Here is a 288,358-nt window from a genome sequence, read left to right on the forward strand (position 1 = left end):
ATTCAGGACTTTTGCATCTATATTCATCAAGGATATGGGCCTGTAATTTATTTTTTAGTCGTATCTTTACCTGGTTTTGGTATCAGGATGATGTTTGCTTCATAGAATGAGTTTGAGAGATTTGCCTCTGTTTCAATCTTTTGGAATAGTTTGTAGAGAATGTTTGGTAGAATTCTGCTGTGAATCCATCTGGTCCTGGGCTTTTCTTTGTTTGGAGCCTTCTGATAACAGCTTCAATCTCCTTTATTGTTATCGGTCTATTCAGATTTTCTACATCTTCTTGTGTCAGTTTTGGTCACTTGTGTGTGTCCAGAAATTTATCCATTTCCTTCAGATTTTCAAATTTGTTGGCATATATTTGTTTATAGTAGTCTCGATTGATTCCTTGTATTTCAGATGTATTAGTTGTAATATCACCTTTTTCATTTCTAATTTTTGTTATTTGGATCTTCTCTCTTCTTTTTTTTTGTTGGCCATGCTAATGGTTTGTCAATTTTGTTTATCTTTTCAAAAAACCAACCTTTTGATTTGTTGATCTTTTGTATTGTTTTTTGGGTTTCAATTTCATTAAGTTCTGCTCTGATCTTAATGATTTCTTTCTGTCTGCTAACTTTGGGTTTGGATTCTTCTTGTTTTTCTAGTTCTTTAAGGTGAAGTGTTAGGTTGTTCACTTGCCATCTTTCCATTTTTCTGAAGTAAGCATTTAATGCGATAAATTTCCCCCTTAGTACTGCTTTTGCAGTATCCCACAGGTTTTGGTATGATGTATCATTATAAATTTTTGATTTCCTGTTTAATTTCTTCTTGGACCCATATATCATTAAGTAGAATGCTGTTTAATTTCCATGTGTTTTTATAGTTTCCAGAATTTCATTTGGTATTGATTTCTAATTTTAATTCAATGTGGTCTGAAAGAATACATGGGATAATTCCAATTTTTTTGAATTTATTGAGACTTGATTTGTGACCTAACATGTGATCTATCCTGGAGAATGATCCATGTGCTGATGAGAAGAATGAATATTCTGAGGTTGTTGGATGGAATGTTCTGTAGATATCTGCCAAGTCCAATTGGTCTAGTATGTTGTTTAGATCTTGTGTTTCTCTGCTGATTCTTTGCCTAGATGATCTGTCCAATATTGACAGTGGGGTGTTCAGGTCCCCTGCTATTATGGTATTAGTGTCTATTTCCTTCTTTAGATCTAATAGAGTTTGCTTTATAAATCTGGCTGCTCCAACATTGGGTGCATATAGGTTTATGATTGTTATGTCTTCTTGATGGATCAATACTTTTATCATTATGTAGTGGCCTTCATTATCTCTTTTGATGGTTTTGAGTTTAAAGTCTATTTTATCAGATATAAAAATAGCTATTCCAGCTCATTTTTCATTTCTGTTTGCATGGTAAATCTTTTTCCATCCTTTCACTCTTAGTCTATGTGAGTCTTTATGGGTGAGGTGGGTCTCTTGAAGGCAGCATATAATTGGGTCCTCCTTTTTAATCCAGTCAGCCAGTCTGTGTCTTTTGATTGGGGAATTGAAGCCTTTTACATTGAGTTGTTATTGAAAAGTTTTGATTTAATCCTAACATTTTAGTGATTATTGTTTGGATGTCTTAGGTGTCTTTTGTTCCTTGCTTTCTGATTTACTGTTTGTTTTCTGTATTTGTTGGTTCCTTGGTTTGTAGATAGCCTTTCTGTTTGTTTGTTTTCTCTTCATGAATGCCATTTTTATTATACTAGTGGGTTTTGATTTTTCTTGGGTTTTTATGGCAGTGGTAGTTATTTTTCAGGTACCAATCCCAGTACTCCCTTGAGAATTTCTTGTAAGGGTGGTGATGTGGTAGTGAACTCCCATTTTTTGTTTGTCTGAGAAATATACTATTTGCCCTTCATTTCGGAAGAATAGCCTTGCAGGGTAGAGCATTCTTGGCTGGCAATCTCTGTGTTTTAGTGTTTTGAATATATCACCCATTCCTTTCTGGCTTTTAGGGTTTACGATGAAAAGTCTGATGTTAGTCTGATTGGGGCTCCCTTATAGGTGATTTGACACTTCTCTCTTGCAGCTTTTAAGATTCTCTCTTTGTCTTTGAGTTTTGCCAATTTGACTATGTCTTGGAGAAGACCTTTTTGGGTTGAATACATTTGGAGAAGACCTTTTTGGGTTGAATACATTTGGGGATCTTTGAGCTTCCTAAATCTAAAGATCTGTGTCTTTTCCAATAACTGGGAAATTTTCTGCCACTATTTTGTTTAAAATGTTTTCAATGCAATCTCCTTTTTCCTCCCCTTCTGGAATACCTATGACTCGGATATTTGAGTGCTTAAGGTTGTCTTATATCTCTCTCAGATTTTCTTCAATGCCTTTAATTCTTTTTTTCTTTCTTTCCTTTTTTTTTTTGTCTGCCTGTGTTATTTCAAACAACCCATCTTCAAGGTCAGAAGTTCTGTCTTCTACTTCTGCAAGCCTACTGGTTAAACTCTCTGTTGTGTTTTTTATTTCGCTGAATAACTTCTTCAGTTTGGCAAGTTCTGCTACATTTTTTTTCAGGGCATTGATTTCCTCTTTCAAGTCCTGTATACTTTTCCTCATTTCATCATGTTGTCTAGCTGAGTTTTCTTGTATCTCATTCGGTTTCATTAGAATTATCACTAGAAATTCCTCCTCAGATATTTCAAGGGCTTCTGGTTCTATAGGATCTAGGGCTTGAGAGTTATTACCCTTTGATGGTTTATTTTCTTGATTTTTCATATTTCTGGTATTTTTCCTTTGATGTTTAGTCATTGTGGCAGGGGGTTTCACAGTCTACAGGTTTGACACTATTGTCTTGCTGGGATGTTGCTGGGGTTGCCAATTTGGTATGGCTACCTCAGTGTATGCTCAGTTGGCCACTAGTGCCTTGCATGTGTGGTTGCCTCAGGTCTTGGGCCTCTCCTGGGAGCCACCTCTTTGGTCAGCATGCACTCGGCTGGGCTGCTGGGTCACACAGCAGCACCGCAGGGCATGTGGTCTCTGCGGAGCTTTTGCCGCCCCTACTGGACATCTCCCTGCTCTGAAATACCATATGTTCTCACTCATAAGTGGGAGCGAAAATAATAAACATATAAATAAAAGAAAGAAAGATACAACATTCCCAATAATACACTGAACTTTCAAAAGGACAACCGGGGTTATTAGAACCATGAATAGCAATGATAATGTATATTATTGAATATAATAATTATTCTCATGTGAGCACCACATATTGCACTTGGGTTCTGATGTCCAACTCTGTACCCCACAGATATGTATTATCAACTTTGTTACAGTAAAAAAAAAAAGACAGTAATTAACCCATTGTTAGCCCCACTTTCCAGATGCTAAGCAACCTGCCCAAGATTATTCAGAAAGTAAGTGGTAGAAAGAAGTTGAATACTTCAAAGTCTGGAGCTTCTAGAAGGCCCATGCTTATGTACTTGGATTATAACATAGTTGTTTTTGTTGTCCAAATATGTAATTAAGTAAATATTTTTTATCTTCCTATTCTGTGTTGTGTGCTTTAGACACATTAGTACACAGTTCTTGCTTTCACATAGATGAGTTTTGTGGTGCTGCATTGCATAACTCTAGGCTGCCACTTTTTATTTTCTAACAGTGGTGCCCCTGGAGTTGGTCAGTGTGGAAGCCCTGGCTGAGATTTTGGGTGTATCATTTAGAGTTCTTAATTGCAAGCAACAGGAGTTGACACTGACCGACTGAAACCAAAAAAGGGATTTATTGAAAGAAAATGGAGTAGCCCACTAAGTCAGTGGGAAGGCTGGAAAAAGAGGAAAGACAAGGGCATCTGGGCAGCAGGAGACAAGCAAGGCCTGCTCCAGCAGCTCCACTGTGTCACCACCACCATTTCCCTCAGGCTCCGCCCTTTGCTGCCGCCGTACTGCTGCCACTGCTGCTGAACAGGCACCACAGCCACCATCTGAAAAACTTGCCAGCTTCTCCTGAGGAAGGTGATGAGATTCAGAATGCTGTGTGTGTGTGTGCGTGTGTGTGCGTGCGTGTGTGCGCATGTGCGTGTGTGTGCGCGTGTGTGTGTGTGCGTGTGTGCGTGTGTACATGTGCATGCTCCCAACAAGACTCACAGGGTGGAAAATTCATCAAAGGTAGGAAGAAAAAATTCCTCAAAAATCGAAAGTAAGGATAAAAAGCTGTTGATAACAGTCAATTACTTTCGTTGCCCAATATCCAAATATTCCCTATTTCCTGTTTGCCCTTTAACAGCAGTATTTTACATAACTTAGCCACTGTGTCCTCTATAACTAAGACCAGATGCAGTCACTTCCCCAAGGTCTTCATTAGTTCTTTAAAGTGCCAGGGGTGGGCTCCATACCTCATCTAGTTTTATCACAGTTTTGTGTGATGTCCTGAAACTTGTGGACTAATTGATGAGGATGGCCAGGACAAAGGTGTCCCATAGACAGTAGTGGGGGAGACAAGACAAAAGAGAAATTAGCTGACAGAAATACACATGGCACAGTAAAAAAAGGAAATAGCTGTTATGTTCAGAAGATGAAAGGAAGATTCAGGTAAGTTCAGAATGCAGGGGTTATTGCTGAAGACACAGTGGGAAAGGTTGGGGTAAAGGCAAGAGACTGGAGATCAGATGGGGATGTTGCGTTTCCAGGTCTACCTGAGAGGTGTGGGCCCATGGAGACTGAGGAACAGTCCGAGAAGTTCTTAGGGGAAGGGATAATCAGGTGCAGTCCCACTGTTCTTTGTGGGTCAGCTCTGATATTAAGGGTGGTGCCATGTCTGCATCTAGTGGCCCTACCCAGGAATGATGCATCTCTGTAGATCCCTGCTGTGGGGATACATGGTGGTTCCGTAAGGGAAGTCCTAATGGGAGCACAGGAAGCCCCTCTTGCTGTAGGTGTATTCTGCATCTGGCAGATGGGCTCCTATCAGGACAACGTGGTCTACTGAGGTATGGTGCCCTGGCCCCAGAAAGAAATACATGGGAAATATGCCATGCTCTCACGCTCTCCAAGTCCAAAATCTGAAGGCTGCTTTTATGGCATTCAGTGGGCACTGCTGCAACTGGGGTAATGTGAGGACCTCAGTAGGCTGGTGGAGTCCTCCAGAAGCATGCAGGTCTCTGTGGACCCTCCTCAAATCCTTCCATTAACTCAAGTCAGAAAGAAGGGGAGGGTGACAGTGATCACCACCATAATTAAGTGTTGCTCTGGTGCTAACACATGTAGGACCTTTTTTCCCCCCTTCCCTAATACAATTGAGTCCTAAAAAGATTAGAAAGGAAGAAGTATATTCACCACATTTTCTAAACAGTACTATCTCTTTTAGAAACCTAAGAAAATCATTAGAATTAGTAAGCAAAATTCAGCATGATTGGTGAATAGGTTATCTGCATATTAAAGTCAACATACCAAAAATCTGAAAAATATGAAAAATAAGTATGACAATCACAGTAACAGCAGAAATTATATCTAGGAATCGTCTTTTTAAAAAAAAATTCATGGAGGAAAGACTTCTCTAAAGGAATAAAGAGATATTCCATTAAAAGAATATTAATAAGATATTCAATGTTCGTAGGTAGAACTACTATTTTTATTAAAGAGGTCACAGATTAAAAGCAATATCATTAACATTGCTACAGTTTTTTAAAAAATGGAATGTGAATAAAAATGATTCTAAAATGTATGTGGAGTTATAAGGGTGCAAAAATAGCCAAGACTTTTGCAGAACCAAGAGGGTTAGAGGATAGAGCAACCGGCTCTGTGAGTTATAAAGATAAAAATGAACTTTAGTCATTGAAACAAGGTGGTGGTGGTCACGAGTAGACAAACAGAATAGAGGAGGAAGAAACAAAGCCACATATATCTGCAAGTTTAATGTACACCGTAGATGACATTTCACATCAGAGGAGAAAAGTAATGCTTCGTAAGTGATACTGGAAGGACTAGCTCTCCAAATGGTATAAAATCAGATTTCTTCCTTATACCATGCACAAAAATTTCTTGTGTTTTATACAGGATGTAAACAAAATTTTAAAATTATAAGAAAAAAATAATACTAGGGGAGACCTTTAAAGAAGAATTAAGTAACAAAAAAGTAAAACCCACAACAAAATAGTCTACCAAAATTTAAATCTTTGGTAGCAAAGGACACCGTAAAGTTAAAAGACATGCAGTTGACACAACCCCCCAAATGAAGTAACAGGTGAGAATGTTAGTGAAATTAGAGGGAGTCCCCTTTGCTGAATCCTCTTATCCAAACTGGTGCTTTGTGCAGTCTGGGTTGTTTGCTTGTTGGGGTAACCCAGACCTTCATCCCTAAGGTGTCAGCCCTTAGTTAGGGTTGTGTTCCTTGCTCTTTAAAAAAGTTTAAAGATACCCCAGTTACCTAGGTTCCAGACACACTCCTCCCTACTACCATTATATACTATAGCCCCAGTCCCTGATGTTTATCAGTTACAACCCCAATCATTATAGTCACTCCTTTCTTTGCCTGTTGGGCCCCTGACACACACACACACACACACACACACACACACCACCACACACACACACAACACACACACACCCACACACCACACACACACACACACACACACCACCACACACACACACACACACACACCCCAAACCAACAAACAAAAAAAACAGGTGGAAATCTCAGCTTCCAGTCAAGTAGAGCACCTGCTGTGACCCCTGAAAGAATTGTCTCTACTCCCATCTCCAGGAACTAGGACTGCTAATCACTGAGAGCCCAAGGCTGCACAAATGTAACACAGAAAATATGCAAGTGTATCACTGGGTGTAATAAAAGGGGCCACTCCTACACCTGTTGGCTCTAGACTAGTGTCTGCTGGTGACATGTAGGTTTATGAGTCATTGCTGCAGAGCACATACCACATCCTGGATTGGAGGATTGTGTCCAAATCTCAGTGTTGTCCCTCCAGCCATTTCTTTTACATGTTTTAGCAATTTTTTACTGGTTTCCCTGAGAATTACTATTAATATCTTAATAACAGTTTAGCTTGAATCAATACCAACTTAATTTTAATAGTATCCAAAAACTTGCTTCTATATAACCCCTTTCTTTGTCCCCTCCTATCTGCTGTTGTTGTACAGATAAGATCTTTTTACATTTGTGCCAACAACACAGATTTATAATTTGTGCTTTATGCTTTGTCTTTTTAATCATGTAGGTGAAAAAAAGCATTAAACAGTAAATACATTTATGCCATCTTTCATATTTACCTCTTTCAGTTATATTTACTGATGCTCTTTTTTTTTTTTTTTTTGTCTTTTTGTGACTGGTAAGGGGATTGCAACCCTTGGCTTGGTGTCGCCTGCACCACTCTCAGCCAGTGAGTGCACCGGCCATTCCTATATAGGATCCCAACCCGCGGCCGGAGCGCCTGTGCGCTCCCAAGCGCTGCACTCTCCCGAGTGCGCCACGGGGCCGGCCCCTGATGCTCTTTTTAATGTCCTTTTCATTTAGTATGAAAGATCCTCTTTATATTTCTTCAATATTTTTTAGAGATGAAATTCACATAACATGAAATTAGCCATTTTAAAGTGTGCAATTCAATTTCCTTTAGCACATTCTCAATGTTGTGTAACCACCGCCTATATCAACCCAAGAAACACCACATACCGCGTTAAGCAGTCATTCCCATTCTCTCTTTCCCCAGCTCCTGGCCACCACCTATTTGCTTTCTGTCTCTATGGATTTACCTATGCTGGATATTTCATATAATGTAACTGTATAGTATGTGATCTTTTGTGTCTGACTTCTTTTATTTAGCATAATGTTTTTAAGGCTCATATACATTGCAGCATTTATGAGTACTTCATTCCTTTGTATGGCTGAATAATATTTCATTGTGTGTATATACACCATAATTTGTTTATTCATCTGCTGATGAACATTTGTGTTGTTTCCACCTTTTGGTTATTGTAAATAATGCTGCTGTAAACATTTGTATGCAAGTTTTGGTTTAAACACCTGTCGTCAATTATGTTTAATTTTTCAAGGAACTGCCTACCTACATTTCTAGTGGCTAGACCATTTTACACTCCCAGCAGCCATGTATGAGGGCTCCAATTTCTACACATCCTTACTAATACTTGTTAGTTTCCTCTTTGTTTGTTCATTTTATTCCAGCCATCCCAGTGGTGTGAAGTGGTATCTCATTGTGGTTTTGATTCATTTTTCTAATGACTATTGATGTTGAACATCTTTTCATGTGCTTTTTGGCCATTTGTATATTATTTTGGGAGAAGTGTTTAAATCCTTTCTCAATTCTTAAATAGGATTGTCTTTTTGATGTTGAGTTGTACGAGTTATTTATATTCTGGATATCAAACATTTACCAGATATATAATTTTCAAATATTTTCTTCCATTCTGTAAGTTGTCTTTTCACTTTCTTAATAATGTCCTTTGATGCATGAAAGTTTTTAATTTTGATGAAGTCCAATACTTTTATTTTGTCTTCTGTTTCTCATGTTTTTAGTGCTGTAACTAAGAATACATTGATGAATCCAAGATTCCAAAGATTTCTTCTAAGAGTTTATAGTTTGGGCTCTTATATTCAAGTCTATGATACATTTTGAGTTAAGAGTGGAGTTGGACCTCTCTACATCACACCATATACCCGCATGATGTAGAGGTCCAACTCCACTCTTTTGTGTGCAGATATTCAGTTGTCCAGCACCATTTGTTGAAGACTGTTTTTCCTTTTTTATGGCTAGGCACACTGTCAAAAATAAATTGGCCATAGATGTTTATTTATGCAATCTCCATTCTATTCTGTTGGTCCATATGTTTATCTTTACCAGTAGCACACTTTTTAAAATCTCTGTAGCTTTGTAGTAAATTTGGAAACTGGAAAGTCTGAGTCCTCAAAATTTGTTTATTTGTTTAGGTCTTCTTGAATTTCTTTCATAAGTATTTTATAGTTTTCAGTGTAAAAGTTTTTCTCTTCCTTGGTTAAATTTATTTCTAGATATTTTATTCTTTTGAATGTTTTTGTAAATCAAAATGTTTTCTTAATTTCCCTTTTGATTGCTCATTACTAGCACTTAGAAATATGACTTATTTGTGTTGATGTTGTATCTTGCAACTTTGTTGAATTGTTTTATTAGTTCTAATAGATTTGGGGGAATTCTCTAGGATTTTATATATAGAAATTGTGTTATCTGAAAACAAGGGTTGTTTTACTTCTTACTTTCCAATTTGGAAAAAAGCCTTTATTTATTTATTTACTTTTCCTAATTCCTCTGGCTAGAAATTCCAGTACAATGTTAAAAACAATTGATAAAAGCAGGTATCCTTGTTATGTTCCATATCTTAGGGGGAAACACTTTCAGCCTCCCACCACCAAGTATGATGTTAACTGTGGGTTTTTCATAAATGCCCTTTATCAACTTTAGGTTGTCCCTGTATTCCTAGCTAGTGTGTTTTTATAGGGAAAGGTATGGGATTTTGTTTGATCCTTTTTTAAAAACATCAGTTGGGATGACCATATCTTTTATTTCCCCTTTTATTCTATTTATGCGGTATATGAGGGTACTTCCAAAAGGTCATGGGAAGATTCATATTATCTTTTAATTCTATTTTTCCATGAACGTTTTGAAGCACCCTTGTATTATACTGATTGATTTTGTGTTGCGTTCCTTAGTTAGTTTTTGTAGTTTATGTGTTTCTAGGAATTTGTACATTTCATTTGAGTTATCTAATTTGTTGCTGTACAGTTATTCATAGTGTTCTTGTATAATCCTTTCTATTTCTGTAATGTAGGATCATGACCCCACTTTCATTTCTGATTTTAATAATTTGAGTTTCTCTTTTTCTTAGTCAATCTAGCGAAAGGTTTACCAATTTTGTTCATCTGCTCAGAGAACCAACCTTTAGTTTCGTGGATTTTTTCTATTTTTCTATTCCTATTCCGTGTATCTCTACTTTAATCTCTATTCTTTCTTTCTGCTGGCTTTTGGCTTAGTATGCTCTTCTTTTTCTAGTTCTTTAAGGTATAAAATTTAATTACTCTTTTGAGATCTTCTTTTTCAATGTAGGCATTTGCAGGTTTAAATTTCCTCTGATCACTGTTTCTGCTGCATCCTATAAGTTTTAGTATGTTGTTTTTCCTTTTCATTTGCCTCAAAGTATTTTATCATTTCCTTTATGATTAGTATAGCCAGCCTAGTCCTCTTTTGGTTACTCTATAGGCTTTGAGTTACTGTCTAGTATCCTTTCATGTTAACCTAAAGGACTCCTTTTAACATTTCTTGTAGAGTATGTCTAGCAGTGACATACTCCCTCAGCTTTTATTGATCCAATAATGTCCTTGGCTGTTAGTGAATTTTTTATTCAGTAATGATACCTTTCAAATCCAGAATTTATATTTTGTTCTTTTTAATAATTTTCATCTACTGACACTCTCTATTTGTTGAGACATTATTCTCTTGGTTTCTCTTTCCATGTCATAAAAGGCATAAGTGATAAGTGACCAAACACAGACCTAATCTGCAAAGACTGGGAAAGTTTTTTTTCTTTTCTCTTTTAATCTTTTTTGTTTTCTTTTTTCTTTCTTTCTTCCTCCCTCCCTTCTTTCTTTTTCCTTTTTTTTTTCTTTTACAGACATTCAAGGAAATCCCTATCAAAACTCTAGCTGACTACAAATTAACGAAACAAAGACTACAGAAACCACATACAACAAATAACAGACACTTTCCAAATAGAGTTTTAAAAAGTCACTAAACAAACAAACTCCTACAATCCACAGGAAATAAAAACCACAAACCCTGGGGAGAGGGAAGAAGCTGTTTTCCAGCATTATCACATTATGGTATTTAAAATATTCAGTTTTCAACAAAAAGTTACAAAGCATTCAAAGAACAAGAAAGTATGACCCATTCACAGGAGAAATTAGCAGAAATTGTTCCTGAGGAAGCACAGACATTGGACTTACTAGACAAAGACTTTAAGTCAACTCTCTTAAATGTATGACATATGTGTACTCAAGAGCAAAAGGAAACCAAGAGAGAAATGTCTCAATAAATAGAGAAGATCAATAAACACAAATTATATAAAGGGATCAAAAAGAAATTCCAAAACTGTAAGGTACAAAACTGAAGTAAATTCACTAGAGGGTTCCAACAGCAGATTTAAACAGAAGAATCAGTGAACTTGAAGAGAGGACAAATGAAATGATCAAGTCCGAGGAGCCTGAAATCCTCACACTCATCACATTATATGTATATCTTATGTGCAGTCATGCACTGCATAACAACGTTTTGGCCAACAACGGACTGCATATATGACAGTGTTCCCATAAGATGGTAATACCATATTTTTACTGTTCCTTTTCTATGTTTAGCTATGTTTATACACACAAATACTTACCATTGTATTAAAATTGCCTACAGTATTCAGTACAGTAACATGCTGTGCAGGTTTGTAGCTTAGAAGCCATAGGCTGTGCCATGTAGCCTGGTAGTAGGTTGGACCATCTAGGTTTATATACGAACACTCTGCGATGTTCACACAATGACAACAGTGTCTAACAACTCATTTCTTAGAATGTGTCTCTGTTGTTAAGTGACACATGACTGTATGTGTCTATACCATCCTTCTTGCACATACGTGTTTCTGTTGCGGATGATTGGGATCTAGTGAAGCAGGATCTCATATCTGAGATGCAAAAGTAACGACTCACACTAGGAGTGTTGAGTGTCCACAAGGCCATTTATTAGCCCGGAAGCTCCAATTGTTGCCTGTTTCTGGAAATAACAACCACTACAGGAACTGTATAATGAGTGCCTATGATATGTTAGATGTTGTGCTAACAGATCTATGTGTGATATGACAGGAAGACATCACAACAGTCTTTTGAGTTAATATATTCCCATTTTATAGCTGGAAAATCTAAGCAACTTAAGGTATATAAATGTTAGGCAACTTGCCTAATATGAAACAACAGTACCTGGCAGGATTTGATTTGGAATCTAGATCTATTTGCCTGCAGAGCCTAAACAAGTCATAAAGACATGCAACTTAATTCCAAGGCCTTTCAAGAAGTGTGTTCCCTTTGCTCTGTAAGTCAGCCAGCATATCTATCATGAGAGGCTGCTAAGAATATATCATATTTGAATGTCAAGTATCTTTAAATGTGAGGGTGGGAGATAAGTCATGGCTAAGTAGGAACATACATCCAATCCCCTAAAGTCACGCTAGTATGCATGCTAATTGCTAGGTCTTTTCTCTAGGGTGCTTCAAACACATTTCAAAGTTGAAGCATGGAGTTTTAGCATTGAAGAACTTAAAGTCAGTAGGGCCATTGGAGATTATCTAGTCCAGCTCTCACATTATAGCTTTGGAAAAAACTGATGTCCATGAATGGAAATGGATTTGCCTAGAGATCGTAGGATATTCGTAGAAGAATTAGGAATACAACCTGGGCTTTATTACACAGTGGTAAAAATAGTAATGAAAACAAAAATAATTACAATAAGAGCTACTACCATTTGGGGGGTATCTGCAATATGCCCTGTATATATATTATCTTACTTAATCCTTAAAATAATTTTTTAATATAGATATTATTATCTCCATCTTGAGTAAAAGAAAAGAGTTTCTAACCCCAGGATCACACAGGTAATACATGACAAAACCTAGATTTGAATTGAGTTCTCTTATAGACTCAATATTCTATGCATTTGCCACTATTGTGTTACTTTCATCTTAAATTTAGCATCAACTTTTATTTATTCGTGCTATCAAAACTATACAAAAATAATTGAAATTTCTATTGATGAGAAAAAACAGGATTAAAGCAAGTACAATATGTATTTCATGATCAATATCAGAAATCTCTAAAATAGCTAAGCTTGTTCTTGTCTCAAGGAAAGTTTGTAAGAAAACAATGTATACACTGTATTTTACCACCTCAAGTTGTAAAGAAATGGATCATTTGGAAAAAATCAATGTCTTATTCTCTCTATTGTAGGAAATTGTTGATTCTATTGTAGACATTCCACATTCCATTTGTGTCTTCAATTGTACAGTCTTTTTTCTTTTTTGGCTTGTCCTAGAAGTTGCTTATATTGCTTTCTTGGGTCACACAGAGATAACAGAAGGAGACTTAGATATGTTCTGTAATGAAACTTTTAGATGAACTCTTCACCCACAGAGGCATCGGTCACCAGAACTGCACTCGAGGAAAACAACCCGTTGTCTTGTGAAGCTTTACCAAAAACTTCTTCAGGGCTGCTTTTTCTCTATCAATCTCCCTGAGCTGGATATTTAAAACCTTCTGGAGTTTTTGAATGTGAAGCCTGGTCCTCTTTTCCTCTCCGAGGTTATACACAAGGGCCTTCCGCAGGTACATGGGGTCTGCTCTGAAGGTGCCCTTCTTCATTACATAGCCCATTCCAGCCATGTTCAGTCTTTGGCTGAGGAGGTTCAAGACAGGACAGTGGGACTGCCTGTAAATGTCTCTAAAAATTGATTTTCCTGTGCTATGGAATATTAGAACCACAGCACCATGGGAACAGAGTCTCACAGAATCTTGGAGTTGAATGTCATCAGATATCCAATTAGCCCAAATCCTTATATTTACTGATCAGAAGAAGGTTGCAAACTTGCAGATATTTTTAGTGTAGGAATAGAGATGAGTGTATTGATAAATCAGAACGGCTGTCAGGACGTCTACTGCCATCTCGTGCTTCACCTCAGGTTGAATGGTAAGTGCTTTTGGATGCTCATAAGCAGGACCAGAATGCTTATGGAGAGAAAAAATTAGAAAGTTGATTCAATCATTTGGCTTAGTTTTAGAAGCTATTCCCCCCCCCCCAAAATTAAAGAGAGAACAGAACTGCGGTTTTTAGAGGTAAGATGGGGGAGGGGAAGAGAGAGGGGGCTGGCAGGAAGCTAGTTAAGGGTCACAATGATTGACGATGTTTTGTAAACATGAGCATACTAATTATCCTAATTTGATCACCACATAGTGTGCACATGTATTGATAGTTGATTCTGTACTCTACAAATATAAATAATAAATAAAAAATAAAATAAAAAACTATTCATCCCTTTATGTATTCACTTGAAGTTGCTAAATAATTGCAAATGTGTCATTTGTATAGGTTTAGGGTTAGACTAAAATTAGATGAGAACTTTTTCTTGAAGTATCTGGTATTCATATAAGAAAGCTCAGGAAACAGGAAAATAAACATGTATCTATTAATTTGCACAAAAATGAAACAAGAACTATAAACAAAACTGATGAGATTATGAGAGATGAAAAGAGACAAGGTGGTGGGATGGGATGCTTCTTTGAGTATACCTTTTAATTGTTCTTACATATAGAAATATGCTCATTTTCATGTGCTCAAAAATAATTAAATTCAACAAGGGTTGGGGGAAGTGGCACCTAAACTACTTTATGTGTATTCTAGAATCAAGCAAAGAAGTAAATATTGTGGATAATGAGAGCCAGGTTCTCTTTGTTGGAGAAAGAGCTACACATAAAGAAAGGAGGCTATAATGTGGTGCTGGGTTGGACTGGTAGATATCGCTCTGAATTTATGTTTCTATGACTCTATGAATCTGTGGTTCTATGAATCAGCATGAATTCTTGTGAAGAAATGGCTCACTGGAAACTCTGGCCTTCAAAGATGCCGTAGAGACTTGGGACACTGACTCTCCCCAACGTGGACTGAGTCTCGTTTATTCCCGGCTTCAAAATTCTTTCTGGAAAATGCAGGAGACAGGTTTCATGTCCTGCTCTCTGAGTTTTATCTATGATTTTCACTTAAGCCTAGATTCTACTATTTTATCTATTTTAAGCTCATTATGGGCAGACACAGGTATAATTCTTCCAGTCCTCTATAACCAGGAGCAGAAAACTTGAGCAACGTGGAATGTTCCTAATATATAGGAAGGCACATTTTTCTTCTGACAGGAGAAATTTACTGATTTTCAGCTTTGAACTTTGGCCTTTGGAAACCATCAAAAGATTTAGCAACGACTTATTCATATTGTTACTAACTACTCATGAATATAATAGCTGATGGCCCTGTCAGACCATGCTCAGGAGATGACTCTGGCCCACACACCTGGAAGTGAGGTCCAAAGGGGCCTTTACAGACAGGACACACTGGCAGAGATGATCAGGTTAGCAGGAAGTATGGAAATAAATGTTTGGGCAGAGAAGATCTGGGTAAGACAAGATAATGTCTTAAATCACTCAAGTGCTGTGCTGTGGGAAAGGGAGCCGACAGTGTATCCTGACAGCAGAGCCAGGATCAGTGAGTGGAAACTGCAGATCATAGCTCAGGGGGATGAGGGATGTTCCCAGCCTCTAGAGGTGTCCACTAATAAAATAACATCCTTGTCACTCGAGATGTCAAGCTGAAACAGAAGGGTCTTCAGAAAGTGTGTGCAAAGCAAGAAATCCATGGCATTCTGCAATATGTCATCACTAAGGTCTCTTCTAGATCAGAAATGATGATGAAGATCACTACTTCATCATTTACAACAACCCAGTGGCAGGAAAGGATTTCTTTTCACATTTTACATGTGAGGAAATTGAGGCTCAGAGAATGGGACAACTCCATCCAAAACTGAGTTAGGAAGTGTTGATATGAGGGCTGCCAAGCCCACAGCACCTTATGACTCTCTCCAAACCTCTACACTGAGAGACGACTTACAGTAGCCTGAGGCCGTGTCCTAGGATGACCCCAGCACACCCCCATCCCCATTACAATACCTGCTGAGAAAGCTCAAGGCTGCCAGGAGAATTGGCTGTTCTAGCCAAAACCTGATATAGGCCCCTGACCTCTTCCTCAGAGCATTTACTAAAAAGGCTAAAAAGTAAAGGTACATATTTACAATTGTGAACATGTATCTCCCACACCTCAGGGGTGTCTTTCTTAAGGATCTGAGAGCCATTCCTTTGAAGCGTAATCATTAGGAGTAACAAAGCCTCTGTCTCCCAGTCTCTATGGAAGGACAGGCTCCCAACTCCAATAACTGACAGCTGGCAGACACGGCTGTCCTGATGACCCTTTGTAATTTTTCACTTCTCTGACTTGACTGAGCTCCACTCACCCCCTCCTGACTCCCTCATCCTCCCTTTGAAATGCCTCATCCCTCCCTACTGACAGTGGTTACTGAATAAAATCTGTTTTCACCTCCTTGACTAATGTCCTCTGTGTTTGTCTTTGACAGGTATAATTGAAGCCTTGTTTCTCCACCATTTAACCCTACATGGCTCCTGCAGTCACTATCCTGCCTCACCTAAAAAGACAGGATTCTTTAGATCCCACATTCCATCAGTGAAGCAACTTTTGGGTGTGTAGCAGAATCCGCTTGTCCTAGAAGGGGTCTGTCCAGACCTTGGGGTTCCTCACCCTGTCCCTGCCCAAACCCAGCTCAGCTACAGGATTGCTCTATTTTGTGACACTGGGAGGGGCTGGGATCTGAGCTGAGCAGAGCCACAGCCTGGACCCGCGATCTCCTTTAGCTTCAGGCTAGTCCATGTGGTGTGGGCCCAGGCTTTGACCTGGTTAAAAACCCTCCACATGGTTACAGCTGGCTTAGTCAGACCACATTGCCAGGACCTCAGGGTTTTTTTGCCAGCTCTTTTCCAACAGAGTACAGGGAAACAGCTGGGTAGGAGAAGAAAACTCTCTTGGTCAGGGGTGTGTATGTTGTGAGATTTGGAACTGAAGGTGACCATGAGACCATTAACTTCATCAGGGCTTCACAAAAAATTTTGAGGATGTCACTGGACTTCCACAGAGCATGAACCTGGAGGTCTAACACAATCTTTTCTAGTTCTTATTGGGCAGAGATAGTCTAGCTGACATACAAGGTTACATATTGAACAATAACACCAATTTAAATAGTATTTTAAATGTTGTAACAGACAAGAAGGGTCTAAGATCATTATGGACTTATTTTAAGCCCTTTCCTCTGTCTGGAGCAAGTAGAACTGGGGTGGAGACTTTGTCAACAGAAGACAGTCACTGGGGGGACCAAAGATAGATTGAACCTTGAGGAGTATCAGTCATGGCACCTCGGGCAGTTTCACCAATACTATATTGTCCACATGCAGTGGCAGTAGAGAAACAGAAATGAGAGATCCCACAGCAGAGAAGGTGCAGAAAAGGGCGGAATGAGGTGGAGGGAGTGAGGCAAGGCAGGAGGATCAGGGCTGAGGTCAAGAATCATAGACAAGTGCCACGGAAACCCTTTCAGTTGGTCCCAGCATGTGAATCAGGGCAGACACAGCAGTTTAAGGGGACCCAACTAGCCTGGACACAATAGTCTTTTCCTCAGGTCATCATCAGTGTGGAAAACAGATGAGGTCTCCTCCTTTGGAAATATCCTCCACAGACCTAACATAGATGTGAATTATGTCCTTGGGTTGGCTCCTCCCAGACACCCTGACTGCTGCCCAGCTTTGGAGGACGTTTGGACAGTGGCCATGGCCTGGGAAGATCTGGGCTGCTCTCCCACAGGCCACAGAAATCTAACGTTAGCTGGTTTTCACCTGCATCCAGTTTTCCTGTGATCAGTGTCTCCTGACCAGGACCTGCTCTCTTCCTGTAAGCCCCCAGAAGGAACATGGGCCATGGAAAAAATGCATCTGACACTGTATCTCAGGATCTGCCCACTCACTCCCAGATTCCAGCATCAGACATTCCCTGCCTCCTCCTCTCCACTGTCTTGCCCAAACTGATCCTCCTGTCCCTCCTTTCCTGCCATCTTTAATACTGCAGTCTGGCCAAGGGACATCTCTACCCATGAGTCCCATTCCTTACCATGGCAGACAGGGCAAACTCTCTCAAACCTACTCTTTCTAGATTTACCCTCAGCCACTGCGCCCTGCCCCTTTTGGGACACATGGGGACGCTGTTCCACAGTGAGCTTCTTGCTCTTGTCTGATGCGCCATGATTTATCCCACCTCAGGCCTCTGCACACTCTCTTTATTTAGCCTTTAAATTCCTCATTATCTCTGCAAAGCTTTCTCTGGCTTCCTCAGGACTTTGGCAGCTCCCTCCCCCATGTACCTAAAGCAAATGCCCATGCCTCTATTGTAGGATTGCATTTATGCTGTGATTTGTAGCACACTACTGGATTTGTAACTCCTGGAGGTCAGAAGGGTTTTGTTTTGTTTTTACCCCTTATCCCTATGACATAGCATAGGACCTGGTACCTGTGCTCAATAAGTGTTTGATGAATGAATAAATAATGAATAAACAAGTAGGTACACATCAGGGCATGCTGCACAGCTGGGAACAAGTGTGACTATATGGACTCATAAGGGCACTCTCTGGCATACACATACACATATAGACACTGGGACATATGCAAGCAGCCACAGAGATAAAACTGGCACAAGAGGAATCATGAAAGTATTCCTGCACAAATGGAACTTACCCATGCACAGACATCCACAAACCAGGACACATACAAACATGTGGTACATAGACAGACTCTAGAGCAGGGCCATCTAGCAGGGCTTTCTGGAATGATGCAAATGTTCCATACTGTGCTGTCCAGTATAGTAGCCACTAGCCACGCATGGCTACTGAGCCCTTGAAATGTGGCTATTGTGACTGAGGAGCTGAATTTTAAATTTTGTTTAATTGTAATTAAATTTAATTTTAGGCAGCCACATGCAGCTGGTTGTCATACACCCCAGTGACTCAGAGCTACAGATTATGGAGGTAAAGTCAAGCTTATAGAGAATGGGAAAAGAAAGGCAGAGTTGATACAAAGCTTCAAGAGTCAACATGGGGTTTGGTGAGAAGGGGCATCAGAAGTTTGTGTGTGTGAGCTCAGCTCATGCTTGGGTACAGAGGGTGCTGCTATGTCAGACAGACAATGGAGCCTGAGTATAATCACTCTCTTACTTGTAGATGGCCATCTTCTCCCTGTGTCATCACATGGCCTCTCCTCTGTGTGTGCACATCCCTGGTGTCTCTTTCTTTGCATGTCCAATTTTCTTCTTCTTATAAGGACACCAGTCAGACTGGATCAGGGCCCACCCTAAGAGCCTCATTGTAACTTAAGCACCCCTTTAAATACACTGTCTCAAAATACATCACGTTCTAAAGTACTAGAGTAAGGGCTTCAACATATGAATTTTGGGAGAGACACAATTCACTGCATAACAGCTGGATATCTCACATGACAGCTGATGCATTCCAGTACCACATCCTAGTTCTGGGCTGGACAGCTAGGCTGAAAGCTTCTAAACAGCAGAGTGAACTCTCTAGTCTCTTAGTTCTTTGGAAATAAAGACTCAACAGTAACAGGGACCTACTTCAAACACAGTGTTGAGTCTCTCCCATGTGACATTTTTAACTATGTGGGGCAGGAAGCTGAAAAGCAGCCTTCACTCTCAGAAGGGCTAGATCTTCCAGTCTTTCAAAGAGATTGATGATGGGAAAGAAGGCCATGCTCTCAATCAAAGCCTAAGAGAATAATCCCCAAGAAAAGGGGATCAACTAAAGAAGGATTAGGTCTTATTTACGGCCATCCAGTTCCACTCAAAAATATATAGCAAATGAAATGAGATATCTCCCATGATAGAAGATATCATTGTGGAAGATTCCATGATGGAAGACCTCAAGAATATCTATCTGTGTCTATTTCCGTCTATATACATCTTTGATGCATGTCATCCAACTTAAAAGAAAACATTACTAGGTATACAATAAGGCAAGACAATATGCCTGACGACAAACAGAAGAATGAGTAACACAAGCAGACACACAAGCAATCAATATGCTGAATGGAGGTACAAGTAAGCGCTTTAACTATGATCTGTATGTTAAATAAAATAGAGGAAAAGGTGGACAAAATATTTGAAAGGACAGAGAATTTCAACAGTGAATTGAATTGTATTAAAATAATGAAATGGATATTCTAGTTGTAAAACTTAACAGTATACAAATTAAGAAATCAGTGGGTTAGCATAACCACACTTTGGAGACAGTAGGCCCCAGGATTAATAAATTGGAAAATAGGACAAGAGAAAATACCCACAGTGAGGTACAGCATGAGAAGGCTGGAGGAAGAACAGGACAGAGCTTCAGAGGCATGTGGGAGCATCTCAAATGGCTTTCAGAAGAAAAGCAGACAAAAACTGGGAAAGAAACAACATTCAAAAAAGTAACAGCCAAGAGTTTTTCAAAACTGATGAATGGCCTCAACCTAAAGAGTCAATAAGTATAATGAGAAGCACACAAGATTAATATGCATGTATTTATAGAACCAATAAAAATGTAATATTTAAAATATTTAAAAACTATCATTCACTTGCAGGCTGCAAAGGAAAACAAAGTAAAAACAGGTAGCTAACTGGACTTGGCTCAGAGGCTATGGTTTGTCAACACTTACACTACACTAGAGTCTGCTCTAGTTAAAAGCAAGCCTGAAAAGGATCAAACTGTTTACAAGTAACTAATCACATCCCAGAAAGAAGATAAAGAGCATTAATGTTAATACAAAAATATCCAGCATCAAACAGGCTAAAATTCAAAATGTCTGGCATCTAATAAAAGATTATCAGGCACACAGATAATCAGGAAAATAGGAACCAAAATGAAGAGAAATATAAATGAATTGAAAATAACTGAGGAATTACACATATGATAGATTTAGTAAACAAGGACATTAAAATAGTTATTACAACTATATTCCATGTGTTCAAGAAGTTAGAGAAAATGTCGAACATTTTAAGTAGAGATATCTAAAATATAAAAAATACCCAAATTGAATTTCTAGAGATAAGTTTACAAGGTCTAAAAGGATAAAATATATAGAATGGGATTAACAGCAAATTAGACACACAGAACACATGAACTTCAGGATATAACAATAGAAACCATCCAAAGTGAAACAAAAACAAGAGACTAAAATAAAGAACAGATCATAAGTGACCTGTGGGAAAACTTCAAGTGACCTAGTACAAACAATTGTAGTTCCTGAAGAGGAGGCGAGTGGGAGAGAAAAAGTATTTGAAGAAATAATGGCCAAAAGTTTTTCAAATTTGATAAAAGCCACAGATCCACGGAACTCAATGAGCCTGGAGCACAGGAAACAAGAAGAAAACTAAACCAAAGCATTTCATAATCAAATTGTTCAAAACTAGTAATAAAACAGCCAGAGGAACAAGATACATTACATATAGCGAAACAATGGTAAGAATGACAGAAGATTTCTCCTAAGAAACAAATCAAGCTACAAAACACTGGAGTACTTATAAAACTGAAATTAAGAACAAAACAAACTGTCAACCTAGAATTATATCCCCAACAAAAATAATTTTTGAAATCAAAGTCCACAATGAAGGTTTTTCAAATAAGGAAAACCTAAGCGAATTAACCACCAGCACATGCGCACCAGCACATCTGCCCTATAAGCAATGTTAAAGGAAGTCCTTCAGGCAAAGGGAAAAAGATGCCATATGAAAACCTGGATTTTCACAAAGGAATAAAGAACACTAAAAATAGTAAACATGTGAGTAAATGTAAGTGATATATTTTTTCTGACTTTAAAATTCTCTTTGGAAGACTTTCTAAGGCAAAGTAATAAGTTAGTATGGGGCTTATGACATCTGTATAAGTGACATGTGTTATAGTAATAACACAAAGGCCAGTAGGATGGAAATGGAAGCTACAAAACACATTTGATAAAAGCAGTGAATTCAGCTTCCACCTTAAAAAGCTAGAAATGGATAAAAACGGGTTAGAGACTTAAACATAAGACCTAAAACTCTAAAACTCCTAGAAGAAAACATAAAAGCTTCATGACATTAGTCTTGGCAATAATTTCACAGAAATGGCACAAAAAGTACAGGCAACAAAAGCAAAACTGGACAAGTGAGACTATATCAAACCCAGAAGTTTCTGCACAGCAAAGGAAACAAGTGAAAAGGCAACCTACAAAATGGGAGAAAACATTTGCAACAATGTATCTGATAAGGGGCTCATTCCTGAAATATATAAGGAACTTCTACAACTCAGTAACAAGAAAACAAATAACCCGACTAAAATGTGGGCAAAGGACTTGAACAGATCTTTCTCCAAAGAAGACATATAAATGGCCAATAAGTATATGAAATGGTGCTCAAACTCACTAATAGTCATCAGGAAAATGCAAATCAAAACCACAATGAGATATCATCTCACACCTGTTAGGATGGCTAATATCAAAAAACAAAAAATAACAAGTGTTGTTGAGGTTGTGGAGAAATTGGAAACCTTGTAGACTATTGAAGGGAATATAAAACGGTGCAGCTGCTATGGAAAACAGTATGGAAGTTCCACAAAAAATTAAACATAGAACTACCACGTGATCCAGCTATCCCATTTCTGTATGTATCCAACCGAATTGAAAGCAGGATCTCAGCGATATCTGCACGCGCATGTTTACTGCAGTGTATTTACATTGTGAAGTGCATCACAGGAACTAAGATTTGAAACAACCCAAATATCCACCAAGATGTGAATGGATAGAGAAAATGTGGTATATACATACCGTGCAATACTACTCAGCCTTAAAAAAGGAAATCCTACCATTTGTGACAATAGAGATGGGCCTGAAAGACATTATGCTGAGTAAAATAGTTAGTCACAGAGGGACAAGTACTGTATGGTTCCACCTATAAGTGGTTTCTAAAACAGGCAAACTTATAGAAGCAGAAGACAGAATGGTGGTTGCTAGGGATGGCAGAGGGGGAGATGGTGATGGAGTTTGGATGTGTTGTCCCCTCCAAAACTCGTGGAAATTTGATCCCCATTGTGACAGTGTTGGAAACTGATTGAGTCATGGGGGCAAATCCCTTATGAATGGATTAATGCTCTCACTGGAGGAGGGGTAGTGAGTGAGTTCTCGCTCTATTAGTTTCCACAAGAGCTCATTGTTTGAAAGACCCTGGCACCTCCTCTCTCTCTCTCTCTCTCTCTTTCTTCCTCTCGCCATGTGATCTGCTTGTTCCCACCAGCTACCTGCCACTTTCTGCCATGAGTAGAAGCAGCCTGAGGCCCATGCCAGATGCAGCTGTCCCAGAGTCATAAGCCAAATAAACCTCTGTTCTTTATACGTTACCCAGTTTCAGGTATTTCTGTTATGGCAACAAAAAATGGACTAATGCAGATGGGGAGTTGTTTAAAAGGTATAATGTTACAGTTATACAAGGTAAGTTCTAGAGATCTGCTGTACAACATAGCACCTATAGTTAACAATTATGCACTTAAAATTTTGTTAAGATCTCCTATTAAGTAGTCTTACTACACACATAAAATAGCAATAACAGCAATAAGCAAATAAAAACCAACAAAGGGACGCAAGGGAACTTTTGGAGATGATGGATGTTTATTCATGATTGTGGATGGTATCCTGAGTATATGCATGTAGAGCTAGGGCTGGGTCTGGAGTTCACAGACCCCTCAAGCCCATTGTCTAGACAGAGTCACAAACCCTTCACATGCAGGTCTATGAGATAGGTAACAGGAAAAGGGTCCTTGGAGCCATAGGTGAAGAAAAAATAGTCTTTATTCAGCACACACATGTCTAAGAGCTAGGCAGTCCAAAGAGAAACTGAGCAGCTGCCAGCAAAGTAAACACACTCTATTTTTAGACATGAGCTTTGCTGACCAGCAGTTCAGAGCGGATGCTTCACACACGGAAGAACACACAAGAATAGCAACAAGCTAAAAAGATACGTGGGCATGCATGTGCACTAACTCTACCCCCACACAACCTGTTTACAAAGAATGTGCTGCAACACCCCAAGCCAGACCTGAGGCGAGGGGGCCTGACTAAACTATCCATTTTCCCCACAATGCATATGTCCAAACTCATCAAACTGTATACATTAAATATGTGCAGTTTTTTGTATATCAATTATATCTCAGTAAAGGTGTAAAAAAAGAAAAGAAAAGAAATTGAGCTGACACAAACACACAACAACAAATTAGAAAAGGATAAGCAAATTAGACCCAAAATAAGTAGAAGAACAGGAAGGAAACAGATAGTATCAGAAGCCATGAAATAGAAAAGAGAAAAACAATAAAGAAAATTAATTAATTTAAAAGCTGGTTCTTTGACAAGATCAATAAAATCACAGATTCTACAGATATTAAAACGATAAAAAGAGAATATTAATAACAACTTTATGTTAATAAATTCAACAACTTAGACGAAATTGACAAATCCTTGAAAGGTAAACATCACTAAAGGTCATACAAGAAGAAATATGTCTATTAAAAATTAAACTTAGTTAAAAACCTACCCATAAAGAAAACCCCAAACACATATGGCTTCACTGTTAAATGGCACCATATATTTAAGAAGGAAATAATACTGATTATACACAAACTCATCTAGAAAATTGAAGAGGAGACATTTCCCAACTCATTCTATGGAGCCAGTGTCTTATTCCATTTAGGCTTCTATGATAAAATACCTTAGACTGGGTAATTTATAAACAACAGGAACTTCTTGTTCACAGTTCTAGAGGCTGGGCCCCCAAGTAGGGGTCATCACAGAAACCTGCCCAGCAGAGGCGGCTTCCCATGACCCTCGACCGCGCAGCCGAGACAACCCCGACCTGCCCAGGCCCAAGGAGCCTGCCCTCTGGCCAGATCATCAGGAGTCACGCAAGCTGAGGGCTGCCCATCTCAGCTCCCCTCCCCAGGGCCACAGACCCTCCTCGCCTGGTCTCCGGGGAGCCTGTCCTGTTATGCCTGCGCAGGGCCCGGCAGTCAGGTCCAGTGAAGTCGAGGAGGACCTCCCCAGCCTGGATTTCCTCCTGACCTTGCAGTACAGCCTGCAGCCCTGGGGGCTGTCCCTGAGCCCCGTCCCTGCTCGGCGTCTGGCTCGACCCTCATGTCCTCAAAAGGGGAGGGGCGACCCATTGGTCTCTGGGAGGAGGAAGAAGCAGCACTGCAGCCAGTAGGGGCCGTGGGCCAGCCTCTCAGGGGTGCCAGTCCCTCTGGACTGGATTTGACCCTCACTGCATCCTGTGGCCCGAGGGATCCCGAGCTCCCATCACCCAGTGCTGACCCAGCTGCTCCTCAGCTACGGGCAGGGTGGGGGAGGCAGGACAGGGGAGAGAGGGTGGGGGGGTCTGGATGGGGAATTGGGGTGGGGGAGGGGGGCCTGTTTGGGGGATGAGGGTGGGGGAGAGGCGAGGCACAGGTCCGGGAGGCAGCACGTTGGGGGCGTTGTATGTAATGGGGGTTTGTATACAAGTGTGAGTAAAAGTGGTATTGTTGGGAAATGCCCTGGGACTACTGCCTCTGTTCTCACGTCTGTGCCACTAAGTGGAGACAGGCCTGTGAGGAAGGAAGGATCTGGGAGATGCCAGGCTCCAAGGACCCACCAGTGCCCGACCATCACCTTCTTTAGATTCTGAGATCTGATTCCTCCCCCAGGGCCCATGTGGGATCCTTGACTAAAAGGGTGTCGGCCCCCACATGCAGAGCTGTGGTCATGGGGTGGGGGTGTCCCAGCAACAGTGGCAGGTGGGCAAAGCCGTCCAGCACCACGGTGGCCTGGCTGTCTGCTAGGGGGAGGAAGGGGCCATGTCTGGGCGTCTCCTGCCCATCCACCCACGGAGCTCGCTGGTTAGCCCCCAGATGCTCCTCTGCACCTTTCCTCCCCTGTCCCACGTCAGCAGCATCCATGTCCCACCCGCCCCTGTGCCTTTGTGAAGTGGGAAGGAAGTTAACTCTTGGTGGCGGGTCAGCTGGCTGCTGCCCCTCCTATTCCCAGGTGGGTCTCCACATTGGAGAAGGCCTCAGAGCTTGGCTAGATTAAGACGGTGTGGTGTGAAGCTGCACACCACGGCCCTCAAACCCAGAAGTTTCCAGAACATCATGCCATGAAGGTCCTCGTTGGTGGCATCCTCACGGGAAGCCACTATTGTCCCTGCTGTCCAGCTCAGCACGCACATCAGGCGCTGAGGGAAAACGTGGGGATCGAAGGCTGGAGCCCTGGACCCACTCCTCACTAGTTCCCTGACTCTTCCACATTCAGAGCTGTCCTCAGGAGCCCCTCTTAGGTTTCAGGAATGTGGAGCAAGTCATGTTTGGAGGGGACTTGGCCCATGCCCTAGTACGTGTGGGCACTCAGTCGAGCACGGGCATCATCTCGGTCACACCTCGGGGCTCCTGCTGCTACTCCTGTCCTCGCCACCTGACTGCTGTCTGTCCTGGGGCCCTTTTGTGGTTGAACAGTTCCCAGGAGGAGGCAGAACCTCTGCTTCCCCAGCACCATGCCCTGTCTCAACCTTACAATCTGCCCCTGACCCTGCACACTGGGGCCGGCTGGAGGGCTGTTACAGTCTCAATGTTGTGTCCGCCAAATCTGTATGTTGAAGCCCTAAGCCCCATCGTGATGGTATCTGGGGGTGGTGCCTTTGGGAGGTTGTTGGGGTAAGAGGAGATCATAGGATGGAGCCCTAATGACGGGGATTAGCACCCTTATAAGAGGAGGAGGAGACACCAGAACTTTCTCTTCCCCATGTGATGACACAGCAGGAAGGGGACCATCTGCAAGCCAAGAAGAGGGCCCTCACCAGGAACTGGCCGTGCTGGTACACTAAACCTCGTACTTCCAGCCTCCGGACTGGGAAAAAATTAATTTTTGTTGGTTAAGCCCCCTGGCTATTGTGTTTTGCTAGAGCAGCCCAATCTGACTAAGACAAGGTCCATAATCTCCGGAACTTTCTTCCTGACAGGCAGCTGGAACTGTGGCTCGCAGACCACCAGAAAAATGAAGAAAGGTTTAACATCTTACTAGTGTCAGTACATCTCCATCACAGAAAAATAAACAAGACATGAAACTCTGCAAATATGGTGTATGAGATAGGGATCGGGAAAGTGGTAAAACAAACTGACAGAGAATGATAAAAACTGGCCATGTCACTGCATCCAACCTCAAGGAAAATCATGATGCTTGTACACAGCAGGCGCTTCATGTGTGCTCAGTGCTCTCCTCTATGCTTCACCTGTTCACTCATGGAGTCTCCACAAAGCCTGTGGGGAAGTGATACTTATTGTTCTGTGAGGAAAACTGGTCTCTGGAGGTCAAGTGACACTGGGAGCCGGTCACACTCTAGGAACTAGCATGGCCAGGTGGCTCCAGAAGGTTTAGCTCCAGAGCCCTCTCCCTTCCCCGCTGGGCAAGATCCCTGGAAGAGGCAGTGACATCCGAGGGAAACTCCAACTGACAGCCTGAGCGAGACCCCCACCATTACTGAACACACTATGCTTTCTGACAGTGACAGGGGTGGACCAGCTCCATGTGGCTGCCCTCTTGTAGCCACATGTTTGTTCTAACTTCAGCGTTGCATGGTGGCCTACAGGTCCCTGTACCGGGCAGTACTGGTGAGAGTCACTTGGTTTGGGGGACCTTGGCCAGGCTGCTCCATCCTGGCCAAGCAGCTGATAAATGACTCAACCTGCCCACGTCTGCTCAGTCAGTCACTGGCCAGCCTGGGCACAGGTCTCACAGGAGGCTCATGGAAGAGGGGACACTGGGTCAGGGGCTGATGTCAAGACAGTGTGGCACGCTAATGCCCTTCCACAACCTCCCAAAGTACTTGTGTGGAGATTCTGGGCTGTAAACGAAAGAGCTTGGGAAGTCCCCACTTGGGAGCCTCCATGACCTGTCAGGACCCTCACCCTACACAGACTCTCAAGCATCCCCGTTGCCCTAGCACGTCAGCAGGTTGTCGCACTTGTACTGTGGGGAGTGAAAACCATTTTCTCTCTATGTCCCTCCATTCCTCATTGCCTCCTTGGTGCAGACACCGGCATGGGTGCTCTGGAGGATTCTAGGTGAATAGGTCTGCCCCTGTCCCTGAGGTCAAAACCCTGCAGGAGACAGAGGTTGAAAGCACTAATTTTGCAGTGAGGCAGAGATGGAGGGTGGAGTTTTAGGAGAGAGCAGGGAGCCCATGCCCCCTGGACCATCTGAAGAGTACTGCTGCCCTGAGTGCAGATGGGAGGGGCGCTGTGTTAGGGACAGGGGCAGGTGTGTGTCCCATACAGACTCATCATCAGACTAGCTAACATTTATGAAGAGAACTCACAGCACGCCAATCACTGCTCCAAGCACTTTACACAAACTCACTCTAATCTTCACAACCCTGGAGAGCTAGCCTATTACCCCCCATTCTACAGAAGAGGGAGCTGAGCCTCAGAGAGGTTAAGCTGCTTGCCCAAGGTCACAAGGTCACAGAGCCTAACTGGGGCCTCTGGGATTTGACAGTCTGGATCCACAGCCTGGACTGGTCGCCTGACCCAGCTGCCCCTGGAAGAACCTCCCAGGCCTTGGAGAGGTGCTGAGTGCAGAGAAGGCACTTCATACTGGAGCGACACCTTGGTTACCTGCTCTGGAGAGGAAGCTCCACCAACACTGTGGGGTCCCCATGGGGAGGGTCACCCCTCCAGGCACCTTCCAGTTTCCGCTTTCAGCAGGGGGAACAGTCTCCTCCCTGGGAGGACACGCCATCTCTTGCTGCTGCTTCCTGAGCTGAGCCTGGGTTTCTCCAACCCTGGGTTAGCTCCAGCCACATCTGTCCCCACGTCCAATTAGGTTTCTGGGGTATTCCTGGAGAAAAGGCCCTGGGATTTCTTAAATACCCCAATTCTAATCTCAGGACACCACCGACATATGTGTTCCTCAAAGGATGGGTGACTGAAGAATTGGCCTGCGGGAAGGACCTGGACCTCTGAGCCCCAAGCTGACATTCCCTTGGTGTTACCTGTTATTTGTAGCTTCAGGAGGTGAGTCTGGGAAAGGGGCAGAGCATGAAGGACTCGTGTTGTGGGTGGGGGATTTCATGATCCCTGACTTGCTCCCTGGACCTCTTCCTGCAGAGTCTGAGCCTGCCTCAGTCTCCATTCCTGACCCTGGCTTCCGCCTGCTCTTTTCTTAGTGTCCCACTGACCCCCATTCTGCTGTCCTGGTCTCTGCATGCTGAGCTTCCTCCCTCTGACCCTGTGACCACAACCTCTTCCCTTTGACCTCAGGCTCCTCCAGCAGACATCAGAATGGCCTCCTTTGTAGGGGCAGCTCCTCAGTGGCCACATCATCATCTCTGGGTGTCCTCAGACCCACCACTGTGTCACACGGGGCCCTGGGCCCCACACTCCAGTATGAGGTGAGTACAGATCCTTCTTCCCTTCAACCCCTGGGAAACAAAACATTCAGGGACTTCTAAGACCCTGGCCAGAGAGGCTACTTGGTACACAGCCAAGAGTTTCTTCTGTCCAAGGAGAGAAGGCAGATGCAGGGGATGTCCCATGACATACACCCCCAAAACATGTTGGCTCCAGAACACCCAGGTCAGTCCACCTCAGCCATTCCAGCAATTTCCATTCATGCAGACTGGGTGGGAGATGTTCAGTGCTGATTCAACACACCAAGATAGGCCTGTTCCTCTCCCCTAAAACCCAGGATCCACGGCCTCCCATTTCAAAACAAAGCAAAGCAAACAAAAAATCCCAAGAAGGTACATTATAGTGCATTTTTATTTAAAATATATGATGTTTTGAAAAGCACATGATTGGCACAACATGCTGACATATCAGGATAGGATGTGGAGGGGCATGAGAGACACCAGGAATTCATCTGTACGACAGGGAAGGAGTTACTGGAACATTCCAGAAGTGATGTCAGCACTTTTTATTGGCAGGAGGATTCACATAAGCAAGAAAAGGCCAGAAGGTCGACCTCAAGGGACACAGACCCAATTCCTCCTCTTAATTCCCACGTTTCCCACCCACTATAGCCAGGCTCAGCCATGCATCCCTGTACAAGTTGGCTGAGACCTCCACCTGCAGCTCGGTGTACCCCAACAGGAGCACATGAGGAGGCTTCCCCCACCTCACCTGAGGCTGTGGCGAGGCTGGCTCCCCACACTCGGTATCTAGCTTTTGTCCCAGGACCCGAGCCCATGAGAACTCAGGCTTCCTTGCACCTGCTCTCCCCAGGCCCAGGTTTTTAGGTCATAACTGCTTACTTATCACTTTGCTCCTAGAATTACAGCTGAGGTCCAGGCACAAAGCTGTGTCCAACGCCTCCTACTGCAAAGCTGATGCAGACCCTTGTCCCCAGGGCAGGAGCTACCTTGGACTACTCAGTCTGAGTGCTTATCTGCTGTACAGATTTTCAGAATAACGTGGCAGACGTTTATTTCTGGCTTCACCAGGAGAAAGAAGGGGACAGCACATGCCTTTGACTCCCTTTTTTTGACCATGGCCACTGAGACATGGCTCCTAACACAGAAACCAAAGATTACTCTCAGGACTGGGGACCTGCTGGGGCCTTGCCTGTCCCCGAAACCTCAGGTTTCCATGGAGATAGATTGTTTGAGAACTGGTGATACAGACACCCTGGAATCGATCTGCATGAGGAGGAACCAGAAACCACCAACATTTATGTAGATTCTTTGGCCTTAAAGGATGACCCAACTGGTAAGGAGCAAGGCAATGACTCAGAATGACCAGGGTCAATACACACACACACACACACACACACACACACACACACACACACACACACACACACACACACACACACACACACACACACACACACACACACCAGTGGTGTGCTGGCAAATGCTTCATAAAATGTTCTCTTGGGAGAGGTGTAAAGGCCTTGGTTTGTGGAGTTTACCTGATATACATATCCCAGCAGGACTGATTTCAAGTTACCAACCTGATGTCACTGGTCACAGAGCAGGGACAGATGTGCACCATCAGCTGCCCGAAGCTGGTACAAGCCAGCTCCAGCACACTCATGTCCACTTATAATGAATGAGTTATATGATATACAAATATGTATTATATACATTAATAAGGAGTCTTACATAAATACAGATCTAAATTATACCTAATTTAGTATTTCTATGGTTTAAGTTTATCCCATGCTGTCATTTACTGGCTCCTTTTTCTTATTTGGCTCCTTCGTATGCTTTGGTCTCTACATTTAACGTGGTTCTTATGCTCTTCACCCCCTTTGAGATCAATCTTATATTCCCTTTCACAACATGTATGAATTCTTCTTTCAGTCCTTCTAAAGAAATATATATTTTTCCCTACACTAACGTACTTTTGCTAAACCCTAGATACTGGTTTAACAATTAATTGAAATTAAGTCCTTAATAAATAAGGCTGTGTGACCTTTGGGTTCTGCTTTCATTATAACAATTATTAAACTGATATTTTAGTGTATGTTTGTTACTATTGATTATTTAGCGATATTGACTATTAAATTGATATTTTCATGTATACTGTGTGCAGTGCTATCTCCCTTATGCCTAGACTTAGTGGTGAATAAAATAATAATTTCCCCCGGTTGTCTGGAGTTTACAGTGTAGTGATGAAGACAAAGACAGAAATAAATGTAAAATGAGAGGATCTCACTTCTAATAGAAACAAATTCAGAAATTACATCATGAAATACGAGGGCACCTCAAAACGTTTGCAGAAAAATGGAATCGAAAGACAATATGAATCTTTGCATGAATTTTTGAAGTTCACTCATAGAAACGGGGAACGTGTCTTTGAAACTTAGATCCCACTCCCTTTCCACCAGTCTATGGAGAAGTCACTGATTAACAAGAGATTGGAGATCTTTATCGCTCTCATAAAATGTTTGCCATTGATTACTGAAAATGACACGTTAATGTTCATTTTCCACATAACTAGTTAGACTGAACGTTTTCCCCTGTGTATGGGTCTTTTAATTCCTTCTCCCGTGAATTACCTTTTTAACATCCTTTCCCATATTTCGTGTCATTCATGTGCAGGAGCTCTTGATTGCGTCGTGGTCGTGCCATACTCAGACCGGTCAGGGGCGGGGTCAAGGTTGGGTCTGAGGCTGGGCCGGGCAGGTGTCAAGGCTCTGAAGAGAGTCAAGGTCTGTACTGGGATGGGGTCGGGGTGAGGTCAGCCTGTCTCTGAAAGTTCAGGGCCTGTCTGGGGCTGGGGTCAGGGCGGGGTCAGGGTGTGGCCAGGGGCGGGGTCAAGGCCTGCTCCCGCTTCCCACCCTCTGGCGCGGGTGTCGAGCGATGGGTGTGGAGTCGCCAAGGACCCGAGGCCAGCCAGGCCGCCTGCTCTGGCCGCTGCTGCTGCTGCTGCTGCTGCTGCTGCTGTCCCCGAGACAGGAGGAGGCGGCCCCCAACCAGCAGCCCCGCGTCCCCAGCCCCTCGCAGGCTCCGGGGGAGGCAGGAGCGAGCCCGGGGGCTCAGAAGGGCCGGGGACCCACGGGCAGCGGGCCCCAGGGCTCTGCAGCCCCAGACCAGGGTCCCTTTGAAGCAGACCGTGTGGGGCGGAGCCGGGCCCCGGGCAGGGCTGGCACACTGGGCTGGAGTGGGGGCCCAGACTGGGGTGCTGGAGGGGGCGATCAAATGGCGGTGGGCGGGGGCCGAGGGCGGCTGGGGCTGGATGGGGCTGGATGGGGCTGGATGGGGAGGCTAGAGATGGCCAGGGAGGCCCAATGGCTGGCTGGCTGGCTGGGGGCCCAGACTTGACGGGGCGTTGGGAGGTGCTGGCCAACAAGGGGAGGAGGCGGAGAGGGCCGGCTGGAGGCCAGGTGCCCTGTGCTGGAAGTCACCTGAGGCTGTCCTCTCTGCCCTCCCCTCTCAACCAGGTGGCTCCACAGACAGCATCAGCCAAGGTGGGTTGGGGAACCTTCCTCAGGGCCTGGTGTGGGAGGCGTGGATCTGGACAGATGACAAAGGCCTGGCCGTGGGGCTGGGCGGAGGGAGAGAGCGCCAGGAGTGCTGCTGAGGGGCCCAGAGTCAGGTGGGCCCAGGGGCCTCATGCCCCCTCCCTGAGGCCGGGGGACCACAGGCCTGCACCAGGGCACTGCCTCTCAAGGCTGCAACCACAACTCCCCTCCCAGAAGTGTCTTAGAACCAAGGTTGCCTTCATTAGCCCACCCCCTTCCTTTTAGAAATGGAGGATAATGAATCAGAGAGGGGTAGTGACTTTTCCTGGGTCACACAGCACAGACTCCTGCCAGTGATTCTCTCTCCCTGGGATACTGGAGTGAGGTGGAGGGGGCATAGCCACTTAGAAGCCATGACCTTGAGCAAGCACCATTAGTAACCTCTGAGACCTTTGGTTCTTTGACCTACAAAGCAGGCATCCAGGCGTGCTGGGGGAAGGAAATAAAGGCACAGGGCCTGGGTCCCAGTCCACTGCCCTGGCAGGTCCACTTAAGGATGAGCTGCTGTGGCCACACTCAGTCACCCTTGCCCCATTCCCCCCAGGCCCCTGGGTCCTCTTTCCCCCAGAGCTTACTCAGTTGTGCTCGGCCATCTGTCCTTGGTGCTGGCCACTGAAGGCAGAAGCCGGGCAGCCCTCAGTCATTTGGCCAGGTCACTTGTCCTCTGGCCTTGGTTTTCTCATCTGTGAAGTGGAGGAGGGGTCTCTTTGGGTTGGCCTTCGGGGGCACCACCTGTGTTTCTAACAGGTGGGTGGGGGGTGTCTCCACAGTGTGCGGGAAGCCCAAGGCGATAGGGAAGATCTACGGTGGCCAGGACGCGGTGGCCGGCCAGTGGCCGTGGCAGGCCAGCCTGCTCTACAAGGGCTCGCACCTCTGCGGAGCCGTCCTCATTGACTCCCACTGGCTGGTTTCGACCTCCCACTGCTTTCTCAAGTGAGTCCTCCTTCCGTGGGGCCCCCAGCAGAGGGGCTGGCAGGGGAGGATGATGCGGGGGAGGAGGGGGAAAGAGGGCTGGGGTCCTGCGCCTTTCTCCTCAGGGCTTCCCTCTGGGGCGGGCTCCTGCCACCAAACACACGTTGTGTTTCCCTTTGACCTGCAGAACCCTACACCTGGACTGTCCCCACTCGCCACCCAGTGCTCCTTCATGTGCCCAGACCCTCCTCATCCTTCATCCTCAGCTCCAGCAGGGAGCCCTCGGCCTCCTGTGTCTGTCCCCCCAGCAGTGACATGCCCCGAGAGCACTGGCAGTGGCTGCAGGGCTTCTCCTCACTGTCCACACTCCTGAGTCACACTCTCGGCAGGGACCTGGGACTCTTCAATACCACCAGTGCCAGGCAATTCCTTTATCGTTCATGTAAAACTGCATGCCTGGGAGGAGCCATGCCGGTCACAGTCCCTGAGTGCCAGGTGGGAGGGGTGGGGTCCTTGACCTTGGAGAACAACGTGGACGGGCAGGAGTGTAACTCCTCTGACCCTCCTGGGTCTGACTCAGTTCCCAGCTTCTGAACAGATGTGGAGGGGCCCAGGAGTAGGGTCCCCACGGTCCAGTCAGGAGTCACAGATGGGAGCTTCCTGGCTTTGAGACCCCAGCTGGGTTCTGTTGGCAACTACCCTGTGCCACTCTCACCTGAGACCCTCTATGGCACAGGGGATGGCAAGACCCCACATCCAGGGGTCTCCGTCCTCTCAGGAAGGCGAGACACAAGCCCCAGTCGTGTGATGCGGCGGGAGAGAGCCCAGAGGGGGTGAGAAGTGCAGGCTCCCAGGTGGGGGGTCGAGAGCGAGGCGGCTGTCGGGGAGGCCTGGGGGCTGCAGGGGCTGCCCGAGGGAAGACGGGCACAGGGAGTGTGGGGAGGGCCTCCCCGGTGGGCGGTGGGCGCCTGTTGAACAAGCCATGAAGGCAGGGAGCGGACCCGTCGTGTTGGGGAGGCAGGAGAGCTTCAGTTTCGGGCCCATCTGTGCGCTTAGCCAGGCCCTTCTGAGCGCTTCCAGCGACGCGGACAACACCCTCAGGGAGGGGAAGGAAAGGTGGTCAGGCCAGGGGGCGGGCCGGCCTCGGAGGCCCTCAGAAGCTCGGGCTGGAGCTGGGATTGAGCCAGAGCTCCTCTTGAGTGACATAAAAGGGCTTGGTTTGGAGACCTTAGCAAGGACCCATCCAGCGGTAGGATTCTCTGCTCCTCCGATTCAGGGTGTGATGGGAAGCCACATATCCCGAGACTGTGAGTAGAATATCCTTCAGCCTCAAGGAAGAAGCGGTCCTGACTGTTAGGAAGGGGGCGACAGAGCTGCTGGGAATGATGGCGAGGTGGAGGAGCCCGGGAGGTGTGGGCAGTGAGATGAGCATTCAGGAAGAGGGTGCTGGCCCCACACCTGGGGACAACTGTGATCATCATAATGGCACTTCCTCCTCCAGCAAATCCCAGGCCCCGGAGGACTATCAGGTTCTGTTGGGAAACACCCAACTGTACCAGCACACCCAGCACAGCCAGAAGATGTCTGTGAACCGGATTATCAGCCACCCGGATTTTGAGAAGTTCTACCCCTTCGGGAGTGACACTGCCATGCTGCAGCTGCACCTGCCCGTGAACTTCACTTCCTATGTCATCCCTGCCTGCCTCCCACCCCCAGACATGCAGCTGCCCAGTAACGCATCCTGTTGGATAACTGGCTGGGGAATGCTCACCGAGGACAGTGAGAGGGTGTGGGAGAGGCAGAGGCTGAGGGAGGGGAGGACAGGGGAGGAGGAGGAAGAGGGAGGCGAGGGGAAGAAGGGAGCGGTGGCTCCACTAGGCAAGGAGGCCCAGGCTGGTTTCTGAAGCCACTGGTCCTTGGCCTGATGTGCCTCATTTCCATGACCTGAAAGATGAGGACGGGACCACCTGTGGCCATTCCCATTTTGCAAGTGTGCGATTCCATGGCTCCAGAATCCCGAGTCCCAGGCTCTGAAAGTCTGTGAATCTTTGACTTTCAGCATCAAGGGTCTGGGTTCTTTGGGTCTTCATGGTCCTTGATTTTAATGCTTTTAATCAGCCATGGGTCTGAGATGACTTGATTCAACTCAAAAGTCAAGCTTGGGGGCTGGCCCATTCCAGGTCCCCACCACACACCTCGATTTTCCCTTGCCGTAGAAGATACGTGGGGAAAAGCGAAGAGAAAACATTGTGGCTTCTGACCTCTGAGCCCGAACGATCAAGTCAGAATGGTTACAACACGGGGGTGTCGAGCCTCTCCCGACCTCACTTCACTCTTATCCTAACCTAGGCCAATGTCTACTTCATACTCTCGTTAGGTGAACTGAGTAACAGAGAAGGAAGTTTTGTTTGATTAGATTGAAAGAAGAAAAATGTAGGCAAAGACTTATGCATAAGAGTGTTTATTGAAGGAAGTGTTTATGGTTTGGGGAAATGCTTATGTTATAATGTTAAGGGGGAAAGAAAGAACATACTTGTAAATGTTTTGGGAGTCACAATTTGTTACAGAGTTTCTCAACAGAGGTGCTACAGGTATTTTGGACAGAACATGACTTCATCGAGTGGGGCTCTGCTGGCATCCCTCGCCCTTGCCTAATAAAGCCAGGAACACTTCCCAATCATACGACAACCAGCCTCCTGCATTTATATACACACATGCACACGCACGCACACGCACACACGCACATACACACACGACTGCTTACTCTCTGACTTGGTTGCACTGCAGTGCTACCATCTTCTTGCCTGTAGCCCCTGAACTGGCCTCCCAGCTTCCACCCTTGTGTGCCTCCACACAACTACCAGAATATTACTTTAAAACTTTGGTCATGTCACTTCCCTGTTCAGTACCCTCCAGTGCCTTCTCATCTGTGCTTAGAATAAAATCCAAACTCCCCACCTTGGCTATAAGGTCTTGCATGGTGCCGGCACCTGCCATCTGCCTCATCTCCTACTGCAATGCCTCACACACACACACCCCAGCCACATGGGCCTCCTTGCTGCTTCTTGAATATGCCAAGGCCATTCCCATTGCAGAGCCTTTAGCTTTGCAGTTTTTTTTCCCTGCCTAGCTCACTCCATCGTGTCATATTCGCATGACTGGTGTCTACTTTACATTTACAATTCAGCTCCTCTCCTGAGTTTTACTTAATCATTTATATTAGTCCATTTCGTGTTGCTATAGCAGAAATACCTGAGACTGGGTAATTTATAAAGAACAGAGGTTTATTTGGCTTACGATTCTGGGACAGCTGCATCTGGCACAGGCCTCAGGCTGCTTCTACTCATGGTGGAAAGAGGCAGGCAGCCGGCGGGTACAAGCAGATCACATGGCAAAAGGAAGCACGAGAGAGAGAGGAGGTGCCAGGGTCTTTTAAACAACACTGGGGATCAAATTTCCTCATGAGTTCTGGGAGGACAATACATCCAAACTCCATCATCATTTGAGCTAAAAGAGGCCTCCCCTACTATCACATCTCTGTTTTATTTCCTTCATACCACTTAATAGATCAAAAATAATTTTATTTATTTATCTACTTCACTTACTGTCTCTCCCAACTAAAAATGTATTACTATGTCATTAGTGTCTAAAAGACAACTAGCATGGGGGTAGATGAAGAGAAGAGTGATTGAGTGAGTGGACGGATGGGTGGATGGATGGATGGAAGGAAGAGTGAATGGATGGACATATGGATGCGTGGATGGATGGATGGATATATGGATGGATGGATAGAAGGACCAGTGAATAGATGAATGGATATGTGGATAGAAGGATGGGTGAGCACATGGATGGATGGATGGATGGATGGGTGGTGTTTATGCAGGTAGATGGATGTGTGGATGGAAGGATTAGGGAGTGGGTGGATAGTGGGTGATGTGTTGATAGATGGAGGGAGGATGAGTGGGTGACTAACGGAGGGATGGATGGAGAGATGGATGGAAGTGCTGATGGATGGGCAAACGGATAGAAGGATGAGTGGATGAATGGGGTGTGTGGGAAGATGGTAGATGGATGAAGGAATGGGTGAGTGAGTGAATGGATGGGCAGGCAGGTGGATGAAGATATGGGAGAAGAGTTAGTGATAGATGTGTGGAGAATGGATGGGACAGTTCATGAAAGAGTAGGTGGGTGAGAGAATGTTTGCTAAGATGCAATGAATGGGTCGTGTGTTGGCAGGTTTTGCCTCTTGTGCACTAGGAGAGGTATGGCCTGTGGCTGTAAGAGAGGTGGAAGTAAAGGATGAATATGTGGAAAAGTTTGAGCAAAAGGAGAGGAGCTTATCAAGGATGGTAGAAGACTCAAGCAGTGTTGAAAGCCCAGCTGTTTTGAGAAAACCCACGTCTGGGGGGTAGTGGGGTGCAGTGGGAAGAGCGGCAGTGCAGAGTAGCCTGGGCTTCCTTGGCTCACCTACGCTGCACGTCACTGACCTCCCCTTATCTTTGCAGTGCACCTGTCACCGCCCTTCTCTCTACAGGAGGGTAAGGTAGGCATCATTGAGAACACGTTCTGTAATATGTTATATGAGCAAAGAACTGGAAAAGACAAGAACTCCCCTGTGCGGGAAGAGATGCTGTGTGCTGGGGACTTCTCGACGGGAAAGTCCATCTGCCGAGTGAGTGAGGCCATGTCGGCTGTTCTCTTGCCTGTCCTCTGGACTTTGGTTTCCCCAGGGGGACCTGTGTCGTTGCCTCTACTCTCTGTGGAGCCCCCTGCACTTCCTGTTTTCTCCCTTCTGCATGTCTTCCCGGGGCTCCACTTCTCAGCCATCTCCCCCAGACTGTTCCTTTCCCCGGCCCATCCCAGCGTGATGGCGTCTGCTGGAAGGATCCACGCACAGCCTCCATTTTTGTTGCATTTTTTTTTTGTCTTTTTCGTGACCGGCACTCAGCCAGTGAGCGCACGGGCCATTCCCATACAGGATCTGAACCCGTGGTGAGAGCGTCGCTGCGCTCCCAGCGCCGCACTCTCCCGAGTGCGCTGCAGGCTCCGCCCTGCATATTTTAAATTTTTACTGAAGCATAACATACATAGGCAAGAGTACACGATTCATAAGTGTATAGTCTGAACTTTCCCATACCGACAGACATGTTCCCAGCACCCCACAAACCCCGCTCATGTCCCCTTCTTGTCACCAGTGCCCAAGGATGACCACCATCTTCACTTTCAACCCCTTAGAGTAGACTCTGAGTTTATAGTTGTTACTCTGTGGTGTCCTAACGTCGTACGTGTGAGACTCACCCACACTGTGACACAGTGACAGCTCGCGCTTTCTGGCTGCTCTGTAGTGCACTGTGTGTGCACTGGACTCTGTTATCTGCTCTACTCTGGGTGGGTATTTGAGTAGTTTCCAGGTGGGGGGTACTACAGGTAGCAGTGCCCTACACACTTTGTACTTGTCGTTGGGACACAGATGAACACCATATATTTCATATTGTCCACAGAAGCCCACAGGCACGACCTCTGGAGGAAAGGTGTGTGCCCCGGCTGGGGACAGTTAGCCCGTAGCCTGCCACAGCGGCCAGTGGGGAGCTCGTATCTCAACAACACTCGGCGCTTCCATTTTTTCTTATTTGGGCAGTTTTGGAGAGAGTGTAGTGATTTGTAGTTTTAATTTACATTTTCCTGATGACTAATTAAGTTAAATATATTTCCATAAGTTTATTATCATTGGATATCTTCTGTGGTTTCAAGTTTGTTTGTCCCCCCCTCTCCCCATGTTCCTGTTGGGTCGACTGTCTTTTTCTTCTAGGAGCTCTTTATGTATTCTGGATATAAGTTCACTATTGGACATAGGGATTGTGAAGATCTCTAACCCTTTGTCATGTCCCTTTTTACAGATGGGGAAACTGACACCCAGAGATGGAAAGTGGCTAGTCTACAGAGAGGAGGCACAGCCTAGGCCCAGGTGTTCCGACTCCGAGGCCAACCCTGCCTCTACCACACCTGCCACAAGGTCCAGCCTCCTGAGCTGGCATTTGCAGGTCGAGCATTTGCATAGAAGCCACCATGGAGTGGACAGGAAAGTGTTAGGACCCTGTAGTCAGAGACATTGCTCTGCTGCCTGTGCCTGCCCTGTGACTTCAGATGGTCTCTTCACCTTCTGAGCCTGGGTCCTCCTCTGTAGTGTGAGATTCCGAGGTCTCCTTCATGGGCTTGTTGAAAGGATTGTGTAGTGGGTTGAGTGGCATCTGCCAAAATTCAAGTCCACTCAGAACCTCAGAATGTGGCCTTATTTGGAAATAGGGTCCTTACAGATGTAATTAGTTAAGAATCTCAAGACGAAACCGTTCTGGATTTAGGGTGAGCCCTAAATCCAATGATTGGTGTCCATATCAGAGGGAAGGAGAGAGAGACACACAGAGAAGGCCACGTGAAGAGACTGGAGTGATGTTGCCCCAAGCCGAGGATCACCTGGGGCCACCAGGAGCTGGGAAAGACAAAGATGGATCCTCCCCTAGAGCCTTTGCGGGTAGCCTGACCCTGATGACACCTTGATTTTGGACTTCTGGACTCCAGAACTGTGAGAGAATAAATTTCTTTCTAAGCCACCAAGTTCATGGCAATGTGCTACAGCAAACCCCTGGAAATGAGCACATTTAGTTAAGGCCACAGCACTAAACAAAAGGACAGATTGAAGACTAGAATGAGGTCTTGTTGCCCCACAGTCTGAGCACTGAGACCCCTGGCCCTGAGAAGGGCCCACTGACAGCACTGTTGTCATTAGTGCCCCGTGATCCGCCTGAGCCAGAGCGGGGAGCTCGGCCCACCTGCCCCGTGGTGGGAAACAGCCCTGGGTTTCTTGGTTCCCAGGCCACGTGCCGTCTTTCCTTCTTTCCGGCTGTCTTGTCTGGCCCACCCTCCTCACAGAGTCTGCTGCACCCACAGGTGAAGGGAGGAGACTGTGGCGTGCAGGGGCCGGTGTGGGGGGGTGTCTGCCACCAGCCCCCAGCCCAGCTGGAACCCGGGCCTCCTTCACATCGTTCTCCACCTGGCTTCTCCTGCGAAGGCTGTGCCCATGGGCTCCTGGGCAGCGACCTTGAGTGTATGCCTGTGGGACGTCCCATAGTGCCCCCTGGACCCCGCCCCTTGTCTAGTTCCTTCTGCAGGGTGAGGACACCACTGAGCAGACACCCCTCCCCCACTCTGTGTCTTCCCTCCTTGGCCTTTCAGTCACCACAGCTTGTCTGTGAGGTTCTGTCTGGACTCTTATCCTGCTGAGTCACCTGCCTGGCATGTGCCGTGATGAGCTAAGTTTTCCTCAGCCATGAAATAGGGTCGCTAACAGCCTCCACTTCGTAAAGCTACTGTAGAAACTTAACTTTACATTACATCCTGGCATAGCAGGTGCTCAACAGGTGTTGGCCTTTCTGTTCCTGGCCTGGCCCGTCGCCCTCCACCTGCGTTGTGCTTGTTCTTCTGGGCCTGCAGGACCTTCCTTTCACTCAAGGTGGAACTGACCACTGTGGCCCTGGCCCCGCCTCACACGCGCCCCCTGTGGTTTCCCCTGTCTCTACAGTAGTGCCAACCGCAGCTCACTTGTCATGGGCTACACTACTGTAGGGACTTCTTCTGCCTTCTCAGAGCCCCCAGGGGCCAGGAGGCTGCTGGAGTCCTTCCCATTCTCCCCAGACTGGCTCAGAATCCAGCGTGATGTTGGCAACCACATGGCTCATCTGCGTGAGTTGCTGAGGCCTGAGTGAACAGGAGCCACCGCCTGGAGGGTCAGGCCTGCCTGTGGCCTGGAACGAGCTGGATGGTGGGACACTGTGAGGAGGGGCAGGGGCACTCTGGATGGGGAACCTCGAAGGAAGGGCTGAGACAGCAAAGGCACATTCCCACTCTCAAGAAGACCCTGTGCATGAATTTGCTAGGGCTGCAGTAACAAATCACCACAAACCGAGTGGCGAGAGAACAGTTCTGGAGGCTAAAAGTCTAAAATCAAGGCGTCAGCAGAGCTCATTCCTTCTGGGGGCTCTTGGGGAGACTGTTTCCCGGCCTCTTCCAGCTTCTAGAGGCTGCCGCATTTCCTGGTTCGTGGTCTCTCCCTCCATCTTCAAAGCGCATCAGTCTTACCTCTGCATCTGTTGTCACATCCTCTTCTCTGATTTTGACCCTTCTGCCTCCCTCTTTCCCTTAGGAGCTCTTTGTTACCTATCTCAGGGTCCTCCACTCAACCCCATCAGCAAAGTCCCTTCTGCCCCATAAGACAACATATTCACAGGTACCGGGGGTGAGGACGTGGATGTCTTGGGGGTCCTTAAGCGATGACCACACTGTGTCACACCCTCTGTACCCTTCAGGCCTCCGTTCCTCAGCCCTGACCCTCCTCGCCCTCAGCTCACGTCTTCTCATTTCACTGAGGAGATGGAAGCAATGGACTGGCACTCGCTCATCTAGTCCCACAGCCACCCACCCCTGCCCCGGCCCGGTGTCCCAGAGCCCTCATGGCCCAGCCGGGTAGGTACTCGGGCTCCCCCCGGCTCCATGTCCTCTGCTTACCCCCCACATCTCCCATGGAAATGACAGCAGCAATCCTCTGCAGCCACTGCCCGATTTCTCTGCCTGCCTCCTCTGGAGTCTCCTCCCAGAGCTGACCGCACCAGAGCTCTTTAACCCACTCCACTCCGGCTCTGTCCACCCGTGGCACGGAGCCATTTTGTCCATAGCTTCTGTCTTGCCAGAGTCATCACTCCCTCGCCATGTCACTTGTCACATGCAGCCCCTCCTGAGTGCCACACCCAGCTGCCCCACTTGGACTCTGCCATCCGTTCCCCTCAGGCTTCAAAATGCTGAAGGCCCCAGAGCTCAGTCCTCAGCCTCTTCTCTTCTCTCTCTGCACCTTCTCCCTGGTTGGGGGGAAAGGGTTAGATGTGACATTTCCTTTGGCTCCTTCTTCAAAACACTGTCCCAAATCTGACTGTCTCTCACGGCCTTGGCCACCTCCCTCCTGCAGTGCCTCCCTGGTCTCCCCTCTCGACCTGGTGCTTGACATCCGTCCCTTCTCCACACAGCACCAGACTGGCCCATTTGAACAGGTCATGTCCCCTGCACAATTCTCCAAACTCCCCCCACCATGCCAGCCTGTGACTCCCTCTGTCCCTGCGCTGCAGACCCCGTGGCTACTACCTCCTCTCCTTGTTTGCACCAACTGCACCCTCTGTTCCTGGACCTTGGAAAGCCAGGTTCTGTTTCCTATTTCCACTCAGCTCAGGAAAGCTTTCTGTGACACAAAGGCCATGTAAAGGGTCTGTTTGCTTGTCTACGGTGCCATGGGGGAGGGGCGTTGTCTTTTCACCCTGCGTTTCCTAAGAGCAGTGCCTGTGCCAGGATGCTCAGCAGGCCTGTGGGTTAAGTGGACAGAGGAGCCTGCTGTGGCCCTGCCACCTCCCACTGCCAAGGCTAAGGCCCTTTCTTTGGGCCTCAACTTTTGGCCTCTGAAGTAGGGACTTTCCAGCTGGATGATCCTACCCTGCAGCATCCCAGGACTCCAGTAACTCCCAGCAACTTCCTGGAGATCCTCCCCCACTCCCCTAGTGATGTGGGCTACCTCCCCGAGGCCTAGGCCTGGGTATTTTCTAAAGATGCTTAACAAGGAGTTGAGAGAGACCCAAAGACCCAAAGGAACAAGAAGGGGACCGGACAGGTGCACTTTGCTGCGGTTCAGGTTTACAAGAGCTGGGGTCTGCACAGAGGCATCAGCTGGGCCGGCTCTGCTCACAGGCTGAGCCCCTCTTGGGCCCCATCCATGCAGAAGTCTCCTCTGGGCCCCAAGCAGCATGATGTCTTGGGCCCCTGGGCGATGGGTGCAGAGGGTGGGGTCCACGTGTGGGCAGACTCAGATCCATGACTGTCCACCATTAGGATCAGCCAGGAGCTTCTTGATGCTTGACTCCAGTGTCCCAACCCTGAGATTTTGACCTGATGGGTCCACAGTGGGATCCTGACTCAGATAGCGGGGCACAGAGTACCCCATGGTGGCACCTGGTGTCTCTGATAGCCCAGTCTCCCACCCCCACCGGTGCTAACCCCCCTCTCTCTCCTCAGGGTGATTCCGGGGGACCCCTCATCTGCTACCTCCCCAGTGCCTGGGTCCTAGTGGGCCTGGCCAGCTGGGGCCTGGACTGCTAGCATCCCGCCTACCCCAGTGTCTTCACCAGGGTCACCTACTTCACCGACTGGATCAACGGAATCAGGAGGCTCACTCCTGTCCCTGACCCTGAGTCTGCTCCTCTGGGCACCAGTTCCCCCCCACTGCCTCCGAGGGCTGCTGCCTCACCCGGGCCCGGCACCACTCTTATGCCTCCTCAGACCTTGCTGCTGCCGCCACTCATCCTCAGGGCCCTGCAGCCGGCCCTGTGGTGACCTCGGCCCAGTCTCCATGCGGGACCCCTCCTCTCTCAGCCCACCGTGTCTCTAAATGCTTCTTTTTCCTCAGCTTTTCTGTCCATTAACTGTCTTTTCCCAATCAAGCCTGGCAAAACCAAACTAGACAAAATAAAAGCCCCGCCTGGCTCCTCCTGAAGCCACAGAGGCGTCTGGGCCCTCCTGCTCCAGCGCCCGCCCTCCCCTGGGGTCAGCGATTTGCCTCTCTGGGCAAGGATCTGGACCTTGCCGAGGGCTTCCAGGAGGAAAACAGGAGAGGGGGGCACGTTGAAGGGACGTGGCTGCTCGCAGGCTGCTCATGACTTGGGGAGGTCGTTCTTTCAGAGGAGGCGAGACTTTGCACCCCGTGTGCCAAGTCTGGGGGAGCAGGGGCTTCCGTGAAGCAGAGGAACAGCGCTCCTGGGGCATGTGGGAGGGAGGGCTGACTCCCAGAGGAGACGGAGGGAGGGAGGGGAGACCCTGGAGCATGCAGTGACTGAGCGGGAATGGGGTATAGGACCCAGGCCATGAGGAAGGGGGTCGGCCAGCGGCTAGAGGGCTTTCAGATGTGGGTGGCTAGGGAAAGGGATGGGAAGCAGGTGGAGGAGGCCCCGATGACTGGCCGAGGGCTGACGTTTAGGCCAGAAATGCTCAGATCCTTATTCATAGCGTCAATTCCCAACACCTTCCTCACCTGCCCCCATAGGTCCTGCTCTCCCCAAGTCTGCAGGAGCCTGGCCCCCCACCCACTAACCTCTAACCCTGCATGAACCTGCTCCCTGCTGTCCAAGGCCCCAGGCCAAGCCTGCCTGGAGTGTCCACATACCTCCAGCAGTTGGAGCCTGGTGTCACTTTTGCTAGTTAGCTGACCCAGGACTTAGTGGCCTGGCAATAAGGCCTGAAGTAGTGTCCTAGGCTGTCCTTCCTACAAATCTGTGGGACAGAGTCCTGGTGCAGCCAGCAGGAACCTGGCAGGCCTGAAGGTGCAGCCTGCCCCAGCCTACAGAGCCCACAATAAAAAGTGAGAGCTCCCACTTAGCACATGTCCATATGGATCGGGTGCCAAAGGGTTCAGTGAAAATTCTTTATTATCTTGGTATTGCCCAAATTTCTGGACCCTCACTTGCAGGAGGGTGCAGCTGGACTCACATGCACACCAGCACCAGGATCTCACTGGTTCAAATCCTCTGCTACTCATGCAGGCACTCTCATCCCAGAACAATCTGTAGGACCTCAAGAGTGTTTTCACAGGGTCTCCTCCTGTAGGGATGTTTCTGGCAGTTCCTGTGTCCAGCTGGAGCTACACCACTGAGGTTCCACTGTGCCTAGCTGTACACCTGCTGCTAGTGTCTGGCCTTAGAGCTCAGCAGTCTCTGAAGGGGGTGGCAAAAGCATTCTCTCCCCTAGTGGTGAGTTCAGTTACAGACCCTGGGAAGACAGGGAGTCACGGAGACAGCGTGTGGTTCACACGTGTTCTCCTCAAGGTCAGGGAAGCGTGGGCGGTTCGGTTAGTATTAGCAACGCCACTTGCCCCAGAGTTACTGTTCTCCTCCCAACTGTGGCGGCCTCAAGTGGCCCTGGGGGCCTAGGAGTCATATACCCTTCTCCAGGAGTTAGGTGTTTCCTGTCTCCCCAGACGTCCTCAGACCTTTAAACCAAGGAACCCCAGCACATGCCTGGTCCACACGACAGACCATCCAAATCTCAGCTCCAGCCCAGCCAGTTACCCAATTACCCAAAACCAAACTAAGTGCTCAGTATTATTACCCTGGTTTAGTTTCTTTTTATTTTTTTATTTTTATTTGTTTTTAAAAATTTTTTATTTTATCGATATACATCGTGGCTGATTATTGCTCCCCATCACCAAAACCTCCCTCCCTCCTCCCTCCCCCCCTCCCCCCCAATAATGTCCTTTCTGTTTGCTTGTTGTATCAACTTCAAGTAGTTGTGGTTGTTATATCTTCTTCCCCCCCTCCCCCAGTTTGTGTGTGTGTGTGTGTGTGTGTGTGTGTGTGTGAATTTATATATTAATTTTTAGCTCCCTCCAATAAGTGAGAACATGTGGTATTTCTCTTTCTGTGCCTGACTTGTTTCACTTAATATAATTCTCTCAAGGTCCATCCATGTTGTTGCAAATGGCAGTATTTCATTCGTTTTTATAGCTGAGTAGTATTCCATTGTGTAGATGTACCACATTTTCCGTATCCACTCATCTGATGATGGACATTTGGGCTGGTTCCAACTCTTGGCTATTGTAAAGAATGCTGTGAAGAACATTGGGGAACAGGTATACCTTCAACTTGATGATTTCCATTCCTCTGGGTATATTCCCAACAGTGGGATAGCTGGGTCGTATGGTAGATCTATCTGCAATTGTTTGAGGAACCTCCATACCATTTTCCATAGAGGCTGCACCATTTTTCAGTCCCACCAACAATGTATGAGAGTTCCTTTTTCTCCGCAACCTCGCCAGCATTTATCGTTCTGAGTCTTTTGGATTTTAGCCATCCTAACTGGGGTTAGATGGTATCTCAATGTGGTTTTGATTTGCATTTCCCGGATGCTGAGTGATGCTGAGCATTTTTTCATATGTCTGTTGGCCATTTGTATATCTTCCTTAGAGAAATGCCTACTTAGCTCTTTTGCCCATTTTTTAATTGGGTTGCTTGTTTTCTTCTTGTAAAGTTGTTTGAGTTCCTTATATATTCTGGATATTAATCCTTTGTCAGATATATATTTTGCAAATATTTTCTCCCACTCTGTTGGTTGTCTTTTAACTCTTATTTTTTCAGGGTGTATATTTAAATCCTTAATCCATTTTGAGTTGATTTTAGTATACGGTGAGAGGTATGGATCTAGTTTCATTCTCCTGCATATGGATATCCAGTTATCCCAGCACCATTTGCTGAAGAGGCAGTCCCTTCCCCAGTGAATAGGCTTGGTGCCTTTGTCAAAGATCAGATGGCAGTAAGTGTGTGGGTTGATTTCTGGATTCTCTATTCTATTCCATTGGTCAGTGTGTCTGTTTCTATGCTAGTACCATATTGTTTTGGTTATTATAGCTTTGTAGTATAGCTTAAAGTCAGGTAGTGTTATGGCTCCAGCTTTATATTTTTTGCTCAGCATTGCTTTGGCTATGCGTGGTCTTTTATTGTTCCATATAAATGACTGGATAGTTTTTCCCATTTCTGAGAAAAATGTCTTTGGAATTTTGATGGGGATTGCACTGAATTTGGGTAGCATGGACATTTTCACTATGTTGATTCTTCCAATCCAAGAGCATGGGATATCTTTCCATCTTCTTGTATCCTCTCTAATTTCTCTCAGCAGTGGTTTGTAGTTCTCATTAGAGAGATTTTTCACCTCCTTGGTTAACTCAATTCCTAAGTATTTTATTTTTTTCGTGGCTATTGTAAATGGGCAGGCTTTCTTGATTTCTCGTTCTGCATGTTCACTATTGGAGAAAAGAAATGCTACTGATTTTTGTGTGTTGATTTTGTATCCTGCTACTGTGCTGAAATCATTTATCAATTCCAGCAGTTTTTTTGTAGAGGTTTTAGGCTGTTCGATATATAGGATCATGTCATCTGCAAACAGGGACAGTTTGACTTCATCTTTTCCAATCTCGATGCCCTTTATTTCCTTCTCTTCTCTGATTGCTCTGGCTAGTACTTACAACACTATGATGAATAGGAGTGGTGAGAGTGGGCATCCTTGTCTACTTCCTGTTCTTAAAGGAAAAGCTTTCAGCTTTTGCCCATTCAGGACGATATTGGCAGTGGGTTTGGCATATATGGCTTTAATTATGTTGAGATACTTTCCATCTATACCTAACTTATAGAGGGTCTTTGTCATGAATGAGTGCTGAACTTTACCAAATGCTTTTTCAGCATCTATAGAGATGATCATATGGTCCTTGTGTTTGAGTTTATTAATATGGTGTATCACATTTATTGATTTGCGTATGTTGAACCAACCTTGCATCCCTGGGATGAATCCCACTTGATCGTGATGAATAATTTTACGTATGTGTTGCTGTATTCTGTTTGCTAGTATTTTAGTGAGGATTTTTGCATCTATATTCATCAAGGATATCGGCCTGTAGTTTTCTTTTTTGGTTATATCTTTACCTGGTTTTGGTATCAGGATGATGTTTGCTTCATAGAATGAGTTTGGGAGATTTGCGTCCGTTTCAATCTTTTGGAATAGTTTGTAAAGAATCGGTGTCAATTCCTCTTTGAATGTTTGGTAAAATTCTGCTGTGAATCCATCTGGTCCTGGGCTTTTCTTTGTTGGGAGCCTTCAGATAACAGCTTCAATCTCCTTTATTGTTATTGGTCTGTTCAAATTTTCTACGTCTTCACGGTTCAGTTTTGGGAGCTTGTGTGTGTCCAGAAATTTATCCATTTCCTCCAGATTTTCAAATTTGTTGGCGTATAGTTGTTTATAGTAGTCTCGAATGATTCCTTGTATTTCAGATGAATCAGTTGTAATATCGCCTTTTTCATTTCTAATTTTTGTTATTTGAGTCTTCTCTCTTCTTTTTTTTGTTAGCCATGCTAATGGTTTGTCAATTTTATTTATCTTTTCAAAAAACCAACTTTTTGATTCGTTGATCTTTTGAATTGTTTTTTGGATTTCAATTTCATTCAGTTCTGCTCTGATCTTAATGATTTCTTTCCGTCTGCTAACTTTAGGTTTGGATTGTTCTTGTTTTTCTAGTTCTTTAAGGTGAAGTGTTAGGTTGTTCACTTGCCATCTTTCCATTCTTCTGAAGTGAGCGTTTAATGCAATAAATTTTCCCCTCAATACTGCTTTTGCAGTATCCCACAGGTTTTGGTATGATGTATCATTGTTTTCATTAGTTTCAATAAATTTTTTGATTTCCTGCTTGATTTCTTCTTGGACCCATATGTCATTAAGTAGAATGCTGTTTAATTTCCATGTGTTTGTATATTTTCCAGAGTTTCGTGTGTTATTAATTTCTAGTTTTAATCCATTGTGGTCTGAGAAGATACATGGGATAATTCCAATTTTTTTGAATTTATTGAGACTTGATTTGTGACCTAATATGTGATCTATCTTGGAGAATTGTACATGTGCTGATAAGAAGAATGAATATTCTGAGGTTGTTGGATGGAATGTTCTGTAGATATCTGCCGAGTCTGATTGGTCTAGAGTATTGTTTAGATCTTGTGTTTCTCTGCTGATTCTTTGTCTAGATGATCTGTCCAATATTGACAGTGGAGTGTTCAGGTCCCCTGCTATTATGGTATTAGTGTCTATTTCCTTCTTTAGGTCTAATAGAGTTTGTTTTATAAATCTGGCTGCTCCAACATTGGGTGCATACATATTTATGATTGTTATGTCTTCTTGATGGATCAGTCCTTTTATCATTAAGTAGTGTCCCTCATTGTCTCTTTTTATGGTTTTTAGTTTAAAGTCTATTTTGTCAGATATAAGAATAGCTACTCCAGCTCGTTTTTCTTTTCTGTTTGCATGGTAAATCTTTTTCCATCCTTTCATTCTTAGTCTGTGTGAATCTTTATGGGTGAGGTGGGTCTCTTGTAGGCAGCATATAGATGGGTCCTCCTTTTTGATCCAGTCAGCCAGTCTGTGTCTTTTGATTGGGGAATTTAAGCCTTTTACATTAAGAGCTGTTACTGAAAGGTGTTGATTTATTCCTAGCATTTTATTGGTTGTTTGGTTGTCTTAGGTGTCTTTTGTTCCTTGCTTTCTGATTTACTGTTTGGTTTCTGTGTTTGTTGGTTCCTTAGGTTGTAGATAGCGTTTTTGTTTGCTTGTTTTCTCTTCATGAATGTCATTTTTATTATACTAGTGGGTATTGATTTTTCTTGGGTTTTTATGGCAGTGGTAGTTATTTTTCAGGAACCAAACCCAGTACTCCCTTGAGGATTTCTTGTAAGGGTGGTTGTGTGGTGGTGAACTCCCGCAGTTTTTGTTTGTCTGAGAAATATACTATTTGCCCTTCATTTCGGAAGGATAGCCTTGCAGGGTAGAGTATTCGTGGCTGGCAATCTTTGTCTTTTAGTATTTTGAATATATCATCCCATTCCTTTCTAGCTTTTAGGGTTTGTGATGAGAAGTCTAATGTTAGCCTGATTGGGGATCCCTTATAGGTGATTTGACGCTTCTCTCTTGCAGCTTTTAAGATTCTCTCTTTGTCTCTGAGTTTTGCCAATTTGACTATGACATGTCTTGGAGAAGGCCTTTTTGGGTTGAATACGTTTGGAGATCGTTGAGCTTCCTGGATCTGAAGATCTGTGATTTTTCCTATACCTGGGAAGTTTTCTGCCACTATTTTGTTGAATATGTTTTCAATGCAATCTCCATTTTCCTCCCCTTCTGGAATACCCATGACTCGGATATTTGAGCGCTTAAGGTTGTCTGATATCTCTCTCAGATTTTCTTCAATATCCTTGATTCTTTTTTCTTTCTTTTTGTCTGCTTGTGTTATTTCAAACAGTCCATCTTCAAGTTCAGAGGTTCTTTCTTCAACTTCGACAAGCCTGCTGGTTAAACTCTCCGTTTTTTTTATTTCGCTGAATAACTTCTTCAGTTCAGCAAGTTCTGCTACATTTTTTTTCAGGACATTGATTTCCTTGTACATTTCCTCTTTCAGATCCTGTATACTTTTCCTCATTTCATCATGATGTCTAGCTGTGTTTTCTTGTATCTCATTCAGTTTCCTTAGAATTATCACTCGAAATTCCTTGTCAGTCATTTCAAGGGCTTCTTGTTCTATAGGATCTAGAGTTTGAGATTTATTAACTTTTGGTGGTGTACTTTCTTGATTTTTTGTATTTCTGGTATCTTTTTTTTGATGTTTATTCATTGTGGCAGGGGGTTTCACAGTCCACCGGTTTGAGACTAATGACTAACTAGGATGTTGCTGTGGTTGCCAATATCGTATGGCAACCTCCGTGGCTGCTCAGTTGGCCTCTAGTGCCTTGTGTGTGTGGTTGCCTCGGGTCTTGGGCTCCTCCGGGGAGCCACCTTTCTGGTCAGCTTGGACTCTGCTGGGCTGGTGGATCACGTACCACAGGGTGTGTGATCGCTGTTGAGCTTTCACTTCCTGTGCAGGATTTCTCCCTGTTCCGTGTGCTCTGGCCCAGGCTGTTGGATCGTGCAGTGGCGACCCCACCGGGTGTGTGGTTTCTGTCAAGTCTCCGCCTCCCTGGCCGCACGTCTCCCCACTCTGTGCGCACTGTGCTGGGCTGGGGCATGTCTTCTGCGCCCCTCTTCTATCAGCTGGGCCTTGAAGACCCTGCTCGGCACCGCCTCGCCCAGGAAGTCTACCAGGTTTCTGGTAGGCACAGATGACCGGTCGCTCTGGGTGCCTTTGTAGCACTGTGTAGATCTTTCTCAGGTCTTGTTCACCTTTGTATCCCCCCCGGTATAAATCGAGTCTAGCGCCCGCCTGCATCCAGCTCTCCGGCAGGTTCAAGTGGACCTGGGAACTCTCCTACCACACTATTCCCAACCAGAAATTGGTTAGGCTTTTTTCCGAACTGGTGGCCACAGAGATGGTAACTGCCTCCCAGTAACAGGAAGTTTACCGGGGGCCGGGGTCCAGGGTGTGGTGGAGTGACAGTCGGCCCTACCGTACTTCCTTGCCCTCCCGACACTGGCCGGGGATGCCCCACGCCACCAACCCGCCAGAGAACTGCGGAGGGAGTGGGAGGGGAGGCCGGTCCGCAGGCTCTGGGAAGCCCCGCGCCGGGCCAAGCAAGTGTGAGGGCTCAGTGGCGGCCGAGCCGGGCGGAGCTGCCTGGACCTGGGAAAATGGAGGCAGCCCCGGGGCGATGAGTGGCCCCCCAAACAGGGCTGGACCAGGGGTCACTCACAGGGCTGTGCCAGGTCAGGCGCTCACTCTCTGCCTCTGGTTTGCCGCCTTCCCTGTTCTCAGCTGCTGCCGCCTCGGGCTGTTCAGTTGTGGCGCGGCTCGGGCGCTCCCAGGAATCTTCTTTAATGCCAGCCTGAAACCTTGAATCCTGAATAGGGCAGCTGGCCGCCTTCAGCGCGGCCCCGGCCTCCGGGATCCTGTCTGCATCCACAGCAGCCCTGGCTCCGTGTTCCCTGTTTCGAGACTCGCTTTTGCAGCTAAGAAACAGTTCTTTTCCTGCTCCACACTTCAAAGCTGTTGCCTGTAAGTGAGGCAGCCTCTCCTGCCGGGGGCAAAGTGGCGGTCACCCCCCACGACCGGCCAGCAGCAGCGGTCCTCCCTTTTTAGTTTCTTTTTAAAGATCAACTGAAGCCTATGAGGGATGAGTAGCCTTTCAGAGATGACATAGGTAGTAAGTAGTAGAACAGGAATTCACACCCAGGCCCCTTCTGAGAGAGCTGGACCACCTGTGTTCTTCCTTTCCCATAAGCTTCCTGTTCCCAGATGCCTGTTACACAAGCCCCAGACACCAGGAGAAACTTCCTCTGACCTGTCCCCAGAGCAAGCTACTGAAGAGAGAGACTGGGGTGGGGACTGGAGGGGCCCTGGAGGTGTCATTGGGGGAGAAGGACTTGAAAGGTCTGTCACGGGGACTCCCTACCCTCCCAGATGGTCAGCGGCATGGGCTGCTGCTCTTATTGCTAAAGTCAACCCCCAGACAGGCCATGGAGCTGAAAAAAAAAAAACAAAAAAACGAACCAAGATCAATTAGAGACTTCTGGTTTCCAATACGGAGTGTAAGGAGCTTGGAAGTCATGACTTCCATTCTCAAAACAAGAAAAAAGCTGAACAAACTGAAAATAAATAACTCTTCTTAGATTCATCAGAGAATTGAGGTCACAAGTCAAACTGCTGCCCTCAGAATTGGAGAGACAGACAGGTACAAAGAATTACAGCTTACCTGAAGGCAAGCTCAGGAGCAGACACTGACTGCTGGAGTCAGTACTGGGGTAGAAAAACCTAAACTGTAACTGATGAAGTGCTAGAGGCTCAGCGTGGATGACCTTCAGACTTACAAACTCCAGGGAGGTTCAGTCTCAGGGACCCCCACTTTCATGGGTTTTACCTCCAATAGCCCTATCAGATTCTCAGGGTATAGATCAGAGGAAAATCCTCTTCTGATTCTGGCAGGAGGAGGAGAAATACAACCAGAGCATCAGTTCTACTTTACAAGAGCCTGCTCCCATGAAAAACTGTTTTACCAGAGCTTAATCTATTGGGTTATTATCAGAGCCTAATTGGCTTGGGGGAGAAGAAATGACAAACTCCAGCCTCCTCTTGACTTCCCTGTCCCATTGAGGGTGAGTTTGGGGGATACCGAAAAGCACACAGGATGGTCGCAGCCTAGGGGTACAGGCTCACTCTATGACTGACACCAAGTCATAGGACTACAGAATCTTCCCCTTCCACATGTACACCTCACCACCACATCAGTAGGGCTCTTGTATGATAACAGGGGAGTGCAACAGAAGGAACTGCATGTCTCAGCCTTTTTTTAATAAGGAGTCTCTAGAAAAACTCAATGGCAACAGTGGAGACCAAAACAACACCACCAGAGGAAATTTGGCCTCTGACACCCACAGCAATGCCAAACAGTAAGCACAGCCTAACTACTAGCCAGATAAATATTAAATCTCACACTAAAGACTTATTATCCTCTGTCCCTATTACCCAAATTATCATGTCTGGCTTTCAACTAAAATTACAAAGCAGGGGCTGGCCCCGTGGCTCACTCAGGAGAGTGCGGTGCTGGTAGTGTTGAGGCTGCGGGTTCACATCCTATATAAGGATGGCCAATTCACTCACTGGCTGAGTGTGGTGCGGACGACACTGTGCCAAGGGCTGCAATCCCCTTACCTGTCCAAAAAAAAAAAAAAATTACAAGGCAGACAAAACAAACAAACAAACAACAACAACAACAAAAAAACAGTTTGAAAATACAGAGCAAGCTTCAGAACCAGATTTAGGTATGGCAGAAATTTTGGAATATTCAAACCAGGAATCTAAAATAACCTATTATTAATGTGCTAAGCGCTCTTATGAAAAAAATGGACACCATGCAAGAACAGATCTTCATGCTACCCCTTAGTAGTCATGCCCAGCTTCTCACCTATGCCATCTGATCCTGCAACCAATTAATCTGTTTTCAATTGCTACAATTTTGTCATTTTGAGAATGCTATGTAAATGAAACAATAAATATGTGACCTTTTGAGATCAGCTTTTTTCATTTAGTGTGATGCCCTTGAAAGCCCTCCAAGTTGTTGCTATATCAATAGTTTTTGCTCATTGATTGTTACTTTTTACTGCTGAAGCGTATCCTGTTATGAGTGTACCACAATCTGGTTAATCATTCACCTATTGGGGGGAATTTTGGTTGTTCCCAGTTTTGACTGTGGTAAATAAAGCTGCTATGAACAATCATACACAGATTTTTGTGTGAGCCCAAATCTTCATTTTTCGGGGATAAATACCCAGGAATGCAATTGCTGGGTCATGTGATAAGTGTATATTTAGTTTATTTAAGAAAGAGCCAAATAGTTTTCCAGAGTGGTATCTCATTTTACAATCCCGTCAGCAATATATGAGAAATCTAGTGTCTTGGCATCCTCATCAGCATTTGGCAGTGTCACTAATTTTTATTTTAACTGTTCTAATTGGCATGTAGTAACTGTCATTGTGTTCTTAATTTGTTTTTCATTAATGGCTCGTGATGTCGAACATCTTTTCATGGCTTATTTGCCAAACATATGTCCTCTTTGGTAGAATGTCTCTTGATGACTTCTGCCCATTTACTAGTTGGATTGTAATATATATATTATACACTGCCCATGCCAAAGGACCTCTTGCTTCCAAAAGGGCTCCGGTGTTTCAACTTTTGGCTTTTGAATTCCATGGAGGGAAGATTTTTGGTTTCTACAGTGCTCAAGGTCATCTGGAGAGTTAGTCCCTTCTCTCTACGTATGCTCATCTTACATCCTGCAAGACAACTCATGAAACAATTTGAGATAGGGAAAATAAACTACTTTCAACTAGTTTTAGGAAGTTCAATTATATTTCCAAAGACCCTGTTCAAAGAATAAAAAGAAGCTACAAGCTCAGAGAAAATATTTGCAAGCCACCTAACTCACAAAGTCTTGTATCTAGAATATATAAAGAACTCTGTCTTCTACCCCCAATATATAAAGAACTCTCAAAACTCAACAGTGAAAAAAGAAACAATTTGAGCTGGCTCAAATTTTTATAAAATATATACATATATATACAATACATAAAATACACACACACACACACACACACACACACACATATGGTTTTTGTTTTTGTTTTTGCTGGCAGGTACAGGGGTAGAAACCTGGACCTTGGTCTTCCCAACACCACACTCTAACCAACTGAACTAACCAGCCAGCTCAAATTGCTTCTATTTGCTTCAGATTGCCTTGAATGCAGATGGGAGGGGAGCTGTGTTAAGGACAAGGGTAGGTGTGTGTCCAGTGCAGACTCATCACCAGACTAGCTAACATTTATGACAAGAACTCACAGCACGCCAATCACTGCTCCAAGCACTTTACACAAATTCACTCTAATCTTCACAACCCTGGAGAGCTAGCCTATTACCCCCCATTCTACAGAAGAGGGAGCTGAGCCTCAGAGAGGTTAAGCTGCTTGCCCAAGGTCACAAGGTCATAGTGCCTAACTGGGGCCTCTGGGATTTGACAGTCTGGATCCAGAGCCTGTACTAGTCGCTTGACCCAGCTGCCCCTGGAAGAACCTCCCAGGCCTTGGAGAGGTGCTGAGTGCAGAGAAGGCACTTCATACAGGAGCGACACCTTGGTTACCTGCTCTGGAGAGGAAGCTCCACCAACACTGAGAAGTCCCCATGAGGAGGGTCACCCCTCCAGGCATGTTCCACTTTCCACTCTCAGCATGGGCAGCAGTCTCCACTCTGGGAGGACACGCCATCTCTTGCTGCTGCTTCCTGTGTTTCTGGGGTGTTCCTAGAGAAAAAGCCCCGGGCTTTCTTAAATATTCCAATTCTAATCTCGGGACACCACCGACATATGTGTTCCTCAAAGGATGGGTGACTGAAGAATTGGCCTGCGGGAAGGACCTGGACCTCTGAGCCCCAAGCTGACATTCCCTTAGTGTTACCTGTTATTTGTAGCTTCAGGAGGTGAGTCTGGGAAAGGGGCAGAGCATGAAGGACTCGTGTTGTGGGTGGGGGATTTCATGATCCCTGACTTGCTCCCTGGACCTCTTCCTGCAGAGTCTGAGCCTGCCTCAGTCTCCATTCCTGACCCTGGCTTCCGCCTGCTCTTTTCTTAGTGTCCCACTGACCCCCATTCTGCTGTCCTGGTCTCTGCATGCTGAGCTTCCTCCCTCTGACTCTGTGACCACAGCCTCTTCCCTTTGACCTCAGGCTCCTCCAGCAGACATCAGAATGGCCTCCTTTGTAGAGGCAGCTCCTCAGTGGTCACACTGTCACCTCTGGGTGTCTTCAGACCCACTACTGTGTCATACAGGGCCCTGGGACCCACACTCCAGTGTGGACTGAGATGGGTACAGATCCTTCTTCCCTTCAATCTCTGCTAAGCAGAACATTCAGGGACTTCTAAGGGCCTGGCCAGAGGGGCTACTCAGTACCATGCTGAGGGCTTCTTCTGTCCAAGGAGAGAAGGAAGATGCAGGGGATGCTCCATTACATACACCCCCCAAAACATATTGGCCCCAGAACACCCAGCTCAGTCCACCTCAGCCATTCTGGAGAACAAGTGGAGAAAGAGAAGTAGTTCGGTTTTGATGACAAGATCAATCTCTTGGACACATAACTAAACATAGAAAAGGAATTGAAATAAAAGTCTACATTAGTCTATCCACTGTATACCATCAACATTACCAAATAATCTTCTGTAGCAGGTATGTCATTATTTCACACACTCCGTGATCACTAACACTGTGGCGTGGTCAGATATACTTGCCAGGGGGAAGCCAGATGTCACTAAAGGACTGTGTGAATCAGTGGAAATCTTGCAACTTGCTCTCAGAGATATGGCCATCAAATGAGATATTTCATTGGATCATGATACTGTCAACGTGTATCAATACACAAAGGGGCGGTGGAAAAATTCAGTAAATTACAAACGTGTAAAAAAGTAACACCTGATGATCTCTGGAGTTACATCTCATCATCTTATCTTCAATGTCATCCTACTGCTTTCATAGGCTATCATACCTGTGTTCTTTCAGGGTAACATTCTTCATCTTAATTAGTAAATGAATCCTTTTGCAGTGGTTAAGATTTGCTTATTATAACACACGGTATTCAAATTATAAGCAAACTTTAAAGTGCTTTTAGAAATGTCTTCTTCATTTTATATTATTTCTCACTGATATTCACTGGTTTTCTGAGGGACGGGGCTGGGGAGGTGAAACAGAATGCTTAGTTCACAGCTTGTATCGGGAACTCCAGGACTGATAAAGCCTGAAATCCTAAGCTAAGGGAATCAACAGGTCCAAGCTGAGACAGTACCTGAGGTACAGAGAATGAACCAAAATTTTATTGGCGAGCCTAACAATTATGAATTTTAACAACATCAAAATATAACAAACTATAGACAGAGTTTGGGAGCAGGAAAGTTAAGCCCATATTAGAGGGCACATTAAAGTCAGCAAAGCATTTCACTCTGTTGGTCTGTTTCGTCCTTCATATATTGAGTTTGACTATAAGATCTATATTTCTTCACTGATTTTTAAAGTCTATAATTATGTCACTAAATTGAAGCTAAAAGCCTCCCTCATGGTTTTTTTTTTCTGGAGAGAGGAAATAAGAGCAGCTGCTCATATCCAGAAGTGGGCCTGGTGCTCACAGCAATGGCACCAATGTCACATAAGGGTATGCTGAGACCATGATAATGTGAGACAAAATGAAGAAAGCTTGTCATGTCTTCTAAGTACAGAGAGAAAACAAAGTCACTGTGCCACCCAAAACATGCCAAACAGTCTACGCACTTGGTTAAAATGAGTGGTATCTACTTTTTTTTTTTAACCAGTAATGACTTTTCCTGGCTATAGTCTGCCCTCGCATGGATAGATAAGGTTTTTGACATACTGAATCACAAGATTGTTTTTGCTTTCAGACAGCATCCAATATAGTGACAACACCCCCCAACCCATGTTTAGACCCTCCCCCATGTCACCCAGTCAAAATGCAAGTTCTGTAATAGGCTTTTTCTAACACTATCCTACAGAGACACCTCATGGTTCCCCATGGCGTGTGTCCTCTTCTCTCACTGCACTGAGCAATAAACCCGACTTGTTCTAGGTTCGGCTTGTTCACAGGTGTGCTCCTGGTGGTCTCTTACAGCACACCATGAATACTGGAATGAACTCTTCTTACCCAGTTGAGTCTGGTACTCAGGATGTACCCCCATGCTCCAGCTCTTGCCCTAAGCTCTGCTTACTCCAGAAAGTCTTCTCTGACTCCCCCAATGAGCTCAGTTCTATTCTCCAGACCCCTTGCACTTCTTCCCTTATGACAGCCACTGCACATGTGGACATGTTTCTCCCAGTAGGCTGAGAGCTCCCTCGGGGCCCTAGTGAGGGGTGAGGTTTGCCCGACCACATCCCAGTACTTACTCTAGTGCCTATTCTAAAGCGTTTCATAAAAACTTAGTGAATGGATACAGGAATCAATGCTTTTGAATCTACCTTACATATAATAAGTCACACCAGTGTAATAACACGTTTTAAATGGCCTTAACTCTTTCAAGTAGCCAATATAACATTTTCAGAAGAATGTGTAAAAATGAAATAGCATTAAAACTTCAACCTTAATTGTGTGCAAAGAATCTTCCAAATTATTAAATCCAAGTCACTTGTTTTATAGGCCACATGTGAATATCCTTGTTGGTTTTGAAATTCTTCAGTGTAAAACTTAAGTGTTTACAGAATACAAATTAAAGTGCAATTTTACTTCAAAATATTCTTTCTATTACAAGACAAATTCATTTTTAGAAAAACCATACCAAAAGAACGTATTTCTTTAAATAACTTAAATCTGCAACTTGCAACACATATTTGTTTTTAATTTAAATTTTTAAATTACTATTAACATATTGATTCTTACAAATCATGATATTTGTTTATGCCCTTTGCCTGACTTATCACTTCCCCACCCCCCTCCCTCCCTCCCTCCCATCTCTAGTATCAGAGGAGAGAACAAACCTAAGGAAACTTCAACATATTGTTGTGGTCTTTTCTTCTTTTCTTCCTTCCTTCCTTTCTTCCTTCTTTTCTTTCTTTTCTTCCTTCCTTTCCTTTCTCTTTTCTTTTTCTTTCCTTCCTTTCTTCTCTTTTTCTTTCTTTCCTTTCTTCCTTCCTTCCTCCTTTTCTCCCCCTCCACTCCCTCCTTCCCTCACTTCCTCCCTTCCTAGCAACCTGTTATGAGTGAGAATATGTGGTATTTCTGTTTCTTTCTCTGGATTATTTCTCTTTACATAATTTTCCCCAGACTCATCCATGTTGTTGCAAATGGCAGAATTTCATTCTATTTTATGGCTGACTAATATTCCATTGTGTATATGTACTACATATTCTTTATCAAGTCATCTATCGCTTAGGATGGTTCCATATTTGGGCTACTGTAAATAGAGCTGCAATAAACATGGGAGTGCAGGTATCCCTTCGACATGATGATTTCCACTACTTTGGATATATACCCAATAGTGGGATTGCTGGATCTTGCGGTAGCTCTATCTGTAGTTGTTTGAGAAACCCATTGTTTTCCATAATGGCTGTGCTGATTTACAGTACCACTTATGGGGTAGAAGAGTTCACCTTTCCCTGCATCCTCACTAGCACTTGTTATTCTTGGTCTTTTTAATAATGGTTAGTCTAACTGGGATGACATATCTCAATGTGCTATTGATTTCCATTTCTCTAATGACTAGAGATGCTGAGCATTTTTCATGTATTTGCTGGATATTTGTGTGTCTTCCTTTGAAAACTATCCATTCATCTCCATTGCCCATTTTTTAATTGGATTATTTGGTTTTTTGCTGTATAGTGGTTAAGTTCTTTGTATGTTCTGGATATTAATCCCTTGTCAGGTGTATAGTTTGCAAATATTTTCTCCCATTCCATAGGTTGCCTTTCTGCTCTGTTGACTGTCTGCTATGGAGAAGCTTTTTAATTTGACATAATCCCATTTATTTTTTTCTTTTGATGCTTGTGCTTTTGGGGTCTTATTCATAAAAGTCTTTGCCCAGTCCTATTACCTGGAATGTTTATCCTATATTTTCCTTTAGTAATTTTCAAGTTTCAGGTCTTATACTTAAGACTTTAATCCATTTTGAGTTGATTTTGGTAGATAGTGAGATGTACAGATCCAGTTTCTCTTCTCTGCATATGGATGTCCAATTTTCCCAGCACCATTCACTGAAGAGACTGTCTTTTCTCCAATGTATGCTCTTGCTGTCTTTATCAAAGATCAGTTGGCTGTAAGTACGTGGGTTGATTTCCAGGTTTTCTATTCTGTTCCATTGATCCAAGTGTCTGTTTTTATGCCATTATCATGACATTTGGTTACAAAAGCTTTGTAATATAATTTGAAGTAAGGTAGTGTTATGTCTCTGGCTTTATTTATTTACTTATCTGCTTAAGATTGCTTTGGCTATTCGGGATCTTTTGTTATTCCGTATGAATGTTTGGATTGCTTTCTCTGTTTCAGCGAAGAATGTCATTGCTATTTTGATGGGGGTTGCATTGAATCTATAGATTGCTTTGGAGAGAATGGACATTTTCACAATGTTAATTCTTCCCTTCTGTAGTGGATTAAATTATGTTCCCCCCAAACTCACTAAAGCTTGAATTGTGTCTCCCAAGTTTTATATATTAGAAACTCGATCCTCACTGTAACTGTTAAGATGGTGGGAAAATCCTATTGTGCTAATTGAAAGGTATATTGAAGAGGTGATTGGATTGTAGGACCATGCCATAGTGGTGTATGGATTAAAAATCTTGGTCAGGGGCATGGTTCTGAGGGCTTTAAAAGAAGAGGAGAGTCTTTCTTTCGCTCCCTCTGCTCTCTCTGCGGCTGCTTCCACCATCTTACAATGTGAGACCCCTGGGTCACTGTCGCCAACACCAGATGGACTTTGGACTTCCTAGCCTCAGAAACCGTAAGCAATAAATTTAGTTTTCTTCATAAATCACCCAGTTCCAGGTATTTTGTTATAAGAAACAGAAATAGGCTAATAAACCATCCAAGAGTATGGTGTGTCTTTCCACCTTTTTGTGTCCTGTTTAATTTCTTTCAGTAGTGTTTTGTTATTCTCTTTGTAGAGATATTTCACCTCCTTGGTTATATTGATTCCTAGGTAGTTTATTTCATTGGCAACTATTGAAAATTGGCTTGCTTTCTTGATTTCATTTTCTGCTAATTTGTTATTGGAGTATAAAAATGCTACTGATTTTGGGGTGTTGATTTTGTATCCTGTGACATTACTGAAATTGCTATTCAGCTGTAACAGTTCTTTGGTAGAGTCTATAGGTTTTTCTATATATAACATCATGTCATCAGCAAACAAGGACAGTTTGACCTCATCCTCTCCAATATTGATGCACTTTATTTCTTTTTCTTGCCTGACTGCTCTAGCTAGTACTTCCAAAACTATGTTAAACAGGAGTGGTGAGAGTGGGCATCCTTGTCTTATTTCTGTTCTTAAGGGAAAAGCAGCTTTTCCCCATTCGGGATGATATTGGTGATTGCTTTGTCATAAATGATTTTTATTGTATTGAGATAATTTCCTTCTATACCTAATTTGCTGAGAGTCTTAATCACAAAGGGATGTTAAATTCCTTTTTTTGCATCAGTTGAGATAATCAAATAGTTTTTGTCCTTGATTTTGTTGATATGATGTGTCACATTTATTGACTTGCATATGTTGAACCAACCTTGCACCCCTGGAATGAATCCCAGTTGATCATATGTATAATTTTTTTTTTTGATGTGTTGCTGTAATCTGATTGCTAGTATTTTGTTGAGGATTTTTGCATCTATGTTCATCAAGGGTATTGGGCTGTAGTTTTCTTTTTTTGTTGTGTCTTTATCTGGTTTTAGTATCAGGGTGATGCTAGTCTCATCAAATGAGTTTGGGAGAATGTTTTCCATTTCAATTTTTTGGAAAAGTTTGAAGAGAAGTGGTATTAACTCTTCTTTAAAGGTTTGCTAAAATTCAACTGTAAAGCCATCTGGTCCCGGACTTTTCTTTGTCAGAAGATTTCTGATTAGCACTTTAATCTAATTCATTGTTATTGGTCTGTACAGGTTCTCTATTTCTTCTTGGTTCAGTCTTGGTAGTTTGTATGTGTCCAGAAATTTATCCATTTCCTCCAGATTTTCAGATTTATTGGTGTACATTATTTATAATAATCTCTAATGATTCTTCATACTTCTGTGGTATCAGTTATAATGTCTTCCTTTTCATTTCTGATTTTTGTTATTTGGATCTTCTCTTTTCTTTGTTTTGTTAACCCAGCTAATGGTTTGTCTATTTTATTTATCTTCTCAAAAAAACCACAATTTTTTTTCATTGATCTTTTGTATCTTTTGGGGGGGTCTCCATTTCATATAGTTCTGCCCTGATCTTGATTATTTCTTTCCATCTACTACTTTTAGGTTTGTATTGTTGTTGTTTTTCTATTTCTTTGAGGGGTAGGGTTAGGTTATTTATTTGAAATATTTCCATTCTTTTGATGTGAGCATTCATTGCAATAAACTTCCCTCTTAGTACTGCTTTGGCAGTATCCCACAGGTTTTGGTATGATGTATCTCTATTTTTGTTAGCTTCAAGAATTTTTTTGATTTCCTGTTTAATTTCTTCTTTTACCCACAGATCATTCAGGAATCTGTTATTCAGTTTCCAGGCTCTTGAGTAGTTTCCAGACTTTTGCTTATTATTGATTTTCAGTTTTAATCCATTGTTTTCTGAAAAGATACTTGGAATGATTTCAATGTTTTCAAATTTGCAAAGACTTCATTTGTAACCTAGTATGTGGTCTATCCTGGAGAATGTTGCAGGTGCTGATGAGAAGAATGTGTATTCTCTAGTTGTTGGAGGAAATATTCTGTAGATGTCTACTAGGTCCAACTGGTCTAAGGTATAGTTTAAATCCTATGTTTCTTTGTTGACTTGTTGCCTGAAAGATTTGTCTAATGGTAAGCAAGGGGTGTTCAGGTCACCCACTCTTACTGTATTTGGGTCTATCTCTTTTTGTAGGTCTAAGAGTGTTTGCTTTACATATCTAGGTGCTCCACTGTTGGATGCATACATATTTATGATTGTTGTGTCCTCTAACTGGATAGATCCCTTTATCATTACATAATGGCCTTCTTTATCTCTTTTTACGTTTTTTGGGTTGAAGTCTATTTTATCCAATATAAGAATAGCTACCCCTGCTCATTTTTGGTTTCCATTTGCATGGTATATCTTTTGCCATCCCTTCACTTTTAGTCTGTGTTTGTCTTTATAGGTGAGGTGGGTCTCTTGAAGACAGCATATAGTTGGGTCTATCTTTTCAATCCAATCAGTCAGCCTGTGTCCTTTGAATGGGGAGTTTAATCCATTTACATTTAGGGTTGTTATTGATAAATATTGCTTTACTCCTGTCAATATACTGCTTTTTGTTTCGATGAGTTCAATCATTTGGCCTTTTCTTCCTCTTTTATTTTTCATCTTCACTGTTAGATTTTTGAGGTGACATTATACAGCTTATTTCTCTTTCTCATTTGCATTTTGGTTTTAATGGTGCATTTTGCTCTTTCTTGTGAATCTGTGATATTGATTATCATTTTTCAGATTCAGGATGCAGTTTTCCTTTTAGTATTTCTTGCAGGGCTGGTTGAGTGATAGTGAACTCTGATAATTTTTGTTTGTCAGGGAAATATACTATTTCTCCATCATTTCTGAAGGATGATCTTGCTGGATATAGGATTCTTGGCTGGCAATTATTTTCTTTTAGTCTTTTGAATATATTATTCCATTTTCTTCTTTCCTGTTAGGTTTCAGTCAAGAAGTGTGCTGTTATAGTCTGATGAGGACTCCATTATAGGTGACTTATTGCTTTTCTCTTGCTGCTTTCAAAATTCCCTCTTTGCCTTTGAGTTTTGCCATTTTGACTATCATGTGTCTTTTTTTTTTTGTCTTTTTCGTGACCAGCACTCAGCCAGTGAGTGCACCGGCCATTCCTATATAGGATCCGAACCCGCGGCGGGAGCATCGCCGCGCTCCCAGTGCCGCACTCTCCCGAGTGCGCCACGGGCTCGGCCCTTTAAGAGGATCTTTGGACTTCCTGAATCTGATGGTCTACATCCCTCCCTATACCTGTGAAGTTTTCTGTTATTACTTCCTCAAATAAGGTTTCAATGCCTTTTCCTTTTTCCTCCCCTTTTGGAATATCCATGATTGATTTTTGTGCACTTGATGTTGTCTACTAGCTCTCTTAAATTTTCTTCATTTTTTAAGATTCTTTTTTTCTTTTTCTTGTCTGCCTCGGTTATTTCAAAAAGACCATCTTCAAGTTCTGATATTCTTTCTTCTGCTTGCACTAACCTGCTGCAAAAGCTTTCTGTTCTGTTTTTATTTCATTGAGAATTCTTCATCTCTAGGAGTTCTGTTACATTCTTTTGTAAGTTATTAATCTCTTTGTAAATTTCCTCCTTCATGTCCTGGATACTTTTTCTTGTTTCATTGTGTTCTCTAATTGATCTCTTATTTCTTGGAGTTTTCTTAAATTCAGTGCTCAGTATTCCTCTTCAGACATCTCAAGGCTTTTTTGCTCTATGGGGTTGGTACTTGAAAAATACCATATTGCTTTGGTGGTGTCATATCTTCTTGTCATTTGTAGTTCCATTATTTTTACTCTGATGTTTGGCCATCTGGTAGAACACTTATTTCTTGTATCACTTTGAAGTAGGCTATGAGGGGGAAGAACTCATACTCTGTAGTTTCTGCTGGTGACTCTTCTTTTATCAATACAGTTAAGTGTGCAGTTGGCTGCCTTAGCTCCTGTTTGGTCAGTGTGTGGGTCCTGCATGTGTTCAACTGTGTGGCCCATGTGGTGGTTCAGTGGGGCCTTCATGCCCCTCCAGTGCTTCGGTGTGGGTGGGGCCTGTGGCTGCATCACTCCCTGGGTGCGGCTCAGGTCCTGCACATTCTCACCTGTGTGGCCCATGCGGTCAGCTACATCTATTGTAAACCTATCCTTCTAAAAACAAGGAGCAACTATCTCTTCTTTAATATGCTAAAAAGTCTGTAAAACCAGTTGCTTATTAACAATCATATGTAAGAGAGTAGTGATAAATAGTTCTCCATGCATTCTTTCCTCTTTAAAAGTTATTTTTGAATTATTGAAAATAATTGAAAATGTTTCAAAACACTTCTTGTTTAGAAGATGTTTAAAAGAGAAGGCAGAAAAATATGACTGCATGCTTCCTGCCTAACAACTTAACTTCAGCTACAAATAAACACATAAAGATAGATGTTTAGCTCAGTTGGTTAGAGCACCCTTGTAATACAAAGGTCATGGGTTTAGATCCCTGTACTGGCCACCTGGAAAAAAACCCAAAAAACTAAAAACTAAAAACAAATACACATACACACACAGACATATGTACATGCGTGTGTGTGTACATATGTGTGATTATGTATTTTGACATACTTAGATTTGTATTACCTGTTTCATTTTTTTTTCCTGGGAAATACTGTTTCATTATTCTACAAAACATGGCACTTCATAACTAATCAGTAGATTTGCAGCCCAGCTATCTGTTCTACTTCTCTGTAGCAGTTACAGCCAGGTCTGCCTGTCCTTGGGTTTGGGGAATTCTCTAGCTGTTCCTCTCCACTGGCAGCATCTCCAGCTCACTGTGATGTCCCTGGTTTCGCCCCTAATTCTCCAGAACTTTCATGAGCATGAAGAGAGATTTCCCCTCAGGAAAACACTGGATAGCTTTGCTGCTGATCAACTATGGGCTTATAATGAATGATCAATCCATGTGATTTGTCTGTAAACCTGAAAGGGCACATTGAATACTGTTCTTTTTTCTCAGAATAAGTGAAGGTATACTTTATTATTGAAAACAAAAATTCACTAAAAGATACTTATGAATAAATAGGAATCAAGAACATTTTGTCTAGCCTTAGATCCCAAAGATTTTTTCCTAAAAAATTTTTTTGAAAAGGTTTATATACTATTACATTTTATATTTAACTACGATCCATTCAGTTAATTAGCATGTAAGGTGTGAGGTTTAGGTTGAGATTTGTTAGCCTGCAAATGTCCATTTTCTCCAAACCATTTGTTGAAAAGGCTATCCTTCCTCCTTCGCTCGTTTTTGTATCTCTGACAAAAATGAGCTGGACATATTTGCATGGCTCCATTTCTGGGTTCTTTTGTTCTGTTCCACTCATCAACTGGTCATATCTCACTAATATCACTGTTACACCTCCCCCTGTGTAACGGAGACAATAAAAAGAATTATGTGATTACTCAAAGCACTATGTATGCATTGAGAAGCCCAGAAGGACTGTACTTCAGTAATTTCCCCATTAGGAGGAGAAAACTGAATGTCACAGTAGCAATTCAAAGATAACCTCTCCCTTTTATTGTAAAGACAAGGAAGTTGCACAAGAAAATTCAGTAGATTTAATCATTATAAAAAACACAAGGATATGGGCAGAATTATGGCTAAGTACAGAACAAATGGAAACTAGTAACATAAGTGAAATAGACAAAGTGACATTCCATAATGCAATTTGTAAAAAGTTAAGTTGATCCACCAACAAAAGCTTTTTCTTAGCAAACGCTGTCTTTTCTTACAGCAATTTCCTTAGTATTTTTACACAACAATCAACCAACTTTCTTAACATATCAATTGGTAAATTAACCAAGGACATCTGTCCTTGAGCCAGCAATTTTGCTGTGTTACAATTCTTTATCTACAACAGAGACTTTAGCCTGGGGAAAGTTTCCTGTCTTTTGCAAGCTTAACATTTCTATATGTAATTTTTAAAAGTTAGGTTATACCTGAAACTACAGGGCTTTGGAAGCTAGGCCCTGTCAAATACATTTGCTTTATTAATGTTAATACACTCCACATATCACACTAGCAGAGGATAACTAAAGGAGCAGAGGACTTAAACAACATGATAAGTCAACTAGATCTAACAGATGTCTATGAAACCCCTTACCCAATAACAACAACATACACATTTCTCTCCAGTGCATGTGAGACATTTTCTGGGACATACCATAAATTAGGCCACAAATTAAGCCTCAAAAGACTTTAATAAATAGACATCATACAAAGTATCTTCTCTATCTACAATAGAATGAATTAAAAAATCAATAAGAAAAGTAAAACTGCGAAAATCACAAATTTGTGGAAATTAAACAACAGAATCTTAGATAACTAATGGAAAAAAAAGAAGAAATCAGAAGAAAATTTAGAAAATACTTAGAGATGAGTGAAAAAAATAAAACACACGCAAACTTATGGGACATAGTAAAAACAGTTCTAAAGGGAAAATGTAAAGGTATAAACACCTACATTATAAAACAAGAAAGAGATCAAATCAGCAACCCAACTTTACAGTCTTAGAAAATAGAAATAGAAGACGAAAACAAACCCAAAGCTAGTAGAAGAAATAACACAATAATTAAAGCAGAGATGAAGAAAATAGAGAAATTAATAAAATCAAATTGTGGTTCTTTGAAAAGATCAAGAAAATTGACAGCCTTTAGCTAAACACTTAGAAAAAAGAGAAAAGACACAAATTCCTGAAATCAGAAATTAAAATGGGACATTCTACTGATTTTAGAAAATGAAAAGGATTATCAGAACACCATGAACAATTTATGCCAGCTAATTGGATAACCTAAATAAAATGAATAAATTTTTAAAAACACAAAACTTACCAAGGCTAAATATAAAGAAATAGAAAATATGAATAGACTTATAACTCCTAAGTAAACTGAATCACAATTAAAAATATCCCTACAAAAAAATCCTTGGATGTGAAGTCTTAATGGATAAATTCTAGCAAATATTTAAAGAAAAACTAAGTCCAGTCCTTTCTAAAACTTTTCCAAAAGATTAAGGAAGAGGGAACACAGCTATCTCAATTTATGAGGTATTCATGACCCTGATACCAAAGTCAGAGAAAGACACTACAAACAGTAAAGCAAACTACACACCAATATCACTTATGAATATACATGCAAAAATGCTCAGCAAAATATTAATAAACCAAATTCAGCAGTATATTCAAAGGATTGTACACTAAGACCAAGTGGAATTTATTCTTGAAATGCAAGGATGGTTAAAAACACAGTAAAGTCAATGTATAAACCACATTAACAAATTGAAGAACATCATGATCATTTCAGTTGATGTCAAAAAAACATTTGATATAATCCAATACTCTTTCATGATTTAAAAAAGTCAATAAAGTAGAAACAGAAATAAACTACATCAACATGACAAAAGCCTTTTGAGAGAAACCCTGAGAAAACATCATACTCCATGATTAAACACTGAAAGCTTTTCCTGCAGAAAAAATGTTCACATTTGTCACTCACATTTCTGTACAAAGTTACATTAATCAAAATAGTGTGTTACTGGAATAAAGACAGATGTACAGACCAATAGAATATAATAGGAAAAAAAAGCAGAAATAAAACCACATATATACTCAAGTGATTTTTGAATAGGGTTTTAATACCAGTCATTGGAAAATGGACTATCTTTTCAACAAGCAGTGCTGGGGAAACTAGAAATCAACAAGCAAAAAAATAAAGTTGGACCCTTATCGATCGACTCAAAATGGACCACAGATCTGAATGTTAAGACCTAAAACTGTAAAACTCTTAAAAGAAATATAAAATCTCACAAAGTTGAATTTGGCAATGATTTCTTGAATAGGAGAGGAATGGTGGTGATAGGTGCACAGGCAACTTCAAGAAATTGAGAAATTAGACTTCATTAAATTTTTTTTTAATTTGCACATGGAAAGATGATAGAATCAGACTAAAATGGCAAGCCACTGAATGATAGAGAATATCTGCAAATAATATATCTGGTAAAGAATATCCAGAATATGTAGTGAACTCCTAACTCAAGAATGAAAAACCAAGTAACCCCATTTGAAAATGAGCAAAGGACTTCAATGGACATCTGAGTCAGGGAGATATACAAATAATCAAACATATGAAAAGATGCTCAATATCACTAATTATTAGAGAAATGAAAATCAAAACTACAATGAGATATCACTCCACACTTATTTGGATGGTTACATAAAAAAAAAAAAAGTTAAAAAATAAAAACAAAAACAAAAAAGCAAGTGTTGGTGAGAAAGTGGAGAAACTGGAAATCTTGTGTACTGTTGATGAGCAAGCATGTAAAATGGCAAAGCTGCTGTAGAATATAGAATCACCACATGATCCAGCAACTGAACCTCAGGGAATATATTCAAAAAATATGAAAGCACAATATCAGATATGTTTGCACATTCATGTACAAATGTAATGTAGAAGCACTATAAACAATAGCTAAAATGTGGAAGCAACCCAACGATCCATTGACAAACAAATGGATAAGCAAAATGCAGTATATTTTCATAGAATAAAATATTATTCATCCTTAAAAAGGAGGAAAATTCTGCAATATGTTACAACATGAATGATCCTAGAGGACATTATAAAATAAGCAAATTACAAAAAGAGAAACACTGGTTTCATTTAGGTGAGACAGAAAGTAGAATGGTGGCTCCTTGAGATGGGGTAGGGGAGGTGAGAAATTATTTAACAGGTACAGAGACTCAGTTTTACAAGATGAAAAGAGTTATAAAGATGGATGGTGGTGAAGACTGCACAACATTACAAATAAATTTAATAACATTGAATGCATAAAGGTGATTCATTTTGTTACGTATATTTTACAATAATACAAATATTAGAAAGAAAAATATTTTAAACAAAAAACAAAGTTTCTCAGATGAACAAAAATTGAGGGAATTTGTTGACAGTAGCCTTCACTTCTAGATATGTTTAAAGAAATTTTTCAGAAAAAGGCAATTGATATAGGTCAGAAACTTAGGTCAACAGAAAGGAAGAGCATTAGAGAAGGAATAAGAGAAGGTAACAAAACCTTTGTTTCCTGTGCTAAATTAATTTTACACATAAAAATTTCCTCAAAATAATAACAGAATAACAATGTACTTCATGATTATACCTTACATAATGAATGACAGTAACAATTCAACTAACACAAGGGTGAAATTAAGAATACTTCATTATTATAATGTACCTGTACTACCAGTTAATTGCTAGAGTAGCTTTAAAAGTGGACTGATTTACACATTGTGGGAATTCCTGAAGGAGAAGAGAGAGTGAAGTGGTCAGAAGAGATATTTGAAAAAATAATGGCTGAAAACTTCCCAGATTTGATGAAAAACATTAATATAAACATCAAAGAAGCTCAATGAACTCCAGGTAAGATGAACTCAAAGAGACCCACACTGAGACACATAATCAAGAGATCCTCAGTAAGATGATCAGAAGATTTATCCTCAGAAATTTTGGAGGCCGGAAGGCAGTGGGCTAATATATTGAAAGTACTAAACAGAAAAATCTGTCCACCAAGAATCCTATATCTAGCAATACTGTCCTTCAAAGTGAGGGAGAAATTAAGATACTCCCAGATAAATAAAAGGTAAGGAAGTTTGTTGCCAGTAAACTGCCCTTCAAGAAATGCTCTAGAGAGTACAGAAGGGTGAAATGAAAGGATACTAGACAGTCACTTGAAGCTCTATGAATAAAAATCTTCATTAAGAAAATTAATTGGCAATTATAAAAGCTGTATTATTTTAACAGTGGTTTGTAACAAATTTTGCTTTCTGCAAAATTTAAGAAATAAACTCATTAAAAAATGATCAGTCTGAAAGATAATATTATTATAACTTTACTTTGTAATTCCATATTTTGTTTTCTATATAATTTAAGAAACTAATGCATTTTTAAAATTATTCATTTATGTTTTGGGGCACACAATGTACAAAACTGTAATTCTGTGACATTAACAACTGAAAAGGGTGGAGAAGAAGCTGTAAAGGAGCAGAGTTTTTGTATGTTATTGAAGTTAAGCTAGTGCAAATTTGAATTAGAGTGTTATAACTTTAGTATATTAAATGTAATCCCAATGGTAACCACAAAGGAAACACCTATAGAATACATACAAAAGGAAATAAGAATGGAATTTAAATATTTCAGTACAAAAAGTCAACTAAACACAAAAAAAGATAGTAAGACAGGAAATGAGGTGCAGAAAAAGGTGTTAGTATACAGAAAACATCACAAAATGGTAGAAGTAAATCCTTTGTTACCAGTGATTACTTTATATGTAAACAGATTAAACTGTCTATTCAAAGGCAAAACTAGCAGAATTAGTAAAAACATATGATGCATCTATATGCTCTCTACAAGAGACTCACTTTATATTCAAAGAGACAGACAGAACCTTAAAGAATGAAAAAAGACAGTCCATGCAAATAGTAACAAAATAAAGCAGGGGTGGCAATACTAGTATCAGACAAAATAGATTTTAAATCTAAAAAAAGGACTTTATATATTAATAAAAAGATCAATAGAAGAAAAAGATACAATAATTTAAAACATTTATGTACCTAATGACATGCCATCAAAATATATGAAGTAAAAACTGACAGAACTGAAGGGAGAAGAAATTCTACAATAATAGTTGAATACTTCAATACCCCATTCAAAATGAACGGAACACCTAGACTCAGGATACTAAGGAAAGAGAGGACTTAAAAAACTCGATAATTCAACTAGATCTATACAGAAGATAACTAAGGAAATAGAGGACTGAAACAATACAACAAACCAACTATATGATATATAGAACATTCTACCAATAACAACAGCATACACATTTTGCTCAAGTTCACATAGCATATCTTCTAAGATGGACCACAAGTTAGGACATAAATTATGTCTCAATAGACTTAAAAGGATAGAGATCCTACAAAGTGTCATCTCCAACCATAAAAAATTGACTTTAGAAATCAGTAAGAGAAATAGAAGTGGAAAATCCACAAATCTGTGGAAGTTAAACAACACCATGTTAAGCAACCAACAGATCAAAGAAGAAATCAGAAGGAAATTAGAAAATACTTAGATATGAATGAAAATGAAATTACATCATGCCCAAACTTATGGGACACAGCAAAAGCAGTTCTAAGGGTGAAATTTATACCTATAAAGAGACAAAAAAGATCTAAAATCAACATCCTAACTTTACAAATTAAAAAACTAGAGAAAAAAAAAAAAAAAAAAAAAAACCCAAAGCTAGCAGAAGAAAGGATATAATAAAGATTAGAGCAGAGATCAATGAAATAGATCCCTGAACACTGAAAGAACTAATACCAATCCTTCTCAAACTTTTCAAAAAAAACTGGAGGAGGGAACACATTCTAACCTATTCTGTGAGGTAATCATTACCCTGATACCAAAGCCAGACAAGACACTACAAGAAAAGGAAAGTAGAAGGCAATATTCCCATGAACACTGATGCAAAATCTTCAATAAAATACTAGCAAAATGAATTCAGCAGCCTATTCAAAGTATTATAGATCATGACCAAGTCAGATTTATTCCTGGAATAGAAGGTTGGTGCCACATACAAAAAAATCAATCAATGTAGTACATTACATTAATAGAATGAAGGGGGGAAAACCACATGATTATCTCAATTGATGCAGAAGCATTCAGTATAATTCAACACCCTTTCCCGATAAAAACACTCAAAAAAGTAGGCTAGAAGGAAAATACTTCAACATGATAAAAGCTGTGAAAGTATTCAGAATCAAAATGGAGTCATTTGTGTTCTAAAATCCCTAACAAACAGAGCTGGAAAAAGGCTATGAAGCATAGCGGGCAGGGTGGGGGAGGGGAAGCACAGGGGGAAGACAGTTTTCACGCACTTACACCTGATAACAAGAACTATCACAAAAGACTCTGCAAAGCCACAACCTGGCACAGAAGCCATCACCACCTTAATAGAAATTACTTCTGCAAAGATATTGCCCAGCAACTGCCTGTCAAACCTTGATCTAATGTTTATTCCATTAGGTCTAACAGTAATTGCTTTATGTAACTGGTTGCTTCTGAGTTGGTGGCACATATATTTCCAATTGTTATATCCTCTTGTTGAATTGATCCCTTTATTGTTGTATAATTTATTTTTTTACTTTCCTTGACTGGAAGTCTATTTTATCTGATATAAGTATAGCTACTCCTGCTCTTTTTTGGTATTCATTTGCATGAAATATCTTTTTCCATACCTTCATTTTCATTCAGTGTGTGTCTTTATACGTTAAGCGAGCTTCTTGTAGGCAGAATATTGCTGGTTCTTGTTTTAAAATCCATTTAGACATTTTGTGTCTTTTAAATGGGGGCATTTAACCTGTTTACATTTAGACTTATTCTTGATATACAGGAACTTCTTGTTGCCATTTTGTTACTTTTTTATGATTACTCTGTAGATCCTTTTTTCCCTTTTTTATGACCTTACTGTCTTCCTTTGTGATTGAGCAGTTTTCTCTAGCAGTGTATTTTGTTTTCTCACTATTTATTTTTAGTATGTCTCATAAGTTTTTGTGTCACTTACAAAAAACATGTTATAGCTACAACAGATTATTTCAGACTAATAATTTTGTTATTTAAGAAAAAAAAAAAAAAAAAAAAAACAACCAAAGGAAATTCTGCTTTGGCATCATACCCCACCACACACTTTTTGACATTTTATTGTTTCATGTTACATCTTTTAATATTGCCTATCTCTTATATGATTGTTGTATGTGGTTGTCTTGTTAGGTTGGTCCTTTAGTCTTCATACTAAGAATGTAAGTGGTTTATGCATCATCCTCATAATATGGGCATATTCTGACATTGTCTGTGGACTTACTTTACTAATGAGTTATATACTGTCAAATGTTTTCTTGCTGCTCTTTACTCTTGTTTTCTTCAGATTGAAGAACTCGCTTTAGCATTTCTTGTAAGACAGGTCTAGTGTTGATGAATTCCCTTAGAATTTGTTTGCCTGGGAAAGACATCATTTGTCCTTCATATCTCAAGATTACTTTTATTGGATACAGAATTCTTTTTCCTACAGCACTTTGAATTTGTCATTCCATTGAGAGAAATCTGTTGAGAGACATATTGAAGCTCATATTGAGAGACAAGTTGAATATTATGTGTTTTTTTCCTCTTGCTGCATTCAATATTCTGTCTTTTTTTTTTTTTAATGATTGATTATGACGAGGCTTGAGGTTCCTCCTTGCATTGAATTTAGTGACCTCTGAGTTTCCTGTATTTGGATGCTATTATCTTTTTCCATACCTGGGAAATTTTCACCCATTATTTCCTTGAATATGCTTTCTACATATCTTCCTTTTTCCTCTCCTTTGAATATGCCAATTATGCAGAGGTTATTTCATTTCCCATATTTGCTGCATTTGTTTCATTTTTTCTTATCTTTTTCTCTTTGCTCCTATGATTGGATAATTTCATGTGTTCTGTCTTTGAACTCAATGATTCTTTCCTCTAAGTCTGCTGTTGGAGCTTTCTATTCAGCTTTCAGTTCAATAATGTATTCTTTATTTCTAGAATTTCTATTTTTTAAAATTGTTTCTATTCCTTTCTCAAGTTGCTCATTCTAGTCCTGAACTGTTTGAGATATCGTTTAGTTTTCTATCTGTATTTTCTTGTGACTTCCTGAACATCCTTAAGGGGGCTGGCTATTCTGAGTTCTCTGTCAGATATTTCATAAATCCACTGTTCCTCTGGGTTCACTGCTGGTGTTTGGTTGGTTTTCTTTGGTGGTGTCAAATTTCTCTGTTCTCATTCTTTGTGTCTTTACATTGATGCCTGGGCATTGGAGGAGACTGCTACCTCTTCCAGGTTTTATAGGTCTTCTTTGGTGGTATTAGACCTTTACTGGTCAATATCAGGGCTTTTGCTCTGGTGTTTTATTTTTTTCTTTCAGTTCCACGGTAGATTAGCTACCATCACCACTTAAACTCTGCACTGGAACTAATTTATGGTCCTTTGGTTAATTCCCAAACTGGGGCAACTTCCCACGGGGACCAGCATTTGAGCCCTGTGGCTGAGCTAAGTTGCTGCTTTGCTTTGGCCTAGAACTGAGTCTTTCCAGCAAAATGTACCCCCTGCAGTCCTATAACCCTGATCAGTCTCCAATGAGTGGGCCTGTGTTGATTAGATGCAGAGCCAGCTGCCCATGTTGAACCCCAATGTTCCCCCAATGCACCAGCTTATCCACTCTCCCACCCCCAAAAGCTTTTTCATGGGGCAGGCAATGTGCAGGTATCTTAAAAAGATTCACCAGCCTCTGGGTTGCTCCTTTCTTCAGTCAGCTGTGGCCCCTTGCTCCTACATGGGTCCATGAGTTACCCTGTTGGTGGTCTCACTGGTCTGGGGAATGGGATGGTGCACTCCAAGACACTATTCTCCCCTGAAGATTATAAGCAACTTCATACAAAAGAATTCAGATACAGTTTTTGCTAGATGCTGCTCTTTGTGCTGTAGCGTCTTTCTGCCCCTCACCAGGCCACCCCTGAAGCAGCCATGGCTCAAAATGATCAGACTGCTCCCTCTTCTGTCTGATTGCAGCTTCTCCCACCTTCATGAATTTCACAGGTCTCTCTCTTCCTCTTCTGCTGAGCTCTAGCAGTCCCAGGTTGGCAGTCTTTGCTCTTACATAGTTGTAAATTGATTGACTGTCGGGGAGAGCAACACTGGGGACCACCTATTCTGCCATCTTGATGATGTCACCTAATCCTCTTTAGTAGATATTTTATGAAAATAAAGGTCTCTTCTACTCCTAGTATGCTAGAAATTTTAATATTCTCAAATTCATTTTCTATATCTAATAATATGGTCCTATGATTTCTCTTCCTTAGTGTTAATGTGATGTTATATTGAATTTTTTATTTTTAACTCAAATTTGCATTTCTGGAATAAATGTAACTTCATGATCCATAACACATGCACACACACAGTTTGCTTGTCTTGGCTCAAAAATTATATGGAATACTTAAAAGCAAATATAAGTATAGACAGAAAGTGTTTAAGAAGAGTGTAGGGGTGGAAAAATGTGCTTCCCTCCACACTTCTAGGTTTTTTGGCTGTTCTACAAATTAAGTTGACATAAGCCAAACTAACAGGAGTAAAACCATTTTAATTACATATGGATGCACTGGAGCCCTACAAAAATATGAGACTCAAAGAAGGGCCAGGTGATTAACAGAAAAGAATATGGGTTTGGGGCTTCTGGGGATGGAAAAAACTTGGGGGAGGGTGAAGGAAGGAAATGTCTGATGAATAAAGGTTGCCTTCTTATGCAGAATAAAGTCTCTCAGGTGATAAAAGTTGTCTCGGAGCAGCTCTCTTCCTGGTACCCATATCTTTCCTAATGAAGATTTCCTTTAAAGATGTAAATTCCCTTTACAAGAAGGTAGTTTTTCAGAGCTATGCCTGTGTCTGCAGTTTCTCAAAATAATCATCTCAAAATAACCAATATGCCTAAAATGTATATTTTGGGTGGCATGTTCTGGTCCCCTACAGTCCTATTTTGGGGTGGTACATTTTGATCCCCTACTTGATGTTCACACATTTTGTAAAATCTTCAATAAAAGATGAGATGGACTGACCAAAGGAACAGAAGAGAAAGTTGAAAATGAACACAAATATACACGATTTGCAAAGTAAAAAAAACAAGAAACAAAAAAAGCTTTCACTAGCACAAAAAAGTGGGTTTTTAATAAATGTCATAGGGATAACTAAAAAGCAGTGAGGAAAAAGAAAGTTAGACCTATATCTCACACCATGGAATAAGATAAAATTCAAATAAATTGAAGACATAAATGTTAAATATAAAATGAATCAAGTTCTGGAAGACTATATGGGAGGATTCTTTTACAATGTAAGAGTGGAAAATGCCTAGTATGACTCAAAATCCAGGAGTCATAGAAGAAAAGGCTGTTAAAATTGACAATATAAAACTCAAGTTTCTTTACAGCAAAAAAGGATATACATATAATCTCCTAAATATACACACTTCATATGACTGTGAAGACACAATTATCATTCTGAGGAACCATGGTAATTACAAATTCATTATCAGCTATTCCATACATTGGGACAAGCCTAGGAGAATAAATCTGAGGGGGATTTTCAGTTGACAAAGCTACTTGCACATGCTTCTTCACCTTTCACTATTTCAGCTTTAGTTATTCACCCTTTATTTTTACAGGAAACAGGACCCAACAACCCATCAGGAATTTCATCTGACTCAGATAAAATCCCATTTCTCCCACATTACACAATTAAAGACATCCTGGCCTACTCCTTTCTTCTCACCCTAGTTCTATTTCTCCCTGAATTTGTAGGAGATCCAGACAATTATATCTTAGCAAACCCCCTAAATAAGCCACCCCTTATCAAGCCAGAATATTTCCTATTTGCATCTGCAGTCCTCCAATCTATTCCTAATAAAATGGGAGGTGTCTTTGCCCTTGTTCTCTCTATCCTAATCCTAGCAATTATCCCAATACTTCAACTGTCCATACAATGAAGCATGATATTCCAACTATTAAGTCAATGTCTGTCTTGAATTTTAGTTTCTGACCTCCTCACACTCACATTCATTGGAGGTCAACCACTAGAATACCCCTTTATTATTATTTGACTGAATTAGTTTCTGTCACTTATAACAAAATACATGGAACGGGGTATTTTATAAAGAAAACCAAATTTATTGCTTACAGTTTTGGAGGCTAGGAAGACCAAAGTCCAGGGAACACATCCAGTGAGGGCTTGTGGTGGTGACACTGACCCAAGGGTCTCACATGGCAGAAAATGGTGGAGCAGACAGAACGTCTCCTGTGCTCCTCTTTTAAAGCCCTCAGAACCATGCCCATGACCACCATTATTAATCCATTCACTATGGCATGGTACTACAATCTAATCACCTCTTCAAGGCTCCACCTTTCAATTACCATAATAGGATTTCCCACCCCACCCCCAACAGTCACAGTGGGCGTCAAGTTTCTAACACATAAAACTTGGGAGACCCAATTCAAGTTTCAATGAGTTTGCGGGGGACACTCAACCCACCACATGGACAAATACCATCAATCCTTTACTTCATCATTATTCTCATCCTTGTACCTCTTACAAGTCTAACTGAGAATAAACTCCTCAAATGAAAAGTCCTTGTAGTACAGAATATTACCTTGGTCTTGTAAAGCAACAACAAAGGAGAAGAATGTCTCCCCAGGGCAATCAAGGAGGAAGCATTCCACCCCACCATCAGCACCCAAACGTGGAATTCTACTTAAACTATTCCCTGATTCTTTTACTTGAGAGCAAAATTAATTGCCTCAAGTACTATGTCAGTATTGAAAGAACAAATATAAGTTTATAAGCACCCTATGTATGTCATCCATTAAGTGGCTTTCCCCATTAAAAATGTACTAGTACTATATATGCTAGATCACACATGGTACATATAAGTCCTATCATGCACAAAACTATTTACCCCACGCATACATTCTATATACAGTACTTAAAACATTAAACTAGTAATCATAATAGAAGTGTTCAGTTCATGAATATTCTTATCCCACCTAAATTCTAAGTGTATATAGGACATATCATTATTAATCATACATAGCACATTAAGTCAAATCGATTCTAGACACCATGTGTATCATCTCCAATCATAGTTTATTTATCACCTAATTTTGAGAAATCAGCAACTTATTTGGGAACTGGCCCTCTCCTCACTCCAGGCCCATAAAACTTGGGATTTTCTAGCCGAGACTATACTTAGGCTATATATATAGTATATATGTGTATATTATATGTGTGTGAATGTATATATGTACACACACACATATAACCATGGCCAGAATATAAATAAGTTGTGGGAAAATTTGTGATTTGTATCACAAACAAATACTAATCTTCCTAAACTATAAGTAAAAGATCAGCAAAACAAAAAATAAAATCAGGATAAAGAATAAATAGTTCAAAAAAAAGGAAGTACAAATGCAGCACAAAATAAAACAATATTCTACCTCACTCATAATAAATGTTTACAAAACTCAACTGAGATATAAAACTAAAGTTTTTTATTGTACTGTCAAAAATCCAAAGTTTGACAGTACAATATCTGCAAGGCTATGGGGAAACAGGCACTTTTATGCTGCTGGCTCTGCCCTCAAAACATATCCAGAATCTGACTACAAGATACCACCATTGCTAGCACACTTAATAACACTAATCCTTCCTGGGATTACTCAAATAGCTTTTTTTTTTTTTTTTTTGACTGTAATATGGTTCCCCATATTTATTTATTTATTTATTTTTTTAAAAAATTTTATTTTGTCGATATACATTGTAGCTGATTATTGCTCCCCATCACCAAAACCTCCCTCCCTTCTCCCTCCCCCCTCCCCCCCAACAATGTCCTTTCTGTTTGCTTGTTGTATCAACTTCAAATAATTGTGGTTGTTATATCTTCTCCCCCCCCCCCCGTTTGTGTGTGTGTGTGTGTGTATGTGTGAATTTATATCTCAAATAGCTTCCTAACTTATTCTTGCTTCCACCAGTGCCCCACTAGAATCTATTCTCAAACAGGAGCCAGTTATTCTTTTGAAATGTAAATCACATCATGTCCCTTCCTAGCTCAAAACTCCTTACCACTAAATAAATGAAGAGCTATATTGTGGTTAGGGGATTGGAAGATTCAATATGGTCAAAATACCAGTTCTTCCCAAACTGATCTATAATAGATCCAATGCAATCACAAGCAAAATTCTATGAAGCTTTTATGCAGTAGACAAGATGATTCTATATGAGGAAGCAAAGGACTTAGAATTTAAAATAATTCTGATAAAAGAACAAAGTTGAAGAACTCACATTCCTGGTTTCAAGAGGTAACATAAATGAACAGTAATGAAGACACTGTTGTAACAGCAAATGATAAACACAGATGAACTGAGAATAGAGTTCAGAAATAAACCAATGTACAGTCAGTGGACTCATAACAGAGGTGTTGAGGCAATTCAACAGGAAAAAAAGTACATTCTTCTCAATGAAAAGTATACAAACATTAAACATATGTTCAGCAATTGTTTTGAAATTTTAACTTAGAAATGGCTCAAACATTTTATATCTATTACTTAATTTAACATAAATGACTTTAATATTTCAAGTTACTGAAAAATATTTTTAAAACTATGACAAGTTCTTCTATAAACCTTTGTCCCATTTGCATTCACCTAATTACTCATTCTTAATTATGCTTGAATTGCTCAAGGAAAACAAAGCTAGCTATCACAGTTTTTTTTTTTTTTTTTTTTTGCTGTTGTTGACATGAGGCAAGAATCAAAAACATCACAAAAGGAAAGAAACTAAAAAATTAAACATTATTCTTCCTTCACTTTCTCATTTTTGTTTTCATGGCACACGTCTGTGAACCAATTAAGTAATTCATTTTACTGTGCATTCTGTTATTAGGTTGGGATTATAGCTTATCACCTTATACACCTAGGACATAACAAGCTTGTTTGACTAATAAATTCAGATTTTAAAAAATGTATTCTTGAATTATAATTAATGCTGACAATTCTGAAGAGACTCCTGTTTTCATTTTACCAACAAGTTTCAAACTAGCTTTACTTACCAAAGAGTATCTCAGGTCACAGGAACTAAAAGGCATTTGGGTTAGCTTCTATTGCTTCTAAAAGAATACTTGATTTAAGTGCTTATTTACTTTTCTTGTCTTTTTTTATTTCTTTTTTAAATTGGTTATGAATATTTGTGAGATGCAAAGAAGACCGTCACCACTTGTGCCCAAGATGTGATGGCCAGATTCATACTGGCAGCATGCCCATTACTACAAATTGTGCTTATACCCCATTTCCCCCACCCAATTATTCCTGACCTCCCTCCCCATCCCCCACTCCACTCTGTATCCCCAGGTAGGCTCTCTCCCTCTGCAAATCCAACACAACAGTGTGGTCTTTCTCTCCTTCTTTCTCTCTTGGCTCCCACTTATGAGTGAGTGCATGCGGTGTTTATCCCTCTGTGCTTTGCTTATTTCACTCAGCATAAGTTTCTCCAAGCTCATCCATCCATGTTGTTGCAAATGGGAGAATTTCATTCTTTTTTATGGCAGAGTAGTATTCCATGGTGTATACACATGACAGTTTCCTCATCCAATCATCCATCAATGGACATTTAGGTTGGTTCCCTATGTTGGGTATTGTAAACAGAGCTGTAATGAACATGGGAATGCAGGTATCCCTTCAACACAATGCTTTCCATTCCTTTGGGTATATACCCAGAAGTGAGATTGCTGGATCATATGGAAGATCAATCTGCAGTTGTTTGAGAAACTTCCATACTGTTTTCCATAGTGGTTGTACTAATTTACAGTCCCACCAACAGTGCAGGAGCGTTCCCTTCTCTCCATACTCTTACCAGCATTTGTTATTGTCCATCTTTTTTATTACAGCCAGTCTAACTGGGGTGAAATATCTCAATGTGGTTTTAATTTTAATTTGCATTTCCCTGATGACTAGGGATATTGAGCAGTTTTTCATGTACCTGTTGGCCATGTGTATATCTTCCTTTGAAAAATGTCTATTCAGCTTCTTTGCCCATATTTTAATTGGGTTATGTGTTTTTTTACTATGTAATTGCTTGGGTTCCTTGTATATTATGGATATTAATCCCCTGTCAGATGCACAGTTAGCAAATATTTTCTCCCACTCTGTAGGGTGTTGTTTCACTCTGCTGATTGTTTCCTTTGCTGTGCAGAAGCTTTTTAGTTTGATATAGTCATATTTGTTTATTTTTTCTTTTGTTGCCTGTGCTTTCAGGCTCATGTTCATAAAGTCTGTGCCCAGACCTAGTTCCTGAAGTGTTTCACCTATATTTTCCCTTAGTAATTTTACAGTCTCAGGTCTTATACTTAAGTCTTTAGTCCATTTTGAGTTGATTTTAGTATATGGTAAGAGATGCATGTCTAGTTTCAACCTTCTGCTTATGGATATCCAATTTTCCCAGCAGCATTTATTGAATACGCAGTCTTTTCCCCAATGTGTATTTTTGTTGCTTTTGTCAAATATCAGATGGTTGTAAGCCTGTGGGTTGATTTCCGGGTTCTCTATTCTGCTCCACTTGTCCAAGTGTCTATTTTTATGCCAGTACCATGCTATTTTGGTTACTATAGCTTTGTAGTATAATTTGAAGTCAGGTAGTGTTATGCCTCTGGCTTTACTTTTTTTGTTCAGGATTGCTTTGGCTATTCAGGGTCTTTGGTTGTTCCATATGAATGTTAATATTTTTTTCCCATTTCTGTGAAGAATGTCATTGGTATTTTGATGGAGATTGCACTGAATCTGTAGATCAGTTTGGGTAGTACAGACATTTTCATGATGTTAATTCTTCCAATCCAAGAGCATGGAATGTCTTTTCATTAAGCTAATTGCATAGAGCTCTTTATAAATTTGTGACGATGGCAACATCATCCAGGAGAGAAAAATATCACATACACATAATGTATACATACAGAAGGAGGTTTTATAGCTTTCATTATAGTTTTTCATTTCCCAGTTTCCATATAGTTTCTCTACCCCTTTTACACTATCAGTATTTCAATGACCTATTTCATTGCCCTAAGTAATAATGTTTAGCCAGGAAACCTAAATTTGTACCTCCAAAGGGATGACTCCTAGGTAAAAAATAACTCCACCTCAAAAGTGTTGCTTTGTGTTGCTTTGCCCCCCATGGATTTGTCACCCCACTTCCCCTGGGTGATAGAGACACAAAGGATTACTCACAGCCCATCCCTTCTGAGCAGTGAGAGACCCTGAAGCGGTTAACTTCCCTTGAACCCTCCAGCAAGAGGGATCCCTTCTTCAGGAAATTAACCCCGAATTGGGGTTCTCTTCCTGCACTTATTTTCCAGACCAGGAAGTTACAGGAAGAGAACATGGGGGGGGAGGTTATAGTTTAACAATATAGGCTGGTAACTTTCAGTGAAACAAGTCAGATGACATTCCACTAAAGCTATCAACAAAAGCTCAATCTTAGCAAACATTCCTTCTTACACCAATTTCTCAGTATCTTTACATAACAATCAGTAACTAGTCTGTCCTTGAGCCAGCAACCTTGCTGCGCCACAAATCTTTATCTTACACCAGAGACTTAGAGCCTGAGGAAAATTTCCAGTCCTCTGCAAGGTCAATATTTGAAACTGCAAGACTTTGGAAAACCAGGCCCCGTGAAGTACAAATGCTTTATAGTATATTCCACACAAAGCAGTGGAAAAGAATGCAAGTTTTCTATAAGAAAGAGCCTAGGGCACATTACCTGCTATCAGGGATCAACTTTATAGAGGCTATGGACTAAATTTCAGGTCTGAATGTCTCCAGACCTCATCTGTGTGAACAAAACATCCATTTTTGCTAAAACTGGCTTTGATACGTTTTCCTTGAATTTGGTCTTGAGGTTTCTCTATGGATAGTGACTATGAACTCTATCCCTACCCTGACATGGCTATCAAGATAACCGCTCTGTAGAAGAGCCCTGAGTGGAAGGAGAGTTGGTTCATTTGTGCTAGTCCAGTAAGAGGCAGGAGATGATTCAAACTGGATGCTGAGGCAACAAAAGACTGTAAGAATTCTCAACAGGATTTTACAAGGAAGTACACAGATGAGCACAGGAGAAAACTGAGAAGCCTATTCAAAATAACTGAAATACCAGAAAGGTGTGTTTTGGAGACTGACTTAGTTTCATAGGGAGTCTTTAACGTAGCTTATTTCTTCACTAGAATACCGACTCTAGGGCTGAGCCCGTGGCGCACTAGGGAGAGTGCAGCGCTGGGAGCGCGGCGACGCTCCCGCCGCGGGTTCGGATCCTATATAGGAATGGCCGGTGCACTCACTGGCTGAGTGCCGGTCATGAAAAAGACAAAAAAAAAAAAAACTACCGACTCTAGGCAGAGACCATTGGCTACAAGGACAAATGAAGCATTTTCTTTTTTTTTTTTTTTAAATTTATTTTATTTATTGAATCAAAACCGATTATACATATTTTTGGGGTTGAACACTGAGATATGTGGATTAAATCAATATTACTAGCATATATGTTGTTACAAATCATAATTATTCTTTATGCCCCTGGTCCAACCACTCTCCTTCCCTCATTCCCTCCCCCTCCCCCCACTAATTGCCCTAGGTTTCTTCTCTCCTTCTGAAAGAATAATGGTTACTCTGTTAACTTGTTGCCTAGATGATCTGTCCAATGCTGAGAGATGTGATCAGGTCCCCCAATATTACCATAGAGCAGATGCTTCTTCTGTCACTCAGAAATGGGTTTTGTGGAAAGAGACATCCTCTTCTTTTCTTTGTCTCTGCTGGTGACCCTTCTTGTGTGAATGCACTCCAGTGGTTAGTGGACCATCTACGTGGTGGCTGTGGCGTCTAGCCGCTTTTGCAGCAGCCATGGTTATTGTGGTGGCTATGGTGGGCCACCCACGTGGAGGTGCTGTTTTTGGCATGCTCCTTGGCACTGGCGGTATGCCTGGTTGTGGGGTGTGTTTTGTCCCCTTCTCCATGCCTCTGGTCCCTGGGCAGGCCCCAAGGCGCTGGCGCCATGTGCCTGCTTTTGGGAGAGGGGTCCAGTCCCCTTCTCCATGTCCTGGGTTCCTGGGCAGGCCCCAAGGTACTGGCGCAGTGTGCCTGGTTGTGGGAGGAGGGTCTGGTCCCCTTCTCCATGCCTCTGGTACCCAGGTGAGCCCCGAGGTGCTGGTGTTTTGTGCCTGGTGTGGGAGGAGGGTCCAGTCCCCTTCTGCATGCCTCTGGGCTGGGTGGGCCCTGAGGTGCTGGCACCATGTCCCTGGTTGTGGGACAGAGGTACACTCCTCTTCTCCTTGCCTTGGGTCCCTGGGTGGGCCCCGAGGTACTGGTGTGGTGTGCCTTGTTGTAGGAGGAGGGTCTGGCTCCTGGCTCTATGCCTCGGGTCACTGGGTGGGACCCAAGGTGCTGGCTTGGTGTGCCTGGTTGTGGGGGAGAGGTCCAGTTGCCTTCTCCATGCCCTGGGTCCCTGGGTGGGCTCTGAGGTGCTGGCATGGTGTGCCTGGTTGTGAGAGGGTGGTCCAGTCCCCTTCTCCATGCCCCAGGACAGTGGGCAGGCCCCGAGGAGCTGCTTGGTGTGTCCGGTTGTGGGACAGAGGTCCAGTCCCCTTTACCATGCCCTGGGTCCCCGGGTGGGTTCCGAGATGCTGGCATGTTGTTCCTGATTATGGGAGGGAGGTCCAGTCCCCTTCTCCATGCCCTGGGTCCCTGGGTGGGCTCCGAGGTGCTGGCATGTTCTTCCTGGTTGTGGGAGGGTGGTCCAGTGTGGGCGGGGCCCAAGGTGCTGGCACAGTGTGCCTGGTTATGGGAGAGAGGTCTAGTCCGCTTCTCCATGCCTCAGGCCCCCGGGTGGGCCCTGAAGCGCTGGCTCAGTGTGCCTGGTTGTGGGAGAGAGATCCATTCCTCTTCTTCTTGCCTCAGGTCCCCAAGCAGGCCCCAAGGTGCTAGCGTGGTGTGACTGGTTGTGGGAGAGAGGTCCGTTCCCCTTCTCCTTGCCTTGGGTCCCCGGGCAGGCCCTGAAGCGCTGGCTCAGTGTGCCTGGTTGTGGGAGAGAGGTCCATTGCCCTCTCCTTGCCTCAGGTACCCAGGCAGGCCCCAAGGTGCTGGCATAGTGTGTCTGGTTGTGGGAGAGAGATCCAGTCCCCTTCTCCATGCCCTGGGTCCCTGGGTGGGCTCTGAGGTGCTGACATGTTGTGCCTGGTTGTGGGAGGGAGGTCCGGTCCCATTCTCCATGCCCTGGGTCTCTGGGTAGGCTCCAAAGTGCTGGCATGTTGTACCTGGTTGTAGGAGGGTGGTCTGGTCCCTGACTCCATACCCCGGGTCCCTGGGTGGGCCCCAAGGTGCTAGTATGGTATGCTTGGTGGTGGGAGAGAGGTCCAGTCCCCTTCTCCACGCCTCAGGTCCCCGGGTGGGCCCTGAAGCGCTGGCTCAGTGTGCCTGGTTGTGGGAGAGAGGTCCATTCCCCTTCTCCTTGCCTCGGGTCCCGGGCAGGCCCCAAGGTGCTGGTGTAGTGTGCCTGGTTGTGGAAGGCTGGTCCGGTCCCCTTCTCCATGCCCCGGGACCATGAGCGGGTTCCGAGGTGCTGGCTTCATGTGCCTGGTTGTGGGAGACAGGTCCAGTCCCCTTCTCCTTGCCTCGGGTCCCGGGCGGCCCCAAGGTGCTGGTGTGGTGTGCCTGGTTGTGGAAGGGGTGTCCAGTCCCCTTCTCCATGCTTTAGGTCCCCAGGCTGGCCCCAAGGCACTGCTGCAGTTTGCCTAGAAGTGGGGGCCCAGTCCCCAGATCCAAGCCTCCAGTTCCCAGGCAGGCCTCAAGGGGCTGGTGGTGTGCCTGGGCCAGAACTAATTTTTTGTCCTTTGCTTCTAACATGGGGGAACTTCCTGTGGGAACCAGTATTTAAGCTGTGTGGTTGTTTCAATTGCTACTTTGCTGCTGTTTCTCTACGGAAGGATTTTTGTGCAGCTCAGGGTGTAATGGTTGACCTTACAGGTACTTCTGACTCTCCAGAGACCCAGTGGATCTGTGTTCTGTAGAATCTCTGATCTGGGCCTGAGTTTTTTCATCAAACTGAACCCCATGCAGTTCTGCATTCCTGACCAGTCTCCTCTGAGTAGTCCTGTGCTGATTGGGGGACAGATCAGCCGTCCTTGCTGTGTCCCAGTGTTCCCCTGGTGGGCACGTCTCCCCCACTGCCCATGCTGCAAACACTTCCCATGGGATGGGCCATGTGCCAGTCCCTTGCGATGACTCACTGGCCTCTGAGTGGCTCCTTTTTTTCAGTTATTCTGGCTCCTCGCTCCTGCATGGGTCCATGGGAACCGTATTAGTGGTCTTGCTGTCCTGGGGGCCGCCAAGGCCCTCTTCTCTCCTGCCGCCTCCAAGTAACTCCATCTGAAGGGCACAGCTGCAGCTTCTGCTGGCTCCTGCTCCACACGCTCAGCAGCTCAAGCCTTAAAGCATCTGCAGCCAGAAATGCTCAGAGCAGCTTTTTCCTTCTCTCATAGTGGTTTCTCCCATTTTCATGAACTCCGTAGGTCTCTCCTCCTCTTCCACTGAGCTCCAGTGGCTCCAGTCTGTCTGATGTTACATTTTTATAAATTTGGTTGATCTGTGGTAGAGAGTGATGCTGCAGACCATCTATTCCGCGATCTTGATTGGATCTCCAAATGAAGTATTTTCTATGTCTGAACTCAGCATGGATCATTCTGGAAAAACCTGCTTGACCTGAGGGCCTAATTTTTATAAATACTTCATCTAGCTTTCTCTTTTTCACCTTTGGATGGGACAGTAACAAAGCAAATACACTGTCAGAGTCCTTTTTTTTTTTAAACCAATTAGTCACTTAAGCTTTTCATCTGCCTTTTGTAAAGACTCTTTTAAAAAAAAAGGCAATAAGAATGTTTTGTTTAAATCTTTTTAGAAGCTTCTGCACATCAATAGGCATCCCTGCATGCATCTAATTCAGGAGCCCTCATTTTTAAATCTGCTTCTTCAAGTGCAGTGGTCTTCATACAGAATGTTCCACATTATGGCCATCATTCTAAACTATCTTTTGTAAGATTTTACCAGTTTTGTAAATATTTGCAGCCTCTGGGGCCATAATTCTTGTACATGAAAAGTGCAGATACCCAGATCTTTAGAGATTAAGGATCTTGTTTTTAAGTTGAATCTTGGGTCTCTCAGAGCTGAGATAAAATCCTAAGACAGAAACGTCACAGGGTTGGGTCATGTAATGCTTTCATAGTGTACCTCACGGCACAGATATTTTTTTCAGGCTCTAGGGCAACCTAATGTCACCCAGCCCATTTTGTGACCAGCTTATCTTTTCATGGAAGTCTTATCTTTTGATGGTGAGCACTCTAATAGCTCTTAAGTGTCCAACCAGTGCCCACTTTGTATCTGAGATCCCAGTGACCAACTTGGCCAATAATTCTATCCTACATAAGTGTGCAAGAAAAAGAAACAAAGAGGATCAAACACAAAATCCCTGCCAGTTCCCAAAAGCCAGAGTTCACAACCCCTGCAGTAATAACCACTTACTGCAACCACAGGTACCTTTAAATCTACAGCTATTGCCAGTGACTTGTTCACCACCACACACCCCAAAAGGTCATATGCTCACTCACAGTATAAATTAACTCTTAGTCCCACCACAAGGTCACGAGTTCTATCAAAGCACAAAGTAACCCGGGCTTTGAAGGCAAAAAAGATCAAGGTTTCAACACAGAAAGAGCAGAGTCCAAGAGGAACTAACAAACCTTGAGACTCCAAGAGGAAGACTGGGAACCTCAAAAGGAGTCAGCAGCACCCCTCCTGCATTCCTCAAGAGGTCCTGAGAGTTGTCAGCAACATCACTCGGGTCCCACTGTCATTGCCAGAACTCTCAGACAAAATTACAATGAACTTAGTTACAGATCTAACTGGCTATTGCTTATGATCTGAGAGTCAGGGCAGTCTCTTTTCTAAAAGATAGAATGAAAGCTCCCACTACACAATAGCAGAACAGTGGGTTTTGTAAGGTGGGAAGAAGAAAACAGAAAAAAATAGGGGGAAAAAAGCTGACTGGTAACATCAGGTTACTTCAGGTTACTTTTTGTAAGAGCTACAGCAGAGGGATATCCTCAGTATGCTGACTCAGGAAGACTATAACAGCGTGTTTTCTGGGAAAGAAACTGATCTATCTGCTTCCTTAAAGTTTCAGTTTGATTATGTGGCATTTAGCATAAGGAACTCCATTTTGGTTGGTCTGGTCTGTTGGGGCCTAGTACAGGAGCTCAGTCCAAACCAATAGCCTCCTGTAATTTTTGTTTAACAGAACCACACCTTGAATCTTAAAAATTGAACTCAAACTGGTCATAGACCTAAATGTAAGAACTAAACCTATATAAACTTGCAAAGGAAAACATAGAAAATTCTCTTTAACCTTGGATTAGGAAACAATGTCTTAGATGAGACCAAAAAGAAACAAAAGAAATAAAAAACTATAAAAAGAAATGTTGATATATAGATAGATTTTACCTGCTATTTAGAACATTTCATTAAGAATATAAAAAAGACAAGCCACAGGCCAGGAGAAAATATCTGTAAATATATTTCTAATAAAGCACTTTTATTCAGAATCTCTAAACAAATTCTTAAAACTCAGGAATAAGATAACAAATTCAATGGGAAAAAAAAATAAAAGAACATTTGAAAAATTTCACCACAGAGGAGGTCCAGATGGCAAGAAAGCAAATGAAACAAAGTTCAACACCATCAGACATCAAATTAAATAAAAAACAAAATGAAATATCAGTATGCACCTGGTATAGTAGCTCAAATTAAAAAACAAAACAAAAACCTGACACTACCAAAAGCTGACAAGGATTCATAATGTTAGCCAATTATGTTATGACCAATGTCAGTCTAAAATGGCGGCAGGTGGACAGGAAGAACACCCAAAACAGCTACGGAAAGTTTCACATTTTCTGAGACCCACAAAAGGCCCCCCTCCCCCTTCTCCCTCACTGCCACATCACCTTCCCATGCGTGAGAAAGTCCCAGCTTAGCTTAAACTCTCACTTGGTCCTCTCGTCTGATGACAATGAGACAGCTCAACCTATTAGGATATATAAAGCACTCCCTAGTTCTGCATGCGGCTCCTCCCGCTTTGAGAGGGCAGCCCACCCGCTTGCCCCTGAAACCCTCCAATATACATTCTGGCTGAGTATCTGTCTCTCGGTGTAAAACTTTGCGACTCTGGGCCATCCCTTTCACATAACAACTGGAAATCTCATACACTGTTGGTAAAATATAGAACAGAACAGCCACTTGGAAACACAGTATCTTATAATGGCAAACATGCACATGTTACCAGACCCAGTAATTCCACTCACTCTTAAGCACTTTCCCAAAAGAAACACAGACATATGTCCATGCAAAATGCCTGAAAAATAAATACTTATTTTCTCAGAAAGCCAAAGGCTGAAAACAACCCAAAGGCCCTTCACTGGAAAATGGACTAACAAATTCTGCTATATTTGTTAGGCAATCATGTTCTACCCGAGGACAGTCTAAGATGGCAGCAGAACGCCCAAAATGGCTGCAGAAAAGTTTCAAGGCCCCTAGAATAGCACATTTTCCGAGAACAAAGACCCCCTCCCCCTTATTCCTCACTGCCACATCCCCTTTCCGACTGCGTGAATTTCTCCACCTATAGAAAAATCCCAACTCAGCTTAAACCTCGCTCACTGCCCTCCCCACCCTCCCTAGCCAATAAGAACAGTCCAGCTCACCTTAACGGGATATAAAGGGCCCACTCCAACTCTCCCTGCTGCTGCTCCCACTTTCGAGAGAGCAGCCCACCTGTCCATCTTGCCTTCTTAATATGTCAGGGTTGAGCCTTTGTCTCCTGGTGTGTTTCTCATTCTGTGTTTGGGCCGGGTTTTTCCTTTCAATATCCACTCACTGGAAAAAAATGGAACAAATCACTGATATGTAATAACATGCATGAATCTCAAAGGCATTATGCTAAGTGAAAAGTGAAAGGTATGATGGCCTTCAGTGCCCCGCATGATCTGTCCTCCTTCCCCTCTTCAAGTATTCTCCAGCCACACTGTCCCACCTGCTGGTCCTGCTGCTCACAGGATGCCTGGGGAACCACCCAGCCTCAGGTACTCGTGCTGGCAGTTTCTTCAGCATGAAGTATTCTCTAGATACCCGCAAAGCTTCTTCCCTCATATTCTTCAAATATTTTTTGCAAATGTCTGCTCAGGAAAGCCTCTCTTACCACCTTATTTAAAATTAAAATTGGCCCTTCCCAACATAGGCCTTGCTCTATATCTTGTACATAAATTATCAAATAACATAGTTTTAAAAAACTGTTTATCTCCCCTCACCTGAATATAAGCTAAATGAGAGCAGAGATTTTGGTCTACTGTGTCCACCCAGTAACTACAACAGTGCACGTAGCTTAGTAGGTGCTAAATACATGAATAGTGAATAAACAGATACTTTGCACATGTAAACACAAATGTTACAACCACTATGAAAGACAAATGTGCAATATTTAACAAAATGAAAACTGCTATAACCTCTGACCATTTTAGCCTATAGTCTCACCCACACAAAAGCATGCCAGCTGTTGGTTAAGAATGGGGAGAAAATTAGAACACAAACATATTTGATTGTCTCTTTAAAAATATACAATGTAAGGTTATGATAAACTTACAAGGAAAAATGGTAGAGGACATTGGGTAGACAGGAACAGGGATGCTAGCTGGAGCAGAACTTTCCAATGCACACCTTTCACCCATATGATTACATTACTTGTCCAAAATTAAAAAAAAAAAAAAAAGAGTTGACATCAGGGGGGTACAGAAGTAGAAGCACCAAAACACTAAGTATATGTTCCCTTAACTAGCAGCACTTAGTTTATGTATGATGAGCACAAAATGCCAAGCCCACCCTCAGACCCAAAAATTCTAGGTTTCACATCTGGGCCAAGTAGAACATACTTTTGCACATTTATGACTAAAATAAGATCTTAGCAAACTGTAATAAAAGGGACTCTATTTACACTGATAATAGATATCCATCAACAGCCAACAGTATACATCAGAATTAACAATAAAACAGTGTATATTGTCCCTAAGGCTTAACTTGATCTATTTTTACTTTTCCATTTAATGTATGGACACCTTATAAACTTCATAAATCCATTATAACACAAACGAGAAAATGAATAAAGAGTTCACTTGAGATGTGTTCATTTCCTACATCTCCTGGGGAATTGTGAAGGTGCAGCTGGGGGTTTAGAAAGAGGACTGAGATCACAAGATCTGGCCTGCCTTACAGTACCTAGATGTACTTCCCCAACGTCTCAGCACGCCAGCTGGGGAGCACCTTCCCTATGGGAATAGGGCCTGTTGGCCCTTGAACAGCATGGTAAAGACTAGTAGAGAGGACACGAACTGTCCACATGAGACTCTGAAATGATTGTGGGCATATAAACCTATAGGTTTTCCACTGGATAAATACAAACTTTTTTCTATAGATTTAAATAATTAACAGGGAAAAAAACCTAACAAATAACGAAAGCATGTAAAAAGATAAGGAATTGCTTTCTTATTAAAACTAATGTAGTAGAAAAAAGACTCAGGGTGCATCTTTATCCATTGTGCTAGTAATAATGCATTCCCCCTTGAGTTAGAGAACCCACAGAAAGAAGGGTAAAGGGGACAGGAGTGTGGACAAAGCGCTGACAATCTCAGACTCTGTATTACCTTACTCAACTGAGATTTGTGTTTGTCTATTTTAAGTGCAGATGGCTAGACAGACTTCATAGGAATAATGCATGCTGGTACTTGTACTGGGCACTTGGGTAAATGCTTCACAAGTGATATCTCATCTAACTCTCAGAGCAACACCATGAAGTAATCTTTATGAATATCCTCATTTTCTGAGGAGTGACCTTTTACCCAAGCTCCTTAGCTCGCTCCAACTTGCAGGTGACAGAGCTGGAATTCACCTGGGTCTCTCTGGGCTCCAGAGCTCAGACTGTCTCCACACCCGGCCACATCCAGCCCCTGCTCTGATGAGCACACAGCCCTACCCCTGCCCCAAGATGTCCCACCTAGGGGTTTCCAGGAATTTTCAATCCTAAACTCCAAGGTTTCTGGATGGTTTTCCCCTTTGGCATGGAGTGGAACGGGAGGAAGGGGCTGAAAATGCTTATGCACAGAAGGAGCCTAAAGATTCATTCCCAGAGTGCTGCAGTAAGCCAACTGGATTCAAGACTACACTTCCTATGACCACCTTTGCGTGAACTTCATTGTAACCTTGCAGTGTTGCTTTTTCAAATGTTGAGAGGATGTGGGACACTTTCTCTCCTCTCTGGGTTTACTCAGATTCCCTCAAATGTTTAAACTTGGCCTTTATGGACAAATGCAATGTGTGGTCCTGGATGAAATTTCAACTGAAAAAACAACAGCTGCCACAGACACTGGAGACAGTTCGTGAAATTTAAATACGGCCTTGGGAATTAGATATGTTGAGGAACATGCAGTAACTCTTGTTAGTTGTGAAATCACTGGTAATCACATAGGAAAACCTACTAACTTTTTAAAAAGGCATGAATAATGAAGTAATTGGGATTGAAATTATAAATTTGTGAGTTAGACCACTTTTTTTAAGCAAAAAGGACAACATTTTCTAATTGAATAATGGATGTTTATTTTGATATATTCTAGTTTTCTGTGTGGGAAAGTAGTCCAAAGTTAAAAAAAAACAAAACAAAAAACAGAGCTTCTCCAGCAGTGTGCCTTTTCAACTCTCAAGGTTACAAAGAAGCATAAAATATTTCTCAGGATTAAACTTGTGAAATGTATACAAATTCCTAGAAAACAGAGAACGATAAAAGACTACCTTTATCAAAGGGAAGGAAAATAGGGAAGGGAAAGTATGCACACTTTTCAAGCACTAAGCAACATGAAAAAATACACAAAGCAAAATTTTAAAATGACCATACAAATGACCAGGGATATACAAATCATGTTTCTTTCAGATTTGGCTGTGCTTAAAACTTAGAAAACTGAAGTCACCAAAGAAAATTGGATCAAATAATAATTTCCTACATGAGAATACTAGAAATTTCTTGCCAAAATTCCAATCAGAATATCAAATTACTATGTTTATTTCTTTTACATTTTTGTATTTTGTTTGATAACCAAGAAAAACTGCTCCAAATTAGATAAAACTTATAATAATGATTAGAAATGTGCTGACAAGATCATCAGGTAAAGATTTTGGTACTGGCAGGAATAACAGTACTTGAGGGTTTTCATATGGGAGAGATGGCATTGCAAGGCAGTGGGGAAGAGTGCAACAGTCCATAAAACTCCTCATGACTTGGCATTAGGCATGTAGAACAAAACCTCAGACATTAAAAAAATAAGTAACTTTTACAGGTTCAAGACACAAAAAGAGCTAATATTTTAATTTCAGTCTGAAAGTAGGATAAGATCCATTTATTGGTTCATTCAGTTAGGCAGAAGAAGTCCCTTCTTACTTGTATGAAGGTCAGCCTTTTTGTTTTATTTGGGAGTTTGACTGGATGAGGCCCTCCATGTTAAGAAGGGCAATACACTTTAGAAACCAAAACTACAATAAACCTAGCTTATATAATTGTGCATATATTCACTTTTACTGAAGATCATTATTTCTTACATGCCTCCAAGTTACTTTCTAGGTTATAATATAATACCTTAAGGTTTTGATTCTTCTTAATGTTGAAATCTTATTAACAAACTAAGGTGGTAGACTTGTGAATGAGTTCTCATCTTTAAAAAATATTATGGTAAAATCCACCTACCATAAAACTTACTGTCATATCCATTTTTAAGTGTACATTCAGTGGCATTAAGTACATTAATATCACGGTACTATCACGACCAACAACCACCCACAGAAATCTTTTCATCTTGCAAAACTGAGACTTGGGGCCTTTTAAAAGTACTCACAGGTGAGTGAAAAACTTATGTCCACAAAAAGACCTTCACGTGAATATAGCAGCTTTATTTATAATTGTCAAAACTTGAAACCAAGATATTTTTGAGTAGGTGAATGAATAACTAAAATGAAATAAACCATACAATATTATATCCCTCAGCACTAAAAAGAAATGGACTATCAAGCTATGAAGAGAAATGGAGGAGCCTGAAGTGCATATTACTAAGTGAAAGTAAGCAGACTAAAAAGGCTACCTACTATGATTCCCACTATATGATATTGTCGAGAAGGCACAACCACAGGGACAGGAAAAATATCAACAGCTGCAAGAGGCTGATGAAGCACAAATGTATAGATGGGGCACAGAGAATTTTTAGGGCAGCAAAATTATCCTGTATAATACTATAATGTTGGATACATATCAGTATACATTTTTCAAAAGCTCAGGGATGCACAACACCAACAGTGAACTCAAACTATGGGCCTTGTCGATAATGATTTGTCACTGTAAATTCATTGATTATAATACATGTACCACTCTGGTGTGAAATTTCAATAGTAGTAGGCTGTGTATGTGTGGGAGGGGTAAAAGGGATGTGTGAACACTTCACTTCCTGTTGAATTTTGCTGTGAACCTAAAACTGCTCTAAAAAGTCTATTAATAACTTGTTTTTTAAAAAAAAGACATTCAATAGATGCAAACACCAAGAAGGCAAATAGGCCATATTTATTTGATGAAGAATTGAAATATGTCAGAATCAAAACACTTTCGCAAGCAGTTGCAAATATGTGTGGCACAAACAATAAAAGGAAAGTCTCACCAAAGAAATAGAAGACATGAAGAAGAAACAAATAGGAATTTTAAAACTGGAAAACACAATATAAACTTTTGTATGTGCTCCATGCAATATAAAGCTCAATGGATGGGCTCAATGGTAGAACAGAAGAAACAGAGGAAAGAAATAGTGACCTTCAAAGAGAAAAAAACAGAAATTACCAAGACTGAAAAACAGAGGGAAAGTAGACCAAAATTTTAATGAATGAACAAAGCCTCAGAGACCTCTGGAATCATTAACAAAAAATCTGACTTTCATGTCACTGAAGTCTGGAAAAGTAGTAAAAGAAATGATGGATGAAAATTCTCCAAATTTGGCAAGAGACATAAACCTACAGATTCAAGAAGCTCACTGAACCCCTCAACAGAATAAAGACAAAAAAATTCATGCCACGCTATATTTTAATTAAAAAAATGAAAAACAAATAAACAACAAAAAAAATGAAATCAACCAGATTTGTATTGATAGTACAATAGACTAAATATTTTTCTTATACCCCAAATTCATATGTTGAAACTCAAATCCAAATATAATGGTACTTGGAGGTGGGGCCTTCTGGATGTAATGTGGTCATGAAGGTAGAGCTGTCATGCATGGGATTAATGCCTTTTGGCCATGTGAGAATACAATAAGTAGTTGGCAGTCTGCAACGTGGAAGAGGCCTCTCACCAGAATGCAACCACACTGGGACCTTGATCTTGAACTACCAGCCTCCAGAATAGTAAGAAACAAATTTCTATTTTTTTGTAAGCCACCCAGTCTATGGTATGTTGTTATAGCAGGTCAAACTGACTGAGAGACACCTTACCTATGGATGGAAACAATTTGAATGACAGCATGTTTTTCATGGAGGCTAGATGGCAAAAAGTATTTGTGTTTTAAAAAAACACACGAGGGATAATTCTTCAGGATGAGGAAAAGTAAGAGAATTTGTCACCAGAAGAATAAACCTAACAGAATGTCTAGAAAGAGTTTTCTTAACAGAAAGAAAAAGAACAAGAAACCTTAGAATATCAGTAAGGAAAAAAGAACACAACAAGCTAAAATGTAAATAATTATGGTAGAAGTTTCTTATTCTCTTGCTTTTTCTAAATTATATTAAGATGGTTTAAGCAAAAATTACAAGTGTTTGATGTGCTTCTAAATGTGGGTAAACATTTAAGATGATTTTATAGTCTTAAATGGGGGGTGGCAAGGAATGTAATGGGAGAAGGCAAATAAACATAAAAGGAGATGAGGTATCTATACTTTATGTGAGGTGATAAAATGTCCACACAAGGGGATTATGATGTTTGGTTTATACTCATATAATGTAATACCTAAAGCAAACACTAAACAAGATATACAAATAGATATACCCCAAAACACTAGTAAAGTCAAAATGGCATTTTTAAAAATGTTCCAGTAAGCCACAGGAAGAAAGAAAAAACATATAGAAAACAAACAATAAAATACCTGACATAAATCCCAACATATCAATGATTACATTAAATGTAAATAGTCTAAACGTCCTAATTGACAGACTGGCAGAGTGGATTATAAAATGTAACCCAACTGTACATAGTCTACAAGAAAATCATGTTAGATATAATGATATAAGCAGGTTGAAATAAAAGAATTAACACCAATGCTACACATTCTCTTCCAGAACAAAGAAGAGGAAGCACACCCCAACTCCTTTTATGAAGACAGTATTACCCTAATAAAACAAAATTTAAAAAAATGAAACTACATACCAATATCCTTTATGAATATTAACATAGAAATTCTTTACAAAATTTAGTGAAGAGAATTCAACAATATATTGAGAAAGAACCATACAACATGACCAAGTCAAGTTTATCCCTTCAAGGCAAGGCTTGTTCAGTATTTGAAAATCATTTGTAATTTAACATAAGAACAAGCTAAGGAAGAAAATCATGTCATATCAATCAATGCAGAAAACTGATTTGACAAAAGTCAATACTCATTTGTGATAAAATGCTCAGGAAAATAAGAATAGAGTAGAACTTCAACAAAATAACGAGCATCTACAAAATTACACTGTAGCTGTCATTGTATTTAAAGGTGAAATAAATAAACAACGCTCTCTGCCTAAGAAAGGGAATAGAACAAGAACTTCTCACCACTCTAGCTCAACATAGTGCAGGAAGTTCTAGCCAATTTAGTAAAGCAAGAAAAGGAAATAAAAGGCATACAGATTGGAAAGAAAGAAAGAAACTATTATTTGCAGATAACATGATTGGCTATGTAGAAAGTCCCAAGGAATCTACTTTAAAAAATCTAAAAACTAATAAATGAGTTCAGCAAGGTCTCAGGACACAAGGTAAAAACACAAAATCAATTGTACATCTGTATACTAGTGATAAACACACAGACATGTCAAAGTTAAAAATACAATATCACTCACAGTTGATAAAAAAAAGAAAAACTCTGATCTAATTTTAACAAAATATTTATAACACTTGTATCCTTAAACTAAACACTGATAAATGAAGACAAATATTTAAATAAATGAACAGATATTTTACATGCATGGATAGGAAGATTCAACCCAGGAAAGATTTAATTCTCCCCAAATTGATATAAAGGTCTATTGCATTTCCTTTCAAAATAAGCAAGATGTTTTTATAGATATAAACGAAATTATTCTAAAGTTTCTATGGAAATCAAAGAAATGACAATACCTAAACAACTTTGAAAAAGAAGCATCAATCTACCCCATTTCAAGACTTATTACACTAGAGTACTACAAAGGTTTGTGGAAAAATTCAATTAAAAGATAATAAAAATCTTTCCATGAACTTTTTGAAGTATGCTTGTGTATCTGCCACTATCCAGACTGTTTGGTGTTGGTGGAGTGAGAGAAACATAGATCAATTAATCAGAAAAATGCAGACCCACACCAATATAATCAACAGATTTGGACTAAAAATCAGTTAAATGAAGGAAAAATAGTCTTTCTAACACCTACCATATAATTTGGCATCTATCTAACAACACGGCAAAAACTTAAACCTTGACCTAAATGCAACACTCTATAGAAAAATTACCTCAAAATAGATCATGGATTTAAATGTAAAATTATAAATCTTTCAGAAAAATACATAATAAAAGAAAAACTTCAGGACCTAGGGCTATACAAATAATTTTTTAGACTTTACATCAAAATTACCATCTATAAAAACAAAACTTGATAAACTAGACATCAACAAAATTTTAAGTTTTTGCTTTTGTTCTATGAAACACCTTGTAAAGACCAGGGAAAATACAAACTAAAGACTGGGAGAAAGTATACGTGATGGAGTTTGGATGTGTTGTCCCCTCCAAAACTCATATGGAAATTTGATCTCCAATCTGGCAGTGTTGGAAACTGATTGAGTCATGGGGGCGGATCTTTCATGAATGGATTAATGCACTCCCTGGCGGGGAGGGGTAGTGAGTGACTTCTCGCTCTATTGGTTCCTGTGAGAGCTAATTGTTTAAAGGACCCTGCCACCTCTTCCCTCTCCCTCTCCCTCTCGTTTCCTCTCACCATGTGATCTGCTCATACCCACCAGCAGCCTGCCACTTTCTGTCATGAGTAGAAAGCAGCCTGAGGCCTGTGTCAGATGCAACTGTCCCAGAATCGTAAGCCAAATAAACCTCTGTTCTTTATAAATTACCCAGTCTCAGGTATTTCTGTTATAGCAACACAAAACAGACTAAAACAATACATCAAAGAAAGGACTAGCATCTAGAATATATAGCAAGAAATTGGTACGAGTCACAAAAAATAACTACACTTTATAAAGATGAGAATACTAATTATCCTGATTTGATCACTGCATATTTGTACGCAGGTATTGATATTCAACTCTGTACCCCAGAAATGTGTAAAATCAACTATGATTCAGTAAAAAAAAATACATGTAATATATATATTTAATATACATAATACATATATATTTAGTATATATAATATATATTTAATATATATATATGGAGCTCTCAAAACTCAACAAGAAAACAAAACAAACCAGTTAGAAAATGAGCAAATGACATAAACAAACATTTCACCAAAAGGCAAATACAGATATGAAAAAGCACACAGAAAGATATTCAACACCATTTGCCATTAGGGAAATGAAAATTTAAACCATGATGAGATTATACCACTACACACCTATCAGAATGTCTAAAATAAAAAAGTGACCAGTGACACCACCAACTGCTGGCAAAGATGTAGAGGAACTGGACCGCTCATTCATTTATTGCTTTGGGAATGTAAATTGATACAGCTACCCTGGAAAATGATTTGGCAGTTTCTTTAAAAGGTAAACAAGCAACTATCATACAACTCAGTGATTGAGCCCCTCCACATTTGTCCCTGGGAAATGAAATTGTGTGCGTACAAAATCTGCACACAAATGTTTACAGCAGGTTATATCTAATAACCCAAAAGTGGAAAAACAATCACAACAAGAAAAACAAGTTTCTTCAAGACAATGATTAAACAGATGGGGATACAGGTATACCATGGAATACTACTCAGAAGTAAAAAGGAACAAACTATTGAGACAAACAACAACCAGGGAGAATATCCAGAGAATTATGCTGAGTGAGAAAGCTGACGTCAATAAGCTCCATTCCACATTGTATGGCAGGTTTTATATGGTGCTCTGAAATGACAATGTTATAGAAATGGAGACTAGATCAATGGCTGCCAAAGCTAAGGCAGAACTGGGGTCAAGAGGAAAGTGGGTGTAGCTATAAAAGAGAACCATGAGGGGCTCTTATAATGATAGAAATGTATGTGGATTGCATGAATGCCCGTATCCTAGTTATAATATGGTAGTTTCTCAGTAATGCATCTCAATATTAATTCCATATTAACTAATTTTCACCTATACTTTACAGTAATGCAAAATCCCCCCAACATGAGGCAGTCTAGGTGTTGTGAGTGGTCATGTTTTCAAATGCAAGTTCAAGTTCTCCTGACTTTGGATGTAACTGATGAGAAACATGGACACTGGCTAATGTACACTGCAAGGAGCCAGCTGGCCAAATACTCATCTCTCTCTAGTAACTGCTTAATAGCCTTTACTTACTATGAAGTGGTCTCGAGTGACTCTGGGGGTTCATAAAGGTAAATGATAAGTAGTCACCCAACCTGGTGTGAGAATACTGCACGCAAATGACAGTCAGGAATCGAGGCTGTCTGGATCACAGCCCTCTGAAACCTCATTCACCGGGGCAACTGCATTATTTTAAATGGAGACAGCAAAGTAGGTCCTACATCCAGAAGTTACAAGATTAGCTCACCGGTGAACCGGCAGTTTGAGAGTGGTGGGAGTTCCAAAGCTCCATAAAGACTTGGTACCTTCTATAGATTTGTAGTCTAGTTTGAAGTCAGGTAGTATAATGCCCCTGGTTTTATTTTATTTTTTGGCTCAGGATTGCTTTGGCTATTGGGGTCTTTTGTTGTTCCATATGAATTTAGGATTGTTTTTTCTATTTCTGTGATGAATGTCATCGGTATTTTGATGGGGATTGCACCGAATCCGTAGATCACTTTTGGAATTATGGACATTTTCACAACATTAATTCTTCCAATCCATGAACAAGGAATGTCTTCCCACCTCTTGGTGTCCTCTTTCTTTCAGCAGAGTTTTGTAGTTCTCATTGTAGAGATCTTTCACCTCTTTGGTTAAATTTATTCCCAAGTATTTTATTCTTTTCATAGTTATTGTAAAAGGGCTGGCTTTCTTGATTTTTTGTTCCTGCTTATTTGTTGTTGCTGTATAAGAAAATTACCAATTTTTATGCATTGATTTTGTATCCCGCACAGTACTGAATTTGTTTAGGAGCTCTAGGAGTTTTTTGGTAGAGGTTATGGATTTTTCTATATATAGGATCACGTCCAATCCTGTGAAAACTGACGTTTTGATTTTGTCTTTTCCAATGTGGATGCCCTTTATTTCTTTCTCTTGCCTGATTGCTCTGGCTAGTACTTCCAGTAGTATGTTAAATGGGAGTGGTGAGAGGAGCATCCTTCTCTTATTCCTGTTCCTGAAGGAAAAGCTTTCAATTTTTCCCCATTCAGGACAATGTTGGCAGTGTGATTGTCATATATGGCTTTTATTGGGTTGAGATATTTTCCTTCTATACCTACGTAGTTAAGGGTCTTTATCATGAAGGGATGATGCTGAATTTTCTCAAATACTTTTTCTGCATCTCTTGAGATAATCGTATAGTTTTTATCCTTGCTTTTGTTGACATGGTGTATCACATTTATTGATATATGTATGTTGAACCATCCTTGCATCCCTGGGATGAAACCCACATGATCACAGTGTATAATCTTTGTGATGTGCTGTTGTATTCTGTTTGCTAATGTCTTGCTGCAGATTTTCGTGTCTATGTTCATCAAGGTTACTGACCTGTAATTTTCTTTTTGGTTGTTGTGTCTTTGTCTGATTTGGGGATCAGGATGATGCTGGCCTCATAGAATTAATTTAGGAGAATGGCCTCTGTTTCAATTTCTTGGAGTAGTCTGAAAAGGATGGTTGTTAATTCTTCTTTAAAGCTTTGGCAGAATGCAGCAGTGAAGCCATCTGGTCCTGGGCTTTTCTGTGTTGGGGTACTGTTGATGACTGCATCACTCTCATTGCTTCTTATTGGTCTCTTCGGGTTTTGTATTTCTCCTTGGTTCAGTCTTAGTAGTTTGCATGTGTTCAGAAATCTATCCATTTCCTCCAGGTTTTCAAATTTGTTGGAGTATAGTTGTTCCTAACAATCTCTAATGACTCTTTGTATTTCTGTGGAATCGGACGCAATGTCTCCTTTTCCATTTCTGATTTTTGTTATTTGGGCCTTCTCTCTTCTTTTTTAAGTAGGCTGGCCAACAGCTTGCGTAGTGTGTTTTTCCCCTAAAAAAACCCCAACATTTTGCTTCATTGATTTTTTGCATCATTCTTTTGGTCTCTACTTCATTTAGTTTGACTTTGATCTTAATTACTGCTTTACATCTACTAGGTTTGGGATAAGAGTGTTTTTGTTTTTCTACTCATTTGAGATTTAATGTTAGGTTATTTGAAGTGTTTCCATTCTTTTGATGTAAGCATTTATTACTGGCAACTTATCTTTGACAAAGCCACCAAGAATATACACTAGGGAAAGGACGGCCTCTTCAATAAATAGTGCTGGGGAAACTGGATATCCATGTGCAGAAAAGTCAAACTAGGCCCATACCTTTCACCATACACAAAATCAATTCGAAATAGATTAAAGACTCCAATATAAGAACTGAAACTATAAAACTCCTAGACAAAAACACAGGGGACATACTTCAGGATGTAGGACTGGGCAAAGACTTTATGAATAAAACCCCAAAAGCACAAGCAGTAAAAGTAAACAACTTGCATTGTATCAAACCATAAAGCTTCTGCACAGCAAAGGAAGCACACAGACAAGGGGCTAATATCCAGAAATATAAGCAACTCAAACAACCCAAGAGCACATAAACAAATCATTCAATATTAAAATGGGCAGAGACATTTTTCAAAGAAAGACAAACAAATGGCCAACAGGTGCATGAAAAATGTTCAATATCACTAATCATTAGGGAAAGGCAAATCAAAACTACCCTGAGACATCCTTGCACCCCAGTTAGACTGGCTATTTTAAAAAAGACAGAGAATAACAAATACCAGGGAGGATGTGGAGAAAGGGGAACCCTTCTACACTGTTGGGGGGACTGTAAATTAATACAACCATTATGGAAAACACTATGGAGGCTTCTCAAACAACACATAGAACTACCACACAATCCAGCAATCCCACTTCTGGGTACATACTCCAAGTAATGGAAATCATCATGTCGAAGGGATACATGTTTGTTGCAACTCGGTTTAAAATAGCCAAGATATGGAACCAACCTAAATGTCATCTACAGACAAATGGACAAGGAAAATGTGCTATACACACAATGGAATACTACTCAGCCATACAAAAGAACGAAATTCTTCCATTCGCAGCAACACGGATGAGCTTGGAGAAAATTACGCTAAGCGAAATAAGCCAGGCACAGAAAGAGAAATACTGTATGCCCTCACTTATAAGTGGGAGGGAGGGTGGGAGAGAGGAAGGAAGACCACAGTAAAGTGTTGAAAAGGGAACAGACCTATAGTTACTACAGGTCAGAAAGGAGGAGGGGCAGGGTGCTTAGGGAATAATTGGGCAATGGACACAAAGAATAATTACAATTTCTAATGATGAACACACTAGCATTGATTTGATCATCCCATACTGCACACAAATACCAATAGTCAACTCTGTACACCATAAATATCTATAATCAAAATTAAAAATTAAACAAACAAACACACACAAATAAATAAGAAGACCTGGTACCTTCACACTCAGTTACTGAGAACATCATAAAGGAGCCAGTGGTATCTGAACACAATGTTAGGTTTCCCTGTGAGGCTTGAGAACGCACTTCATCCCGGTGCCTTCGGGGCACTGGTGGCTTCAGAAAGCTGATTCCTTGCACACCTCCTTTCCCACTAATCCGACACTCTTAAAATTAAAGATATTCTATTTCTACCCACCCCACCACATTCTAAAAGGTCATGAAGTGACTCTAAGGAATGACAAGGAACATGACACATCCTCTGTAAAAAAAAAAAAAAAAAATTTACGGCCATTATTTTTAAATTTTTTTCTGATTACAAAAGGGAGACCTCATTTGCTTGGTCTTTGGAGACCATGAAGTATGATGTCTAAGAACAAACACTTAGAGAGATTCATCAGATTGGTACATCTCACTACAAAAAAGAACCCATCACTTATTTTAGACCTACTCAAGATACTGGAGCAGAGTTTTTAAATTAAAAAACAGTAGTCATTTCAAAGGGAGAAATAATAAAGAAATGCATATAAACCCATTCGCAAAGGCCATCGTTATGCATCTTCTTAAAGAATATTACGTAATAAAATAGGAAACTAATGATTCGTAGAGATGTGCATAAACCCAAAAGAGGAATATGAAAGAGTAACAGCATGATTTAACAGCATGATAAACACTTGAAATCTGTGTTTCACACACCAGAGTAAAAAAAAGTTCAAATGATTCTAATTACCATTAGCTTGTTACTGTCTCAATCTCCACAATGCTGCCAAGATAGCATACAACTTCACCTCTGAATATACAACTATATTCAGGGTAGAAAGATGAACGATGCTCACTTATGACTACACATGTTCCTTAAAAGAAATCAGAAAGAAATTGCAAATGTATTGCCCCATCTGTCCAACAAATGAAATGTTCTGAAACAAATGTAGACAGACATAACAATGGAAAGTGCATCAAAAGGAGGATTATGGAAGTATCAACTGTGAGATCTCGTGAAGACATAATGTCACTAACTGGCACTATGGGACAAGCGTACAAGCCATGCCACTGAACACAGTACCTTTCAAATAAGTTCACTAGTGGAGCCAACATTGTCTTTGCAGCTGGAGGAGAGCACACAGTTCCAAAAAAGTGAAAGAGAGGCCATTCTCCCAAAATCATCCTATGAGGCCAACATCACCCTGATCCTAAAACCAAAGGTGCAACAAAAAAAGAAAACTACAGGCCACTATCCTTGATAAACACACATGTAAAAATCTTCAACAACATATTAGCAAACAGAATGCAACAACACATCAAAAAGATGACACATCATGATCAAGTGGGTGGGATTCATCCCAGGGATGCAAGGATGGTTCAACATATGCAAATCAGTAAATAAGGGAAAAAAATAAGGTTCAAATAAATAAATAAATAAATAAATTAATTAATTAAATAAGGGAAAGAAATGAGGTTCCAAAAATATAGGGAACTCCTGAAAACAGCAACAAAGAAAAAAAAATTCCAAAATGGACAAAGGACTTGAATAGACATTTCCCCATAGAAGATATACAAATGACCAAAAGACCATGGAAAAATGCTCAGTATCAGTAATCATTAGGGAAATGCAAATCAAAAGCATAATGAGAAACCAACTCATGGTCATTAAAATGCCTACTATTTAAAAACAAACAAACAAACAAAAACTGTTGGTGAACATGTGGAGAAACTGGAAATCTTCTGTACTGTTGGTTTAAATGGAAAATGGCACTGCTGCTATAGAAAACACCATTACTGTCTCTCAAAAATTAAACTTAGAATTACCATATGTTCTAGCAACTCAACCTCCGGGTATATACTCAAAAGAACTGAAAGCAGGGTCTCATGGAGATATTTTCACACCCATGTTCACAGCAGCACATCCACAGTATCCAAGATGAGAGCAGAGAAATGGAGGTTGGCACTCAACTTTCCCACCGGTCTGGGAATCCCCATGGGAAGCCCGTCTCCAGACACTTCCACAGGAACATCTGGAGTGCCCTGAGGGCTGAACATCCAAAGGTGTACTGTTGTGGAACCTCAGCAGGTGTGCTGTGTTCTCATCGGCAGAGCTTCCACACAGTGCTGCGAGGGGCACGATCTGTGGGAAAGACTCAATTCCTCACCAAAGTTCTCACACAGATTATGTGCTCCCGTGGAGTCATTTCTTGACCTAAAAGTGACTAAAAGGTCAGAAATTAATTCCGGTGCTGGCCATAGGTCTTACCCAGACAGGGAAAAATAGCAGAGCAGCAACTTAGTTCCAAAGCAGTGATCGAGTTCCAGAAAACCGGTCATGCCTTTAGAATGAAGACGAAAAGACGAACCTCTTAAAGATAACAACTGCAAAAATGGTATAAAAGCAATGAAATACAAAAAGATGTAAATACAAACATTAAAAAAGTCAAAATGTGGTGAGAAATGATGTCAACGTGTAGTTTGTTTCTCACTTTTTAAATTCTCTTGCTCTTTGCAATCTAAGTTAAGTTATTATCAGTTTTTAAAGTTTCAAACTACCCGTTATAACTCTAAGACGTTCGCAGTAAGCCTCACAGTAACCATAAAGCAAAAACATGGAATAGATACGCTAAAAATAAATAGCATAACATAAAAATATACTACTAGACACAAATCACTTCATCACAAAGACATAAGATAGGAAAAAAGGATTTGTAAAGCAACTAAAAACAAGTACAGGGTTTTTCTGAGCTTTAGCCACCTGATCTCCATTACTTGGCCTAATAATTAAAACTTCCATTATTCCCACTGCACATTGGACACACGGACCTAACTATGGTTCTATTAAACTCGCAATTCCATACACTATATACATACATATATATATATATATATATATACATTTTTTTTTTCTTTTCTTTTCTTTTTTTGGCGGCTGACCAGGTACAGGGATCCAAACACTTGACCTCTGCATTACAAGCTGCACTCTAATCAACTGAGCTAACTGGCCAGCCACCCCATACACTACCAAGAAACATATAATCCATCCACCTGCTCATGGATATACACACAAACCAGCATCCACGCCCAAGACATACAGAGATGGCTCTGACATACCATTTACAAATACACATAAAACCATGCCCAAATCCCAAATTATCTCAGTCCAGTAGGAACCGGCTTCCACATCCCCAGATACTAACAAATGACCATATCACATAGCTCTAATACAGATAAATACACTTCTCCCACTCCCCCCCCCGTATAAACAGAGAACCCCAACTCTCTAACAGATACACATACGCTCAACTCCCAGAATATATAACCCTATTGAAACCTACAAACACACACTGCCCAAAAATATTCATCCATACCACCATGCCCCTTCAATACACACACAAACTCGACACACATGTGGCTCTCCACCCGCCATACCCTCTGGTATACCCACAATTACCTAGCGCATGACAAATATGCAAACATGCCACCTTATGCCCTCAAATATACGTACATCCCCACGCTATCTGCGAATACAAAATCGCGGATAACAAATACTCATAGTATTTGTAGTACAACTTTTCCATCTTCCAGAATACACGATCAGACAAATCCCACCCTGCACCTGCACATATTCATCCTACTACTCCCCACAAACAATTATACATCTGCCCTCACCCACTGAAATACTCATACACATTTCCTGAAGATCGCAAAAAACAAACACACATAACAATGGAGCATACCCTGAATACACAAAAGTTAAAACACTTAACAACAACATAATACTCAGAAACAAAATGATGGAATTTCTGGTCTTGGACATGTAGGCGACACAGCTGTCTGTCATGAATTTTCATGGCTTTGCAGCAAAGGGGATCGTAAGTAAGGCCAGTCCACGGGAGTCTGCAGAGGTCGCAGCAATGGACAGTAGCTGAGCGTACAAGGACTGCTTCCTACAGAATGATGTGCATACAGCAACCCAGCCCGCTGGACGTGCTGAGACAATCCAAACCTATTTCCAGACACTCATTCCCCTTACCTCCCTTACAATCCCTGTATTTATCAGATTCCTTGTTCTGAGCTACCTTCAGAAAGTGCAGCCACTCTACAGCAGGGTTGGCTGAGGGGCACAAAAACTGGTTTGTTGAGAAAGAAATGAAGTGAGTAGAACACCAGGCAGAAGCCTTGTGCTGTGAATCTGAGAAACAACTTGAAACTTGCCTCAGAAGCACACACCCACTGTCCTGCCCCTGCATAATCTGAGGGACCTTCAGAATCCTGCCTACCTGCCAGAACCCTGCATGGCATGTCTCCCCACCCCCACCAGCCCAACTGCCCCCACCCCGCCCCCACTGCAGAATTCTGGAGAGCTACATTCTAAGCATGTTGACATTTAAAATTGGACCCTGAGCATCTGCAGTTGACAGTTTGCTGTCTGGGTCCTGCGCTTGACTTCTCTCACTGTGGAGACTGCCATGCCACCGTGGTCAGTCCCCAAGCCTATGGGGATGGCTTCAAAGGGAGGTAAGTCTACAGGGTCTGGGGTGTGTTATCACACCCCTGTCACCCCTCAAATCCATGGGAGTTCAGATGTGACACTTGCCCTGGGACAGCTGGTTGGGTAGAAGTAGAGGAAGAGAGAGCACTGGACTTACCCAAGGACATCTCACCCGGGAGACGGGGGAAGCCACTGGCATCCTGAGGCTGCAGGGGGAAGGGGGCTTCTCACAGGTGGATCCACATGCCTCCGGGGAAACCTACCGGGTGATGAAAAAGGACACAGCAGTTGTACTGACTGTTTCCAGAAGGGAAACAGGTGACTTATGTTTCTAAGTCAACACAGGTCAACGTGTGTTTGTAGGCAGTGGTGGATTGTGTCGTGCTTGTGCCACAGGGGGGCTCAAGAACAAAGCCTGAGTCCTGTGTCCTTTCTTCAGACACCTGGAGCTTGTGCTATGGTACTGTCCTGAGGGATACCAAGTGGAGTCTTCTAGATCTTAGAGGAGTAGCGGGGAGAAACGGTCTCAGCCAGAAAACCGTTCAGTGGAACAGTTCTCTCTGACCAAGATTACCGTGAAATATCCCCTCTGTCAGTGAGGCTGGACGTCGCTCTAACTGCAGCAGTCCAGTCTCGGCTCACTTCTGCCCAGAGATGGCTTCTCATTCGGTCCAGATCGCTGTTGTCTTTCTTCACCAGGGACAGTGCAGCCAGGAACTGCAAACAAGATGGGACTTGCTCTTCCCTGAGCTGTTCTGAATTGCTGTCCCTTTGGGGGACGCTCAGGTCTTCAGACCCATTCATCTTCCACCCTGTCTCATGGCCTGTCCTCTGCGCTACATTTCATGTGGAGATGAAGACTTTGCTCATACTCCATGTCTAGCCCATCATGAACAGGGGACAGATGAGGCGTGCTGTTGGGTTTACAGTGGAAGGTTCTGAAAGGCTGGTTTCCTTTTCAAGAGAGGAAGCAGAGCAGCACACCATTAGGAAGATCTTCTATTATTATCACTGTTATTATTCAAAGTTAGGACATATGTCCTGATTAATTAGGACCATGTCCTATGGACCTTGCTCTCCTTGACTAGGGTTGACCTGAAATCCTAGTGAACAGGGATGTATCCAGACAACTTTGTCACACTGGCTCATGCCTGGTTCTTTGTGGGCCATTACTGAGAGCTCAAAGGAGAAGGATCACAGAAGGTCTCCATTACCCATGGCCAACTCTAACCACCAGCAGCTGTTCAAACCTCTCTGAACCTCCACTGGGAGCCACAGGGCTCCGCATTTCCTGGCCTTTCTAGTCCTCTGCAGCCCTCTCTGGCTGTGCAGTGACAGGGTCTCAGGGAATTCATCATCTAACTCACAGACCGCCTCCTGACAACAGAGCTGCCTCAGTGACAGAACGAACCACTGTGCATGGGGACAAGTGTGCCCCGAACCTGGCCCCTGTTCGATGATTGCTGTGGGTGGTACCAGGAGAAGCATGTCCTCACTGGGCTACTGCATTTTGGGGTACCATCAGGGCTCCTGGGCGCTCGTTTGCGGACACATTTTGTTCAGGTTCATTTGTTTGGGTTACGACGGGTTGATGAGGAGCATCAGGAAAAGGAGCACTGAGAAAGAGAAGGGCTCATAACCTTGTGAATCTGCTGGCTTCACATAGGCCATGTGGGCGCCTGCAACTGGCACTGGAGAAGGTGCCCTTCGTGGGGGTGCGCACACTGAGGGGCGTTGTGCCACCAAGCAGAGTCCACCCCGACTCACGTCGAGGGGCAACCCCACGAGGCTGGCGGGTCCACGTGCCGGGGACACCCTGGGGAGCTTCTCAGAGGCAGGGGAAGCTTAGGTGTTACTCCCTGACTGACGGGTCAGAGGGTCTCAGTGAACGAGAAGCAAGTTCTCTAGTAGAATGATCCTCCACCTGAGGGGGAGCATGAAATTCACTTGGGGACAAACTGCACAATTCCCCGTCCTATGGCCCTCACCTGCTGGGATGCCTCGCTCTGGTTCACGCTGACTCTAAGGGAAGGGAGAGCCTCCGTCCTGGTGGCCACGTCTCCTGCTCATTCGCCCCTCTCCTTTGTCTCCACAGCATCTGCAGTGCTGGGGCCCAACGTGACCCTGAACCCTCCGTTCACTTCCTTCGGTCCGCTGTTTCCCACGCCTGCTTCCAACCCAGTCCCCGGGCCGCCCTGCGAGCAGCCCCAACCTGCCCTCGTGATGTCAGCGTTCCCTCCTGGTGGCCCCCTGGTGCGGTCTGCTTTCCCCAGGACGCCTCAGGGGGTGGGAGCCGCTGGCCATGGCCCGAGTGGGGCCGGGACTTTCAACATCACTGTCCCAGTCAGGACACAAGGGGCTCCCGCAGAGCCCTCTCACACTCAGACCACTGTCCTGGCTCAGGCCCCACTCAACTGGAGTGCTCCAGGGTCCCTCTGCGGGGGTGCCCAGTGTCCTGCTCCCCTGCTGTTGGCAGCTCCTGCTGTAGGGACCGTGATGCCTGCTGTATCCATTGGGGGCACGCGGGCTGGCGAGGGGTACTGGTTCCCAAGCCACCCCCTCCCAGCCCCCATTCCAGCAGCCCAGCCGGCTCAGACCCTGGTCCCAGGGAACGACGGGACACATCCACATGGGGCTGGTGGGGAGGGCGGCAAGGCCCCCTCCCAGGCCAAGCCGCGCCAGAGGACTCCTGTAACCCCAGGAGTGTTTACGACAACTTCCGACGCTGGCAGCCCAGCCCACCCAAAGCCCTTCCTCCCCCATCCCTGGCCAGGCCTCCCTCTCAGCATGGCTATGGCTCTCCCTCTGCCCGCCAGGTTCATGGAATTTGAAGCTGAGGAGGAGATGCAGCTCCGGGTGCTGCAGTGTGTGAAGGGGCCCCAGGGCCTACCTCCTCCAGCCCCACCAAAGCTTGCTCCTCCAGGGCCACCAGTCCCCAACACTGTGCCACGGTCAGGTACGGCAAGCATATTCCCACAGGAGCCAATACAAAGGCCTAAGGGGCCCTGCGGAGGCCTTGTGCCCTCATTTTGTCCCTTTCCTGCAAGGGGAGGGGGCGCTTGCTCTTTCAGCAAGAGCAGCCAGTGAGAACCTGGGGCTCCACTGCCCTGGATCAGGAACTAGGTATTGGCCTGGTCCAGGAGTTTCATAGCTGCTATCTGCCTTGGCTGTCCAGGACCCAGTGTACAGTCTTCCCAGGAAGCAGTGCTGGGTGGGGAGGAGTCCCAGAATCTTGGTGGCTCCAAAGCCTTTCCAGGTTACTCAGTCTCACATGACCCACCTCTTGCAGTGTATCCTCCCACGGGGCCTGATGTCCAGCCTGGACCCATTTCATGGCCCTCAGTTCCCACCTCCCCCAGTGTGGCTGGAGGTGGCTGCTACAGCCCAGCCACGCACCTGTCCTCCCTCTTGTCCTCCGGTGTGCTCCCAGGAAGGCTGGCCACAGGGCACCATCCACTCGCCCGCTGTCACGCAGACCCCAGCAGCTGACCCAGGCCAAGGCACCCAAGGAGATCTGACCAAAAGCTGTCCAGGAGTATGTGGATATCATGGAGGCACTGCTGGGGCCTCATGCAAATTGGGAGGATGAAGATATTGAGGAGCAGCAGGAGCAGGACAGGACTGACCCAGACCCAGATCTCCTGAGATACATTAACAAGCTGTGCTCCCAGAAAGACTTCATCACCAAGGTGGGCTGGACTGGAGCCCTAGTGTGGGGAGGTTTTCTGGGGAACAGCAGTCCCAGCCCCATGGAATTCAGTTCTATTCATCTCTCACACACACACGGAGCAGTGTGTGTGTGAGAGACAGAGAAAGTCTGTGTATAGCTGCTAGTGGCCATGAGTTAGAACAGCCCTGCTGTGTGGACAGGAGAGACAGGCATTACTTTCTGCTTCTCCTCGAGGTCCCCCTGGCTGCAGTTCAATCCCTGCCAAAGACACTCACGCCCCTTTCCCCCTGCTCCAGGTGGAGGCCATCGTCCACCCCCGATTCCTGGCAGCTTTGCTTTCCCCAGACCCAAACTTGGATCCCTTGGCTCTGACTGAGGTGCTAGAGCAGGAAGAAGGACTCACCCTAGCACAGGTAACACAGGGGAGGCAGGGACACCAGGTCACCCAGGCGAGGGAGGGACACCAGGGCACCCAGGGGAGAAAGGGCCACCAGATCACCCAGGGGAGGGAAGGGCACCAGGCAGACCAGGGGGAACACGTGACCCTGTGCCCCTGAAGCCCCCGTGATTTTGTCTAGTCTTACCCTGCTGGAGGTGCATGGCCTCCTCAGGGGAACTGCCTGGATCAGAGGAGCAGGTGCAGAAGAGCAGGAAGGAGAGGACAGAGCCAAGGAGGGAGGGCAGGGGGCGAAGCTGGAAGGAGGCCCAGCAGGGCACAGCACAGTCACAGTCCCTGCCTCTGACACCAAGCCAAGCGTCCTCTCACCTTCGCCACCTCCCGCCCAAATGCAGGGTCTCCACCATCCTGCCAGCCCCTCCCCACACCTGGGGCAGAGCCAGTGAGTGCCACTTTGCTCCCCTCAGCTGGTGGAAAAGCGCCTCATGGCCCCAAATGAGGCAGAAGGTGTGGGGGCCACCCCAGGTCATGGTGCACCCCAATTGGAGTCACATCCTAAGACTGCAGCATCCATGTCCCCACCTACCCCTGTGCCTTTGTGAAGTGTGAAGAAAGTTAACTCTTGGTGGTGGGTCACCTGCCTGCCGCCCCTCCTATTCCCAGGTGGGTCTCCACATTGGAGAAGGCCTCAGAGCTTTGCTAGATTAAGACGGTGTGGTGTGAAGCTGCACACCACGGCCCTCAAGCCCAGAAGCTTCCAGAACATCATGCCATGCAGGTCTTCGTTGGTGGCATCCTCACAGGAACCAACTACTGTCCCTGCTGTCCAGCTCAGCACAGACATCAGGCGCTGAGGGAAAACGCGGGGATTGAAGGCTGGAGCCCTGGACCCACTCCTCACTAGTCCCCCGACTCTTCCACATTCAGAGCTGTCCTCAGGAGCCCCTCTTAGGTTTTAGGAATGTAGAGCAAGTCGTGTTTGGAGGGGACTTGGCCCATGCCCTAGCATGTGTATGTAGGCACTCAGTCGAGCACAGGCATCATCTCGGTCACACCTTGGGGCTCCTGCTGCTACTCCTGTCCTCGCCACCTGACTGCTGTCTGTCCTGGGGCCCTTTTGTGGTTGAACAGTTCCCAGGAGGAGGCAGAACCTCTGCTTCCCCAGCACCATGCCCTGCCTCAACCTTACAATCTGCCCCTGGACCCTGTACAGTGGGGCCAGCTGGAGGGCTGTTACAGTCTGAATGTCATGTCCGCCAAATCCGTATGTTGAAACCCTAAGCCCTATTGTGATGGTATTTGGAGGTGGTGCCATTGGGATGTTGTTGGAGTAAGAGGAGATCATAGGGTGGAGCCCTAATGATGGGGATTAGCGTCCTTATAAGAGTAGGAGGAGACACCAGAACTTTCTCTTCCCCATGTGATGACACAGCAGGAAGGGGACCATCTGCAAGCCAAGAAGAGGGCCCTCACCAGGAACTGGCCGTGCTGGTACACTAAACCTCGTACTTCCAGCCTCCGGACTGGGAAAAAATTAATTTTTGTTGGTTAAGCCCCCTGGCTATTGTGTTTTGCTAGAGCAGCCCAATCTGACTAAGACAAGGTCCATAATCTCCGGAACTTTCTTCCTGACAGGCAGCTGGAACTGTGGCTCGCAGACCACCAGAAAAATGAAGAAAGGCTTAACATCTTACTAGTGTCAGTACATCTCCATCACAGAAAAATAAACAAGACATGAAACTCTGCAAATATGGTGTATGAGATAGGGATCGGGAAAGTGGTAAAACAAACTGACAGAGAATGATAAAAACTGGCCATGTCACTGCATCCAACCTCAAGGAAAATCATGATGCTTGTACACAGCAGGCGCTTCATGTGTGCTCAGTGCTCTCCTCTATGCTTCACCTGTTCACTCATGGAGTCTCCACAAAGCCTGTGGGGAAGTGATACTTATTGTTCTGTGAGGAAAACTGGTCTCTGGAGGTCAAGTGACACTGGGAGCCGGTCACACTCTAGGAACTAGCATGGCCAGGTGGCTCCAGAAGGTTTAGCTCCAGAACCCTCTCCCTTCCCCGCTGGGCAAGATCCCTGGAAGAGGCAGTGACATCCTAGGGAAACTCCAACTGACAGCCTGAGCGAGACCCCCACCATTACTGAACACACTATGCTTTCTGACAGTGACAGGGGTGGACCAGCTCCATGTGGCTGCCCTCTTGTAGCCACATGTTTGTTCTAACTTCAGCGTTGCATGGTGGCCTACAGGTCCCTGTCCTGGGCAGTACTGGTGAGAGTCACTTGGTTTGGAGGACCTTGGCCAGGCTGCTCCATCCTGGCCAAGCAGCTGATGAATGACTCAACCTGCCCATGTCTGCTCAGTCAGTCACTGGCCAGCCTGGGCACAGATCTCACAGGAGACTCGTGGCAGAGGGGACACTGGGTCAGGGGCTGATGCCGACACAGTGTGGCACACTAATGCCCTTCCACAACCTCCCAAAGTACTTGTGTGAATATTCTGGGCTGTAAACAAAAGAGCTTGGCAAGTCCCCACTTGGGAGCTCCCATGACCTGTCAAGACCCTCACCCTACACAGACTCTCAAGAGTCCCCATCACCTTAGCACATCCGCTATTAGGCACTTAACGAGCTGTTTACTGAGTTCTGAGTTCTGATGCCACTGAGAATGCTTTATGTGCAAATCTGTGTTCTTTGAGTTTATTTCAGTCGAGTGTATTGTCATTAAGCCTATAGTAGCCAATGGTTCACTTCCCGTGCTCATCTCTGTTCTTTGAAAAACCAGGTCTCCCTCTAATACCATGATCCTTTCTTTAAAATATCTTACTTCATTCCAAAGATCAAGATTAAGGGAGTTGTACTAGGTGAACTTATAAACGTGTATGGTGATTTAAAAGACGTTCTCTGGCAACAAACACAAATAACAGAATAATACCCAAGGTGAACATAGGATCCTGAAGTTCCTGAAAAATATAGAGGTATTGGTCATGGTAAATTTCTCCTGCCTCTTGCAATCTGCTCATATGAAACTGTCCAAACACAGATTCTTCTCCTCATAAAAATGCAGAAGCAAAGCCTCAGAACTGTCAACAGTACAAGCCAACTCACACCACTGGAGCCCTTTGGAAGTCATCAGAAATGGCTGGATGATACCAGGACATTTCCCATCCTCCTACTCCTGTGTCCTCCTTGCACACTGACCCTGGCTTTGCTGGATCCCTGTGTGCTGGCTCAGACAGCAGCGTACAGTGGGACCCACAGCCTTCCCACTGTTCCTGTCCCTGTGAGCTTCTCTTCATAATCATGTCTCCAGCAGCCATAGGGTCATATTTTCAGGGCCTCCCTACTGGTTACGTTACTAGTGCAAAAGACTGAGAACTGCTACATAATATTAGTACTGGGAAAGTATACTTCATTGATATTTGAAGAACCTATAAAAAGTAACTAAGCAGAAACAAAAGTAACTAAGAAAACATAATTGTATTTTACTGTAATATGTCAATAGCATAGGCTTCAAATTATATAAAAATGAAAATGAGATAAAGCCTCCAAACACTCGGAAATTAAATGCACACTTCTGAACAATTCATGATTAAAGAGGAAGTCCCAAAGAAAATTAAAAAATACATAGAAATGAACGAAAATGAAAATAAACATATAAAATATGGTAATGTCCAGATAAAGTATTACTATGAGGGAAATAAATGATGCTGAAGGCTTATATTTGAGAAAAAGAAAGGTCTGAAATCAATAATCCATGCCTTCACATAAGGAAACCAAACCAAAAAAAAAACCCAAAAAATAAAAAACAAAAAAAGGTGCAAAATAAATCCAAACCATTCAGAAGGAAGGAAACACATAATAATACACTATGACCAGAGGAATTTATTCAAGGAATGCAAGCCTGGTTCAATATTCAAAACTCATCAGTGTAATCTACCATATTAATCTCAAGAAGAAAATGCAAATGTTCACAAGTTAATGCAGAAAAAGCATGGACAAAATTCAACATGCATTCATGTTAAAAATTCTCAGCAAACTAGGAATAGAAGGGTACTACCTCAACCTAATAAAGAACATCTACAAAATATTTTATAGTCAATGTATACTTAATGGTGCAAGAATGAATGCTTTCCTTCTAAGTTCAAAACCAGCAAGCTACAGGGTGCAAGATCACATGGCAAACGAGGAAGCAAGAGAGAGGGGGGGAGGTGCCAGGGTTCTTTAAACAACCATCTCTCATGGGAACTAACAGAGCAAGAACTTACTCACAATCCCCTCCCAGGGCATTAATCTATTCATGAGAGATCCGGCCCCCCACAAACTAAACAGCTCCCAAGGCAGCCACATTTGGCACCAGATTTCAACCTGAGTTTTGAGGGGATAACATATCCAAACTATCAGCAGCTGACAGGCTGACAGCTTGGCAAACTATGGAGACAGGACTGTAATCCAGGAACTGCCAAAGGTGGGGTTGGTGGGGGAACTGGTAAATCCACCTCACTTTCAGTTAAATCCTCAATTGTTGAACTCAGAAGCTGCGGGAAAGGGGAAACAGCCAGTTTCTAAGAAGTGTAGTGTAGCTAAACTTCAATTCATCTTTATCCCTAAAACTGAACCAAGGTGATCCCAGACTGCACACTCCCTCACATGCCTGGCAGAAGCAAGCACAAATCCTTTGTGGGAATATCACCCTAGATCCCAAATTATTCAAGCAATACTTAAAATGTAATCTACTAGATGTGTGTGCATCCATGCACACACACGGAAACTAGGCACACAAGGAGACAGAATGAATAAAAATCAGCAGAAACAACAAATAAGACAAGAGAAAAATAGACCCATAGGGCTGCCAGGTACTGGGATTGCAAAATCACAATTTCAAGTAAGCTGGGAGAAGAATGGTACATGAATAAATAAAATTATTAAATGAAAAATAGAACACCAAGGTCAAGGATTTGGATCCCTGTACCAGTCAGCCACTGGAAAAAATAAATAAATAAATAAAATAGCTATAATTACTATGTTCAAAAAATTAAAACATAATATTAAATATTCTGCTAGAAAACTATCAAAGAATCAGAAACTGTCTTTAAGTGTACCCAGGTTTTGTATTTAGCAAAGACTTCAATGTAGCGAGTGAAAGGAAGGAAAACATACTTAACTCAAGGAAAGTGTAATGACAATGACTGAACTGAAAAGTACAATGACAAATTAAAAACTCACTGATGGATGTAACAGCAAATTTGGGATGGCAGAAGAATCAGTACACTTGAAGACCACATGATCTGAAGAACAAAGACAAGAGTTTGAAGAAGAATGACCCATGAGCCATCATCAAGCACCCCAACATATGTGGAAAAAGAGTCTCAGAAAGAAAGCAAAGGGAAGAAATACTTGCAGAAATACTTGGTAGGTGAAAATGTAACAAATTTGACTTAAGGGTAAATAGACTTTATAGATTAATGTTTTAATAAAAGAAAAACAAACATATCCACTCCTAGATATGTCATAGTCAAACTGTGGAAAGACAGAGAATCTTGAAAGCAGCAAGAGAAAAATTCTCTTCTTGTACAAAGGAGCACAATAAGATTAACCACTGACTTTTGATCAGAAACAACGGGGGGAAGGCAGTCAGAAGGCATATTCAATGATTAAAGAAAACAAACATTGTCAGACAAGCATTCCATGTCCGGCAAATCTACCCTTTAAAATGAAGAAACGAAAAAAAGAAATTCCCAGATAAACAAAGACTAAAAAAATGTGCTGCTGTCAGTCCTACTCTACAAGACATACTAAAGAAAGGCCTTTGAACTGAAATAACATTGGATTCTTAGATTTGCAAATACTGAATTGATTTGTCAAAGGGGGTATGTGCGTGCATATAAAATGTTCCAAAATTTCTTGTGAACTTTAACTTTTATTGATTTTAGAAGCAAAAATACAGGAAATGTATAAAAAATATTTTTGAAGCTTTCATTCCAATTTTTTATACTTATTTAAGCCTTGTGAATTTTGTATAGTACTTTTAAGTCTCTCTAGCTGAAGGTAGTAAACATTAATTGAAACAAAAATTTATAAAATTTTATTGAAACAAAGCTAAAGTACAAAAGAAATTTAAGTTCTATGTCTAAGTTGATGGAAGGCAAGAACATACAATGTGGAAAAGTGGAAGTTGCAGACAGAGGACATCCTGAGAGTAATAATCCCTGGGAAATAAGAAAAATTTCAGGGACAACTCCAAATTTTCAAAAACTATGAAATTCATGGAGCTCAAGTGGAGATCTCCAAATAAGCAGGTAATACCTGGGTTCCAAGAGGAAAGAAAAGAAAGCTGACAAATGTTTATCTGTGACAGGTGGAGCAGGTAGAATTGGAAGGAGGGATCTAGGAGCCCAAGAGGATGGAGGGACCTACTAAGCTGGGAGGTGGTTCAGTCTCTTCCTCTTTTTACCTCTCCCTCCCAGGAGCCCTTTGTGATGAGGCCACAGCTCTGTGATGCAGGCCTGGCCTGTAGAACCAAAGGGAACTTCCAGGGCTCAGTTGCCTGAGGGCAGCACTGCGATTCAGAAGATGGAGAATCTTCTCTTCACTCTGAATAGCGTTAGTACCACCTGGCTGAGCCCCAGCTCCACTGCCTGGGTGGTGGAGATCACCTTTGCCTTCCTGGGTGGGGTGGGGCTCTTTCTTCTATTACTCCCCTGTCTCCAGAAGGATGGATCCTTACCATCAAATAGGAAAAAGAGAAACATGAGGAAGGTAAGCAAACCTCTGCACAAACCCACCAGACACTGAGTCTCTCTTTTCTTCCTATTACTATTTCCACTTTTCCAAGTCACCTAGAGAGACTTCTGAGATGGGAAATGTCAGGAAAGATTAGAACATCATCCTTCTAGGGACAGACAGGGCAGGGCAGGACTGAGAGTGGGCACTAGGGTTTCTGTCCAAAGCTCTCAGACCAGCTGTGCTGCTGAGCTGGAGGGGACACAGCAAGGGCAGACACTATGACTCGGCTCGGTGGCCCAGGATGGGATTGCTGAGAGCTGAGATCTCTGCAGGACAGCTGAGCACTGACTCTTCAGTGCCTTCCCATGACAGGTCCCTTGGGCCAAGACTTGACTCCATGTCAGGTTCATCTAAGGGCCTTGCTATGCTTCTAACCGCCTCTAATCAGAGGCTGGAGGTGACTCCAGCCTTGGGAGGCAGAATCCTACTAACAGCTCAGATGCGGGTCTAGCCTGGGGGTTTCTAGACCAGAGGAACTGAGGACATCCATGCTGGATCTCTTTGCATTTTTCACAGAAGGAATACAGGAAATACTTTTTATTCACTTTAAAAATGAGCAAAAGCCAAGAGAAGAGACTGGGGCTCCGTTAGTTAAATATAGAAAGTCAAGTTGTTCGTGAACACTGTGCGTCTGCAGCTTGTCTAGGGGGACGAGGGTGAGACTCGGGTCCCAACCCCTCGTTCTTTCTTGTCTCAGCATCGGGTGGAGACAAGGAGCAGCAGGAGCAGGAAGAGTGGCTCTCTGCAAGGGAAGGCTCTGCCCTTCTGCTGGAGCCCTGGAGGTAACTTGACCTCGCACACTGTCCCTGAGCAACAAGGGACACGTCTGTGAGGATGTTGTTACAGAGGCCTGACAGGGAGGGTCCTGGGAAGGAGATCAGAACCTGGGGTACTCCTCAGATTCTGGGCCGGGAAGGAAGCCACGGTGGGCCAGGGAAGGGGTGCTGCCCAGCAGGGCCAGGGGTGGGGGGTAGTGGACCAACACTGCCTGGATCTGGAGGTGGGGCCTTGGGCCCAACTGTGGGCATGCTGCTTAACTTTGCCAAGGCTGATTCCTCTTTGACATGACCCTGTCCTTCCTCCCCCAGAAGGTGGTTGTGAGGACCATGGGGTAGAAGCACATTGTAAATGACAAGGCGCTACCCATCTGTGTGCCTTTCTGTCACTGCCCAGGATCGTGTGGTCTTGGACACTGGTGCTGCGGCTCCACAGTCTTAATCTCCCACAGCCTGCCCTAAAGGAACATTCCACTAAGACTCCTGTAAGATCCCCAAGCCCCTCCCTCCACCATAACCCAGTCTCCTGATTTCAGCCTGCAGAGATGGCCCGGGGCAACTGAAGGAGGTTCAGGGCCTGATCTCACCTCTGCAAAGGTGAGGAACTTTCCCTTTCTTTCCCAAGTCCTCCTTCCTACCAGGGCCTATGATGTGACCCCAGGGTCTCATACTAACTTGGGATGAAAGCAGAGGGAAGGGGATGGGATGTGACTAAAGCCCTGCGGCACGGGTGGCAGGAGCTTTCTGGAGCCAGTGCACGGGCAGTGGAGGGGCCCTGGGTGCAGGTGCCACTCCTGGCCCATCTGCTCATGGCTACAGCACCTGCCTCCTGTCTCCTGCAGCCACCTGGCGGAGATCCCTGACCCTCCAGCTGAGGTGTGCAAACCAGCACCTGCCAGAGCCAACCAGCCGTGCACGCAGAATGTGGAAGACACTGCTCCCGCCACCTTGTCCCCACTCGCTGCCCTGGCTCCTCTGGCTGAGCATCCTCTGCCTGTGGCCTCCACCCTGTCACCAGGCTCAACAACCTCTGTGGTTTCTGTTAGTTCATACTCAACCCTGAGTGCCTCTCAGTCACCAGAGCCTTTGCTCCCCCTTGACACCCTCTCAACCCGGCCACTTGTGCTTCCTCCTCCCCCATCACGACCCCCTGACCCTGTGGCCTCCCACCTGCCTCCAGCAGACTCCAACCGGGCTATTTCTCTGTGTCACACAGTGGCACTCCCGCTGGGCTCCATCCCACAGAGCCTGTCTCCACACAACTGCTGGTTGACTTCTCCCATCCCAGCAAACTCAACCCTTAGTCACTCAAGCTGTCCCATCTCAGCTCTCTCCTGGTGGCAGGTGGTTGCCAAGGCCTTGTGCTTCCCCACCTCATCACAGAGTCAATCCCAGGAAGAGGGTCTTTCCCACCGCCCACCAGAGGCCTTGTTTTTGGGAGACCCCACACACAGGCACAGGGAGGCTGGTGGCCCCTCTTTGGTCGACCCCAATACCCAGATGCTATTGGAGATACTAATCACCAAGAGAGCAGGACAGAAGATTTGGAACGACAAACAAAAGAAGGAATCAGACTATCACCTCGATTCTTTGAAGAATAGATTCAAGTCCTCAGGTGATGAGCAGGACACCAAAACCCCGCAACCCTTCTGGACCATGAAAGACAAACCAGGATGGCTGCCTGGTCCTCAGCAGCTCTCTGATCCCAAGGTGTTGCAGGGCCATTTACAGGAGAAACACAGCCAGCTCTTCTGGGGCCTTCCCTTTCGGCACAGTGAATCCCTGGTGGCTACAATTAGGGTCTCTGGTTCCCCACTGGAGTTTCCCTCTGTTTTATTCAATGAACTTTCTGAAGGCTTTCCAGTACAAATTCAGACTCAACTATCTCCACAAAGTTTTCACACCCAGTTCTGGTCCCCCCATGTGGCCCAACCCCAGCCTCTGACTCAAGCCTTGCTGCTGTCCCAGCCCTCACCTCTTGCTCAGACCCACAACCAGCCCCACACCTCATCCTGTCTCCCCATCCCACCGTGCTACTCACAAGAGACCATGGCCTGGGGAGCAGCTTGCCCTACAGACCAGCAGCAGGCCCAACCTCTTATCCCAACTTCCATCCCATGCGTGAACCTTTTGAAGAAGGAACAAGAAAGTAGGACGGATTTACCCTGCATGGTTAAGAAACCTCAGGAAGTCTTTAGCCAACTCACCCCCGACAGTGAGGCCTTCCAGAACCATGAGTCAGTCTCCCTCCTCCCAGGGGACTTCATCAGCCCTGAGCTCCGGGAGAAGCTGGAGGAACACCTTCAACAGAGGTTCACACAGCACTGCTGTAGACTGTCCCCCAGGCCCGACATGTCTCTGGAGCTGATACAGCCTCAGAACGAATTCCCAGGGACTTCTCAGGTAAAGGACAGGCATGGCCCCTCCGTGTGCATAGGTGGGAGCAGCCAGAACATGCAGAAAATGGAGCCCAGAGGCCCAGTCAAATACCAGCTCGGGAAGATCCCAAGCAAGGATCCAAAACACAGTCTGGGGAGGGTTCGAGAAGACCTATCCAGGGCTTCGGAAAGCAACTCATGGAAGGTTCCAGGGGCCAACACTGAGAAAAAGTCAGAAAGGGAATGGATGAGGTCATTGGGAAGTGACTCAGGAAAGGATTCAACAAGGAGCTTGGACATGAAGCATCTAGAAGACAGTGCAGAAGTCCTTTTGCACAGAAAAGTGGGGAAGGTCAACGAGGACATGGTCCCTGTGTGTGCTCATCATCCCAGTCTTGCTAATGGCCATGTCCTGTCTCTGGAAAAATCAAACACTCACATGGAAACTGGAGATATAGTGCCCTCCAAGGGTGAAGTGTCTCACGTGAACACCTCCCAGCAGCTTTCCTTCCTTGATGTGCACACTCGACAGGTGCTGGAAGCACATATTAAAAGGTTTCAGGCAAGGCACGAGTGGGGCCAGACCCTCAAGGTCCACAAGCCCCCACATCTTCTTAAGGGACAAAAAGCTCAACCCTTGTCCCTTCCACAGCCTGCCTTTCCCTCATCAGCCAACACTGAATCTGGGGCCAAATCCACAGCTGAGGCTGCCAATGTCCCGGGAGTACCTCCTCACAAAGATCCAGGAGAGAATGTGACAGCAAAAACATCAGTTTCCACCCAGCGTAGTCCTCACCCTGCCCCCTTGCCTATGTGTAAGGAAGCCCAAGGGTCTGCATACAAGCCAGAGACCCCATCTGGTGAAAAGTCCAGGCCCTCAGAGGCCCCTCCGACAGGACAGGAGGACAGGTGGCCTTCTCAGCCCCTCATCTGTAATGTCATGGGCAGAACCTGGCACAGTGCGAATGTGCTGGGGGCTGGGAGAGGCAGCCTAGAGCTGAGTCCAAGTCCAGCAATGTCCAGGGGCAGCAAGGGGCAGCAGGAGCCCAGGAACCCAAAATTTCAGAACCTACGGAAGAGGCCGAGCAAGATGTTTGGCCCTATTGGCAAGAGAGAGGGCCACAGGAGGCCCGCACAAGGGACGCATGAACAAACGGTCACAGAACTAAGCCCCCCTGCCCAGGACAGGGAGTCAGTAGAGTCCTTAAGTAGCCAGTCTTCCCAGCTCCCACCAGGGAAGGGACAGGCATCTCCAGAAAGCCACTTCAGGAAAAGGATCAGGCGCTTTCTGCAGTGGATTGTCCCCAGTGAAAAAGGCAAAGGGCAGAAAGATCCCCTGCAAAAAGACAATCCTGCATCAGCCCTTGCCCGGATCCGGGGACAAGTCCTAACTGGACTGTTTGAGGACAACTGTGTGGCTGAAGCCCAGGCGCTCATGACCACTGTTGGACAGATCCTAGAGGAGAAAATGGGGCTTCACCATGAACTTTCTGCCTCGACAGCCCCAGTGGGAGGGCCTTTCTGCCACCACAAGAGTCCCTCCTACCCAGAGCAAAGAACAGTGATGAGAGGTATGGTCTGCAGTCACCATGCCACCCCCATGGGCCACAGCCATCCAGTCAAGTACAGGTGGATCAGAGACGGGGACAGCAGTGGGGCCTCACTTCCCAGGGAGTGTGTGTCACCAGCCAGTCCCTGCCGGCATAGGCCACTGTTGGTGAGAGCCTCAGGCTGCTCCATTCACTGCCCTAGACACTGTCGTCTTCAGAGAGGTGTCTGGTCTGGTCAACCAGATCATGCTTCTCACCTGTTTCCTGGTGGGAAAGGTTTACCCCATGAAAAACTTCCATTCTCACAGAGAAAACCCGTTTTCCCCAATGTGGGCACACGCTCTGTGTGCTGATGGCTTCTTCCTCGCAAGACACGCACTATTTCCTAATAAATGTTTTTCCTCCTCAGAGGTAGTGGCTCTGTCTGTGCCCTGTGGGGCTTCCCAAGTGCAGCTTCTAGAAGGTACTGGGCCTGCGGGAGGCTGACTGTGGCCTTGCACACCCACCCTCACCCCGGAGTCACTCCCTCAACCTCGTTTTCATGATGTGACCATTATTTGTCAGGATGAGCAAACCCTGGGGTAGGGCTCACTCATCTCCCCTGCTTTTCCTCAACCTTGAACTTGCTGTGTTGTGGGGGATGGGTCTACAGAGGCCGATTCTCCTTGGCCTGGAATATCAGAGCCAAGTAGCCTCACCTGTCACAAAGTGAGCTCAGGAAGTTTGGGGGGGGCAATGCTGGCCCAAAGTCCAGAGGGAGAACTGTGACTTGGAATTCTCAGGGGGGCACACTTGCCTGCCCTGGGTCCCTCTGTCCTGTGACTGGGGATGGAGGTGGACCCTGCTGACCCCTCTCAGCTCTCCTTGGTGACATGACATGGCACATCACCCTTCCTGACCAGAGTAGCAGGATGGGCCTAAAGTGGCACCTGACTCCACTCATGCCGAGCCACCTGCCACACCCCCTGGGCATGACCATGTGTCCAGTCACATCCAATGGTGGCACACAAAGGACCGAGGGTGAGTTGTGGGAGAGCTGTGGGAGAAGAACTGCACAGCTTGGAGCCAAGGAAGGAGCTGCATGGCCTAGGGGAGCCATTGTGGCACATGTCCCATCCTGTTCATAGGCCTGGAGGGGACACATCAAGGCTGCACTCACCCTGTGCACCCCAGGGTCCCTGCTCCAGCTCCAGTGTCACAGGCCTGGGAAAGCTGCCTTCAGCCCAGAGGGCCAAGCCAGGGATGATCGTTTCCAATGGTCCATTGGAGGACCTCACCCTGTCCCCTGCAGCATCCTTGAAAGGAGGCACTGGCCCTGGGACAACCAGCACTGGTGACTCACGTCACTCACAGTCTGATCATCTCAACATGTGCATAGGGCCCAGGACTGTGCCCACGGGACAGGTGGGGACTTACAGGGGACAGGGGCTGGCCTGGGGTCATACTACAAGTACTCCTGTCTCCTCGGCCAGTAGACAGGACTGTGCCAATGAGGAGCCAGAGTGACCTGTCCGGTGTGGGCAGACCAGGGCCGGGCCAAGAGTGCCACTCTCAGCTGTCCCTCGACAACATCACTGTTGCTTCTTCCCTGGCCCAGGGTATAGGGAGGTGGAACCACCTCCTCAGGTCATTGCTTAAGCCCAGTGGGCCTCACTCCACGGGGCACAGTCTTGCACCAGGAAGGGCTGCAGCAGATGATGGGATGGCATTGTGCCTGCACCCATCAGGACACCACCAGGGACATGATGGCACCAGGTGGAAGGGAGCAGGTGCTGCAGCCTGCAGCAGGGTCCAGTCACACTGTGACCCAGGCGGCCTCCACGGCAGCTCCACAGTGATAGGACCAAATGCAGGGCTGGGCCTGGAGCCAGGAACATACCCTTAGAGATCCATCATAAAGACCTTCCAGAGACTTCTGACAGAGGCCCCCTAGAGACCTCTGACAGAAACCTGTGACAGACACCCCCCTAAGACCCCTGACATATACCTCCTGCATTTGTCCACTTCAGTTGCTTATAACAAAATACCTGAAACTGGGTAATCTGTAGAGAAACACTATTTATTGCTTATAGTTTTGTAGGCTGCAAAGCCCAAAGTCCAAGGAACACATCTGGTGAGGTGACTCTACAGCAATGGTGGGTGTCATACGGCAAGAACGGCAGAGCAGACAGAGAACTAACCTTCTCACTGGCTTTCCTTTTAAAGCTCCTAGAACCATACCCATGACCATTAAACCATCAATGAATTAATCCATTTATTAGGGAATAGTCCTCACAATCTAATTACCTCTTCAACGACCCACCTTTCAATTACCATAATAGGGTTTCTCACCCTCTTAACACTGTCACAGTGGGGGTTAAATTTCTAACACATGGACTTTGGGGGACACAATTCAATCCAAGGCATTTGGCCCCTGGACCCCAAAGTTGATGTCCTTCTCACAGGTAAATACATTCATTCCATCCCATAAGTCTTGTTTCAGCTCAATAGTCCAAAGACTCAAGGTCCCAACTGTGAAATCAAACAAGGTATCTACTTCCAAGACATAGTTGTGGGACAAGCATAGGGTATATACATATCCCCATTCAAAAAGGGAGAAATTCACCAAAAGAAAGGAATAACAAGTCCCAGACAAGTCTGAATCCGAGCAGGTAAGGCATTACATCTCAAAGCTGGGGAATCGTGTCACCTTGTCTCCATGTTTGGCATTCTCTGCACACTGGCACAGGGGTTGGGTTCCCAACTCCTCAGGCAGCTCTGCTCCTATAGCTTTCTTGGTCTTAATCCATTCTTCAGCTCTCCCAAACTGGCATGGCATGCTGGCACCGCCACAATTCTGGGGTCTCCATGGTGGTCCTGCTCCCAAGGCTCCACTAGACATGGCACTAGTAGGGATTTTCTGCTGTAATTCTGATCCCAGTTTCCTCTTGCCATTGCTCTAGTGAAAGCTGTCTGTAGTGACTCCGACCCTGTGCCAGATCTCTTCCTGGGTCCCCAGGCTTTTCCAAACATCCTTTGAAATCGGGGTAGAGCCTCCCAAGCCTTCACAGCTCTGGCATTCTGCAAGTCTGCAGACCTAACACCAAGTGGACACAACCAAGTCTGCAGGCTCGTATCTTCCAAAGCTGTGGGTACAGCCATAACTGGGGCCAATTTACCTATAGCTGGAGCAGTGGGGGTGTGGGGAGCAGCAACCTGAGGTAGCCCTCGACAACGTCCCTGTGAAAAGCACCTTGTGCTTGTTCAGTGAGATCACTGTTCTATAGGCCTCTGGATCTGTGGTGGGAGGGGCAGCCCCCCCAAGTTCTATGAAATGCCTTCCAGGTCTTTTTCTCTTCTCTTGATAATCTCTTTCCTCTGTACTAATCTCAGCAAACGGGTCGCTGGGCTACACCGTTGCTTTCTCCTGTCAAACTCACTTTCTCACTCTATGTGGCCATGCCGAGAATTTTCCAATTTTTTGCCATCTGCTTTCTCTTGACATAAATCCTGAATTTACCTCATGCCTCTTCCGCCATAACTTAGCATAAGCTGTTGCAAGTAGCCATGAAGCTTCCTGAATGCTTTGCTTTGCTCCTCAGAAATTTCTTCTGCCAAATACCCTGGGTCAGCACCTTTAAGTTCCACATTTTGTAAACGTTTTGGGCATGAACAGAATGTAGCAGGTTCCTTGCAAGTTCATACCAAGGGTGCTCTTTGCTCCAGTTTCCAATAAGCTCTTTCTCATTTACATCTGAGACCTCCTCAGTATGGCCCTTTACTGTCCATATTTCTACCAGCATTCTGGTCAGCTCCATTTAACAACTCTCTAAGACCTTCCAAACTTTCCTCACCAGCCTCTATGCTTTTCCTAGCCAGTTCCTCCAAATTCTTCCAGCCTCTCTGCAACACCCAGTTCCAAAGCTGCTTCCACATTTTCAAGTATTTGTTATGTGCAACACCCAACTTCTCTGGTACCAATTTTCTGTGTTAGTCTGTTTCTCTTGCTTATAACAAGAATATAACTGCAACTGGTTAATTTGTAGGGAAACAATATTTATTGCCTACAGGTTTGCAGGCTGGAAAGCCTAAAGTCCAGGGAACACACGTGGTAAGGTGGCTCTACAGCAACGCAGGGTGTCACATGGTGAAATGGCAGAAGCAAGAGGAAGAGCTACTCATATGCTATTCTTTTAAAGTCCTCAGAACCACACCCATGGCCACCATTAAATTATCAGTGGATTAATCCATTTACTAGGGCATGGGCCTCACAATCTAACCATTTCTTCAAGGCCCCATATTTCAATTACTATAATAAGGTTTCCCACCCTCTTAACACTGTCACAGCGGGGGTTATATTTCTAATACACAGACTTTGGGGGCACTATTAGTACAAGAAATCCCCCCACCAGAGACCTCTGATAGACACCTCTGACAAAGACCCCCACAAACCTCTGACAGACCTCCAAGAGAGTACTGACAGAAACTCCCTCCAGAGACCTGTGACAAAGATCTGGAACAGAGTCCCCCCCCCACCCCAGAGACCAGCGAGAAAAACCACTGAGAGAGACCCCCACAGAGACCACTGACAGGTATCTTTGACAGAGACCCGGCTGACACCTCCACAGAAACCTCTGACAGAGACCCAACTGAGAGAACTCTGCAGAGACCTCTGACAGATCTATAACTGAGAAAGACACCTGACAGATCCAACTTAGAGACCTCCACAGAGGCCTCTGACAGAGACCCACACAGAAACCTACAGACACTCTACACAGAGACCTCTGACAGAGACAACATACAGAAATATCTAACAGAAACAACATAAAGACATCTGACAGATTCCCACTTGGAGAGATCTCACAAGAGACCTCCCTCAGAGACCTCTGAGAGAGAGACTTTATACAGAGACCTCACATCCACTCTCAGGAGCTTGAGCAGTTACCCAGGGACAGGTTCTTCCCAGCAGATCTGAAAGTGCTTAGCAAACTGGGCACAAACAAGGGAGACCATCAACTGTGCTTCCCTGAGAAATGCTCATGTATTTTTCTTTCACGTGTAAATCTGTGAAAATCCTTTTCTTCACAGATTTTCATTAGCTTGAGCTCTGACCCACGATTTAGAGAATCACAAACTTTGAAAATGAGCCAATCTCTGCAGTATCTAATGAGGGAAAATATCTTATTTGTTCAGTTTCAGTTATCATCCAGTCAGATGGCATCAGGGACCATACGTTCTCAGTGCACAAGTCCCTGCGCTTCTTTACTTTGGAAACAGGAAGACGGGAGTCCTTGGCAAAGGGACTCTAGGAGCAGAATGACCCAGCGGAGATGCCTCTCTCTCACACTCACTCCTGGGGGCTGTGCAACTCACACATTATTTTGCACATAACAGCTTGTGTCAGGTATGTGAGGTCTGCTTTATATTAAATGAAACAAACTACGTTATCAAACACGTGCTGCTTTTTCAAAAATGAGAAATTTTTCTGGCAATATTTGTATTACATCCTCTGGCAAGTTGATTCTTACTGCTTGGTAATAATAGATAATTAAATGATAGTGTTTATTTTCCTCCTTAAAACTTGGTAATACCATCAAATGGTACAACACTTGTTTCCAGAATATGACAAAATCCTAAGGTTTGCCTAACATAGCTTAAACTGCTGAACTATTAAAGAAGGAGTTATAACTCCAAGAAATACACATTCTCCAAGACTCAGGAAGTCAGGTTGTGTTTTCTATTCTCTACAGTAGGACAAAAAGAAAACCTTGATTAAAATCACTTTGAAATTTTAGAAAATACTTCAGTTAATCAGTGGGGGAGACATACCTTCCTTCAATTAAATAACTTGAGAACTAGCATTTAAACATCTGTTGAAAAGTGGAGCTGGGGGGAAAGGAGGAGGGTAGGAGGAGGGAGGCGAGGGATAATTGGGTGGGGGACACGGGGTACAAATGCAATTTGTGGTAATGTGCATGCTACCAGTATAGATCTGGCCTTCACATCTTCGGCACAAGGGGTGAAAATCAGCTCTGTATCTCATGAATATTCATAATCAATAAAAAAAATCTGTTTAATGAAAGAAAATGTACACTTAAGCTGCATTTTTACATTATAATAATTAATAATAAAGGGCTCACTATACACCTAACACTTTTGAAATTGTGCACCTAGTTGAGACTATATATTTCTCGCTGTTGATAAGAATCCTGTTGCCCTTGACTTGGTAAAATAAAAATAAAAAACATATAACATACGTCTCTGATCAATTCTCTTTGATTACCCACAGCTATGACAGCATCACGGTTCCTTCCCTGAGATGGGAACAAACTGAAGTGAGCGCTCTGTGGGTGTATATTTATTTATTTCATTAGTAATTTGTTTATTTTTTGGCAGCTGGACAGTACAGAGATCCAAATCCCTGACCTTCGTGTTATCAACACTGCACTCTAACCAACTGGGCTAACTGGTCAGCCACTTTACTATTTAATTAAGAACAAAACATCCTCAGGCAATAATATATTTTTTAAAATTATAAGTATTAGTTTTTTGAAGTTTTCTCCCTGTGAAATTTTCTTATTATGTTATTGAATTACAGAACTACGACAAGTGGCCAGGAATGCCCTCTAATGTAATCAGGAAACAGTACATAGTAAATACTAACCAGAATAACTCAACACCTTCCTATGGACCTCCACACCCACAACCTCCCACAACCTCGAAAAAGGTACTTTCTTTTTGGAAGTAACAGCCCATATTCCTAAACCATGTCTTCAAATAAGAGGAAGCCAAATTCTACAAAAACGAACAAAACAATGTAACCCCAGCAAACAGATGAGGATTTGGGAAAAGCTAGTGCCTTTCACAGAAAAACATGATGGCCTCATCTCATCCTGTTAAAAAAACATGTGAGCGACACAGCTCTTCCATCTAAGCTTTGTTGCCTTTTTGTTTTGCTTCAACTGGCCCTCTGGATTACATGCATTACTATTTCTGCTTTTTTTTTTTTCTTGCTTTTTCTTTCAAGAACTGTGGGCCAGAATATTTTTACAGAAGTAATATATGGGAAATGTGGCTTGTAAGGTTCTATAGTCCATTGGAATGGAGCATGAAGCCAAACACAATTACCAGCAGAAATATTTTCTGAAAAAAAGATTATATTCTCAAACTTTTCTCAGTAGAAGAAGCTGAAATATCCCTACCCCTCAAATAACTACATATTTTATAGGCTATGAAAGCTGGAAGGGCTCCCACAAGGCCGTCTAATGGATCGATTTGGTAGATCAGGAAGGACACACAGGTCTAGATCTGTTCACCATGGCCAGGACACCATCTGAAAGACCTGTGCATAATTTAAGTAGGAACCAAGGCAGCACTGCATGCTGTTACCTCCTTCTTTTGCTCAGGCACAACCTTGCCCTTCGCCAGCACCTCACCTCCTAACCACCAATCCCTGGCTGAGGACTCCTCAGCGACTTCAGGTAAAGAAGGCGAGGAGAGCAGCAGAAGTGGGAATGGAAAGGGAGTGAGAGGAGAAGGAAGAGCCATTATCAAACACTGATCATGCTTTAAGTCTCTTCTTCAGCCTAGTCACCTAATTAACAAATGGGGACCCTGAGTCACAGAGACATTCTCCAAACCACACAGATACTTGCTTTCTACATCTCCTGACGCAGACCAAAAGCTTCCTCTACTGCATCTCACAACCTATGAGAAACTGTCTCTTTCACAGACCAGCCAGGTGAGATCCTTAGAGGAAATTTATTCCCCAACCCCAGGTTATGGTACATATTACTACCTCAGCCAAAAACAAAAAACGTCACTTTGCCATTTAGATAACAACATATTTCAGAGTATGGGGACTCTTCTTGATAGCAGTCTGTTCTTTTGAATCACATTTTTTAAAAAGAAAATGACAAGCAAAAGAAATCTGCCTTTCTTAACTTCCACGAACAACTAGGCAGCTCAGTAGCCTCCACTTCTCTCTCTGGGACAGACTCCATCATGAAATGTGCACCTTTCTTTGAATCCTTAATCCACCTGCAATTCAAGGTAGTCATCACAGATATTGAGGAGTGGAGGCCAAAGTATCCAAAATCCACGTCCTAGAGAGGCTGACCCTGCTTTGCTCGCAACCCCCCACCCCACACCTCACATGACTGGCATGGAGGCTCACTGATCATGAGTCCCTGGGTGGTGGGCTCAGCAGCAGAAGGGAACAAGATGGTACACCGGGGAGCAGAAAAAAAACATATTAGAACTTCCATTTGCATTCTCTTCCATTTCACATTAAAACATATATATGTATATACACACACACGTGTATATAAGCTCTGTCATACATGTAAGTTAGACAACCACACTGCATGCATATAACTGACAAAAAAATAAATACACACATAGTGGAGTCACATGCTCAGAAAATGTTTTACTGACTAGGAGAATGAGAAATTTTGGAGAAACATTGATATACACCAGATCCCCCGTCTTTTCAAGGGAACAGACCTATCAAGCAAACCACGTCTGGCCTGTCCAGTGAGAGCCACAAGTACACATTAGAAGAGCCATTTGATTCTTAATCTCTGATCAGTGCCCCCTTGCAGGTGAACGGTGAGAAACAGAGGTAAGTGGACCAATCTCCCTGCACTCGCCTGCAGAAACTACATAGCTGTGGGCCACAAAGGACACCATGTCAGTGGTGAGAGGCTATCTTGGGTGGAGCAAAATGAGGGGTCAGAATCAAGTAGAACCTAGTGCAAGAAGCTCAGGGCCTTCCAGGGTGGGCAGAGCTGCAGGGGACAGTGGGCAGGGAGTAGGGGGCAGGGAGCTTGGGGCACGGGGCACAGAACAGTGGAACCTCAGGCAACATCTAGCAGAGACTGGGGACCAGCAGCACACAACCGCACCCAGGAGAACCTGAGAGAGGCTTGCAGTTAAGAATGGTTTACGTGTACAATACATTGTTACAAGTATCCTATTGCTTTTGAAAGATAGGCTAAAGTGTGAAAGCAATAGTATTATTTACTAATTAAAAAAAACACTTCATTTTCATATATGGAACCATCAACTAGAATACATTTGTTTTGGATCATTTAAGCAGTTCTGGGGAAAGAAAAGAAAAATGAACTCTTATGAACTAGGTCAACTACATGTAGCGGCTATACTGGCTTGACTAGTCAGGCAGGGGTATTAAAAATAGTGGACAAAAATCAAATATCAGATCAATATTCCTATGGTCCATATCCACTGATCATACTCACAAATTGGCAAATGTTGAGAAACAGTCCTAGCTACCAGGCCACGCAATCACAGTGAGCAAGCTTGAGCATGGGCACACTCTTGCATGGCATTACTTCAGTGGTTGTGAGATAAGATTATGTAATTAATACCAGTTTTAAGGAAGGCTGCCTCTGTAGCTACACTTGCCACTGAAAGATGATGTCTGAAGCACAAGTGGAGAAAGAGAAGTAGTTCAGTTTTGAGACCAAAATCAATCTCTTGGACAAATCACTAGACATAAAAAGTGAATTGAAATAAAAGTCTACACTAGCCTATCCACTGTACACCACGTACATTACCTAGTAATCTTCTACAGTAGGTATGTCACTATTTCACACACTCTGTGATCTCTAACATTGTGGGGTGGTCAGATGAACTTGTCAAGGGGAAGCCAGACGTCACTAAAAGACTGAGTGAATGAGTGGGAATCTTGCAACCTGCTCTCAGAGACATGGCCATTAAATGAGGTATTTCATTGGACCATGATTCTGTCTTCATTGATGTATCAATATGCAAAAGGTGGTGGAAAAAAACCGTAAATTACAACTTGAAAAAAAGAAACTTGATGACCTCTACAGTTACACCTGACCACCTTATCTTTAATGTCATCCTATTGGTATCATAGGTCATCATTCCTGTTATTTTTATTGGGGTAACATTTTCCATCTTAATTAGCATATGAATAGTGTTTCAGTGGTCAAGTTCTTGTTTATTAAAACACTCTGTATTCAAATTATAAGCAGACTTTAAAGTGTTTTCATAAATGTCTTCATTTTATATTATCTCTCATTGATATTCACTGGTTTTCTGAAGGGACAGGACTGGGGAGGTGAATCAGAACACTTACTCCATGGCTTGTACCAGGAACTCCAGGACTAATAAAGCTTGAAATCCTAAGCAAAGGGAATCAACAGGTCCAAGCTGAGACATTATTTGTGGCATCGTGAATAAACCAAAATCTTACTGGTGAGTCTAACATTTACGAATTTTTACAACATCAAAATATAACATGACATAAACAGAAGTTCGGAGCAAGAAAGTTAAGCCCATAGTAGAAGGTACATTAAAGCCCACAAAGCACTTCACTCTTGGTCTGTTTCTTCCTTCATATATTGAGTGAGTTTGACTAGAAGATCTATATTTCTTCATTGATTTTTCAAATTCTAAAATTATGTCTCTAAATTGAAGCTAAAAGTCTCCCTCATGGTTTCCTTTTCTGGAGAGAGGAAACAAGAGCAGCTGTTCATGAACAGAAATAGTCCTGGCAGTCACAGCAAGGTATCTCAGGGTGTGGAGGATACTAACATTAATAAGCACATGTATTTCACAGGGTCTAACTTATAGCTTAGTAGGACTACAGTCCTTAATTTTTAGAAGGGCCAAAGCCCTTAGCACAGGTTGTAGCTTAGTAGGTTGACAGCCCTTCGTTTTAGCAGGGCCAAAGCCCCGGAGTTTAGGTATAGCCCAACTTTTTAGAATTGCACATAGAAATGCTAAGCTTGGGAAAAACAGAAAACTTTCCCAGGACTAAAGTCTCTGTTGTAGGTAAAAAAAATTGTAACACAGCAAAAATGCTTGCTCTAAGGGCAGTGGTCCCTGGTGCAGCTGAACCTAATGATGGGAAAGTATGTGAGCTAAAGGCTTCAAGGTTGATGGTTGGGGGATGTTCCTCATCTCGTCTTCAGCTGTTTCTTTGAGTTTCTTAGGGAACTAAGTTGTTGCTACTATGATTATCTCATTGTTCTTTTTCTTACCACCTGTGTTCCTTTTCTGTAACTTTCTTTCCTGGGCAATAAAAACTGAGAGGAAACCTGATTTGAGGGTTATTCCTAGGAAAGCTTCTCTCTTGAAGGAATTGCTCCTGTGATTAACCCCTTCTGCGCCTCTCAGTGCTCTGAAGAAATGGGCTTTGAGTAATCCTTTGCATCTCTGTCACCCTCCGAGAGGTGACAGCAGGGCACCAATGTCACCTGTTACTCTGAGACCATGATGAAGTGAGACAAAATGAAGAGAACTTGTCATGTCTTCTAGGTACAGAGAAAAAACAAAGTCACTCTGCCACTCAAAACATAATGAACAGTCCACTCACTTGGTCAAAATGAGTGATACTTCTTTATCAGTAATGACTTTTTCCTGGCCATAGTCTACCTTCCTATAGATAAGATTTATTGACATACTGAATCACAGAATTGTCTTTGCTTTCAGACAGCCTCGAATTTAGAATGGCACCCCCCCCACTCCCCCAAATCACCCAAAGCCTAAATTCTGTAATAGGCCTTTTCTAACACTGTCCTATGGAGACACTCCATGGTTCCTCATGGCATGTGTCCTTTTCTCTCATTGCAGTGAGCAATAAGCCCAACTTGTTCTAGGTTCACCTTGTTCACAGGTGTGCTCCTGGTGGTCTTTTGCTACATGTCATGAATACTGGAATGATCTCTTCTTACCCGGTTGACTCTGGTCCTCAGGATGTACACCCATGCTCCAGCTCTTGCCCTAAGCTCTGCCTACTCCAGAAAGCCTTCTCTGACTCCCCCAAAGAGCTCAGTTCTATTCTCCAGACTCCTTGCACTTCTTCCATTATGACAGCCACCTGGACATGTTTCTCCCAGCAGGCTGCAGGCTCCCTGTGGGCCCGGGGTGAGGTTTGCCCGACCACATCCCCAGTACTTACTCTAACACCTGTTCAAAAGTATTTCATAAAAACTTAATGAACGGACACAGGAATCAATGCTTTTGAATCTACTTTATGTATAATAAATCACACCACTGTAATGCCATTTTTAAAAGGGCCTTAACTCTTTCAAGTAGTCAATATAATGTTTTCAGAAGAATGTGTAAAAATAAAATAGGATTAAAATTTCAATCTAAATGGTACAAAGAATCTTCCAAATTATTAAATCTAAGTCATATTTTGTAGGCCACAGGTGAATATCCTTGTAGCTTTGGAAATTCTTCAATGTAAAACTTAGGTGTTTACAGAATACAAATTAAAAAGCAATTTTACTTCAAAATATTCTATTACAATACAAATTAATTAAAAACAACAAAAAACTATTCTAAAAGAGTTTTTCTTTAAAATAATTTAAATATGCAATTTGTAAGAGCTACATCTAGAGAAAACTTACTGTTCTATAAATAAGGAGCAACTATTCCTTGTTTACTTAAATATGCTGAAAAGTCTGCAGAACCAGTTGCTTGTTAACAATCTATGTAAAATAGAAGGGATAAGTAATTCGGCATGCATTCTTTCCTGTTTAAAAATTATTTTTGAATTATTGAAAATAATTGAAAATGTTTCAAAACTTTTTGAAAGACGCGTAAAAGAGAGAGTAGAAAAATATGACTGCATGCTTCCTACCTAGCAATTTTACTCCAGTTACAAGTACACACGTGTAGCTGGCTGGTTAGCAAAGGGTCATGGATTTAGATCCCCATACTGGCCAGTGGCAAAAAAAAAAAAAAAAGACAAATACCCACATACACACACATTTGTATATTTCAGTGTGTGTGTGTGTGTGTGTATGTATGTTTATGTATTTCGACATCCTTAAATTTGCATTAACTATTTCATTATTTCTTCCCTAGGAAGTACTGCTTCACTATTCTACACAACATGGTCCTTCACAATTAATCCGTAGATGAGAAACCCAGCTATTCTATTTCTCTCCAGTTTCAGCCACTTCTGCCTGTCCTTGGGTTTGGGGGATTTCCTAGCTGTTCCCCTCCACTGGCAGCATCTCCAGCTCACTCTGGCCCCCCGGTTCCACCAATAATTCTCCAAAAATTTCATGAGCATGAAGAAAGTTTTCCTCTCAGGAGAACACTTGATGGCTCTGCTACTGATCAACTATGGGTTTATGACGAGTGATCAATCCATGTGATTTGTCTGTAAACCTGAAAGGGCACACTGAATACTTTTTTCCTTTTTCTCAGAATAAGTGAAGGTGCACATTCATCTATCATTGAAAGCAAAAATTCACCAAAAGATACCTATAAATAAATAAGAATTAAGAACTCCTTGCCTAGCCCTAGATCCCAAAGATTTTTTTCCTAGAATTTTCTTTCTAAAAGATTTATAGTACTAAATTTTATATTTAACTTTACGATCCATTCAGTTAAGTAGTGTGTATGGTATGAGATTTATGAAATTCTTAATCTACAGATGTCCATTTTCTCCAATACCATTTGTTGAAAAGGCTATCCTTCCTCCTTCACTTGTTTTTGTACCTCTGTTAAAAAGGACTTGGATATACTTGCATGGCTCCATTTCTGGGTTCTTTGTTCTGTTCCACTCATCAACTGGTCATATATCCACCAATACTACACTGTTTACATTACTGTAACTATAAACTAAACCTTAGTATCCAATATTCTTCTTCAACAAATGTTGTAGCTACTCCAGGGTCTGTGCCTTTTCATATCGATTTTAGAATAATCTGATCTATGTGCACACACACACACAAAAAAGCTTGCTGGAGTTTTGATAAGATTTTCATTAACTCTGTAGATCAATTTGGAGACAGTTGACATTTTTGTTGTATTGGGACTTCCACACCATGAACAAAGTATGTTTCTGAGTGTATTTAGTTCTTCTTTCATTTCGTTCATCAACCTTTTGTAATGCCCATCACACAGATCTCTGTAAAAGTTTTGTAAGAATTATGCCTAAATATTTCATTTTCTTTGGAGCAATGGTAAAGGTATTATCTTTTTAATGTGTTTGCACATATGCGTTGTTAGTACATAGACATGTGATGGGTTTTAGACTGTATATCTTTTATCCTGTGAACTTACTGAAGTAATTTTGACTTCTGCAAACGCCCTGAAATTTTACATGGACAGTTGTGCAATGTGTAAATAGGGACAGTTTTGTTTCTTCCTTTCCAATCTGTATACCTTGCTTTTTTTCCTGCCTAATTGTGCTGGCTAGAACATTCAGTGCTGTGTCTAATAGGAGTGGTGAGTGCAGACACCTCTGCCTTGTTTCCAGTCTAAGGGGAAAGCATTGTCTGTCATCATTAAGTATGATTTAGTTGTAGATTTTTGGTAAAAAGCTCTTGATAAAGTTTGGGAAGTCCACTTCTATTTCTAGTTTTCTGAGTTTTTATCATAAAAGGGTGGTATACTTTGTCAAATGATTTTTCTACATCAATTCACACAAATGACTTTTCTTTAGCTTATTGGTATAGTGTACAACATTGATTGAGCTTTCAATATTGAATCGGCCGTGCATGATACTTGAAACAAATCTCGCTTGGTCATGTGTGTAATTATTTTTATATACTTTGCTGGGTTCAATTTGCTAATATTTTGGTGTAGATTGTATGCCTAAGTTTATGAGAGATATTGGTCTGTGGTTGTCTATTTTTGTACTATCTTGGTCTGGTTTTGCTATCAGGGCAATAGTGGCTTCATAAAATTATTTAGGAAGTGACCCTCTTCAATTTTTTAGAAAAATTTGTGCAACATTGGTGTTAACTCTTTAAATGTTTGGTAAAATTCTACAGTGAACAATCTAGGCCTAGAGATTTGGGGGAACAGGGGGTTGTTTACTAACAAATTCAATGTCTTTAATAGTTATACAGCTATACAGGTCATCTATTTTATATTGGCCCAGTTTTAATCATTTGTGGTTTTCAGGAAATTGTTCCATTTCTTATAAGTAGTTGGACTGATGAGCATAACATCGTTAGTAGTATTCACTATCATTTTAACAGCTGCAGTGTCTGCTGTGACATTTGCTGTTTACTTCCATTAGTCCTCTGTAGTTTCAGATGAGAAACTTTCAGATGAGAAACTGTCCTTCAAATTTGTATCTCCCTATAAGTCTGCATCAGCTCTCTTGGGTATGCTGTCAAGAATTTCTCCTTGTCTTCAGTTTTCTCAAGGTTTCAGATAACATGTCTTGACATAAATTTCTTTGGGTGTATCTGATTTAGGGTTCACTCACCTACTTGCATCTGTAGGTTTGTTTCTGCTAAATTTGGGAAGTTTTCAGATATTACTTTACTTTGAATACCTTTCAAGTCCCACCATTTCTTTCTATTCTCTCACTGGGTGTCTGACGATATGCTGCTAGTTATTTTGATGCAGTTTGACGGGTCTGTGAGACTTTTTTTTAAAAATCTTTTTTTCTCTGTTGTTCAGAATTGGTAAATTCTACTGATCTGCCCTTGAGTTCACTGATTCTATCTTCTGTCTTCTCCCCTTTACTATTGAGCCTATCCAGCAAGTTTTTATTTTAGCTATTGTATTTTTTAATTTTATAATTTCCATTTGGTTCTTTCTTATAACTTCCATTTCTTTGCCTACATTCTCAAGGTTTTCATTTGTTTCAAGAGAATTCCTAATTGCTCATGTGCACCACCTCACGCGGTCTCATTGCAGCTGGGTCAATGTGAAGTCTGTTTTCCACTGGGCCCTGCTGACACCAGGAATGGTGGGAAACCAGAATTCTCACTAGCCCACACTTGTACCACCTTGTCAGCGATTCTGGGTGGCAGTGGAGGCTTAGCCTCCTCCTGAGCTCCCCTGGCAGCAGGGTGGGGAGGCTGACACCAGCCCTGCCACACACTACCTTAGTAAGTCCCGCTGCTTGCCTCCAGACCCCACTGACACTACCAATAGAATTGTCTGCTTTTGCCAGGCAAGAGATGGAAGAACAGTTCCAGAAGGAATATCAGAATGCCACCTGCCTTCCTCCAGTGGGAGACAGAAGATCAGCTCCCTGCTTGGACCCACTGGTACCAGCAGGCAAGGGAATCAAAGTGTTAATGCTTCCTTCCACTTGGTGGGAGTGAAGTGGATAATCAGCTCACCACTTGATCCCACTGGAACCATGGTGACAGGAGGTCTTGCCATTGATGTTTGGCTGGAGCAGGGTGGGTACTGACAGAAAGGTTTTCTGTTACTTGGCCATTGTTTTTCAGGTCCTTTGGCTGTGGGAGGGGGCTTACCTTGGAGGGTTTTGTTTTGCCTGTGCCTGTTGGGGATTTGTGGTTGGAGGCTTCTGCACACTCTTTCCAGGGCACAGGGGACAAAACAGAAAAGCCAGGAAACTCATCACTGGGTCATTCCCCAGGAGTCCACCGTCTTTTTATCTTTCAGGCTCGTTCTATGCTTGTTTGTTGTTTTATATCAAGGGTTTTAGTTGGAATAGGGATGACATGGTAGTAATGGGGCTTTTCCATCTTGGCCAGAATCAGATGACTTTTTGTCTTAAAATTATATGAGCTCTTTATCATTTGAATACTTGAATAGATTGGTGAGCAGCCTGGAGAGAATTACCACACTAATTAGGAAGAAAAATACATCAATGTCACAAGAAAAGTAATAGTCATTCTGTATAATAACTTCATTCATCCGTTTTTCTTTCTAACCCTTAAAATGTAATGAATTGGAGATATGGATACAATGAGTGTTAATAGGACCTTATTTCCCATTATCAACATTGAATTATTTTTATGATAACTATTAATGTCATTACTTTTCTATAAATAAGCAAATAGCGATTTGTGGATAGAATTGCTAAATAATAAAACGGCTTTGAAATTGAACTATGCTCAAAGGTTAACCCAGCAACTTGGGGAAAAGATTTCAACAACTTAATCCATTGCTATAGAGATGAACACAATTTCGCAGGTCCACTGATGATTCTGAAAGAGAACCTGATCTCACGTGGCTCCAGTCCACCTGGCTGAGTGCCAACTGATAACCACAAATGAACTAATTCCAAAACTCATCTGGCTCTAGAGCAAAAGAAATACAAAGACCTGTGTGTGCATTTTTTATTGTTGCATAAGAAATTACCACAAATTTAGTGACTTAAGGCAACACCATTTATTAACATGCAGTTTCCAATATGGCTAGATTCTCTGCTCAGGGAAACAACAGGCTGAAATGAAAGTGCTAGGCTGGGTAGATGCCCTGTCTGAAGGCTCTAGGGAGATTTCTTCATCCAAGCTCATTTGGGGTGTTAGAATTTGGTTTCTTATCATTGTAGCGACTCAGGTCAGTGTTTTGTTCCTGGCTGTCACCCAGGGTCCAATCTCAACATTTTAAGGCCACTTACATTTCTCCTCCTGTGTCTTCCTCTACCTCCAAGCCAGCAATGGTATGTCAAATCCCCTTGTGCCCCAAATCTCTCTGACCTTCTCTTCTGCTGCCAGCCAGAGCAAGGACCATGTTAAGAATTCTTCCTACCAAAACCTACACCTATCAGTCTGTAAAGAGGAAAGTCCACTTTCAAGAACTTCTGGGAATTCCCAGAGGGGTTTTGCTGGTGAGACATTCTAGTCGGTCACCATGTGGTAGTCACTCATTAAAACTCTTTCCCTTCCTGGGCCCTGCAGTGTCCTTGTGCTCTTTCACACTCTCAGGTTCTATAAACTTCCTCAAGGCACCACCACTTTCACCTGCTGTGGCTGAAAATGTCACCAGCACCAAAGCAAGTAATTCCGTGAGGAGTCCCATGATGAGAGGTGGGTGGGGGAGATGGCCCTCTTTCCCTCTTTTGCTCACATGCATTAAAATTAGTGTTAAAACGTGAAAGCTTTCATGATGCAGTTTGTTGTTTTATTTAGCAGGTTTAGCTCCCTTTGCCACTGGGCAATATCCCTGGAAGAGGCAGCGGCATCCTAGGGAAACTCCGACCGATGACATAAGCGAGACCCCCACCGTTAGTGAACACGCTGTACTTTCTGACAGCCACTTGGGTGGACCAGCTCAGTGTAGCTACTCTTGTGCAGCCACACATTTGTTCTAACTTCAGCATTGCATGGTGTCGTACAGGTCTCTTCCCCAGACAGTACTGGTGAGTCACCTGGTTTGGGGACCTTGGCCAGGCTATCCCATCCTGGCCAAGCAGCTGATAAATGGCTAGACCTGCCTGTGTCTGCTCATCAATCATTGGGCAGCCTGGGCACAGGTCTCACAGGAGGCTCGTGGCAAAGGGGACACTGGGACGGGGTGATCTCGAGACACTGCGGCACACTAAAACCTTTCTGCAACCTCCCAAAGTACTTATGTGGAGATTCTGGCCTGTAAACAAAAGAGCTTGGGAAGTCCCCACTTAGGGTCTCCCATGACCTGTCAGGACCCTCACCCTACACAGACTCTCAAGAGTCCCCACTGCCTTAGCATATCTGCTGTTAGGTACTTAATGAGCCGTTTACTGAATTCTGAGTTCTGATGTCATGGAGAATGCTTTATGTGCAAATCTGCGCTCTTTGAGTTCATTTTAGTCAGATGTATTGTGATTAAGGCTGTACTGCTGATGGTTCACTTCCCACACTCATCTTGGTTCTTTGAAGAGCCAGTTCCCCCTCTCATACCATAATCCTTCCTTTAAAATGTCTTAGTTCATTCCAAAGATCAAGTTTAAGGGAGTTGTACTGAGTGAACTTGTAAACGTGTATGGTGATTTAAAAGATGCTCCCTGGCAACAAACACAAACAACAGAGAAATACCCAGGGTGAATACAGGATCCTGATGTTCCTAAAACACACAAATAGAGGAATTGGTCATGGTAAATTTCTCCTGCCTCTTGCAATCTGCTCATATAAAACTGTGCAAACACAGATTCTTCTCCTCATTAAATTGCAGAATGACAGCCTCAGAAATGTCAATGGCACAAGCCAACTTACAACATTGGGACCCTGTGGGAGTCATCAGAACGGGCTGGGTGAGACCAGGACATTCCCTATCCTCCTATCCCTGTGTCCTTCCTGGACACTGATCGTGGCTTTGCTGGATCCCTGTGTGCTGGCCCAGACAGCAGCGTGCAGCGGGACCCACAACTTTCCCCCTGCTCCTGTCTCTGTGAGCTTCTCCTCATAATCATGTCTCCAGCAGCCATAGGGTCATATTTTCAGGACCACCTACTGGTTACTCTACAAGTGCAAAAGATTGAGAACCGCAACAGAAAATTGGTATTGGAAAAGTTTACTTCAATGATATTTGAAGAACCTATAAAAAGTAACTGAGCAGGAAAAGAAAATTAACCTAGAAAACATAATTGCATTTTACTGCAATGTGTTAATAGCACAAGCTTCAAATTATATAAAAATGAAACTGAGAAAAAGCCTCCAAACACTTGGAAATTAAAATGCACATTTTTGAACGATTCATGATTGAAGAGGAAGTCTCATGGAAAATTTAAAAATACATAAAAGTAAGTGAAAATGAAAATGCAACATGTAAAATATGGTAACATCCAGAGAAAGCATTACTAACATGGAAATAAATGATGCTGAATGCTTATATGTGAAAAAAAGAAAGGTCTGAAATCAATAATCCTTGCTTTCACATAAGGAAACCAAACAAACAAAGAACCCATTCATAATAAAAAATAAAATCAAACCTTTCAGAAGGAAGGAAATAAATAATAATACACTATGACCAAGAGGAATTTATTCCAGAAATGGAAGCCTGGTTCAATATTCAAAGCTCATCAATGTAATCTACAACATCAATCAAAACAGGAAAACACAAATGGTCACATTAGTTAATACAGAAAAAGCATCTGATATAATTCAACATGCATTTGTGTTAAAAATTCTCAGCAAACTGGAATAGAAAGGCACTACTTCAACCTAATAAACACCATCTACAAAAAATTTTACAGCTAACGCTATACTTAATGGTGGAAGAATGAATGCTTTCCTCCTAAGTTCAAAGCCAAGACCGGAATGTCCTCTCTTGTCACTCCTTCTCAATTTAATACTATTGGTACTATCCAGTGAATCCCCAGGTGATGGCCCAGACAGTAGAAAAGGAAAGAAAGACATACAGATCAGAAAAGATGAAATATTACTGTCTGTCTTCACAGGTGACATGATTGTCTACACAGAAAATCCCAAAGATTCTAAAAAAAAAATTCCTGCTAAATGACAATATATTGCTTTATCAGAGTCTAATGATACAAGATCAACACACACACATTAATTATGTTACCAAGGAAGGGTTCACTGCCCAGTGGGCACAGAAGCCAGTACGACAGCACCGGTTTTCGGAGAAAAGAAGGCTTTATTTCGTGGGTTTGACGGGCATGGAGATGGGGCAGGGGGGCAAGACACTTCCAATCTTCCTCCACCATCCAGGATCCAAGGGAGATGAACTGATTAGCTGGCCCTGAATCAGGCCAAAGGATGGGGTGTAAGTGGCTTGGCTGAGTCAGGCCATCTATGAGGATGAAACTTCTGGATGCTGGACCTTCCTTGCTGCATGACCTCTCACTTCAAAAGGGCTCTGGTGTTCAACCTCCAGCATTTCAGTTTGACAGAGGGAAGATTTTTGGCTTCTATGGTGCTCAAGGTTATCTAGAGAGCAAGGTCCTCCTCTGTGTCTATGCTTGGCTTACAACCGGCATGAGAACACATAAAACAACTTGACATAGGGAAAATAATCCAGTTTCAACTAATATTAGGCATTTTCAATTATATTTTCAAACACCCCGTTCAAAGAATAAAAAGAACCTATGGGCTTAGAGAAACCATTTGCAAGACACCTACTGACAAAGTCTTGTATCTAGAATATATAAAGAACTCTTTCTTCTATCCAGAATATATAAAGAACTTGCAAAACTCAACAGCCAAGAAAGCAACAATTGGAACTGGCTGGTTAGCTCAGTCTGTTAGAGTGTGGTGCTGGAAAGAACAAGGTCCGAGTTTCTATCCCTGTGCCAGCCAGCAAATACACAGACATGTACACGCACACACACAAAGATAGACAGATAGATAAAGACAGATAAATAGGTAGATTTATGTATATATATAGATAATTGGAGTGTTATATATATATATATGTATATATATACATATACATGTAAAAAAATCCAATGAGAAAAGGGCCAAAAGCCATTAAGAGATATTCTACCAAACAGAACATGTCTGGCAAATAAGCCATGAATAGATGTTCAACATCACTAACGAAGTACACATTGAGAACACTATGACAATTACCACATGCCACATACAGCAGTTAAAACAAGAATTAGTGACACTACCAAATGCCGGTGAGGGTGCCAAGACACTAGATTTCTTATATATGGCACGTGGGATTGTAAAATGATACACCACTCTGAAGAGCAGTTTGGCTGTTTTATTTAAATAAACTAAATACACTTCCCATATGACCCCAGAATTGCATTCCTGACAGAAAGGGCACCTTGCTGTTCTCTCTCGAGTGGAGACCTCCACATCATAAGATCTTGAATATGACACCTCCCTGCTATGGAAATGGCCCTGAGAGAACCAAAGGAAGGGGTAATTTATCAAAGCCTATGTCTCTCTCTGTTGAAGCATTTACTCGAAGATAAACACAAGTTGAAAGCACCTCATGTTTTTCCAGTGGACACTAGTATAGCCCTGTTGAATTAACTTCAACCAAGACTATGGAGCCATAGAAAAATGAAAGAAAAAAAAATCTGCTTCAGAAATAATAAAGTGTGAACCTTCTGCTTCAGATAAGATACTCATATGGTATCTTCTAGCAGGCCAACATTCCAGCTGTGACAACGTGAAAAAGATGAGTGGGTTCAGAGTCCCATTTTTTCAGCTGGCCACCGGGGGAAAAAAAAAAGGATGTGCATATAACAAAGATCATGCTCTTAATGACATCAGAGAGCTTTATGAAAGCAATGAGGACTCGGTAAACTAAATTTCCAGGGAGGCTAAAGAATTCCGAGGTGGACTGTCCATCACCTGCCATTTTAACTTCCTGGAGCATTTGCCAAATCTGCACATCAGCTAAAGACCATCAAAAACCCACTTCCAGTAAAGCCAGTAAAACACTTAGTGGTCAGATGAGCCTTGATAACAAACTGGTAATTTGTTATCCAAATAACATGCTTGGCTTGGGTATAAGTCAGCTCAGGCCACCGTAACAAAATGCCACACACTGGGTTACTCAAACTATAGAAATTTATTTTCTCACAGCTCTGGAGGCTACAAGTCCCAGATGAGGATGACAACAGGTTTGCTTTCTTCTAAGGCCTATCTCTTTTGCTTATAGATGGCCATCTTCTCCCTGTGTCCTCACATGGCCTCTCCTCTGTGTGTGCATATCCCTAGAGTCTCTTTCTCCGCCTGTCTAAATTTCATCTTCTTATAAGGACACCAGTCAGACTGGATCAGGGCCCACCCTAAGAGCCTCATTGTAACTTAAGCACCCCTTTAAAGACCCTGTCTCAAAATACATCACATTCTAAAGTACTAGAGTAAGGGCTTCAACATATGAATTTTGGGAGAGACACAATTCATTGCATAACAGCTGGATATCTCACATGACAGCTGATGCATTCCAGTACCACATCCTAGTTCTGGGCTGGACAGTTAGGCTGAAAGCTTCTAAAAAGCAGAGTGAACTCTCTAGTCTCTTAGTTCTTTGGAAATAAAGACTCAACGGTAAAAGGGACCTACTTCAAACACAGTGTTGAGTCTCTCCCATGTGACATTTTTAACTATGTGGGGCAGGAAGCTAAAAAGCAACCTTCACTATCAGAAGAGCTAGATCTCCCAGTCTTTAAAGCTGATTGATGACGGGAAAGAAGGCCACGCTCTCAACCAAAAGCTTAACAGAATAATCCTCAAGAAAAGGGGATCAACTAAAGAAGGATTAGGTCTTATTTACTGCAATCCAGTTCCACTCAAAAATATATAGCAAATGAAATGAGATATCTCCCATGATAGAAGATATCATGATGGAAAGTATCATGAAGAATATCTACCTGTCCCTATATCTATCTAGACATGTCTTTGATACATGCCATCCAACATAAAAGAAAACATTACCAGGGATAAGATAAGGCAAGACAATGTTCCTGATGACATACAGAAAAACAGGTAATACAAGCAGACACGCAAGAAACCAATACATTGGAGCTACGATTTAAGTACTTTAACTATGAACTATATGTTAAAGAAAATAGACAAAAAGGTGGACAAAATATTTGAAAGGGCAGAGAATTTCAACAGTGAATTGAACTGTACTGAAATAACGAAATGGATATTCTAGTTATAAAACTAATTATAAAAAGATTCAAGTTAAGAAATCAAAGCGTTAGTGTAACTGCAGTTTGGAGACAGGTTCCAGGATTAATAAACTGCAAAATATGACGAGACAAAGTACCCATACTGAAATATAGAGTGAGAACACTGGAGGAAGAACAGAACAGACCTTCAGCGGCATGTGGAAGAGTCACAGATGACATTCAGAAGGAAAGCAGACAAAAAAATGGGGAAGAGACAACATTCAAAAAAATAATGGATAATTGGTTTTCAAGACTGATGAATGGCTTCAACTTAAATAATCAATAAGCATAATGAGTAACACGAAAGGTTAATATGCAGGTATTTACAGAACCATTAAAACTGAAATATTTAAAAGCTGTCCTTCATTTGCAGGCTGCAAAAGCAAAGTAAAAACAGGTAGCTAGGTAGATTTGGCAAAGAGGCTATAGTTTGCCAACACTTAGGCTACATTAGAGTTTGCTCTAGTTAAAACCAAGCCTCAAAAGGATCAAATTGTTTATAAGTAACTAAATCACATTCCAGAAAAAAAAAAAAAAAAAAGAGCAAGGTCTCCAGTACAATAATTCTCAACCTTAGGAAGAGCATTAAATTCACTTGGGGAAAAACTGCACAATTCCCTGTCCTTACGGCCCTTACTTGCTGGGATGCCTCGCTCTGACTCCCAGTGACTCTCAGGAATGGGAGAACCTCCCTCCTGGTGGCCATGTCTCTTGCTCATTCGGCCCTCTCTGTCTCCACAGCATCTGCAGTGCTGGGGCCCAACGTGACCCTGAACCCTCTGTTTACTGCTCTGCTGTTTCTCCCACCTGCTCCTGACCCAGCACCCAGGCCACCCTGGAAGCAGCTCCCACACCCCCTCATGTTGGAATTCCCAATTCCTTTTAAAACTGAAAAGGAATATAGAGACAGATCAAAAAGAAAACACTAAAGAGTGATAACTAATCAAACCCTGCTTTTGTTTCAATGGTTGCCATATAACGCTTTGAAAATTCAGGGGAATTAGAACTTTTCCTAAAAGAAATCTTGCTCTCTTTCCAAAAAGGCTGTACTTAATTTGTTTGAGTTTTTGAAAGACACACCATCTTTACCTTAATCTCATTTCTAGGATAGCAGAAGTTATAAAGGTTTTTTTCAAAGATTATGGAAAATATCAAAGGAGCTTAACTACAAGCCCCCCAAAAGACAGTTCTGTATTCACAGAGACCCATCAACAGATGCTAAAACCATCAGGTGAAAGGTAGTTGGAGAACAAAATGTGAATGGTACCACAGACACCTGCTAACTACAAAGGGAGAAATTCTGCTTTACAAGGCGAGATCTGGCCCTTCAGTACCACCTTAGCAGATCAAACAACTTAACACCACTGAGTGAGTCAACCCCACTTTCTCCATTTCTGGATGTGATATGATACAAATTACACCACATCACTTACAAAGCGTTCCTGTGAAAAAATGTTTTACCTCCTGTTGCTTTGTGTTGCTTCGCCCCCCCCATGGATTTGTCACCCCACTTCCACTGGGTGACGGAGATGCAAAGGATTACTCAAAGCCCATCTCTTCTGAGCAATGAGAAGCCCCAAAGTGGTCAACTTCCCTGGGACCCTCCAGCAAGAGGCAACCCATCCTTGGGAAATAATAACCCCGAATTGGGGTTCTCTTCCTGCATTTATTTTCCAGACCAGGAAGTTACAGGAAGAGAACATAGATGGGATTATAGTTTAACAATATAGGCTCGTAACTTTCAGTGAAACAAGTCAGATGACATTCCAGTAAAGCTATCAACAAAAGCTTTATCTTAGGAAACATTCCTTCTTACAACAGTTTCTCGGTATCTTTACATAACAATCAGTAACTAGTCTGACCTTTAGCCAGCAACCTTGCTGTGCCACAAATCTTTATCTTACACCAGAGACTTATAGCCTGAGGAAAGTTTCCAGTCCTCTGCAAGGTCAATATTTGAAACTGCAAGACTTTGGAAAACCACGCCCTGTGAAGTACATATGCTTTGTAGTATATTCCACAACCTGCATCCACTCAAGCCTTTACACCTAATTCCCAGTTTATAGGAAATACAGGTAATGTAGGAGCAAGTCAGAGGACACCATGAGAAAGCAAATTCAGAAAGGTGAAGCTTGTAACATGATAGATGGGCCACACTCTTCAAAGAGTCAATGTCATGGGGGGAAAAATGAGACATATTGCTCTAGATTAAAAGAAATTAAAGGGACCCAACAATTAAACACAATGAGTAAACCCTAAACAGATGGCTTGTGGGGTAAAAAAGCTACAGAAGACATTGAAGATAATTGAGAAAACCTAAGTAGGAACTGAATATTACATCTAATCTCAATTTCCGGTCTCCTTGTCCTTAAAGGACTTGAACTAACACAGTCTCAATCTGGGAACAATTCAGTATTGATCAACTCAGTATTGATCAGTGGGAGAATGAACAGCATTTCATAATAAATGAGTAACAAACTAGAACTACACATAACCCCATGAATAAAATTCATGATGAAATGAGTGGTAGTTACACAGATAGGGTCTGGAAAAACCACAAATCTATAACTACTTTGTATTTACAGTATATTTCACAATAAGAAAAATATTTTTAAGGAAAGGCAAAACTGAGAAGTCAACAGTGCTCAAACCAAAGGGGAATTTGCAACTATTCATTCAAAGTTTAAGTTATTTGGAGCAAAGCAAACAACACATTGTTACCATTTTCCGTAATGCCCTCATTCCCACGTGCTCCATCAGTCCCATTCCCAAGAGTTCATCAAGGTTAAAAGATTGCTATGAATCTAGCAACATATTTTTATGCAAACAATTAAAGCGTAATACAGTTATACAAACACCTTAACACACACTAAGAACATACAGTTCTACAACTTGTTTCTCTTAGTAAATGTTACGCACTCCATGCAAAATAGTAAAATTATCCCTGTCAACCACTTATTTTTAATACTGGCAGAACATTCCAGCCCATGCATATGACAGTCATTTATTTTACCTTAACCCGTTACTGGACAATTGTTTCTACTTTTCACTAGCACAAACACTGCCATAATAGAAAACCTTACACATGCACACCTGTGCAATTCACTGATACAACAAATTCCTACCAGTGGAATTGCTGAGTGAGCAAACTATGTACATTTTAAATTCTGTTTAAATAGAGTGAAGCCACCCTCCAAAAAGATTCTATCAAATTATCATCCCATCAGCAATATAAGTTACTTCTTTAAAGGCTATATGTATTTTTAGGTGAACCTTACTTTGTGGACTGTTATTTTACAGGTTCTGAAGAGTAATAATGAATGAAAAGTACATAGGATTACTTTCATCTTTTGCCTAATCAATTTAAACGAAAAATCTTACAGAGTTAAACAGTACAAAAGGAAACCAAAAACTCACCAAGAATTTTATGCCACAGATTAATTCTAACTGAAAAAGATCATTCAACAGACTTTTATACTTATTTAACAAAGACAGTCTTTTAATAGTGCATTCAGGAGCTTAAACTTTAATTTTTCTTGTAAAATTCACAATGTTCAGGACAGGGAATCAGTCATGATGCAAAAAGTGAATTAGACTTCTGCACAGAATTCTTCCAATTAAACATCAGCTGCACTCATTTATGGATCACATTTACAACCCAAACCATCTTCTAATAATTAACCTTAAAAATATTAATTTATCAAAATGGAATAAACTTAAAACCTCAACGTAAGAATGAGTATAAGAAATTGGTGAATGCATTCAAGCTTACAACAGAAAACTCAAAACTGGGTAATTTATAAAGAAACAAAATTCATCTCTTACCATTTTGGAGGCTGGGAACTCTCTACAGGGTCCTATGGCAAAGCAGGCATTCACATGGTAAGGACAGCATGAGCTCTTTCATGAGCTCTCAACCAGTACACACCCACGACAATCCATTATCCACCTATCACTCCACGAATGGATTAATCCATTCATGTGGAAATGGTCCTCACATTCCATTCACCTCTCAAAGAACCCATCTTTTAAATATTGTAACTGGACTTCCAACCTTCTTAACATTGTTACACTAGGGATCAAGTCTCCAACACATGAACTTTTGGGAGACACATTTGGCACACAGCACTCACCAATAAAGAAATGATGCCACTAGCTTAAGTACCCAGCTATCCAAGTTGGGAGGTGGGGGAAATCTGGAAATGTTGTGCATCAAAGCCATCAGAGTCTGATGATTTTTGTCAATCTGGGGTTTGTATTTTCCAGGATTTTTGCAATCAGTTCATCAAAATATCTTGAATACTAATTAACTTCACCCACAGATATACTTTTAAAAAAAACGTATTTTTACAAACAGTTTTCAATGGAAAAACCAGGCAGGTCGAAAATGCAAAAGCATTTGGGTCAACAAACATTTACTGAAGATGAGAAAACGAGGAGGTCAGAACACTCCAGCACCGGGAGACAAGGAACCTTTCAAGGAAGAGCCAGCATTGGCACAAGGGTGAATGGTACTCTCAGCTTCCTGCCTACTTTCTCTGCCTATCCAGATCACCTACGTTACTTTCTCACTACCCACAAAGAACATCCATCTTGCCCAGTTAAGCTTCTCAACCAGCATTTTGCAGAGCAAGGACATTTCTTCCATAAACAACAATAACACGGGGAGTTCAGAGACAGCACCTAAGTCATCTGTTTAAGCATCGAAGAGTGTTTTATTTAGTTCCTCTTTTCCACTCTTTCTCTTAACCTAAAACCGTGGTAAAATTTCCATTACCCTTAAATGCAAACCATCCTTCACTTGTGATACTCCACTGAAATCTGACCTACGATGTCATTATACAATGACTTTCATGTTATTAAATCATATGACCTCATCCAGCATCACTGGGTTTTACTCTTGCACCACCTGTTGTACTTTCTTTGTGCTTGTGACCACATTTCTTAGCTTTCCTAGCCTTTCCTCCCCTTGCCCTAACTCTCAAAGCCCCACCTCCAAGCTTTTCTGATTCAGCCTTAGGATTACTTAAAACCACAGACTACTGAGGTGACAGCATGTAGAACCGACAATGCCAAAGCTAAAATCCATCATCAATGTACAGTAGTCCCCCCCTTATCTGCACTTTTGTCTTCCGCAGTTTCAGTTACTCAAGGTCTACCACAGTCCTAAAATGGGTGAGTACAGTACGAGTTATTCTGAGAGAGGGAGAAGGGGATAAAGGGGAGAGAGACCACATTCTCACAACTTTTATTAAAGTATATTATTATAACTGTTCTACTTTATTACTAGTTATCATTGTTAATCTCTTACTGTAACGACGTTACTAAACTTTATCATGGGTGTTGTATGTATAGGAGAAAACACAGCATCTACAGGACAGGGTTCAGTACTATCCACGGTTTCAAGCATCCACTGGGGATCTTCGAATGTATCCCCCACAGATAAGGGGGGACTAATGTATTATTACTGCCATCTGAGAGACGCAAAACTTGTTTAAGGCAGGTTGTTCCTAAAGATGGCCTAGAGGGGCTCTGTGAATCACCTGATATATGCAAAACCGTACGCATCTTTCTCTGGCTTCCTCAAAGAAATATGGTCAAAAAGAAGTTAGGAACTATTATTGGGAGCAGTATTATAAAATCAATTAGCAACGTCATCTTGAACCATCAGATACAATTCTGATACATTTATACCGTGTTGTTATCAATAACAATATTACTGAAAAAAATTTGACCCCTAAAGATAAATGAACAAAGATGAAAGTGTACAGTACCCCAATGATGAGATACCGAGTAAACAACAGGTTGGTATTTCCCCCACCCCACCCCCAAACACACTCTAGTACACAAAAAAAGGTCCTTCTCTGAAGGGATCTGGCCTTCCCCCTTCATTCAAAAGACAACAGGTCTGTGAACTGACACAAGTCTGAGAATCGAAGGGCCAGAAATTCTCTGTTCTGACAATTCAAGTCTGTCCTCTGGACTTCAAATTGCAGCACCAGGCACGAAGAAACAGCTCCACAGAGACTGCTGAGCCAGCTCCCACACTGCGTGAACGCAAATGCCTGTAACAAATCCCCTCAAAAAGTAATACACATATTCATATCACTTTTTCTTTGCCCACCTTAGTGGTTCTATTTCTCTGACTGAACCCTGTGTGATCCTGAAAATAAATTACAATTAAAATTCAACAAATGTTTATGTAATTACCTCTCAATAATAAACACCTGTGCAGCAGACCAGACATTTAACTGCACAGCCTCAACTTCCCCATTATTTAATTCTAGCTACTGCACAGGGGAGTTGGAGCACTCACAGTACAGACACTGAGCTAAACACTAGAAAAGCAATTATGGGCAAAAACAGGAACAGTCCCTAGTTTCATGAAGCTCAGCCTTTTTGGGAAAACTGAAATTAACTAAATACATAAACTAACCTAACACTTTAATTTTGAAAAGCGCCAGGAGGACCTCACTTCAGGGAGGTCAAGAAAAAAATTCAAAGACATCAAGAAAAAAACTCAAGAGCTTCAGAAAACTGATCGTTTTAGTGGCTGACAGACATCAATGGAGACTAATGTTTTAAACTCGCAAATTCACACAAAAAATTTCATGAAAAAGTGAGGCTTGAGCCAAACTCTAAAGGAAGACAAGGAATAACTGAAAAAATGTAAGAAAAGCTTTCCAGGCAGAGGAAAAGAACAAGTGCCAAGATCCCTGGTGGAAGAGAAGACGGTGAACACAGCAGACAGAGGAAGGCCCAGTACAGCTAAAGCAAAGAAAGTAAGGGGAATGCAGTTCACATGAGGCTGAGGCCCAAAGCAATTTCGCATAGCCTTGAGGCCACGTTCTGAAGTTCTGTCCTTAAAGCAATGGGAAGCCACTGACAGTTTCAGGAAAACTGGTAACTCCATCAGACCTGCCCTTTTTAAATGTAATGTTTTGATACTAAATTACAAATGTGTTTGCCTTTTACCCAATAATCTATCTTAATGCTACGCCTGCAAAAATACAAACCAATATATGCACAAGGCTATTCACTGCAGTGATATTTATAACAGCAACAGAACATAAACAACCCACATATTCATCTTCAGGAGAAAAGTGGAAAGCACAAATGAAGGTTGCAGAGCTTATATGAAGTGATCTCCAGAACACATTAAAAACAAGGACAGTGTGCATAGAATACTATCTTTGTGTAACAAAGGAAAATAAAAGTCCATGTATGTGCTTATATTTCCAAACATGAAACACCAGAAGAATAAATCAGGTATTAATATAGCTGGGGCAGAAAAGGAACTAGTGGAGGGATTCAATGAAGTGACACTGGAACACAACTTTTTACACAGTTCTGATACGTGAAGTACATAAATGTTCACATAAATATTTTATGTGTTGAAACACACATTAAAAATCCCTGATAGGATAGTGGTGAGAGAAAAACATACATTAAATAAAACATTAAAGCAATCTTTAAAAGTTAAGGATTTCATGCAAACAAACCAACTATCAAACTGGCAACATAATCAGAGAGAAAATATTTCCAAATGGCTTTATAATTCAAATGTCAACTGTACATACTTATGTCGATTTTTTTTTTTTTAAGATGACCGGTAAGGGGATCTTAACCCTAAACTTGGTGTTGTCAGCACCACGCTCTCCCAAGTGAGCTAACTGCCCATCCCTATATAAGGATCCGAACCCATGGCCTTGGTGTTATCAGCACCACACTGCCATGGGCCAGCCCCTTATGTGGATATTTTAAGTATAAAAGAAACTGTAACCACATATAAGCCTCCAGTGGCTGTATAAGTAGTATTTTCAAACTACTACATTTAGATTGTAGGATAAAGAGATTATATTAATGTTGCTAAGAATGCACATTTTCAATACTAGAGGGGAAAAATGCATAAACTCAAAGTAGAAAATCTATGATGTGAAATTTGAGTTGGAAACCAACAGAAAATCAAAATTTATATACTTCCCAAGTCTGTCCAATGAAAGGAGGGGCACGCGAGAAGCAAAAACAACATACAGCAACCAGATTTTGGTATCTGAATTCCACTCCCCAATAAAAAGGATCTGAAAGAAATGGCCCATAGGTATTTGGCAAAAAACACACAAAGTGAAAAACTCAGACACCTTGTGTCACAAAGCAAGAAACTCTTCAAAGATTAATACGTCACGTCAAAGGAAAGAAAACTGGCTTGAAAGGACCTCCACATACCCAGGTTGGGACAAGCTGAGGAAACAGAATGGCTATTTGATTAAAACATACTGGATACATAAAAATGGACGGGTCTACAATGATCCTCAAAAGAGAGAAAGCAAAAAGAGGCAACTCAATTCCCACCTCAGCTCCCAAAAAACCCCCTGTAAACAGAAAAAGGGATGTTCTTTCCTCTCCTTATCACCTGTATTAGGACCCAACTCAGGCTAATAACAGCAATTCAGATATGCTATATATTGGGTCTCGTGACTGGCTTAGCTTCAACGCAGCCATGCTGAGCATTCTGCCCCCACATTTTCCTTTCTTTTCTGGGAACTGAGATTCCTCTCCTGGGAAGGGGTAAACATTACTGTTATCATTAAGGGAACGTCCTGCGGGCTGTGTCTAGGCGACTTTGAGCTGGAACGTTTTGTACAGAGATAGTGGCTAATCAGGAGCCTATGACTTAACCTACCAGATGTTATCGAACCACAAGGTCTATGTCACCTTGCAAACAAATGATTTCAAAATTGCCCATTACTCCGAACCCTCCCTAAAAGTCTTATAAAACCCCTGCTTTCCTTAGTTCAGGGGAACTGATCTGGCTCAGTCTCTCCTGACGCACCTGGCTCAGGTCTCTCTCTGTCTCTCTTTCTCTCTGTCTCTCCCTTTTCTCCATCTCACTGAACCTAACACTATAGGACACAATTAGTTACATCATTTCCAAATAGGTCCAACATTAAACCTACTTAAACTACAACCTAAAAACATCTCAAGTGGTATCAAACATACCTTACTAGTCTCTTCGTTTACTCTCTCAAAATTTGTATAACATCCATGTTTAATGGATCCCTCCTCCACAAGAAAAGCACATAAATATTTAATATAATATTTAACATTTTCAGTCCAGACCAATTCTCCCTGCCTCAAATGACTGTCCACTTCACTACTTGGCCAGACTCTGAAGACTAGGATCCTAAACTGGAAGATTCCTCTAACTCACCCCTCATACTGTTTTAAAACATGGGTCTAATCCTGTCCCTGACTTTCAATGGCTTCTCTCTACCTATAGAATAAACATCAACCACCTTAATGTGACATGTAGAATTTAAAACCTGGCCCCAAATTCATCCCTAGACAGACCAGCCATATGAAAGTGCAGGTGGTGTTAGCAGTGGGAACATCACCATCAATATCAACTGGCCACTTACTATATGCCAGGAGCCCTATTAATCACTTTATCTCATTGAAGCTTACGCCTGAGGAGGCAGGCGTTCTCACCCCGTATCACAGAGGAACACACTCACACTGGAAGAGTAAAAGATGACAGCAGTTCTCTTTTGGCTGGGATTCAAATCTCAGTATGCCTCTTCAGCTCTCTTTTCACACTTCCATTCCTGCTGTCCTCTCCACCTGGACTTCTTTCCTACTCTAAAATTCTGGACCCTAAAATATAGCACCACCTTCTCTTCCCAGACACCCTTCAGCACAGAATTCCTTCACTATATGCATGTGTATCTTCCCTATCAGACTAAAAGGTGTTAAGGATACATCTTTATGTATCATTTAATTTATATGTAACTTGTCCTAGAAAGGACTTATGGCAATTTTAAGGACATAAAGTAGACACCCAGTCAAAATTTAACTTAAAATTAAATTGGATTGAATACTGAGTCACAACTAAGCAAAATATTTACTTCAACATGAAAAAAAAAAATCATGCTAATAACTACAGCAAAGTTCTAAAGTTGAAAGGGGAAGGAAATCAACATCTACTGGCACCAGCTGCTGTATTTGAGGAAGTGTACCGGGAATTCTACAGATCAGAATTTCATCTAATTCTCAAAATAGCCTTATATGATAGGTTTAACCCCAGTTTACAACTAAGGAACTGAGGGTTTAAAAAGGCCATGTGGCTATAAATCAGCAACGTGGCTTTGGACCAGGAAGGAGTGGAGCTCCATTTCCACCCAGATTGTCCCTACCTGAAAGGCCATACTGACTCCACTTCTAACTCCACAGTCCCCATTCTTTTCTCAATGTCATGTCTTCCAAATTGAACAAAATGCTTGGGCAAAATAGTTGATTTCTTCTTCTAACTTCTTTTCACCCCTGGAAAAGGAAAAGAAAATATATTTAATTAAGCACCCAATAAATATAAAGGAGCATTTACATTTAAATCCTCTTTCTCAGCAAATTAAGATTCTGCTAACAGCTAACCCGGAAGAAGTGCCCAAAGATACTATTTTCAGCTTCTTAATAATCCACATGACAAGCTCTTCAGAAACAGCACTAACCTTTTTCCCCCACATATTTTAACACTCTAGGGGAAAATGCTAACAATTAAGGAGTGCAACCAGTAAACTTGTAAAACTATCTGCGCAATCAGGTAAGTCACTTGGAAATTAAAACACTGGAATTAAATTCCTTCTAGACTTCAACTTATAGCTTATCCATAAGGTAAGAGAAAAATTTGAGTACTACCCATGAAATGCACAGGCACACACAAACCACATCAACTTCTGGACCTCTCAGTTCACAAAGGAGAGGAACCATTATCTAAGACAAGACACCCTATAAGGACACCAATGACAACAGTTCATAATGGCTGTTCTGGGGAACATCTGCTGTTTCCTGGATTTCCTGGGTATTCATAGAGATCACACCAAAACCAAAAAGGGTTCTGTGACAAAATCCTCCAATATGGTAAAGTGAACTGTGACCCTAAGAGGACAAGGAAAGGACAGCATTATACCCCAAACTTATTTGACCAAGGACCCATTTTTTTTCCTTGTAGCATCTCTTACAACTATTATCACAAAGAACGCCACCTTAAGCAACACTGCTTTAGATTTTCCAAAAGTAAGTTACTGAAATCCTACACTGTTATTTGTTCTGAATTGGTCACTATAGGTACTACCAAAAATAGTACCAGTGAAATTCTAGTATCAACCCAAATCTTTTTTTAAAAAAATGTTAAATTAAGCATAAAGAGATGACTGAGGCATATAAATTTCTTCCTCAGTATCTGCAGGGGATTGTTTCCAGGCCACCCCCGCACCCCCCACCCCAAATCCGTGGATGTTCAAACCCCTTAAATCAAATGGCATTTACACACTTTTAATCATTTCTAGATAAATCGTTTCTACATTACATATAAGACCTAATACAATGTAAATGTTACATAAATGGTTGTTATACTATCTATACTGGCTGTTTTATTCGTATTACTTTTTATTTACTTATTAATATTCCTGGTCTGCGGTTGGCTGTATCCATACTGTGGATACAGGACCCGCAGGTATGAAGGATCAACTGTACTGGCCCTTCTGGTGTCACAAGGCCCGACTCTAAACAACCGACCTAACCGGCCGGACCCTGCACTGGCCCTTTCGCCTGACCCGAGCCTGGCTGCGCCGACCCCCCCGCCCGCCTCGGAACAAAACGCGCACGCGGAGGGCCGGGGAAACCTGGACCGGGACGGTGGGGCAGGCACGGGTGGGGCCGGCGGACACAGGAACACGTGCCCGCCCTGGACAAGCTGCGGCCCGGCCCGCAGGGGGCGATGAGCGAGCGCCGCCCGCCGGACAATGCGCCGCCGGGCCCGCGCCACCGCGCTCACCTCAGTCCCCGGCCGCACCGGCGCCCCCGGCTGCCCAAGCCCCTCACAGCCCATGCCCGCCCCGCATGGGCCTCACCTGCCCGCCATCGAGACCGCCGTCCGCAGACCCCCAAGCGCGCCGCCGTCCCCGCGTCTGCTCCGCCGCCGCCGCCGCCTGCTGCTGCTGCTGTTCCCAGGACTCGCCGCTGCACAGCAGCGTTCCTGCCGAACTGCAACTGCTCTACAGCCCAGGCTCCTGGCGCCAACGGACGCACTGCGCAGGCGCGACGGGGCGGGGCCTGGCTCCGCTCAAGACGGACAGCTGCTCTGGGAGGCCCCGCCCCCTGCCAAGTTAGAGCCAATGAACAGGCTCTGATGCTTGACAGGGAGCGAAGGGGCCAGGGCCAGGATTCTCGCCGTGTTCTTCCCAGTAAGGGCACCTGTTAAATGAAAGAGACATAAAGGATGCCGAATATACACGTACAAGTGACTGTCTGCACAGATGAGATCAGCCAGCCAGCTTAAAAAGCATTCTAAATCAAATTAAGGTTCACGCACCCATGAATTTAAACTCAAGTTTTATAACATATACATTTAGAATTGAATAGCGTATGACTGTAATAGAGATATTAGGAGAACTTAAAGATTTCACAATCAGGTTTTACAATTTATTTCAGTAAAACTGTTAATTACACATCACATCTACTTGTTGTCAGGGGTTGGTTGACGGGTTATATTTGGGAAAGTTTCTCAAGGGAAAAAAAAACTTCTAAAGTATACGCCTCAGAAATGAGACTTTTGGGGGGTGGGGGAGGGGAGACTGGCTGGATGGTATGGGGATCTGAATCCTTGACCTCGGTGTTATAACACCGCCCTCTAACCAACTGCACTAACCAGCCAGCCCAGAATGGGACTTTCTAGCTCCAAATATGTGTTTGCCTATTCAGCCAGACCCAGTCGGTGAAGCTGAAGTAGTTGCTGGAAAGGGCTTGTGAGAAGCTGTGCTCAGGATAGCCCATGGGAGCCCCACGTCCTGAGATGTCACACCCTGATGGATGTGCTGGGGCAGCTGTGTCACCTCCCCCCACTCATATAGGGAGTAGGGTGACAAGAAGATGGGGTCACAGGAAGCTAAGGTTTGGACTGAGCTCCTGCACTAGGCCCAATACACCAAATCGAAATGGAGTTACTCATGCTGAAGTTCCATGCCACTAAGCCACAACTAAGCTCTTTATCTAACCTACCAAGAAATCAGGTGACAGAGATAATAGCTAAATCCCCAAACAGGCCAGTTTTAAGCAGGATGATAAGGGAGTCCCCTCTGTTCTAACCTTTACAAGGAAAATAATTTTGAAACAACCAATCTGATTTTTCTTGTTCCTGCTTTCTGTAGACCTATTCCATCTAGAAAGCCAACCTCCTCTTCTCAGCTCACTGAAACACTCAGTCTATTGGATGGAATGAGGTGTTGCCCAATTCTAGAGTCACAAATAAAAGCCAATTAATATCTTTAAACTAAAGTGTTGCAATTTTGTCTTCTGACATACTGCAGCACAGAAGTTAAAATAAATAGTCAAGGTCATACAGACTGCAAAGTAGCATTGCTGAGACAAATTTTTCTACTTTAAAAATAAACACGTAGATTTCTCCCATAAGGAAGTAGGGCTCCACAAAAAAATCAATGGCAATGTATTTGTCTCCAAAGAGATTGAGAAATGAATATTCAACATTTCAAATACGAAAGCAGTAATAGCCACAATGTAGAAGCTACATATCAAAATATCGGTTGCCAGCTGCTATCACTAAACAGTGCTTTATATATACATATATGTCAAAAAAAAGATTTCTAAAGCTGTCTAAGCAAAAATACTGCATCACTAATGGAGAAGTACACAAAAGCCAAACATGTCAAAAATAAACTGAAGTTTGGGCTGTCAACAAGTTGTCTTAAAATTGTTATCACGAGGATTACACATGTATGATAGAAGAAACATTTACTTTGGATCCAGCAACTGCACTACTAGGTATACAACAGTCTCCCCTTATCCATGCTTTCACTTTCCACAGTTTCAGTTACCTACAGTCAACCAAGGTCTGAAAATACGTGTGTACAGTACAATAAAATAGCTTGAGAAAGAGAGAGGCCACATTCACATAATTTTTACTACACTACATTGTTATAATTGTGCTGTTTTATTATTCATATTAATCTCTTACTGCATCTAATTTATAAATTCAACTTTAGCATAGGTATATATTTGTAGGAAAAAGGACAGGATGTATACAGGCTTTGGTACTATCTGCGCTTTCAGACATCCACTGGGGGTTTTGGAACATATCCCCCAAGGATAAGGGAGAACCACTGTATCCCCAACGAAAATGAAATCAGTATGTCTGAAAGATATCTGCACTCCCATATTTACTGCAGCACTAAGCACCATAGCCAAGATATGGAATTGACCTAAGTGCCATCAGTGGATGACTGGATAAAGACAATGTAGTATACACAAAGGAGTACTACTCAGCCATAAAAAAGAATGAAATCCTATCATTTGCAACAATGCAGATGAAGCTGGAGGAACTGTGTTAAGTGAAATAAGACACAAACAGAAGGACAAATACTTCATGACCCACCCCTACGGGGAAATCTAAAAAAGTTGATCTCATGGGAGTGTAGAGAGGTGGTTACCAGAAGATGAGAAGCCTACGGGGGGGAAAGATATCCATAGGTTTCACCAGATTGGCCAAAGGTCCATACCATAACCACCTCTGCCTAAAACCATGAATAACAAGCAATCCCTCCAGGTCCTTGATAGTTTTGTAAAGACCGCCTGCAAACATCATGTAAAGAATAGCCAACTCCTGCTAAAAATGGACTAGTAATTTAGACAATCCTGACAGCTACAAAATCAAAATAAAATTTAAAAGAACACCCCTAGAAAAACTACCAGGAACCAGAGTTTCTCACAGAAATGGCTAATTCCAGGTCAGGCGCAGAAAATATATGAGTCACTTGGAACATCTTGTTCCCTAGCAGAAGCAAGGAAGCCATCAAAGACTATTTATTGGAGTATGTCAAAGAGACAAAGGAGGTTCTTTTCCACTATTTTCTTGATTTGATACTACAAACTTCAATGACAGAGACTTGAACATACACACACTGGACATATGCTTAAAAGCATCACAGAACATAAAAGATCATGAAGCATCACTGAGGCAGGACCTAGGGAGGGAAACCCTGCATTTGGATTCACTTTTATTCCTAAAAGCAACCGTGTATGTGAGTGTGTGTGTGTGTGAGACAGTGTGTGTGTGTGTGTGTGTGTGTGCGTGCGTGCACATCTAGTGGATTTCGTTTTAAAGACAGCTTGAATAATTTGGGGTCTAGGATGATATTCCCAGAGAGGACCTGTACTTGCTTTGGCCAAGCACCTGAGGGAGTGGGCACTCTGGGATCACCTTTGTTACGTTTTAGGAATAAAGATATTAAGGGCAGCTTAACCCTGCCACATCAAATGTTAAGGGCAGCTGTCTTAGTCCATTTCTGTTGCTTGTAACAGAACACCTGAAAGTGGGTAACATACAATGAAAAGATGTTTATTTGGCTCAAGATTCTGGGACAGGTGCATCTGACAAGGGCCTCAGACTGCTTCTACTCATGGTGGAAAGCAGCATGCAGCCAGCTAGAGGGTTCAAGATCCCACAGTGAGAAAGGAAGAAAGAGAGGGGAGGTGCAAGGCCCTTTTAACAACCAGATCTCACAGGAACCAACAGAGCAAGAACTCACTCACTACCCGCTCCTGGGGTGTTAATTTATTCATGAGAGATCCACACCCCCATGACTTAAAAAATTCCCAACACTGCCACTGGGGATCAGATTTCAACTTGAGCTTTGAGCACAACATATCCAAACTCTAGCAGCCCACCTCTGGCCCTAAAAAACTCGTCCTTCTCACATACTCATGTCCTTCTCATGTACAAAATACAATCATTCTACCCCAACAGTCCCAAAAGTCTTAGCTTGTTCCACCAGCAACTTAAAGTCCAAAGTCTCATGAGACAAAAGGCAAAACTCTTTCCAGCTGTGAACTTGTAAAATTCGAAAACAAATTTATCTACTCCCAAGATACAATAGTGGAACAGACATTGGGGACATATTCCCATTCCAAAAGGGAGGAAGAGGTCAGAAAGAGAAACAGGCCCCAAACAAGTCCAAACCCCAGCAGGGCACACATTAAATCTTAAAGCTCCAAAATAATCTATGCCTCCAAGTCCTGCATCCTGGGCACAATGGGGGATTTGGGCCCCGAAAGCCTTCGGCAGCCCTACCTCCATGGCTCACTGGGCTGCGTTGGTACCTGCAGCTTTTCCAGGCGGGCATTGCATGCTGCCAGTGGCCCCACAGTTCTGGGGTCCTGGTGGCAGCCCAGCTCCCTTGGCTCCAGTAGACAATGCCCTGCTGGGGGTTCTCTGTGGGGGTTCTGACCCCACATTTCTGCTCTGCATTGCTCTAGTACATAGCTTCTGCAGAGGATCCATCCCTGTGGCAGGTCTCTGCCTGGGATCCAGGTTTTCCCATACATCCTCTGAAATCTGGGTAGAGGCTGCCATGCCTCCATTGCTATCAGGTTCTGCTCCCTTGCAAATTTAACACCACGTGGACACCATCAAGATTTCCGGATTGTGCTCTAAAGAGCTGTTGCACAAACCAAACTTGGGGCAACTTGAGGTAGGGCTGCTCTTGCCACAGCGGGCCGGGATGCAGGGGGCAGCTTCCTGAGAGCAGTGGCACCCAGGGTCTGTCCTCAAGAACAATTTGGTCCTCCTGGGCCTCTGGGCTTGTGATGGGAGGGGCACGCTTCCAGAGTTTTGAAATGCCTTCATGGCTTTTCTCCCATTGTCTTGGCTATTAGCACCACAGCCATGCTAATGTCTTCAGTAATCAGTCCCTCTGCTGCACCACTGGATTTTTCTCCTGAATATGTTCTCTCATTCTCTACCACATGGCCAGGCTCCAAGTTTTCCAAATCTCTCTGCTTTGCTTCCCTTTAAGTATACATTCTGGCTTTCCGTCATGCCTTTGCTGCCATAACTGAGCAAAGGCTGTTACAAGTTGCCACACAGCTGTCTGAATTCTTTGCTGCTTAGAAATTTCTTCTCCCACATATTCTGGTTCCAATCTCTTGACTTCCACCTTCCACAAAGTCCTAGGGCATGGACACAATGCGGCCACATTCCTTGACAGTTCATACTAAGGATGATCATTACCTCAGTTTCCACTAAGTCCCTTCTCATTTACACCAGAGATCTTCTCAGAATGGCCCTTACTAACCACATTTTTTTCAGCATGCTGGTCACAACCATTTAGTCAACCTCAAAGACGTTTCAACTTTCCATTATCTTTTTGTCTTCTTCTGAGTGCTCCAACTCCTCCAAACTTTGCCTGTTACTCAGTTCCAAAGCCACTTCCACACGTTCAGGGATCTGTACAGCAACATCCCAAGCTCAGTATGAATTTTCTGTATTAGTACGTTTTTGTTGCTTGCAACAGAATACTGAAAGTGAGTAGTTTATAAAGAAAAAGAGGTTTATTTGGCTTACGATTCCGGGACAGCTGCATCTGGTGCAAGCCTCGGGCTGCTTCTACTCATGGTGGAAAGCAGCAGGCAGCCAGCTGCAAGGTACAAGATCACATGGTGAGAGAGGAAGCAAGAGAGAGAGAGAGGAGGTGCCAGGGTCCTTTAAACAAACAGCTCTCAGGGAACTAACAGAGCAAGAAGTCACTCACTACCCACCCTCAGGGCATTGATCTATTCATGAGAGATCCACACCCCATGACCTATATAGCTCCAAACATTGCCACACTGGGGATCAGATTTCGATATGAGTTTTGAGGGGACAACACATCCAAACACTATCAGCAGCTGACAGGAGGACAGCTTGGCAAAGAAAGGAGACAGGGGGACAGGGGAACTGGTAAATCCATCTCACTTTCAGTTGGATCCTCAATTGTTGAACTTAGAAGCTCAGGGAAAGGGAAACAGCCACTTTCTTAGAAGTGTAGTATAGCTAAATGTCAACTCATCTTTATCCCTTCAAACTGAACCAAGGAGATCCCAGTCTGCCCACTCCCTCAGATGCCTGGCAGAAGCAAGCACAATTCCTTTCTGGAAATAATATCCTAGATTCCAAATTAGTCAACCAATACTTAAAATGTAATCTACTTGATGTGCATGCATGCAAACACACACAGAAACTAGGCCCAAAAGGAGACAAAAATGAATAAAAACCAGCAGAAACGACAAATAAGACAAGAGAAAAACAGACCCATAGGGCTGCCAGGTACTGCAAAATCATACTTTCAAGTAAGGAGAAGAATGGCACATGAAAAGATGAAATTATTAGATGAAACCCAAAACACCAACATCAAGGATTTGGATCTCCATACTGACCAGCCACCAAAAAAGAAAAACAAAAAACAAAGTAGCTATAATTACTATATTCAAAAAATTAAAACATAATATTGAAAACTCTGGCAGAGAACTATCAAAGAACCACATAGTCCAGAAGGGAAAAAAAATACAATAAACTTAATGAGTAGGATTAATAGCAGGTTTATCTTGTTAAAAATTTAGTGAACAAAGAGATCATCAGATGAAAGCATCCAGAATGAAGCATGGAGATGGTAAGAGACTGAAAAGATCTAACATGCATTTAAATTGACTCTCAGACGGAAATGGGGAAAAAGGGAGTAGCAGAAATACTTGAAAAGATAATGCCTGCAAATTTTTTATAACTAATGAAAGACATCCCTCCACAGATTCAATGAGACCTAAGAATTCCAAGCTGAGTAAATAAAAAGAAATATATACCTACAGACATCATAATAAAACTCCTCTGCTGTCTTATCTAATAAAACTTGCGACCCTTTGCTGGGAGAGTCTGTGAAGTCACTCTTGGAGGTCTGACCTGATCCCAGTAGGATTCTTACTGACTGTCTTTTCCCCAGGTTCTCTCTGGTTTAGTTCAGCTTGTTATTGTCATAGAGTGTCCAGTCTCCCCTTAGTCACTTAACTACAAAATCTCTACGATTTTTCAGACTGCTCTCAAGTCTGAACTTCCCCATAGTCTTTTTCAAACAAAATCAGTTCTTCTGGGGAGAGCCCTTTGTTTTTGTGGACTGCCTCCCCTTGGGACAGGCTGACCGAGTCATGTCTCCACCGCTGAAGGTGGACTGACTTCCTCCCTTCATGAGAATGCCAATGTGGCCTTTTTGGCTTACATCTGCTTCTCCAAGCATGGATGCTTGGCCCAATGAGCAAGCTGGGACAGAGTGGTTGGGTCACCCTATTCTCAGTCTACCATGCCTAGGACAGTGCTCTGTTCTATAAGCAGGGCCTGGGTGGAGGAAGGAAGCACCCAACCCCTCACCACACTTGCCAGAAACTTAGTGTCTGTGACACAGATCAGGAGGTGATGAAAAATGCTTGGTCAGATTCCATATCCCTTGACTGAGAGCAGAGGGGAAAGGGAGACCCAACTTTCCGGCCATACACCCCTACCTCCTCACCTGGGGGACACAGGAAATAAAGCGAATGAGTTCTGGCTCAAGAACCACAGAGTCTTCCAGTTCTTACTAAGACTGCATAGACTTTTCTTCAATAAATGTTTATTGAATGCTCATAGGGCAACTTCCAGAAACTTTAAATTATGCTTTTCCTGATTTTCAGCTGTTATTTTTGTTTCACTGGGAACAGGCCTGCAGAGCTTCTCAACTGCCATTATGGAAGTGGAACTCTCCTGATGGGAAAGATTTAACTGTGGTCAGAATGTGATATGTGTAAGCACTTTTGTTTCCAATGTATTCCAAGCACCTAAAATGGTCTGGTATATGGAAGGCTTATGTGAACATTTGTGGGAAGAAAAAAGGAAAGAAACAAGGAGGGAGGAGGACAGGTGGAAATGAAGAGAGAGAGAGAGAATGTAAACTAATTTGAAAAAAGCTTTTACGTATGGACAACTCCTTGAAAAATAAATCAGGAGAATCAAATCGTGTTTGAAGTCCAACTGTATGGAACAGATCCTGATTTAATTTTCATATTTTAATTAACTAATAGTGCAGACCTAGTGAGATTTTATTTCATATGTGTGTGTTTGTATTTAAATTTGAGAGATAAATGTATACTAAATCACCCACAAAAAACAACTAGATTAATATATGCTGTTCAAATATAAATGTAAAATAAATATAAGATAATTTTTATAAGTGTAATATCATGTATTAAGCACCATGAATAATATGATTAGAAGGTTGGTCTTTTTATTTGATTGCTATTTCTTGATTTTTGTGCTAACTCGAAAAATCACTGTCAATTACTTTGGTGTTATAGTAATCACAGCAGGATGGGGTACCTATGAAGAACACTAGTTTTGGATGAGGAGATTAAAGATACCAGCAAACTCTCTCCCCAAAGACCAAGTATAAAGTGGGAACTCTCTGTCCTTACTGCTCCATTTTGCTGTGACCCCAAAATGGCTCTAAAAAAGAAAGTCTATGAAGAAAAACACAACATCAGGATGGGGTACCCATGGGGAACACTACTTTTGGGTGATGAGATGAAAGATGTCAACAAATTCTCTTCCCAAAGAGCAAGTATAAAGCTGGACAAAATTGTCAAAAGCAACAAGTTCAGTATTCTGAAATTGACCAAATTCAGTATTCTGGTAATTGACCAAAACAGCCCAATAAACTAAGAAGTGATGACTCATGACAACTACTGAACTACAAGTCAGAACAATTCAAGACTGTGGTATTCCCTCGGGGTCTGCTAACAGTGCCCGCAGGCCCCAGCTCTGTTGGTTTGGTAGTTCAGTCGGGCTGGGGAAAGCCAGGAAGCCAGCAGCTCTGCTGTCACAGCCAGAGGGACTCATATGATTTGGAGAATTTTCAGACAAATTGGTGATTTGCTGCAAACCAACAGGAAGGACCAGCATCTCCACTAGTCTCATCAAAGACGAGTTCCTGCCCAAACCACCCATACGTCCCTGACTAATGCTGGAGCTGAGTTTGTGTGCAGAGAAGACAAAGCAGGAGGAGAGCCCGGTAGAAAGCACAGCCAGGGACACTGGGATTCTGAATGTACTCCCTGTCCACACACAGATCATCAGCAAATAGTGGCAAATTCACTGACTCAAGGTGTCTGTGCACAAATTCACACAGCTGTTGACCGAGTACCATGCATGCAGATAAAGGATTAACTCCTGGGAAGCCATGCCTGACAAGAAAAACAGAACAAAAATTTGAGCAGAGACCCCTGTGGCTATACATTGCTAACAGAATTCACAGATTTACTACAGGCAAGTTACTCAACAAACAAAACAATAACAACGACTCTCAGGAGGTAAAAATCAGAATGCAGAGTTGCTACAATATTTTATCTAACACATCCAGTGTTAAATGAGAATTCACAAAACATAAAAGAAACAAGGAAATATTTATCCATACTCGTGTGGAGCAACAATAAAAAATGATTAGCACAAACTGTCTTTAAGTGTACCCAGGTGTTGTATTTGGCAAATAAAGACGTCAAAGTAGCGAGTGTAAGTACTTAAAGGAAGTAAAGGAAACCATAAGTAATGACCAAAAGAAAGTGGAATGACAACGGCTCAACAAACACAGAAACCCTAGAAATTATTTGTTAAAAAAATAGAAATTTTGCCATTGAAAAGTATAATCACAAGTAAAACTCTCACTGAGGGATGTAACAGCAAATCTGAGGTGGCAGAAGAAAGAATCAGTAAACTTGAAGATGCATTAAGAGCAACTGCACGATCTGAAGAACAAAGAGAAACGTGATTGAAGAAAAATAACCTGAGACATCATTGAGCACCACAACGTATGTGGAAAATGAGTCTCAGAAAGAAAGAAGAGAAAAGGGAAAAACACTTCCAGAAATAACAGCTTAAAACTTACCAAATTTGACTTAAAGCGCTATTCTATAAAGTCAATGTTTACCCTTAATAAAATTAAAACAAATACATCCACTCCTAGACACATCATAGTCAAACTGTGGAAAGACAGAGAGAATCTTGAAAGCAGCTAGACAAAAAAATTCTCTCCTTCTACAAAGGAGCACAATAAGGTTCACCCCTGACTTCTGATCAGAAACAATGGGGAGAAGGTAGTGAGATGGCAGTTTTAAAGCTCAAAGAAAAAAAAATTGTCAGCCAAGGATTCCATGTCCAAAACATTGACCCTTTAAAATGAAGGCAAAATAAAAAAATTCCCAAATAAACAAATACTAAAAAACGTGATGCTAGCAGTCCTACCTTACAAGAAATACTAAAGGAAATCCTTGGAACTGAAAGACATGCTTGATTCTTACATTTGAAAATACTGGATTGATTTATCAAACTGTGCGTGTGTGTGTGTGTGTGTGTGTGTGTGTGTGTGTGTGTCTGCGTGCATGCGTGCATGCCTTTGCGTGTACAAAATGTTCGAAAATTTCTTGTGAAGTTAATTTCAATTGGGTTTAGAAGCAAAAATTCTAGAAATATATAAAAAAATTCTTTGAAGCTTTCATTATTTCAATTTTTATACTTATTTAGCCTTCTGAATTTTTGTAATATTTTTTAAGTCCCTCTAGCTGAAGATACTAAAGATGAATTGCTACAAAAATTATAAAAATTTTATTCGAATAAGCCAAAAGTATAAAAGAAATTTAAGTTCTATGTCTGAGTTAATGGAAGGCAAGAACATATTATGTGGAAAAATAGAGGTTGCAGGTACAGGAGATCTTGAGAGTAACAATCCCTAGGAAATGAAAATTTCAGGGACAACTACGAATTTGCAAAAACTGTGAAACTGATGGAGCTCAAGCAGAGATCTCGGAAGAAACAAGCAATATCTGGGTTTCAAGAGGAAAAACAGATATTGATGAGGTTTAACTGTGACAGGTTGAGCAGGCGGAGTTGGAAGGAGGGATCTAGAAGGCCCAGGAGGATGGATGGACCTGCGGGGGTAGGGGGGAGGGGAGGGGAGGGGCTGTGGTTCAGCCTCTTCCTCTTTTTACCCCTCCCCCACCCTCAGGAGCCCTTTGTGATGAGGCCACAGCTCTGTGATGCAGGCCTCGGCCCTAAGCTCAGTTGCCTGAGGGCAGCAGTGTGATTCAGAAGATGGAGAATTTTCTCTTCACTCTGAATAGCGTCCGTGCCACATGGCTGAGCCCCAGCTCCACTTCCTGGGAGGTGGATATCACCCTTGCCTTCCTGGGTGGGCTGAGGCACTTCCTCCTGTTACCCCCCTGTACCCAGAAGGATCCATCCTCACCACCACAAAGGAAACTGAGGAACATGAGGAAGGTAAGCAACCCTCTGCCCAGACTCGACAGACAGTGAATCTCCCTTTACTTCTTACTACTATTTCCACTTTTCCAAATCACCCAGAGACTCCTGAGATGGGAAATGTCAGGAAAGATTAGAACACCATCCTTCTAGGGACAGGCGGGGCGGGGCAGGGGTGAGAGTGGGCACTAGGGTTTCTGTCCAAAGCTCTCAGACCAGCTGTGCTGCTGAGCTGGAGGGGCCAGGGCAAGGCCAAATACCAAGACTCAGCAGCTGAGGATGGGATTGCTGAGAGAGCTGAGATCTCCGTGGGAAGATGGGCCCTGAGCGCTGGCTCATCAGTCCCTTCCTACAGCAGGCACCTCAGGCCAAGTCTTATCTCCGTTGGGCTCTTATGGGGGCCTTGCTGGGCCCTTGACAGCCTCCCATCAGAGGCTGGAGGTGACTCCAGCCTTTGGAGGCAGAATCCTACCTGGCAGCTAACATGCAGGTCTAGCCTGTGGGTTTCCAGAGGAACTGAGGACAACCACAGTGGATCTCACATAGAAAGTTCCTCTTTGCATTTTTCACAGAAGGAAAACAGGAAACATTTTCATCCTAGCCTCTCCTCTTTTGTCTCTCAGCATCAGGTGGAGACAAGGAGCAGCAGGAGCAGGAACAGTGGCCCTCTGCAAGGGAAAGCTCTGCCCTTCTGCTGGAGCCCTGGAGGTAACTTGACCTCGCACACTGTCCCTGAGCAACAAGGGACACACCTCTGAGGATGTCGTTACAGAGGCCTGATAGGGAGGGTCCTGGGAAGGAGATCAGAACCTGGGGTACTTCTCAAATTCTGGGCCGGGAAGGAAGCCACGGTGGGCCAGGGAAGGGGTGCTGCCCAGCAGGGCCAGGAGTGGGGGTTAGTGGACCAACAATGCCTGGATCTGGAGGTGGGGCCTCGGGCCCAACTGTGCGCATGCTGCTTAAATTTGCCAAGGCTGATTCCTCTTTGAGATGACCCTGTCCTTCCTATCCCAGAGGGTGGTTGTGAAGACCATGGGGTGCTACTGGACTTGGAAGCACCCTGTAAACGACAAAGAGATGCCAATCCATGCCCCTTACTATCACTGCCCAAGATCTCATAGCCTTGGATACTGATGCTGGGGCTCCACGGTCCAATTTCCTAAGGTGTGCCCTAAAGAACATTCCACTAAATCTCCTGTGAGATCCCCAGACCCCTCCCTCCACCATAACCCAGTCTCCTGATTTCAGCCTGTAGAGATGGCCTGGGAGAACCGAATGAGGATCGGGGCCTGATCTCACGTCAGCAAAGGTGAGGAACGTTCCCCTTTTCTCTCATGTCCTCCTTCCTACCAGGGCTTATGATGTGACCCCAGGGCCTCATACTAACTTGGGATGGGAGTCCAAGGAAGAGGATGGGATGTGACTAAAGTCCTGGGGCAGGGGTGGCAGGAGCTTTGTGAAGCCAGTGCATGGGCACTGGAGGGGACCTGGGTGCAGGTGCCACTCCTGGCCCCTCTGCTCCTGGCTACAACACCTGCCTCTTGTCTCCTGCAGCCACCTAGCGGAGATCCCTGACCCTCCAGCTAAGGTGTGCAAACCAGCACCTGCCAGAGCCCACCAGCCGTGCAGGGAGAATGTGGAAGATTCTGCTCCCGTCACCTTGTCCCCACTTGCTGCCCCTGCTCCTTTGGCCGAGACTCCTCTGGCCTCCACCAGAGGAGAGAGTCCTGTGGCCTCCACCCTGTCACCAGGCCCGACAACCTCACTGGTTACTTTTGGGTTACACTCACCCCTGAGTGCCTCTCAGGCACCAGAGCCTTTGCTTCCCCTCAACAAGTTCTCAACCTGGCCACTCGTGCTTGCCTCTCCCCCATCACAACCCCCAGACCCTGTGGCCTCCCATCTGCCTCCACCAGTCTATTGCCTGGCTATTTCTCAGGGTCACTGGATGGCACTCCTGCTGGGCTCCATCCCACAGAGCTTGTGTCAAAATAACAGCAGCTGGTTGACTTTTTCCGGCCCAGTGATCTTGAGCCTTGGTTACCTGAGCTGTCCCATCTCAGCTCGCTCCTGGTGGGAGCTGACTGCCAAGGACTTGTGTTTCCTCACCTTGTCACATGGCCAATCCCAGCAAGAATATTTTTCACTCAGGCTACCAGAGGCCTCATTCTGGGGAGACCCCACACACAGGCAGACAGAGCCTGGTGGCCCCACTTTGATCAACTCCAACATCGATAAGCTACTGGTCATAATAATCACCAAGAGAAAAGAACTGCATTCATGGAAAGAGAAAGAAAAGAAGAAATCAGACCGTTCCTGGGATTCTCTGGGGAATACATTCAAATCACTGGGTGATGAGCAGGATGACAGAACTCCACAACTCTTCGGGAGCATGAAAGACAAACCAGAGCAGCTGCCCAGTCCTCAGCAGCTATCTGGTCCCAAGGAGTTGCAGGGCCATTTACAGTACAAAAGCAGCCAGCTCATCTGGGGCCTCTTCTTTCTGCACAGTGACTCCCTGGCGGCTACAGTCAGGGTCTCTGGTTCTCCACTGGAGTTTCCCTCTCTTTTATTCAATGAACTCTTTCATTCCTTTCTCATACAAATTCAGAGTCAACCATCTCCACAAACTTTCCAGCCACAGCTTTGGTCCCTCCCTGTGGCCCAACCCCAACCTCTAGCTCGAGCCTTGCCACTGTCCCAGCCCTCACCTCTGGCTGACACCCACAGCCAGCCCCACACCTCATCCTATCTCTCCATCCCACCGTGCTACTCACCACAGATTGTGGCCCAGGGAGCACCTTGCCCTACAAACCAGCAGAAGGCCCAGCTTCTTATCCCAACTTCCATCCAATGCCTGGAATGTCACCTTTTGGGGAAGGAACAAGAAAGTCAGAGGGATTTACCCTGTGTGGTCAAGAAGCCTCGGGAAGCATGTAGCCAACTCACCCCCAACAGTGAGGCCTTCCAGGACCATGAGTCAGTCTACCTCCTCCCAGGGGACTTCTTCATCCCTGAGCTCCAGGAGCAACTGGAGGAACACCTTCAACAGAGCTTCACACAGCACTGCTGTGGACTGTCCCCCAGGCCCCACGTGTCTCCAGACCTGATACAGCGTCAGGACCTTCAGCAGACGTTCACGCCGCACTGCTGTGGACTGTTCCCCAGACCCCACTTGTCTCCAGACCGGATACAGCCTCAGGACCTTCAACACAGGTTTACACAGCAGTGCTGCAGACTGTCCGCCAGGCCCCACATATCTCCAGACCTGATACAGCCTCGGGATGAATTCCCAGGGATTTCTCAGGTAAAGGACAGGCACGGGTCCTCTGTGTTTATAGGTGGGAGCAGCCAGAACATGCAGAAAATGGAATTCAAGGGCCCAGCCAAATTCCAGCTTGGGAAGATCCCAAGCAACAATCCAAAACACAGTCTATGGAGGGTCCTAGAAGATCTACCCAGGGCTTTGGAAAGCAACTCACGGAAGGTTCCAGGGGCCAACACTGAGAAAAAGTCAGAAAGGGACTGGATGAGGCTATTGGGAAGTGACTCAGGAAAGGATTCACCAAGAAGCCCAGAAATGAAGTATCTAGAAGATATCGTAGAAGTCCGTTTGCACAGAAAACTGGGAGAGATCAACGAGGGCATGTTCCCTGAGGGTGTTCATCATCCCAGTCTCACTAATGGCCATCTCTCGTCTCTGGAAAACTCAAACATTCACATGGAAAGTGGAAATCTAGCGCCCTCCGAGGGCGAGGAGTCTCACGTGAACACCTCCCAGCAGCTCTCCTTCCTTGATGTGCACACTCGACAGGTGCTGGAAGCTCATATTAAAAGGTTTCAGGAAAGCCATGAGAGGAGACAGACCCTCAAGGTTCACAAGCCCCTACAACTTCTTAAGGTACAAAAAGCTCAACCTTTCTCCCTTCCACAGCCTGCCTTTCTCTCATCAGGTACCAGTGAATCTGGTGCCAAATCCATACCTGAGGCTGCCAATGTCCCGGGAGAACCTCCTCACAAAGATCCAGGAGACAAGGTGGCAGCAAAAACGTCAGTTTCCACCCAGCGTAGTCCTCACCCTGGTCCCTTGCCTGTGTGTAAAGAAGCCCAGAGGTCTGCATACAAGACAAAGACCCCATCTGGTAACAACATCTTGTCTACTCAGGCCTCTCTGTCTAGCTTCCAGAGCATGTCCAGCAGCGATACATCAGATTCCCAGGGGGCATGTGACTTCTTATCAAGGGGACAGAGCAGCCAGGGGCAGGAGGAGCCCAGGAGCCCAAAATTTCAGAACCTATGGAAAAGCCTGAGCAAGATGTTTGGCCGTATTGGCAAGAGAGAGGGCCGCAGGAGTCCCACGCAAGGAAGGCATGAACAAACGCTCACAGAACTAAGCCCTGCTTCCCAGGACACGGAGTCAGTAGAGTCCTTAAGTAGCCAGTCCTCCCTGCTCCTGCCAGAGAAGGGACAGGCATCCCCAGAAAGCCACTTCAAGAAAAGGATGAGGCGCTTTCTGCATTGGACTTTCCCCAATAAAAAAAGCAAAGGGCACATAGATCCCCTGCAAAAAGTCAAGCCCACACCAGCCGCCACCTGGAGCCAGGGACCAGTCCCAAGTGGACTGTCTGTGGACAACGGCAAGGCTGAAGCCCAGGCACTCATGACCACTGTTGGACAGATTCTAGAGGAGAAAATGGGGCTTCACCATGAACTTTCTGCCTCGACAGCCCCAGTGGGAGGGTGTTCCAGCCACCACAGGGGTCCTTCCGACACCAGAGCAAAGAGCAGTGATGAGAGGTATGGCCTACAGTCACCATGCCACCCCAGTGAGTCACAGCCATCCAGTCAAGCACAGAGATGGGGACAGCACTTGGGCCTCACTTCCCAGGGAGCGTGTGTCACCAGCCTGTCCCTGCCAGCATAGGCCACTGCTGGTGAGAGCCTTGGGCCGCTCCATTCACTGGCCTAGACACTGTCGTCTTCAGAGGTGTCTCGTCTGGTCAACCAGATCATGCTTCTCACCTGTTTCCTGGTGAGAAAGGTTTTTCCCCAGAAAACCTTCAGCCCACACAGAAAAAATCTGTTTCCCCCCAAGTCACCAGTCCCTCTGTGTGTTGAGGACTTCTTCCTCCCAAGATATGCACTGTTTCCTAATATATGTTTTTCCTCCTCAGAGGTACTGGCTCTGTCTGTGCCCTGTGGGGCTAAGGGAATGGGTCAGCTCTTTCTGAGTGCAGCCTCTAGAAGGGACTGGACCTGCGGGAGGCTGACTGTGGCCTTGCACACCCACCCTCACCTTGGAGTCCCTCCCTTCACCTTGTTTTCATGACGTGACCATTACTTGTCAGGATGACCAAACCCTGTGAAGACCATCTCCCCTGCTTTCCCTTGACCTTGAACTTGCTGTGCTGTAGGGGATGGGTCCACAGAGGATGATTCTCCTTGGCCTGGAATGTCAGAGCTGAATAGCCTCACCCATCACAACGTAAGCTCACAAAGTTTGGTGGGGGGCAGTGCGGGCCCCAAATCCAGAGGGAGAACCGTGACCTTGGAACTCTGGGGGGGGGGGACACACTTGCCTGCCCTGGGTCCCTCTCTCCTGTGACTGGGGACAGAGATGGGCCCTGCCTACCACGCTCAGCGCACCTGGGTGACACGACATGGCACATCACCCTTCCTGTCCAGAGCAGCAGGACTGGACTCCAGTAGCACCTGACTGCCCCTGCCTGGTCCACCTGCCACATCCCCTTGGAATGACCGTGTGTGCAGTAACATTCCGTAGTGGCACACAAAGGACCGAGGGTGGGATGTGGGAGAACAGTGCAGCTCATAGCCAAGGAAAGAGCTGCATGGCCTGGGGACACCATCCTGGCACATGTCCCACCCCGTCCATAGGCCTGGAGGGGACACGTCAAGGCCAGGCTCACCCTGCACACGCCAGTGTCTCTGCTCTAGCTCCAGGGTCACAGGCCTGGGAAGGCCACCTTCGTCTCAGAGGGCCAGGCCAGGGATGATCATTTCCAATGGTCCATCTGAGGACCTCACCCTGTCCTCTGAAGCATCTTGAAAGGAGGCGCTGACCACAGGGGACAGCCTGCACTGGTCATTCACATCACTCACGGTCTGGTCACCTTCATATGTGCGCAGGGCCCAGAACTGTGCCCATGGGACAGGCGGGAACTTACAGGGTGCAGCAGCTGGCCTGGGGTCATACTGCAAGTACCCCTGGCTGCCAGACCTATAGACAGCGCTGTGCCCATGAGGGGCAGGGGTGACCTGTCCACTGAGGGCAGACCAGGGCCAGGCCACGAGTGCCACTCTCAGCTGTCCCTCGGCAACAGTGCTGTTGCCTCTCTGGCAGCCCAGGGTAGGGTGAGGTGGCACCACCTCCCGGGGTTATGGCTTGAGCCCTGTGGGCACCACTCCGTGGGGGATGGTCCCACTCCAGGAGGGGCTGCAGCAGAGGACAAGGGATGGCACTGTGCCTACGCCCATTAGTACACCACCGGGGACGTGATGGCGCCAGGTGGAAGGGAGTAGATGCTACAGGCTTGCCTGAGGCAGGGTCCACTCATGCCATGACGCAGGCGGCCTCCGAGGCAGACCCACGATGATAGAGCCAATTGTGGGTCTGGGTCTGCAGCCAAAAAGGCACCAGTAGAGACCTGTGATAAAGACCTTCCAGAGACTTCTAATATTGACCCGAGAGAGACCTCCAACAGAGATCCTCCAGAGACCTCCGACAGAAACCCTCAGAGACCTCTAACAGACACCCGACTGAGAGACCTCTGCAGAGACCTCTGACAGCTACAACTGAGGGACAACTGAGACCCAACTTAGAGACCTCCACAGAGGCCTCTGACAGAGACCCACAGAGACCTTCACAGAGAATTTACACAGAGTCCTCCCAGAGACCTCACATCCATTCTAAGGAGCTTAAGCAGCTACCCAGGGACACGTTCTTCCCAGTGGATCTGAAAGCACTTAGGAAACTGGCCACAAAAAAGGGAGACCATCAGCTATGCTTCCCTGAGAAACACTCATGTATCTTTATTTCATGTGTAAATCTGTAAAAATCCTTTTCTTCACAGATTTTCATTAGCTTGAGTGTCTCTGACCCACAATTTAGAGAACCACAAACTTTGAAAATGAGCAAATCTCTGCACTATCTGAGGGAAAATATCTTATTTGTTCAATTGTTAGTTATCATCTAGTCAAATGGCATCAGGGACCACACATTCTCAGTGCACAAGTCCCTGCACTTTAAATGACTGACTTTACTTTGGAAAAAGGAAAACTGGAGTCCTCGGCAAAGGGACTCCAGGAACAGAATGGCCCAGCAGAGATGCCTCTCACTCACACTCACTCCTGGGGGCTGTATAACTCGCACATTATTTTGCACATAACAGCTGGCGTCAGGTGTGTGAGGTTTGCTTTATATTAAATGAAACAAGCTACGTTATCAAACACACGAAGCTTTTTCACACAGGAGACATTTTTCTGGCAATGTCCGTATTACATTCTCTGGCAAATTGATACTTATTGCTTGATGATATCAAATAATTAAATGATAGTGTTTATTTTGCTCCTTAAAATTTGGTAATACACTCAAATGGTACTACACTTGTTTCCAGAATATGACCAAATCCTAAGGTTTGGCTAACATAGCTTAAACTGCTGGATTATTCAGAAGGTTTATTTTTTAAAATAATTCCAAGAAATACATGTTTTCCAAGACTCTGGAAGTCAGGTTGTGTTTTATATTCACTACAGTCGGACAAAAAGGACACACTGATTAAAATAATTTTGAAATTTTAGAAAATATACCAGTTAATCAGTGATAGACACATACCTTCCTTCTATTACTTTAGAACTGGAATTTAAACACCTGTTTAATGAAAGAAAATGTACATTTAATCTGCATTTTTATTATAATTAATAATCAAAGGTCTCACTATACAACTAACACTTGAAATTATGTACCTAGTTGAGACTATATATTTCTCAATCTTGATGAGAGTCCTGTTGCCCTTGACTTCGTAAAAGCAAAATAAAAAACAGATACCAAATACATGCCTCTGGTTAATTCTCTTTGATTACCCACAGCTATGACAGCATCACGGTTCCTTCCCTGAGATGGAAACAAACTGAAGCGAGGGATCTGTGGGTGTATATTTACCTATTTAATTAGTAATTTGTTTATTTTTTGGTGGCTGGCCAGTACAGAGATCCAAATCCCTGACCCTGGTGTTTTTGACACCGGTGCTTTAACCAACTGAGCTAAAAATGGTCAGCCCCTTTATTCTTTTAAATTAAGAATAAAGCATACTCAGGCAATAATACATGCTTTAAAATTATAGCTATTCATTTTCTGAAGTTTTCTTTTCTCTCTGTGTGAAATTTTCTTATTATGTTACTGAATTACAGAACTATGACAAGTGGCCAGGAACGCCCTCTAATGTCGAATCAGTAAATACTACATAGTAAAATACTAACCAGAATAACTCAGCACCTTCCTATGGACCTCCACACCCACATCCTCCCACAATCATGAAAAAGGTACTTTCCTTTTGGAAGTAACAGCCCATATTCCTAAACCATGTCTTCAAATAAGAGGAAGCTAAATTCTACAAAAAGGTACAAAATAATGTAACTCCGACAAACAGATGAGGATTTGGGAAAAGCTAGTGCCTTTCACAGAAAAACATGATGGCCTCATCTCATCCTGTTAAAAAACACATGAGTGACACAGCTCTTCCATCTAAGCTTTGTTACATTTTTATTTTGCTTTAACTGGCCCTCTGGATTAGACGCATTAATATCCTGGGGTCTTGTTTTTTCTTTTACTTTCAAGAACTGTGGGACAGAATGTTTTTATAGAAGTAATAATATAAGGGAAATGTGGTTTGTAAGGTTCTGTAGTCACTCTTATCCCCCTTGGAATGGAGAATGAACCGAAACACAATTACCAGCAGAAATATTTTCTGGAAAAAAAAAACAAAAAAAACCCAGATTATGTTCTCCTAAACTTTTCTCAGTATTATAAGAAGCTGAGATACCCCTGCCCCTCAAATAACTACATATTTTATAGGCTACAAAAGCTGGAAGGGCTCCCACTAGGCCGTCTGATGAAACAATTTGCAGAAGGTACATCAGGAAGGACACACAGGTCTAGGTCTGTTCACCATGGCCAGGACACCGTCAGAAAGATCTGTGCATAATTTAAGTATGAACCAAGGCAGCACTGCATGCTGTTACCTCCTTCTTTTGCTCAGGCACGACCCTGCCCTTCACCACTTCCTCACCTCCTAAACACCAATCCCTGGCTGTGGACTCACCAGCGACTTCAGATAAAGACGGTGAGGAAAGGAGCAGGAGAAGTGGAAATAGAAAAGGAGAGAGAGGAGGAAGATGGAGGAGGAAGAGCCATTATCAAACACTGATCATGCTTTAAGTCTTTTCTCCAGCCTACTCACCTAATTAACAAATGGGGACCCTGAGTCACAGAGACATTCTCCAAACCACAGAGATACTCAGTTTCCACATCTGCTGACTCAGGCCAAAACTACAACCTATAAGAAACTGTCCTTTCAATAGACCAGCCAGGTGAGATCCCTGGAGGAAATTCTGTCTCCAACCCCAGGTCATGGTACACATTACTACTTCAGCCAAAACAAAAAAAAGTCACTTTACTATTTAGATAACATATTTCAGAGTATGGGGATTCTTCTTGATAGCAGTCTGTTATATTTAACCATTGTATGGTTTAAAAAGAAAACAAGCAAAGGAAATCTGCCTTTCTTACTTCCCACGAACAACTGTGCAGTGCAGTGGGCTCCACTTCTCTCTTTGGGAACGACTCCCATCGTGAAACGTGCACCTTTCTGTGAATCCTTCATCCACCTGCTATTCAATGCAGTCATCACTGATATTGAGGAGTGGAGGCAAAAGTATCCAAAATCCAAGTCCTATAGAGGCCGCCCCTACTTTGCTCCCAACACCCCATCCAACATCTGCACCTGATAAGCATGGAAGCTCATTGATCGTGGGGCCCTGTGTTGGGGGCTCAGCAGCAGAAGGGAAGAAGACAGTACACTGGGCTACAGAAAATAAATATTAGAACTTCCATTTACATTCTTTTCCATCTCATTTTTAAAAATACGTACATACACACATATATGAGTATAAGCTTTTGTCATACATGTAAGTCATACAACCACACTGTATGAATTTACAAAGAAATAAATATACATATATTGTAGCCACATGCTCAGAAAACTTTTTACTGACTAGGAGAATGGCAAGAATTTTGGAGAAACACTGACATAAGCCAGACCTCCCAGTCTTTTCAAGGGAACAGACCTAGAATCCAACACAACCATGGGCACTGGGTTCTATCAAGCAAACTACGTTTGGCCTGTCCAGAGAGTGAAAGACATGAGTGCACTAGAAGAGCCATTAATAGACTCTTGAACAACAGTTTCTGATCAGTGCCACCTTGCAGGAGAAGGGCAGGAAACGGAGGTAAGTGGACCATTCTCCCTGCACTCGCCTGCAGAAACCACATAGCTGTGGTCCACAAGGGACCCCAAGTCAGTGGGGAAGGGCTGGGTCGGTGGAGTAGAATGAAAGGTCAGAATCAAGCAGAACCCAGTGCAAAAAGCTCAGGGCCTTCCGGGGTGGGCAGAGCTAGAGGGGACAGTGGGCAGGGAGTAGGGGGCAGGGAGCTGGTGGCACAGGGCACAGAGCAGTGGAACCTCAGGCAGCATCTATCAGAAACTGGTGACCAGCAGCACATACCGCACCCAGGAGAACCTGAGAGAGGCTTGCAGTTAAGAATGGTTTACGTGTACATTACATAGTTGCAAGTATCCTATTGCTTTTGAAAGACAGGCTAAAGTGTAAAAGTAACAGTCTTATTTACCAATTTTTTAAAAAAATAGCACTTTAGTTTCATATTTCGAAAATCCATTAGAATACATTTGATCATGGGAGCAGTTCTGCACAGAGAAAGTAAAACTGGACTCTCAGGAATGAGGTCAACCACATGTAGTGGCTATAGTGGCTTAGGCAGGGATGTTAAAAATATCAGACAAAATTAAACATCAGATCGATATTCCTAGGCTTTGTATCCACTGATCATATTCACAAACTGGCAAAAACTGAGAAACAGTCCTAGCTACCAAGCCAAGCAATCACGTGAGCAAGCTTGAGCATGGGCACATTCTTCCATGGCATTACTTCAGTGGTCACGAGATAAGATTAATTAATTAATAATCAAGTTTTAAGGAAGGCTGCCTCTGTACCTACACTTGCCACTGAAAGATGATGTCTGAAGAACAAGTGGAGAAAGAGAAGTAGTTCAGTTTTGACGCTAAAACCAATCTCTTGGACACGTCACTAGACATAGAAAATGAACTGAAATAAAAGTCTACACCAGTCTATCCACTGTACACCGTCTACACACCCAGCAATCTTCCGCAGTAGGTACGTCATCATTTCACACATTCTTGTGATCACTAACACTGTGGGATAGTCAGATATACTTGTCAAGGGGAAGCCAGATGTCACTAAAAGACTGAGTGAATGAGTGGAAATCTTGCAACCTGCTCTCAGAGACATGGCCATCAAATGAGATATTTCACAGCTCTAACATACACATGCTCTACAGTTCCTGAAGGCATACACAACCTACACAGCTTCTGTTTCCAAACACAGACTCTGAAACTCCCACGTCTTCCAGAATACAAAACACATAAGCCCCATAAACTCAAATATACACATAGCCACAAACAATAAGTCCACCTCATAAACACTGAGGACACCCATGCAAGCAACACAAACAAATTTTGCAAATATTGCATTTCAGAATGGACACAGAGGACCCCTAAAAGTCTTGATATATTTACAAACCCCTTGTACACACAGACTGCCCATGAATACACATCCTGCATGCTCAGATACAAACACACAAAAAACAAGGACACCAACAATCCTTCTACTCGAACAGACACACACACACAACTCTTCCACACCTATGGACAAACACACATGTGCAAATATGCTCAGTCCCTGAATACATACACCCCCCCAAACACTATACAATATCTCACATCTCCAGAACACAATCTCCCCACCTCATCTTCCAAATATTCCAAAACACATGTAACAAACACCCTGGTATTCTCCAAGGAAATACACTTTACATACTCCTCATGAGGCCGAGGTGGTACCCCATTCGGATGGAGTCCCCCAAAGTTTAATGAAAGTGAGCCGTGGCCTTGGTTCCTCAAGCTAATGCTGATTTAGGCTCTGAGAACAGGACTCTCCAGTTAGGGAGTTAAGATTTACAGCCGGCAACTGAGGAAGGGAGTGAAAGGACGCAGCTGGGCAGTGTGGGATGTTACCTAATTGACAAGAAGGACCATAAAACAGTCACTAAGTTCCAGGGATACGGGACATTGTCTCAACATATATCTGCAAGACGTCTTTATTAGAAAAAAAAAAAACCCAGAGCTTTCCGATCCTTTGGAATGTGCTGAGTGGACATAAACTGTCAGAAGAAAGAGATTGATAAGAGCTGGAAGAATGACAGCAAAGAACCAAATGTTCCTTCTTTATCCTTGAGATTCATCCAATCAGAACCATCCACCAGTTAACTGTACAGCCCCTTCCCCAACTGCGACCGTTTTCTTACAAAACCCCTTGCGGGCCAGCCCTTGAGGAGTACAGGGTTTTTCTGAGCTTTAGCCACCTGATCTCCATTACTTGGCCTGATAATTAAAACTTTCATTATTTCCACTGCACTTTGGACAAATGGACCAAACTATGGCTCTATTAAACTCGTAATCCCATACACCATACATAGATATACATTTTTGGCAGCTGACCAGGTATAGGGATCCAAACACTTGACCTTTGCATTACAAACTGCACTCTAACCAACTGAGCTAACTGCTCAGCCAAGCCATACACTACGAATAAACATATAACTCATCCACCTCCTGATGGATATACACACAAACCAGCATACACACCCAAGACACAGAGAAATGTCTCCAGTATACCATTTACAAATACACATAAAACCATGCTGAAATCCCAAATTATCTCAGTCCAGTATGAACGAGCTGCTACATCCCCAGATACTAACAACCATATCACACAGCTCTAATACAGATAAATAGTTTTCCCACTCCCCTGTATAAACAGAGAACCCCAACTCTCTAACAGATACACATTAGTTCAATCCCCCAAATATATAACCCTACTGAAAACAATAAACACACACTGCCCCAAAATATTCATCCAAACTGCCATGCTCCTTGAATACACACCCAAACTTGATACACATGTGGATCTCTACATGCCCCCCAATATACCCACAATTACCTAGCACACTACAAATATGCAAACATGCCACTGTTTATCCCAAGATACATATATAGCCACACTACCTGCAAATACATAATCACAGATTCCAAATACTCTGACATTATTTACAGTATAACTCCACCGTCTTCCAGAACACAGAGTCATACAAATCCCACCCCACAACTGCACATATTCATCCTACCACTTCCCCAAAATAATCATAGGTCTGCCCTCACCTGCTGAAATACTCATACACATTTCCTGAATATTACAAAAAAACCCACATAACTAAGCAGCATACCCTGAATACACAAATGGTCTTCCTACGTCCCCCAATTCTATAAACCAATTGCACATCCAAAGAAATATACACAAGCACTTTCTCTAACATTGCCATATCCATGGGCAGATAACCCTTCTACACCCACCATCACACATTCACAAATCCCTAACATTCAGGAAAAAACACAAGGGTAAAATATTCCTCTAAAACCCCAATAACAAACACCTAAACTCTTTGAGTATAGATGCATTACATCTCACACCCTCCACATATATTCAACACTATACACGCTAGCAAAAAGTCACGACCATCCTTTACTCCGAAATACCCACACAGACACACCCAACCCACACGTGAATACGCATATCAGAAATTCTCACCAACCAATGAAATACATAGCAACTCCCGAATTTGATCCCCAAATAAAGACATACAGCAAACCATTCACACATCCTGTACTAGTCTGTTTTTGTTGCTTATGACAGAATATCTGAAACTGGCTCATTTAAGGAAACAAAATTTTTTTCTTACACCTTTGCAACCTTGGAAATCCACAGTCCAGAGGGTGCATGTAGTGAGGGCCTTCTTCAGGGTGTGAACACTCTCTAGGGACCCACAGTGACCAGGGTATAACAAGGTGAGAAGGGCAAGAGCAAGACAGCTAACCTCCTCACTTGCTCTCCTTATGAAGCCATCAGAACCACGCCCTAGAAAACCCATTAAATCATTAACCCATTACTTCATGAATGGATCGATCCAGTCACAGGACACAGTCCTTGCCATCCAATCACCTTTTAAAGGCCCCCACCTTCTACCACATACTTCGGGTTAAGTTCTAACATGAGCTTGGGGGGATATTCAAACCATAGCAACCCCTGAATTGCTACAGTCCCCAAGAGGCCCACACACAAGTATATCACCACATTTTCAGATATTCAAAACCACCCTAAGACTCTCACACCCCCAAAATCAAAAACAAAACTTTCTCACATCCTCAAATACACACACTGACCCCCAAACAACCCATGAATATACACACATACGTTTGTGTGATAAATTTTACTAATATAATGCATATGTACCATACAATTTACAAACAATAATAAAATACACACTCCTCTTCACTGTGAATTCCATATAGGTAAAATGATTCTCATATAATGCTTTCACTGATTTCCATTAAACTCTTGTATCCACAGGCAATCAATGCTTGCAAGTCAATCATGACTTGACAACATACAACTATGAAAAAAAGCTACCTATTCAAGTTTGCAAAGTTGCTCACATCATTGAAAAATGAGTGTAGTTACAACATAAATGCTGTCTGTTAACTTTACAGTAACAAATTTCGTAAGGGAAGCAATGACATGTACGTGACAACCTCACTCATTTTTCAGTGACGAGCTATTCTTCACTGAATTGGATAAAAGTTTTTTTCCTTTTTTTGGGTGGGGGAGGAGGTACGGGATAGGGGGAGCGGACAGCCTGCACAGGAGATAATCATTTTCAAGTACTGAACACGTTTTCCTCCAGCTTTTGCACTATCTGGAAAGTAAGAGATACAGAGGTGACACACATTTATGTTCCCCGCATTATCTCATTTCCCACTCACTTGCACTCCAGGCACCAAGAGAACAATGCAAGGATCCCTGATGTGCTGCCTTTGCCCATGTGCATGTGTGGGGCTCACTTGGAAGGTCCTGGGAGGTCTGCAGAGGAGGAAGGAGGTGATGGATTGGGAGCACCCCCAGAGATTCTCCAAGCAGGTGATGATGCCTTCTCATGGGAACTTCCTGGCCATCTCTCCTGAGCATGAGTGCATCTGAAACGCCCACTCATGATTTTCAAAACTGCAAACCTGCCGTCATTGCTTAGATACACCACCTTCAGTGAAAGACTTTTTGGAGCAATCGACCCTAATGCAAGGTGTTCTCAAAGTGGAACAAGTGCTCACATACTCTTGGGACCGCACACCTTTAATCTTGTTCACGCCTCTCAAAAGATAGTGTGTCCTTTCCTTTTTACTAGTCAGCCTGAATTTTCCACTACAGAACAGTCCGGGCAAAGAATTTTAGAACTGGGAAACACTCCAAGAAAGACTTTCTACTGGCTCCTGTCCTGGAGTTTCTCCTACTGCAAAGGACTTTTAGTTACCCCTTCCCACTGACAGTCTTCAAAAATTACATTTGGGTTAACTAGATTATATCTGCTTCTGAGATCTAGGATTTTGATGTAGTGCAAAAATGATTACAGAATTGAGAAGATACTTTTTCCACTGTAACATTTCTATATCAGTGGCCCTGAGAGAAACTCATTCAAGTCCTATATCAAAACCATGAGTGGGAATCTTGGTAAACAATGGGTTGACTGACTTGACAAGGAAAAGAAGGCACAAAGAAGCCTGCCTTTCTGCAGGGCCTGAGTGCAATCATTTCTAACCATCCCTCACCAACAAAGTTATGACTGAAAACCATTTAAGATTGTACCATGATAAAACCTCTAGTCCTGAAAAATTCCAAGTTGTCTTTTTTTTCCCCATCCGCACCTCTAGTGCTTTTTCTTTTTGTTTTTCATCTTTTTTGTTTTAAGTTCAATTGCTCTCACATTGTTTTCTTACCTAAGAGCTGCAGAGGGTAGCTGCCAGACAGGAGAAGCAGAATAGGTGCATGCAGGAAGGCAGTTCTGTGCTGCCAAGGACTACAGTCCTGGGAAATATCTAGATGGGCAGTCACTATGTACAGGTCATTACCTTCTCAGTGGACAAATACTGTGGAGCTATCTGATAGAAATGTTCATTGCACCATTCGGGTTTAAAATTTAGAGAAAAAGCCTGCTTATTTCTTGTTTCTATAATTGTTTGTTTTGTGGTAGAGCCACAATTCACACTCGGGTCTCCTTATTGCAAGTTCTTCTAGGGATTAGTAAATAATACTAGCTTAATGTTACGCTTTTTTAGTAGAGTTGCCAGAAAAAATGTAGGACCTTAAGTGAAATGTAAATAACAGGTACACAAAGCAGAGATTTTTAAATCAACTTGTGTACCAAATACTGCATGGAGCACAACTGTAATATAAACTAATTTGTTGTTCATCTGAAATTCAAATTCAACTGGGCATCCTTATTTGTATTTGATAAATCATGCTATTCTGTTCTTTTGGGTGTTTTTATTTCAAAGGGATGGTAGAAGTTCTCTTCTCATTGTAGGATTCTACGATGCAGAAATAAAGAGTCGAACCCCGTTCCCAGTACAAACACAATCATTGTAAATAAAAGCAAAAGTATTGGAATATATATTAATTTTTAACCAGGAAAAAACTAAAACCATTTTTAAAAAAGTAAATTAGCTTATACATGCTTTTAGTTGCATATTACCTCTCTGGAAAGATTTTTAAAAAACAGGTAACACTGGTTTTCTCTAGAAAAGAAAATTGGGTGGCCAGGAGAAACAGATGGAAGGAAGACACACCACTACACTTTCCATTCACATTTTGACTTTGAAACACACAGGATTACTTGTTTAAAAATTAAATTAAAACTATTGAAAAGGTAAAAAATTAAACACAACCACAACATAATACTCAAACAAAATGATGGTATTTCTGGTCTTGGACACGCAGGCTGCATAGCTGTCTGTCACGGATTTTCATGGCTTTCCAGCAAACGGGATTGTAAGCAAGGCCGGTACACTGGAGTCTGCAGAGATCCCAGCAATGGCCATCCATACGAGAACTGCTTCCTACAGAATGATGTGCATACAGCAACCCAGCCCGCTGGATGCGCTCAGACAATCCAATCCTATTTCCAGACACTCATTCCCCTTACCTCCCTAACAATCCCTGTATGTGTCAGATTGTGTGTTCTGAGCTACCTTCAGAAAGTGCAGCCACTCTACAGCAGAGTGGGCTGAGGGGCACAAAAGTAGGTTTATTGATAAACAAATGAAGTATACCGAACATCAGATAAAAGCTCTCTGCTGAGAAACAATTTGAAAATTGCCTCAGAGGCAGACACCCATTGTGCTGCCCCTGCATAATCTGAGTGATCTTCAGAATGCTGCCCAGCTGCCAGAGCCCTGCATGGCATGTCTCCCCACCCCCACCAGCCCAACTGCCCCCGCCCCTCCCCCACTGCAGAATTCTGGAGAGCTACATTCTAAGCCTGTTGACATTTAAAACTGGACCCTGAGCATCTGCTGTTGACAGTTTGCTCTCTGGGTCCTGCGCTTGACTTTTCTCTCTGTAGAGACTGCCATGCTGCTGTGGTCAGTCCCCAAGCCTATGAGGAGGGCTTCAAAGGGAGGTAAGTCTGTAGGGTCTTGGGCATGTTATCAAACTCCTGTCACCCCTCAAATCCATGGGAATTCAAATGTGACACTTGCCCTGGGACAGCTGGTTGGGTGGAAGTAGAGGAAGAAAGAGCTCTGAACGTCCTCAAGGACATCTCACCTGGGAGGCTGGGAAAGCCACTGGCATCCTGAGGCTGCAGGGGGAAGGAGGCTTCTCAGAGATGGATCCAGATGCCTCAGGAGAAACCGACTGGGTGATGAGAAAGGACATGGCAGCTGTTGATTCTTTCTAGAAGGGAAACAGGTGACTTGTGTTTGTAAGTCAACACAGGTCAATGTGTGTGTGTAGGCAGTGGTGGATTATGTCGTGGTTGTAGCACAGGGGGGCTTAAGAAGAAAGCCTGAGTCCTGTGTCCTTCCTTCAGACACCTGGAGCTTGTGCTACGACACTGTTCTGAGGGATACAAACTGGAGTATTCTGGATCTTAGAGGAGTAGTCGGAAGAAACGGTCTCAGCCAGAAAACTGTTCAATGGAACAGTTATCTCTGACCAAGACTACGGTGAAATATCCACTCCATCAGTGAGGCTGGAGGTTGCTCTAACTGCACCAGTCCAGTCTCGGCTCATTTCTGCCCAGAGATGTCTTCTCATTCAATCCGGATGCCCGTTGTCTTAGCAGTTACCGGCTGCCCTGCAAGACAGGGCTGTTCTTCCCTGAGCTCTTCTGAATTGCCCTCTCTTTTGTGGACACTCAGGTCTTCAGACCCATTCATCTCCCCTGTCTCATGGCCTGTCCTCTGCCCTTCATTTTCTATGGAGATGAAAACTTTGCTCATACTCCATGTCTAGCACATCACGAACAGAGAACAGATGAGGCATGCTGTTGGTTTTACAGTAGAAGGTTCTGAAAGGCTGGTTTCCTTTTTGAGAGACGAAACAGAACAGCACACCATTAGGAAGATCTATTATTGTTATTACTATTATTCAAAGTTAGGCCACATGTCCTGATTAATTAGGACCACGTCCTTTGGGCCCTGCTCTCCTTGACTAGGGTCTACCTGAAATCCTAGCAAACAGGGATGTATCCAGACAACTTTGTCCCACCTGGTTCACGCCTGGTTCTTTGTGGGTCTTTGTGGGCCATTATTGGGAGCTCAAAGGAGAAGGATCACAGAAGGTGTCCATTACCCGCAGCCAATTCTAACCACTAGCAGCTATTCAAATCTCTACCAACCTCCCCCAGCAGCCACAGCACTCCCCGTTTCCTGGCCTTTCTAGTCCTTTGCAGCCCTCCCTGGCTGTGCAGTGACAGGATCTCAGGGAACTGAACATCCATCTCACAGACCACCGCCTGAGAACAGAGCATCCCCGTTGATGGCATGAACCACTGTGAACAGGGACAAGTGTAGCCCAAACCTGGCCAGTTTGGTGTTTGCTGTGGATGTTGTGAGTAACGCCCTCACCCGTCCAATGCTAAATGATGAACATGGAGACACAAGGTACGGGGAAGCGAGACTTTAATGGCTCTCTTGCAAGATTGGGTATCTGAAGGGCAGGCACACCCAAAACAGTTACATCGAGTAATTTACTCCGTAGTGTGCAAGGCCCTCCCCCCACTTCCTCATTGGCTGAGTACTACAGGATGCACAATCTTCCCGAATGATGCCTAAGATTTATTACCCCCTTGCACGGAATTCCTGTGTCTGGGGGCTCAGCACAAGCCCACGAAAAAGGCCTGCATTAAGCCCTGTGAAGGGAGAAACACTGGGGAATTAACAAAACAAAAGGGGCTAGTAACTAATTACCATCTCAATAAAACACCCTCAGAAAAGTCATTTCTGAAAATGAACACAGCCCAGGAGGCTGGCAGGTCATGTGCCAGGGACACCCTGGGGAGGCTCTCATAGGCAAGGGAAGCTTAGGTGTTACTTCTGGGTTGACAGGGGTCAGAGGGTCTTGATGGATGGGGAGAAAGTTCTCTAGTAGAATAATTCCCAACGTCAGGGAGAGCATTTAATTCACTTGGGGACAATCTGCACAATTCCCTTTCCTTATGGCCCTCACCTGCTGGGATGCCTCGCTCTGATTCCAGTGACTCTTGGGAAGGGAGAGCCTCCCTCCTGGTGGCTGTGTCTCCTGCTCATTTGCTTGTCTCCATTGCCTCCATAGCATCTGCAGTGCTGGGGCCCAACGTGATCCTCAACCTTCTGTTCACTGCTCTGTTGTTTACCCCGCCTGCTCCTGATCTAGCACCCAGACCCCGCTGGAAGTAGTCCCCGAACCCCCTTGTGATGTTGGCCTTCCCAATTCATCAAGACTGGAAAGGAATATAGAGACAGATCAAAAAGAAAACACTAAAGAGTGATAACTAATCAAACCCTGGTTTTGTCTCAATAGTTGCCATGTAAAGTTTTGAGAATTCAGATGAATTACAGCTTTTCCTAAAACAAATCCTGCTCTCTTTTGGCTGGAAAAGTCTGAACTTAATTTGTTTGAGTTTTTACGTTAATTTAATAAATAAGGAAGCATAGCAGAAGTTATAAATGCTTTTTGCAAAGGTTAACGAAAATATCAAAGGAGCTTAATTACAAGCCCCCGCCAAAATACAGGTCTGTATTCACAGAGACCCATCAACAGATGCTAAAACCATCAGGTGAAAGGTAGCTGGAGAACAAAATATGTGTGGTACCACAGACACCTGCTAACTACAAAGGGAGAAATGCTGCTTTACAATGGAGAGAGCTGGTGTTTGGTACCACTTTAGCAGATCAAACAACTTAACCCCACTGAGTGAGTCAACCTCACTTCATCCACTTCTGGATGTGATGTGATACAAATTACACATCACTTATAAAGTGTTCTTGTCAAAAATGTTTTACTTATATCCAGTCAAGCCTTTACACCTAATTTCCAGTTTATAGGAAATACAGGTGATGCAGGAGCAAGTCAGACAACATCATGAGGAAACAAATTCAGAAAGGTGAAGCTTGTAACATGATAGATGGGCCACAATCTTCAAAAAATCAATGTCATGAATAAATTAATTAATTAATTAATTAATTAATAAAGGCAGACATATTGCTCTAGATTTAAACAAACTAAAGGGACTCAACAATTAAACAAAACGAGTAAACCCTGAACAGATGGTTTTAGGGCTAAAAGAGATACAGGAGACAATTAAGACAACTGGGGAAATTTAAATAGGAACTCACTATTACATATTATGGAATTCTCATTAAACTTTAAAAGCACAACAAGCTCATATGGTTATGTGTGAGAAATACTTATTCTTAGGAAACAAATATGGGTCTGCAGAGGTAGACCCATGTCTGCAATTTAATTTCAAGTGATTCAGGAAAAGAAAGTGATACACGCACAGGGGACAAAGTCAATATGGCAACTTTTGAAAATCTAGGTGAAGGGCATGTTAATTAATGTTCACTAAAGTTATTCTTTGCACTTTTCAGTTAGAAACTTTCCATAATAAAAAGCTGGCGGGAAAAGATATTGAACTTCCCTTTGCTAAGTTCATCTTTATTAAATATAGCTATGTATCTAGGCTTGCAATTTTGGTAAATAACCTTTGAAAAGTGTTATAAATTTAAGTTTTTAAACTCAAAACTCTCCTTCTGTAACGATCTTAAAGGGGATCACAGGGCTGACCAGTTAGCTCAGTTGCTTAGAGTGTGGTGCTGATAACACCAAGTGTCAGGGTTCAGATTCCCATGAAGGCCAGGCATAGAGAAAAAAAAAAAAAAATGAAAGGGGATCACAAAATTCTCAAACTACTTACTAGAAAAATGAATGTTCACTTAGCATTCACTCTGTGTCAAATATCATTTTAAGTGCTTTATGTGTATTAACTCATACACTACTCATGACCCCCATGTAAAGAACATACTATTTCTATTTAAAAATTTTGGAAATTAAAAAACTTGTCAGGTAAAATTTATAGGAGGCCATAGGTTTGGACTGAGCTCCTGCACTAGGCCCAATAGACCAAACCAAAAAGGAGTTACTCACGCTGAAGTTCCATGCCACTAAGCCAAAACTAAGTGGTTTATCTGACCTACCAAGAAATCAGGAGAGATAATAGCTAAATCCCCAAACAGGTCAGTTTTAAGTAGAATAAGGGAGTCCCGTCTGCTCTACCATTTACAAGGAAAATAACTTGGAAACAACCAATCTGAATTTTGTTCTGTTTCTGCTTTCTGTAGACCTTTTCTGTCTAGAGAGCCAACCTCCTATGCTCAGCTCATTGGAACACTCAATCTACTAGATGGAATAAGGTATTGCCCAATTCTAGAGTCACAAATAAAAAGCCAGTTAACATCTTTAAACCCAATTTGTTGTAATTTTGTCTTCTGACAAACTGCAGCACAGAAGTCAAAATAACTAGTCAAGGTCATACAGATGCAAAGCAGCACTGCTGAGATAAACTTCCTATTTTAAAAATAAACACATAGTTTGCTCCCGTAAAGGAATAGGGTTCCACAAAAAAATAAATAAATAAGTAAATAATGGCAACGTATTCTTTCTCCATAAAGACAAAGAAATGAATATTTCAACATTTCAAATACGAACGCAGTAATAACCACAAAGTAGAAGATACGTATGAAAATATTGGTTGCTGGCTGCTATCACCAAACAATGCTATTTATAAAAAGAAAACAGATTTCTAAGACTGTTTAAGCAAAAATACTGGATCACTAATGGAGAAGTATACAAAAGCATTCATAGCCAAATGCCAAGAGTAGACTGAGGTTTGGGCTGTCAACAAGTTGTCTAAAAATCGATGTCATAGAGGGTTACACATGCATGAAATAAGAAATATTTACTTTGCATCCAGCAATCGCACTACTGGGTATACAATAGTCTCCCCTTATCCATGGTTTCACTTTCCATGGTTTCAGTTACCTGCAGTCAACCAAGGTCTGAAAATAGGTGAGTACAAGTATAATAAAATAGTTTGAGAAAGAGAGAGACCACATTGACATAATTTTTACTACATTACATTGTTATTGTGCTATTTTATTATTGTTATTAATCTCTTACTGTGCCTCGTATATAAATTAAACTTTAGCATAGGTACATATGTATAAGAAAAAGGATAAGAGGATATATAGGGTCTGGTACTGTCCATACTTTCAGACATCCACGGGGGGTCTTGGAGCATATCCCCAAAGGATAACGGAGAACTACTGTATCCCCAAAGGACATGAAATCAGTATGTAGGAGAGACATCTGCACTCCCATGTTTACTGCAGCACTATTCACCATAGCCAAGATATGGAATTGACCTATGTGTCCATCAATGGATGACTGGATAAAGAAAATGTAGTATACACAATGGAGTACTACTCAGCCATAAAAAAGAATGAAATCCTGTCATTTGCAACAACATGGATAAACCTGAAGGAAAATACGGTAAGTGAAATTAGACAGACACAGAAGGACAAATACTTCATGACCGCACCCCTATGGAGAAATCTAAAAAAGGTGATCTCATAGAAGTACAGGGTAGAAAAGTGGTTACCAGAGGCTGGGAAGACTAAGGGGGAAAAGGTATCCATAGGTTTCACCAGTTTGGCCAAAGGTCCATAGCACAACCACCTTTGCCTAAAACCACAGATAACAAGCAATCCCTCTGGGTCCTTGATGGGTTTGTGAAGACCACCTGCAAGCATCATGTTAAGAATAGCCAACTCCTGGTAATAATGAACTAGTAATTGAGACAATCCTGACAGCCACAAAATCAAAATAAAATTTAAAAGAATACCCCTAGCAAAAACTATCAGGAACCAGAGCTTCTCCCAAACATGGCTAATTCCAGGTCAGGGGCAGAAAATACATGAATCACTTGGAACATCTTGTCATAGCAGAAGCAAGGAAGCCATCAAAGACTACTGGAGTATGTCAAAGAGACATAGGTGACTCTTTTCCACTACTGACTTTTGCACAGGACAAACTTCAATGATAAAGACTTGAACACATGATGCTTGAAGGCATCAAAGAACGTAAAAGATCATGAAGCATTACTGAGGCAGGATGTAGAGAGGGAAACCCTACATTTGGATTCACTTTTATTCCTAAGAGCAACCAAGTAGGTGAGGGTGTGTGTGTGTGTCTGTGCGTGCGTGCTTGCGTGCGTGCGTGCGTGTGTGTCACCTGGGTTTAGTTTTAGGAATAAAGATGTTAAGGGCAGCTTAACCCTTCCACATCAAGTGATAAGGGCAGCTGTATTATAACAGAATACCCGAAAGTGGGTAATTTATAAGGAAAAAGAGGTTTATCTGGCTCAGATTCTGGGACAGCTGCATCTGGCATGGGCCTCGCCTGCTTCTACTCATGGTGGAAAGTGGCAGCCAGCTGCAGGGTGTAAGATCACACAGTGAGAGAGGAAGCAAGAGAGAGAGGGGAAGGTGTCAAGATCCTTTAAACAACCATATCTCACAGGAACTAATAGAGCAACAACTCACTAACAACCCAAACCCAGGGCATTAATCTATTCATGAGAGATCCATGCCCCCCATAACCTAAACACCTCCCAACACTGCCACATTTGGCACCACATTTCAACATGAGCTTCGAGGGAATAACATATCCAAACTTTACCAGCAGCTGGCAGGCTGACAGCTTGACAAAGTAAGGAGACAGGACTGTAATCCAGAAACTACCAAAGGTGGGGGTGACTGGTACTCCCATCTCACTTTCAGTTGAATCCTCAATTGCTGAACTTAGAAGCTGAGTGAAAACAGAAACAGCCAGTTTCTAAGAAGTGTAGTGTAGCTAAACTTCAATTCATCTTTAACCCTAAAACTGAATCAAAGTGATCTCAGACCGCACACTCCCTCAGATGCCTGGCAGAAGCAAGCACAAATCCTTTCTGGGAATATCACCCTAGATCCCAAATTATTCAAACAATACTTAAAATATAATCTACTAGATGTGCAAGTGTGCACACAAACACACAGAAACTAGGCCCACGAGGAGACAAAATGAATAAAACCCAGCAGAAACAACAAATAAGACAAGAGAAAAACAGACCCATAGGGCTGCCAGGTACTGGGATAGCAAAATCACACTTTCAAGTAAGCTGGGAGAAGAATGGTACATGAATAAATGAAATTATTGAATGAAAAATAGAACATCAAGGTCAAGGATTTGGATCCCTGTACCAGCCAGCCACGGGGGGTGGGGGAAAAAAGAAAATAGCTATAACTACTATGTTCAAAAACTTAAAACAATATGGAAAATTTTGGTAGAAAACTATCAAAGAACCAGATATTTAACATGTGAAAAAATACAACAAACTTAATGAATGGGATTAATAGCAGATTTCCCTCGTTAAAAATTTGGTAAACAAATATTTTCATCAGATGAAAATATCCAGAATGAAGCATGGAGAGGGTAAGGGACTGAAAATATCTAACAAGCATTTAAATGAACTCTCAGAAGGAGAAGGGGGAGAGAGGGAAGGGGTAGCAGAAATACTTGAAAAGATAATGCCTGCAAACTTTTCGTAACTAATGAACGATATTCCTCTACAAATTCAATGAGACCTAAGAATTCCAAGCTGGATAAATGAAAAGAAATATATACCTAGACACAGCATAATAAAACTTGTGAAAACCAAAGACAAAAAGAAAACATTAAAAAAAAAAAAGGTAGTCAAAAAGAGATTGCATTCATAGGAATAAATACGAAAATGACAGGTTACTTCTTATAGCATGAATGGAAGCTAAAGATACCATTGAATAACTTCTTCTAACACCTTAGAAGAAAACTGACAACTTTGACTTCTATACACACCAAAAATATCCTTCAAAAAGGAAAATCAACTTGAGACATTTTTAGACTAACACATACTCAGAGAATTCACTATTAGAAGTGTTCCTCATCAGATGAGTGGATACGGAAAATATGGTATATCTACACAATGGAATACTACTCCTATAAAAAAGAATGAAATACTGCCATTTGCAACAACATGGATGGACCTAGAGAAAATTATTTTAAGTGAAATGAGTCAGGCACAGAAAGAGAAATATCACATGTTCTCACTTATCTGTGGGAGCTAAAAATAAATAAATAAATACACAAACTTGGGGGGGGAGGGAAGAAGACACAACAATCACAATTCCTTGCACTTGTTACAGACAAGCAAACAGATATGAGGTTGTTGGGGGAGAGGGAGGAAAGGGAGGGGGGAGGAAGGTTTTGGTAATAGGCCACAATAATCAACCACATTGTATATTGATAAAATAAAATTTAAAAAAAAAAAAAAATGTCCCACAACAGGTAGCAACAGAAAGGGTGTTTGTTCTTCAGGCAGAAGGAAAATATTCCAAGATGGAGGATCAAGTTACAAGAAAGAATAAAAATCAACAAAAAGAGTAAATTTTGTGGATAAATCTGAACGGTTACTGCCTGATCAAATTAATAATGCCTTCAGATAAAACATATACAGAATTAAAACAGCACAGTAATGGCATGTAAGTAAAAATGAGCGAAATGGATTTTCAGTAGCCAGGAAAATGGGGAAAGTACCAAATAATATTAGATTTTGACAAGTCCAAGAGACATGTTTTAAGTAACTTCCAAATTAACAGAAAAAAATAGATAAATGAGTATCCAAAAGAAGGCAAGAAAGGACAGGAACAGGCACATAAAACAAGTACAATAGGCAGAAAGCACTTACTAGCAGATTTAAACCCAACTACTATAGGTCAATTATTTTTGTTAAATGCTAATACGTCAAATGCTCCAATCAGAAGAAACATTGCCAGACAGGATTTTTTAAATTCTACTATGTATTGTTGACGAAGAGAATCATCCAAAACATAAGTATATGGAAAGACTGAAAATAAAGGGTTAGGCTGGCTGATTAGCTCAGTGGGTTAGAACAAGGCCTTATAACACCAAACTCAAGAGTTCAGTTCCCCATACTGGCCAGCTGCCAAAAAAACAGAAAGAAAAAAGAAAAGAAAGGGTTAAAAAACAGACCCTGCCCATACTAACCAAAGTTAAGATATTGCAGCAACATTAATATAAAGCTAAGTAAACTTTACCTCTAATACTACTTTTGTCTGAAAGGACACTTAACAGTGATTTTAAGAGACTCAAATTGATGAGGATATACAATTCCAAACATGTCTGCACCTAATAACATGTCCTCAAAATATATAAAACAAAAAGTATCAGAACTAGTAAAAAAAAAAAAACAGGCAAATGCAAAATCAAAGTATTAACACCACTCTCAATACAACCAGCAGCCAAAAGGAGAAAAAAAAAAAAAAGATACAGAAGAAAGAATTCAACATGATTAACCAACTTGACCTAACTGACAAACATAGAACACTGCATCCAACAAATGCAGAAACACATTCTTTTCAAGCACACACAGAATATTTATAAAAAGTGTCCATACGCTAGGCCATAAAGCAAGCTTCAAAAAACTGCATAAGCTTTGAAATAGTTTTATGTTTTCTGACCACAATGGATGGAAAGAAGGAAAGGAAGAAAGGAAAGGAAAGGAAGGAAGGAAAGGGAGGGAGGGGGGAGAGGGAGAGAGGGAGAGAGGGGGAAAGGGAGAGAGGGAGAGAGAGAGGGAAGAAAGAGAGCTGGGGGAAAGAAAGGAAGGGAGGAAGAAAGGAAGGGAGGAAGACAGAAAGGAAGGGAGGAAGACAGAAAGGAAGGGAGGAAGACAGAAAGGAAGGAAGGGAGGCAGGCAGGCAGACAGACAGACATGCAGGAGATCAAACATGCATAGGTACTTCAAAATGTCTGTGGAAAAACAGAATTAAAAGATAATATGAATGTTTCCATGAACTTTTTGAAGTACCCTCAAAGGCAGAACATAGAGGATTCTTGGGGCAGTCAAAGTATTCTATATGATACTGTAATAGTGGATACATGCCATTAAGGGTTTGTCAAAACCCACAAACAACAAGAGGGAACCGTAGCGCAAATTATGGACTTTGGATGATAATGACACGTTAATGTGGGTTCATCAGTTGTAACAAGTACAGCACTCCAGTGCTGGATGCTGACAGGGAGGCTGTGCATATGTGGGGGCAAGGGAGATATGGGCATTCTGTCCTTTCTGCTCAATTTTGTTGTGAACCTGAAGTTGTTCTTAAAAAATAAAGTCTATTTTTCAAAAGCAGTTTGTCGGGATACGTTAATAAGTATGCTATGGCTACAAACAACCCCCAAAATCTCAACTGCTTAACACACACAAAAAATTCCCTCCCTCCACCTCCCTGCCCTTGCCTTCCCCGTCCCCCTGCCCCATCCTACCTCCCAAGGCAAATCACTTGGCCATACCTAACTTGGAAGGAAGGAACCACAATAAGATATTACCACACACTCTCTGGAATGACTAAAACTAGAAAAACTAACAATACAAAATATTGGTGAGATGTGGAGCCAGAGGATGCATTTACTGCAGTATGAATGAAAATTTGTATGTCCACTTCAGAAAAGGGTTTGCGTTATCTACTAATACTGGTCACAGGCACAGTATGTGACCCAGCAATTCCACTCCTAAGTCTACCCAACAGAAAATCACCATGCAAGAAATATGTACATGAATGTTTACAGCAATGTCACTCACATTAGCCCTGTGAAGGTCATGAAAATGAGCCTCCAGACTACCTACTGTGGGGAGCAAGACTGAGTGACTCGGCCTCTGCTTAATCCACCACTGCTGTCCCTCTGGCCCCACACTTCCCACAGGCTGTTTCTAGCCAGTGCCTGACCACAGGTGGGGTACTAAAGCAGGCCCATTCATGCAATACAAAGGACTCTTCTAAAGAGCAACCGGCTGAAGGACTCTTTACCAGCCTTGCCTAAACTTTCACACAACCTCACTGCAGTTCTAAGACTTTTCCTATCCCTTTTCCCTCCTCCCCTTGCTTCTCCACAAGCATCACATTTGCATGGGTCTGATGGCTCCCTCCCTCACAAGGATTTCGCCCTATAAATCTAAATCTAATCTTAACTTGCAGTCTTCTTGTTCTTAGGGGACTTGAACTAACACAGTCTCACACTGGGAATGACTCAATATTCATCAACAGGAGAATGAATAGCAAGTCATAAGAAATGAGTAAAAAACTACAACTACAAATAATCCCATGGATAAAATTCATGACGAAACGAGTGGTAGTTATACAGTTAGGGTCTGTCAAAAACCATGAATCTGTAACTGCTCTGTATTTACAGTATATTTCACAATAAGAAACATATTTGTAAAGGAAAGGCAAAACTGAGAAGTCAACAGTGCTCAAACCAAAGGGGAATTTGCAACGATTCAAAGTTTAAGAAGTTATCTGGAGCAAAGCAAACAACGCATTGTTACCATTTTCCACAATGTCCTCCTCCCCACGTGCTCTGGCAGTCTCACCCCCAGGAGGTCATCAAGGTTGAAAGACTGCTATGAATCTAGCAACACATTTCTATGCAAACACTTAAAGCATAATATAGATATACAAACACCTTAATACACACTAAGAACATACAGTTCTACAACTTGTTTCTCTTAGTAAATGTTATGCTCTCCATGCAGTATAGTAAAACTTTCCCTATCAACCTATTATTTTTAATACTGACAGAACATTCCACGGCATGGCTATGACAACCATTTATGTTACCTTAACTCCATTACTGGACAATTGTTTCTACTTTTTCACCATCACAAGCACTGCCATAATAGAAAACCTTACACACGCACACCTGTGCAATTCACCCACACAAGAAATTCCTAGCAGTGGAACTGCTGGGTAAGCAAAGAACGTGCGTTTTAAATTCTGTTTAAATAGAGTGAAGCCACCCTCCAAAAGGGTTCTATCAAATTATCATCCCACCAACAATATAGTTTTTTATTTAAAGGCTATGCATTTGAGGTGAACTTTACTTTGTGGACTGTCATTTTAAAGGTTCTGAAGAGTAATTATGAATGAAAAGTACATAGTATTACTTTTATCTTTTACTGAATCAATTTAAAGGAAAAATTTCACAGGGTTAAACAGTACCAGAGTAAACCAAAAAATTACCAAGAGTTTTAACCCACAGATTAATTCTAACTAAAAAAGATCATTCGACAGACTTTCACACTTATTTAGCAAAGATAGTCTTTTAACAGTGCATTCGGAAGCTTTAAAAATGTTTAATTTTTCTTAAAAAATTAAGAATGTTCAGAAAAGGGAATCAGTCGTGCTACAAATACTGAATTAGACTGCTGCACAGAACACTTTTAATTAAACATCAGCTGCACTCTTTTAGGGATCACAGTTACAACCCAAACTGTCTCCCAAAAATTAATTTTCAAAAATAAAAACACCGCTCAGATATTCCAAAATTAAGTTACTGATATCCTGTACTGTTCTTTTGTTCTGAATCGGTCACTACAGGCATTCTAAAAAATAGAGCCAGGGAAATTCTGAAGTCAACAAAAATCTTTTTTACAAAATGTTAAATTAAACATAAAGAGAGGACTGAGGCACACACATTTGTTCCTCCGTAACCGCGGGGGATTGGTTCCAGGCCACTTCCACCCCCCAAATCCTCTCCAAAACCCACGATCCAATGCACAAATAATAAAAAGCAAACAAATACACAAACGACTGTGTAAACAAAATTTGGGATGCGTATGGCACGACAGGTATTACTGTAGCCATTACTCAAAAGGAACCTCTGTAAAATCTCCAAGGCACCATCCATGCAAGAAGCCTCCGAGACGGGCAAGCCCGCGGCGCTGCGCAGTCCCGCACCGCCCAACTCCTCTCCACGCCTTCCTCGCCAAGTACATCCAAGGTCGCTCGTGAGGGGGACGGAAAGCGTGACGTTCCCGAGACCGCTGCGCCCGTCTCAGCGCGCAGACACCAGCCGCGGCCCCCGAGGGCAGGCCCACTCCCCGGGGTGACCCAACCCTTGGGGTCCCGACCCTCCCTGCACACCCAGGATGAGCAATGCTCTCCCGCCCGCCTTTGGCGCCGCACCCCTCCCCGAGCCTCGGTGCGCCGTCCCCCGCCCCCGTCCCCGCACGCGAACCCACCCATCTCGGAACAAAACGCGCGCGGAGGACCAGGACCGGGGAACCAGGACCGGGGACGGCGGGGCAGGCACGCGTGGGGCCGGCGGACACAGGAGCGCATGTCCGCCCCGGATACGCCATGGCCGGGCCCTCAGGGGGCGATGAGCGGGCACCGCCCGCCGGACAGTGCGCCACCGGGCCGCGCAGCCACGCTCACCTCAGCCCCCGTCCGCCCGCTGGACAGTGCGCCACCGGGCCCGCGCCGCCGCGCCCACCTCAGCCCCCGGCCGCCCGCCGCGACCCCGGCTGCCAGCGCCCCTCACAGCCCACGCCCGCCCCACACGGGCCTCACCTGCCGGCCACCGAGGCCGCCATCAGCAGACCCCCGAGCGCTCCGCCATCACTCCGTCGCGTTCCCGCCGGAGCCAGACGGAGCCGCCCACGTCCACTCAGTCGCCGCCGCCGCCTGCTGCTCCCGCTCCCAGGACTCGACGCCACACTCGCCGCTCCCGCTGAACTGCAACTGCCTTGCGCCTCCCTGGCTCGGGCGTCAACGGCCGCACTGTGCGGGCGCGACGGGGCGGGGCCTGGCTCTGCTCACCAGGTGATCGGGAGACTGACAGCTGATCTGGGCGACCCGCCCTCTGTCATCTTAGAGGCAATGAACAGGCTCTCATGCTTGACAGGGAGCTAAGGAGAGAGAGAAGGGGCCAGGGCCACGATTCTCACCCTGTTCTTCCCAGTAAGGGCACCTGTTAATGAAAGAGACATAAAGGATGCCGAATATACACGGAGAAGTGACTGTCTGCACAGATGAGATCAGCCAGCTTAAAAAGTATTCTAAATCAAATTAAAGTTCACGCACCCATGAATTTACAAATTCGATTTTTATAACATACACATTTAGAGTTGTATAGCTTATGACTATAATACAGATATTAGGGAGAATTCAAGGATTTCACAACCAAGTTTTACAACTCATTTCAGTGGCACCATTACTTATACATCACATCCACATGTTTTCAGGGGTTGGTTGAAGGCTTATATTTGGAAAAGTTTCCCAGGGGGGGAAAAAAAACTTCAGAAATGGGACGTTTTGGGGAGGGGACTGGATGGATGGTATGGGAGTCTGAACCCTTAATATTGGTGTTATAACACCATGTTCTAACCAACTACACTAACCCGCCAGCCCAGAAACGGGATTTTCTAACCCCCGATATGGGTTTGCCTTTTCAGACTGACCCAGGTGGTGAAGGTGGTAAAGTAGTTGCTGGAAAGGGCTTGTGAGAAGCTCAGCTCAGAAGAGCCCATGGCAGCCCCGTGTCCTGAGGGGTCCAGAAGGAGCCACCATGATGGATGTGCCAGAACAGCTGTGTCACCTTCCCCCTCTCATATGGGTTCTAGGGTGGTGATAGAGTTTGGATGTGTTATCCCCACCAAAACTCATGTGGAAATCTGATCCTCAATGTGGCAATGTTGGAAACTGATTGAGTCATGGGGGTGGATCCCTTGTGAATATATTAATGCTCTCCCTAGGTGGGGGAGTAATGAGTGAGTTCTCACTCTATTAGTTCCCATGAGAGCTGGTTGTTCATAAGACCCTGGCACCTCCTCTCTCTCTTGCTTCCTCTCACCATGTGATCTGCTTGCACCTGCCAGCTGCCTGCCACTTTCCACCATGAGTAGAAGCAGCCTGAGGCCCATGCCAGACGCAGCTGTCCCAGAATCATAAGCCCAATAAACCTCTATTCTTTATAAATTACCCAGTCTCTGGTAGTTCTGTTATAGCAACACAAATGGACTAATACAGAAAATTGGTACCAAGGAATGCGGTGTTCCTATACAGATACCTGAAAATGTGGATGTGGCTTTGGAACCAGGTAATAGACAAAGGTTCGAGGAGTTTGGAGGACTTAGAAGAAGAGAAAAAGATGAGGGAAAGTTTGGAATATTTTAGAGATTGGTTAAATGGTTGTGACCAGATGCTGATAGAAATGTGGACAGTAAAGACCATGTGCATGATGAGGTCTCAGATAGAAATGAGGGACTTATCTGGAACTGGACGAAAGATCACCCTTGCTACACCATAGCAAAGAACTTGGCTGCTTTGTGTCCATGCCCTTGGACTTTATGGAAGGTGGGACGTAAGAGCTGTGAACCAGAATGTCCGGCTGAAGAAATTTCTAAGCAGTAAAGCAGTAAGGAAGCTGCATGGTTACTTTTAACAGCCAACTCTGAGTTATGGCAGCAAAGGCATGATGTAAAGCCAGAATTTAAAAGGGAAGCAGAGCGTAAAGATTTAGAAAATTTGCAGCTTGGCCATGCGGTAAAGAAGAGGAGAGCCACAGAAAAATGCAAGGGTAAAGCAGATAAGCTGGTTACTAAGACATTTCCTTGACAATGAGGCAGCCAGGTGCAATGGGAAAAAAGCTGTAAAGGCATTTGAGAAGTCTGGAAGGCCCCACCCCTCACAGACCTGTAGGCCTAGAAGGACTGAGTTCTCCCAAAGGAGAATGAGATTCAAAGTGTGAGAGGGATTCAGAGCAAGGAAGCATCTCCATTACTGGCTTTGAAGATGGAGATGCAGGCAGCCCTAGCAGCTGTGAGAAGCCCCTGGCTGACAGCCAGCAACGAAATGGCAACCTCAATTGCACAACCATAAGGAGCTGGATGCTTCCACAACCACTGAGACTGAGAGAGAACCCTCCACTCCAGATGGGAATGCAGGTGGCTGATATGTGGACATTAGCCTGGTGACACCCTGAGCAGAGAACCTAGTCATGCTGTATCCAAACTACTGACCTACAGAACTGACAGCTAATACATGGTTGTCATTTTCTAAGCCACTAAATTTGTGGTAATTTATTTCTCAGTTGTACAAATTCCAGGAATGTGAAGGTCCCTCCATAGACCCTCTATAGACATTGTCACAACTTCCCAAAGTATTTCCTCTTTATTCGCCTGAATACAGATCTACCAGATCCACCCAGGTTGGGCAACTTATCCCAGCATTTCACCTAGCTGGGTTCCCAGGCTTGGCTGATGGGTCACACGGTCACCCGGGTCAGGAATCACCTCTCTCATAGTTTCCTAATCAGGATTTCCTGGATTTTAGACACGTGGAACTGCTAACTATCATCACACTCAAGTATCTTGGAAGAAATCTGTCAAGAAAACATATAAAATTATTTGTTGCTTTTATTGACCTCACAGCTTTAGACTCCATGGTCAAGAACCAGCTGAGGATTAAGTTGCTTGGACTGAATGGAGACTTTGTGCTGGGATGTCTAAGCAAACTTGCATCTGTCACTAAGATGAGCAGCTGGAAGCAGCAGTTACTATCTGGGACAAGAGGTATGGGCCACATCAACCTCACCATGGTTGAGTCATCTGCCTTTTTCACTTACCAAAGTGTGGTCTGACCTGCCTTAACAGACAGTTTATTTTATTTATTTTTTATTGTTTTTAAAACGATGCCTGGTAGGGGGATCTTAACCCCTGACTTGATGTTGTCAGCACCACACTTTCCCAAGTGAGCCACAGGCCGGCCCTTACAGATAGTTTAAAGTCACCATTAATTTAATGGTTTATATGCTTTTGTGTTTTTATTACCATGGAAGAGGAACGGGCGTAATTGACGCTTAGTTCCATTATTACATGTAGTCACTATTAATGGCTAAAGAGGGAAGAGAAATCTATGACTGGTGTCTTTATAAGAAGAGAAGACACAGAAATGCATACGCAGAGAAGATGGCCACGTGAAGACAGAGGCAGAGGTTGGCATGATGCTGCCACAAACCGAGGGGTACCTGGAGCCTCCAGAAGCTGGAGGAGGCACAAAGGGACTCCCCTAGAGCCTTTGAAGGAACACAGTCCTGCTGCCACCTCGATTTCAGACTTCTAGCTTCCAGAACTGGGAGAGAATAACTTTCTCTTGTTTTAAGACACCCAGTTTGTAACCTCTCCCTTTCTGTTTCTCTTTCTGTCTCTCTTCCTATTTTTATCTCTATGTACAAGGAGTCTTTAAGAAGTTCATGGAAAGATCCGTATTTTTCCATGAACTTTTAAAATACCTTCATATAGGCATACATGTGTGTATGTACATCCATACTCATTTTTTTCAAAAATCATTTCAGAGTAAGTTGAAGAAAGCATGCTCTTTATTCCTAAGTATTTCTGTATTATTAAAGAATGATGGAGACACATCAAAAAGGAACCAAACCAAATCTGGACTGATTGAACATCAGAGTAATGCATGACAATAATGAATTATAACTTATTGATATACTGTGGAATGCCTACTAAGAAATATGGAAGGAATGATGGAACTGGAAATGATCAATAGAGGCTGAAACTACTAAGTGAAAGTTTGATGACTTACTTATAATTAACAAGGGGAAAAAGATGATTTTACAGAAAAGAAATCTGCCAGAAACCACCTTAATTAAGCAAGTGATCAAAGTTAATTCCACAATTGGGACAGACTCACATAATGTGCACGAAGACAAATATCACTTTGATAGTAATCCTTCTAAAATCTAACTATGATAAAACATCAGACAAACCTAAACTGAGAAACACCCTACAAAATAATAATAATTAAAAACAATTTTAATTTTAAAATTTCAAGATCATAAGAATCAAAGGCTGAGGAGCTGTTCCAGATTAATGGAAATACAAGGGACATGAAACTAAACACAATCCTAGATTTGATCAGAGATCAGAAAAAAAAATATAAGGGACATTATTCAGACAATTGACAATGTTTTGGGGGGGATTAAAATTTTTTAATTCTATAGTTTTGATAGGTCATTAATTTTGGCTTTTACCTTTATTAGTTTCTTCCTTCTGCTTTTCAAAAATTTGTCCTTATTATTTTTTAAAATTTTATCATTATACAATGTAAACATTTTTTGTGGTCCTTTACCAATTTCTCCCTAATCCCCCTTTGCCACCTCTGCTTGCCTCCGTTTTGTGCTCTCCTTTTGAAAATTCAAGGAATTATTGTGATTCTCCTTTCTCTCTCTCTCTCTCTCTCTCCCAGCTCACACTTATGAGTGAGGACATGAAGTATTTCTCTTTCTGTACCTGGCTTATTTCACTCAATATAATGTTCTCTAAATTCATCCATGTTTCTGGGAATAGCAGAATTTCATTCCTTTTTATGGTACAGTAGTATTCCATTGTGTATGTATGCCACCTTTTCCTTATCTATTCATTCACTGATGGACATTTAGGTTGGTTCCAACTCCTAGCTACTGTAAATAGAGCTGCGATGAACATGGGAGTGCAGGTATCCTTGCAACATGATGATTTCCATTCCTTTAGGTATATACGCCGAGCGACGGGATTGCTGGATCTTATGGTGGTTCTATCTGTCGTTGTATGAGAAACCTACAAATGTGCTTTTCAAACACAAAGCCACCAATCCGGAGCCTACACCCCATCATCTCCTCTATGGGGCTCTCACACTCTGGGCCACTATCCCCTGCTCTAAGCACCCAGGGCCAGGTACCAGACACCTAGGGACAGCCCCTATGCCCAGAACCTATTGAAATGGGAATTTGGCTCTGATCTCTGCCTTATCCCTGAATGTAGGAGGACCAGATAAAACACACACTCAACCACAGGCTCCTCCCAGCTGGTGTTCTGTAGGAGTTAAAATACAGGGCATGTGCCACGAAGAACAAGACAATCTTGTGAGATGGCTAATTTATCTCACTTGTCACAGGCACCAGGGCTCAGCAAGCCCACGTAGATCAGTGGAGTCTAAGATAAACCACTGTCCTATGAGGTGCTCTAATGAGAACGGTGACAAGTCTGCAGAAAACACAGCCATACTCGGCTCGCGTAACTGCTTACGTGTCTGGAAAATGAAATACATTCTTCATCCCTCCCTGAACATCTCCAACACAAACTGGTCAGGAGGCAGCCCCTGGCTGAAAATTAATCAACTCCTAATACACAATCGTTTTCACGCTTTAGCTAGGGTTTTGCATCACCAGCATCGGTGGCCCTCGTGAAATGGTAAGAGGTTTACTAAACACACACACACATTTTCTCTTGAGAATTTGTGTTTGAGTTTAGCATGTGTGTAGCTGTGTGTTTGTATGAGCAGATGTGTGCACTGTCTAGACATGGCCCACTGGACAGTCAGATGGATAAAGGAATGTAACTAACAGAAGTCCGGAAATTTTAATGGGCCCACCCCCACCCTAGCTGGCTCTCACAGTAGGGTGCCAAGAGCCAGCTCCCATCTTCCCTCCACCTAGCGCTGCAGATGGAAAACTTCAGGCCTGGGGGAAGAGGCCGAGTCAGAGGAAGACGTGGGGTTTTCTGAGAGGTGGGTGGAAAAGTAGAAGAAAAAAATGCTTTTGAGGATGCAATATTGTGAAACATATTTTTTTGGTGTGGTTTTTTTTTTGGAGGCTGTTGCTGGCCTGTAAGGGGATCCAGACCCTTGACCTTGGTTATATAACACCATGCTCTAACCAACTTTTCCAGTATTCCGGCATACAACTCCTAAAATCTTTGGAATCTCCAAAGTAATAAATGTCTTTTCATATGTTAATGATTGGCTGGTAGCTGGCAGCCCCTGGGTGGCTGCAGGATGGGGGCTGGTCACAGGAAAGACCCAGCCAACATTAAAGGGTTGAGGCTTTCAGCCCCAGGGAGGGGGAGGGGGCTGAAGGTTAAGCTAATCAACCATGCCTATGTAATGAAGCCTCCATAAAAACCCCAAAGGAACTTGACCAGAAAGCTTCTGAATACCTGGGGGGTGGCACTCCCAAGGAGGGTGTGGAAGCTCCGCCCCCTCTCCCATACCTGGCTCTATGCGGCTCTTCACCTGTATCCTTTGTATTATCCTTTATAACAAACCGGTAAATGTAAGGAAGTGTTTCCCTGAGTTCTGTGAGCCACTCTAGCAGGCTAACCAAACTCCATACTCCATTGCAATTCCTGCATCCAACATCCGCCACTGATCTCTGCTTAGGTGAGTGAATTCTTGTTTCCCTCTCACAATGAGACCCTGTTCAGAGACAGTCCAGGACTGTCCTCAAAACCCTGGCGCCAGGGTGGAGGCTCTTCTCTCAGCCACACTGGTGGCTAGGCACCTCCACACTTAGGGACATCTAGTGTCATTGGTTTGCCTCACTCTCAGATCTGTGGCCTTGTGGGTGCACAGGATGCTTCAGATGGCAAAGGGGGTGCTGGCAGGGACAGGCAGCAAATGAGTGAACCAGGGAGAGGAGAGGATGGGACAGGGTCTGTGTTTTTATACCAGAAGAGTGGCTGCCCTAATTTTTGCATCTGAATCACCAGGGAAATTTTGAGCACTGTCCTCAGCATTCAGAAACCATAAATACTAAGGAAACTGACCAGCTGTTGAGGATATCAGTGAGGGTGGGTGTAAGAACCCAAATGCCCCAAGGAATCACACCCTGAGCACATAAGCCCTTCTCGGCCGCACCCCATCATGGCGCTGGTTGCCCTTCTCTTCTGCATTCCCCATCCCGCTGGCGCAGGTCGCACGCCAATCAGCTCCCCACCAAGCCCCATGCGGTATGCTAAATAGGGATTGTATTTTAAACCAATCAGCCTTCCCTTAAAGCCCTATATATATGTGTGTGCTGCCTAATAAAAGGAGCTCTCTCTGGTGGATCGTCAACTGGTGTCGACTCGTCCTTTCAGTGGGGAAAGGAGACAAGAAGAAAGATGACAGAAGCTTTCTAGTAAGGATCATCATTCTAAACCAGTTCAATGCCAATTGGAAAGAAAGGGTGGTATTTTCCTTTAAGGAATTCTAGAAATTTAATCATGCAATTGGCCTTGCCCCAAAAAGGAGAGGAAAGAAAGCACACTGTGTCATTGGACTAAATAAAGAGTCAAGCTTTTTGGGTTGTGGGGCAATTGCAAGATCACAAAAGACTTGAAATGAGAAGGATGCAGGGAAGGTGGAATGTGTCTACCAGGGTCTTGGAAATTTCCTGTAACAGAATTTATAACCAATCCTGGTCAAGGGACACAAGGGCACAAAGTGAGTAGTAAACCATTCCTGCTACTCTCTGCCACCTTCTGTCAACTCACAGCACAGAGCCTCCCACTAATGAAAGACCAAGGCAGATGCCCCCACCCTCCAAAGGCCATGAGTAGCAAGGGCCATCCTCCACGCCAGGCCCAGTGGTGGCTGGGTGTGTGCTGTCTGATACCTCCTTGAATCTCATGCTACCCCTCAGAAGTATTTATTTTTATCTCTCATTTTACAAGTGAGATCAAATTATTCTGCCAGGCCATTCACTGACCAGCTGGCAGAGCCAGAACCTTAAACTACGTCAATCTCACTCCCAGAGCCTGCTGATTCCACTACGTCTTCCAGTCTTTTCTTTCCATCCCACAGTATGACTAGAGCTTTCCCCACCTACTCTGACCCCATGCAAGAGGGCTGTCTGCTGTGACCTCCCGGAGGACAGTGCCGACTCACTTCAGCTGGCATCCGGGGCAGCCCTGGAGAGAGTCAGGACAGAAGGGGGAGTAGGAACTGCTCTTCTGTTAAATGCAACTTGGACTTGCTTGAAAGCAAAAAAAAAAATTTGAGAAAGAACCACAAGTTGTTCAGTGTAATCTGTAAAATGAAGTTAGATGGTTGTCAATAAATTCATATTATACATAATACCAGATATATACGTATATGTATATGTACATCATGTACATGCATGTGTATGTATATACCTGTATGCTTATATATGGATATAGATGAATAGGTTGGGTTATTAAACTTTCTAGTGTGTCTATTATTCTTCATTGTATTAGTCCATTGCTGTTGCTTGTAACAAAATTCCTGAAACTGGGTGATTTATAAAGAAAATAAAATTTATTGCTTACAGTTTCTGAGGCTAGGAAGTCCAAAGTCCAGAGAACACAGCTGGTGAAGATCTTCGTGGTGGTGACATTGATGGCTCGGGCATCCCATTGTGAAAATGGTGGAGCAGAGAGAGTAGAGGGACAGACTCTCCTCCTCTTTTAAGCCCTCAGAGCCACACCCCTGACCACTATTTTTAATCCATTCACTACTGCATGGTCCTACAGTCTAATCACCTCTTCAAAGCTCCATCTTTCAATCACCATAATAGGATTTCCCACTTTTTAAACAGTCACAGTGGGGGCTAAGTTTCTAGTACATAAAACTTAGGGACAAAAGTCAAGCTTCAATGAGTTTTGGGGGGGACATAATTCAATCCACTACATTCTGCCCCTGATCCCCCAAAATGCATGTCCTTTTCCCATGCAAATACATTCATTTCATCCCCAAAGTCTTAACTTGTTTCAACTCAAAAGTCCAAAGTTCAAAGTCCCACCTTGCAACCAATATGTTATCTACTTCCAAGATACAAGGGTGGGACAAGCATAGGGTCCATATTCCCATTCCAAAAGGGAGAAATAGGCAAAAAGAAAGGTGTAACAGGTCCCAGACAAGTCCAAAACCCAGCAGGGCAGGCATTAAATCTCATGCTGGCAAATCAGGTACCTTTACTCCATGTTTGATGTCCTCTGCATGCTGGTGTGGGGGCTGGGTCTCCAAGTCCTCAGGCAGCTCTGCTCCTATGCCTTTCCTGGTCTCAGGCCACACTTCTGCTCTCCCAGGCTGGTGTTCCACTCTGGTAGCTCCACAGGTCTGGGGTCTCCATGGTGGTCCCGCTCTCATGGCTCCACTAGAAATGGCACTGTTGGGGTTTCTCTGCTCTAACTCTGACCCCGCATTTCCTCTCAGCACGGCTCTAGCCAAAGCAGTGTGGTGACTCCACCCCTGTGATAGATCTTCTCCTGGGCTCCCAGAATTTTCTATACATGCTTTGAAATCAGGGTGGGGGCTCCCAAGCCTTCCCAGCTCTGGCATTCTGTGAGTCTGCAGACCTAACACCATGTGTACTCTACCAAGGCTTCCAGCCGGTATTTTTCAAAGCTGCGCATTCAGCCACACCTGGGACCAATTTAAGTCACAGCTGAGGCAGCCAAAGTAGCTGGGGTGCTGGTGTGGGGAACAGCTTCTGAGGTGGTCCTGCGCAGCAAGCCCTGGAGGATGCCTCAGGCCTGTTCCCCAAGACCATTCTGTCTCCCTAGGACTGAAATGGAAGGGTTGACAACAGAGGCTTTGGCAATGCCTTCAGGGCCTTTTTCTCCTCTTGATATTCCCTTTCTTTTGCACTAATCTTCTTAGCTAAGTGTCGCTGGGCTGCACCATTCCATGCTCTCTGCTTCTTTACCACATGGCCAGGCTGAAAATTTTCTAAATCTTTACACTCTGCTTCTCTTTCAAATTCCGGCTTTATGGCATGCCTTTGCTGCCATAACTCGGAGTAGGCTGTTACAGTGGGCAGTTAAAAGCCATGCAACTTCCTTAATGCTCTGCTGCTTAGAAATTTCTTCCACCAAATCCCTTGGTTCACAACTCTTTAAGTTCCAACTTCCACAAAGTCCTAGGGCATGTACTCAACGCAGCCAAGTTCCTTGCCAGTTCACAGCAAGTGTGATCTTTGCCCAAGTTTCCAAAAAACTCCTTATTTCTCTCTGAGACCTACATTACAGTCCATGTTTCTGTTAGCGTTGTTTGCCACCACATAACCCATCTCTAAGATATTCCAAACTTTCCCTTATCTTTTTGTCTTCTGAGTCATCCAAACTCCTCCAACCTTTGCCTAACACCCAGTTCCGAAGCGGCTTCTGCATTTTCAAGTATGTCTTATAAGCAACACCCCACTTCTCTGGTACCAATTTTCTATATTAGTCCATTTCTGTTGCTCATAACAAAATACCTGAAATTGGGTGATTTATGAAGAAAATAAGATTTATTGCTTACAGTTTCTGAGGCTAGGGAGTCCAAAGTCCAGGGAACACAGCTGGTGAAGATCTTGGTGGTGGTGACAGTGATGGCATGGGTATCCCATTGTGAAAATGGTGGAGCAGAGAGAGCAGAGGGACAGACTCTTCTCTCTTCTTTTAAAGCCTCAGAAGCACACCCCTGACCATGATTTTTAATCCATTCACTACAGTATGGTCCTACAGTCTAATCGCCTCTTCAAGTACCCACCTTACATTTACCATAATAGGATTTCCCACCCTTTTAACAGTCATAGTGGGGGCTAAGTTACTAGTACATGAAAGTTGGGAGACACAAGTCAAACTTCAGGGAGTTTTGGGGGAACATAGTTCAATATATTGATAAAACTTAACTGTACCCATACAGCCTCTAAAAAGATTCAGTGATTGCTTCTTGCTCTTTTTAAAGATAATTGATATGATCATTTAAATTCTTCAAGTAGTAAGGGAATACATTCTAATCATCAAAAATTGAAGGAATTCCCCAAATAGGAAACTCCACCTTGACTTGTCCCTTGCTCTCTCCAAGCCATCTGCCCTTCCCAGAGGTGATCACAGATGGCGTCTCAGTGTAAATTATCGTAGCCTTTTTTTCTAGCATTTTATTTATACAAATGTATAGAAGTATATATCTTCTTTCTTCTGTAAAAATGGGCTCATATCCTACATGTTAATCTGCAATTTCTGTTCGTGTTCCATTTATAATTTTCTTTCATCTGCGGCCCTTCACTGGGGCTTATGCACGATTCCCACCCACTGACGGCTGGCTCCAGCTCATGCCAGGAGGCAGCAGGCCTCTCATGAGCGATGCTTCTTCCCACAGCTCCTCCGCGGGCTTCTGGTTTTTCTCCATCATCCTGCTGGTTGCCCATTAGTCTGACTCTTAGCTCCAGCTCTCCCATACTTCTTAGTGAAGGCAACGTGGGAAGAGGATGACAAAGGCTTCCTGCTCATGCCGGTAGCCTGAGTCCTCCATGCTAATCTACTCAGGAGGAATTTACTCGGGAATCTTTTATCGCAGTTTGTCAACTAATTCAACTCTCAGTACACCCACCCTGGCCCCTCTGTTATTGCACCAAATAGCTTTCCTAAGAGCAAGCGTCTCCAGCACCTTTACAGTCTTTATCTGTCATCCTTTGTTACCAACTGGGAATTTTAAAAAGGAGTCAAGTCCTTCACCTCTTTGGTGGGAAATACATTAAACAAATTGAACAAAACAGAACAGTTTGAAAACCGCTGCTCTTCTAGTGTTCAGCTCATCAAACTTGCACCAGCCTATTGGTGATGCTCACACTATTGGGTGAGATAAAAGGAGAGAATCCTTTACTGCAGCCTTTCCCAACCAGCAGAGGTAGAAATATGCTTCTCTTCATCGGTCCTCAGGGTGCCCAGAAGGGCCAGCTTCATGGATGGGCCATCTCTATAGTCACACAGTTACTGGCTTAATGCTCTGCTGCTTCTGTCTTAAAATTCTTAATAATTTCTGAATAAATTTCCTTTTTTACTGGGGACCACAATATATGTAGCTGGTCCTGGTAGCCTTTTCCTGAGCTCCACACAGGCCATCAGCATCAGTCCAGATGTGTATTTCCAGAGGCCTGAAATAACATGACTACTCAGTCCAAATGGGGAGCAGAATAATCCCAGTGACTAAGCCAACCATACGCAGGCAGGCAGCACATCCTAAGTTCTTGGGTGTAACCCTACGGCCAATGAACTCTCTGTCCAGTGGGCCTAGCAATGACCAACATAACCATGGGTCCCCTGAGACACAGCATTCCCTGCCTGTCTGTGTGGGCCCCCTTCACCAGATGATCGATCTGTCTTTACTCTGTATCACTTAGCTATTGCTGTGTAACAAATCACCCCCAAATTTAGTAGCTTAAACTAGAACTATTTAGCTTTTCTCATCAGTAAATGGAGATTGGGTGGTTCTACCAATCTCGGTTGGGCTCAGGGGATATGGGCTGCGCTCACCAATATATTCCTTGTCCATGAGCAGATCTGCTTGGGACTCGTTGGTCTAGAATGGTCTTCCTTAGGACATCTTAGCCTTTTAATATGTTTCTCACCTCCTCCTACAGGTGACCTTGGGCACAGTCCCAGATTCCACCTGAAAGGCTGGGCTGATTCCACGTTTAACTCCATGGTCCCCTTTCTTTTCATAATACCATGTCTTCCAAATTGAACAAAGTGCTTAGACAAAATGATTGATTTCTTCTAATTTCTTTTCATTCAAGGAAAAGGAAGAGTAAACACTTTTAATCAAGCATCTAATAAATATAAAGGACTATTTACATTTAAATGCTCTTTCTCAACAAACTAAGATTCTGCTAACAGCTAAATCAAAAGAAGTGCCCTAGGGCATTATTTTCAACTTCAAAATCATCCAACTGAGTAGCTCTTCAGAAACAGCAGTAACCTTTTTTCCCCAAGTGTCTCTAACATACTAGGGAAAAACGCTATCAATTAAGGAGTGCAGTCAGAAGAGGTGTAACTGTGTGTGCAGTCAGGTAATTCACTGGGAAGTGAAAACTCTCTAACTAAATTTCTTCTATTAAGACTTCAACTTAATAACTCTCATATCTTATCCGTACGGTACGGGCCAAATTTGAGTACTACCCACAAAATGCACAGGCACACACAAACCACATCAACTTCCAAACCTCTCAGTTCACAAAGGAGAGGCACCATTATCTAAGACAAGACACCCTATAAGGACACCAATGACAACAGTTCATAATGGCTGTTCTGGGGAACATCTGCTGTTTCCTGGATTTCCTGGGTATTCATAGAGATCACACCAAAACCAAAAAGGGTTCTGTGACAAAATCCTCCAATATGGTAAAGTGAACTGTGACCCTAAGAGGACAAGGAAAGGACAGCATTGTACCCCAAACTTATTTGACCAAGGACCCATTTTTTTTCCTTGTAGCATCTCTTACAACTAATATCACAAAGAACGCCACCTTAAGCAACACTGCTTTAGATTTTCCAAAAGTAAGTTACTGAAATCCTACACTGTTATTTGTTCTGAATTGGTCATTATAGGTACTACCAAAAATAGTACCAGTGAAATTCTAGTATCAACCCAAATCTTTTTTTAAAAAAATGTTAAATTAAGCATAAAGAGATGACTGAGGCATATAAATTTCTTCCTCAGTATCTGCAGGGGATTGTTTCCAGGCCACCCCCGCACCCCCCACCCCAAATCCGTGGATGTTCAAACCCCTTATATCAAATGGCATTTACACACTTTTAATCATTTCTAGATAAATCGTTTCTACATTACTTATAAGATCTAATGCAATGTAAATGTTACATAAATGGTTATTATACTATCTATACTGGCTGTTTTATTTGTATTACTTTTTATTTACTTATTAATATTCCTGGTCTGCGGTTGGCTGTATCCATACTGTGGATACAGGACCCGCAGGTATGAAGGGTCAACTGTACTGGCCCTTCTGGTGTCACAAGGCCCGACTCTAAACAACCGACCTAACCGGCTGGCCCCTGCACTGGCCCTTTCGCCTGACCCGAGCCTGGCTGCGCCGACCCCCCGCCCGCCTCGGAACAAAACGCGCGCGGAGGGCCGGGGAAACCTGGACCGGGGGCGGTGGGGCAGGCACGGGTGGGGCCGGCGAACACAGGAACACGTGCCCGCCCTGGACAAGCTGCGGCCCGGCCCGCAGGGGGCGATGAGCGAGCGCCGCCCGCCGGACAATGCGCCGCCGGGCCCGCGCCACCGCGCTCACCTCAGTCCCCGGCCGCAACCGCGCCCCGGCTGCCCAAGCCCGCCCCGCATGGGCCTCACCTGCCCGCCATCGAGACCGCCGTCCGCAGACCCCCAAGCGCGCCGCCGTCCCCGCGTCTGCTCCGCCACCGCCGCCGCCTGCTGCTGCTGCTGTTCCCAGGACTCGCCGCTGCACAGCAGCGTTCCTGCCGAACTGCAACTGCTCTACAGCCCAGGCTCCTGGCGCCAACGGACGCACTGCGCAGGCGCGACGGGGCGGGGCCTGGCTCCGCTCAAGACGGACAGCTGCTCTGGGAGGCCCCGCCCTCTGCCAAGTTAGAACCAATGAACAGGCTCTGATGCTTGACAGGGAGCGAAGGGGCCAGGGCCAGCATTCTCGCGGTGTTCTTCCCAGTAAGGGCACCTGTTAAATGAAAGAGACATAAAGGATGCCGAATATACACGTACAAGTGACTGTCTGCACAGATGAGATCAGCCAGCCAGCTTAAAAAGCATTCTAAATCAAATTAAGGTTCACGCACCCATGAATTTAAACTCAAGTTTTATAACATATACATTTAGAATTGAATAGCGTATGACTGTAATAGAGATATTAGGAGAACCTAAAGATCTCACAATCAAGTTTTACAATTTATTTCAGTAAAACTGTTAATTACACATCACATCTACTTGTTGTCAGGGGTTGGTTGACGGGTTATATTTGGGAAAGTTTCTCAAGGGAAAAAAAAACTTCTAAAGTATACGCCTCAGAAATGAGACTTTTGGGGGGTGGGGGAGGGGAGACTGGCTGGATGGTATGGGGATCTGAATCCTTGACCTCGGTGTTATAACACCGCCCTCTAACCAACTGCACTAACCAGCCAGCCCAGAATGGGACTTTCTAGCTCCAAATATGTGTTTGCCTTTTCAGCCAGACCCAGTTGGTGAAGCTGAAGTAGTTGCTGGAAAGGGCTTGTGAGAAGCTGTGCTCAGGATAGCCCATGGGAGCCCCACGTCCTGAGATGTCACACCCTGATGGATGTGCTGGGGCAGCTGTGTCACCTCCCCCCACTCATATAGGGAGTAGGGTGACAAGAAGATGGGGTCACAGGAAGCTAAGGTTTGGACTGAGCTCCTGCACTAGGCCCAATACACCAAATCGAAATGGAGTTACTCATGCTGAAGTTCCATGCCACTAAGCCACAACTAAGCTCTTTATCTAACCTACCAAGAAATCAGGTGACAGGGATAATAGCTAAATCCCCAAACAGGCCAGTTTTAAGCAGGATGATAAGGGAGTCGCCTCTGTTCTAACCTTTACAAGGAAAATAATTTTGAAACAACCAATCTGATTTTTCTTGTTTCTGCTTTCTGTAGACCTATTCCATCTAGAAAGCCAACCTCCTCTTCTCAGCTCACTGAAACACTCAGTCTATTGGATGGAATGAGATGTTGCCCAATTCTAGAGTCACAAATAAAAGCCAATTAATATCTTTAAACTAAATGTGTTGCAATTTTGTCTTCTGACATACTGCAGCACAGAAGTTAAAATAAATAGTCAAGGTCATACAGACTGCAAAGTAGCATTGCTGAGACAAATTTTTCTATTTTAAAAATAAACACGTAGATTTCTCCCATAAGGAAGTAGGGCTCCACAAAAAAATCAATGGCAATGTATTTGTCTCCAAAGAGATTGAGAAATGAATATTCAACATTTCAAATACGAAAGCAGTAATAGCCACAATGTAGAAGCTACATATCAAAATATCGGTTGCCAGCTGCTATCACTAAACAGTGCTTTATATATACATATATGTCAAAAAAAAGATTTCTAAAGCTGTCTAAGCAAAAATACTGCATCACTAATGGAGAAGTACACAAAAGCCAAACATGTCAAAAATAAACTGAAGTCTGGGCTGTCAACAAGTTGTCTTAAAATTGTTATCACGAGGATTACACATGTATGATAGAAGAAACATTTACTTTGGATCCAGCAACTGCACTACTAGGTATACAACAGTCTCCCCTTATCCATGCTTTCACTTTCCACAGTTTCAGTTACCTACAGTCAACCAAGGTCTGAAAATACGTGTGTACAGTACAATAAAATAGCTTGAGAAAGAGAGAGGCCACATTCACATAATTTTTACTACACTACATTGTTATAATTGTGCTGTTTTATTATTCATATTAATCTCTTACTGCATCTAATTTATAAATTCAACTTTAGCATAGGTATATATTTGTAGGAAAAAGGACAGGATGTATATAGGCTTTGGTACTATCTGCGCTTTCAGACATCCACTGGGGGTTTTGGAACATATCCCCCAAGGATAAGGGAGAACCACTGTATCCCCAACGAAAATGAAATCAGTATGTCTGAAAGATATCTGCACTCCCATATTTACTGCAGCACTAAGCACCATAGCCAAGATGTGGAATTGACCTAAGTGCCATCAGTGGATGACTGGATAAAGACAATGTAGTATACACAAAGGAGTACTACTCAGCCATAAAAAAGAATGAAATCCTATCATTTGCAACAATGCAGATGAAGCTGGAGGAACTGTGTTAAGTGAAATAAGACACAAACAGAAGGACAAATACTTCATGACCCACCCCTACGGGGAAATCTAAAAAAGTTGATCTCATGGAAGTCGAGTGTAGAGAGGTGGTTACCAGAAGCTGAGAAGCCTATGGGGGAAAAGATATCCATGGGTTTCACCAGATTGGCCAAAGGTCCATACCATAACCACCTCTGCCTAAAACCATGAATAACAAGCAATCCCTTCAGGTCCTTGATGGTTTTGTAAAGACCGCCTGCAAACATCATGTAAAGAATAGCCAACTCCTGCTAAAAATGGACTAGTAATTTAGACAATCCTGACAGCTACAAAATCAAAATAAAATTTAAAAGAACACCCCTAGAAAAACTACCAGGAACCAGAGTTTCTCACAGAAATGGCTAATTCCAGGTCAGGCGCAGAAAATATATGAGTCACTTGGAACATCTTGTTCCCTAGCAGAAGCAAGGAAGCCATCAAAGACTATTGGAGTATGTCAAAGAGACAAAGGAGGTTCTTTTCCACTATTTTCTTGATTTGGTACTACAAACTTCAATGACAGAGACTTGAACATACACACACTGAACATATGCTTAAAAGCATCACAGAACATAAAAGATCATGAAGCATCACTGAGGCAGGACCTAGGGAGGGAAACCCTGCATTTGGATTCACTTTTATTCCTAAGAGCAACCGTGTATGTGAGTGTGTGTGTGTGTGTGTGAGACAGTGTGTGTGTGTGTGTGTGTGTGTGTGTGTGTGCGTGCGTGCACATCTAGTGGATTTCGTTTTAAAGACAGCTTGAATAATTTGGGGTCTAGGATGATATTCCCAGAGAGGACCTGTACTTGCTTTGGCCAAGCACCTGAGGGCGTGGGCACTCTGGGATCACCTTTGTTACGTTTTAGGAATAAAGATATCAAGGGCAGCTTAACCCTGCCACATCAAATGTTAAGGGCAGCTGTCTTAGTCCATTTCTGTTGCTTGTAACAGAACACCTGAAAGTGGGTAACATACAATGAAAAGATGTTTATTTGGCTCAAGATTCTGGGACAGGTGCATCTGACAAGGGCCTCAGACTGCTTCTACTCATGGTGGAAAGCAGCATGCAGCCAGCTAGAGGGTTCAAGATCCCACAGTGAGAAAGGAAGAAAGAGAGGGGAGGTGCAAGGCCCTTTTAACAACCAGATCTCACAGGAACCAACAGAGCAAGAACTCACTCACTACCCGCTCCTGGGGTGTTAATTTATTCATGAGAGATCCACACCCCCATGACTTAAAAAATTCCCAACACTGCCACTGGGGATCAGATTTCAACTTGAGCTTTGGGCACAACATATCCAAACTCTAGCAGCCCACCTCTGGCCCTAAAAAACTCGTCCTTCTCACATACTCATGTCCTTCTCATGTACAAAATACAATCATTCTACCCCAACAGTCCCAAAAGTCTTAGCTTGTTCCACCAGCAACTTAAAGTCCAAAGTCTCATGAGACAAAAGGCAAAACTCTTTCCAGCTGTGAACTTGTAAAATTCGAAAACAAATTTATCTACTCCCAAGATACAATAGTGGAACAGACATTGGGGACATATTCCCATTCCAAAAGGGAGGAAGAGGTCAGAAAGAGAAACAGGCCCCAAACAAGTCCAAACCCCAGCAGGGCACACATTAAATCTTAAAGCTCCAAAATAATCTATGCCTCCAAGTCCTGCATCCTGGGCACAATGGGGGATTTGGGCCCCCAAAGCCTTCGGCAGCCCTACCTCCATGGCTCACTGGGCTGCGTTGGTACCTGCAGCTTTTCCAGGCAGGCATTGCATGCTGCCAGTGGCCCCACAGTTCTGGGGTCCTGGTGGCAGCCCAGCTCCCTTGGCTCCAGTAGACAATGCCCTGCTGGGGGTTCTCTGTGGGGGTTCTGACCCCACATTTCTGCTCTGCATTGCTCTAGTACATAGCTTCTGCAGAGGATCCATCCCTGTGGCAGGTCTCTGCCTGGGATCCAGGTTTTCCCATACATCCTCTGAAATCTGGGTAGAGGCTGCCATGCCTCCATTGCTATCAGGTTCTGCTCGCCTGCAAATTTTACACCACGTGGACACCATCAAGGTTTCCGGATTGTGCTCTAAAGAGCTGTTGCACAAACCAAACTTGGGGCAACTTGATGTAGGGCTGCTCCTGCAACAGCGGCCGGGATGCAGGGGGCAGCTTCCTGAGAGCAGTGGCACCCAGGGTCTGTCCTCAAGAACAATTTGGTCCTCCTGGGCCTCCGGGCTTGTGATGGGAGGGGCACGCTTCCAGAGTTTTGAAATGCCTTCATGGCCTTTCTCCCATTGTCTTGGCTATTAGCACCACAGCCATGCTAATGTCTTCAGTAAACAGTCCCTCTGCTGCACCACTGGATTTTTCTCCTGAATATGTTCTCTCATTCTCTACCACATGGCCAGGCTCCAAGTTTTCCAAATCTCTCTGCCTTGCTTCCCTTTAAGTATACATTCTGGCTTTCCGTCATGCCTTTGCTGCCATAACTGAGCAAAGGCTGTTACAAGTTGCCACGCAGCTGTCTGAATTCTTTGCTGCTTAGAAATTTCTTCTCCCACATATTCTGGTTCCAATCTCTTGACTTCCACCTTCCACAAAGTCCTAGGGCATGGACACAATGCGGCCACATTCCTTGACAGTTCATACTAAGGATGATCATTGCCTCAGTTTCCACTAAGTCCCTTCTCATTTACACCAGAGATCTTCTCAGAATGGCCCTTACTAACCACATTTTTTTCAGCATGCTGGTCACAACCATTTAGTCAACCTCGAAGACGTTTCAACTTTCCATTATCTTTTTGTCTTCTTCTGAGTGCTCCAACTCCTCCAAACTTTGCCTGTTACTCAGTTCCAAAGCCACTTCCACATGTTCAGGGATCTGTACAGCAACATCCCAAGCTCAGTACGAATTTTCTGTATTAGTACGTTTTTGTTGCTTGCAACAGAATACTGAAAGTGAGTAGTTTATAAAGAAAAAGAGGTTTATTTGGCTTACGATTCCGGGACAGCTGCATCTGGTGCAAGCCTCGGGCTGCTTCTACTCATGGTGGAAAGCAGCAGGCAGCCAGCTGCAAGGTACAAGGTCACATGGTGAGAGAGGAAGCAAGAGGGAGAGAGGGGAGGTGCCAGGGTCCTTTAAACAACCAGCTCTCAGGGAACTAACAGAGCAAGAAGTCACTCACTACCCACCCTCAGGGCATTGATCTATTCATGAGAGATCCACACCCCATGACCTATATAGCTCCAAACATTGCCACACTGGGGATCAGATTTCGATATGAGTTTTGAGGGGACAACACATCCAAACACTATCAGCAGCTGACAGGAGGACAGCTTGGCAAAGAAAGGAGACAGGGGGACAGGGGAACTGGTAAACCCATCTCACTTTCAGTTGGATCCTCAATTGTTGAACTTAGAAGCTCAGGGAAAGGGAAACAGCCACTTTCTTAGAAGTGTAGTATAGCTAAATGTCAACTCATCTTTATCCCTTCAAACTGAACCAAGGAGATCCCAGTCTGCCCACTCCCTCAGATGCCTGGCAGAAGCAAGCACAATTCCTTTCTGGAAATAATATCCTAGATTCCAAATTAGTCAACCAATACTTAAAATGTAATCTACTTGATGTGCATGTATGCAAACACACACAGAAACTAGGCCCAAAAGGAGACAAAAATGAATAAAAACCAGCAGAAACGACAAATAAGACAAGAGAAAAACAGACCCATAGGGCTGCCAGGTACTGCAAAATCATACTTTCAAGTAAGGAGAAGAATGGCACATGAAAAGATGAAATTATTAGATGAAAACCAAAACACCAACATCAAGGATTTGGATCTCCATACTGACCAGCCACCAAAAAAGAAAAAAAAAAAAAAAAGTAGCTATAATTACTATATTCAAAAAATTAAAACATAATATTGAAAACTCTGGCAGAGAACTATCAAAGAACCACATAGTCCAGAAGGGAAAAAAAATACAATAAACTTAATGAGTAGGATTAATAGCAGGTTTATCTTGTTAAAAATTTAGTGAACAAAGAGATCATCAGATGAAAGCATCCAGAATGAAGCATGGAGATGGTAAGAGAATGAAAAGATCTAACGTGCATTTAAATGACTCTCAGACGGAAATGGGGAAAAAGGGAGTAGCAGAAATACTTGAAAAGATAATGCCTGCAAATTTTTTATAACTAATGAAAGACATCCCTCCACAGATTCAATGAGACCTAAGAATTCCAAGCTGAGTAAATAAAAAGAAATATATACCTAGAGACATCATAATAAAACTCCTCTGCTGTCTTAACTAATAAAACTTGCGACCCTTTGCTGGGAGAGTCTGTGAAGTCACTCTTGGAGGTTTGACCTGATCCCAGTAGGATTCTTACTGACTGTCTTTTCCCCAGGTTCTCTCTGGTTCAGTTTAGCTTGTTATTGTCATAGAGTGTCCAGTCTCCCCTTAGTCACTTAACCACAAAATCTCTACGATTTTTCAGACTGCTCTCAAGTCTGAACTTCCCCATAGTCTTTTTCAAACAAAATCAGTTCTTCTGGGGAGAGCCCTTTGTTTTTGTGGACTGCCTCCCCTTGGGACAGGCTGACCGAGTCATGTCTCCACCGCTGAAGGTGGACTGACTTCCTCCCTTCATGAGAATGCCAATGTGGCCTTTTTGGCTTACATCTGCTTCTCCAAGCATGGATGCTTGGCCCAATGAGCAAGCTGGGACAGAGTGGTTGGGTCACCCTATTCTCAGTCTACCATGCCTAGGACAGTGCTCTGTTCTATAAGCAGGGCCTGGGTGGAGGAAGGAAGCACCCAACCGCTCACCACACTTGCCAGAAACTTAGTGTCTGTGACACAGATCAGGAGGTGATGAAAAATGCTTGGTCAGATTCCATATCCCTTGACTGAGAGCAGAGGGGAAAGGGAGACCCAACTTTCCGGCCATACACACCCACCTCCTCACCTGGGGGACACAGGAAATAAAGCGAATGAGTTCTGGCTCAAGAACCACAGAGTCTTCCAGTTCTTACTAAGACTGCATAGACTTTTCTTCAATAAATGTTTATTGAATGCTCATAGGGCAACTTCCAGAAACTTTAAATTGTGCTTTTCCTGATTTTCAGCTGTTATTTTTGTTTCACTGGGAACAGGCCTGCAGAGCTTCTCAACTGCCATTATGGAAGTGGAACTCTCCTGATGGGAAAGATTTAACTGTGGTCAGAATGTGGTATGTGTAAGCACTTTTGTTTGCAATGTATTCCAAGCACCTAAAATGGTCTGGTATATGGAAGGCTTATGTAAACATTTGTGCGAAGAAAAAAGGAAAGAAACAAGGAGGGAGGGGGACAGGTGGAAATGAAGAGAGAGAGAGAGAGAGAGAGAGAGGGAGAATATAAACTAATTATTTGAAAAATGCTTTTACGTATGGACAACTCCTTGAAAAATAAATCAGGAGAATCAAATCGTGTTTGAAGTCCAACTGTATGGAACAGATCCTGATTTAATTTTCATATTTTAATTAACTAATAGTGCAGACCTAGTGAGATTTTATTTCATATGTGTGTGTTTGTATTTAAATTTGAGACATAAAGGTATACTAAATCACCCACAAAAAACAACTAGATTAATATATGCTGTTCAAATATAAATGTAAAATAAATATAAGATAATTTTTATAAGTGTAATATCATGTATTAAGCACCATGAATAATATGATTAGAAGGTTGGTCTTTTTATTTGATTGCTATTTCTTGATTTTTGTGCTAACTCGAAAAATCACTGTCAATTACTTTGGTATTATAGTAATCACAGCAGGATGGGGTACCTATGAAGAACACTAGTTTTGGATGAGGAGATTAAAGATACCAGCAAACTCTCTCCCCAAAGACCAAGTATAAAGTGGGAACTCTCTGTCCTTACTGCTCCATTTTGCTGTGAACCCAAAACGGCTCTAAAAAAGAAAGTCTATGAAGAAAAACACAACATCAGGATGGGGTACCCATGGGGAACACTACTTTTGGGTGATGAGATGAAAGATGTCAACAAATTCTCTTCCCAAAGAGCAAGTATAAAGCTGGACAAAATTGTCAAAAGCAACAAGTTCAGTATTCTGAAATTGACCAAATTCAGTATTCTGGTAATTGACCAAAACAGCCCAATAAACTAAGAAGTGATGACTCATGACAACTACTGAACTACAAGTCAGAACAATTCAAGACTGTGGTATTCCCTCGGGGTCTGCTAACAGTGCCCGCAGGCCCCAGCTCTGTTGGTTTGGTAGTTCAGTCGGGCTGGGGAAAGCCAGGAAGCCAGCAGCTCTGCTGTCACAGCCAGAGGGACTCATATGATTTGGAGAATTTTCAGACAAATTGGTGATTTGCTGCAAACCAACAGGAAGGACCAGCATCTCCACTAGTCTCATCAAAGACGAGTTCCTGCCCAAACCACCCATACGTCCCTGACTAATGCTGGAGCTGAGTTTGTGTGCAGAGAAGACAAAGCAGGAGGAGAGCCCGGTAGAAAGCACAGCCAGGGACACTGGGATTCTGAATGTACTCCCTGTCCACACACAGATCATCAGCAAATAGTGGCAAATTCACTGACTCAAGGTGTCTGTGCACAAATTCACACAGCTGTTGACCGAGTACCATGCATGCAGATAAAGGATTAACTCCTGGGAAGCCATGCCTGACAAGAAAAACAGAACAAAAATTTGAGCAGAGACCCCTGTGGCTATACATTGCTAACAGAATTCACAGATTTACTACAGGCAAGTTACTCAACAAACAAAACAATAACAACGACTCTCAGGAGGTAAAAATCAGAACGCAGAGTTGCTACAATATTTTATCTAACACATCCAGTGTTAAATGAGAATTCACAAAACATAAAAGAAACAAGGAAATATTTATCCATACTCGTGTGGAGCAACAATAAAAAATGATTAGCACAAACTGTCTTTAAGTGTACCCAGGTGTTGTATTTGGCAAATAAAGACGTCAAAGTAGCGAGTGTAAGTACTTAAAGGAAGTAAAGGAAACCATAAGTAATAACCAAAAGAAAGTGGAATGACCACGGCTCAACAAACACAGAAACCCTAGAAATTATTTGTTAAAAAAATGGAAATTTTGCCATTGAAAAGTATAATCACAAGTAAAACTCTCACTGAGGGATGTAACAGCAAATCTGATGTGGCAGAAGAAAGAATCAGTAAACTTGAAGATGCATTAAGAGCAACTGCACGATCTGAAGAACAAAGAGAAACGTGATTGAAGAAAAATAACCTGAGACATCATTGAGCACCACAACATATGTGGAAAATGAGTCTCAGAAAGAAAGATGAGAAAAGGGAAAAACACTTCCAGAAATAACAGCTTAAAACTTACCAAATTTGACTTAAAGCACTATTCTATAAAGTCAATGTTTACCCTTAATAAAATTAAAACAAATATATCCACTCCTAGACACATCATAGTCAAACTGTGGAAAGACAGAGAGAATCTTGAAAGCAGCTAGACAAAAAAATTCTCTCCTTCTACAAAGGAGCACAATAAGGTTCACCCCTGACTTCTGATCAGAAACAATGGGGAGAAGGTAGTGAGATGGCAGTTTTAAAGCTCAAAGAAAAAAAAATTGTCAACCAAGGATTCCATGTCCAGAACATTGACCCTTTAAAATGAAGGCAAAATAAAAAAATTCCCAAATAAACAAATACTAAAAAACGTGATGCTAGCAGTCCTACCTTACAAGAAATACTAAAGGAAATCCTTGGAACTGAAAGACATGCTTGATTCTTACATTTGAAAATACTGGATTGATTTATCAAACTGTGCGTGTGTGTGTGTGTGTGTGTGTGTGTGTGTGTGTGTGTGTGTGTGTCTGTGTCTGTGTGCATGCGTGCATGCCTTTGCGTGTACAAAATGTTCCAAAATTTCTTGTGAAGTTAATTTCAATTGGGTTTAGAAGCAAAAATTCTAGAAATATATAAAAAAATTCTTTGTAGCTTTCATTATTTCAATTTTTATACTTATTTAGCCTTCTGAATTTTTGTAATATTATTTAAGTCCCTCTAGCTGAAGATAATAAAGATGAATTGCTACAAAAATTATAAAAATTTTATTCAAATAAGCCAAAAGTATAAAAGAAATTTAAGTTCTATGTCTGAGTTAATGGAAGGCAAGAACATATTATGTGGAAAAATAGAGGTTGCAGGTACAGGAGATCTTGAGAGTAACAATCCCTAGGAAATGAAAATTTCAGGGACAACTACGAATTTGCAAAAACTGTGAAACTGATGGAGCTCAAGCAGAGATCTTGGAAGAAACAAGCAATATCTGGGTTCCAAGAGGAAAGAACAGAAAGTTGATGAGGTTTAGCTGTGACAGGTTGAGCAGGCGGAGTTGGAAGGAGGGATCTAGAAGGCCCAGGAGGATGGATGGACCTGAGGGGGTAGGGGGGAGGGGAGGGGCTGTGGTTCAGCCTCTTCCTCTTTTTACCCCTCCCCCACCCTCAGGAGCCCTTTGTGATGAGGCCACAGCTCTGTGATGCAGGCCTCGGCCCTAAGCTCAGTTGCCTGAGGGCAGCAGTGTGATTCAGAAGATGGAGAATTTTCTCTTCACTCTGAATAGCGTCCGTGCCACATGGCTGAGCCCCAGCTCCACTTCCTGGGAGGTGGATATCACCCTTGCCTTCCTGGGTGGGCTGAGGCACTTCCTCCTGTTACCCCCCTGTACCCAGAAGGATCCATCCTTACCACCACAAAGGAAACTGAGGAACATGAGGAAGGTAAGCAACCCTCTGCCCAGACTCGACAGTGAATCTCCCTTTACTTCTTATTACTACTTCCACCTTTCCAAATCACCCAGAGACTCCTGAGATGGGAAATGTCAGGAAAGATTAGAACACCATCCTTCTAGGGACAGGCGGGGCGGGGCAGGGGTGAGAGTGGGCACTAGGGTTTCTGTCCAAAGCTCTCAGACCAGCTGTGCTGCTGAGCTGGAGGGGCCAGGGCAAGGCCAAATACCAAGACTCAGCAGCTGAGGATGGGATTGCTGAGAGAGCTGAGATCTCCGTGGGAAGATGGGCCCTGAGCGCTGGCTCATCAGTCCCTTCCTACAGCAGGCACCTCAGGCCAAGTCTTATCTCCGTTGGGCTCTTATGGGGGCCTTGCTGGGCCCTTGACAGCCTCCCATCAGAGGCTGGAGGTGACTCCAGCCTTTGGAGGCAGAATCCTACCTGGCAGCTAACATGCAGGTCTAGCCTGTGGGTTTCCAGAGGAACTGAGGACAACCACAGTGGATCTCACATAGAAAGTTCCTCTTTGCATTTTTCACAGAAGGAAAACAGGAAACATTTTCATCCTAGCCTCTCCTCTTTTGTCTCTCAGCATCAGGTGGAGACAAGGAGCAGCAGGAGCAGGAACAGTGGCCCTCTGCAAGGGAAAGCTCTGCCCTTCTGCTGGAGCCCTGGAGGTAACTTGACCTCGCACACTGTCCCTGAGCAACAAGGGACACACCTCTGAGGATGTCGTTACAGAGGCCTGATAGGGAGGGTCCTGGGAAGGAGATCAGAACCTGGGGTACTTCTCAAATTCTGGGCCGGGAAGGAAGCCACGGTGGGCCAGGGAAGGGGTGCTGCCCAGCAGGGCCAGGAGTGGGGGTTAGTGGACCAACAATGCCTGGATCTGGAGGTGGGGCCTCGGGCCCAACTGTGCGCATGCTGCTTAAATTTGCCAAGGCTGATTCCTCTTTGAGATGACCCTGTCCTTCCTATCCCAGAGGGTGGTTGTGAAGACCATGGGGTGCTACTGGACTTGGAAGCACCCTGTAAACGACAAAGAGATGCCAATCCATGCCCCTTACTATCACTGCCCAAGATCTCATAGCCTTGGATACTGATGCTGGGGCTCCACGGTCCAATTTCCTAAGGTGTGCCCTAAAGAACATTCCACTAAATCTCCTGTGAGATCCCCAGACCCCTCCCTCCACCATAACCCAGTCTCCTGATTTCAGCCTGTAGAGATGGCCTGGGAGAACCGAATGAGGATCGGGGCCTGATCTCACGTCAGCAAAGGTGAGGAACGTTCCCCTTTTCTCTCATGTCCTCCTTCCTACCAGGGCTTATGATGTGACCCCAGGGCCTCATACTAACTTGGGATGGGAGTCCAAGGAAGAGGATGGGATGTGACTAAAGTCCTGGGGCAGGGGTGGCAGGAGCTTTGTGAAGCCAGTGCATGGGCACTGGAGGGGACCTGGGTGCAGGTGCCACTCCTGGCCCCTCTGCTCCTGGCTACAACACCTGCCTCTTGTCTCCTGCAGCCACCTAGCGGAGATCCCTGACCCTCCAGCTAAGGTGTGCAAACCAGCACCTGCCAGAGCCCACCAGCCGTGCAGGGAGAATGTGGAAGATTCTGCTCCCGTCACCTTGTCCCCACTTGCTGCCCCTGCTCCTCTGGCCGAGACTCCTCTGGCCTCCACCAGAGGAGAGAGTCCTGTGGCCTCCACCCTGTCACCAGGCCCGACAACCTCACTGGTTACTTTTGGGTTACACTCACCCCTGAGTGCCTCTCAGGCACCAGAGCCTTTGCTTCCCCTCAACAAGTTCTCAACCTGGCCACTCGTGCTTGCCTCTCCCCCATCACAACCCCCAGACCCTGTGGCCTCCCATCTGCCTCCACCAGTCTATTGCCTGGCTATTTCTCAGGGTCACTGGATGGCACTCCTGCTGGGCTCCATCCCACAGAGCTTGTGTCAAAATAACAGCAGCTGGTTGACTTTTTCCGGCCCAGTGATCTTGAGCCTTGGTTACCTGAGCTGTCCCATCTCAGCTCGCTCCTGGTGGGAGCTGACTGCCAAGGACTTGTGTTTCCTCACCTTGTCACATGGCCAATCCCAGCAAGAATATTTTTCACTCAGGCTACCAGAGGCCTCATTCTGGGGAGACCCCACACACAGGCAGACAGAGCCTGGTGGCCCCACTTTGATCAACTCCAACATCGATAAGCTACTGGTCATAATAATCACCAAGAGAAAAGAACTGCATTCATGGAAAGAGAAAGAAAAGAAGAAATCAGACCGTTCCTGGGATTCTCTGGGGAATACATTCAAATCACTGGGTGATGAGCAGGATGACAGAACTCCACAACTCTTCGGGAGCATGAAAGACAAACCAGAGCAGCTGCCCAGTCCTCAGCAGCTATCTGGTCCCAAGGAGTTGCAGGGCCATTTACAGTACAAAAGCAGCCAGCTCATCTGGGGCCTCTTCTTTCTGCACAGTGACTCCCTGGCGGCTACAGTCAGGGTCTCTGGTTCTCCACTGGAGTTTCCCTCTCTTTTATTCAATGAACTCTTTCATTCCTTTCTCATACAAATTCAGAGTCAACCATCTCCACAAACTTTCCAGCCACAGCTTTGGTCCCTCCCTGTGGCCCAACCCCAACCTCTAGCTCGAGCCTTGCCACTGTCCCAGCCCTCACCTCTGGCTGACACCCACAGCCAGCCCCACACCTCATCCTATCTCTCCATCCCACCGTGCTACTCACCACAGATTGTGGCCCAGGGAGCACCTTGCCCTACAAACCAGCAGAAGGCCCAGCTTCTTATCCCAACTTCCATCCAATGCCTGGAATGTCACCTTTTGGGGAAGGAACAAGAAAGTCAGAGGGATTTACCCTGTGTGGTCAAGAAGCCTCGGGAAGCATGTAGCCAACTCACCCCCAACAGTGAGGCCTTCCAGGACCATGAGTCAGTCTACCTCCTCCCAGGGGACTTCTTCATCCCTGAGCTCCAGGAGCAACTGGAGGAACACCTTCAACAGAGCTTCACACAGCACTGCTGTGGACTGTCCCCCAGGCCCCACGTGTCTCCAGACCTGATACAGCGTCAGGACCTTCAGCAGACGTTCACGCCGCACTGCTGTGGACTGTTCCCCAGACCCCACTTGTCTCCAGACCGGATACAGCCTCAGGACCTTCAACACAGGTTTACACAGCAGTGCTGCAGACTGTCCGCCAGGCCCCACATATCTCCAGACCTGATACAGCCTCGGGATGAATTCCCAGGGATTTCTCAGGTAAAGGACAGGCACGGGTCCTCTGTGTTTATAGGTGGGAGCAGCCAGAACATGCAGAAAATGGAATTCAAGGGCCCAGCCAAATTCCAGCTTGGGAAGATCCCAAGCAACAATCCAAAACACAGTCTATGGAGGGTCCTAGAAGATCTACCCAGGGCTTTGGAAAGCAACTCACGGAAGGTTCCAGGGGCCAACACTGAGAAAAAGTCAGAAAGGGACTGGATGAGGCTATTGGGAAGTGACTCAGGAAAGGATTCACCAAGAAGCCCAGAAATGAAGTATCTAGAAGATATCGTAGAAGTCCGTTTGCACAGAAAACTGGGAGAGATCAACGAGGGCATGTTCCCTGAGGGTGTTCATCATCCCAGTCTCACTAATGGCCATCTCTCGTCTCTGGAAAACTCAAACATTCACATGGAAAGTGGAAATCTAGCGCCCTCCGAGGGCGAGGAGTCTCACGTGAACACCTCCCAGCAGCTCTCCTTCCTTGATGTGCACACTCGACAGGTGCTGGAAGCTCATATTAAAAGGTTTCAGGAAAGCCATGAGAGGAGACAGACCCTCAAGGTTCACAAGCCCCTACAACTTCTTAAGGTACAAAAAGCTCAACCTTTCTCCCTTCCACAGCCTGCCTTTCTCTCATCAGGTACCAGTGAATCTGGTGCCAAATCCATACCTGAGGCTGCCAATGTCCCGGGAGAACCTCCTCACAAAGATCCAGGAGACAAGGTGGCAGCAAAAACGTCAGTTTCCACCCAGCGTAGTCCTCACCCTGGTCCCTTGCCTGTGTGTAAAGAAGCCCAGAGGTCTGCATACAAGACAAAGACCCCATCTGGTAACAACATCTTGTCTACTCAGGCCTCTCTGTCTAGCTTCCAGAGCATGTCCAGCAGCGATACATCAGATTCCCAGGGGGCATGTGACTTCTTATCAAGGGGACAGAGCAGCCAGGGGCAGGAGGAGCCCAGGAGCCCAAAATTTCAGAACCTATGGAAAAGCCTGAGCAAGATGTTTGGCCGTATTGGCAAGAGAGAGGGCCGCAGGAGTCCCACGCAAGGAAGGCATGAACAAACGCTCACAGAACTAAGCCCTGCTTCCCAGGACACGGAGTCAGTAGAGTCCTTAAGTAGCCAGTCCTCCCTGCTCCTGCCAGAGAAGGGACAGGCATCCCCAGAAAGCCACTTCAAGAAAAGGATGAGGCGCTTTCTGCATTGGACTTTCCCCAATAAAAAAAGCAAAGGGCACATAGATCCCCTGCAAAAAGTCAAGCCCACACCAGCCGCCACCTGGAGCCAGGGACCAGTCCCAAGTGGACTGTCTGTGGACAACGGCAAGGCTGAAGCCCAGGCACTCATGACCACTGTTGGACAGATTCTAGAGGAGAAAATGGGGCTTCACCATGAACTTTCTGCCTCGACAGCCCCAGTGGGAGGGTGTTCCAGCCACCACAGGGGTCCTTCCGACACCAGAGCAAAGAGCAGTGATGAGAGGTATGGCCTACAGTCACCATGCCACCCCAGTGAGTCACAGCCATCCAGTCAAGCACAGAGATGGGGACAGCACTTGGGCCTCACTTCCCAGGGAGCGTGTGTCACCAGCCTGTCCCTGCCAGCATAGGCCACTGCTGGTGAGAGCCTTGGGCCGCTCCATTCACTGGCCTAGACACTGTCGTCTTCAGAGGTGTCTCGTCTGGTCAACCAGATCATGCTTCTCACCTGTTTCCTGGTGAGAAAGGTTTTTCCCCAGAAAACCTTCAGCCCACACAGAAAAAATCTGTTTCCCCCCAAGTCACCAGTCCCTCTGTGTGTTGAGGACTTCTTCCTCCCAAGATATGCACTGTTTCCTAATATATGTTTTTCCTCCTCAGAGGTACTGGCTCTGTCTGTGCCCTGTGGGGCTAAGGGAATGGGTCAGCTCTTTCTGAGTGCAGCCTCTAGAAGGGACTGGACCTGCGGGAGGCTGACTGTGGCCTTGCACACCCACCCTCACCTTGGAGTCCCTCCCTTCACCTTGTTTTCATGACGTGACCATTACTTGTCAGGATGACCAAACCCTGTGAAGACCATCTCCCCTGCTTTCCCTTGACCTTGAACTTGCTGTGCTGTAGGGGATGGGTCCACAGAGGATGATTCTCCTTGGCCTGGAATGTCAGAGCTGAATAGCCTCACCCATCACAACGTAAGCTCACAAAGTTTGGTGGGGGGCAGTGCGGGCCCCAAATCCAGAGGGAGAACCGTGACCTTGGAACTCTGGGGGGGGGGGACACACTTGCCTGCCCTGGGTCCCTCTCTCCTGTGACTGGGGACAGAGATGGGCCCTGCCTACCACGCTCAGCGCACCTGGGTGACACGACATGGCACATCACCCTTCCTGTCCAGAGCAGCAGGACTGGACTCCAGTAGCACCTGACTGCCCCTGCCTGGTCCACCTGCCACATCCCCTTGGAATGACCGTGTGTGCAGTAACATTCCGTAGTGGCACACAAAGGACCGAGGGTGGGATGTGGGAGAACAGTGCAGCTCATAGCCAAGGAAAGAGCTGCATGGCCTGGGGACACCATCCTGGCACATGTCCCACCCCGTCCATAGGCCTGGAGGGGACACGTCAAGGCCAGGCTCACCCTGCACACGCCAGTGTCTCTGCTCTAGCTCCAGGGTCACAGGCCTGGGAAGGCCACCTTCGTCTCAGAGGGCCAGGCCAGGGATGATCATTTCCAATGGTCCATCTGAGGACCTCACCCTGTCCTCTGAAGCATCTTGAAAGGAGGCGCTGACCACAGGGGACAGCCTGCACTGGTCATTCACATCACTCACGGTCTGGTCACCTTCATATGTGCGCAGGGCCCAGAACTGTGCCCATGGGACAGGCGGGAACTTACAGGGTGCAGCAGCTGGCCTGGGGTCATACTGCAAGTACCCCTGGCTGCCAGACCTATAGACAGCGCTGTGCCCATGAGGGGCAGGGGTGACCTGTCCACTGAGGGCAGACCAGGGCCAGGCCACGAGTGCCACTCTCAGCTGTCCCTCGGCAACAGTGCTGTTGCCTCTCTGGCAGCCCAGGGTAGGGTGAGGTGGCACCACCTCCCGGGGTTATGGCTTGAGCCCTGTGGGCACCACTCCGTGGGGGATGGTCCCACTCCAGGAGGGGCTGCAGCAGAGGACAAGGGATGGCACTGTGCCTACGCCCATTAGTACACCACCGGGGATGTGATGGCGCCAGGTGGAAGGGAGTAGATGCTACAGGCTTGCCTGAGGCAGGGTCCACTCATGCCATGACGCAGGCGGCCTCCGAGGCAGACCCACGATGATAGAGCCAATTGTGGGTCTGGGTCTGCAGCCAAAAAGGCACCAGTAGAGACCTGTGATAAAGACCTTCCAGAGACTTCTAATATTGACCCGAGAGAGACCTCCAACAGAGATCCTCCAGAGACCTCCGACAGAAACCCTCAGAGACCTCTAACAGACACCCGACTGAGAGACCTCTGCAGAGACCTCTGACAGCTACAACTAAGGGACAACTGAGACCCAACTTAGAGACCTCCACAGAGGCCTCTGACAGAGACCCACAGAGACCTTCACAGAGAATTTACACAGAGTCCTCCCAGAGACCTCACATCCATTCTAAGGAGCTTAAGCAGCTACCCAGGGACACGTTCTTCCCAGTGGATCTGAAAGCACTTAGGAAACTGGCCACAAAAAAGGGAGACCATCAGCTATGCTTCCCTGAGAAACACTCATGTATCTTTATTTCATGTGTAAATCTGTAAAAATCCTTTTCTTCACAGATTTTCATTAGCTTGAGTGTCTCTGACCCACAATTTAGAGAACCACAAACTTTGAAAATGAGCAAATCTCTGCACTCTCTGAGGGAAAATATCTTATTTGTTCAATTGTTAGTTATCATCTAGTCAAATGGCATCAGGGACCACACATTCTCAGTGCACAAGTCCCTGCACTTTAAATGACTGACTTTACTTTGGAAAAAGGAAAACTGGAGTCCTCGGCAAAGGGACTCCAGGAACAGAATGGCCCAGCAGAGATGCCTCTCACTCACACTCACTCCTGGGGGCTGTACAACTCGCACATTATTTTGCACATAACAGCTGGTGTCAGGTGTGTGAGGTTTGCTTTATATTAAATGAAACAAGCTACGTTATCAAACACACGAAGCTTTTTCACACAGGAGACATTTTTCTGGCAATGTCCGTATTACATTCTCTGGCAAATTGATACTTATTGCTTGATGATATCAAATAATTAAATGATAGTGTTTATTTTGCTCCTTAAAATTTGGTAATACACTCAAATGGTACTACACTTGTTTCCAGAATATGACCAAATCCTAAGGTTTGGCTAACATAGCTTAAAACTGCTGGATTATTCAGAAGGGTTATTTTTTAAAATAATTCCAAGAAATACATGTTTTCCAAGACTCTGGAAGTCAGGTTGTGTTTTATATTCACTACAGTCGAACAAAAAGGACACACTGATTAAAATAATTTTGGAATTTTAGAAAATATACCAGTTAATCAGTGGTAGACACATACCTTCCCTTCTATTACTTTAGAACTGGAATTTAAACACCTGTTTAATGAAAGAAAATGTACATTTAATCTGCATTTTTATTATAATTAATAATCAAAGGTCTCGCTATACAACTAACACTTGAAATTATGCACCTAGTTGAGACTATATATTTCTCACTCTTGATGAGAGTCCTGTTGCCCTTGACTTCGTAAAAGCAAAATAAAAAACAGATACCAAATACATGCCTCTGGTTAATTCTCTTTGATTACCCACAGCTATGACAGCATCACGGTTCCTTCCCTGAGATGGAAACAAACTGAAGCGAGGGATCTGTGGGTGTACATTTATTTATTTAATTAGTAATTTGTTTATTTTTTGGTGGCTGGCCAGTACAGAGATCCAAATCCCTGACCCTGGTGTTTTTGACACCGGTGCTTTAACCAACTGAGCTAAAAATGGTCAGCCCCTTTATTCTTTTAAATTAAGAATAAAGCATACTCAGGCAATAATACATGCTTTAAAATTATAGCTATTCATTTTCTGAAGTTTTCTTTTCTCTCTGTGTGAAATTTTCTTATTATGTTACTGAATTACAGAACTATGACAAGTGGCCAGGAACGCCCTCTAATGTCGAATCAGTAAATACTACATAGTAAAATACTAACCAGAATAACTCAGCACCTTCCTATAGACCTCCACACCCACAACCTCCCACAATCATGAAAAAGGTACTTTCCTTTTGGAAGTAACAGCCCATATACCTAAACCACGTCTTCAAATAAGAGGAAGCTAAATTCTACAAAAAGGTACAAAATAATGTAACTCCGACAAACAGATGAGGATTTGGGAAAAGCTAGTGCCTTTCACAGAAAAACATGATGGCCTCATCTCATCCTGTTAAAAAACACGTGAGTGACACAGCTCTTCCATCTAAGCTTTGTTACTTTTTTATTTTGCTTTAACTGGCCCTCTGGATTAGACGCATTAATATCCTGGGGTTTTGTTTTTTCATTTACTTTCAAGAACTGTGGGACAGAATGTTTTTATAGAAGTAATAATATAAGGGAAATGTGGTTTGTAAGGTTCTGTAGTCACTCTTATCCCCCTTGGAATGGAGAATGAACCCAAACACAATTACCAGCAGAAATATTTTCTGGAAAAAAAAAAAAAAAAAACCCAGATTATGTTCTCTTAAACTTTTCTCAGTATAAGAAGCTGAGATACCCCTGCCCCTCAAATAACTACATATTTTATAGGCTACAAAAGCTGGAAGGGCTCCCACTAGGCCGTCTGATGAAACAATTTGCAGAAGGTACATCAGGAAGGACACACAGGTCTAGGTCTGTTCACCATGGCCAGGACACCGTCAGAAAGATCTGTGCATAATTTAAGTATGAACCAAGGCAGCACTGCATGCTGTTACCTCCTTCTTTTGCTCAGGCACGACCCTGCCCTTCACCACTTCCTCACCTCCTAAACACCAATCCCTGGCTGTGGACTCACCAGCGACTTCAGATAAAGATGGTGAGGAAAGGAGCAGGAGAAGTGGAAATAGAAAAGGAGAGAGAGGAGGAGGAAGATGGAGGAGGAACAGCCATTATCAAACACTGAACATGCTTTAAGTCTTTTCTCCAGCCTACTCACCTAATTAACAAATGGGGACCCTGAGTCACAGAGACATTCTCCAAACCACAGAGATACTCAGTTTCCACATCTGCTGGCTCAGGCCAAAATTACAACCTATAAGAAACTGTCCTTTCAATAGACCAGCCAGGTGAGATCCCTGGAGGAAATTTTGTCTCCAACCCCAGGTCATGGTACACATTACTACTTCAGCCAAAACAAAAAAAAGTCACTTTACTATTTAGATAACATATTTCAGAGTATGGGGATTCTTCTTGATAGCAGTCTGTTATTTTTAACCATTGTATGGTTTAAAAAGAAAACAAGCAAAGGAAATCTGCCTTTCTTACTTCCCACGAACAACTCTGCAGTGCAGTGGGCTCCACTTCTCTCTTTGGGAACGACTCCCATCGTGAAACGTGCACCTTTCTTTGAATCCTTCATCCACCTGCTATTCAACGCAGTCATCACTGATATTGAGGAGTGGAGGCAAAAGTACCCAAAATCCAAGTCCTATAGAGGCCGCCCCTACTTTGCTCCCAACACCCCACCCAACATCTGCACCTGATAAGCATGGAAGCTCATTGATCGTGGGGCCCTGTGTTGGGGGCTCAGCAGCAGAAGGCAAGAAGACAGTACACTGGGCTACAGAAAATAAATATTAGAACTTCCATTTACATTCTTTTCCATCTCATTTTTAAAAATACGTATATACACACATATATGAGTATAAGCTTTGTCATACATGTAAGTCATACAACCACAGTGTATGAATTTACAAAGAAATAAATATACATATATTGTAGCCACATGCTCAGAAAACTTTTTACTGACTAAGAGAATGGCAAGAATTTTGGAGAAACACTGACATAAGCCAGACCTCCCAGTCTTTTCAAGGGAACAGACCTAGAATCCAACACAACCATGGGCACTGGGTTCTATCAAGCAAACTACGTTTGGCCTGTCCAGAGAGTGAAAGACATGAGTGCACTAGAAGAGCCATTAATAGACTCTTGAACAACAATTTCTGATCAGTGCCACCTTGCAGGAGAAGGGCAGGAAACGGAGGTAAGTGGACCATTCTCCCTGCACTCGCCTGCAGAAACCACATAGCTGTGGTCCACAAGGGACCCCAAGTCAGTGGGGAAGGGCTGGGTCGGTGGAGTAGAATGAAAGGTCAGAATCAAGCAGAACCCAGTGCAAAAAGCTCAGGGCCTTCCGGGGTGTGCAGAGCTAGAGGGGACAGTGGGCAGGGAGTAGGGGGCAGGGAGCTGGTGGCACAGGGCACAGAGCAGTGGAACCTCAGGCAGCATCTATCAGAAACTGGTGACCAGCAGCACATACCACATCCAGGAGAAAGTGAGAGAGGCTTGCAGTTAAGAATGGTTTACGTGTACATTACATTGTTGCAAGTATCCTATTGCTTTTGAAAGACAGGCTGAAGTGTGAAAGCAATAGTCTTATTTACTAATTTTTTTAAAAAGTAGCACTTTAGTTTCATATTTCGAAAATCCATTAGAATACATTTGATCATGTGAGCAGTTCTGCACAGAGAAAATAAAACTGGACTCTCAGGAATGAGGCCAACTATATGTAGTGGCTATAGTGGCTTAGGCAGGGATGTTAAAAATATCAGACAAAATTAAACATCAGATCGATATTCCTAGGGTTTGTATCCACTGATCATATTCACAAACTGGCAAAAACTGAGAAACAGTCCTAGCTACCAGGCCAAGCAATCACGTGAGCAAGCTTGAGCATGGGCACATTCTTCCATGGCATTACTTCAGTGGTCACGAGATAAGATTAATTAATTAATAATCAAGTTTTAAGGAAGGCTGCCTCTGTACCTACACTTGCCACTGAAAGATGATGTCTGAAGAACAAGTGGAGAAAGAGAAGTAGTTCAGTTTTGACGCTAAAACCAATCTCTTGGACACGTCACTAGACATAGAAAATGAACTGAAATAAAAGTCTACACCAGTCTATCCACTGTACACCGTCTACATACCCAGCAATCTTCCGCAGTAGGTACGTCATCATTTCACACATTCTTGTGATCACTAACACTGTGGGATAGTCAGATATACTTGTCAAGGGGAAGCCAGATGTCACTAAAAGACTGAGTGAATGAGTGGAAATCTTGCAACCTGCTCTCAGAGACATGGCCATCAAATGAGATATTTCACAGCTCTAACATACACATGCTCTACAGTTCCTGAAGGCATACACAACCTACAACGCTTCTGTTTCCAAACACAGACTCTGAAACTCCCACGTCTTCCAGAATACAAAACACATAAGCCCCATAAACTCAAATATACACATAGCCACAAACAATAAGTCCACCTCATAAACACTGAGGACACCCATGCAAGCAACACAAACAAATTTTGCAAGTATTGCATTACAGAATGGACACAGAGGACCCCTAAAAGTCTTGATATATTCACAAACCCCTTGTACACACAGACTGCCCATGAATACACATCCTGCATGCTCAGATACAAACACACAAAAAACAAGGACACCAACAATCCTTCTACTCGAACAGACACACACACACAACTCTTCCACACCTATGGACAAACACATGTGCAAATATGCTCAGTCCCTGAATACATACACCCCCCCAAACACTATACAATATCTCACATCTCCAGAACACAATCTCCCCACCTCATCTTCCAAATATTCCAAAACACATGTAACAAACACCCTGGTATTCTCCAAGGAAATACACTTTACATACTCCTCATGAGGCCGAAGTGGTACCCCATTCGGATGAAGTCCCCCAAAGTTTAATGAAAGTGAGCCGTGGCCTTGGTTCCTCAAGCTAATGCTGATTTAGGCTCTGGGAACAGGACTCTCCAGTTAGGGAGTTAAGATTTACAGCCAGCAACTGAGGAAGGGAGTGAAAGGAGGCAGCTGGGCAGTGTGGGATGTTACCTAATTGACAAGAAGGACCATAAAACAGTCACTAAGTTCCAGGGATACGGGACATTGTCTCAACATATATCTGCAAGATGTCTTTATAAGACAAAAAAAACCCCAGAGCTTTCCGATCCTTTGGAATGTGCTGAGTGGACATAAACTGTCAGAAGAAAGAGATTGATAAGAGCTGGAAGAATGACAGCAAAGAACCAAATGTTCCTTCTTTATCCTCGAGATTCATCCAATCAGAACCGTCCACCAGTTAACTGTACAGCCCCTTCCCCAACTGCGACCGTTTTCTTACAAAACCCCTTGCGGGCCAGCCCTCGAGGAGTACAGGGTTTTTCTGAGCTTTAGCCACCTGATCTCCATTACTTGGCCTGATAATTAAAACTTTCATTATTTCCACTGCACTTTGGACAAATGGACCAAACTATGGCTCTATTAAACTCGTAATCCCATACACCATACATAGATATACATTTTTGGCAGCTGACCAGGTACAGGGATCCAAACACTTGACCTTTGCATTACAAACTGCACTCTAACCAACTGAGCTAACTGCTCAGCCAAGCCATACACTACGAATAAACATATAATTCATCCACCTCCTGATGGATATACACACAAACCAGCATACACACCCAAGACACAGAGAAATGTCTCCAGTATACCATTTACAAATACACATAAAACCATGCTGAAATCCCAAATTATCTCAGTCCAGTATGAACGAGCTGCTACATCCCCAGATACTAACAAATAACCATATCACACAGCTCTAATACAGATAAATAGTTTTCCCACTCCCCTGTATAAACAGAGAACCCCAACTCTCTAACAGATACACATAAGTTCAATCCCCCAAATATATAACCCTACTGAAAACTATAAACACACACTGCCCCAAAATATTCATCCAAACTGCCATGCTCCTTGAATACACACCCAAACTTGATACACATGTGGATCTCTACATGCCCCCCAATATACCCACAATTACCTAGCACACTACAAATATGCAAACATGCCACTGTTTATCCCAAGATACATATATAGCCACACTACCTGCAAATACATAATCACAGATTCCAAATACTCTGACATTATTTACAGTATAACTCTACCGTCTTCCAGAACACAGTCATACAATTCCCACCCCACAACTGCACATATTCATCCTACCACTTCCCCAAAATAATCATAGGTCTGCCCTCACCCGCTGAAGTACTCATACACATTTCCTGAATATTACAAAAAAAAAACCCCACATAACTAAGCAGCATACCCTGAATACACAAATGGTCTTCCTACGTTCCCCAATTCTATAAACCAATTGCACATCCAAAGAAATATACACAAGCACTTTCCCTAACATTGCCATATGCATGGGCAGATAACCCTTCTACACCCACCATCAGACATTCACAAATCCCTAACATTCAGGAAAAAACACAAGGGTAAAATATTCCTCCAAAACCCCAATAACAAACACCTAAACTCTTTGAGTATAGATGCATTACATCTCACACCCTCCACATATATTCAACACTATACACTCTAGCAAAAAGTCACGACCTTCCCTTAATCCGAAATACCCACACAGACACAACCAACCCACACGTGAATATGCATATCAGAAATTTTCACCAACCAATGAAATACATAGTAACTCCCGAATTTGATCCCCAAATAAAGACATACAACAAACCATTCACACATCCTGTACTAGTCTGTTTTTGTTGCTTATGACAGAATATCTGAAACTGGCTCATTTAAGGAAACAAAATTTATTTCTTACACCTTTGCAACCTTGGAAATCCACAGTCCAGAGGGTGCATGTAGTGAGGGCCTTCTTCAGGGTGCGAACACTCTCTAGGGACCCACAGTGACCAGGGTATAACAAGGTGAGAAGGGCAAGAGCAAGACAGCTAACCTCCTCACTTGCTCTCCTTATGAAGCCATCAGAACCACGCCCTAGAAAACCCATTAAATCATTAACCCATTACTTCATGAATGGATCGATCCAGTCACAGGACACAGTCCTTGCCATCCAATCACCTTTTAAAGGCCCCCACCTTCTACCACATACTTCGGGTTAAGTTCTAACATGAGCTTGGGGGGATATTCAAACCATGGCAACCCCTGAATTGCTACAGTCCCCAAGAGGCCCACACACAAGTATATCACCACATTTTCAGATATTCAAAACCACCCTAAGACTCTCACACCCCCAAAATCAAAAACAAAACTTTCTCACATCCTCAAATACACACACTGACCCCCAAACAACCCATGAATATACACACATACGTTTGTGTGATAAATTTTACTAATATAATGCATATGTACCATACAATTTACAAACAATAATAAAATACACACTCCTCTTCACTGTGAATTCCATATAGGTAAATGATTCTCATATAATGCTTTCACTGATTTCCATTAAACTCTTGTATCCACAGGCAATCAATGCTTGCAAGTCAATCATGACTTGACAACATACAACTATGAAAAAAAGCTACCTATTCAAGTTTGCAAAGTTGCTCACATCACTGAAAAATGAGTGTAGTTACAACATAAATGCTGTCTGTTAACTTTACAGTAACAAATTTCGTAAGAGAAGCAATGACATGTACATAACAACCTCACTCATTTTTCAGTGACTTGAGCTATTCTTCACTGAATTGGATAAAAGTTTTTTTCCTTTTTTTGGGTGAGGGAGGAGGTACGGGATGGGGGAGCGGACAGCCTGCACAGGAGATAATCATTTTCAAATACTGAACACGTTTTCCTCCAGCTTTCGCACTATCTGGAAAGTAAGAGATACAGAGGCGACACACATTTATGTTCCCTGCATTATCTCATTTCCCACTCACTTGCACTCCAGGCACCAAGAGAACAATGCAAGGATCCCTGATGTGCTGCCTTTGCCCATGTGCATGTGTGGGGCTCACTTGGAAGGTCCTGGGAGGTCTGCAGAGGAGGAAGGAGGTGATGGATTGGGGGCACCCCCGGAGTTTCTCCAAGCAGGTGATGATGCCTTCTCATGGGACCTTCCTGGCCATCTCTCCTGAGCATGAGTGCATCTGAAACGCCCACTCGTGATTTTCAAAACGGCAAACCTGCCATCATTGCTTAGATACACCACCTTCAGTGAAAGACTTTTTGGAGCAATCGACCCTAAAGCAAGGTGTTCTCAAAAGTGGAACAAGTGCTCACTTACTCTTGGGACCGCACACCTTTAATCTTGTTCACGCCTCTCAAAAGATAGTGTGTCCTTTCCTTTTTACTAGTCAGCCTGAATTTTCCACTACAGAACAGTCCGGGCAAAGAATTTTAGAACTGGGAAACACTCCAAGAAAGACTTTCTACTGGCTCCTGTCCTGGAGTTTCTCCTACTGCAAAGGACTTTTAGTTACCCCTTCCCACTGACAGTCTTCAAAAATTACATTTGGGTTAACTAGATTATATCTGCTTCTGAGATCTAGGATTTTGATGTAGTGCAAAAATGATTACAGAATTGAGAAGATACTTTTTCCACTGTAACATTTCTATATCAGTGGCCCTGAGAGAAACTCATTCAAGTCCTATATCAAAACCATGAGTGGGAACCTTGGTAAACAATGGGTTGACTGACTTGACAAGGAAAAGAAGGCACAAAGAAGCCTGCCTTTCTGCAGGGCCTGAGTGCAATCATTTCTCACCATCCCTCACCAACAAAGTTATGACTGAAAACCATTTAAGATTGTACCATGATAAAACCTCTAGTCCTGAAAAATTCCAAGTTGTCTTTTTTTTCCCCATCCGCACCTCTAGTGCTTTTTCTGTTTTTCATCTTTTTTGTTTTAAGTTCAATTGCTCTCACATTGTTTTCTTACCTAAGAGCTGCAGAGGGTAGCTGCCAGACAGGAGAAGCAGAATAGGTGCATGCAGGAAGGCAGTTCTGTGCTGCCAAGGACTACAGTCCTGGGAAATATCTAGATGGGCAGTCACTATGTACAGGTCATTACCTTCTCAGTGGACAAATACTGTGGAGCTATTTGTTAGAAATGTTCATTGCACCATTCGGGTTTAAAATTTAGAGAAAAAGCCTGCTTATTTCTTGTTTCTATAATTGTTTGTTTTGTGGTAGAGCCACAATTCACACTCGGGTCTCCTTATTGCAAGTTCTTCTAGGGATTAGTAAATAATACTAGCTTAATGTTACGCTTTTTTAGTAGAGTTGCCAGAAAAAATGTAGGACCTTAGTGAAATGTAAATGACAGGTACACAAAGCAGAGATTTTTAAATCAACTTGTGTACCAAATACTGCATGGAGCACAACTGTAATATAAACTAATTTGTTGTTCATCTGAAATTCAAATTCAACTGGGCATCCTTATTTGTATTTGATAAATCATGCTATTCTGTTCTTTTGGGTGTTTTTATTTCAAAGGGATGGTAGAAGTTCTCTTCTCATTGTAGGATTCTATGATGCAGAAATAAAGAGTCGAACCCCGTTCCCAGTACAAACACAATCATTGTAAATAAAAGCAAAAGTATTGGAATATATACTAATTTTTAACCAGGAAAAAACTAAAACCATTTTTAAAAAAGAAAATTAGCTTATATATGCTTTTAGTTGCATATTACCTCTCTGGAAAGATTTTTAAAAAACAGGTAACACTGGTTTTCTCTAGAAAAGAAAATTGGGTGGCCAGGAGAAACAGATGGAAGGAAGACACACCACTACACTTTCCATTCACATTTTGACTTAGAAACACACAGGATTACTTGTTTAAAAATTAAATTAAAACTATTGAAAAGGTAAAAAATTAAACACAACCACAACATAATACTCAAACAAAATGATGGTATTTCTGGTCTTGGACACGCAGGCTGCATAGCTGTCTGTCACGGATTTTCATGGCTTTCCAGCAAACGGGATTGTAAGCAAGGCCGGTACACTGGAGTCTGCAGAGATCCCAGCAATGGCCATCCATACGAGAACTGCTTCCTACAGAATGATGTGCATACAGCAACCCAGCCCGCTGGATGCGCTCAGACAATCCAATCCTATTTCCAGACACTCATTCCCCTTACCTCCCTAACAATCCCTGTATGTGTCAGATTGTGTGTTCTGAGCTACCTTCAGAAAGTGCAGCCACTCTACAGCAGAGTGGGCTGAGGGGCACAAAAGTAGGTTTATTGATAAACAAATGAAGTATACCGAACATCAGATAAAAGCTCTCTGCTGAGAAACAATTTGAAAATTGCCTCAGAGGCAGACACCCATTGTGCTGCCCCTGCATAATCTGAGTGATCTTCAGAATGCTGCCCAGCTGCCAGAGCCCTGCAAGGCATGTCTCCCCACCCCCACCAGCCCAACTGCCCCCGCCCCTCCCCCACTGCAGAATTCTGGAGAGCTACATTCTAAGCCTGTTGACATTTAAAACTGGACCCTGAGCATCTGCTGTTGACAGTTTGCTCTCTGGGTCCTGCGCTTGACTTTTCTCTCTGTAGAGACTGCCATGCTGCTGTGGTCAGTCCCCAAGCCTATGAGGAGGGCTTCAAAGGGAGGTAAGTCTGTAGGGTCTTGGGCATGTTATCAAACTCCTGTCACCCCTCAAATCCATGGGAATTCAAATGTGACACTTGCCCTGGGACAGCTGGTTGGGTGGAAGTAGAGGAAGAAAGAGCTCTGAACGTCCTCAAGGACATCTCACCTGGGAGGCTGGGAAAGCCACTGGCATCCTGAGGCTGCAGGGGGAAGGAGGCTTCTCAGAGATGGATCCAGATGCCTCAGGAGAAACCGACTGGGTGATGAGAAAGGACATGGCAGCTGTTGATTCTTTCTAGAAGGGAAACAGGTGACTTGTGTTTGTAAGTCAACACAGGTCAATGTGTGTGTGTAGGCAGTGGTGGATTATGTCGTGGTTGTAGCACAGGGGGGCTTAAGAAGAAAGCCTGAGTCCTGTGTCCTTCCTTCAGACACCTGGAGCTTGTGCTACGATACTGTTCTGAGGGATACAAACTGGAGTATTCTGGATCTTAGAGGAGTAGTCGGAAGAAACGGTCTCAGCCAGAAAACTGTTCAATGGAACAGTTATCTCTGACCAAGACTACGGTGAAATATCCACTCCATCAGTGAGGCTGGAGGTTGCTCTAACTGCACCAGTCCAGTCTCGGCTCATTTCTGCCCAGAGATGTCTTCTCATTCAATCCGGATGCCCGTTGTCTTAGCAGTTACCGGCTGCCCTGCAAGACAGGGCTGTTCTTCCCTGAGCTCTTCTGAATTGCCCTCTCTTTTGTGGACACTCAGGTCTTCAGACCCATTCATCTCCCCTGTCTCATGGCCTGTCCTCTGCCCTTCATTTTCTATGGAGATGAAAACTTTGCTCATACTCCATGTCTAGCACATCACGAACAGAGAACAGATGAGGCATGCTGTTGGTTTTACAGTAGAAGGTTCTGAAAGGCTGGTTTCCTTTTTGAGAGACGAAACAGAACAGCACACCATTAGGAAGATCTATTATTGTTATTACTATTATTCAAAGTTAGGCCACATGTCCTGATTAATTAGGACCACGTCCTTTGGGCCCTGCTCTCCTTGACTAGGGTCTACCTGAAATCCTAGCAAACAGGGATGTATCCAGACAACTTTGTCCCACCTGGTTCACGCCTGGTTCTTTGTGGGTCTTTGTGGGCCATTATTGGGAGCTCAAAGGAGAAGGATCACAGAAGGTGTCCATTACCCGCAGCCAATTCTAACCACTAGCAGCTATTCAAATCTCTACCAACCTCCCCCAGCAGCCACAGCACTCCCCGTTTCCTGGCCTTTCTAGTCCTTTGCAGCCCTCCCTGGCTGTGCAGTGACAGGATCTCAGGGAACTGAACATCCATCTCACAGACCACCGCCTGAGAACAGAGCATCCCCGTTGATGGCATGAACCACTGTGAACAGGGACAAGTGTAGCCCAAACCTGGCCAGTTTGGTGTTTGCTGTGGATGTTGTGAGTAATGCCCTCACCCGACCAATGCTAAATGATGAACATGGAGACACAAGGTACGGGGAAGCGAGACTTTAATGGCTCTCTTGCAAGATTGGGTATCTGAAGGGCAGGCACACCCAAAACAGTTACATCGAGTAATTTACTCCGTAGTGTGCAAGGCCCTCCCCCCATTTCCTCATTGGCTGAGTACTACAGGATGCACAATCTTCCCGAATGATGCCTAAGATTTATTACCCCCTTGCACGGAATTCCTGTGTCTGGGGGCTCAGCACAAGCCCACGAAAAAGGCCTGCATTAAGCCCTGTGAAGGGAGAAACACTGGGGAATTAACAAAACAAAAGGGGCTAGTAACTAATTACCATCTCAATAAAACACCCTCAGAAAAGTCATTTCTGAAAATGAACACAGCCCAGGAGGCTGGCAGGTCATGTGCCAGGGACACCCTGGGGAGGCTCTCATAGGCAAGGGAAGCTTAGGTGTTACTTCTGGGTTGACAGGGGTCAGAGGGTCTTGATGGATGGGGAGAAAGTTCTCTAGTAGAATAATTCCCAACGTCAGGTAGAGCATTTAATTCACTTGGGGACAATCTGCACAATTCCCTTTCCTTATGGCCCTCACCTGCTGGGATGCCTCGCTCTGATTCCAGTGACTCTTGGGGAAGGGAGAGCCTCCCTCCTGGTGGCCGTGTCTCTTGCTCATTTGCTTGTCTCCGTTGCCTCCATAGCATCTGCAGTGCTGGGGCCCAACGTGATCGTGAACCTTCTGTTCACTGCTCTGCTGTTTACCCCGCCTGCTCCTGATCTAGCACCCAGACCCCGCTGGAAGTAGTCCCCGAACCCCCTTGTGATGTTGGCCTTCCCAATTCATCAAGACTGGAAAGGAATATAGAGACAGATCAAAAAGAAAACACTAAAGAGTGATAACTAATCAAACCCTGGTTTTGTCTCAATAGTTGCCATGTAAAGTTTTGAGAATTCAGATGAATTACAGCTTTTCCTAAAACAAATCCTGCTCTCTTTTGGCTGGAAAAGTCTGAACTTAATTTGTTTGAGTTTTTACGTTAATTTAATAAATAAGGAAGCATAGCAGAAGTTATAAATGCTTTTTGCAAAGGTTAACGAAAATATCAAAGGAGCTTAATTACAAGGCCCCCCAAAAATACAGGTCTTTATTCACAGAGACCCATCAACAGATGCTAAAACCATCAGGTGAAAGGTAGCTGGAGAACAAAATATGTGTGGTACCACAGACACCTGCTAACTACAAAGGGAGAAATGCTGCTTTACAATGGAGAGAGCTGGTGTTTGGTACCACTTTAGCAGATCAAACAACTTAACCCCACTGAGTGAGTCAACCTCACTTCATCCACTTCTGGATGTGATGTGATACAAATTACACCACATCACTTATAAAGTGTTCTTGTCAAAAATGTTTTACTTATATCCAGTCAAGCCTTTACACCTAATTTCCAGTTTATAGGAAATACAGGTGATGCAGGAGCAAGTCAGACAACATCATGAGGAAACAAATTCAGAAAGGTGAAGCTTGTAACATGATAGATGGGCCACAATCTTCAAAAAATCAATGTCATGAATAAATTAATTAATTAATTAATTAATTAATAAAGGCAGACATATTGCTCTAGATTTAAACAAACTAAAGGGACTCAACAATTAAACAAAACGAGTAAACCCTGAACAGATGGTTTTAGGGCTAAAAGAGATACAGGAGACAATTAAGACAACTGGGGAAATTTAAATAGGAACTCACTATTACATATTATGGAATTCTCATTAAACTTTAAAAGCACAACAAGCTCATATGGTTATGTGTGAGAAATACTTATTCTTAGGAAACAAATATGGGTCTGCAGAGGTAGACCCATGTCTGCAATTTAATTTCAAGTGATTCAGGAAAAGAAAGTGATACACGCACAGGGGACAAAGTCAATATGGCAACTTTTGAAAATCTAGGTGAAGGGCATGTTAATTAATGTTCACTAAAGTTATTCTTTGCACTTTTCAGTTAGAAACTTTCCATAATAAAAAGCTGGCGGGAAAAGATATTGAACTTCCCTTTGCTAAGTTCATCTTTATTAAATATAGCTATGTATCTAGGCTTGCAATTTTGGTAAATAACCTTTGAAAAGTGTTATAAATTTAAGTTTTTAAACTCAAAACTCTCCTTCTATAACGATCTTAAAGGGGATCACAGGGCTGACCAGTTAGCTCAGTTGCTTAGAGTGTGGTGCTGATAACACCAAGTGTCAGGGTTCAGATTCCCATGAAGGCCAGGCATAGAGAAAAAAAAAAAAAAAATGAAAGGGGATCACAAAATTCTCAAACTACTTACTAGAAAAATGAATGTTCACTTAGCATTCACTCTGTGTCAAATATCATTTTAAGTGCTTTATGTGTATTAACTCATACACTACTCATGACCCCCATGTAAAGAACATACTATTTCTATTTAAAAATTTTGGAAATTAAAAAACTTGTCAGGTAAAATTTATAGGAGGCCATAGGTTTGGACTGAGCTCCTGCACTAGGCCCAATAGACCAAACCAAAAAGGAGTTACTCACGCTGAAGTTCCATGCCACTAAGCCAAAACTAAGTGGTTTATCTGACCTACCAAGAAATCAGGAGAGATAATAGCTAAATCCCCAAACAGGTCAGTTTTAAGTAGAATAAGGGAGTCCCGTCTGCTCTACCATTTACAAGGAAAATAACTTGGAAACAACCAATCTGAATTTTGTTCTGTTTCTGCTTTCTGTAGACCTTTTCTGTCTAGAGAGCCAACCTCCTATGCTCAGCTCATTGGAACACTCAATCTACTAGATGGAATAAGGTATTGCCCAATTCTAGAGTCACAAATAAAAAGCCAGTTAACATCTTTAAACCCAATTTGTTGTAATTTTGTCTTCTGACAAACTGCAGCACAGAAGTCAAAATAACTAGTCAAGGTCATACAGATGCAAAGCAGCACTGCTGAGATAAATTTCCTATTTTAAAAATAAACACATAGTTTGCTCCCGTAAAGGAATAGGGTTCCACAAAAAAATAAATAAATAAGTAAATAATGGCAACGTATTCTTTCTCCATAAAGACAAAGAAATGAATATTTCAACATTTCAAATACGAAAGCAGTAATAACCACAAAGTAGAAGATACGTATGAAAATATTGGTTGCTGGCTGCTATCACCAAACAATGCTATTTATAAAAAGAAAACAGATTTCTAAGACTGTTTAAGCAAAAATACTGGATCACTAATGGAGAAGTATACAAAAGCATTCATAGCCAAATGCCAAGAGTAGACTGAGGTTTGGGCTGTCAACAAGTTGTCTAAAAATCGTTGTCATAGAGGGTTACACATGCATGATATAAGAAATATTTACTTTGCATCCAGCAATCGCACTACTGGGTATACAACAGTCTCCCCTTATCCATGGTTTCACTTTCCATGGTTTCAGTTACCTGCAGTCAACCAAGGTCTGAAAATAGGTGAGTACAAGTATAATAAAATAGTTTGAGAAAGAGAGAGACCACATTGACATAATTTTTACTACATTACATTGTTATTGTGCTATTTTATTATTGTTATTAATCTCTTACTGTGCCTCGTATATAAATTAAACTTTAGCATAGGTACATATGTATAAGAAAAAGGATAAGAGGATATATAGGGTCTGGTACTGTCCACACTTTCAGACATCCACGGGGGGTCTTGGAGCATATCCCCAAAGGATAACGGAGAATTACTGTATCCCCAAAGGACATGAAATCAGTACGTAGGAGAGACATCTGCACTCCCATGTTTACTGCAGCACTATTCACCATAGCCAAGATATGGAATCGACCTATGTGTCCATCAATGGACGACTGGATAAAGAAAATGTAGTATACACAATGGAGTACTACTCAGCCATAAAAAAGAATGAAATCCTGTCATTTGCAACAACATGGATAAACCTGAAGGAAAATACGGTAAGTGAAATTAGACAGACACAGAAGGACAAATACTTCATGATCTCACCCCTATGGAGAAATCTAAAAAAGGTGATCTCATAGAAGTACAGGGTAGAAAAGTGGTTACCAGAGGCTGGGAAGACTAAGGGGGAAAAGGTATCCATAGGTTTCACCAGTTTGGCCAAAGGTCCATAGCACAACCACCTTTGCCTAAAACCACAGATAACAAGCAATCCCTCCGGGTCCTTGATGGGTTTGTGAAGACCACCTGCAAGCATCATGTTAAGAATAGCCAACTCCTGGTAATAATGAACTAGTAATTGAGACAATCCTGACAGCCACAAAATCAAAATAAAATTTAAAAGAACACCCCTAGCAAAAACTATCAGGAACCAGAGCTTCTCCCAAACATGGCTAATTCCAGGTCAGGGGCAGAAAATACATGAATCACTTGGAACATCTTGTCATAGCAGAAGCAAGGAAGCCATCAAAGACTACTGGAGTATGTCAAAGAGACATAGGTGACTCTTTTCCACTACTGACTTTTGCACAGGACAAACTTCAATGATAAAGACTTGAACACATGATGCTTGAAGGCATCAAAGAACGTAAAAGATCATGAAGCATTACTGAGGCAGGATGTAGAGAGGGAAACCCTACATTTGGATTCACTTTTATTCCTAAGAGCAACCAAGTAGGTGAGGGTGTGAGGGTGTGTGGGTGTGTGTGTGTGTGTGTGTGTGTGTGTGTGTGTGTGTGTGTGTGTGTGTGTGCGTGCGTGCATGCGTGTCACCTGGGTTTAGTTTTAGGAATAAAGATGTTAAGGGCAGCTTAACCCTTCCACATCAAGTGATAAGGGCAGCTGTATTATAACAGAATACCCGAAAGTGGGTAATTTATAAGGAAAAAGAGGTTTATCTGGCTCAGATTCTGGGACAGCTGCATCTGGCATGGGCCTCGCCTGCTTCTACTCATGGTGGAAAGTGGCAGCCAGCTGCAGGGTGTAAGATCACACAGTGAGAGAGGAAGCAAGAGAGAGAGGGGAAGGTGTCAAGATCCTTTAAACAACCATATCTCACAGGAACTAATAGAGCAACAACTCACTAACAACCCAAACCCAGGGCATTAATCTATTCATGAGAGATCCATGCCCCCCATAACCTAAACACCTCCCAACACTGCCACATTTGGCACCACATTTCGACATGAGCTTTGAGGGGATAACATATCCAAACTTTACCAGCAGCTGGCAGGCTGACAGCTTGAGAAAAGTAAGGAGACAGGACTGTAATCCAGAAACTACCAAAGGTGGGGGTGACTGGTACTCCCATCTCACTTTCAGTTGAATCCTCAATTGCTGAACTTAGAAGCTGAGTGAAAACAGAAACAGCCAGTTTCTAAGAAGTGTAGTGTAGCTAAACTTCAATTCATCTTTAACCCTAAAACTGAATCAAAGTGATCTCAGACCGCACACTCCCTCAGATGCCTGGCAGAAGCAAGCACAAATCCTTTCTGGGAATATCACCCTAGATCCCAAATTATTCAAACAATACTTAAAATATAATCTACTAGATGTGCATGCGTGCACACACACACAGAAACTAGGCCCACGAGGAGACAAAATGAATAAAACCCAGCAGAAACAACAAATAAGACAAGAGAAAAACAGACCCATAGGGCTGCCAGGTACTGGGATTGCAATACACTTTCAAGTAAGCTGGGAGAAGAATGGTACATGAATAAATGAAATTATTGAATGAAAAATAGAACATCAAGGTCAAGGATTTGGATCCCTCTACCAGCCAGCCATGGGGGGTGGGGGAAAAAAGAAAATAGCTATAACTACTATGTTCAAAAACTTAAAACAATATGGAAAATTTTGGTAGAAAACTATCAAAGAACCAGATATTTAACCTGTGAAAAAATACAACAAACTTAATGAATGGGATTAACAGCAGATTTCCCTTGTTAAAAATTTGGTAAACAAATATTTTCATCAGATGAAAATATCCAGAATGAAGCATGGAGAGGGTAAGAGACTGAAAATATCTAACAAGCATTTAAATGAACTCTCAGAAGGAGAAGGGGGAGAGAGGGAAGGGGTAGCAGAAATACTTGAAAAGATAATGCCTGCAAACTTTTCGTAACTAATGAACGATATTCCTCTACAAATTCAATGAGACCTAAGAATTCCAAGCTGGATAAATGAAAAGAAATATATACCTAGACACAGCATAATAAAACTTGTGAAAACCAAAGACAAAAAGAAAACATTTTTAAAAAAAAGGTAGTCAAAAAGATTCCATTCATAGGAATAAATATGAAAATGACAGGTTATTTCTTATAGAATGAATGGAAGCTAAAGATACCATTGAATAACTTCTTCTAACACCTTAGAAGAAAACTGACAACTTTGACTTCTATACACACCAAAAATATCCTTCAAAAAGGAAAATCAACTTGAGACATTTTTAGACTAACACATACTCAGAGAATTCACTATTAGAAGTGTTCCTCATCAGATGAGTGGATACGGAAAATGTGGTATATCTACACAATGGAATACTACTCCTATAAAAAAGAATGAAATACTGCCATTTGCAACAACATGGATGGACCTAGAGAAAATTATTTTAAGTGAAATGAGTCAGGCACAGAAAGAGAAATACCACATGTTCTCACTTATCTGTGGGAGCTAAAAATAAATAAATAAATACACAAACTTGGGGGGGGAGGGAAGAAGACACAACAAGCACAATTCCTTGCACTTGTTACAGACAAGCAAACAGATATGAGGTTGTTGGGGGAGAGGGAGGAAAGGGAGGGGGGAGGAAGGTTTTGGTAATAGGCCACAATAATCAACCACATTGTATATTGATAAAATAAAACTAAAAAAAAAAAAAAGAAGTCCCACAACAGGTAGCAACAGAAAGGGTGTTTGTTCTTCAGGCAGAAGGAAAATATTCCAAGATGGAGGATCAAGTTACAAGGAAGAATAAAAATCAACAAAATGAGTACATTTTGTGGATAAATCTGAACGGTTACTGCCTGATCAAATTAATAATGCCTTCAGATAAAACATATACAGAATTAAAACAGCACAGTAATGGCATGTAAGTAAAAATGAGCGAAATGGATTTTCAGTAGCCAGGAAAATGGGGAAAGTACCAAATAATATTAGATTTTGACAAGTCCAAAAGACAAGTTTTAAGTAACTTCCAAATTAACAGAAAAAAATAGATAAATGAGTATCCAAAAGAAGGCAAGAAAGGACAGGAACAGGCACATAAAACAGGTACAATAGGCAGAAAGCACTTACTAGCAGATTTAAACCCAACTACTATAGGTCAGTTATTTTTGTTAAATGCTAATACGTCAAATGCTCCAATCAGAAGAAACATTGCCAGACAGGATTTTTTAAATTCTACTATGTATTGTTGACGAAGAGAATCATCCAAAACATAAGTATATGGAAAGACTGAAAATAAAGGGTTAGGCTGGCTGATTAGCTCAGTGGGTTAGAACAAGGCCTTATAACACCAAACTCAAGAGTTCAGTTCCCCATACTGGCCAGCTGCCAAAAAAACAGAAAGAAAAAAGAAAAGAAAGGGTTAAAAAACAGACCCTGCCCATACTAACCAAAGTTAAGATATTGCAGCAACATTAATATAAAGCTAAGTAAACTTTACCTCTAATACTACTTTTGTCTGAAAGGACACTTAACAGTGATTTTAAGAGACTCAAATTGATGAGGATATACAATTCCAAACATGTCTGCACCTAATAACATGTCCTCAAAATATATAAAACAAAAAGTATCAGAACTAGTAAAAAAAAAAAAAACAGGCAAATGCAAAATCAAAGTATTAACACCACTCTCAATACAACCAGCAGCCAAAAGGAGAAAAAAAAAAAGATACAGAAGAAAGAATTCAACATGATTAACCAACTTGACCTAACTGACAAACATAGAACACTGCATCCAACAAATGCAGAAACACATTCTTTTCAAGCACACACAGAATATTTATAAAAAGCGTCCATATGATGGGCCATAAAGCAAGCTTCAAAAAATTTCATAAGCTTTGAAGTAGTGCTATGTTTTCTGACCACAATGGAAGGAAAGGAAGGCAGGGAAGAAGGAAAGGAAGGAAAGGAAAGAGAGGGAGCTGAAGGAAAGAGAGGAACAGAGGAAGGGAGGAAGGCAAGCAGACAGACATGCAGGTACTTCAAAACATCTGTGGAAAAACAGCATTAAAAGATGATATGAATGTTTCCATGAACTTTTTGAAGTACCCTCAAAGGCAGAACATAGATGATTCTTAGGGCAGTCAAACTATTCTATATCATACTGTAATAGTGGACACACGCCATTACAGATTTGTCAAAACCCACAAACAACAAGAGAGAACCGTAGTGCAAATTATAGACTTTGGATGATAGTGACATGTCAATGTGGGTTCATCAGTTGTAACAAGTACTGCACTTACAAGTACTGTACTAACAAGTACTCCCTGCTCACAGGGAGGCTATGCATATGTGGGGGCAAGGGACATATGGGCATTCTGTCTTTTCTGCTCAATTTTGCTCTGAACCTACAGTTGCTCTTAAAAAATAGTCTATTTTTCAAAAAGTTTGTCAGGATAGGTTAATACATATGCTGTGGCTACAGACAACCCCAAAAATCTCTGCTGCTAAGACAAAAAAATTCTCTCCTCCCCCCACCTCCCTGTCCTTGCCCTACCACTACCCCTACCCCCACCCCACCCCCCAAGGCAAATCACATGGCCACACCTAACTTAGAAGTCAGGAACCACAATAATTTACTACACCACACACTCTCTGGAATGACTAAAATTAGAAAAACTAACAATACCGAATATTGGTGAGATGTGGAGCCACAGAATGCATTCACTGCAGTATGAATGAAAATTTGTATATCCATTTTAGAAAAGGGTTTGCATTATCTACTAACACTGGTCACAGGCACAATATAATGATGACCCTGCAATTCCACTCCTAAGTCTACCCAACAGAAAATCACACAAGAAATATGCACATGAATGTTTACAGCAATGTCACTCACATTAGCCCTGTGAAGGTCACAAAAATGAGCCTCCAGACCACCTACCACGGGGAGTAAGACTGAGTGACTTGAGCTCTGCTGACGCCACCACTGCTGTCCCTCTGGCCCCACACTTCCCTCAGGCTGTTTCTAGCCAGTGACTGACCACAGGTGGGGTACTAAAAAAAAAAAAAAAAGCAGGCCCATTCATGCAGGACAAGGGACTCCTCTACAGGGCAACCAGCTGAATGACCCCTTATGGGCTTTGCCTAAACTTTCACACAACCTCACTGCACTTCTAAGACTTTTCCTACCTGTTTTCCCTCCTTCCCTTTCTTCTCCACAAGCATCACACTTCCATGGGTCTGACGGCTCCCAATAAATCTAAATCTAATCTTGAACTTGCAGTCTTCTTGTTCTTAGGGGACTTGAACTAACACAGTCTCAAACTGCGAACAACTCAATACTGATCAACAGGAGAATGAACAGCATGTCATAAGAAATGAGTAACAAACTACAACTACAAATAATCCTATGGATAAAATTCATGATGAAATGAGCGGTAGTTACACAATTAGGGTCAGCCAAAAACCATGAATCTGTAACTACTCTGTATTTACAGTATATTTCACAATAAGAAAAAATATTTTTAAAGGAAAGGCAAAACTGAGAAGTCAACAGTGCTCAAACCAAAGGGGAATTTGCTACTATTCACTCAAAATTTAAGAAGATATTGGAGCAAAGCAAACAATGCACTGTTACCATTTTCCACAATGCTCTCCTCCCCACATGCACCCCCAAGAAGTCATCAAGGTTAAAAGATTGCTATGAATCTAGTAACATATTTTTATGCAAACACTTAAAGGGGAAGGAAATCAACATTTACTGGCACCAGCTGCTATATTTCAGGAACTGTACTGGGAAATCTACAGATCAGTATTGTGGGGGAGATTGCACAGAGGAATCCAAGTCCGGCATCAGTGTTGCAGTTTTACAGCTCTTTATTTGGTGTTACAACTCCTTGTTCGGTGTTACAGTGCCTTTTTGCTTGTAAGCAAGGAGAGCACTAGGGAATGAAGACTCCTAGACCAGTGTCTCCCCGAACAAAGGGAAGAGGCAGTCTTATATAGCCAAAATTCGCACCCTAACTTCCCACCCAAGTTACCATTTAGGTCCTCTTAAGTAAATGTGGGATGCAATCCTGCTAATTTGTATTGGCCGGTTATGGGACACAGTCCATTGGTCAGCTCTGGAGCCTAATTTGCATCCAGACCTTAGGGTGGTGTGAGACTGTTGTCTCCAATTAGCACACGGATACAGGTGGGTGCAGAAAGCAGGCAAGCTAAGTTGCAGGAGCCAGAGTTTGCTATTAAGACAGTCAAGCATAAAATTTCTAAAATGGTTTCTCGAGTGGAAAAAAAAGGGAAAGTTTTAACAATTAGAAAATGTTCAGGGTTCTCTGCAACAATCAGAATTTCATCTAGTTCTTAAAATAGCCTTATACAATAGGTTTAACCCCAATTTACAACTAAGGAACTGAAGGTTTTCGAAAGGCCATGTGGCTATGAATCAGCAATGTGGCTTTGGACAACGAAGGAGTGGAGCCCCATTTCCACCCAGATTGTTCCTACCTGAAAGGCCATGCTGGATCCACGTCTAACGCCACAGTCCCCATTCTTTCCTCAACACCATGTCTTCCAAATTGAACAAAATGCTTGGGCAAAATAGTTGATTCTCTTCTTCTAACTCCTTTTCATCCGAGGAAAAGGAAAAGAAAACACATTTAATTAAGCACCTAACCAATATAAAGAAGCATTTACATTTAAATGCTCTTTCTAAGCAAATTAAGATTCTGCTAATAGCTAACCCAAATGAAGTGCCCAAAGGTATTATTTTCAACTTCTAAATAACCCACAGGATTAACTCTTCAGAAACAGCAGTAACCTTTTTTCCCACATATTTCTAACATACTCGGGGGAAAAATGCTAACAATTAAGGAGTGCAGCCAGTAGAGTTGGAACTGTGTGCGCAATCGGGTAATTCACTGGGAAGTAAAAACAGTGGAATTAAATTTCTTCTATCCAACTTCAACTTAATAACTCTCATATCTTATCAGTACAGTATAGCCAAATTTGAGAACTGCCACAAAATGCAAAGGCACATGCAAATCACATCAATATTCTGACCTCTCAGTTCACAATGGAGAGGCACCATTATCTAAGGCGAGGCACCCTATAAGGACACCAAGGACCAGCAGTTCACAATGGCTACTCCAGGGAACAGCCACTGTTTCCTGGGTTTCATGGGTATTCATAGAGATCACACCAAAAACAAAACAAAAAGGCTTCTGTGGCTAAATCTTCCAGTATGGTAATGTGAATTGTGACCCTAAGAGGAGAAGGAAAGGACAAAGCATTGTTCCCCAAACTTACGTAACCAAGGAACCATTTTTTTCCTTGTAGCATCTCTTAGAACTAGTATCACAAAGAATGCCACCTTAAGCAACACTGCTTCAGATCTTCCGAAATTAAGTTACTGATATCTTATACTGTTATTTTGTTCTGAATTCATCATTACATGTACTATCAAAAACAGTACCAGTGAAATTCTAGTGTTAACAAAAATCTTTTTAAAGAAATGTTAAATTAACCATAAAGAGATGACAGAGGCAGGTACATTTCTTCTGCGGTATCCGCAGGCACTTGGTTCCAGGCCACCTTCCCACCCCCAAAATCCGTGGACGTTCAAATTCCTTATATCAAATGGCATTTACATACTTTAAGTCACTTCTAGATAATCATTTCTACGTTATTTATTATACCTAATACCATGTAAATGTTCTGCAAATAGTTGTTACACTTATCGATACTAGCTGTTTTATTTGTATTACTTTTTACTTATTAATATTTTCAGTCTGCGGTTGGCTGTATCTGTACTGGGGATACAGGACCCACAGGTATGGAAGGACAGCTGTACTGGCCCTTCTGGTGTTACAAAGCCTGACTCAACCATTGATCTAACTGGCCAGCCCCTGAACTGGCCCTTTTGCCTGACCCATTTCATGGCCATTTTAACGTATACCATTTCATTACTCAAAGAGATTAAAAATAAAAAGAACTCTTTTATTTCTCTTAAACTACTTACTACCCATAATTTTGACACATTGCACAACCTTAATGTACTATATTATACTTATATCATATATTATATATAGTCACATATATCATTACATCGAACCTGACAGTGGTCTGTAAATTACCAACTAGTACAATTTTTTGGTCTTTGCCCCTTAACTAAAGCTGAGGGGAGGGAGGCGGAGGTTGGAAGAAGACTCTTCATTTCAGGTGACCTCTGCAAATTTTCACAACTTCTAAAAGTGTTCACAAACTAGTACGTCCAGGTACAAACTCCTTAATTTAGATTTGATTTTCACTGTCTAATAAAACCTGTGCAGGAAGCAACTACTGTCCTCTCCATCAATCCTTTCAGACTGCACAGAATTCCTTCCACAAAATTCCAACAGAATAAAGCTATACAGCTATTCTCACTTTGGCACGTGTGTCCTCTGACACCCGTCGCATGGTACTGAAATGCTCTGAAACACTTAGACGTCCCTGGGGATGACCCGGCCCGTGGGGTCCCGCCCTCAGTCCCGCCGCCGACCCAGGATTAGCCTCGCTCTCCCCGCCCTCCCGGGGCGCAGCACCCCCTCCCCGAGCCCGGCTGCGCCGTCCCCCGCCCCCGTGCCCGCCCGCCTCGGAACAAAACGCGCGCGGAGGGCGGGTGAGCCAGGACCGGGGACGGCGGGGCAGGCACGTGTGGGGCCGGCGGACACAGGAGCCCGTGCCCGCCCCGGACAACCGCGGCCCGGCCTGCAGGGGGCGATGAGCGAGCGCCGCCCGCCGGACAATGCGCCGCCGGGCCCGCGCCGCCGCGCTCACCTCAGCCCCCGGCCGCACCCGCGCCCCCGGCCGCCCGCGCCTCTCACAGCCCACGCCCGCCCCTCACGAGCTCACCTGCCGGCCACCGAGGCCGCCGTCCGCGGAACCGCGAGGGCTCCGCCGTCGCTCCTCGCCTCCCCGAGTCCGCTCCCGCGCCGCCGCCGCTGCTCCCCGGAGCCACAGTGCACTCGCACCGTTCAACGAACTCCAACTGCTGCACAGCCGGACGCCCGGCGCCGACGGTCGCACTGCGCAGGCGTGGCGGGGCGGGGCGGGGCCGGGCGCCGCTCACCTGACGGGCGGAAGGCGGTTCGCTGGTCTCAGGCGCGCGCGGGAAAGCGGCGGAGTCCGTGCGCGGGGCCCAGGAGCCTGTGGAAGCGCCGCTTGTCCCGGAAGGCAGGCGGTCTGGGAAGGGATTCGTTTCCGCGCAATAGGAGGACTTTCTAGAGAAGACTGGCCCCTTTTGTCCTGGGACGTAAGCAGCGAGGATTGATGCAGCTGCATCACCTGTCTCCGCCGTGCGCAGGACAGGTGAGTTCTGAGCCACCCAGAACACCGCGGCTCGGCTCAGCCCCAGTGCTCCGGTTCAGGGCTACAGGATGCGAGTCCTTTAACGAAACGGATTTGCTTCTCGTGACGCCCTTGAAGAGACGCCTTCCTCCACCGCTGCACTGCAGAGACGTGGGCGCCGCCACCCCCACCCCACCTGCGCCTCCTCCAGGAAGCCTTGCTCAGGTTAGCCGAAACCGCAGAGCCTCAGCTACAAACATCTGCCATTACACAGGTTGTGTGGGGACGCGATGTGGCTTCTGCAAGGCCAGAAACCTCCTTTTCCAGCCCCCACTGCAAATAGAAGAACTCACTGAGGACTCCTCCAGGGTTAGGAGCTAGAAATTTCCGCAATCGCACGAGATTTGATTTGATTTTAGCTTCAGTTAAGATGCCTTTTGAGTTTTTGTCGGTCGTTTGCAAGATGAGAGGGAAAGGGAGCGTCAACTACAGTTTTTAGTCCTGCAGAGTCGTGTGCGAGCCTTAGAGACTGAATCTCGGTCTGAATCCAGAGGTCTTACCCCTTTCTCCCCCCTTCCTTTCCCCACGTGGTGCACACCAGTGTGTGCAGGGCTGCCGCGTCCCACGTGGTGCACACCAGTGTTTTGCAGGGCTGCCGCGTCCCACATGGTGCACACCAGTCTTTGCAGGGCTGCCGCGTCCCACGTGGTGCATACCAGTGTTCGCAGGGCTGCCGCGTCCCAAATGGTGCACACCAGTGTTTGCAAGGCTGCCGCGTCCCACATGGGCACACCAGTCTTTGCAAGGCTGCCGCGTCACCTCAGCCTCCTTCTCTGTAGGTTGCTGGAACACCCCACAGCCATGGCCCCTCACCCCAGGTAGCTGCCCTGCATCTGGCCCAGTGCTCTCCCACAAGGCCACGAAGCCTGGCAGCAGTGAGTGCAAAATGCTCTCTGTACTTGAGTAGGGGGAGTAGAAAGGGAGAATACAGGAAGCAAAAAGAAAAGTAAAAAACCATCCTGCCACGTAGGTAAAATAACACTTTCCCGATCAAATCATTTTAAATGCCTTCCTTCCTCTTTCTATTACCTATGCACACGCTTGGGCCTAGATCTCCTCTAGAAATCTTCCCTAATGGCTGCGTTGCTGGAAATAGTTGATTCTCTGAATTTTCATTTTGCAGTTAACATTTGACACATTTTTTATTAACTTTTAAAAAAAAGTTGATGTCTTGTCTTCCTAACAAATTGTGTGTCCTTTAAGTCTAGAGCCGTGTCCAACCTTTTTTATTCCTTCTGTAAACCTAAATAATGCTGGGCAGAGAAAGTAGCTTAGTAAAAAGTTTATCAAATGGTCTGTTTTATTGAATGTTTAAACTACTAGCTAAGTGTATGTTCTTTGAAATAATTCAGACAATATAAATGTGTATAAATTAGTCACCAGCCCTTTCTTCTTTATCCCTGGCAATGTTCCATACTTTGAGATAGACTTTTTGTGATATTAATATGGCCACTCCAGTCTTCTTTTACTTATTTATTTATTTATTATTTTTATTTTTTGCATTTATTCAGAGTTTCTATTTCTTTTTCTTTTTTAAAAATTTTTTATTGAATCAAAATTGATTATACATATTTTGAGGGTTCAACATTGAGATATGTTGATCAAATCAATATTACTAGCATGTATATTGTTACAAATCGTTATTATTCTTTATGCCCCTTGTCCAATCTCTTCCCATCCCCCTCTCCCTCCCTCCTACCCACTCTAATTACCCTAGATTTCTTTTCTCCTTCTGAAAGAATAACGGTTACTCTGTTGATTTGTTCCCTAGATGATCTGTCCAATGCTGAGAGGTGTGATCAGGTCCCCCAATATTATCATACAGCAGATGCTTCTGTCATTCTGAAATGGGCTTTGTGGAGAGAGACATCCTCTTCTTTTCTTTATCTCTGCTGGTGACTCTCCTTGTGTCAGTGCACTCCAGTGGCTGGTAGACCGTCTGCGTGGTGGTTGTGGCGTCTAGCCGCTTTCACAGCAGCCATGGTTATTGTGGTGGCTATGGTGGGCCACCCACGTGGAAGTGAAGATTTTGGCATGCTCCTTGGTGCTGGCAGTATGTGTGATTGTCAGGAGTGTCTGGTCCCCAGCTTCATACTTCGGGTCCCTGGGCGGGCCCCAAGGCACTGGCACAGTGTGCCTGGTTGTGGGAGGGGGGTCCGGTCCCCTTCTCCATGCCTCAGATCCCCAGGTGGGCCCTGAGGAGCTGGCACAGTGTGCCTGGTTGTGGGAGGGGGGTCCAGTCCTCTTCTCCATGCCTCGGGTCCCCAGGCAGGCCTCAAGGCGCTGGCACAGTGCCTGGTTGTGGGAGGTAAGTCCGGTCCCCAGCTCCATACCTTGGGTCTCTGGGCAGGCCCTGAGGCACTGGTGCACTGTGCGTGGTTGTGAGATGGGTGTCCGGTCCTTTTCTCCATGCCTTGGGTCCCCAGATGGGCCCCTAGGCGCTGGATCAGTGAGCCTGGTTGTGGGAGGGGAGTCCAGTCCTCTTCTCCATGCCTCAGGTCTCCAGGTGGGCCCCAAGGCACTTGTGTGGTGTGCCTGGGCCAGAACTAATTTTCTGTCCTTTGCTTACTTCTAACATGGGGGAACTTCCTGTGGGAACCAGTACTTGGGCTATGTTGTCGAGCTAAATTGCTGCTCTGCTGCTGTTTCCCTAGGGGAGGCTTTTTGTGTAGCTCAGAGTTTAATGGTTGACCTTATAGGTACTTCCAGCTCTCCAGAGACTCGGTGCACCTGGGTTGTGTAGAAACTCTGATCTTGGCCCGAGTTTTTTCATCAAACTGCACCCCATGCAATTCTGCATTCCTGACCAGTCTCTTCTGAGGGGTCCTGTGCTGATTGGGGGGGCAGATTGGCTGTCCTTGCTGTGTCCCAGTGTCATCCCAGTGGGCTCTTCTCCCCCACCTCCCATGCTCCATACACTTTCCATGGGACAGGCCATACACCAGTCCCTTTCAGTGACTCACCGGCCTCTGAATGGCTCCGCTTTTTCAGCTGTTCGGGCTCATTGCTCTTGCATGGGTCCATGGGAACCCTATTAGTGGTCTTGCTGTCCTAGGAGCCACCAAGGCCCTCTTATCCCCTGTTGCCTCCAAGAAACTCCATCCGAAGTGCACAGCTGCAGCTTCTGCCAGCTCGTGCTCCATGCGCTCAGCAACTCCTGCCTTAAAGCAGCCGTGGCCCAAAACACTTCAAGCAGTTTTTTCTTATTCTCATTGTGGCTTCTCCCCCTTCATGAACTCCATAGGTCTCTCCTCCTCTTCCCATGAGCTCCAGCAGCCCCAGCTTGGCTGTTACATTTTTGTAGTTATAAATTGGTTGATTTGTGGGAGAGAGTGATGCTGGGGACCGTCTATTCCGCCATCTTGACCAGAACTCTCCAGTCGTCTTTTGACTGTTAGCATGGTATATCTTTTTTGGTCATTTTACTTTTAACCAATTTGTCTCTTTATATTTAAAGATAATTCATGTGTTTCTTAGGTCTTGCTTTGTTTTGTTTTGGTTTTTTTTCCCCAATCTGACAATCTCTGACTTTTCATTGGAGTGTTTAAACCATTTATTTTAGAGGATTCATAAAGCAAATATACTTCACAGGGCCTGGTTTTCCAAAGCTTTGCAGTTTCAAATATTGACCTTCCAAAGGACAAGAAATTTTCCTCAAGTTATAAAGTCTCTGAGGCAAGATAAAGATTTGTAACAAAGCAGGGTTTCTGGCTCAAAGACAGACTAGTTACTGATATGTAAAGTTACTGGGAAGCTGCTGGAGGGAGAAGGAATGTTTGCTAGATCAAGCTTTTGTTGGTGGATCACTGAATTGTCTAGGGAATGTCATCTGACATGTTTTTACTGAATGTTACCAGCTTCTATTGTTAAACTGTAACCCCACCTATGTCTCTTCCTGAAACTTCCTGGGCTGGAGAATAAATGCAGGAAGAGAACCCCAATTCATGCTTAATTTCCTGAGGAAGGAATGCCTCTTGCTGGAGTGTTCCAGGGGAGATTAACCACTTTCGGGCTTCTCACTGCTCAGAAGAGATGGGCTTTGAGTAATCCTTTTTGGCTCCATCACCCAGGGGAAGAGGGGTGACAAATCCTTGGGGGGCAAAGCAACAATTTATATTTAATGTTATTATTGATATAGTTATGTTTAAGTCTATCATCTTGCTATTTGCTTTCTATTTGTATATTTAGTCTGTTACCCTTTTTTCTTTTCTTGCCTTTTCGGGGATTAATTCAATGTTTTTTATGATTCTATTTTGTCATCTTTTTGGATTTTAGCTAAAACTCCTTGTTTTGTTATTTTACTAGTTGTTATAGGGTTTATAATATACATTTTTAACTTATCATAGTCCACCTTCAGATGATGTTATGTAAGTTCACTGACGGTATAAGAAGCTTAAATAGTACACTTCTGTCTGCCCCTTTCCACCTGCCTAGCCTTTATGGTTTTGTTGCCATACATTCACTTTTATATGTGTTATGAAACCTGTACTACATTGGTATTAGTCATGCTTGAACAATTCTATTTTTAAGAAATTTAAATAGTAAGAGTATTATCTTATACATTTACCAGTGTATTTACCATTTCTGGTGCAGGTTATATCTTTCCGTCTGGTGCCGTTTTCGTTCTGCCTGGAAGACTATGTTTAACATTTCTTATAGTATGTATGTAATTGGAGTCTCTGAAGGAAAGAAATTGGAGGAAAGAGCAGAAATAGTATTTAAAGAAATGATGGTTAAACATTTTCCAAATTTGATAAGACTGTAAACCCACAGATCAAAGAAACTTTATGAGCCCCTTAGCACAAGGAACATGAAGATCACTTAACATTGTCCTACCATCCACTGATGCTCTTTTTGTGTTTTTCTTTCTAATTCTCTCTTTTTCATTTTGAGTAGCTCCTATTGCTGTGTCTTCCAGTTTACTAATCTTTTCTTCTGCAATACATAATTGGCCTCAGTCTACTCCAGTGTATTTTTTTTATCACAGACACCTAGTTTTCATATTTTGAAGTTCAATCTGTTCTTTTAAAAGAAATCTTTCATGTGTTTAGTTAAGTTTTTGAACCTCTGGGATATTGTGAAAGCAATTGTTTAAATATCTTTATCTGTGAATTCTAGCACCTGTGTCAGTTCTGGGTGCAAACATCTTTTTACTAAAATATTGGGGGTTTTAAAATATACATACATATATATATATATATAGGTTTTTTAAATTGCAAAAAGAACACTTAATATAAATTCATAAAATATAAGCAGAAATTTAGTGAAGGACATGAGCAGATAAGTCTCACACCCTGAAGAAACCCACATGGTTAATAAGTACATTCTGAGATCTGGTTTAGGGTGGGGACATGGCTGCTGTCCCTGGCCCCTGCTTCAGGACTCCCCAGACAACTCAGTTGGCTCCACTGCTTGCCTGGATGTGGGCAGGGTCATGGCTGAGGCCCTTGGCCCCCTTCTGAGATCCCTGGGAGACTCAGCTGGCTGCATTGATTGCCTGGATCTGTCATGTTAATGATATTAGGTCTTCCTACTCGTGAACATGAGATGTCTTTCCATTTATTTATGTGTTTAATTTCTTTCAGCAGTGATTTGTCATTTTTAAAAGTATACATGTCTTGCACTAACTTAAATTTACTCCTAAGTTTTTTTTCTTTTTGATACTATTGTAAATGGAATTGGTTTTTTTGATTTCATTTTCAGATTGTTCATTGTTAATGTATAGAAATACAACTGATTTTCATGTGTTGATCATGTATCTTGCAACTTTGTTGAATTTGTTTATTGGCTCCAGTACCTTTTGGAGATTCTTTAGGACTTTGTATGTATTAGATCATGTCATCTGCAAGTCGTTTTACTCCTTCCACTCCAGTTTAGATGTCTTTTATTTTTTCTTGCCTAATTTTCTGGCTAGAACTTCCAGTACACTGAATAGCAGTGACAAAAGCAAGCATTCCTGCCTTGTTCCTGATCTTCAGGGGAAAGCTTTCAGTTTTTAAACATTGAGTATATTAGTTGCAGGTTTTTCATAGATGTCCTTTATCACATTGTGGGAAATTCCCTTCTATTCCTAGTTTGTTGAATGTTTTTATCATGAAAGAGTGTTGGATTTTGCCAAATGCTTTTTCTGCATCAGTTGAGGTGATTGATCATGTATGTTTCTTTCCTTCATTCTATTAATGTAGTATATTACATTGAGTTCCATATATCAATATACTCTTGTGTTACTGAGGTAAATCCCACTTGGTCATGGTGCATAATACCCTTAATATGCTGCTGGATTCAATGTTCTGGTGTTTTCTGATAGTTTTTTGCATCAATATTTGTAAGAGATGTTGGTCTGTAGTTTTCTGTTTTGCTTGGCAGGGATCGAACCCTGGATCTTGGTGTTAATCAGCACCACATTCTAACCAACCGAGCTAACCAACCAGCCCAGTAGTTTTCTGTTCTTGTAATGTTTTTATCTGGCTTTGGTATCAGGGTAATGCTCGCCTCACAGAATGAGTTCAGAAATGTTTTCTCCTTATCCGTTTTCTGGAAGAGTGAGAAAGATTAGTACTAATACTTGTTTTAATTTTTGGTAGAATTTACTCTTGGATGTGACCAGCACCATTGTCCACACAATAAGCACAAAATAGCCACTGGCCTTGTCTTCCACTTCAGCACCAAGCCCCTACCCCCTTCCCTTTATCAGAAGCCTCATGACTTAAACAGAAACCCTTTTGCTTCTGCAAGGGTGCAGTTCTCCACCCTGGTTGCATAGCTTCCACATTAGCATAATGCCCCTCCTTGATTATATCAGCCAGCCCTTGGAACCCTGTATAAGCTCTACACCCCCACACCTGGTGCTGTCCTCCATTTTGAGGGCAGCCCCAGGCTGCCCATCACTTTGAGTGCAGCCCAGCAGATTCTTTTCCTTTAATAAAGCTTGAACAGTACCTGGTGTCTCAGCTCACTTTCTTTCATTTACCACTGAAGCCATCTGGTCTCTTTATTCTTTTTATTATTTATTTTTATTTTTATTTTTATTTTTTAAAATTTTTTTGACTGGTGAGGGGATCGCAAGTGTTGTCTGCACCACGCTCAGCCATTGAGCTAACCAGCCATCCCTATATAGGATCCGAACCCGTGGCCTTGGTGTTATCAGCACCGCACTCTCCTGAGTGAGCCACGGGCCGGCCCCTGGTCTTTTTATTCTTAATAGCTACTGTATTAGAGTATCCCACACCAGTTATTTAAACAATTTAATGTAAAGAGTTATTACCTATACCGTTAAGTAGGCAACTGAAAGCGTGAAACGAGAATTCTAAAGCAGTGGGAGCGCCTCGCAAACATCAGCATGTGCCAGGGTCAACTAGGAGGCTTGCTGACTACAGATTTTTAGTCACACCCGCAGAGTTACTAACTCAGCAGGCCGGGCTGGTGCTAAAGAACCAGCGTTTCCCACAAGCTCCCAGGAGGTGCCAGTGTTGCTGAGCCTGGGACCACATTTTGAGAATTACTCTTCGAAGGTATCATGGGGATCACAACTGCAGTTTCACCGGGGCGAGGAAACAAAGGGTGTTTACTTAAATTATTGAAACTTCTCTTAGAGAAGGGTTCCTGTGCGCTTGAGTCGGACTTCTGAAGAGGGGCCGCCAAGTGGCTGCCGGCGGGGCTTCTAGGCTCAGAGGAGGGGTCCGCAGGGGTGGGGCTGTGCTGGCTCGTGTGCCTGGTTCTGCGTGTTTTGGAGACACTGCTAACTCGGTTCAGCGGCAGCTGCGGAGGGAACGGCCCCTGCCAGGGTGAAGAAGCGTTCCTGGAATTGAGCCGAGACAAGTGGGAAGCAGACAGGAGGGGCCCGTCGGCGCCCCCTGCTCTTAGGTGCGCAGGCTCCCCGCAGCCCCGTCTGTTGGCAGAGCGCACAGAGCCTGCTGGCAAAGCACAGGAGGGAAGACGGGCTCTGAGAGACAGTAACAATCGGGCCCAAGCGGCTGCGCTCCGGCTGCACTCGTGGCCAGGCCTGGCGGGGGTGGGGGCGGGGGTGGGGGCGGGGGTGGCCGCCGAGGGGAGTTTCCAGGAGGTGGCTGTGTTGGACCCACGCAGCCGCAGCCGCCCGGGCGGAGCACGTCCCAAAGCCGGCTTCTCCCCGCCGTGGCGGCCGCTGACCTGAGACGCTTCTCGAGTGCAGAGCTGGAGCCCCGGAGCCCCTCCCTGGACAGCCATGTGGGCTTTGACAGCCTCGCCGACCAGCAAGTCGGTCCCTCAGGGCTTCAGCTTCCACATCCTGTGTGTGGGGGAGACTAGTGTGGGCAACACAGCCTTTGAGACCGCGGAAGCCAGCCACCGTGGGGCACGTGTGCGCCTGTGGCTGCAGACCTACGACCTCCAGGAGAGCAACGTGCAGCTCGAGGGGATCAGATCAATAAGGATGCGAGTGACAGGCCCATAGTCAACTACATCGACGTGCAGTTTGAAAACCATCTGCAGGAGGAGCTGAAGATCCGCAGCTCACTCTTCGACTACGATGACAGGAGGACCCACGTTTGCCTCTACTTCATCACACCCACAGGGCACTCCCTGAAGTCCCTGGATCTGGTGACCACGAAGAAACTAGACAGCAAGGTGAACAAGGCTGACACCACCTCCAAAGCCCCACAAGTTCAAGATCAAGATCATGGGCAAGCTTGTCAACAACAGGGGTGGGGGGAGTGGTGATCTACCAGTTTGCCACTGATGGTGAGGCTATTGCAGAGATTAATGCAGCCATGAAGCCATGAATGCATGTCTGCCCTTTGCTGTGGTGGGCAGCACCGAGGAGGTGAAGGAAGGGAACAAGCTGGTCCGAGCACGGAAGTACCCTTGGGGAGTGGTGCAGGTGGAGAATGAGACTGACTGCGACTTCGTGAAGCTCTGGGAGGTGTTGATCTGGATGAACATGGAGGACCTCGGTGAGCAGACCCACAGTCAGCACTACAGGCACTACCAGCGCTGCAAGCTGGAGGCGATGGGCTTCTAGGACAGTGGTGGTGACAGCCAGCCCTTCAGCCTGCAAGCAATGGATGAGGCCAAGAGGAAGGAGGTCCTGAGTGAGCTGCAGAGGACGGAGGAAGAGATGAGATGGTGTTTGTCAACAGAGTGAAGGAGACAGAGCTGGAGCTGAAGGGGCAGGAAAGGGAGCTCCATGAAAAGTTTGAGCACCTGAAGCAGGTCCATCAAAAGGAGAAGCATAAGGGGGAGGAGAAGCACGGGGAGCTGGAGGAAGAGGCCAGCGCCTTCACCCGCAGGAAGGCTGCAGTTGAGGCCATGCAGCCTCAGGCCTCGCACACCACCTCACAGCAGCCCCTGAGAAGGACAAGACAAGAAAAATTAACTCACGCACAGACTTACATGTCAAGAGTGCACTTAGACTTCCATGTTTTAAGTTGCTTGAGTTACACCTTGTGGCCCTTCTCCCATAACATGGTGTGAGGGTGGACTGAGAGCCAGTACAGACTCCAGTGTTTACAGCCGGCTTTGCACCCCCCTCCCAATCCGGCTCCAGCTGCCATGGGCCTGTTGGGCCACCACTTTCTATGCAAACCCATAAGAGCCATGAATGCTGGAATCCAAAACTGACAAGGTTTATTTTTTTCAGAGCCAGCGGCTGGTCTTCCATGTACAGTGTCACTGTTGATGGAGCAGTTATGTGCTGCTCTAGTCAAGGCCCCATCTGCTGATGCTAGGTCTGATTGTTCAGCGTCAAGATGGCAATTCATGCGGTGCCCTAGGTGCAGCTGCATGGTCTGGTGTACATGCTGCAGAATTCACCTGATCCCCCTTCATTTTAATTTTTCTAACTTAGAGCTTAATTTCAATAACTTTAAAACACTTCTTTATTTTTATTGGCACCAGCATAAAGACAAATAATATCCTTTTCCATTATTTTCATAAGTAACACAGATTCCCTGGTTTTTTAAAACTAAAAGTACCTCTAAACTTTTCTTATGCATAAAGCACCCCTATAATATACAGGGAGAGGTGGGTAATAAACATTCTGTAACATCAAAAAATAAATAACTGAATCGCTGGGAACATTGACATGCCTGCTACACACACATGTGCTTTTCTGCAGCCACCAACCAGCCCCATTTTCCGCCTAATGAGATGGAGCTATCTTATGTACAAATAAATGATGTGTTCACCCTCTCCTCAAAATGAGGCAACACAAAATCCTAGCAGCCTTGTATCCATCACTGCACTACATTGATTACTCCCTCCAGCATCAATCATTCTCATACAAAAAGGTAAAGTAAACCTCTAACAAAACTTCTATAAAATAGGGAGGACAGTAAAAAATATCCTAAATACACACAAACTGACAAGTAAGGAGGTATGTCCAGCTGCTCTGTCCTCTTTTCTTTGACTGGCTGGTCATGTGGCCATAGTGGTATTTGTAGCTTCTGCCTCTACCCATGCCATATTTCCTTGGCCCTCATCAGAGCCTCAATACCTTGGGGTTTTTTTTTACCAGATGGGTGACTCAAATCTCCATTCTTAAAGGACCTGAATCCTCAGTGGTCCTGCTTTTTGTTTTTGTTTGTTTTGCGTAGAAGTACTAAGAGGTGTCTCAAGAGAGTCCCCTGGGTTCCAAACATAGCCCTTCTTTCCCGCATTCGTGGCAGCAGCCTATTTTCTCCTTAGTAATCAGGATCAGTCATGCCAGCCAAGAGTAGCCCCTCATTTGCCTCCTGACTCAATGGCATGCGGAGGCCAAAATGGTTCAGTATCAGAAAGATTGTTTTCTCTTTCTCTTACTTGAAAAGCAGAAATTACTGTCAAATTGTATCTGTGAAGATTCATTTTGCCAAGGGATGGATGGATGGATGGATAGAAGGACCAGTGAATGGATGAATGGATATGTGGATAGAAGGATGGGTGAGCACATGGATGGATGGATGGATGGTTAGTGTTTATGTGGGTAGATGGATGTGTGGATGGAAGGATGAGGGAGTGGGTGGATAGTGGGTGATGTGTTGATAGACGGAGGGGAGGATGAGTGGGTGACTAATGGAGGGATGGATGGAGAAATGGATGGAAGTGCCGATGGATGGGCAAACAGATGGAAGGATGAGTGGATGAATGGGGTGTGTGGGAAGATGGTAGATGGGTGAAGGAATGGGTGAGTGAGTGAATGGGTGGGCTGGCAGGTGGATGAAGAGATGAGAGGCTGGTTGTCGTATGATTGGGAGTGTTCCTGGCATTATTAGGCAAGGGCGAGGGGTGCCAGCAGAGCCCCACTTGATGGTGTCATGTTCTGTCCAAAATACCTGTAGCACCTCTGTTGAGAAACTCTGTAACAAATTATGACTCCCAAAACATTTACAAGTTTGTCATTTCTCCTCCCCCAAGCCAATTAGGCTCTGATAATAACCCAATAGATTAAGCTCTGGTAAAACAGTTTTTCATGGGAGCAGGCTCTTGTAAAGTAGAACTGATGCTCTGGTTGTATTTCTCCTCCTCCTGCCAGAATCAGAAGAGGATTTTCCTCTGATCTATACCCTGAGAATATGATAGGGCTATTGGAGGTAAAACCCATGAAAGTGGGGGTCCCTGAGACTGAACCTCCCTGGAGTTTGTAAGTCTGAAGGTCATCCACGCTGAGCCTCTAGCACTTCATCAGTTACAGTTTAGGTTTTTCTACCCCAGTACTGACTCCAGCAGTCAGTGTCTGCTCCTGAGCTTGCCTTCAGGTAAGCTGTAATTCTTTGTACCTGTCTGTCTCTCCAATTCTGAGGGCAGCAGTTTGACTTGTGACCTCAATTCTCTGATGAATCTAAGAAGAGTTATTTATTTTCAGTTTGTTCAGCCTTTTTCTTGTTTTGAGAATGGAAGTCATGACTTCCAAGCTCCTTACACTCCGTATTGGAAACCAAAAGTCTCTAATTGATCTTGGTTCGTTTTTTTGTTTTTTTTTTTTCAGCTCCATGGCCTGTCTGGGGGTTGACTTTAGCAATAAGAGCAGCAGCCCATGCCGCTGACCATCTGGGAGGGTAGGTAGTCCCCGTGGCAGACCTTTCAAGTCCTTCTCCCCCAATGACACCTCCAGGGCCCCTCCAGTCCCCACCCCAGTCTCTCTCTTCAGTAGCTTGCTCTGGGGACAGGTCAGAGGAAGTTTCTCCCGGTGTCTGGGGCTTGTGTAACAGGCATCTGGGAACAGGAAGCTTATGGGAAAGGAAGAACACAGGTGGTCCAGCTCTCTCAGAAGGGGCCTGGGTGTGAATTCCTGTTCTACTACTTACTACCTATGTCATCTCTGAAAGGCTACTCATCCCTCATAGGCTTCAGTTGATCTTTAAAAAGAAACTAAACCAGGGTAATAATACTGAGCATTTAGTTTGGTTTTGGGTAATTGGGTAACTGGCTGGGCTGGAGCTGAGATTTGGATGGTCTGTTGTGTGGACCAGGCATGTGCTGGGGTTCCTTGGTTTAAAGGTCTGAGGACGTCTGGGGAGACAGGAAACACCTAACTCCTGGAGTAGGGTGTATGACTCCTAGGCCCCCAGGGCCACTTGAGGCCGCCACAGTTGGGAGGAGAACAGTAACTCTGGGGCAAGTGGCGTTGCTAATACTAACCGAACCGCCCAAGCTTCCCTGACCTTGAGGAGAACACGTGTGAACCACACGCTGTCTCCGTGACTCCCTGTCTTCCCAGGGTCTGTAACTGAACTCACCACTAGGGGAGAGAATGCTTTTGCCACCCCCTTCAGAGACTGCTGAGCTCTAAGGCCAGACACTAGCAGCAGGTGTACAGCTAGGCACAGTGGAACCTCAGTGGTGTAGCTCCAGCTGGACACAGGAACTGCCAGAAACATCCCTACAGGAGGAGACCCTGTGAAAACACTCTTGAGGTCCTACAGATTGTTCTGGGATGAGAGTGCCTGCATGAGTAGCAGAGGATTTGAACCAGTGAGATCCTGGTGCTGGTTTGCATGTGAGTCCAGCTGCACCCTCCTGCCAGTGAGAGTCCAGAAACTTGGGCAATACCCAGATAAGAAAGAATTTTCACTGAACCCTTTGGCACCTGATCCATATGGACATGTGCTAAGTGGGAGCTCTCACTCTTTATCGTGGGCTCTGAAGGCTGAGGCAGGCTGCACCGTGAGGCCTACCAGGTTCCTGCTGGCTGCACCAGGACTCTGTCCCACAGATTTGTAGGAAGGACAGCCTAGGACACTACTTCAGGCCTTATTGCCAGGCCACTAAGTCCTGGGTCAGCTAACTAGCAAAAGTGACACCAGGCTCCAACTGCTGGAGGTATGTGGACACTCCAGGCAGGCTTGGCCTGGGGCCTTGGACAGCAGGGAGCAGGTTCATGCAGGGTTAGAGGTTAGTGGGTGGGGGGCCAGGCTCCTGCAGACTTGGGGAGAGCAGGACCTATGGGGGCAGGTGAGGAAGGTGTTGGGAATTGACGCTAGGAATAAGGATCTGAGCATTTCTGGCCTAAATGTCAGCCCTCGGCCAGTCATCGGGGCCTCCTCCACCTGCTTCCCATCCCTTTCCCTAGCCACCCACATCTGAAAGCCCTCTAGCCGCTGGCCGACCCCCTTCCTCATGGCCTGGGTCCTATACCCCATTCCCGCTCAGTCACTGCATGCTCCAGGGTCTCCCCTCCCTCCCTCCGTCTCCTCTGGGAGTCAGCCCTCCCTCCCACATGCCCCAGGAGCGCTGTTCCTCTACTTCACGGAAGCCCCTGCTCCCCCAGACTTGGCACACGGGGTGCAAAGTCTCGCCTCCTCTGAAAGAACGACCTCCCCAAGTCATGAGCAGCCTGCGAGCAGCCACGTCCCTTCAACGTGCCCCCCTCTCCTGTTTTCCTCCTGGAAGCCCTCGGCAAGGTCCAGATCCTCGCCCAGGGAGGCAGATCGCTGACCCCAGGGGAGGGTGGGCGCTGGAGCAGGAGGGCCCGGACGCCTGTGTGGCTTCAGGAGGAGCCAGGCAGGACTTTTATTTGGTCTAGTTTGGTTTTGCCAGGCTTGGTTGGGGAAAGACAGTTAATGGACAGAAAAGCTGAGGAAAAAGAAGCATTTACAGAGACGGTGGGCTGAGAGAGGAGGGGTCCCGCATGGAGACTGGGGACTGAGTCGGGAGGAGCCAAGGGGCTCCAAGGTCACCACAGGGCCGGCTGCAGGGCCCTGAGGATGAGGGGTGGCAGCAGCCAGGTCTGCGGAGGCACAAGGGTGGTGCCGGGCCCGGGTGAGGCAGCAGCCCTCGGAGGCAGTGGGGGGGAACTGGTGCCCAGAGGAGCAGACTCGGGGTCAGGGACAGGAGTGAGCCTCCTGATTCCGTTGATCCAGTCGGTGAAGTAGGTGACCCTGGTGAAGACACTGGGGTAGGCAGGATGCCGGCAGTCCAGGCCCCAGCTGGCCAGGCCCACTAGGACCCAGGCACCGGGGAGGTAGCAGATGAGGGGTCCCCCGGAATCACCCTGAGGAGAGAGAGAGGAGGGTTAGCACCGGTGGGGGTGGGAGACTGGGCTATCAGAGACACCAGGTGCCACCATGGGGTACTCTGTGCCCCGCTATCTGAGTCAGGATCCCACTGTGGACCCATCAGGTCAAAATCTCAGGGTTGGGACACTGGAGTCAAGCATAAAGAAGCTCCTGGCTGATCCTAATGGTGGACAGTCATGGATCTGAGTCTGCCCACACGTGGACCCCACCCTCTGCACCCATCGCCCAGGGGCCCAAGACATCATGCTGCTTGGGGCCCAGAGGAGACTTCTGCATGGATGGGGCCCAAGAGGGGCTCAGCCTGTGAGCAGAGCCGGCCCAGCTGATGCCTCTGTGCAGACCCCAGCTCTTGTAAACCTGAACCGCAGCAAAGTGCACCTGTCCGGTCCCCTTCTTGTTCCTTTGGGTCTCTCTCAACTCCTTGTTAAGCATCTTTAGAATATACCCAGGCCTAGGCCTCGGGGAGGTAGCCCACATCACTAGGGGAGTGGGGGAGGATCTCCAGGAAGTTGCTGGGAGTTACTGGAGTCCTGGGATGCTGCAGGGTAGGATCATCCAGCTGGAAAGTCCCTATTTCAGAGGCCAAAAGTTGAGGCCCAAAGAAAGGGCCTTAGCCTTGGCAGTGGGAGGTGGCAGGGCCACAGCAGGCTCCTCCGTCCACTTAACCCACAGGCCTGCTGAGCATCCTGGCACAGGCACTGCTCTTAGAAAACGCAGGGTGAAAAGACAACGCCCCTCCCCCATGGCACCGTAGACAAGCAAACAGACCCTTTACATGGCCTTTGTGTCACAGAAAGCTTTCCTGAGCTGAGTGGAAATAGGAAACAGAACCTGGCTTTCCAAGGTCCAGGAACAGAGGGTGCAGTTGGTGCAAACAAGGAGAGGAGGTAGTAGCCACGGGGTCTGCAGCGCAGGGACAGAGGGAGTCACAGGCTGGCATGGGGGGGGGTTGGAGAATTGTGCAGGGGACATGACCTGTTCAAATGGGCCAGTCTGGTGCTGTGTGGAGAAGGGACGGATGTCAAGCACCAGGTCGAGAGGGGAGACCAGGGAGGCACTGCAGGAGGGAGGGGGCCAAGGCCGTGAGAGACAGTCAGATTTGGGACAGTGTTTTGAAGAAGGAGCCAAAGGAAATGTCACATCTAACCCTTTCCCCCCAACCAGGGAGAAGGTGCAGAGAGAGAAGAGAAGAGGCTGAGGACTGAGCTCTGGGGCCTTCAGCATTTTGAAGCCTGAGGGGAACGGATGGCAGAGTCCAAGTGGGGCAGCTGGGTGTGGCACTCAGGAGGGGCTGCATGTGACAAGTGACATGGCGAGGGAGTGATGACTCTGGCAAGACAGAAGCTATGGACAAAATGGCTCCATGCCACGGGTGGACAAAGCCAGAGTGGAGTGGGTTAAAGAGCTCTGGTGCGGTCAGCTCTGGGAGGAGACTCCAGAGGAGACAGGCAGAGAAATCGGGCAGTGGCTGCAGAGGATTGCTGCTGTCATTTCTGTGGGAGATGTGGGGGGTAAGCAGAGGACATGGAGCCGGGGGGAGCCCGAGTACCTACCCGGCTGGGCCATGAGGGCTCTGGGACACCGGGCCGGGGCAGGGGTGGGTGGCTGTGGGACTAGATGAGCGAGTGCCAGTCCATTGCTTCCATCTCCTCAGTGAAATGAGAAGACGTGAGCTGAGGGCGAGGAGGGTCAGGGCTGAGGAACGGAGGCCTGAAGGGTACAGAGGGTGTGACACAGTGTGGTCATCGCTTAAGGACCCCCAAGACATCCACGTCCTCACCCCTGGTACCTGTGAATATGTTGTCTTATGGGGCAGAAGGGACTTTGCCGATGGGGTTGAGTGGAGGACCCTGAGATAGGTAACAAAGAGCTCCTAAGGGAAAGAGGGAGGCAGAAGGGTCAGAGTCAGAGAAGAGGATGTGACAACAGATGCAGAGGTAAGACTGATGCGCTTTGAAGATGGAGGGAGAGACCACGAACCAGGAAATGCGGCAGCCTCTAGAAGCTGGAAGAGGCCGGGAAACAGTCTCCCCAAGAGCCCCCAGAAGGAATGAGCTCTGCTGACACCTTGATTTTAGACTTTTAGCCTCCAGAACTGTTCTCTGGCCACTCGGTTTGTGGTGATTTGTTACTGCGGCCCTAGCAAATTCATGCACAGGGTCTTCTTGAGAGTGGGAATGTGCCTTCGCTGTCTCAGCCCTTCCCTCGAGGTTCCCCATCCAGAGTGCCCCTGCCCCTCTTCACAGTGTCCCACCACCCAGCTCGTTCCAGGCCACAGGCAGGCCTGATCCTCCAGGCGGTGGCTCCTGTTCACTCAGGCCTCAGCAACTCACGCAGATGAGCCATGTGGTTGCCAACATCATGCTGGATACTGAGCCAGTCTGGGGAGAATGGGAAGGACTCCAGGAGCCTTCTGGCCCCTGGGGGCTCTGAGAAGGCAGAAGAAGTCCCTACAATAATGTAGCCCATGACAAGTGAGCTGCGGTTGGCACTACTGTAGAGACAGGGAAAACCACAGGGGGCGCGTGTGAGGCGGGGCCAGGGCCACAGTGGTCAGTTCCACCTTGAGTGAAAGGAAGGTCCTGCAGGCCCAGAAGAACAAGCACAACGCAGGTGGAGGGCGACGGGCCAGGCCAGGAACAGAAAAGCCAACACCTGTTGAGCACCTGCTATGCCAGGATGTAATGTAAAGTTAAGTTTCTACAGCAACTTTATGAAGTGGAGGCTGTTAGCAACCCCATTTCATGGCTGAGGAAAACTTAGCTCATCACGGCACATGCCAGGCAGGTGACTCAGCAGGATAAGAGTCCAGACAGAACCTCACAGACAAGCTGTGGTGACTGAAAGGCCAAGGAGGGAAGACACAGAGTGGGGGAGGGGTGTCTGCTCAGTGGTGTCCTCACCCTGCAGAAGGAACTAGACAAGGGGCGGGGTCCAGGGGGCACTATGGGACGTCCCACAGGCATACACTCAAGGTCGCTGCCCAGGAGCCCATGGGCACAGCCTTCGCAGGAGAAGCCAGGTGGAGAACGATGTGAAGGAGGCCCGGGTTCCAGTTGGGCTGGGGGCTGGTGGCAGACACCCCCCCACACCGGCCCCTGCACGCCACAGTCTCCTCCCTTCACCTGTGGGTGCAGCAGACTCTGTGAGGAGGGTGGGCCAGACAAGACGGCCAGAAAGAAGGAAAGACGGCACGTGGCCTGGGAACCAAGAAACCCAGGGCTGTTTCCCACCACGGGGCAGGTGGGCCGAGCTCCCCGCTCTGGCTCAGGCGGATCACAGGGCACTAATGACAGCAGTGCTGTCAGCGGGCCCTTCTCAGGGCCAGGGGTCTCAGTGCTCAGACTGTGGGGCAACAAGACCTCATTCTAGTCTTCAATCTGTCCTTTTGTTTAGTGCTGTGGCCTTAACTAAATGTGCTCATTTCCAGGGGTTTGCTGTAGCACATTGCCATGAACTTGGTGGCTTAGAAAGAAATTTATTCTCTCACAGTTCTGGAGTCCAGAAGTCCAAAATCAAGGTGTCATCAGGGTCAGGCTACCCGCAAAGGCTCTGGGGGGGGATCCATCTTTGTCTTTCCCAGCTCCTGGTGGCCCCAGGTGATCCTCGGCTTGGGGCAACATCACTCCAGTCTCTTCACGTGGCCTTCTCTGTGTGTCTCTCTCTCCCTCCCTCTGATATGGACACCAATCATCGGATTTAGGGCTCACCCTAAATCCAGAACGGTTTCGTCTTGAGATTCTTAACTAATTACATCTGTAAGGACCCTATTTCCAAATAAGGCCACATTCTGAGGTTCTGAGTGGACTTGAATTTTGGCAGATGCCACTCAACCCACTACACAATCCTTTCAACAAGCCCATGAAGGAGACCTCGGAATCTCACACTACAGAGGAGGACCCAGGCTCAGAAGGTGAAGAGACCATCTGAAGTCACAGGGCAGGCACAGGCAGCAGAGCAATGTCTCTGACTACAGGGTCCTAACACTTTCCTGTCCACTCCATGGTGGCTTCTATGCAAATGCTCGACCTGCAAATGCCAGCTCAGGAGGCTGGACCTTGTGGCAGGTGTGGTAGAGGCACGGTTGGCCTCGGAGTCGGAACACCTGGGCCTAGGCTGTGCCTCCTCTCTGTAGACTAGCCACTTTCCATCTCTGGGTGTCAGTTTCCCCATCTGTAAAAAGGGACATGACAAAGGGTTGGAGATCTTCACAATCCCTATGTCCAATAGTGAACTTATATCCAGAATACATAAAGAGCTCCTAGAAGAAAAAGACAGTCGACCCAACAGGAACATGGGGAGACGGGGGGACAAACAAACTTGAAACCACAGAAGATATCCAATGATAATAAACTTATGGAAATAAATTTAACTTAATTAGTCATCAGGAAAATGTAAATTAAAACTACAAATCACTACACACTCTCCAAAACGGCCCAAATAAGAAAAAATGGAAGCGCCGAGTGTTGTTGAGATACGAGCTCCCCACTGGCCGCTGTGGCAGGCTACGGGCTAACTGTCCCCAGCCGGGGCACACGCCTTTCCTCCAGAGGTCGTGCCTGTGGGCTTCTGTGGACAATATGAAATATATGGTGTTCATCTGTGTCCCAACGACAAGTACAAAGTGTGTAGGGCACTGCTACCTGTAGTACCCCCCACCTGGAAACTACTCAAATACCCACCCAGAGTAGAGCAGATAACAGAGTCCAGTGCACACACAGTGCACTACAGAGCAGCCAGAAAGCGCGAGCTGTCACTGTGTCACAGTGTGGGTGAGTCTCACACGTACGACGTTAGGACACCACAGAGTAACAACTATAAACTCAGAGTCTACTCTAAGGGGTTGAAAGTGAAGATGGTGGTCATCCTTGGGCACTGGTGACAAGAAGGGGACATGAGCGGGGCTTGTGGGGTGCTGGGAACATGTCTGTCAGTATGGGAAAGTTCAGACTATACACTTATGAATCGTGTACTCTTGCCTATGTATGTTATGCTTCAGTAAAAATTTAAAATATGCAGAGCGGAGCATGCGGCGCACTCGGGAGAGTGCGGCGCTGGGAGCACAGCGACGCTCTCACCGCGGGTTCAGATCCTGTATGGGAATGGCCGGTGCGCTCACTGGCTGAGTGCCGGTCACGAAAAAGACAAAAAAAAAAATGCAACAAAAATGGAGGCTGTGCGTGGATCCTTCCAGCAGACGCCATCACGCTGGGATGGGCCGGGGAAAGGAACAGTCTGGGGGAGATGGCTGAGAAGTGGAGCCCCGGGAGGACATGCAGAAGGGAGAAAACAGGAAGTGCAGGGGGCTCCACAGAGAGCAGAGGCAATGACACAGGTCCCCCTGGGGAAACCAAAGTCCAGAGGACAGGCAAGAGAACAGCCGACATGGCCTCACTCACTCGGCAGATGGACTTTCCCGTCGAGAAGTCCCCAGCACACAGCATCTCTTCCCGCACAGGGGAGTTCTTGTCTTCTCCAGTTCTTTGCTCATATAACATATTACAGAACGTGTTCTCAATGATGCCTACCTTACCCTCCTGTAGAGAGAAGGGCGGTGACAGGTGCACTGCAAAGATAAGGGGAGGTCAGTGACGTGCAGCGTAGGTGAGCCAAGGAAGCCCAGGCTACTCTGCACTGCCGCTCTTCCCACTGCACCCCACTACCCCCCAGACGTGGGTTTTCTCAAAACAGCTGGGCTTTCAACACTGCTTGAGTCTTCTACCATCCTTGATAGGCTCCTCTCCTTTTTCTCAAACTTTTCCACATACTCACCCTTTACTTCCACCTCTCTTACAGCCACAGGCCACACCTCTCCTAGTGCACAAGAGGCAAAACCTGCCAACACACGACCCATTCATTGCATCTTAGCAAACATTCTCTCACCCACCTACTCTTTCATGAACTGTCCCATCCATTCTCCACACATCTATCACTAACTCTTCTCCCATCTCTTCATCCACCTGCCTGCCCATCCATTCACTCACTCACCCATTCCTTCATCCATCTACCATCTTCCCACACACCCCATTCATCCACTCATCCTTCTATCCGTTTGCCCATCCATCGGCACTTCCATCCATCTCTCCATCCATCCCTCCATTAGTCACCCACTCATCCTCCCTCCATCTATCAACACATCACCCACTATCCACCCACTCCCTAATCCTTCCATCCACACATCCATCTACCCGCATAAACACCACCCATCCATCCATCCATCCATCCATGTGCTCACCCATCCTTCTATCCACATATCCATTCATCTATTCACTGGTCCTTCTATCCATCCATCCATATATCCATCCATCCATCCACGCATCCATATGTCCATCCATTCACTCTTCCTTCCATCCATCCATCCACCCATCCGTCCACTCACTCAATCACTCTTCTCTTCATCTACCCCCATGCTAGTTGTCTTTTAGACACTAATGACATAGTAATACATTTTTAGTTGGGAGAGACAGTAAGTGAAGTAGATAAATAAATAAAATTATTTTTGATCTATTAAGTGGTATGAAGGAAATAAAACAGAGATGTGATAGTAGGGGTGGCCTCTTTTAGCTCAAATGATGATGGAGTTTGGATGTATTGTCCTCCCAGAACTCATGAGGAAATTTGATCCCCAGTGTTGTTTAAAAGACCCTGGCACCTCCTCTCTCTCTCTCGTGCTTCCTTTTGCCATGTGATCTGCTTGTACCCGCCGGCTGCCTGCCTCTTTCCACCATGAGTAGAAGCAGCCTGAGGCCTGTGCCAGATGCAGCTGTCCCAAAATCGTAAGCCAAATAAACCTCTGTTCTTTATAAATTACCCAGTCTCAGGTATTTCTGCTATAGCAACACGAAATGGACTAATATAAATGATTAAGTAAAACTCAGGAGAGGAGCTGAATTGTAAATGTAAAGTAGAAACCAGTCATGCGAATATGACACGATGGAGTGAGCTAGGCAGGGAAAACTGCAAAGCTAAAGGCTCTGCAATGGGAATGGCCTTGGCATATTCAAGAAGCAGCAAGGAGGCCCATGTGGCTGGGGTGTGTGTGTGTGAGGCATTGCAGTAGGAGATGAGGCAGATGCCAGATGCTGGCACCAGATGAACCAGGTGCCGGCACCATGCAAGACCTTATAGCCAAGGTGGGGAGTTTGGATTTTATTCTAAGCACAGATGAGAAGGCACTGGAGGGTACTGAACAGGGAAGTGACATGACCAAAGTTTTAAAGTAATATTCTGGTAGTTGTGTGGAGGCACACAAGGGTGGAAGCTGGGAGGCCAGTTCAGGGGCTACAGGCAAGAAGATGGTAGCACTGCAGTGCAACCAAGTCAGAGAGTAAGCAGTCGTGTGTGTATGTGCGTGTGTGCGTGTGCGTGCGTGTGCATGTGTGTATATAAATGCAGGAGGCTGGTTGTCGTATGATTGGGAAGTGTTCCTGGCTTTATTAGGCAAGGGCGAGGGATTCCAGCAGAGCCCCACTCGATGAAGTCATGTTCTGTCCAAAATACCTGTAGCACTTCTGTTGAGAAACTCTGTAACAAATTGTGACTCCCAAAACATTTACAAGTATGTTCTTTCTTTCCCCCTTAACATTATAACATAAGCATTTCCCCAAACCATAAACACTTCCTTCAATAAACACTCTTATGCATAAGTCTTTGCCTACATTTTTCTTCTTTCAATCTAAACAAACAAAACTTCCTTCTCTGTTACTCAGTTCACCTAACGAGAGTATGAAGTAGACTTTGGCCTAGGTTAGGATAAGAGTGAAGTGAGGTCGGGAGAGGCTCGGCACCCCCGTGTTGTAACCATTCTGACTTGATCGTTCGGGCTCAGAGGTCAGAAGCCACAATGTTTTCTCTCTGCTTTTCCCCACGTATCTTCTACGGCAAGGGAAAATCGAGGTGTGTGGTGGGGACCTGGAATGGGCCAGCCCCCAAGCTTGACTTTTGAGTTGAATCAAGTCATCTCAGACCCATGGCTGATTAAAAGCATTAAAATCAAGGACCATGAAGACCCAAAGAACCCAGACCCTTGATGCTGAAAGTCAAAGATTCGCAGACTTTCAGAGCCTGGGACTCGGGATTCTGGAGCCATGGAATCGCACACTTGCAAAATGGGAATGGCCCCAGGTGGTCCCGTCCTCATCTTTCAGGTCATGGAAAGGAGGCACATCAGGCCAAGGACCAGTGGCTTCAGAAACCAGCCTGGGCCTCCTTGCCTAGTGGAGCCACCGCTCCCTTCTTCCCCTCGCCTCCCTCTTCCTCCTCCTCCCCTGTCCTCCCCTCCCTCAGCCTCTGCCTCTCCCACACCCTCTCACTGTCCTCGGTGAGCATTCCCCAGCCAGTTATCCAACAGGATGCGTTACTGGGCAGCTGCATGTCTGGGGGTGGGAGGCAGGCAGGGATGACATAGGAAGTGAAGTTCACGGGCAGGTGCAGCTGCAGCATGGCAATGTCACTCCCGAAGGGGTAGAACTTCTCAAAATCCGGGTGGCTGATAATCCGGTTCACAGACATCTTCTGGCTGTGCTGGGTGTGCTGGTACAGTTGGGTGTTTCCCAACAGAACCTGATAGTCCTCCGGGGCCTGGGATTTGCTGGAGGAGGAAGTGCCATTATGATGATCACAGTTGTCCCCAGGTGTGGGGCCAGCACCCTCTTCCTGAATGCTCATCTCACTGCCCACACCTCCCGGGCTCCTCCACCTCGCCATCATTCCCAGCAGCTCTGTCGCCCCCTTCCTAACAGTCAGGACCGCTTCTTCCTTGAGGCTGAAGGATATTCTACTCACAGTCTCGGGATACGTGGCTTCCCATCACACCCTGAATCGGAGGAGCAGAGAATCCTACCGCTGGATGGGTCCTTGCTAAGGTCTCCAAACCAAGCCCTTTTATGTCACTCAAGAGGAGCTCTGGCTCAATCCCAGCTCCAGCCCGAGCTTCTGAGGGCCTCCGAGGCCGGCCCGCCCCCTGGCCTGACCACCTTTCCTTCCCCTCCCTGAGGGTGTTGTCCGCGTCGCTGGAAGCGCTCAGAAGGGCCTGGCTAAGCGCACAGATGGGCCCGAAACTGAAGCTCTCCTGCCTCCCCAACACGACGGGTCCGCTCCCTGCCTTCATGGCTTGTTCAACAGGCGCCCACCGCCCACCGGGGAGGCCCTCCCCACACTCCCTGTGCCCGTCTTCCCTCGGGCAGCCCCTACAGCCCCCAGGCCTCCCCGACAGCCGCCTCGCTCTCGACCCCCCACCTGGGAGCCTGCCCTTCTCACCCCCTCTGGGCTCTCTCCCGCCGCATCACACGACTGGGGCTTGTGTCTCGCCTTCCTGAGAGGACGGAGACCCCTGGATGTGGGGTCTTGCCATCCCCTGTGCCATAGAGGGTCTCAGGTGAGAGTGGCACAGGGTAGATGCCAACAGAACCCAGCTGGGGTCTCAAAGCCAGGAAGCTCCCATCTGTGACTCCTGACTGGACCGTGGGGACCCTACTCCTGGGCCCCTCCACGTCTGTTCAGAAGCTGGGAACTGAGTCAGACCCAGGAGGGTCAGAGGAGTTACACTCCTGCCTGTCCACGTTGTTCTCCAAGGTCAAGGACCCCACCCCTCCCACCTGGCACTCAGGGACTGTGACCGGCATGGCTCCTCCCAGGCATGCAGTTTTACATGAACGATAAAGGAATTGCCTGGCACTGGTGGTATTGAAGAGTCCCAGGTCCCTGCCGAGAGTGTGACTCAGGAGTGTGGACAGTGAGGAGAAGCCCTGCAGCCACTGCCAGTGCTCTCGGGGCATGTCACTGCTGGGGGGACAGACACAGGAGGCCGAGGGCTCCCTGCTGGAGCTGAGGATGAAGGATGAGGAGGGTCTGGGCACATGAAGGAGCACTGGGTGGCGAGTGGGGACAGTCCAGGTGTAGGGTTCTGCAGGTCAAAGGGAAACACAACGTGTGTTTGGTGGCAGGAGCCCGCCCCAGAGGGAAGCCCTGAGGAGAAAGGCGCAGGACCCCAGCCCTCTTTCCCCCTCCTCCCCCGCATCATCCTCCCCTGCCAGCCCCTCTGCTGGGGGCCCCGCGGAAGGAGGACTCACTTGAGAAAGCAGTGGGAGGTCGAAACCAGCCAGCGGGAGTCGATGAGGACAGCTCCGCAGAGGTGCGAGCCCTTGTAGAGCAGGCTGGCCTGCCACGGCCACTGGCCGGCCACCGCGTCCTGGCCACCGTAGATCTTCCCTATCGCCTTGGGCTTCCCGCACACTGTGGGGACACCCCCCACCCACCTGTTAGAAACACAGGTGGTGCCCCCGAAGGCCAACCCAAAGAGACCCCTCCTCCACTTCACAGATGAGAAAACCAAGGCCAGAGGACAAGTGACCTGGCCAAATGACTGAGGGCTGCCCGGCTTCTGCCTTCAGTGGCCAGCACCAAGGACAGATGGCCGAGCACAACTGAGTAAGCTCTGGGGAAAAGAGGACCCAGGGGCCTGGGGGGAATGGGGCAAGGGTGACTGAGTGTGGCCACAGCAGCTTATCCTTAAGTGGACCTGCCAGGGCAGTGGACTGGGACCCAGGCCCTGTGACTTTATTTCCTTCCCCCAGCACGCCTGGATGCCTGCTTTGTAGGTCAAAGAACCAAAGGTCTCAGAGGTTACTAATGGTGCTTGCTCAAGGTCATGGCTTCTAAGTGGCTATGCCCCCTCCACCTCACTCCAGTATCCCAGGGAGAGAGAATCACTGGCAGGAGTCTGTGCTGTGTGACCCAGGAAAAGTCACTACCCCTCTCTGATTCATTATCCTCCATTTCTAAAAGGAAGGGGGTGGGCTAATGAAGGCAACCTTGGTTCTAAGACACTTCTGGGAGGGGAGTTGTGGTTGCAGCCTTGAGAGGCAGTGCCCTGGTGCAGGCCTGTGGTCCCCCGGCCTCAGGGAGGGGGCATGAGGCCCCTGGGCCCACCTGACTCTGGGCCCCTCAGCAGCACTCCTGGCGCTCTCTCCCTCCGCCCAGCCCCACGGCCAGGCCTTTGTCATCTGTCCAGATCCACGCCTCCCACACCAGGCCCTGAGGAAGGTTCCCCAACCCACCTTGGCTGATGCTGTCTGTGGAGCCACCTGGTTGAGAGGGGAGGGCAGAGAGGACAGCCTCAGGTGACTTCCAGCACAGGGCACCTGGCCTCCAGCCGGCCCTCTCCGCCTCCTCCCCTTGTTGGCCAGCACCTCCCAACGCCCCGTCAAGTCTGGGCCCCCAGCCAGCCAGCCAGCCATTGGGCCTCCCTGGCCATCTCTAGCCTCCCCATCCAGCCCCATCCAGCCCCATCCAGCCCCAGCCGCCCTCGGCCCCCGCCCACCGCCATTTGATCGCCCCCTCCAGCACCCCAGTCTGGGCCCCCACTCCAGCCCAGTGTGCCAGCCCTGCCCGGGGCCCGGCTCCGCCCCACACGGTCTGCTTCAAAGGGACCTTGGTCTGGGGCTGCAGAGCCCTGGGGCCCGCTGCCCGCGGGTCCCCGGCCCTTCTGAGCCCCCGGGCTCGCTCCTGCCTCCCCCGGAGCCTGCGAGGGGCTGGGGACGCGGGGCTGCTGGTTGGGGGCCGCCTCCTCCTGTCTCAGGGACAGCAGCAGCAGCAGCAGCAGCAGCGGCCAGAGCAGGCGGCCCGGCCGGCCTCGGGTCCTTGGCGACTCCACACCCATCGCTCGACACCCGCGCCAGAGGGTGGGAAGCGGGAGCAGGCCTTGACCCCGCCCCTGGCCACACCCTGACCCCGCCCTGACCCCAGCCCCAGACAGGTCCTGAACTTTCAGAGACAGGCTGACCTCACCCCGACCCCATCCCAGTACAGACCTTGACTCTCTTCAGAGCCTTGACACCTGCCCGGCCCAGCCTCAGACCCAACCTTGACCCCGCCCCTGACCGGTCTGAGTATGGCACGACCACGACGCAATCAAGAGCTCCTGCACATGAATGACACGAAATATGGGAAAGGATGTTAAAAAGGTAATTCACGGGAGAAGGAATTAAAAGACCCATACACAGGGGAAAACGTTCAGTCTAACTAGTTATGTGGAAAATGAACATTAACGTGTCATTTTCAGTAATCAATGGCAAACATTTTATGAGAGCGATAAAGATCTCCAATCTCTTGTTAATCAGTGACTTCTCCATAGACTGGTGGAAAGGGAGTGGGATCTAAGTTTCAAAGACACGTTCCCCGTTTCTATGAGTGAACTTCTAAAATTCATGCAAAGATTCATATTGTCTTTCGATTCCATTTTTCTGCAAACGTTTTGAGGTGCCCTCGTATTTCATGATGTAGTTTCTGAATTTGTTTCTATTAGAAGTGAGATCCTCTCATTTTACATTTATTTCTGTCTTTGTCTTCATCACTACACTGTAAACTCCAGACAACCGGGGGAAATTATTATTTTATTCACCACTAAGTCTAGGCATAAGGGAGATAGCACTGCACACAGTATACATGAAAATATCAATTTAATAGTCAATATCGCTAAATAATCAATAGTAACAAACATACACTAAAATATCAGTTTAATAATTGTTATAATGAAAGCAGAACCCAAAGGTCACACAGCCTTATTTATTAAGGACTTAATTTCAATTAATTGTTAAACCAGTATCTAGGGTTTAGCAAAAGTACGTTAGTGTAAGGGAAAATATATATTTCTTTAGAAGGACTGAAAGAAGAATTCATACATGTTGTGAAAGGGAATATAAGATTGATCTCAAAGGGGGTGAAGAGCATAAGAACCACGTTAAATGTAGAGACCAAAGCATACGAAGGAGCCAAATAAGAAAAAGGAGCCAGTAAATGACAGCATGGGATAAACTTAAACCATAGAAATACTAAATTAGGTATAATTTAGATCTGTATTTATGTAAGACTTCTTATTAATGTATATAATACATATTTGTATATCATATAACTCATTCATTATAAGTGGACATGAGTGTGCTGGAGCTGGCTTGTACCAGCTTCGGGCAGCTGATGGTGCACATCTGTCCCTGCTCTGTGACCAGTGACATCAGGTTGGTAACTTGAAATCAGTCCTGCTGGGATATGTATATCAGGTAAACTCCACAAACCCAGGCGTTTACACCTCTCCCAAGAGAACATTTTATGAAGCATTTACCAGCACACCACTGGTGGGTGTGTGTGTGTGTGTGTGTGTGTGTGTGTGTGTGTTCACGATGTAGGAACAGATGTTGGTGTGAAGCAAGAATATTCAGGTGTCAGTGGGTGTGTGTACTGGGGGATTCTTCATCAATTGTGAGTGGGGCGTCAGGAGTGGTGGGCACTTGTGTGTGTGTGTGTGTGTGTGTGTGTGTGTGTGTATTGACCCTGGTCATTCTGAGTCATTGCCTTGCTCCTAACCAGTTGGGTCATCCTTTAAGGCCAAAGAATCTACGTAAATGTTGGTGATTTCT

At 44.0% G+C, this 288,358-nt stretch overlaps 1 protein-coding gene, 1 long non-coding RNA gene and 2 pseudogenes across 2 annotated transcripts; 2 read left to right on the forward strand and 2 right to left on the reverse strand.

Moving 5' to 3' along the window:
- Positions 1 to 32,113: 32,113 nt before the first annotated feature.
- LOC134381124 (putative serine protease 47) lies at positions 32,114 to 44,109 on the forward strand (annotated as a pseudogene).
- A 7,865-nt stretch (positions 44,110 to 51,974) lies between these two features.
- Positions 51,975 to 211,628, reverse strand: LOC134379954 (uncharacterized). The gene is made up of 7 exons (XR_010023847.1): positions 211,095 to 211,628; positions 201,921 to 202,320; positions 159,344 to 159,686; positions 157,631 to 157,757; positions 90,659 to 90,830; positions 55,914 to 56,072; positions 51,975 to 52,746 (listed from the first exon to the last, which is right to left on the reverse strand). It is a non-coding gene; the product is annotated as an uncharacterized LOC134379954 (long non-coding RNA).
- Positions 211,629 to 261,276: 49,648 nt separating this feature from the next.
- On the forward strand, positions 261,277 to 270,173 carry LOC134381125 (septin-8-like; annotated as a pseudogene).
- Positions 270,174 to 274,603: 4,430 nt separating this feature from the next.
- LOC134381126 (putative serine protease 47) lies at positions 274,604 to 286,605 on the reverse strand. Its single transcript, XM_063101171.1, has 5 exons — positions 286,181 to 286,605; positions 285,017 to 285,202; positions 283,259 to 283,536; positions 280,346 to 280,512; positions 274,604 to 274,921 (listed from the first exon to the last, which is right to left on the reverse strand). The coding sequence occupies exons 1-5, from the start codon at positions 286,603 to 286,605 to the stop codon at positions 274,604 to 274,606; spliced, it is 1,374 nt and encodes a 457-aa protein (XP_062957241.1).
- Positions 286,606 to 288,358: the final 1,753 nt, after the last annotated feature.

The sequence above is a fragment of the Cynocephalus volans genome, chromosome 6 (assembly GCF_027409185.1).
Source record: "Cynocephalus volans isolate mCynVol1 chromosome 6, mCynVol1.pri, whole genome shotgun sequence".
NCBI classification, from domain to species: Eukaryota; Metazoa; Chordata; class Mammalia; order Dermoptera; family Cynocephalidae; genus Cynocephalus; species Cynocephalus volans.

What these genes read in the sequence shown, in the direction of transcription:
- LOC134381126 (XM_063101171.1), bottom strand. Translation starts at nt 286,605, where the DNA reads ATGGGTGTGGAGTCGCCAAGGACCCGAGGCCGGCCGGGCCGCCTGCTC. An exon ending in ATGGCCAGGGAGGCCCAATG is followed by an intron (nt 285,203 to 286,180) that starts GCTGGCTGGCTG and finishes TGTTTCTAACAG; the next exon opens with GTGGGTGGGGGGTGTCCCCA. An exon ending in CGGGAAAGTCCATCTGCCGA is followed by an intron (nt 274,922 to 280,345) that starts GTGAGTGAGGCC and finishes CTCTCTCCTCAG; the next exon opens with GGTGATTCCGGGGGACCCCT.